The 288,358-nt window shown below is 40.8% G+C and overlaps 2 protein-coding genes across 5 annotated transcripts; both read right to left on the bottom strand.

The window, feature by feature from the left end:
- Nucleotides 1–126,646: 126,646 nt before the first annotated feature.
- Nucleotides 126,647–135,498, bottom strand: CBLN2 (cerebellin 2 precursor). 2 transcript variants are annotated; one of them, XM_079983319.1, is made up of 5 exons: nt 135,038–135,498; nt 134,678–134,741; nt 132,848–133,395; nt 128,859–128,978; nt 126,647–128,322 (listed from the first exon to the last, which is right to left on the bottom strand). In XM_079983319.1, the coding sequence occupies exons 3-5, from the start codon at nt 133,193–133,195 to the stop codon at nt 128,125–128,127; spliced, it is 666 nt and encodes a 221-aa protein (XP_079839445.1). In that variant the 5' UTR covers nt 133,196–133,395; nt 134,678–134,741; nt 135,038–135,498; the 3' UTR covers nt 126,647–128,124. The 2 variants fall into 2 exon arrangements, with proteins under 2 accessions (XP_079839445.1, XP_079839444.1); XM_079983318.1 differs by lacking the exon at nt 135,038–135,498 and having other exon boundaries at nt 134,678–134,833.
- Nucleotides 135,499–178,581: 43,083 nt separating this feature from the next.
- On the bottom strand, nt 178,582–282,420 carry NETO1 (neuropilin and tolloid like 1). Of its 3 annotated transcripts, none has more exons than XR_013840468.1 (11): nt 278,969–282,412; nt 271,593–271,646; nt 268,338–268,475; nt 259,463–259,711; nt 217,115–217,156; nt 216,836–216,963; nt 206,199–206,427; nt 189,055–189,168; nt 184,430–184,988; nt 182,213–182,301; nt 178,582–179,175 (listed from the first exon to the last, which is right to left on the bottom strand). XR_013840468.1 is itself a non-coding variant. In XM_079982950.1 (11 exons), the coding sequence occupies exons 1-10, from the start codon at nt 278,994–278,996 to the stop codon at nt 182,227–182,229; spliced, it is 1,602 nt and encodes a 533-aa protein (XP_079839076.1). In that variant the 5' UTR covers nt 278,997–282,410; the 3' UTR covers nt 178,582–179,175; nt 182,213–182,226. The 3 variants fall into 3 exon arrangements, 2 of the variants coding, with proteins under 2 accessions (XP_079839076.1, XP_079839077.1); XM_079982950.1 differs by having other exon boundaries at nt 182,213–182,287; nt 278,969–282,410; XM_079982951.1 differs by lacking the exons at nt 178,582–179,175; nt 182,213–182,301; nt 184,430–184,988; ... (1 more) ...; nt 216,836–216,963; nt 217,115–217,156 and having other exon boundaries at nt 206,296–206,427; nt 278,969–282,420.
- Nucleotides 282,421–288,358: the final 5,938 nt, after the last annotated feature.

The following is a 288,358-nucleotide window of genomic DNA, read 5'->3' as shown; positions in this document are numbered from 1 at the left end:
GCAGCCCACCTAGGGATGTTAGAAGGCAGCAATTTCCCTTCTAACCCAACTTTCTCACCATCTGCACTGTCTCTATTCTGCTGCAGTTTGTTTTCTGACAAATGTTATTCATCTTGTGTATGCAATTTGAGATAATTTATATAAGTTGCATATTTAATATAATTAAGAACATAATTGTTTTCACACCATTAATTTCAGTGCAAATGTCACTCATTTCAAAGCAAAGGAAACACAATTAAAATGGGTCATTTGTGAACTGAAAGCAACCAAGAGCAACAGTGAATACTGATTGGTATTGGCTGAATTGATTTCAGTTCCAGATATTAGATGAATAAGCAAACATTGACATTTTCTTCTATTTCTGTTTTCATCAGAATTCTTCAACACCCCAAGCCCACCAAATATCACAGCCTGAAAGGTATGGATTGTTACCTTCTGGACATTTGCCAACTTTCTATTTTGTTTAGACCCAAACAGGGGTACACCAATATTTGCTGACCTTGCTAGTCAGTGTTCACTTCTGAGTTCCCTATTGGAGTTAATCTGTGGCTTTTCACTTTCAGCTTCAGGTATGTGTCAAATGCTACCAAAATCTATCAGGACCAGGCATGGATTCAGGGGCTGTTGATGCTTGGAAAGAAGTGAAATGTGCCTTTTTCAGCCAAGAACTGTATCACAAAATTCAGAGAACTGATAAATCTGAAGAATAGTTATGTTCCAATCCGATATATTAGTATAGAAGGTGTGAATCTCTGAACCAAGTGAAATTTGTTTCCATCCCTAGGGAATGTTGAAGTGAAAATGATATCTGTCCAGTGTGTAATCCAAAACTTTATGGAGGATTGACATATGAAGTTTCCCTCTGCCCAATTCTCTTCTTTGTCTCCATGTACTGTATAAAATTGGATTACCTGTATGGAATATTCTGCAATACTGAAGAAAATGAGAGAGTGTTTGCTGGTTTGAATCTCCTGACTCCTTATGTGAGAACAAGAGCTGTGGGATTAAGACCACCCTATTTACATTGAAGGTCTCACCCAGCTAGTTTTGACACCTAATGGTTCTGAATGCTTGCAAGAGGGCAATGGAACACATTGACATGCAATTTCTGCTCCCATCAAGTGAATGAAAAGTTCAAAACTCTATAGCACAAATTGAAGGTTTATTTCATGGGGAACTTTGTATACAGTTGATGCAAGTGTTACAGAGCTTAGCATAGCATAAAGTGTTCTGTTTTGGACTCTTTCCCATGAACTCAATAATAGGTTTCTAATAATTTCTTCCTGACCTATTTTTTAACAGCAGTTTCTTCTCCACTGAGTTAAAATTAAGCCGTTCCTAAATTTAAATGCCCCACTTTATTGGTTCTTTGTGCATGTCACAGCTTTGTTGCACACATAGAGTAAGAGCAAGAGCTTGTCCACCCACTTCAACACAGGGACCCAATTCCATGTACATATTCCCTTTATTTCATGCAGCCATTACAGTTAATAGGGTAGTCTATTCATGTGGGGTTTTTATAGGCTATGGATTGGGACAAGTTGTCTTTGCCTCCACACCACAAAGAAGAGTCACAACACAAAGCACTGGGATAATGGTTATATCTATTAATAAAAAAAGCGGAGGAATTTCAAACTAAACTGAACAAATGGACTGGATTCAAAAGAGTATGGGCAGCTGAGGATTTTAGCAAACTCTGGTAGGGAAGCATACCCCAAACCCCTGGGCATGTGATGCACCATGGGGAGGATGCATGTGGTTCCCCGGCTAAGGATGAGTAGGAAATGAGTCCATCCTTCCTAGGTAAGCTTGCTCAGTTGGTAGAGCATGAGACTCTTAATCTCAGGGTCATGGCAAGACTTATATTAAGAAAAGTGATTCCTGTATTTTAGGGGGTTGGACTAGATGGTGGTCCCTCCCAACTCTACAATTCTATGTTTCTGAAATATACTCGGAGTCGAGAGTGGATTTCATGCTCTTTATTCAGCTCATAATGGTGAGGAGGAATGGAAGTTTCCCCAGAATGTCTGCTTTATATACATCATTTACACAATGGGCCCCATGTGATTGGCTAATTCTGGGATTCTCCTGTAGGCCAATCAAGTCGCGGATTCACTTCCACCTGGAGTTGGATTGGGTGGCTCCTTGGGCCAATCAGACTGCTGCATTCTGGAGCCTATTGTTCTAGGGCCAATCAGGCTGTTGCATTCTGTATCCTAATGTTCTAGGATCAATCAGACTGCCGCCTTTTGGATCCTTTTCAACTCAGTACATAACAGTTTCTATGAGCCCAACACACAGAGAGACACCCCACTGTCCAGGGTTCACCCAAAATGAACATTTCAAGCTAAAAGGGTTCCTGCCTGGCATTATGCAGGAACCTGAAGGGTGTACTTTTTTTCTCCCCAACTTCCTCACCTGTCAATGCTCAAACAGGCAACTGAAACATACCACTCCCAAATGTCAATCAAACTGATCCCAGCAATGTGGAGTAGGTGAAAAAACAGGGACACTAAAGCCTATCCAGGTATCCCTGCTCTCCAAATAAATTCTACTCAGCTACACCAAATTGGTGACTAGCAGATGCCCACACTGCATATGGAGGAATATATCAGCAGGAAGGTTTTAGCTTGCAAGAAGGGGGGACTTGTAAAGTTAGGCTCTCACCTCCTCCCAAATTGCCAGAGCCCTCATGTGGTCATCCCTCAACTTACTCAAGATGAGCCCTAGTACCAATACTTATTCAATGCAGCAACATGGTATATTGCCTCATCTGACAGAGGACTCTAGCTCAGAAGACTTAGTGGACTCCCATTATCCCCCTTCCACTTGGTCAAAAGCAATAACCACAAAAGCAGGTTGGACCCCTTCAGATGAATAGACTTCATTCATTCAACACAGGCAGCTTCCCCCCCCCCCCAACTCTTGGGAACTGACTGTTTTGAAAGAAATGACTAGTGCTGTGATGTTTGTTTTGTAATGATCCATTTGTTTTAATGGATCTCATATGCCAGAACCAGATTTAGGGCAGTTTGGGCAGTTTCCCCCCACAGGGTGCCAAGACAAGTGGGTGCAAAATTGAGAAGATCCATATGGGGGTGCCAAATTTTGACCTTACATGGGGCATCATATTATGAAAGATTACCAAAGTCCTCCCCTGCATATATATATATTCCATTAATGTTCAGTTTTAAAAAATAATTCCCCCCCCCCCCCCGCATACATACACTCCTATGTTTTTAACTGTTTCTCTCATAGCTGTAAGCCACCTTGAGTCCCTGTCAGGGAAAGATGCAGGATATAAATATATATATCATAATAATAAAAAGGATCAATCTAAGACTGAAGCTAGCTGAAGTCTTATAGACAGGTTAGCCCAAGCCCTGCATAGAGCAATTGCAAAAAAAAGCACCACATAGGATTGCATCTTTCTCTGTTCAGCAGGGTGCAGGGTGCTACTTACAGGGACTTTTCCTGTGAGGAGGGCGTTTGCAAAGGAGCAACCTACAGCCAACAGGATTGACTCCTGAGCTAAGCAGCTGATAAGCAGAGCATTCAATCCTTCAGAGTGCTTTGCTGCCAGCACTTTCCCTGCACAGTAGGCTCTTGTGAAAGAGCCTAGATCCTTACCTTATGTGAAGTTCTCCTTGTTGTGTGATACTGAAGCAGACCAACATCTAGGCACCATTTATACTTTAGATCAGGTGACATTAAAAAAAAAAATCAAGCTCTAATTCATTCCTGTTCCAGAGATATTAGTACTTGTCAGATCAAAGTCCAGAATTAAAAGTAGAAAAGAATCAAAATTCTTGCAAAGCATTGTTTCTCTTTTTTTTTAAAATACTTTTTATTCAAATTTTAGAAATACACATGTCTATACAGATATACACTATACAGATCGTCATATCACCAAACTTATAAGCATACATATAGATATACAAAGAAAAGAAAAAAAAGACGCCTTTGGACTTTGTTTCTCAAAGGGGTTGTTTCTCAAAGGGGTTTTCCTCCCTTCTGTTACAACTTTTTCTATCCAAATATCAATCACACGTGGTTGAGATTAAAAGACAAAATCTGCTTGATCAATATTTTCCACCAGGGGTACACACATTCCAGCTGCTTTTCTGCTACGTTGTGTTCTATAAAGAAATTTAGCTCAACCCCTTTTCCCTAATGCCTGAGAACACTATTATAATGTATTTTAATTTCTCAGCTCTTCGGAAAAATTAATCTAATCTTAACTTAATCTATTTTAATGAACCCTACCTAGATGAATTAGATTTCAATTAGATTTTGATTAGAATGAGTAAGTGAGAGACTGCCGCAATGGAGAACAAAACAACATAGTCACTGACACTGCCCAGGAAAAGGTGGAAACAAAACACAAAGATAAGGCCAGGGTTGGTTCCCTTGAAACCCCTGCCCATGCTCTGATGACTACAGGCTTAACTACATACTCTGTAGAATTTCAGCCTTGAGCTTCATCTCAACGTCGTCTGGAAATACATTGTGAAAACTATTGTATTAGCCTATCGGAGAGCACCACATCTTTTATAAGCCATTCACCTGATATATACAACCAGTTATCCTTCAAATACTGCCTGTTTGAGAATTTTATCTGCTGTATGGAAGGCTTCTGCAGTTGCAGCTAGGGAAAGGCAGAACCTCTGCAATGAAATTTTGTAACTTTTATATGTAGATATATATTTTTTTACTTGAAATGTGGAGGGCAGGGAGAGTCAGCATCTTAACATAACTGCATATAAATATGCAGCATCTGATTCCACACATATAATAATGGCAGCACACATATTATTACATATTGCACCATGCCTGCTAGTTTTTCTTTGCTTGCCTGTTTGGGGGGGGGAAGAATAATCTGTTTTGACACTCTTTGAAGTCCTTTGGAGCAGGACAATTAGCACACTTTCTTCTTCCTATACCAATCAAAATAGAAGCTGCATGAATATAACTGTACAGTTATGAACTCTGAGTACAGTGGTTGTGTCTGTCCACCAGGGGAAGGCAAGAAAGCCAAGAGTGCAGAAGTGGCTTGTTTGATGGAGTGGAGCCACAATGCTAGCTTCCTGCCAGGAGGAAGATGGGGATGTAGGAGCTGTGTGTGCACAAAAATAGAAGCAATCTGACACACAGTCCCAAGCTCTCCACCACCTTGGCCCTCCCCTTCTTGATAAATGGCAGGTACATCACTTCTAGAAAGCTGATACTGAAACTCCATCCCACCAGATGAACCACTTCTGATGCAATGCCACCAGCTAGTCCATCATGGATTCAAATAATGTTATTAAAAAGCTAAAACACAGGCTACAGATCTGTTGAATTATTTATTTTTTACCTAATATGTTTACCTAATTTTGAATATATATTTTTCTTATGAGATTTATAGGTTTATTTAGAAGGGTGTATTCAGTGTCAGATCAGCTCTACTTAAGATATAAATCTTCCTCTATCTTTGCAGTTCTAGATGTCACGGACCAATCATTACTGGAGCCTATATGAAACATGATCAGGCCACCCTTCTCTATATTCAATAAGACAACAGAGCAGAATGTTCTAAACATTATATTCATAACTGGAGAGTTCCCTTAGGGTGGATTGCTTGCAGTAGAATAGTAACAAAGCTTAATATCTTGAAAAATAATATGCACTGGGAAATTTCCAACTACATTCATCACACAACTGACATTTGAATAGGTTTGGTTTAATCAAACACCTAGACTTTTAGCTACCTTCCCACAACCACTACTGAACTATTTTCTTTCAGTTATATTTAAATGTATATTTTAAATTCCATATATCTATGTTTCAACTCCTTCACTTTGAATTTACCTTTTCCAAGTCCCTTTTTAAGAATATGGCTGACCTGGCAGTTTCTGGCTGCTTGATCTTACTAAGCTGTAATTCTGAAAAAAAATCCACTTAAATTTTACTTGCTGCACAGACAAAATAAGGAGGGCTTCACTGGAGAATAAATAGGAAAGGGATCTCTTCTGACAATGGAATAGTTACAATAGATTTTGGGAAGGTGGAGGGATAGGTTCTGATTCAACAAATTCAAGAAAAATCAGGACATCTTTTCTGGTACCCAAAAGAAAAAGTTAAGAACCACAACTATATTTCGCATTCCTTTCAAAAACTATCAAGGCTTCTAGGCTCTGATGCACAGTTGTGTCACTGACATATGCCAGCTCCTAAAGGCTTTTATACAGACCTAAAGCATAATGTTAGAGCAGTTAACAAGAGCATAATGTAATGTAGTCCTAGAGCAAAATATAACGCAAGATAACCTGCACTGATTATTGGTTTTTGTTGGATGATGTTCTGTATGTTATGTTGTGACTCACTTTGTTATTTCTTTCCTTTTGTTTTACTTTTTATAAATGTAAAATGGCATATAAAACCTTTAAAGAAATAAATAAAGCAATATAAACCTCTTGATGATAACTGGTGATTGATTTAAAAAAAAATTTTTTTAAAGGAATTTAGAACTATAATGCACCAGAATCAAGGAAACCATGAACTCCAAAGGCAGATTTTGGCATGCTCTTTTCTTCACCCATTGCAGACTGGACCAGAATTTATCAGAATCCACTGAGGTTCAATGTAGGTATAGGCTGACCCTACACCTACTTAGAGGTTCAAAGCCTTGATGTATGATGTTGGGACCGTGAGAACATGGGGAACCTAAAAATTACTGCACAGTCTCAATCTGATGGAAACTGAGCTTTCTTTGCAGAATAATTTGGGAGTCAAGATATAATGGGAACCTTCTTAACATCCAGTATTCAGTAGACAAAATTACTTGAGACATTTCTTGGGAACTTGAGATATTTCTTGGGAACTAATGGTAGTGCTGAGATTTGTTATGTTCCTGGGACTAAAATACATCTCAGTGAATTGTAATGCTGACCTTGTTTCTGAGATGAACCCCTGAGTTCTTCTCATATTTTAATCTGAGTTCAAGAATCAATTTTCTTGCTCCCAGCCACTGATTTCTGCTCTGGCAATGTTCCCACTCCATATGTTCCTTGCTCATGGTTTCTAACCATGTTAAAAGATTTCTAATGTACAGTAGAAAGTATAGAGAAATTTAGATTGCAGTTCTATGTCATCAACCTGGGAGCAAGATCAGTTAAATTCAATGGGGCTTTCTTCTGAGTAGCGATGCTTATGTGAGGCTTTCATCCATAAAGATAAGGATTGTGCTGATGTGGAGATGAGAGTTTCAGTATTTCTAAGGTCCTCCTTCAAGGGTCTTCTGCTGGTTCCCTCACTGCAGGAAGCGAAGTTACAGGGGACCAGGCAGAGGGCCTTCTCAGTAGTGGTGCCTGCCCTGTGGAACACTCTTGCGTCAGATGTCAAGGAAATATACAACTATCTGACTTTTAGAAGACATCAGAAGGCAGCCCTGTTTAGGGAAGTTTTTAAGGATTGATGTTTTTATTATGTTTTTAGATATGTTGTAAGCTGCCCAGAGTGGCTGGGGAAACCTAAGATAGGAGCAAAATAAATAAATAAATAAATAATAAAAACTAAAACTAAAATTTGACAATCTTTTTTTATTAAACAAAAACTGGTTAAGGCAAAGGAAACATAAATATCAGTCCAGGCAAATTTAGGAAACAGATTTTTCCTCGACACATTTTGGGGAAATATGTTTGCGTGTCAAGACCCCAAAGCCACCCCCTTGTTGATGAATAAGACACAAGGACACGGATATTAGTTTAATGGTTATTGGGCAAATTAAGGCCACAACTTTATTGGTTACAGAATGTGAGCAGTATTGGCTTAAGCAGTGGAATTGACCCAACTATATCTGACTCCTGCCCATCATGCAGGGAGTCTAGTACAGGTCAACCACCGGTAGGGGGAGCCCCATCAATGCAAACCAACTCGAGCTCCCCTTGGGTTCCCGACAGGGTCGTGGCATGGCCCTAGCCCGACCCCGGGCTTCCAACAAGATCCACACCCCTGGAATCCTTTAACAGAATACCCTTAAGCTTGGAGGGGCAGGTGATGGCCACACCTCCCCTCCCCCATCATCCATAGCAAGACCAATGTCTAAACTTGAAAATAGGGAGGGAGATCGAGGAAGCGAACCCAAAGGAAGCTCTCCGGCTCGCGTCTCAGTTTAAATGGGGCCCGGCCATGCCCCCCCCCCCCACAGCCAGTGGCTTGGCTGACTGGACAATGATATGGCCAGGAACCTCCGGGTGACGCGGGACTTCGTCCCCCACCCCCGGACGGGAGTAGGTGGCCAGGCGGTCCACCGCAATGCCTCCCCACTGGGAAGTGGAGTGGATTTTAAGACAATCACAATGAGCAAACAGTGTCCTTTTGTGAAAGCAGCTCCACATTTCTGTTTTTGTCATTGACTGTTGTCGGCCAACAACTATGCATCAAAGAGATGTTTCAGCACAACTGTGTATTTACTTACTCGATACAGTAATTCAAACATAAGCAGAATAATAAAAAGTGTGCTTATTGATGTAGAACAATAAAGAACAAATTGCGCATGGGCCATGGCAATTGCTCATAGGTGATTGCTCATCAGGCATAAGCCTGATTTATATGATACAGCACAGCATGGGACCCACTTCCACATAGGAATTCCCTCCCCAAATACAGTACATGTCATTTCCTATTCAAAAAGGAAAAGGTATGCCAATAAGGTGTCTTTCATGATTTGGGCCACAACATGCTCTCTTGACCCTCGTTCAGCATGGTTTATTCAAGCTGGGCAGGGGGTTTGGCTGGGTTGGCTCATCTTTGCATGAAGGGGTGGTGCCTGATGCCTCAGTTGGCAGTACTGCAAGCACTCCCCCCCCCCAAAAAAAAAACAGCAATCCTTCCCTGGAACCTGGAATATGACAGTTGCCATTCAGTCACAAATACCCACCTTTTTGTCAAGCTGTTTGAGAGGGTAGTGGTGGTCCAGCTGCAGATACTATTGGAAGAAACTGACTATCTTGATAAATTTCAGTCTGAGTGCACATATATGAGGTGCCCTTGGACCAGACACACACACTTTCAGCCTCACCTTCCCCAGAGGGTTGTTGTCAAGATAAAATGGGCACTGAGAGAAACACGGAAACACAGAAACATGAACACTGCTCTGAGCTCCCATGAGAAAGGGCAACACAGAAATGTAATTAGTAAATATGTGCAGGCCTCTAGCTGCTGGTCCTTGAATGACAAGCAGAGCACAAAAGCACCAAGTCTGATACAGCTTTTATCTCCTTTTTGTCATTCAAACCCAGAGTTGAATTTTATGTTTCTGTCGAGTATGTCAGTCATTGCCGGTATGGCCTACTTTTAATGGTCTATGAGGCAGACAAGATGTCATTGATTGTTAAGGAAATACAAGCCGTATCATAACAGCCAACCGACAATGTGCAAACACACCTAACCCTTCAGGCAAGTGTTCGAGCTAGACATTACATAATGACTCACATTTATTACTTGAAAAATAGCAGAGATGCAAAATGATTTCTTTTCATCGGCCCTCAGAACAGAGGAAGCCGTGGGAAGGAGCTTGCAATGCCTCATCCTCCTTAATTGCTTCCTTTCTTCCCTGGTTCATGTACCTATTCCTTTATATGGTTCAACCTTCTCATATCCCCAAAGGCTTCCTTTTCAAATATTGTGTGGCTTTGCTCTCGTTGATGCCGTGTGTTTTATCCACTGTGCTCAGGCAGTGCAGATTTGCAGATTTTGAACAATCTTAACATAAAGCAAAACTGGGAACCCAGTATTTTAGACAGTGTGACACCTACGACTTCTGTGTGACTTGCTCTATAATTTAAATGTATAAGGGGCAGATTTCCTTTTTCTCACTTTTACCTGCCACATTTTATGTCCTTAATAAAGATATTTCTTCATGCTTGGCATAATGTTAATTTGTCCCTTGGTGAGAATGATGAAAGATGAACTGCTGGATTTTTTTTTTAATCAAATAATAAAGTAAAGTAAAAACATTCAAATTTTAAATGTTTCTGGTAAATACTTTGAAGAATTTTAGCTTTTTATATAAAATACAGTGCATGGGTAGGGAAACTAAGGCCGAGGGCTGGATCAGACCCAAGAGCATTCTAAATCCAACCCATGGACGGTCCGGGAATCAGCATGTTTTTCCATGAGTAGAATGTGTGCTTTTATATAAAATGCATCTCTGGGTTATTTGTGGGGCATAGGAATTCATTCATTTACTTATTTTTCAAAATATAGTCTGCCCCCCCCCCACAAGGTCTGAGGGACAGTGGACTGGCCCCCTGCTGAAAAAGTTTGCTGATCCCTGATACAGTGTTTAGGCATCATTTGCTAAGTTATAGGGGTATTGACACTGTTGAAGTACTTCCACAACAGAAATAAAGCTCAAAATTGAAGCATGTGTATTATGAGGTAAAATCTTAACATGGGCATTTCTTTCTTTCTTGCCAAATGCTCAGGGCTTGATGCATACCTTATAATAGTGACAGAAATTTCACCAGAAAGGTATACAACATTTTGTACTAAAGTTTAAGTATAGTTTTCTACCACTAACCCCCTCCCACAATATAGTTTCCACAAGCCACCCATTATGTGACTGACATAAGTCAGAGAGCACTTTCCTTTGCTTTGCCTACTGTGACAGTTTACAGGGAGTATATACATGGATTCCAACTACACTTCAGTTCAGTTGCTCTAGGATGGCTGTTTTGGCGTTCATATTGTTTTCCAAAGTGTGACTCTGTTAGATTCAGCTTGGTAGGTTTCTGGATGAAACATCTGCTCTGGATCCATTCCAGTCCGGCTTCCGCGCTGGTCATGGGACCGAGATGGCTCTGGTCGCCCTAACAGATGATCTCCACAGGCAGCTGGATCGAGGTGGGTCGGGGCTGCTAATTCTTCTAGATCTGTCAGCAGCCTCCGACATGGTCGATCACGAAATCCTGGACCACCGCCTTGCCGACGTGGGGATCCAGGGCACAGTCCTTCAATGGCTGCGCTCGTTTCTCTCTGGTCGGGAACAGAGGGTGGCGCTTGGGGGGGAATTGTCATTGCGCCACTCCTTGGTGTGTGGAGTGCCTCAGGGTGCGATTCTCTCCCCGATGCTTTTTAACATCTTTATGCGCCCCCTCGCCCAGCTTGTCCGGAGTTTTGGGCTGGGCTGCCATCAGTATGCTGATGACACCCAACTCTATCTGTTGATGGATGGCCATCCTGACTCGGCCCCAGACACACTGGCGAGATGTCTGGAAGCTGTGGCTGGATGGTTACGTGGGAGCCGGTTGAAGTTAAATCCTTCGAAGACAGAGGTCCTCTGGCTGGGGCGGGACGATATGGGATTGAGGGGGCAACTCCCATCTCTTGCGGGGGTGCAGTTAGTGCCAGCACCGTCCGGTAAGAGTTTGGGTGTAATCTTCGATACCTCCCTCTCTATGGAGGCGCAGATTACAGCTATAACAAAGGCGGCATTTTTTCATCTCCGCCAAGCTAAGCAGTTGGCCCCTTATCTCTCTCGCCCTGACCTAGCCACTGTGATCCATGTGACGGTCACCTCCAGACTGGATTATTGTAACTCGCTCTACGTGGGGCTGCCCTTGAGACTGACCCAGAAACTCCAGCGGGTGCAGAATGCCGCGGCGAGACTCCTTATGGGGTCTTCACTGCGAGTTCACATTCATCCAGTACTATACCAGCTGCACTGGCTCCCGGTGGAGTACTGGATCAGGTTTAAGGTGGTTTTAACCTTTAAAGCCCTATATGGCCTAGGACCCTCGTACCTACGGGACCGCCTCTCCTGGTATGCCCCACAGAGAAACCTACGGTCTGCAAATAATAACATCCTCAAGGTCCCAGGCCTCAGAGAGGTTAGGCTGGCCTCAACTAGAGCCAGGGCCTTCTCGGCTGCGGCTCCAATCTGGTGGAACGCTCTGTCACAAGAGACTAGGGCCCTGCGGGACCTGACATCTTTCCGCAGGGCCTGCAAGACAGAGTTGTTCCACCAGGCCTTTGGTCAGGGCGCAGCCTGACTCCCTCCTCTGGCAACCTGCACAGAATCTTGCTTAATCGGTTGCCATTAATTTGATTTTAATTAATTTTTATAATGAAATATTTTGAATGTGTGATTATTTGATTGTTTGATTATTTGATTATTGTTAGCCGCCCTGAGCCCGGCTTCGGCTGGGGAGGGCGGGATATAAATAAAATTTATTATTATTATTTATTATTAAATGCAAAGTGAATCTCATTTCACTCCATCTCTAATTCAAATATTCATTGCCCAGGTAGGCACATTATGTGACCCATGAGAGCAGCAAAATAGCCAGACTGTACAAAAGTGATGGGATAAAATCAGGCCAAATCTTTATTGACAGCAGCAGGCAGGGCAAAGATTGGCCTGGCATTGGGTCCTAGGATCAGTTCATCATTCCACAAGAATGGATCTGGTGGGTGTGGATCACCCCAAACCTGTGCGATGGGAATCGGCCATTGTTGAATCGTGCCATAGTGCAAGTCAAGCAAGCAAGGTCTCACTGGGGGACCAGGGGGCAGATTCCAAGCAGGCAGATACAGAACCCAGGCTTGGGTTTGCTGTGGTCAGTCCTCTCCTCAAGCCCCTTATAGGAGCCCCGCGCCTATACTATGTAGATACCGACCAAATCCATTTCTGCCCTCATACAAATAATGTTCTTCCACTTAACAAAGGAAAGCCATAATTTCACCGAGGGAAAGGTGGAAATAAAACCCAACCAAGTGCCAATCAGCTTGAAAGAGAAAAATTCCTTTCCATCCCTGTCAACCAATGACCCAAAATTGCTCAGTGAAGGGTGGGCAGGAGGGAAGCTCTCAAAGCAAAATGGTTGTGAGCTCCAGGGGAAGCAGTCTTATATAGGCTTCCCCTCCCCTCTTCAGCAAGGGCTCATGGGACTGCTTTTCCCCATGAGCCCATCACACAGAGAAGATACAAAACCTTGCCAGTATTTTCCTGCAATCTATGGGCCACAGCACCACCGGGCAAAGGCTTCCCGTGCTTACTGGGCACGGAATGGGATTTCCCACAATAAATGGTTGAATATATATTTATTTATGTGCTCACTTTTTAAAATACTACACAGATACTAAATGATATGGTTGGCAGATGTTTACAGATAAATGACATAATGAGGTGAAGAGTTGTATTTATTTATTTAAATTTCTATATATCACTATTCATAAAATATATCAGAGCGGTTGAACCAGTTATACATAAAACAGTACAGTAAAAGCTATCTATTTAATCCAAAATTAGCTAACTGTAATGGAGATGTGTATTCTTAATTGCCTGCATAAGCCTGATGGAATAGAAAAGTTTTCAGCAGGTGTTTAAAAGCTGAAAGAAAAGGTGCCTGTTGAATTTCTGTTGGCAAAGTATTCCAGAAGACTAGGTTGATAACTCTAAGGACTCAGTTTCTTGTTACTCCCAAATGAGCCTTGCCAACTTGGTGCATGACCAACAGTGTTCCTACAGGTGATTTCGGTGGTTGAGCTGTGATATAAGGCTTCAGGTACCCTGGACCTAAGATGAGGCAGATATGTAAGAATGTTAAAGAAAGTCTCAACTTTATTAATCTACAATCAGATCTGCAATGGGAATATAAGAACACATATGTTTCTTCTCCTGCAATTTATTCCACCTCAATCTCTTCTATGTCAAAACAAAGTGCATTAAAACTCATAATGAAAAGAGCAACGAATTCAACAGAAACAAAGCAGATATATTGGTACTGTTTCAAGTAACTTCATTTCTTTCCCCCTTTTTGTTCCATCCTCCTTTCTTGGTTGAGATTTATCACTTTGGAGTTTTTCCTTATGAAACAACATACAGAACATCAAGCTTAGCTTTCCTTTCCCCATTATATGCCATATATTTCTTGACCTGGCATGTTCACTGCTCTGCTTGGTATCAAGCTAGATCAGTCATGCCAGGACGCATCTTATCAAATATCAGAAGATGCAATAGAGGATGACTGGTTTAAGCTGATGCAATGTGATGGGGCATATCAAGTGAAAACTGAACACAACTCTCTTAAACTTGTATTTTTGAACCAAGCTTCTTTAATAATGAAAGGGATGTTTGATTGTTTTGATGAAGTTTGAACAAAATGTATGCTTGCTGCTGCTTGTGGTTTCTACCAGCCCTAGAAGGCTGTTGCCACTAAGCCACAGACAAGACCTATTTTGGGTTGTTGGTTATTGAATAACTTGCATAGATTTCATTTTATGGATGGGCAAAATCAGACAGGTATCCAGAAGTGGATGCAGGTGCAGAATGTGTACTAGGTATGCAAGTATAATTTAGCATTCAGCTGGACAACCTGAAGCATGCGCAATACTAATTTAAAAGCAGAACTACCTGACTATTTTATGATTGGAGCTTCGTAAGAGGACTGTTCTAAGAAACAAAATGTCCTTGGCATTTCTCCACTCAGTAGCTATGGAAGCAGTGATATTAAGAATGTTCGAGTTTGTATGAGAGAGGTTGGTGGTTATAGTGATGGATGGCATGGGCATTTTTCAGTTTCACTCTGAGATTTTTCTGAGAAATTAACAAAAGGGATCCAGAGCACAAAGGTCTCACCCACCTGCAGTTTATCCTGCACTTTGGCAATCTCTGTATATGTGCCGATTAAGATGTGAAGTTCTATGAAGATATGGGAGCCTATTAAAAATATTTTTAATAAGCTCATGTGATGCTAGTAAAAACAAAGTGAAATAAAAAGTCATTTTCAAAGGACAAATTAATTGTTTAAAAGACCCGAAATCACCCTGTGACTAATGTTACTGAAGATGCCTATTCAAAAATTCCTAAATGCTCCACGACTCAATGATGTTCATTCCAATTAAAACTGAAATTATGAGATTTAAATTGATTTCAAACATCCCACTCTTCTAACAAAGCAATGAATCATTGACAATGGCAAGCTGTTTCTACAGCTAAATGCAACTCAATGTGGATGTGAAGTAGATTCGTTCAAATATTTAATGAACAAAGCTGATACTTAGGGTTGTGTTGTTAACTATTGTTGGTCTTTTGAAATAAATCTACCCAAAGCAGGAGGTTTTTCAGCTATATTGGACTGGACCCACAAGCTGGAGGGCTGTTTTCAACTCCTATTGCCATATAGATGAGAGAAAAAGTGTCAAATTCTTCAGCTATTCTCTAGCCACTTTCTCAGAAACTTCCAAGAAAAACTGCATTTTCCAGGCATTTTCCCACTCCATTTTTTAAAAACTTTAAGCTCTTTTGTATCCTTACAGCTATCTTTCTTCTCTGCACTAAAAACTTCACTGCTCTTAAGATGTTCTAACATTTTTGCATCTCAATGGATTTATTTGATTTCTGAGCTTGTGTCTTTATGTGTGCCTAGGTCACATTGCATACAAATAGGCATTCTCACTTACTGACACACAGAATGTAGTATCATCTTCTCATCCTCGAACATCTGGTTCTGTGATATATATGTAAAACTTTTACAGGAACAATATCAGATCTAAAAATTGCCAAGTTTCATTTGAGTTCCAAAAACTTTACTAACGTGTGCTGTCTAAAGAGTGTGCCACATGGCTGAAATTCAGCAATCTCCTACATGTTGTCAGGAGGGCGGAAATATGAAGACACACACTGGCTACTTCCTCTTTTTCAGCCACTCTTCTTGACACCAGCCCCAGATCACTCTGGGTGGACCGGATCCAACTTGGAATGATCTGGGGTTACTTCAAGCTAATCAGTCCGAACCTCAGGTAACTCAAATCAGTCCAGGATCCAGAATTTGGCTAGATCTGGTGTGCAGACCTAATGATCAGCTATGGCTACATGTCCTTTCCCCCAACTGCAGTACTGCTGCCTAAGAATGTCTAAAGTCCAGTCCCTGCATAAAGACAGGATCATATAATGATTTGTCCTCCTACATGCACACATCTCCACATCATTCTACACAATATGTGCAATGCAAGTTGATCAGGCGCTGTATAGAATGATGATTCATGTTCTTATGCTTGACTCATAATTAGTTATGTATATAAAACATTCTGATACTATGTCTAGAGGAACTTTCAGGAGTGCTCCTGTGCCTTATAACATAGACAGCTGCCCTGTGCAGCAATATTCAAATTATTGGGGGTACAGAGAGAAGTCAGTGGAATTGATTCCAAAGTCAGAGGCTGCAAAATCCCTTTTAGATGTAGATGAAGTTTATTAATGTCTGGGCCATAGGCCATTCACCTATAAGACAAATAAGTACAGTACAAAACCCAACAGTATAAAATACTGCATAAAATCACGTTGCTACCTAGAATCATACAGAAAAGCTACATCTTTAGAGTACTACATAAATCGCATGTAACGTATATAGAACTTACATATTGAAAGGATAAAATTTAATACAGATAATAATTCTTGCCCGGATTTTCATTTCTGCTAGGTCAAATAGAGAGACCCCTTTTAGATCTCATTGCCACTTGTTTTAAATTTCTAATCCGTGCTTTGAAAGCATCTGAACTTCCATATTTCCAAAGTTCTAAACATTATTAATCTTCACATATGATTTATAAAAGAACATCTAGCAGACTGAGATCTAGTGCTTTGCCAAGGATACCCACTAGCCAGGGAGAAGAAATTGGCTCAGTCAGTGAACTAGCATCTGTCAGCAAGGAAGTGTGGCTAATTCTGTCCGATTTCCTTCTCCCTCAACAAAATAATCTGGCAAGGAAAACTCAAAGAGAAATGCAATGTAAATCATCTTCTGTTGTTGTTGTTTTTCAGGTAATATGGTCACACTGATAACACGTTTTATAACTCGGTCACTATTTTACCATTATCATTTACAATATATTAAACATACTTCTTGCATTTCAGGTACATTTGAAGCTTCTTTCTACCTTCTAGAGTAGGAGTGACCAACACAAAGCCCTCTCATTGTTGGAAACTACAACTCCTAGCATTCCTCCTGAGCACTGAAGGTGCTAGCTGGGGGAAATGTAGTCCAAACAGCTGGAGAATGGAGAGAAAGCCTTGAATACTCTAGGCATGCCCACAACCAGAAGCATTTCCCATGGAATACCAAGTCAACCTGAATTAAGTCCAGCTTACAAAAATAAACAACTTGCAAAGTGGTTATTTTCATGAGTGCCCGGAAGGCTGCTGCCCATGACCTATTTGCATGCAGCTATTTATATGTGGGTCTACTGCCTGGCACACAGAATCAGTGTTGCCACCTCAACATTTCAAACAATGGTATACAGCTGTGTGGCAAAATGAGTGGCTCCATGTGGTGAGTGCCACCTGAAGCAGCTTTCAAGCGGTCACCATATGGCTGGCTGCTTATGTGAACAAAGGGCTCAAATATCAGCATCTCTCCTGGGCACATAAAAAAATTGAGACGATCTGTAGTCACATAAAATTTGTTGACTAATTCTCAGAGGTAGTTGCTTTTAAGCAATCTGGCATTTACTGTATTTTTCGTTCTATAAGACGCTCCAGACCACAAGACGCACCTAGTTTTTGGAGGAGGAAAACAAGAAAAAAAATATTCTGAACCTCAGAAGCCAGAACAGCAAGAGGGATCACTGCACAGCGAAAGCAGCAATCCCTCTTGCTGTTCTGGCTTCTGGGATAGCTGTGCAGCCTGCATTCGCTCCATAAGATGCACACACAGTTCCCCTTACTTTTTAGGAGGAAAAAAGTGAGTCTTATAGAGCAAATAATACGGTAAGTCTTTTAAACTCGATAAAAGTGTAATGAGAATCTTGTTATTTTACTTTACTCTTTAATAAAGTGGGGTGACTAGAAATATTGGATTTGTAGCAAAGGGAACAACGTTGTATGCACACATAGGCACACACAAGATAGATTAGATAGATGATAGACAGATGACAGATGATAGATAGATAGATAGATGATAGATAGATAGATAGATGGATAGATAGATATAAAGGTAAAGGTAAAGGTACCCCTGCCCGTACGGGCCAGTCTTGACAGACTCTGGGGTTGTGCGCCCATCTCACTTAAGAGGCCAGGGGCCAGCGCTGTCCGGAGACACTTCCGGGTCACGTGGCCAGCGTGACGAAGCTGCTCTGGCGAGCCAGAGCCGCACACGGAAACGCCGTTTACCTTCCCGCTGGTAAGCGGTCCCTATTTATCTACTTGCACCCGGAGGTGCTTTCGAACTGCTAGGTTGGCAGGCGCTGGGACCGAGCAGCGGGAGCGCACCCCGCCGCAGGGATTCAAATCGCCAACCTTTCGATCGGCAAGCCCTAGGCGCTGAGGCTTTAACCCACAGCGCCACCTGCGTCCCACTAGATAGATATAGATAGATGATAAATAGATGGATGGATAGATAGATAGATAGATAGATAGATAGATGGCAAGTTTTCATTTCTTTATCTTTAAAAAACTTTCAAAATGTCATGTTTTTTATCTCCTAGTTTTCATAATGATCACTTTACTGTCTGGAGCTGTGGCTGCTTGTTAGCCTTTAGTCCTAAGATGCCCCACTGTGCACCGTTGCTTTCTAATTATTTTAAACCTATCAATTAAAGCTTCTCTCTAGTGTTTACTTCAGAGACTTGTGCATAGAAGCCCTGACAAAATGTCTCCAAATTAGTTGTAAAAAAACAGTGGAGAAAGTCAATGAAGAGAGATGACCAAAAGAAAAGACAAAAATGTCTCTTTCTACATGCACACCAATCCATTTCTTGCAGTTTTAATTACATGAGAAAGACACAGAGATTCAACGTGGCTTTTCCTCAACACTGATTTGGACTTAGAAAAAGCCCGGCTGAATTTGCTGAATACCAGCAAACTACTTGTTACTCAAAGGTCTGAAATGATTTACTGTGCAATACTGTGTAAATCACAAATAAATACCAAGAAACAAACAAACAAAACCATAATGAACACAGGAAGCTTGAGCAGCACAGGGATAACAAATAATATCATCTTAGTTCATCAAAAGTTTGGGCAGGAAAAATAAGTGCTTACCTGTCACCAAATAGATGGCAATTCAAGTGAAATGTGTTTGACAATCTCTAAACAGCTGTTGGGTTTGCATTTGAGCTGTTTGTGTGAGATGCCAACTTGGCTTTATGTAGGCATTGCACATAGAGCCTTTTATACAGAGCTGGGGAACCTATTGCACTACAACTCCCATCATCCCTGACCACTGGCCACACTGGCAGGGCAGGGCAAAGACCTTTTGCTGCCCATGGTGGACAAGGTGGCACCCTTACCCTCAACTACTCTAAGAGTCACATCTGTTGCTCTCAGTGGTTTTTTTTCTGGGGGGAGGCAGAGGTATGCATACCCCTAAACATTTTGTGAATCTAAGTTTGGCCTCATTGAGGGGCAGTATTTCAAAGTGAGTAGGAAAATGAGGGTACCCCTAAACATTTTTTTTTAGGGAAAAAAGCATTTTTAGAAAAACAACAACACATCAACCCATGAAGTTGTTCAAAAGAATGTGACCCTCAAGCTATGCCCATCCGACCTTAAGGTCATCCTTTCACAAAGAGTATTCCACTCTTTCTGCTTCCTCGTCCTAACTTTTTCATTTCTTACCTCAGCAATGCCTGTAATGCAGGCGCGCCAAGTGGGGGAGGGTGGATGAGGGGGCTGGGCTCTCCCAAAATCCTGTGGCCCCTCTCTGCCTCCTCCTCGCTGCCAATGTGATGCGGGCAAGAGGAGGCAGAGTGCAGAGCCCGGTAGCCCCACTCCTCCTCCCCCCCTTCATGATGTCACACAGGGAGAAGGAGGCCGAGCCCAGAGCCCAGCTCCATGCTCCCCATTCCCACCCGGCACGCAAGCAGCTGTGGGATGCCCACATGTCCTGGCCTGGTGCTCGAGCGCCCACGCAGCTAGGTGGGGGTGGGACACGTCACATGATGTGTAACATAACACACCATGTGATGTGCCCCCACAATGTGGGGGCAAGTCGGTGCCCCTGCTGTAGTGTGCTCTTTGTTCTGCTTCCAGGTGAAGTTCCTGCATCTGCATGTTCCCCAAATCACCTGCAACCATGTCACATCCCTCACCTTGGTGCTGCTAAGTTTCCCAGCACAGAGATATCTTGTGCGCCTCCTAGACAAGCAAAGAAGAAAAGAACAAGAAGGTGATGTTTTTACTTCCATAGGAGTGACAATCAACATCATGCATTGCTGGAGACAGCACAAGCACAGTGTCTATAGTCAAGCCTACAGTTAATGCAAGATTTTATAGCAGCAGTGAAATAATGAGTGAATTTACATATTTCGCCTGTGGGCCCTCTACTTGGTGACTATTGAGCACTATGGAACAGTAACAAAAATTATCTGCTCCCTGCTGTACCTACAGATCAAACAGGGATTTTAAACTTTGTTGAGACTAATAGAGGCAGCTGTGGGTAGCAAATGGAAGTGTTGTAATTGTTGAGAGGTCTCTGCAGCCCAGGCAGGAGGGCAAAGTTAAAGGCAAGCTGGACACCTAAAAGAAAAGAGCCTTCTAATCCAACCCTATTTTTAGTCTGCATTTCCATTTCCTATCAGTTCAATGGAGAACCAGTATTAAAGTTGGGTGGGTGGGGGAGAAAAACTGAATTTGCAGTGATCTGTCAGACATCATCTCTGACAGAAAAAGGCCGGCCAAATTTGCTCAGGGGCTGAGAGAGCTACTTTGTGATTTCCTTTGCTACACCTAGCAATTTACCAGAAGATGGGGGGGGGGGGGAGCCAAAACAAGCTCCAAACTCCTGCCGGTGACAAAATCACACCCATTTCACTTTTCTTAGGCACAGTGTCTCCCAAGGGGTCATATTAAAGTGAACCATCTTACACTTGTTTAGTTGGCTCAGAGGGAAACATTGGTGCTGTGTCAGACAGAAGAGTGTTTTCCTTGAAAGATTAATATCCACAGGATGACTATATGTTGCTCTCTAAGGCCACTGGCAAAGTATCTGAATGTACAAATCAAAGAAACAAATAGCCCAAAGTCTGAGAGAGACAAAAGTCTAACCTGCTGCCCAATGATTACTTCATTCTCATTGGTTGGTTGTTTGGAGACAATGGAAGAGTGCACCTTTGGAGGTGAAGTCAAACCATTTTGTTGCAGTTATACCATGGTTTTTCTTCTCTCTGCACTCCTCCAAGCAGTCATTCCTCCTCTGGTCACTGCTGTGGATACACAACCTGACTGGTTGTCTCCAGGCACTGTGGTCATCTGTAAGGGATTCCCACATGGTGAGGTTAATGTCACATTTGCAGACATCTTTGTAATGGAGAGTTGCAGGGATGCCAACTTGAATAAAATATTGGGGGGTAGAGCAGGTAAGCCCTCTGTAACAGATTGAATGGAGCAATGAGGTGACAGGTGCCTCTCCTCAGTCTTCCCTATCTCTCTGGGCTATGACATGGGCTGAGTGTCCCAGAGGGAAAGAGAAAGCAAATTAGCAGTGGCAGAGCAAATTATCCATAGGAGCAGGGTGAACCACCCATAGGGGCAGGGCAGGGCAGGGTGTGTGGCATCACGGGGCCTCAGCCGCCCTACAGCTAGGGGGGAGGCAGCAGGCAGACAGCGTGGAGCCTGCGGGCGCCCAAGATACATGGCTCGGGTGTGCTGCAGCCCCGCGGTGAGTGCCACCCACCATTTTGTCACTCCCCTCAGTGGGGACACCCAGGCCAAGCCGCACCTACCGCATCCCCCCTTGCTACGCCCCTCATCACCATGCCAAATATAATGTATGTAGGCTACACCAGTAAAGAAGAACTATTGCTGGTTTTATTTTTTTTTGGTTTCTACAGCTTTTAGTCTGCCATCCATCTTGGGACTACTCCCAAGAACACAAGTCTGGAGCATGTTTGGTTTCAACTTTTTCTGAAGAAATACCTTTGCTTTTTGGCCACTACATGGCAACTGCATAAACATATTTTACAGCCTCCTCCCTTGAAAAACAACAACAAAAACAGTCCTGGAAACTGCACTGACCAATAATTTAACTTATTACACTGAATAACTTGAATTGGGATAAGCAGGCTGGTAGCAGGCAGGTGGGCACGAATGCAAAGTTTGAAACACTGTTCCCCTGAGTAGTTCACTATGTCACAGCTCCCTTTGAGGTGCTTGGTGGTTACCACGGCTCTGTGCTGTAGCAATCTGAGCACTTGTGGTTTAGAAAAACCTGGGGGGCAAGCCTTTCCCTTCTCTGCACTGACTGGAAGCAAAGGGGTGTGAGGCTGGTGGCATAAGCTTTTATCTGCAATCAGCATGCATGGTAGGTGTTAAGCGCTCGGAGCTATAAGTCACATGAAAATAAAAGGGGGGTGAAATTTTCTTCAGTGTGAGTGGGAATTTAGCCTGAGGCACTCTGCTTAACTGCAAACCAGAGGATTTCCTTTATTATTGTTCTCTTAACCACCATATCAAACAACCAACAATTCCTTATTAAAGTGGCTGAAGTTGCCAAAGCTAAGCATAGCACTATTTGATCCAGGAGGAGCAATTTAGAGCTCAGCTACTTTCAGCCTACGCATGCACCTGCAGTTTTGGGAGCTTTTTTTTTTTTGTTTTTAAGCTGGCAGTCTGAAAGAAAGAAATACAACTAACACTTGCCCATTGCACCGCCAATCTTGTTTATTGCCAAAAAAAAAGGTTTATTCGTTTTCAACAGGGAGCCCAGTTTCAAAATTAAAGAGGATGCAAAGATTATTCCAAAAATATGATAACTCCAAAGACACTGCAATTGGAAAGGGGGGAACATCCCCACACTGAAGAAGGGGTTGGGAGTGAGGAAACAACAACAACTAACAACAACACTGATCTCCCAGCTTGGTACATCTCCCTAGTGAACCTACTGTGATGTTTCATGAATAAAGATGTGCTAAGCCTCATTGGTAGCAAGATAAGGAAGGATAGTTAGTATCATCTATTCACCACAGTTAAAATGTGACTAGAACAATTTGATTACTTCTATCGCAGTTTTCAAGTTTGAGTAAAAAAAATTGCTCTGTAATCCAGTTAAGTACCACAGTGTGGAGAATATAAGTCAGTTTCCTGAAAAGATTGATGACTTTGCAATTCATGATAAGACTGTGTGTGTGTGTGTGTGTGTGTGTGTGTGTGTTGAGGGGGTGGGATCCTGAAGTCATAATACAGAAAGCGCATCTTTGGCTGTCAAGGAAATCTGTTCAGAAACAGTTTGAATCCTTCGGCAAGTAGAAAATATAAACATTACTGAATCCCACACAACTGGGAAGGGGGGTAAAAATAGAAAAGGGAAGCCATTCCTAAAATATTAGAAATGTGTTTTTTAAAAACAAACAAACTCAACTCTGATACCTGATTGGTTTAAATTCTAATTCTTGTTACCCATGCATGTGGCTTTTTTTTGGGGGGGGGGCGTAAAATCTCAATAATCAGCAGTTCAGTTTGGGTCTGCTTTGTAGCAAACTTCAATCTCCCCATAAAGCTGGTTCAAAGAGTTTGTGAAAGGCCATAGTTCAGTTGTAGAGTATCTGGTTTTTTATGCAGAATGTCCTAGATTTAATCCCTGGCATCTCCTGGTAGGGCTGGGAATATTCCATGCCAGAAAAGTGTGGGATAAATCCCCCTCGTGTAACCAACATCCTTAATTCTAATTAATGCATGAAGGAGTTAAGATCACAGAATAAGCTGTCCTGCCAGGCTTAGCTAAGTAACTTCCTCTGACCTTGAGAGGAAGGGTTACCAAACTCTTTGCTCTTTCACTTGTATCATTGAACCCTACCAGTAAGGAGGTTCAAGACGGATGTTCCAAGCTTAGAGCATGTGGCTTAAGCAAGCCATCTCCATGTTTCTAATACATTTTCTATACAAATAATATAAAAAATTTACCATTTTTAATTTTATTGCCTGTCTTTTCTTGCTGCTGTATGGAAAAGCACATGAATCTGACTTTTGAAGGGTTTGTAAGTAAACCATTTAAAATTTACCGAAAGTGTAGTCTCTTTCTATGCTAAGGGAAGAGAGGAACTTTGGAAGCAACTTAGAAGGGGATAGTTTAAAGGTCTTACAGTTTATATTTTCATGCTTTACTTGGCTGCATGTTTTGTGATTTTAAATCTCTGCTTGGGCTTTCTCACCAAAGAGCACTTGCCCCCAAACTGGATTTAGGCACCTAGGAATTCTCCTTTTTATTTTTCCATGTCTATTATTTTTCCCTTTTAACCAGTTTAAACCAACAAAAAGCTGGATAGCCACTACCAGTCAGAATAGACAGTATTATTGGTCTGACATTTTGTTCCTGTCATTCATCATTCCCAGGTTGCATTTCTTGACTTCTTATTCCTATCCCAGGAGAGCTTATCATAGGATTGCCCTCTAAAATAAAAGACTCAGAGCCGGCCACTGGGCTTTGCCAAATATGAACTTAAAGTTGAATTATATGGTTTGATTAAACTGTGGACCAGGCTATTAAATAGCTTTATATAACTGTTTTATGATTGGCTATTTGCCAATTATTTTTCAGAATATTTTAAATTATTTATCTTTGCATTGCTGTTGTATTGAAAGTTCCCATGGGAGACCACACATGAGCCAGAAAGCAGGGCAAAATGTAAAATACATAAGTAAATAAAAATAGAATTAAACATTCAGTAAAGGGTAAAAACAGTTTCTTCAGCCATGTCCGGAGCTTAGCATTACATTTTTTGTTTTGCTTCCAGAAAAGATGCTTGTTTAAATATTTACCACTGCTATTATTACGGCAGCATTACCCAAGTTATTTTACAGTCTATACATCCTGAAAAATGAGACCTACATAGTGAGATAAATGTGAAAAGGTTGTGTGTTTGTTTCCCCTCGAGAACGTAACTCTATATTACATCCCAACATGAAGAATCACACTGTTTGTGTATGGTTATTGTTTTTTTTAACACACACATACATGCAAATATTGCAGTACTCTGTCATTTTCCTCTTATGATACAACTGTATATGGAAGAATACAAATTATACATCTTTATGAAATATTTAAAAATGCTTGGGGATTGCTCTGCTTGTGATGGATAGTTGACTTTTATGACTTTTCCCCTTCATTTTATTAAAGTTGTATAATACAAAGAAGTGAGCTTTTTATGCATTTTACTCAGTTACATTTTTAGAAATCTCTCTTCCCCTCCCTCCCTCCCTCTCTCCATCTTGCATTGTCTTACCTGCCTTCAACCATGAGGTCCCAGGAGAGGCAACAACAATTTAGAAACACAATATTAAAATATTTTAAAACAAATTAGAGTTAGGAGAAAAATGTAGGCCCTAAAATCTCTCTATCAAGTGTCAAAGACTAGGGTAAAGATGTAATAAGGTGGGTACTCCATGCAGCCCTTGTTCACCTCAATCCAATGAAGGACATTTTGGGGGGAGTATAGGAAGGGGAAGGCAGATCTTGCTTGTTTAAGTCCATTCCACAACTGGATGTCAAAATGTATGGTTAAAGATGACTTGAAACATGTGTTATTCTATTGCAGGCTTCCTCAAACTCAGCCCTCCAGATGTTTTGAGACTACAATTCCCATCATCCCTGACCACTGGTCCTGCTAGCTAGGGATCATGGGAGTTGTAGGCCAAAAACATCTGGAGGGCCAAGTTTGAGGAAGTTCTATTGCTTGTCACCAGCACACAGCTGTAAACCGACACACATTAACGGTGATGAACTTTCAGAGGCTGATTCACACCAGAGCTTTTCCCAAGACAAGGGGACTTATTTGTCTTCTGAATAATTCATCACAAAATTATCCCATTGCCATTGCCTGCATGTCAGACATGAGGTTTGGGTATCGGAGAATTCAGCTACCAATTTCCCACATGTCCCTGCAAAAGTCAGTGTAGCGGAATCTTTTCTTTCCCACATTAGATTTTCCCATTCATTTTAAACACTCACTGGAGAAATGAACAGGCCTTTAAAGCTGAATTAATATTTAAAATACTCTGGAGCACAAAGGCATTCATTGCTCTCATAATTTTAAGGTATCGTTAATGCAGAAGGCAAGAAAGAGTCAATTTGCATAATATAAGGGAACATATCATGTGCTTCAGAAAGAAGCAAAAATTATAAAGGAATAGTAATGTGTTTTATTTGGGGGGTGGGGGAATCAAATCAACAGCACTTGATGTGCTTCCTCGACTATTCAGCTGACTTTTCTTTCTTTTCTAAGAAAGCAAAGTGGAAAATACTTTGAGCACGTCTCTTTTGGTAATTTGTCAGTGTATGAAAGCTCAACCTATCAAAGGCTGTTAATAGTGGTCAGTTGAATGGGGCAAAGCCAATGAGCCGCCTTCCCAACACCAGCATCAGCTTACCTGGATGATACACAAGCATAGCAGTAGAAAGGTCAGGACCCCTTGCTGTACTAGCAGATTGACTCCACCAACGCATCCACACAGCTCTCACATCACCACTGTCCTGCCCACCCCCAGTGTCATCCAAATAAGCTGGACTGAGTGGCACAGGGTCCAAGAGGGTAGTTCCACAGGCTGTTACTAGCTAGTAGCCAAGAGAGCTTAAGGGAGCAATCCTTTGGCAAGATCTGCCAGGATGAGCAGCTTAAGACGTAGCAGATGCCCAGCCCAAGCCGGTTGATTCCCAGCTCAGCTAGTGTTAAGTCCCCAACCTCTGCTCAGCTGAAAATACGCCAGTGAAACTTGGCTAAGCTGAAGCAAATTTAGTCCCCCTTAAAGGGGAGCGCTCTCTCTCTCTGTGTGTGTATGTGTGGTGGCAGTGGGACCAGAGAGGCTGGATCCTAAGCTTATTTAGCTTGGTTACGTGTCCTAGAAACTCAGCACAGAATCCTGATTTAAAGGCTTGTTTTCCCTTTGTCGGGCTTAGGCAGAGCAGGACTTGGGTTCTGATGACACCTAATTTACACTGATTTCCTTTACACCAGACTCTTGTGCAGGGGTAGGCAACCTAAGGTCCAGGGGCCGGATGCAGCCCAATCGCCTTCTCAATCCGGCCCGTGGACAGTCCAGGAATCAGCGTGTTTTTCCATGAGTAGAATGTGTGCTTTTATTTAAAATGCATCTCTGGGTTATTTGTGGGGCCTGCCTGGTGTTTTTACATGAGTAGAATGTGTCCTTTTATTTAAAATGCATCTCTGGGTTATTTGTGGGGCCTGCCTGGTGTTTTTACATGAGTAGAATGTGTGCTTTTCTTTAAAATGCATCTCTGGGTTATTTGCGGGGCATAGGAATTCATTCATTTCCCCCCCAAAAAAATATAGTCCAGCCCACCACGTGGTCTGAGGGATGGTGGACCGGCCGACAGCTGAAAATGGTTGCTGACACTTGCTCTTGTGCATAGGATGGCTTCCTTAATGATATCTTTCAATTGATAGGTAGTATACCTCTGATTACTGGAGGCAAGAGACAAGCACGACTGGCAGCTGATTTGGGGTGTCATGAAAGGACATGCAAATTCTTATATTTTTTAATTAATCATCATCATCATCATTTTACTTGCATTGAGAAATGCTTGTGAGGTTTCTGCTTCAGGCGCCAAAATAACTTGGCCAGACTTGAATATTATTAATCACCTTGACTGGAGGGGTCTGTGTGCTAATTTGCTGTTCTGTCTCAGCAGCAAAATTATCTTTGGCCACCCTTGGACAAACAACAGGAAAATGCTTCTATCTTGCACCATTTGTGACCTTCCCATCAGTTGGCCACTGCTGGAGACATACTGCAGTATTTGATAGTGTAAGACAATTCTTACGTTATTATTAAATGTCAACATCTTATAGATAGCTAGGCTGTAAAATGTTCTGAGAAAGACCCCGAAACTGCTTAATCAATTCCCATTAGCAAGTTGGCTTTATTTTGCTATTTGATTCGCAAAAGTGGCCTTTGGTTCTTGGAATATAAACACAAATCTATTTGCACTCCCCCAAAATACTCATTTGTCATATTGGGCCTGCTGAACACTGCTTAATTTCTAGAAATTGGTGCAAGAGAGAGGCATTTCCCTGTTGTTTGTCCAGGAATGGCCAAATAATTTTTGCTGCTGTTCAGCTTATTTTTTTTGTCATCTTGTTAATAGTGTTTTATGGATTGTAATTGTTTTACTGATGATTTGTTAATTACTCTATATGATTCTATATGTGATAGTCTATTATGTTCTATTATGTTCTTTTTATTTAATGTTTGTAAGCCACTTTGTGGTTAATTTAATGAAAAGTGGCATAGAAATATAAAAAGTCAAAGAAAAATGCATTTGAATTACGTTTATGAATTTGAGTAGTTATTAATTCTTTTGAAAATACTCCAGGGCAAGAAAACAGGAAATTATCTTCTTCTTTTTAAACAAAAATATCTTATTGGGTCCGGACTAAGGCAGCAACCCTAAATACTTTGTTTTCTGGGAGTAAGCCTCAATAAACTCAATGGGATTTACTGAGTTAGACTTGCATTAGATTGCATTGTAAGTCATGTCCCATTGAAGTCAATGGAGAAAGTCCAGACTAACATTCAATTGAAATGAATGGGCCAACTGCAACAAACCTAGGCCGGATCCCACCCATTGGTGGTTTTGTAGCACCCTGCTTGTGGTTAACACTTAGCTGGAATGAAATATTCAACGCAGCAATAGAGAAATTAAAATAATAATTTATTTGTCAGACAAATAAATGATAGGCACAGTGGTATATGGTTACCAAAGCTCTGCCCCCTCCAGCCCTGATGGCCAGCACTTATATTTCCTCAGCCCAGCCCCCTTGCTTCTCCTTTGGCTGCCTCTGTCCAATCAGCCTGGTTGAAATTCCTATTGGCTGTTTGCTAGAACCAATCATAAAAGATACACCCATTTCCTATTACCTTTTATGGGAGAGAAAGAGCTATATTTCCTTCTGTCCATAAATGGCAGACAAGTAGCCATATAGCTTACATTTGCCTCAACAAGGCACCTTAATTACCAAATCACCTTTTGCCCCTGTTGCCCCTGCATTCCAAAACAAATGGCTAAAATAAATGGCTCATGGTATTAAATTCTATCTAAACAGAGATCTTCGGTTCACATTCTCACACACCATCAATGAAATTAGAATCTAACATAAGAATCTAACATTTCTTACTTTCTAAATCCTTTGCATAATTACATTAAGCCAACAAATCTCATACATAACATAGATAGCTTTTTAGAAGAAAAGGCCTTTGCAAAGTAAAAAAGGAACTCAGTAAAAACAGCTTCAAAAGAAGCCTCTTCAGTTTACACCCCCCTTTCCCAGCCAGCTGCTTTTCCCATTAGCTCTTCCCAAAATTTATTGCTGTGATGGCCTGGGAATCCAATTCAGAGGCTGAACCGGAGGAATCCCAGCCTGCACAGGAGTCCCCGCCTCCAGGGCCGGCTGAGCTAGGGCAGGGCCTTGATTCTGAAGCGCCTGCACCTGTGCCGGATCCTCAGGAGCAGGCACCAGGTGAATCCACTCTGGCTCCGGAGGTGGTTGAGGACTCAGTGCCTACAGGTGAGTCTCCCCCTGGGTCCAGTAACCCTTCAGCCTCTCCTGAACTGCAGAGGCTCAGGGCAGAGAGGCGAAGGGAACTGGTTTCTCCCAGGAGGAGTGCTCGCCTTAAGGCCAGGAGAGGCGGGACTCCTGGGGGCCAGGACCGCCCCTGGCCTCAGAGAAGATAAAGGCCAGTCAGCCCGGTCCCAGGTTGTGGGAGCAACGTCGTTGAAGAGCTGTTTCGGCCAGCATCCAGTCCTGTTCCCCCAGAGTTCCTGTCCTTGCCCGGCTTCTCACTGTGGACCCCGCTTCGCCCATGGAGGACTGCCTGCCGACCCTCAACTCAGGTCCTGGACCTCGCCCCATGGTAACCTCCCCCCTGGACCAGCACAATTGCCCTTTAACTCTCTCAGTATACCTTAAACCTTAGGAAAATATGGCTAGAGTCTGATGGGAGGCACATGGTATTATTTTCTGTTAAACAATAAATCTTTACCAACTCTTAATTAGTGTTTTTGCAGCTTGTTTGTATTCTGTAATATGTAGGGTCAGTGTAACATTTGCTCCCAGCCTGTAATTCCCTTTTACAACTTTGAGAAACTTGTCTCCTGCTACTGCTATAAATCAGGGGGGCCCTTGTTCAGGAGAGCAGGAAGATAAACAACTGCCAAAGTACTTAGCCAGCTGGTTTCTGCCTGGCATGAAACATACAAACATTTGCAAATATATCTTTAAGCTCATTTTAAAATACAGGCCTTGATCAGATGCCTCAGTTTCCCATGGAGTGTAACATGGCCATCCTTTCAAGTTACATTTTCTTATTTGTTAGCTCTAGATTCTCTAAGCTGGATGGAGCAGTGACTAATAGTCTGGTCACACATGCCTCACACTATATAGAGATAGATGCATACATAAAGCTTGAAGACATACTTCAGAATCCCTAATGAAATGAAGAAATGTGGCTATCTATATTGAGATACCAACATTTTTCAAGTGGCGATGGTCAAAGGGGACAGTTCTGCAGTTGCAAAAATGAAATAAACGAGTACAATATTTTATTTACTCGTTTCTCCTTGGATAGAATTATAGTCTGTGCTTAAACGTGTGAATTGATGCAGCATTTTGGGAGTTAAATTGTAAAATGTAGTTAAATAGGGAAATTACTAATGACGGCTTAGGTCCTAATCCTGCAAATCTAAGTTACTTCTCTCAAAAGTGACTCCGTTGTTTGTTTCTTTTAAATGCAGAATGCCAAAGTAATTGATTCCAATGGGACTGCTCATTGAGCAAAGCACAGCTTTGTCTGACTAATAGTGACAGTTTCTGTTGCTGTACTAAGTTTCCAGGATACAATTAGGGTTGCTAGATGACCCTTATTTAAGGGATATCCCTTTCTTTCAAATCACCCTCAACCAAGAGAATAAAATGGATGCCCTCCTTATTTCACCTTTGTCAAATAAAGCGCTATAGCTCTGCTATCCCCTTTACTTGAAAAAAAGAAAGGAAATATATGGATAACCTTAGATCTAAACTGATTAGAAGGTGTGATTCCACTTGGAATCTTATCTTTGCAACTGAGAAGGAGGAAGCAATTTAGTACAGTATATATTTGTAAGAGCCAAAGTAGATATGATACCATTAATGCAATAAGCAAATGTACAAATGTTGCTGTTGGAATTTTTGAAATTACAATTTAAAAGTGCCGTATTTTTCCATCTATAAGACACCCCCATGTATAAGACTATTTTGGGGGGCTCCGATTTAAGAAAATGGAGGGATATCCATGTATAAAATGAGCCCAGATTTTGAACATTATTTTAGAGTAAAAAAACATAGTTTTTTTATACACGGAAAAGTACAGTAAATACAATGCATAGGGGTTCTGAGCTGAACAATGGCCTTTGACCCTTCACCCCAACCTGAGGTCCAAGTCTGGATCAGGGCTCCTATACCTATCAGAGTGGCTTGGGCAACCCAGTCAGATAGGTGGAATATAAAAAATTAAAAATATTTTTATGGAATGGGACATCCCTATTTTCATCAAAGAAATGTTGGAGGGTATGGGACCTTGCTATAGCTTACATGGTCATTGAATTTGGAGCCAGGGAGGAATTTTCTCCATCAAGCAAATTGTTCTACTTCATCGCAACTTTGGAGGATGAGGCATTGGTCTAGATTTGCTTAATGTACTGGTGCTTGAAGTATTGACTTGGTAGATTCATATTAATATAATTTCACCAAGATAATTTCTCCCCCATCCCTATATTCTTTATTATTTGTTTCAAAATTTATATACCACTAGATTGTAAATCGAACCTCTGACTTCCAAAAACAAAACAAACATTAAAACACTTTAGTATTTGTATAGTGCTTTAAATGCTTGCAGGTGTCCAAAGTGCTTCACACTCTTTAGCTACTGGCAATCCTTACAACTAAGGTGAGTCATTCCCAACTGAAGCAGCTTTTGCCTTTTTCCTGTTCTGGAAATGGCTATTGACTAGGACTTATCCATAATAGTCTACTGCAATCTGTGTTATTTAGTGGAACTTGCTGCCAAGTCAATGTGCACAAAATTATAGTGGAGGTCTCAAGTTTTAATGGTTTGATAAATGGCCCAAACACGAATTGTCATGGGCAGATTGGCAGCAGAATAAAAGTACTCTAAACAAGCTTTGAAACTAATATTTCCCCCCTAAGATCAAGAGTTCTATTAAGAAAATGCAGCTTTAAATAAAAAAGCATAACATCAATTTCGTTTTTTCTTCTGTTTTTATGATATTCATTCATTTTGATCTTTCATGCTGCAGAATTATAAAATACTTGTGAAGTGTAACACTTTTGTTATTCATTTGATCTGATCACATCAGTGCATTGCTTTCATATCCCTAATACTAGAAAAATAATATCCTGCCAGTTAACTTGGGAGGGCTACTTTGTATACGGAAAGGAAGGAAGGAAGAGGAGGGAGACCCTTAACTGGAAGAATGACTTCTTTCTAAAATAAATGGGATACATTTCATATGGCAGATTTTAATCATATGAATTTAATAACTTACAAATTGGAACACAAAAAGAGAAGTAATAAGATATACCACTTTTGTTTTTCATTCCTTCAGTCTATACAATTAGCAGCATGAGAAAGAAAGAAAGCCTTTATTTTATTTTTAATGTAAACTTTATTAGGGAAAAGGAAAATCACTAGTTTATCACTCCATTGAAGTATATGATGTTCCTATTCCTAAATTTAACAATTAGAGATTCATATTAGCAGCAAATATTAATTTAAATTTCATTTTGAAGAGTACCAGCACAACCCTGAGTGTGTTTACTCAGAAGTAAATCCCATTCTATTGAGACTTACTCCCAGATAAGTGTGCAAAGGATTGCAGCCTGTATGCTTGATTGGGTTTGTCCTGTTGGCTTTGCTCATGGGTATGTGATTAGAGACAGGTAGAACATAATGGGGCACAATATGCCGATGACACCCAGCTCTATTCTGTGTTGTCACCTGAGGCAGGTAAGCCAAGCCATTCCTTGAATTCAGTAATGGGTCCTTTGAGCTTCTCCGCCCACATTGTTCAGCCCGGACACTGAGATCCAGCTCTGAGGGTCTTCTAGGGGTTCCCTCATTGTGAGGTTACAGGGAAACAGGCAGAGGGCCTTCCCAGTACTTACGCCCACTCTGTGAAATGCCTGCCTGTCAGACGTCAAGGAAATAAACAACTATCTGACTTTTGGAAGACATCTGAAGGCACCCCAATATAGGGAAGTTTAAATATTAGTGTGTTTGATGTTTTAATTTGTTGGAAGCTGCCCAGACTGGTTGGGGCAACCCAGTCAGATGGGTTGCATATGAATAGCCACCGCCGCTGCAGCGGCAAATAAACTGAGGTGGAATGCTGACAAAATGGAGGTGTGGACCTCTGCCAAGAAATTAGGTGTGCAGTCTGTTCTGCATGCAGTTCTTATTTCCTTGAAGGAAAAGATAAGAAATCTGGAAGTACTTCCAGATCCAACATTGTCCCTCAAAGCTCAGGTGAGCTTAGTTGTGAGGAGTACCTTTTTCCAGCTTCAGTTAGTTCATAGGTTTTTACTGTTCCTGGCTTTTTTTCCAGCAGGAACTCAACAGAACCCAGTTCTGGCACCTCTCAGGTGGGCCCCATTGCCATTCTAAGAGAATGAAGGAGGTGTTCAGTGGTGAGTTCCAGCACCTCTTGTACATGAAGCTGTCCTTGGAAAATGACTTGGAAGCTTCCATTAGCTGCCACCAGAATTTTGACTGGTCTGCCTATTTGCTTCTGTGTCTAATTCAATATGCTGGTGCTGCCACCACAAGATGCTGAGAGGGGTTCTCCTTAGAATCATAGAATCATAGAATCATAGAGTTGGAAGAGACCACAAGGGCCATCGAGTCCAACCCCCTGCCAAGCAGGGGCCTACCACCATTAGGAAGACAAGTTTGGTGGTGACTGGTCTTCTCTGTGGTCCCACCTTATTTGTGAAATGCCCTCCCATTACGAGTAATATTTTTTTTAAAAGTATTTACTTTTATGTAGTATCTCACTTCAGTGTTGGCACTGATGAAGGGCTGCTTTAAACAAGTAAATAAAGAGGCTCTAACACCTGTAGAGGCTCTAACATCAGTAGGCATTGCCTACTGTAAAAAGCTACCAAACACCAAGTTCCAGGAAAGTCTTGAGTTGTTACATAATTGTGTTGCTTGCAAAGTGGCACTGGATTTAAAAAAAAATAAAAATAAAATACTTTGTGATATTAAAAATAGAAATGGAGAGCTATCGCAAATGATTTGAGCCATTCAAGATTTGATATTCCTACTGATCCTGACAGATCCACTCCCAGGCAATCAGTTAGCAAGCTCTATGCCTGACTCTGTAATTGCCCAAGGGTTGTTCATATAAATAGCTAACCCAAAGGTTGCAGAAAGCGTTATAAAAACAACAAAAAAGCCATGGTTTGTTATGAATTTGTACTTGAGAATTATATTTTCCTGCAGGTTTTAGCCATTGCTGCAACACCATACACACTGCTGCATCCACATGTCCATGAAACAAATAGAGGGCAACTGGGACCACACTTACTAGTCCTGCCCCTGGTGTCACCTGCCATTACCTATGTGCCACAAAGGGCTTTTCAAGCTGCTATGTGCCAGTGAGTCCAATTCCTACTCCTGCTTTGCAGTCTCCACCCCTCCCCTCAGCAAACTGCTTGTTAATCATAAATATATTCTCTGCTGTATTCTCTCATCTCACATTTGAAATACCAGAACTGCACTGATGAACAGAGAATTGCTCTAATCGTTTGATATCCGATATTTCATTATTGAGAATAAATGCAGTAGAATGCTCAAATGAAAATACCAATATAATATAAGAGATAATCTAATTATAGAGCAAGGAAATTTATTTCGAGATAACGGTTGTGACTTACTAAGAATCAAATTAAAAGCATCTATAGAGGCTTAATATATCCTGCTGTGAAGTTGCTCTTATTTATTAACAATAGTAATAAAATCAACCTTAGCTGGTTGATTCATACACAGTCTTTCCTAACAAAATAATTCTTCATTGTAGAGAAAAACATAAGATTCTGCTTCCAGAAAACCTAAAAATGAGATTTAAAAAACAAAAACAAAAAAACCCCTGGAAATATTTTATTTTATTATTTTATTCTTTTTTTTTTATATATAATAATTTTTATTGATTTTCCACACATATAATAAAGAACAATGTAACACAATATAACTTCATACTCATCGGTTCATAGCCTTTTTTCTTTGACTTCCCCATACCTCCCCATCCCTGCATCCTTGTTTAATAATTCTTTAGCAACCCTTAAGTCCGTTGTCTTAATTCCTTTTCGTAAATATTTCTTAAGTTTTTTTTTTTGTTTAACGCTGCAATTCTTTACTTCTTACCCCCTGACATCTTAACATTCCTCAATTTTACAGTTATTTTTAAGATATATTTTAAAATTCTTCCAGTCCTCTTCCACTGTCTCTTTCCCCTGGTCCCGGATTCTGCCCGTCATCTCGGCCAGTCCCATAAAGTCAATCACCTTTGTTTGCCATTCTTCCAGAGTAGGTAGTTCTTGCGTCTTCCAATACTTTGCCAGTAGAATTCTTGCTGCTGTAGTGGCATACATAAAGAAAGTCCTGTCCTTCCTTAACACCACTTGGCCCACCATACCCAAAAGGAAAGCCTCTGGTTTCTTAGGAAAAGTCCACTTAAGGACCTTCTTAATTTCATTATAGATCATTTCCCAGAAAGCTTTAACCTTTGGGCAGGTCCACCAAAGGTGGTAGAAAGTGCCTTCAGTCTCATTACATTTCCAACACTTATTATTAGGCAAATGATAAATCTTTGCTAGCTTGACTGGGGTCATGTACCACCGGTAGATCATTTTCATAATATTTTCTTTTAAAGCATTACATGCAGTAAATTTAATACCGGTGGTCCATAATTGTTCCCATTCAGCAAACATGATATCATGACCTATATCTTGTGCCCATTTGATCATAGCTGATTTCACTGTTTCATCCTGTGTATTCCATTTTAACAGCAAGTTATACATTCTTGATAAATTCTTAGTATTGGGTTCCAGCAATTCTGTTTCTAGTTTTGACTTCTCTTTCTGAAATCCTACTTTCCTGTCCTGTTTAAATGTCTCATTTATCTGATGGTAATGCAGCCAATCTCGAACCTTAGGCTTTAATTTCTCATAACTCTGAAGTTTCACCCTTTCACCATCATATTCTAAGATCTCATGATATTTTGGCCATTTAGAGTCCATGTTAAGCTTTTTTACTTCCCTAGCTTCCATTGGTGACACCCACCTGGGGGTTTTACTTTCCAACAAATCTTTGTATCTAGTCCAAACGTTATACAATGCTTTCCTTACAATATGGTTTTTAAAACTTTTATACACCTTTACCTTGCCATACCATAAATATGCATGCCAACCAAAACTATTGTCATACCCTTCTAGATCCAAAATATCAGTATTCTCAAGAAGTAGCCAGTGTTTCAACCAGCAGAAAGCTGCTGATTCATAATAAAGTTTTAAGTCCGGCAGGGCAAACCCCCCTCTATCCTTTGCATCAGTTAAAATCTTAAATTTTATTCTGGGCTTTTTGCCCTGCCAGACAAATTTTGATATGTCTTTCTGCCACTTCTTGAAACAATCCATCTTGTCCACAATCTGCAATGTCTGGAATAAAAACAGCATTCTAGGCAATACATTCATCTTAATAGTAGCGATTCGGCCTAACAAGGAAAGTTTCAGCCTTGACCATATTTCCAGATCCTTTTTAACTTCTGACCAACATTTTTCATAATTATCCTTAAATAAGTTCACATTCTTGGATGTTAAGTTTACCCCCAGGTATTTTACCCTTTTTGTTATTTCCAAGCCTGTTTCATTCTGAAAACTCTCTCTTTCTTCCATTGTTAAATTTTTTTCCAACACTTTCGTTTTTTGTCTATTCAATTTAAAACCTGCTACTCGACCAAATGTTTCAATTAGTTCTAATACTCTTTTAGTGCTAGTGTCTGGCTGTTGCAAAGTCAATATTAGGTCATCTGCAAATGCTCTTAATTTATAATGTCTAACTCCGACCTGAACTCCTTTAACCAACTGGTCCTTTCTGATCATGTTTAACAAAACCTCCAGGACTGATATAAAAAGCAAAGGGGATATTGGGCAACCCTGTCGTGTACCTTTTTCTATAGGTATTTCTTCTGTTACTACGTTATTTACGATTAATTTAGCCTTTTGTTGAGAGTATATTGCACCTATACCGTTTTCAAAACCATGTCCTACCCCCATCCCTTGGAGATTCTTTTTCATAAAAGTCCAACAAATGTTGTCAAAGGCTTTCTCCGCGTCCACAAAAATCAAAACTGCTTTCCTGTTAATGTCAACGTCCAGCAGCTCCAAAATGTCTATAATGTTCCTCACATTGTCTGACATATGTCTACCTGGGAGAAAGCCTGTTTGGTCCTTATGAATCTCTTCTACCAGCACTCTTTTCAATCTTTTTGCCAAAATGTCTGCAAAAATTTTGTAATCCACATTGAGTAAAGATATAGGGCGGTAGTTTTTGACCTGGTTCTTCTCAGTCTCTGTTTTCGGTATAAGTGAGATGAAAGCCTCTTTCCACGATTCAGGTGCCTTTTTCCCCTTCAAAATTTCATTGCAAACTTCCTTCAATGGTTGTATCAGCCATTCTTTCAGCATTTTGTAATATTTGGCCGTCAGGCCATCTGGTCCTGGTGATTTTCCCAATTTCATATTTTGAATGGCACCCTCTATTTCTTGTTCTGTTATTTCCTCGTTTAAGATCCTTTTACTTTGTTCTGAGATTTTTGGTAAGCCGTATTTTCTAATGAATTCTTCTATTTCTTGCTCGTTGGTTGGCCCTTGTGCATACAATTTCTTAAAAAAGCTTTGAAAACAATTGTTGATCTCGTTGGGTTTGTGGATAATCTTTCCATCCATTTCTAAACTTGTTACCGTATTCATTTTCTGCCTTTTTTTCAATTGCCATGACAGAAGTTTCCCACATTTATCTGCTGATTCAAAAGTTTTTTGTCTCATTTGCTTTATCTTCCATTCTATTTGTTGGTTCATGAGTTCCATGTATTGCATCTGATGAAACTTTATTTCTCTCAAAATCTCATGGGACTTTGGTTTGGATCTCAACTTCTTCTCTCCTTCTTTTATTTTTTCTAAAATTTTTTCCTTCTTTTCATTTTGTTGCTTCCTCTTAATAGAGTTTTGTTGAATTAGGAAACCTCGCATCACGGCTTTACTTGCGTCCCAAATTATTCTTTTTTCCACATCTGTTTTCCTGTTGATCTCAAAGTAATCTTTTAATGTTTTAAGGGCCTTCTTATGGATCTCTTCATCCTTGAATAGGGTGTCATTCATTCTCCATCTAAAGGAACCAGTTGTTGTTAGTTTCATCTCCATCTTGACCGCGTTATGGTCGGAGCACGTTTTTGGGCAGATTTCTACTTTTTTTGTTCTTGACGCCAGACTACTAGAAATCCAAATTTGGTCTATTCTTGTCCATGTCATTTTTGCTTCTGAGAAGAAAGTTCCCTCTCTCTCTAAAGGATTCTTTGTTCTCCAAATGTCAATCAAGTCCATTGTTTCAGTCATTTCAAAAAAGATCTTTGGTAGTCTCCCTTCTTTCGAGATCACTTGTCTCTGTGCTTTATCCATGTTTGTTGAGACAACTCCATTCATATCTCCCATCATTAGGATTTTATAATCTAAAAAGTCAACTAATGTCTCATGCAACTTCCTAAAAAATTCAGCCTTCCCTTCATTTGGGGCATAAACTCCCACAATTAATATCTTTTCTCCTTGAATTTGTATTTCAATTGCCAGGTATCTTCCTTGTTCATCTTTAAAAATCAATTTTGGAGCCCACTTTTCCTTTGCATAGATCACCACACCTCTTTTCTTTACTTTGTCTGATGAGATAAATTCTTGACCGAGTCTCTTATTTATTAATAATTTCCTGTGTATCCTGGCAATATGGGTTTCTTGCAAACATATTATGTCTAATTGTTCTTTCTTCAAAATGTGAAAAACTTGTCTTCTTTTCCGAGGAAGGTTCAAACCGTTACAGTTCCAACTAAGGAGTTGCAGAGACATTTTGTATTTAGGTAGCTGTTCCTCCAACTGCTCCAAGCTTCTGCTCTTCCTCCGATGGTGGTAGTGAAAGTCCAAATGACAAATTTGCTATATCAGGTGGTTCCCTCTCCTCCACGGTTCCTTTCTGCAGATCCTCCAAGTACTTCTCCAGAAATTGTTCTTTGTCCTGAATTGTTTTTATTTTAATCTTCCTTCCATTGAAGTTAAAGGACAGGCCTTGTGGAAACTCCCATCTGAATGGTATAGTATTTTTCTTCAGCAGGTCTACTAAGCTCTTGTAATATGTTCTCACCTCTAAAATGTATTTAGGAATGTCCTTAAAAATCTGTATCTGACAATTTTGGATCACCAATGCCTTTTGATAATGCAAATTCAATATTCTATCTCTTTCTTCTTTTGATCTCAATGTAATTAGGCAGTCCCTTGGTTTTTTGTCCTGCCTTCTACCCAGTCGAAAGGCTGATATTATCTCAAGTTCCTCATCTTCCTCCCATTCCTCCTGCCAAAAAGTTATGATGTTCTCTGTAAGAAATTTCACAAGGTTGTCCCCTTCCCCTTCAGGCACCAATCTAAATTTTAAATTCTTCTCTTTACGTTGAAGTTCCAGTAAGGAGAGGGCTGCATCATGCTCATTCACTTTTTTAATAATAGGCCCAAATTTTTCCCTTGTCTCTTCAGCCGTTGTTATTGCACTTTCTGCAATCTTTCGTGTTTCTGAACTTTCCTGAATTAATCTATTTATAGAATCTGTGTTCGATGCAACACTAGCCGTATTCACATCCAACCTTGTTGTCAACTCTGTTAATTTTTTAGAGTTCTCTGTCGATAGTTTTGTCAATGCTTCCAGGGATTGATTTATTTTAAGTAGAGCCTGAGTCATAGGATCCATAGAAGCTGGTGTTTTTTCCTGCACAGCTGCAGTTCCTGATATGGAAGCCCTTTTCTTGTGAGATTGTTTTGCTTTCTGCCTTGTTACTATCTCTTCTGTAGGGGCACTCATATCCTCAAGGTCGTTTTCACAGAGTTGATTCCCAAGTGGAAAATCCCACTGTTACTTTTTCAAGTGCAACAGTTTCAGATAGAACCCTCTAGAGGGAGCATTCAATTGTATCCAAATGGCAAAGATAGAAGAAACAAAGAGGCAAGGAAGTATAACAGTAGCCAAAAGTTTCCAATATCCAAATTGTAATGTCTCTATTTTCTGTGTGGCCAAAATGCAGCAAAGTACATCTAAGGTCCGGTAACTTTATTGCAAACAAGTCCCCACTTCTCCAAATTTGACAGTCCACGTCCCGGTGTCTTGTTTGGGCAGCCCGACCCCGGGGGATTTGGCAATGGAAGGTCTTAATTTTCCATTAATTTTCCAGCAGATTAACAACGTTCCAATCCCTTCCCCCCTTCTCCTGCCAATCTGGGGGGGAGGTTTTAAGTCCGATGTCAGTTTGACAGCTTAAAAAAAAATTAGAAAGATTCCCTTTAAGTGCAGCTTGATTTTCGTTGCTTTATCTTTTCTGCAGTTCCGGGGAGGCAGACTTCCTTAATTTTTGCCTTTCCCGTTTTCAGCCAAATTTTTTTTTTTTAAAAGTCCCGTTACTTTTCCAGTCTTACTCACGGGTGTTGTAGTCAAATTCCAATTGCAGGAAGGAATCGGCGCTCTCCGCTCATGGCGACGCGGCTTCACTCCGCTAGCTGGGTGACGACTCTCAGCACCGCGCTTACCCCGATGCCGCTCAGAAGCCTTTAAAAAGGCTCCCTCACAGTACCGGGGGGCGCAAAAGGTGCCCACCGAATCTCCTTTGTTCACAGGCTCCGCGCCTGTGATTTTAGGGGTCCCCCGCTTGCCGTAGCGGGTAAGACCCGAACTAGCGAAGCAGTCCTGCCTCGGAGCTCGAGGCTCGGACCGCCATTAAGCGCTGGCGCCGACCGGAAGTCTTTATTATTTTATTCTATCTGTGCTATCTATATGGGTTTAATTTGGAAGGTGTGGTTTTGGAAAATACTGGAAGACTAGAAGGGAATATGATTACATATTTTGAATACTAGGTATACACACTAATTGGATCTTAAGATACACAGCTTTGAATGTAAGTTTCTTTGATCAAGCAGGGGGTCTCATAAATAAAAGAGAATTGGTTTTTGCCAAGTTCCTCTTCCTGTTCGAGTCCCATCCTCTTCTGAAACATTGACCAACCCCTCAGAGTGATTTTTCCAGTGGTACAGAGGACTCCATGGAGAAGGAGCAATCTGTGAAATTATCTCACCCCATTTTCATTAGTAGATTCTGGGAGCACACTTCCTGTAAGGAGAACGTTGTTCACAGGACCTTAGGATCCAACCACATAATGAATATTGAAATACAGTGGTACCTCAGGTTACAGACGCTTCAGGTTACAGATGCTTCAGGTTACAGACTCTGCTAACCCAGAAATAGTACCTCAGGTTAAGAACTTTGCTTCAGGATGAGAACAGAAATCATGCTTCAGTGGCATGACAGCAGCAGGAGGCCCCATTAGCTAAAGTGGTGCTTCAGGTTAAGAACAGTTTCAGGTTAAGAACAGATCTCCAGAACGAATTAAGTTCTTAACCTGAGGTACCACTGTAATGAATTTATTTACTTCAGAAGCAAAGTATATGTGGTACTGTTGAGTTTACAGGCCAAATGGGAGACTTTCTGAGACTCATAATGTAAGTCACAATGAGCTCCTAGCAGAAGAGCAGGATATAAGAGTGATGATGATGATGATGATGATGATGATGATGAAATAATGGCAAGGAAATACTGAATTGTCTTCACTGCTAATCAGCTGAGATGCAATTAAGTCTGCTTCTGTTTCATGAATCCTTTTGCTAAACTGCTCAAAAGTTTCCCGTATGTAACCTTGCATCCAAGGCAATTCAGTTAGCCTCATCAGATTCTGGACTTGAGGTTCCACTTTTGTGAGTGAAGAATCACAGCCATGCAATTCCATCACCCTCTAACCCACACTTCAAATATTATGAAGAATATAAACGAACGGAATAATTTGGAAATCTACTTCTTATTCTGCTTGTGAACGGCTTCAGGCACAAGTTTTGCTTTCCTCAACACAACATTCATGCCGGTTGACGTTAACTGTACTGTATTTTGACAGGGAGCTCATCCACTTTTAATTAATTCCCAGGAAAGCCCTTATGTGTTACCAGAGTGCTGGCTACATAAAGTAGTAAGTCTCTTTCGATTTATTTGTTGTTGTGGGCTGCTCTTGCTAGTTGGACATTTATCTTAAGGCCTGGACCTAGAAGGTAAAATCATTCTAATGAGCAGAGGACTATATAACAAGATTCATTCCAATCCATTCACAAATGTACTTAGGTAAGTAGCCTTACAGGCTATGTGACTCAAAGGAAACAGATATATTGCCACTCAGTTGTGTGTTTTTTTAATGGACTTCTTCTGCAAGGGACTGAAATGTTTCTTTTAACTTCCTGGGAAATTGAGGGTTGCAACTTGATACAGAATCTGAAAACTGGAAGATAATTTATTTATTCTTTTATTTACATTTTGCCTTTGCTTTCAAATGCAGGATGTAACACCACTAACCACACCACAGGGACTGAAATGACATGGTATTAAAAGGCCCAGGAAAAGAGAAAATAAATAGCAGTCTTAGCCTGGCAAGAGTCAGTGGTGGTGTAGTGCTTAGAGTGTTGGACTAGGACCTGAGATACCAAATCTCCACTCAGCCATGAAGCTCGCTGGGTGATCTTGGGCCAATCACAGTCCCTCAGCCTAACCTACCTCAAAGGAGATGTGGGTAACACTGTGGTCTAAACCACTGAGCTTCTTGGGCTTGCTGATTGGAAGATCGGCAGTTCGAATCCACGCTATGGGGTGAGCTCCCGTTGCTCTGTCCCAGCTTCTGCCAACCTAGCAGTTCAAAAGCTCACCAGTGCAAGTAGGTAAATAGTTACTGCTGTGACAGGAAGGTAAACAGCATTTCCGTGCGCTCTGGCTTCCGTCATGGTGTTCAGTTGTGCCAGAAGCGGCTTAGTCATGCTGGCCACATGACCCAGAAAGCTGTCTGTGGACAAATGCCAGCTTCCTCAGCCTGAAGTAAGAGCGCCACAACCCCACAGTTACCTTTGACTGGGCTTAACTGTCCAGGGGTCATTTACTGTACCTTTACCTTTTACTTTACCTCAAAGGGTTGTTATAAGGAGAAAATGGGGAGAAAAAGAACCATTGGAGAAAAGGTGGGATATAAATTTAAATAAATAATATGGCAACCAAGCCGCTTTCTCTAGAGTAGCATTACAGAGCCAGGAGTCAGGACTCAGTGTTGTCACAGGAGCCTCACATAGTCTCTATGGCTAGGAGTACCTATTTCCAGCCGCTGCTGGTCACCAGTTATGCCCCTTTTTGGATAGAGATGACTTGGCCAATGTACTCCATGCTCTGGTAACCTCCAGATTAAAGGTAAATGTAAAGGTACCCCTGCCCGTACGGGCCAGTCTTGCCAGACTCTAGGGTTGTGCACTCATCTCACTCTATAGGCCGGGAGCCAGCGCTGTCCGCAGACACTTCCGGGTCACGTGGCCAGTGTGACAAACTGCATCTGGTGAGCCAGCGCAGCACACGGAACGTCGTTTACCTTCCCACTGGTAAGCGGTCCCTATTTATCTACTTGCACCGGGGGTGCTTAAAAGATAGCTGCAAGAATGCATATAACACCCATTCTGAAGCTGCTGCAGTTGTTTTCTATTAGTTTCTTAACCTAATTCAAAGTGCCCACAATTATTTTTAAAGCCATAAACAACTTGGGGCCCAAATCTCTGAAAGAGTACCTCCTGGCCAGGAAAGAAAGAGGCCCTCCTAGTGGTTCCACCACACAGGGGCAGGAATCAGGTGAGGGCTTTATCAGTGATGGCTCCAATAAAGTGGAACTCCCTTGGCACAAACGCACAACTGGCACCATCTCTTTACAGCTTCTGCATGTTGCTGCTGATGCACCTTTTTATCCTGGTCTTCATATAATGAAGGAGTGATTTTGGAGACTACCCTGTCATGTGCTGTATTGATTGTTGATTGTTGGTTAGGTTTGTTTACTATTTTAGTTATATTTTTATATGCCAATATGTGCCCTAGGATCATTTTGTGAAAGGTCGACACGAAATAGAATAAATAATAACTCTCTCTCTCTCTCTCTTTCTGCCATCCTGCAAACTTCAGATTAGGGGGTCTCAAGTTCAAGACTTGTAGAAATAACAAGAAACTTGGACAATGGGACATTAAGAATGACACTATTCAAAGGAATCTGTTTAGTCTAGCCCCACTGAAATAAATAAAAGTAGCATAAGAGAGGCAGACACTAAGCACCTTTCAGTGCTACCAAGCATCATAACATCTTAATTTGCAGTCTGCATTTTCAAACAGTAAATACAGAGTTTTATTCTGAAAGTAAAATAAATTTAAGTGGGGAGAAAGGAGAGAGAAAAAGTTGAAAGGATGAACAGAGAGAGAACTCTGAGGAAATGGGGGAGCCTATAATATTATATTGTCCCTTGGATCGAGCACTTTACCATCTAGCAATGAAGATGACAAAGAGATAATTAAAAAGTTATTGCAATCTAAATGATTCAAAAATTGCAATTTGTCTCACCATCTAGAGAATTTTAATGCTGAAGCTCCTAAAAAGTTAACATTCAGCTGAATAGTTAGAGGTCCAATAGGCTTAGTGTAAGGCGTCTTGAGCCTTTTCCCCAAACATTAAGTAAATAATCTGTCATAAATAAATTGCTGCTTCTATTTTACTCACCAGAAAAACAGCTATACCAGAATGCAAAGGCATTCTCATTGTAATAAGCTGGGGATGGGACAGAAAATTCTAATAGATTGTCACAACCATAGTTTTACTGGTGTGCTTATTATGAGTTTTCAGAAGTCAGTTCACTAATAGTAAGCAGAACCCAGCCAAGTTAAACAAGCTTAAGCCTCAATAATACTAGTGGTAGAGTCAAGAACATTCCTAATTCTCTCCACAGGGAGGAGCCTGGAAGGTATAATCTGAGTCTGGCCCAAGAGAGATCTGCTTAAACTTGATCTCTGCTTTGGCAAGAGTAGCCTAACCCTACTGTGTCCCATGCTGCAGGCTACATTCCTACTTATTTGGGAGTCAGCCCCTATTGATTAACTGGGATTTACTTCTCAGTGTATCAATAAATATAGTGTTGTGCTATAATCCACCTTTAGGCATCCATCACCATTTACCATGGGCTCTCTTCTTGACAATACAGGATACCATCAATCCTACTGAAATATGAAATAAAACTCATCATGTGCTTAACCCTAACTAAATTAAAGAAAAAAATTCCTTCCAGTAGCACCTTAAAGACCAACTAAGTTAGTTCTAGGTATGAGCTTTCGTGTGCATGCACACTTCTTCAGATACACTGAAACAGAAGTCACCAGACCCTTCTATATAGTGAGAAGGTGGGGAGGGGTATTGAAGTGTGCATGCACACGAAAGCTCATACCTAGAACTAACTTAGTTGGTCTTTAAGGTGCTACTGGAAGGGATTTTTTTCTTTTATTTTGTTTTGACTATGGCAGACCAACACAGCTACCTATCTGTAACCCTAACTAAATTGTTAAGTATAACACAGACTATTTGAAAACAGCTAAGTTCACAACCTCATTAACTTCTTGGATTTGAAGATAGCTCAGCCCTAACGAACTTATCAAAGGAAAAAGCTGCATAATTTATCACTTCAGATTGAATAATATTGGCAGTGCTTTTTTTCTAAAAAAAAAAAATGTTTAGGGCATACTCTCATTTTCCTACTCATATTGAAATACTGCCCCTCAATGAGGCCAAACGTAGATTCACAAAATGTTTAGGGGTATGTGTACCCCTGTGTCTCCCCAGAAAAAACCCACTGATTATTAGTGTACTGGAAATATGCAGAAGATCATTGGGATATTGAGGAGTTTGTGTGGTGTGATGCACTTCATCTTTCCATAACCCATCTTCCTGAACTTCTTAGTAGTCTGAAGGTGTGACTATGTCTGCAAATCACATCTGATTCTGTCAGAAAATCAAAGTTAAAGGCTGTTACTTTTTAAAATAACGCCCCCCAATCCCTTAGATATATCTATCTGCAATTTAGTAGACTCAGTCCACTCTGATGTACCTGTAAAATTCATCCACTTTAGTCAAAACAGGAAAATGTTTTAGTCATTTATATATTCCCCATTATAGTAAATAGTGGACAAAGAGCTTTGTTTTATAAAGAGTGGCTTAGAACCTAGACCACAGATTAGAGGGAGCACAGAGAAACTCAGATTTCAATATTTAGGGCATGCAACATACAGGTACAAGGCAATTCTTAGAGTGTGCACACCCTTAATATTTTCCCTTCAGACCTATTCTGATATTATTTTTTCCCTGGGATGTGCAGACAGGGCACGAGGCTCTAGACCTGTCCCAAAAGGCACTTATGCTGCCGTCTTGCTGTGCTGCTGACTAAAATGCAGTCTGTTGAAAAATAGTCACAAACACAAAACAGAGGAGCCCAGGAAATGTATTTAACTGCTTCATTCTTTATTGTGTTTATTCTGGAGGCTCACATGAATAATTCAGGACATTTCAGGATTGCTGAGGGAAAAATATATTCTTTTAAGAGGTTTAGTTCTCAAAGGATGTTTTTACCAAGTTAAGATGATGGCAGCAAACTTTTAGGAAATATGGGGTGATTTTGAAATACTAACCTGCTCAAGAATAAGCAGTGCAACATTAATACAAAGAGACTGTCAGAACTCTTGCCTCAAATCTCTCATTTTTATTTTTTTAATTGTCTCTGCAGAGCTCAGTCAACTCAAAATATTGTTTTCCTGAAACCTACTTTCGAGAATTGTCTCTGATGGCAATTACAGTACATGCCAAATTACCCTATAGAGTCGATAATTTTAAAGAGTTAAGAAAAATCTGTACCATTTGAGCAGTCTTTTCCAAAAACCTCATTGTAAATCATCCTAGCCGGCTGGTGATAATTTATCCCTTCTGACAGAGAAAAGGAGATATCAGATAATCTTGTACTGTTGCTTGACAACAGCAGTGATCATTTTCATTCTTTTCCTGCCGAATGTATTAAACTAGAGAGGTCAAGTAGACTTTGGTGGACCACACAGCTGGTCATTTGTTAATGTAACAGGACTCTCATTATCCTGTTAACTGACCCTTAAATACTTCAGACTCATTAAGTCTGTAAGAAAAGCTCAGCTGGATCAGACCAAAGGACTCTTTGCTACCTCATTCTGTTCTCACAGTGGTCAACCAGGTGCCTATGGAAAACCCACCAGCAGGGCATCATGTGTCATTGTAGAAATGTAGTCATTGTGGAAATGAATGGTTTGTCTTTTGATCAACTCCAGCATTTTCTTTTTCTTTTTCAGTAGTATAGCTTGTTAGCTAATCAGGTAAAGGATGTCCTGCAGCAAGGGACGGGGAGGAACTGGTCTTCAAGATGTTGTCAGACTACAATTCCAATCATTACTCAAGCACTGGCTATATTGCCGAAACTTGTTTCAGGCATTAAGTAGAAGAAATTGAACTGTGTCTGGGGATGGGGGTGGAACAGATGTGTAAGTTTAGGATGCTACAGTCAGAGTGTGTAAAGCAGGTTGAGAATGCATTCACATGGCAGTTGATTCTGTTTTCACGTCTCCCTAAATGCTAATTTCCCACATTATATTAAAGCTTTCCCATGATTTAAAAGCTACTTCTGCAACAACAGTGGAATACAGTGGAACTAAAGTGGGATACAGTACAGGTTTAACAGTTATTTCTATATTATTTGCAAATGGAACTTTTCTGGAAGCAAATAACATGGAAATTAGCACTAAACTTGCACTATATTGTTCCAGAAGTGGCTTTTATGGGAAAGCTCAAGTATAATGCGGAACTTAACAGTTAGGGGAAAGCCATGAATAAACTGCTATGTGAATGCACCCTATGATCTGCCATTTACGCCTTCACTTTCCCCACTTTACTGTCCAAAGGAGTACTAAGGCAAGCTATAAAAAGAGGGTGGAATCAGCACAGGAAACTGATCGGGATGGAATTCTCCCCTTCGGTTTATCAGATTGATCTGCATGGATCAGCACAGAAAGGAGACTAGGTCTGTCCTGTGAGTGAGCTGGCCACACCCAGAGCTAGCATGCAGCCCTCAGAGTGTTAGCCTAGGTTGAATGTGGCCCTCAGACAAAAAAAAAAAAAAAAAAAAAGGTTAGCCATCTGTACTCATAATCCTCAATAACAATAACAGATGGATGCCACATCTGGGTTACTGTTTACATAGAAACTCACTGCAAGCTTAGTGAATGGTTGTGCAAACTTTATTCTTGATGAGGCCTGAGAATCTGCACAAAATAGTAAATAATTTTGCCAGTCCAAACCCCTGAGTCAGCTGTTCAAGAACTGGCTTCCTAGGTGTTAAAGGGGCTAGTTGATAATGCATATATTATAGGGTCATTGCTTACACATGTGCAATAGTTATTAACCATACATTTAGCATTTGAGGCTTTCTGGATACTTTAAGTAGCATGTTGCAATGTTTGGCAATGCACAGGTTCAACCACTTGCAAGTCTTTTGCTATGTCCCATGGTATATATTATGCACACTGAAATACAACCCTTGGGAAGAGGCTTAGCTATGCACTGCAATGGAGTAGTACACATTTTGTTTGCATGAAGAGGGCTCTTTTAGTGGATGGGGAAGCCCATGGCAATGAAGGAAGCCCATATAATATATGAGAGCTGTGTCAGTGGGCCAAGGGAAAAGTGCATTCACTGAACCTTTTGCCATGAAACTATTGGTCACAAATCCATATATGATAAGGGGGTGACTGTTGTCTTCAGGAACAAAAATTCATATCACAGAAAAGTCTTCACACATTTAAGGTCACCATCCTTACATGGGATTTACAAGTTTCAAGTGTCTAGTTATGAATTCATGAGCTGGAAATGTGCAATCATAAAATTTATTAGCCTCCCCCAGCTCAACCTTTTAGAACACGACACTATGGAAAGATTTATGAAGTTGCATCAGAGTTGTAAGCTTATGATGTCACTAGACAATTTCACATTATCCCAATTTTTTTTAGAGGCACAACAGTCTGTATCTTATGAATTACTACAAAAAAGAGCCATACATTTTGGGAACTGAGCAGGCATATTAACTGCCAAATAGACGTTCAGGAGCGCCTTTTCATTATCTTGACAAAAACATGGCTGGGTTTTGGGAAACTGAGCAGTATATGACTCTAATATCTACTGCCATCTCTGTAAATCTTAAGGCTAGTAACATCCCCAGCCTTATTATATTGTGGATCTAATGTATCACATGGCTGATTAGTGGATCCATAAATTCACTCAACTAGAATCAAAAGGAAGTTGTGCATTTTTCATCTTGCTATTTGTTCAACGCACTGGGTCTACTAGACCCTTAGAGTTTAATGTACTCTACGTAGTAATCAGCAACAGTGCTTTCTCTATTTTCCCTCTGTTATAAGATACTAAATCCCTATTGCTGAGCCTCAATGGATCATTTTAAACACTAATCTCTGATAAAATGGTATTCATTTGATACTGTAAAAATCACTAGAACCAGATTTCCCAAGATAATATTGCAACTAACAACTTATTTACTGTTCTGAAATAATATAGGCTCCATAGTTCACTGGTAAAGCTCATGTTCAGACATCTCCAATAGAGTTAATCAGCTGGATGGAGCTGGTGCTACTTACAGTCCAAAGCATTTGAAGTGCACCAGGCTGGGTTTGGCCAGAGAAGACCCAATGTAAGGGATCAACAGTTGGCAGAATTATTCTTTCTTTGCGGATATGCAGTAGACTGAGCCTATATCATAAACAAGATATAGCTTAGCCAAAACTGCATGCCTCTCAGGAGCTGGAGTCAGGGGTAGGTCAGCAATAAAACACCTGGTGATGGTGAAGTTACCTCTTTATTCAAAGAAACCAAAACAGTACAGGCCTAGTGATCACAGCACCTCTTTCAAGCAGGCCTTGCCCCAATGAAGCAGTTGCAAGGACTGAAGGTTCCTGCCTTCCCACATCCTTCCCCGGCAGCCTAAGGCTCCTTCATCTTGTCTCTCTTTGCTCCACCCTCTTCAATTCTCTGCATGTTCTGGGAAGCCAGAGGAGAGCTGGTCAAAGCAGGAAAGGGAGATTCCCTGGCTTCTTCAGCAGCCTGCTTCTACTCTGCCTCTCCCCCACCCCTCTTTCTGAACTGCTATCTGCCCCAGCCTCTTCCTGCTCACTAAACCCTGTTACATCTTCTGCTTCCAACACCTCCTCCTCCCAGTCTGCTCCCAGCAACTGGTCTTCAGAGGCAAACCAGTACTACATTTGGCGGTGGAAGCAGCAGATAGCTACCGTGGCTAGTAGCCATTGATATCCCTAGACACTTTAAATTTGTCTCTGCCTCTTTTAAGGCCATCCAAGTTGGTGGCCATCCCTACATTTTGTGGAAGCAAATTGCATAGTTTAACTATGTTCTGTGTGAATAAATACTTTCTTTTGTCTTCAGTGTAGAATCTCACACAGCTCACTAATCGCTTATTGAGAGCCCCGTGATTCAGTCTTGGGATTTTTCCCCACAATTCGATCATAACTGGAAATGTTATGTATGCGTAGAGGGGTATTTAATTCCACCTCCACCTTAGTAGCAACCTATCCTTTTCCCTCAACTGCACTGCATTTATGTTTTCTCTGAATCAGTATAAACTTTGGGATGTGATACAGTCATGTGGTTCTCTGAGCAGTATCCTGTTACGAGATTTATGCATTTATATAACCAATCAATTCTTATAAGGAAATATCACCTCAATGTGGTGAAACACAAATACAGCACAGGAAAGGTAATACTTAATTTCAGTGGTTCCATTTCCTGTAATTTTCTCTATTATAATCTCTATAATTCTCTTTAAGTGAAGGAACATTTAGAAAGAGTAACCTCAAAAGAACTACAGAGCAGTATAATCTTACAGTGGCATTTCTGTGAAGAAAAAACAGTTGTATAAATTCTACCTAACTTAACTTCCTCCTCCTCTTCTTCTTCTTCTTCTTTGTTTTATTTTTAAATGTCTTGTTGCTTTGAGGTATTTCTTTTGTGCAACAACAAACAAAGGGATGGTGGTTGTAACAATGCCTTTTCCCCTTCCCTTTTAGGATGGGATGTGAACAGAAACATGTTAAAAATATATCACTAGAGTGAAAAGAAATCAGTGTGAAAAGAAAACAATTTGGATTCCACATACACCCATACACCCACCAAAAAAACAAAGATCCACTTAATCCCAAAAGTTAATGTATTTCTGACATTTGTTATATTATTACTATGTTTGTATTTTGGTACACTATAATGTAATTGGCGTGGCCTTTGGCTAGCATAATAAACTTACTGAATGAATGTATTTCTAATGTGCTATACTTAATAATCAATGTAATATAGTGTTTCGAATGTCCAACTAGAAGGGTAGCTCAATTGGCTGGAGTGTGGTGCTGATAACACCAAGCTTGCATGTTTGATCCCCGTAAGAGACAGCTACATATTCCTGCACTGCATGGGGTTGAACTAGATGATCTTCAGGGTCCCTTCCAACTCTATGATACTAAAAAACCAACCTATGAGAGTTCCAGTAGCTTCAGAGAGAATGAAGAATGCATTTGCCAGGTAGGCCAGAACATAATGTGTCCTTGGCACATGGCAAACAAGCTACTTTAGAGTCATTAACTTTCACAGTGCTTGAAAAAAGATTTCCTGCTTTAGTCACAGCTGTCATCCTCTGCAGTCCTTAAATCTTTTTGCTTTTGTCACAGGCCTGTGCTGTGAAAGGGAGAGCAGCACAGTTTTGGCTACTCACATGCTATCCATTCTTTCCTATAAATCAAAGCATCATTAGGTAATCTAATAGGTTATATATATTCAAAACAAGTTAGACCTTGGGCGGAAAATTTAACACAGAAAATAAATGATGGAAACTCCAAATCTGTACAATTTGTGACCCATCAAGCTGAACGCAACCCAACAACAATGTTACCTGACTGCTGTGCACGTGGCAGTGCCTCAGTTTTCACCATATCAGGCAAGAGCCCAAACCAGAGGTCTGGCAACTTCTTCAGCATGGTGTAGTGGTTAAGAGCAGTGGACTCGTAATCTGGTGAACCGGGTTCGCGTCCCCACTCCTCCACATGCAGCTGCTGGGTGACCTTGGGTTAGTCACACTTCTCTGAAGTCTCTCAGCCTTACTCACCTCACAGAGTGTTTGTTGTAGGAGAGGAAGGGAAAGGAGATTGTTAGCTGCTTTGAGACTCCTTAAGGTGAGTTAAAGGTGGGATATCAAGTCCAAACTCCTCCTCCTCCCCCTCTTCTTCTTCTTCTTCTACCAGGGATATGGAATGTTTTGGGCAACCTTCTGGAGGACTGCATTCCAGCTGCAGGTATGGCCAGAGGCAGAAGTGGATGGAAGACCAGCTATCAAATGTCAGAGATTTCAATATGACATCCATCTCTCCATCCTCCAGTTAGCCAAGCAAGAGTGCAAGGACCCATTCTAGCCTCTTAAACCTTTCCTTATGTACTGTAATGAAGTGTTGCAACTCTGATATATTGAACAGGGGAGAATTAAGAGGCTGCATGGGGCAAACACAAACAAAACAAGTATGGTAGCCCATTCCCCTTGGAGTATACTCAGGGAATGAACTTCCTTTACCACCATTTTTGTCACCAGACTAGCTATTTTGACTCTCCATGGAAGCTATCTGGTGCTGACATAGACGACCCCTGACAGAAAAGAGAGTTTGCTTGGCTCTAGCCAAGCAAAGCCTTTTGTCTACCAGGGAAATTGGCAATTCTTCTCCATTTTGTATTTTAGTTACCCTGGAGAAGAATTCAGGGACTTGTAATGCTTGCCTCTCCTTTGAGGCAGACTTTAACAAACCTCGTCTTTTCTAAGTGTGGCTCAAAACAACTTATTTGGTATCCCTAATCCTAATGAGAGAAGTGTTTCGTAGATTATCATTTTCTGGATGGGACTTTGGAGTCGAAGTTCGTCATTTTTAATACCTATGATTCTTCAGCAATTTGGAAGCAAGTCTCATTGACATCAGTGGAGCAAACTTTCTAGTCTAATCAGTGGACTTTTTAAAGGCATGAATAGTGGTGGATGGTAGAAGTGGAGGAAACCTAGGACTGCACATAAAAGCATGCAATTATCCATGCACCTGCAGATATGCTATTTATATTGATTTATTACAATGCTGCCCTGTGACTTAGAATTCTGAATCAATTTAAAGAGTTAATATATGTCTTTGATTAAAGGGAAGTAAAGCAAGTTAAACATCAAGACAAGGGCTGTGTTTAAGTTCAATAGTAATAGCAACTGTGCTTTTGGGATCCCTGGACTATAAGAACCCAGTGAGGCTTTGTTAAAGATGACAAACTGCTTTCAACCATAGCATGTCATTCAGAAAATAAGGGAGGGGAGTAAGATTCCTTGATCCTTGATATAAGGTGTGCCTCTCTTCAACCTGTAATATGGATAGTGTCCAGTCTTTCCAATTTCCCCCTTTCCATTCTAAATGCATTTATTTATAGCTGAATTAGTTTTGTTCCACAGACAGCTCTTGTGATGAGTAGCTCTAAAGCCTTGACTATTGTGTCCCCAACAATGCATCCAACCTTCAAAGCCACTTAAATACAATGCCCTTTCCCCCCCTTCTAAAGGAAAAGAACAACATGCAGAGCCTTCTCTAAGTAGTCATCATTATATCTGATGTGGCATTATGTCCATTAGCATGAACATCTCTTACAAAGAGCTGTACTCTTTCTACCATCACCATAGAGAAGAAAATTTAATAATTTGATTTAAACAAAAACCTTACACGGCAGTATAGTTATACTTTGTAATGCTTTATAAAGCCGACAAAATCAGATACACCAGATCTCTCATCAATACAACTGAATTCCTAATGTAGCTGTATTCCTTTGAAACTTGGGTGTACCAGCTAAAGCTATGTTGCAGATATTAATATTGTGCAGTTTCACGTGACTGGAAGAATAAGAATTGACTTCTTTTGGAAATGAAGTATTGTCCAGACCCATGAAAATATTATTTAATTTTTCCTAGAACAACTTTATTTAAAACAGAATTAAAACATCTAAGGTAAAGGTAAAGGTACCCCTGCCCGTATGGGCCAGTCTTGACAGACTCTGGGGTTGTGCGCCCATCTCACTCAAGAGGCCGAGGGCCAGCGCTGTCCGGAGACACTTCCGGGTCACGTGGCCAGCGTGACATCGCTGCTCTGGTGAGCCAGAGCCGCACACGGAAACGCCGTTTACCTTCCCGCCAGTAAGCGGTCCCTATTTATCTACTTGCACCCGGGGGTGCTTTCAAACTGCTAGGTTGGCAGGCGCTGGGACCGGACCGAGCAGCGGGAGCGCACCCTGCCGCGGGGATTCGAACTGCTGACCTTTTGATCAGCAAGCCCTAGGCGCTGAGGCTTTTACCCACAGCGCCACAGGCTCAGCATCTTAGAAATAAAAGATAAATTCAAAAATTCAAACTTTGTCTCTCTTCCAATCCAGCCTGCTTTAGCCTGTCTCTAGCCCCAGGCTATTGCAGCTCTTGGTTTGAGATTTGCAGCTCAATACCTCTGTCACCTGATAGAAAGTTACAACACTTACATGTTAACTACCAGAGAAAGACAATCAGTTAGTTAATCATTAACTCAGCAAGAGCCCAGAATCCTTAGAAAAACAACTGTGGAAAACCCCCAATGTTAGCAATACACATTTTAAGCCTCCATTAATACACATACATTTTCAATTCTGTGTGATTTAAATCATTATACTTAACAGGCTACACTCTTATACCCACTTACCAGAGAATAAGCCACACTGAACTAAATGCCACTTACATCTGAAAAAGCAAGTATAGGATTGTGCTTTAATAGTGTGACTCAGAAAGATCCTAAATCAAATAGTGTCTCCTCTATAAGCTCACTTTGGCAAGCCAAGTTCTATTTTCACAGCATCAGTTTCCCACACTCAGAGCCAGTGTGGTGTAGTGGTTAATGTGCTGTGGTAAGACCAGAGTTCAAATCCCCAATCCCCCAAGCCCTGAAGCTTGGGTGGCTGACCTTGGGCTGGTCACAGTATCTCAACCCAACCTATCCCATAGATCTGTTGTGAAGATGAGATGGAAAGGGATAGAATTATGTATGCCACCTACAGCTCCTTGGAGAAGTGAGGTATAAATATAATAATAATTACAATAAAAAATAAAAAATAAAAACTGTAATATGTAATATGGGAATAGTAAAACAGTTATTGTTTTACTTGCTGTGAAATATGTTGTCTATTGCTGAGGAATATTCTTATCATATGTTATGTGAAAATCAATTAACATGTATATTTTAAAGTGTATGATATGTAGTAAAAACTGGCCTTTTTCCTGTGGCTTTTAATGGATAACTGATGAGCCACTCAAATTTTACCAGAACTTGTTGTCTTGGGTATGTTGTTTATCTTGTACTGGTTGTACCTTTCGTGTGGAGTACAAGGAGGAGGGAAAATGTCCTCCCCAGGGCCAATTAGGGAAGGGGGGAGCTCAAAAAAATTCTACTCAACCCTGAACTGGTATCTGACTAATCCTACAAATCAATTCTTAAGGGATAGGAAGGTTCAGGAGGCGCATGCTAGAAGAGGATAGTGAGGATGGGAGTGATCCTTGCTTTTAATAGGGAACTACCTCACTTCACCATTGACTACACTGATAATGATGCTTCATTCCATCTCCTTTATTCCTCCCTGCATTCCTTTGCGGGTGAATCACCCCCCAGAAGATTATCACAGTGGATAGAATATGCCTCATGCCTTATTAATAGTGTCTGTGTGAGCCTTTGATACTTATCACAATGGGTAGTCTCCAACTAACTCCTACTTAGAGTAAACCTATTAAAAATAATGGATTTTGATTAGTCAAATTCATTCATTTCAATGGGTCTAATCTGAGTATGACTTAACCCTGGATACAATCCAATTTTTCTATTGTTCCCTTAGATCTTTGTAAAATAAGATTTACAGATAAAACTAGATATATTGCAGCTTTTATCGATAGTTCCTGCTTTCATTGTAAAAGTGCATTTTCCCGGAAAACATACAGGCTTCCATAGATACGGGCTGTAAATCTGGATTTTACACACTTTTATTTACATAGGAAACAGTCACCCAACCTTTAAGTCTCAGACACAGAGATAAATGTGTCTATGATTCTGGACTGTATGTGATGTGATTTAATCTTTCTGCTGTTAAATACCATGTGAACAGAACAATCTTTCTGAGGTGGGGATTTGTGGTGGAGTAACCACCACATCCTATACCTTGCTGGTTCAATGCAGCCAGGGCAGAAAGTGGAGGTGGCTATTTACTTATTTCCCCCTGTGCAAACATTGATACCAATAGGTGGGAATTATTTATACCACCTCCAGAGCTGGTGCAGTTCTTGGATCTTTAGAGGGCATGTCAGGGTAATGGGGGCAGGGCTGCCCTGCCCCATACCTTTCAGCGGTGGCCAGGAGTGCCAACTTGGCCCTGCTACCATGGGTGGCCAGGGCTGTGGGTGCCATGCAGCGTGCATGGCCCTGGCACTGAAATTTTGGGGTGCCCAGTCCCTTCATGGGGAATTTTGTGGGTGCTTGGACACCCAGGACCCCAAGGAGTTGGTACCTATGTTGGTGGCACATTGTCTATGAAGTTATCCACAGGCATGCCAGAAGCTCCTCTGTGGATGCACATGGTATTCCCTACTGTGAAGCAACACTTCCATAGATCCCAAAGACCCCCTGGCCAGTCTCTGGGTGACTGTAGAACAGTGACCTAAAATAAATCTTATATAAACCTATTTCGGTTTGAACAGCACAATCCTAGCCATGTCTACTCAGAAATAAATCCTACTGAATTCAATGGTGCTTACTCCCAGGTAAGTGGGATTAGAATTGCAGCCTTAGTGGTGTAACATTCTTAATTCCAATAGGAATAATACATTTCTACTGATCTCATATAACCAATGGCTACAAATCTTTTCCTTATTTCCACCCCCCTTTTTATGTCTCGAATAATGTATTGTTTGGAATGATAATAAGGTGTCATATATTAAATGCAACAGCCATTTTTGTTCAGATATAATTTCCATCAACTGATTCAAATTTTGTCAGATGACATCTAATTGGGGCATTTCTCTGAAGCAGCATTTTAAAAGTGCTTTATCTTTATGGTGTTCTTTTTTGTTTGTTAGTTTGTTAAAACAGGTAAATGTGGAACTTAGCTATGATATCTATATATGCCATAATACTGATTATTTGACTATTTAATTTCCATACCACTTAATATATTAAAAATATATCTAAGCAGTGTACAGAAAACTAAAGGAACATACAACTTAAAAATATTGCAAAAATACACAGTTACATATAAAAATATTACATTAATATGAAATATTTCCATTAAAATGATCATCATATTTGTCCATTAAATACAAACAGGAACTTATTAGGTCCCCCATAAGGAAATCTGCATTTCCTGTGTCTAGATATGTGTCGAGGAATAAAGGCCTCCGGGTCCTTTCATTATGGGAAGTTAAATAATATTGAAATCTCACTGGCTTTCTCTGGCACAGAATTATAATGCAATTAAAAAGCTCTGATATGTGATTTGTATGGAACGCCCAGAGAGCTGTAACCTGATTAACTATATGACTTATGTGAGTTACCCACAGGGAGTTAAAAGGATCTAAATAATTACAAGCATGGTGCAGGTCATCTACAAAATATATTGTCTGTGAAAAGATTTAAGTATGTGAATTAATATATTTCCATTGATTTGGCTCACAATAAGCTGTTGTTGTATAATATTGTTTCACTGGTCATCATTATTAATGTTTGGGGTCAAATTCTCAGCAGTATAGTATGGCATAAACTTATGTATTTCTACTATCCGTGATAGTAAAATTTCTTAATAGCACACATATCAAATGGATTTCACCAGCTTATTTGTTTACTTCAAATTCTGACCTTGATCCATCATATGTTTGTCTAAACTAACATGTTTTAAGCTGGCCTCTAAAAAAGCAACAATTGTGATGCCTCCTGAATTGCAAGGTGTGGGGGTTGCAAAGCCAGGACACTGCTGTGGAGAAGGGAAAGCCATGTATTACCACATTATATAAAGGCAGTAAGGAACTCCCACACCTGTTGCAGCTAATTTCAGCTTCTAGGCAGAACTATTTCAGGGGAGATGCTCCTTCAAGTTACCAGGTCTTAAGTCATTCATTGACAACCCAAGGGCTTTATCCTGGACCACTCCGTTGGACTGCAAATATATTGGCATCCTTTGTAGTCCTTTAAGAAGTGGAGTGATGTGACTCTGAGCTGGTATGTTGCCCATGAGGGAATATTTCCCTTCAGATCAGAGGTGGCCAGTCCCATTCTGCAACCTGAGACAGAATGGGAAGGCCCTCCCCACAGAAGCCTGACTTACCAGGTTCTGCGGCAGCAGTGTCTTCCAGGGAGATCTTGCAAGATTCACTGAGATTCTTGTGAGATCTCTCCGGAAGCACATCCCACAGGATTCCGCTGCCTGAGATTTTCTTTCCATTATAGAGATGACCATTCAATATGAGACTCTGACCTACAGTCTCAAATCATATAGCCCTGTCACATGTTTACTACTACAGTGAGATATATGGCAAAGATGTAATTCATTTCCATATGTAAGATACATACTGTGTGGTGCTGGTCACTGCACAGAACATTTTGTTTTGGGAGGGGGGGTCTCTCCAATATGCGTTAGAATTAGCAGATGTCTTGATCTACCAGAGAAAGGAATTAGCCAACATTAGAACAAGCCAAGAGAAGTTACCTAATGAAAGTTACACAAGATATACAGTAATTTAAACACTGAAAATGTGAGGAGGAAACTGATATTGCTACTAGTTGCAGGCAATTCTCTCTAAATATCATTCCACCTTTCTATATAGTCAGGGAAGAAAGTTTTCTAAAATTTAATGTGACATAGTAAGCTAATTATACTTTTACAACACTGAACTGTTAAAGCAGGGTACAAGAATAATTCATAAGCATCCCAAAGAGATATGAATAAATAAAACTGGCACAGTAAATCTGCATACCTTAGGAATGACAATTAAACAATCTATTGTAGTAGAAGAAACCTAGCTGAAGAAGACGGGAGCGGGGACCCATTCATAGTGTGACGAAGTGAGCAAAAACCAGAAGATGGGCTTCAGAAGTTGTGGCTTTTTTAAAGAAACATTTCTTTGGGGAAAACATTTTTTAAGAAACGTTTCTCTTAAGCAGATTGCTTTTGAATTGTGGGCACAAAGGATTGTTATTATTATTATTATTATTATTATTATTAAAAATATGATTCAACATTTATAAGTAGTAAAGCATAGGATGAGGTACTGGGATTCTAGTGCTGGCATAAAACCTGTATGTGCCCTGGCAGTCAGTGAGCCTACTGCAGTAACACTAAGGAAGAGCTCCTATACAAAGCAGGAAGACTATGCAGAAGACATTGTGTGCATGTGAAAGGGTGTCAGGGTTGTTGGTGGCACCTAAATAAGCCTTTTTAAGAACTGTGAAAGGAGCATTAGCCAGTTAGCACCAGGGAAAATGGAAAGACATAACAGGATTATTATGAAGCAAGTGTTTAAGAGAAGTGTTACACAACAGATTTCATGCAGCACTTGTCTAACATGAATACTCCAGACACAGTTTTCAGCTTTGCCTTCAATAGCTGCGGCTGAGTTTCAGATCAGGTTGTCCATTTGAGAAGGTAATCATGGAAGAATGCCTCATAATCAATACATTTTACTTGAGAAGAGGCTTAATCAAACTAAGGAACTACTGTAATATTCACACATGCCAGTTGATGACTTTAGCTTTGACTGTGAAAAGAATACCCCCAACATTCAGGTTGCTTTGTGCTGCAAACCAGGCAAGGATGATCATCTTCATGTTAAACAACAGTGTCTTGCTATGTTTATCAGTCTCATGTTGATTGGACTTCGAAAACAATGTGCTACAGATTCCCCTTGGATACTCATTTGCCATATATCCCCCACTTCCAAAAAACTTATTCCTTGCCTCCTACAACCATAATGCAATTCTGCAGCTGAACTTAAATAACTCTTAATGAAAGAAATGGGAAGGATTCCCATCAATTACTAGAAGGGGCAAATGAGATTGTGTATGTGTCCAGGTATCAGACTGGAAAAGTTGACTAAACTTCATAAAGGGAAAAATAACAACCACCACTGGCAAGAGCAAATGCTACCTGAATAAAAGTCTGCAAAGAAAAGAAAAAAGATGGAAAGGTGAATGAAAGGAAGAGCTTTTGAATGAATGACAGTGATTAAAAGAAGCACGCAATGATGTTGGAAAAACAAGATGAGGTTTATGCAAGTATTATATGGTCCAGTTAAGCCAGAGATGAGTCAATTTATGGATTACTAGCTATTTTTAGTTAACACTCTATGGCAGACAGCTGGTGTAAAGCAAGCTGGTGTTAAATTATGGTTGTTCAGCAGCAGGACTGCTGCTGCTCTGCCTAAGCCACACAGAGGGAAAGCAAGTCCTTAAAATAGTTTTCTACATCAGGTCACATGACAAAAATGTGGGCTTAAGATCCACCCTAAGTCTACCCTCTCTGGTCCTGCCCACCACCCTTGGAATTCCCATTTTGGAGGATTTACACTTGCTTTGATTCAGCCGGTTGAACCAGAACGAGCAAGTTACAGTACACTGGCATATTTTTGGCTGAACTGGATTTGGGAACTTAATGCTGGCTGAGCCTGGAATCAGCTGGCTAAGCCAGAGTCCCACTGCATCCTAGGCTACTCATCTCAGTGGATCTTTTAATAGGATTTCCCCCTAAGGCTGCAACCCTAAATATATTTTTAAACAAGCAAGCCCTGTTGCACACAAATACTTACTTCTACACAGACAGGCATAGAAGTATGCAACATGGTACACCTCATGCCTTCATACTGGGAAGTAAGTGCCTCTGAATATAAAGGGGCTTACTTTTGAATAGATATGGATAGGAATGCACCCAAAGAGTAAGAATATATGATATGCTCTTAGCAGGGAGAGGATAGGTCGCTGTGAAATAGCTTGTGTAGCCTATACATTTCTAGTAGAAAGTCTTGCCTCTTAAAGATGTAACAGAAAATTCAGGTACTTATATCCAAATGCAAAGCTGAAGATGTGAATGAAAGCTCTTGCTGAACAAGATATTCCTGTGAATATAAAGTATTAGGAGTATCTAGATACTCCTAGATACAATGTACGAACATCTTCCCATTATGGGCTCTTCCAGTACTGATGGGTGATCCAAGCACATGACAGATATGTAACAAACAAGACATTCTAAAATACTAAAACTAACAAGAAAGTTCATGGCCTTCAAATCATAATAAGTAAACAACTGCCTCACAAAGTATGGCCTCTAGCATAATTATACAAGGGGTTACTATGATTAGTAAAGGTAAAGGGACCCCTGACCATTAGGTCCAGTTGTGGCCGACTCTGGGGTTGTGGCGCTCATCTCACTTTATTGGCCGAGGGAGCCAGCGTACAGCTTCCGGGTCATGTGGCCCGCATGACTAAGCTGCTTCTAGCGAACCAGAGCAGTGCACGGAAACACCGTTTACCTTCCCGCTGGAGCGGTACCTATTTATCTACTTGCACTTAACGTGCTTTCAAACTGCTAGGTGGGCAGGAGCAACGGGAGCTCGCCCCGTCACGGGGATTCGAACCGCCGACCTTCTGATCGGCAAGTCCTAGGCTCTGTGGTTTAACCCACAGCGCCACCCGCGTCCCCAACATATGATTAGAGTCCAAATAATAGTAATTGTTTCATTTTTAATACAACAGAACACTACAGCTCAGCAATGCTAAATGTACATGTTCACATACATTGTTAAAAAATAAAAAAGGAGTTTTGAAATTAGCTGTTTGGCTACCAAGTACTATATATTTTGGGTTGAGCATCTGCAAAACAGATGGCCCAAAGTAACACTTGTAATTTTTTTCCCAACTGGAGACATCCAGGTGGCACATTATTTGTGGATAATTTGCAATCATCATTTCCAAAAGATTATATATTCAGCGGAGGTATGTGTTTGTTTATTATTGAATCCTCTAAACTGGCATCATGAATTAATGATTTATTACATTGCATTACTTTGTTTATAATGCACTGTTACATTACAGTATGTCAAGTTAGCTAATGACTTGTCACATTATAAGATATCACCAGGCTAGTCTACATCAGTTTAAAGACCAAAATGCACATTGCCCTCTCCAGACAGAGATATTCCACCCTGAATGAGGGAACATTCAAGCAGATTGTATTTTTTTCCAGCAAGATGGTATTCTCAAAAGCATCTTTGGAAGGCTTTCTTTTTTCGCCAATTATAAGACTTCTTGATTATGAAGATAACATTATGCTTAAAAAGAGGACGACACACTTCCATGCACTTAAAAGCTAGATGTTTGGGTTTATTTTAACTAGGTGCCAGGAAGAAGGGTCCTAACATGACTTTATGGCTGACCCATAAGAGCAAAAGGGTCAGAGACCAAGTAAAAGCAGACAGTTCCTCTCCAACAGTGCCCATTCTTTCCTTAACCCCAATGCTCAACAGCGTCGACCACACCATGCTGCGGTGTTATGACATCATACCACAGAGCGGTACACGAGCTCCAGCAGCACAGCAGTGACTGTACCCATCCCACCCGAATTCTGTGCTCTCTCTTTCCCCCAACTCTACACTCTCTCTTTCCCTCCCACCCAAACTTTGCACACTCTCTTCCCCCCAACTCCACACTCTCTCTTCCACCCCCACCTGAACTCTGTGCTCTTTCCATGGGGCATGGTGCCCCTGTGCCTACCCCTGCATTTGTGGGTGCCAAGCCCCTACATGGGAATTTTTGTGGGTGCTCGGGCACCCAGGGCCTTGGGAGATGGTGCCTATGTCAGTGCTTGAGCCCACTCTCCCCCTTTTCCATGTCATCACTCACTCACTCTCTGCCTGTCTTCCTCCTTCATATCTGCATTATTGTGGCTTAGCCCTGCATCCAGAACTACTAGAGTGGAACACCAAGCAGAATATAACTAGTAGAAAATATTTTGAAGTGCTGTCATTGGATCAAAGGAGGAGGAGGAGACATTTTAGATACATTTTATGACAGCTACACTGGCTGCTGGTCCATTTCCAGGCACCATTCAAAGTGCTGCTATTGGCCTATAAATAAAACCATAAATGGATACCTTCAGAGATTGTCCACTCTCACATCAACCTGCTTATATATTAAGATATTTTCCAGGCACCTCAACTTTGGTAATTTCTCTCAAGAGAGATTCACCTAGTACAAAGTTTGCCTTCTTTTCATTGACTAATAAAACACATTTTTATTTCCCCAGGCCTTTTATATCTTAATTCAGATTTTATCCAGTTAAGGTATGTCATTGTTTCTTTTGCTACACTTATTAATTTTAACTTACTATTGTTTCATATTTTTATCCTTGGTTTTGTGTTGAAGCGCATAGTATGAAATATCCTAAGAAATAAATAAATGTTTACTTGCACATTTGTGCTTCGGCTTAAAATGCATTCCAGGATTTTATTTTGAGGGTTTGTTTATTTTTACCACTGGAATTATAATGCTTCATGGCATTATCCTCTTCCTGACAATCTGAATTCTTCACATACTCAGCATTCCTGTAAACATTGACTCCAATCATTCCTCAGGCAGGGAAAATCCCAAATTAGTGTATATAAGAAACAGTCTGCACATACCTTATTCTGTATCACTATATTCAAGATACTCTGTAGTGCTGACCTGTAGACATTTTATGTCAACCTAGTTATCTTGAAGAAGAATATATTCCTGTCAGAGCTGCCTCTAGGTCCCAGCTCACAGAGGACCAACGCTAGGCTGTAGTAATGTACAAAAGTCTTTATTGAAGTTCAGTTTCCATTTCAAAGCCACAGCGTGCAGCCCTACTTCTCAAACCCTAGATCGGCGAAGTCCCGTCTGAGTCTCCTCCCCTCTGACACCAGTTTAAGATCCTAGCCCTGCTCCACCTTTTACGCTGCTCTCTCCTCCTCTGGGTCCTCCTGCCCGCTGGGGCATTGCCCTTTCTGGACTCTTCCGACGCTGAGTCACTTAGCTCCTCCCCCTCCCTCCGGCGGGCTTTAGGACCCGGTTCCCAATCCTCATTCTCTGCTGTCCCGCGCTCCTGTACATTTGAACTTGCCTCTCGCGCCAACCCAGTGACCTTTCTCCTAACTGTTACACTACTTTGGTCACTGCTTCCCCCACTCTGCTCTGGTGGGGAAGCTGGTCCTGATTTCCAGCTACTGCTCTGGGAGTCCCTGCTGCCCCCTTGCTCCTGGGGCGTTCCCCTTGGTAACCCCCTACCCCTGGCCACTGGCGCCCCCTTCTGTGAATCTTCTGATTCGCTGGAGAGGCTCATGGAATCCCTTGGTCCACTGTCCTCTTCTCCTACGCTCCCCTCGGATTCTCCCCCTTCGCTCTCCATCTCCTCTCTTCCCTGTGCCTCTGCTCCTGATCCCCTGACAATTCCATTCCCAGTTCACTGAAAATCTGGTTGTCTCTGGCAAGTGCAGTTCTGACTTTGATTAAGTTCCAAGAATGATTGTGGGGTGCAGAATCAGACAAGCAGAGCTGAGGTAGCCCAGGGTAAATGAATGCTGGACCTCTCACAACCAGGTCACTAGTTCAAAGCATATGGAGCATTTATTAGCATGACTGAAAGCTGCTGCTGTCATAATCGTTCCATCCTATATAGGTCCTTGTGGACAGATGTGCCCATCAGAAATACAAAGAAACCACCACAATTGCCACTAATTGGCTTCCTTCTTAGCAGTTTTAGCCAAGAAGACTTGTGCTGGAGAAGCTTTGAGACTCAACTACCCTCTAATCCCTTGGGGTCTTGGTAAAGATCAGGAAATAGCATAGATAATTCAGCATTGGGGGCAAAAAATGTACACTATAACTGAGTGTGCTCCCATATAATTAAAGCTTTCATTCTCCATGGTTGTCAACCTAATGTCAAGCTAGTCTATATTTACACATAATAAAGACCAAGGCAGTAGAAGAAAGAGTAGTACCTGGCCTTTTCATATAAAGGGAAGAGAGGTTGGGTTCACACAGCCTCTCTGGTCTCTTGATGGCCCGCCCCCGCCCGCCTGCAACACATGCAGCCACCTTGCATTGAGAGCCATGCACAGCACACTCTAACTACATATGTGATCCCCCCAAACCCTATCCAGATTTGTAGAACGTTAAGTATTTATTTCTGTTTTTCATCTTAGCATTTATTTTAATTATTTTTAAATGCTTTAAATAGCGGTTATAACTGTTTTTACTGATAAATTCATTGGGGTTTTTTTAATGCCACTTCGAGGTTTTGTTTTCTACACCATATATAAATTTTATGAAATAAATGAATAAAATTACATCCTGGCGTCATCCATGCAGTCAAGCAAGAGGCATAATCACAATTTTCCCTGGTCTTTGACACATGAGAGATATTTGGCACATTTGGCATACGTGATAAGGAACTTTACACACAAAGCAGTGTATATAGACAGAACTCCATCAACTGATGTGTGAAAACCTACTAGTTGGTCCTGGCGTGACCCATGGTGGGTTGCAACAGGAACACCACCACCATTGGGGTTAAAAGTCCTGTGTCTAAAAAGGTTGAAGATGACCTGATGTAAGGGGATATATGATTGACCCAGGATCCCTGCCCTTTGTGTGAAGGAGTTCTATGTTCTTACATTGCTGTGTGGCTAGAGATCAAACTCATCCACTCCAAGGGCACTGAGAGTAGGGGTCATGGCCACTGGGAGCAATGGAATTCTAGAACACATGGACCACAACCGCCTAACATATTTTTTGAACATACATGGGGTGCTCCTGAACCCTTTGTTGTCATGCAGTTAGAAGGCATCTCGGTTGCATAAATCAAACATTTCCCAAATCATATTGAGCTCTATACATTGGGGTGCAGGTCACCTCTTATTTAAAGCTGGTTAAAAAGTTAGCTGTGGTTCATTGCAATGCCCTGAGCTTTGCCTTAAGAAAGTCTCAGCTTATTTCTTAACACAATAAGGATTTTAGCTTCAACTTTAGAGCAAAATAGGTCATTCCATGCCACTCGAAAATCACCTCAAATACATTTTCGTGTATGAATGCAGAAAAGTCAGTGCCTGCTCCCTTTTTGTCATCCTATGAAATCACATAATTAAAATAAAGCAGGATCACTTTCTGAACAAAATAATTCCCTTCACAGTAGTAATATATCTCTGTGCTACTGAAGTGGTGAAATGGGGATATAATTAATCCACTGCCCCCTTATCAGGACCAATAAAAATTGAGCAATAAAATATAATCTGATTGTGCCATTAGCTCAAATGAATTTTTCATCATCAGTTCACAACTAGATCATACATTATTTTTCAACAGCTTTTTAATGAGATGAAAGATAATCAAGGTCTGCAGTAAAGTACTATAGTACCGAGTCTGAATAATCATTCCATTTTCATTGTAAAAGGAAGCCTCCATAGATAAGTTCCTTGGTCTGGATTTCTGGTCTGGATATGCCTGGATAGTTATTAACAACTACATGTGCATACATGCACACATACAAACATGCATAATTTTATTTGTATGCTGCCTTTCCCCAGTTCAAACTATGCTCAAGGTAGTTTAGAACAAGACATAATTACAACATAACAAAAGTAGTCATAAACAATAAATGCATAACCAAACGGAACAATTTCCACATAAATCACAAAGATATAAAATAAAGATACAAAAAAGCCAGCAATAATAGCAGCAATATCTCCCCACACCAACAAACCACCTTAAAGGACCCCCCCCCCCCGCCTTTGTTGCAGTAGAGCAGACATTCCTAGAGTACAAATTACTGACTGGTGGTCATGTTGGCTAAGACTGATGGGAATGGTAGCCCAAGACATCTGGAGGGTACCAGGTTGGGGAAAGCTGCATGAGGGATGGAACAGAAATTCATTTGAGTTCACACATTAATGTCACACTTCCCAAAATAATTCACAAGCTAAAATACAGCTATTCCTTGAACTGAGTACTTTTCTAAACTTTGTGGTGCCAGTTTCCAACCACTTCGAACTGATCTGGAGTTGCCTTAATCCACTTTGGACAGGATGGTCCTGATTTGGTTCAGCATTCAGCATTCACCCATAGCAGTTGCCCAGCTCCAATATTAAACAGTCACTTTGTGTTGATGTCCCCATGCCTCAACACTATCGTTACAATATGTTGTTAGCAAGTCATGTGTTGCTTACCAAGTCACATTTATCGTTTGTTCCATAGCTTCCTCCTGGTTTACGTTTATATATTTATATATCTCTGGGCAGGAACTTTGACCTTTTCTCCTCTTTGAAATACCAATATATCGCTGATCAATTAGATAAGCCAATATTCAAACCTTTTTAATAAAGCCAAAATAATAAATGATCTGATGACAGTGTGATCTATGAATCATTGCAGATGTATTCACACTTTCTACACCTAGTATATTGTTAGTTTATTATTATCACGTAATTGACACTAAGAAAACAGATGATCTTGATATGAATCAGCAGTGTATACATTTCACTTCTAACACCTTATGTTCAAAGTGCAGTTGGAAGATCAGGAACAGGCCAAGTAATTCCAATGACATCAATGGAACTAATTTCAATTCCCTTTTGAATGTTTTAAATTGTAGTTTTCAACTGTCTTTTTACTGACAATTTTCTGGTTTTAATCTTTTTGTAAGCCACTTTGAAGTTTTATTATAATCAGGTTTTATATTCATTTTGTAAAATAAATAAATAATTTCACATTCCAGAATTTGGTGGTGCATTTGAGGGTATCTGGAGCAGCTCAAAATCAACAACTGCTGTGGTGTGTTCCATCTGGTTCAAGTCTTTCATTGGTAGGCAAGACTAGCCCTACTCAAAGGCCTAAAACTCTGGGGTTGCGGCTTTACAGGCTGAGGGAGCCGGCGTTTGTCCGCAGACAGTTTTTCCAGGTCGTGTGGCCAGCATGACTAAGCCGCTTCTGGCGAACCAGAGCAGTGCATGGAAATGCCATTTACCTTCCCGCCGGAACGGTACCTATTTATCTATTTGCACTTTGACGTGCTTTTGAACTGCTAGGTTGGCAGAAACTAGGACCGAGCAACGGGAGCTCACCCATCGTGGGGATTCGAACTGCCAACCTGATCGGCAATCCCTAGGCTCTGTGGTTTAGACCAAAGGCCTACTGGGATGCTATTCCTGGTGTAAACTGTACAGAACAAGACAGGGATTTCCTCACCCCATGTTTGCCACCCAGTAGGGTGGGGAGTAGATGATCCATGCCATGCAAGCCATTGCATTCTTCAAAGACCTGGAACCTCTGTTCCCACATCTACAATGTGCACCAAAAGTTACACCAAATCAAGGGAACTGTGGTTTCCATGACCAGCAGAAGGCATAAGGATATACATCACTTCTGTGGTTTATGGGGTTGCCTTTGAAGACTGCTCAGAAACTGTTCAGTTAGTACAATATGCAGCAGCTAGAATATTAAGTGGGGGGGGGATCATATGTCTATGGCATTATATCATCTTAATTGGCTTCCAGATTAGTTTCTGTACACTATTTTAATGTGTTTTAATGAGATTTTATGAACAGCTTTCTCAAGTCTCATATGAACTTGTCCACTCACTGAGGCATCCTTCTGAAGCCATATTGCAGCCCCTTCCCCATCTGAAATTCATTGTGTAAGCATGCATCCTAGGGTCTTTTTCTTGGTAATTTTCAGAATACTGGATCCTAGATGGCATGGATATCCCCCTCCCCATTGTGGTTAGTCCTGGGCAACTTTCTGTCATGCTGAACATAAGAAATGTTTTCAAAATTTTAATTTAATTTAAAGCTTCTGCAAAAGAACATATATCTAGATTCAGTTATCAAAACATTTTTTGTGGGGGTTCTGTAGAATTCACATGTAGCATATTTTGAGTAATTAATTTCAACGGTTGTTAACAATAGCTAAATGGCATGTCTAATCTACTTAAATGGGACATCTGGTGTAGCTTGATTGGAAGAATTTCCAGATGTGGACTGGTATTTCTAAGCATACATCTTCTTTAAAGCAGTATTCATTAGTCTTCAAGCTGCTAAATGTGAATCAGGAAATGAAAATAGATTGCAGCAGCCATAAAGTGATATCAGGAACTCTCAGAAAGCCACATTACTGAATTAGAACTAGGATGTCTTCATTCATTCTTATACAGGGATGCAGGAGAAATTCAATTTTGTTTGCATTTTAATGAAAAACTACCTAATTTGCATTTCTCAAATCAATATACGAACTGAAACACAATTATCCTTTGAAATTCACCCTCTTCCAAATTTTGAGGACAGTTATCCAGCTAAGCAATATGTACAAAAAGGCATCTTTGAGGGCAATGCTTCTCAAACTTTTTTCTCTGGGCCACCCTTTCAGAATAAAAATTTGGTTGCACCACAGTGAGTCTTCTCCAGCACTCTGTTTGAACAGCGATTCTGGATCACAACTCAGATTGTCCTCAGTAGGACTTGATGCTCTTACTCTCATTTCGAAAAGATATTGAGACATATTCTGCAAAAAATGCAATACTATATTACACTGAAATGTTTACCTGTTTCTTTGATTGTCCTTGAATCTTTCCACCACACTTGCCAGGCTCTCCTTCCATACCAGTGTGGCATGCCATACCCTTTGAGAGCCACTGTATTTGGGAAAGTGTAGAAAAAATAGTGAATTTTTTTCATACATCCCCTGTACAGGAGGAGACCTGTGACATACATTCAATTGAGCTGTATGCACACTTAGCAGAGTTCTGCAAGAAGCGAGGCTGTGTAGGTATGTGGCATCATGAATTTTCTTTATTTACAGCAAATCAAAACAACAAAACATGGCTAGTGTGAACAGCATCTCACACATGCATCTTCTCTGTCCGAGAGCAGAGAACAAAGAGCAAAAGCCAAAAGCACACAGAACGGAAGTTCTCCAGTCTGAGTTCCATTCCCACACTTACAGTGTTATGGAATGTAATCAGAGGATCACATGATCCTGCAATGAGAGAATGAAATACTGACAAAAATAACATGCAAAAATGCATTGTATTAGAAGACATTGCCTACAAAAATGTGTATATTGGTTAAAATGGCATACAAAATTCCCAGAAAAATGCTGATGAATTTCATGAGGATTTTTTATTTAAAACTTTGCAAATTGCTGCAGATTGGAAAATTGAAAAACTTAGAGAAAACTTAATGCCTTTTTCAACAAATAATAGGTAAATTGCCTAGTGCCAACAGTAGTCAGCCAACATGGAAGTGGGTCACTTTCTCCATCATTGAAATTTCCTGGTATAAATGTTCACTGTACTCATCACTAACCATACCATAGTTGCCAGGGAAGAAATCCAAGTGGAAAAGGAGAAACTGGGTCTTTAAGGACATATCACAGCCAAGTTTGTATTTCAGCTGAGGGGGCTGGATACACTTTCAGGTTGGTATTGTTTAGCTGGTTTGGGTTTTGTTGTTATAGCCCCGATTACTTAGAATGCTTAAAATTGTTTTAAACTGTTTTTAACTTGTATGTTTTTAAATTGGGCTTTCTGTGGGATGTGCCAGGGAAGAGAAGAGCTGGTGAGATCCACGGGGACCAATTGCAGTGGCTCAGGCTAGGGGGAGGTATGGTGTAGGGGTGGGGCAGACTGGGTAAAGGGCAAATGGTACAGACAATTGGTGACCGTGCTGTGTGCCAGCCCTTCCTCCAACATGGAGAACTGCAGTTGACCTATCTACCAGGACTTGGGTCTGTGGCTGCTGTTGCTGAATGCCAGGTCGGCTCAGAGTACGACCTTCCTCATCCATGAGCTGATTGTGAAGGGGGAGGACAATCTGGTCTGTATCACTGAGACCTGGGTGGGTGCGCAGGCTGGAGTTGGCCTCACCAGCTGTGCTCACCTGAATTCCCAATGCAGCGCCAGGATAAACTTGAGTTTTGGGGAGAGGGTGTTGCTATGGTCTATAGAGCTTCTCTCTCTCTCTCTCTCTATATATATATATATCTAGGCTCTCTAGTTGGGGAGGGCATTGGGAAATCAGGACAGATTAGGGATTTGACTGATTTGCTGCCCAACTCACTGACTAGCAGTCTCCCTGCCTGAGCTGACAGAGATGGTTTCTGAGGTGGTGTTGAAGACTCCCAGACTGCTGGTTTTAGGGGATTTCAACATCCATGCTGCAGCAACTGGCTCTGCAGTGGCTCAGGACTTCATGGTTGCCAAAATGACCATGGGGCTCTCCAAACAGGCCACTGGCCAAATGCATGTGGCAGGCCACACTGTACCTTGTTTTCACAACTGGGCAGAAAGAGAGTCATATGATGCTATATGCGACAATCAGGAGTTTGAAATACAGTGTTGCCAAAGGAAATTATGTTCACAATGTGGGCTGGGTCATTTATACATGACTATCTTTTATCTCCTATACAGTGGTACCTCAGGTTAAGTACTTAATTCGTTCTGGAGGTCTGTACTTAACACGAAACTGTTCTTAACCTGAAGCACCACTTTAGCTAATGGGGCCTCCCGCTGCTGCCGCACTATTTCTGGGTTAGCAGAGTCTGTAACCTGAAGCGTATGTAACCTGAAGCGTATGTAACCCGAAGTACCACTGTACAGGAGTCAAATTTTATTGTTGTTTTCATGTTCAACAACTCTAAATTATTTTCACTTCAGAGGCATTTTGTATGTTTTGCAGTGGAATGCTTTGTTTCCCCTTGATATTTTTTACTCTTGTGCTATGCTAAGCTAAGCCAAGTTTTGACCTGTCTCCCACCCATGGGAATTTCACTGAAGCACTTTTCAGGCGCATGGTGATTCTTTAGACTTTGTGCACAGGCCTGTGAGACTTGTAGGACAAGGTATGAATTAGAGTTAATTCACTCAGATTTCTGGGGGTGTAAATCAGGAAAGCCACACTCCTCACCTGAAAAGGTGTGACACAGGATGAAGACAAGGCATAACACTATTTTGTCTCCAAGCAGTTAACTAATACTTTCATTTTTATGCACACTCCCCCCCCCCCATTTTTGTAAACATTCTTTGTAGGAGAACTCAATTGCAAAATTAGGATAAGTGTGAATTTTGAAGAATAACTATGTTTCAGCTTGCATATTTTTTCAGGAAGTGCAAATTTGATAGTTTTGCCTTCATATGTGTACTGAATCAAAATTCTTTTTTCAACTCTAGTTATAGTTGAAGTCTGTTCCTGCACATTTGTTCCCTATGCAAATTATGAGATTTTGTTCAGTAATGTAGTCTTAGTTTATAACCCCTCTTGCTTCTCTGCCCTGGCCTTTTCACACAATGGCATAACCACTAGAAAACATAATCAGTAAAATATAAGTTAAAGACATCTCCTTTATAGTACTACTGAAAGCCAAAAATAATAAATAGCTCAGTATAACATACAAAGCCACCTATTTCTACAGCTCTACAGTTAGCCACTTAAGACCGTACAAATTCCCCATTTCTTTTTCCCCATGAGAAAGGGCAAATTGGAGGTTGTTTCTGTGTCTCTGAGTATGGCTGGAATTGCCAAGTTCTGCTCTGCTTGGTTCTGGCAGGGAGCAGAATTGTTTTATTTTGTTTTGCCAAAATCCTGGAATGCCTGGCAGAATTCAGAATGACATGCTCTTAGCCAGTGTGATAGTGGTAAAAATTGAACTATGGGTAGTTCTGAGACTTTGGGGATGCAAGGAGCCTTGCATCCCAAAGGCCCAGAGATCGAGCAAATAGGGGAGTTCGGTTTCTTTTTCTGCATTTGAAGCTCCTTCCATATACATAGAGAAGGTATGGAAATCTTCCTTATACTGAATCTGCTGTAATTTATGGTTCAATCAAGGTTGGTGCTATCAACCTTGCAAAACTCAGAGGGGCACAGTTCTGACCTTTGAATAGCATTATGCCAATAAAGGCTGAATGAATGAAAAAGGGCACAGTTTTATTTTTATTTTATAGTTTGAAGAAGTTTATCATTTTGAAGTAATTCATATATTAGAATTTTTTTATGTATATATGAAATAGGTAGACCATAGAGTTGACTGGAAAATGCACTCAATTTTAAAGTGCATTTAGAATTACCTGCACCTGATATTAGTCATATTGAATAAATGACAATGATTGTATGTTATGTTGCTGTAAACAAACCAAATGAGATCCTGGGATGGTGGAGGCGATGGGGTGGGGGCAGGATATAATCATAACAGGGAGCTCCTCCCATGGGGGCCTGGAGGGGGCACACCAGTTCTTGGCCTGAGCTCAGGAGTGTCCCCACTCCCTCAGCTTGCCAGTGGGATTCCAGTTGCATTGGTATTCACACTGGCTAACTCCCACAGGATCTCCAGAAAACATACTGGAATGTGTATAGAACTTCATAATGGAAGTCTTACTGGGCAAACAAATTCCGACACCAAAGTCATGCCAACCTTGCTTACTTCAGTGTGGTTCATAAAATTATGGCCTGTTTCAAACTACACTCATGTTTGGTCTGTGGTGAAACCAGACCCTGCCTGTTTTCCAAGGAGTGACCTTTCAGCTTTACTGATTTCCTCTGCTCATCAGAGGACAGTGACTGGGATATGAAGGGTGAGGCTGAGGTCTAGCACAGCACAGTGTGATCCACAACACAGTGTGCTCCAAAGGTAGAGGAAGCGACTGAAAAACACCCCCTACACCAATGCAGAACTCCATTCCACCCCTGTATGCCTCCTGTATGACTTCTTATTTACTCTGCAGTGTGGTGGTTGTCAACACTTGTTGATCATATCCAGATCTTCTGCACTGGGGGGTGGCGGATGTTTTCATTGGGTGTGTTCTCTGTCTCCCAGAGCTAGGGGGGTGGGAAGCTTGCTGCTTTATTTTGAATGGGATTTCTCTATTTTCAGATGCTCCTGAAGTATTGTGATCAGGTAGTTTGGATGCAATAATCAAATGTATGTTCCTTTTATAGCAGTTTGCCCACTGAGAAGCACTCCAATAGCCCATATTTTCCACGATGAAGATCAAATAATTAAAACTACACTATCATAGTTGGGTTTTTTAAGCTTACTGTTTTAAGCAGTTTTAATATTCCTTAAACTTCCTTTAGAATATTACTCATCAGAAAAAGGTTCAGGAATGGGGAGAAAGGTGTTTATCCCACTTTCTATTTACAGAAAGCAAGGTACAGCTTTGCACAAACTTCAATAAAATGAGTTCAGTAAAATATGTTGGTGCAATGCTTTCATTTAAAAAATGACAAATATACCTACACACCTGAAGAGCATTTTTCACAATGGCATCCGGTATATCGTATCCACAATTAAAATAATATGATTTTTGCAGGGTTCCAGAATATTACTAATTTGAAACTTCAGCTTCAGCATTTTCACATAACTTCTCATCAGTTCTACAACATTTAGGGTTGATGCTAAGTGTGAATGATGCGCAAAGACAGGAAATTGTGATGAATAACTAGAACAAGTCTGCTGTTTCCAAAAGTGTAAATACTCTAAAGCTGTGATAAATGTACCTGGAAAAATTTACCATGAAACTGCAGCTGAATAGCTGTATTCCTAAAGCACAGATTTATGCTACTTGGGAGTTAGCCTGACAGTTCCATATTCTCGCAAATACTCTGTATTTCATGTTATGCCTCAGAGTGTTATCAGAAAGGTTAATTTCAGAAGCCATTGAAGAGAATTTGTCCAGAATGAGGCAAGGTTCACATTAAAATGATATACAAATATAAAGTGCGTACAGACCAAGGTTATTCGAAGCTGACCTTCCAAATGAAGTAATTCAGAGTAAGTATTAAATCTGTAAGGATTGGACCACAACGTACTTATATTGTGCCCCAAAGCCTTCAGAGTTCAGGATGTTTTTTTTTAAATGGGGGGTGGGAATCTTACTTTAAGAGTCACAAAAGGCTGCATTCATAAAATTCCTATCACACTCTGAAGGGATTAGGACAAAAGACCCAACATAGAGCTTCACAGAGAAGTTCAAGTTGGATTCTCAGTGGCTGAGAAACTGGATGCATTCCATCCATTCCCATGGGAAAAGTATGGAACTTCATTTGAGAACTTTTAAAATAATAACAAAAACCTTACTTGCTATATTTATATCCCACCTTTTCTACAAGGAGCTCAATGTACCTAATGATCAAAATCCTTTGAGGTGGGATGTGCTACTTTCATTGGTGGAATGAATACCATTTTCTGGGAATCACCAGTGGAGAGAGTGTTGTGAGCACAATCACTGTATCAACCCCACACTGGTCCAGAGATTTGCCAGCTACCACCTTTTGCCCCAGCCAGCACAAATAGCAGGACTGCATCAGTGATTCCACCACTCACCAGGTGGCGTTTTAATTACAGAGTAAATTACTGTATAAGAACCACAAGGCTTACAGAGAGAATTACCTCCGAGCAAATATATGCATATATAAGACTATTCTCTAAGTAGAATATACCATTGTTTCCCAATATCCCCCCAAGGGACCCATAATTACATTTTGATAATGTGTACATTTGAACTTGGTCAACTAATCAATTAATAGTTAATCAATTAATCAGTTAAAGTATCTTTGGCACCTGACACATACCTATCCTTTCTGGAATTCATGTGAGAATATGAGTGTGAGTGAGTATATATGACATATACACTCAATTTGATAAAAACAGAAGCCCAAGTGAAATGTGTGTTTTTTTTCTATGGGGAAACACATATTGGGAACTCATCACCAGGTATTCACTTGCTCTCATGCTAAACCAGAAAGGAGAAGGAAGCTGAACACAACCCAATAAGCTTGTATAATGTTTGGAGGCTGCTATAAAATCCAATAGGCAGAGGTGCAATAAAAGCTCCTGAAAAATAGGTCAGGCTCCTCAGAAGACTAGTATTGGAAGGGATCAGCAAATTTTTGCCTCTTGGCTGTCTATGTTCAGAATAAAAAGTATTTATTTTCTAGCTTGCTGGAAATTGCAAAGAAAATAATTGTGATGCAAGGAAAAAAGGAACTTTACAAAAGAAGGAAAACAGAAAAGAAGCAAGAATTAGAAGTTGGCTGAACTGTGTGAAAGACAACGGCAGCAATAAAAGTTCTCAGATCCTCTCCTCACCAATGGATTTCCTTTCCAGCTAACATGTCAGATGGCCTGCCAAAATTAAAAGGTTTGTCAGATGTTACATCACATGCTGTATTACAGGAAAAGGTCACAAAGCAAACTGAGAAAAGGGACTAGACAGTTTTAACCCTCCGGCTATCCTTTATTCTAAAAGGCAGGGTTATCAGTCACATTATTTTCTCAAAATGCTAAAGAAAGTCAATACGCAAATTGCAAGGAACTAACCTTTATGGAGCATGACTACAGGCTCCTGTTGGATACTTGTGGGTGGCTTGCTTTACCTCAGTACAAAACTATTCACTTTTCTTTAAGTAGTTCATGTAGTCTTTTCTCCTTTTTTCTCCACCCCTGCTCCCCGAAAAGGTATTATATTTTGAAAGGCTGCAGAGATGGTTCCAAGTAAAAGGAAGAAAAGGTTTCCATCTTGAAGGAAATTGTATCGCCACCAATTGGGCCTGACTTCTGGTCTGGGGAACTCTGGACAAGGTTCACACTCCCATCCCATGGAAAAGGGCCATAGTTCAGCATGCAGAAATTCCCAGGTTCAGTACCTCACATCTCCTGTGAGGAAGAAGCCACCTGACACCTTCCAAGTCATCTTTTGGGGGGCATCAAAGCTCATCCTGTTTTGAGATACTTTTGGTATGTCATTTTGTTTTACAGTGGTACCTCGGGTTAAGTACTTAATTCGTTCTGGAGGTCCGTACTTAACCTGAAACTGTTCTTAACCTGAAGCATCACTTTAGCTAATGGGGCCTCCTGCTGCTGCCGTGCCGCCGGAGCACGATTTCTGTTCTCATCCTGAAGCAAAGTTCTTAACCTGAAGCAATATTTCTGGGTTAGTGGAGTCTGTAACCTGAAGCGTATGTAACCTGAAGCATATGTAACCTGAGGTACCACTGTATTTACCATTTGCTTTCATTTTGTTTCAGCTTTGCAGTTTTGTTTTGTTTTGTTTTTTTGCGGGGGGGGGGCGGGGAGCAGATATTTCAGTTGGACTGAGCTATATTTTGTCACATAATATCAGGGTAGCTATCATGCTGTCCCAGTCAGCACAGTGAATGTTGAGAGTTGATGTAGTCCAAAACATCTGGAAAGCACCACATTAGCTGCCTGCAGTTTATATGATATTGTTTTATATCTTTATGTTTTATTCCTTAGTTATCTTGAAAACTATTATTTGTAAAAAGGTAGCATACAAATAAATAAATTACAATTACAATTAATTTGTTCTTTTACCATCGATACCATAGTAGCAGCTTATTGTAGAGTGCAGGCTTAAGAAAAAAAGAGACAATTGCCTCTTCTATAATGCTAGCAAATTAATGTAGCATATTTTGGAGGGGGGTGTTTTTCTCATTGCTGGCACAGATCCTGAAATGTATCTTTGCTTTGTGAATTTAGACCTCAGGGTGTATCATAACTTAACTATAGCAATCAGAGTAACATAATTGTATAATGATAGCCAATGCTTGTGAAAGTCTAAGGGATAAACACAACCTCGGGCTCCATATCCATCAATACCCTGCTTGATTCATTTCTTTGATTGCACAGCCTTAAAGAGTGCTTTCTATTTTATTTCAAAAAGATTGCCTTTCAAAGGCTTAATATGCCTTACTGTGGCTCTGCATATGTTCTTTCCCTTGTTTCTGGATGCTGTTGGCAAGCAGTATACCTCAACCTGGTTTTTTATCCCACTGTGAAAAACACCAGATGTACAAAATTAAAGTTCAAGTTAATCAAAATATTGCTTGACAAAGCAAATAATTGAATTGCACTTTCCAATGCACCGTGGTAGACTATAATTAACATGCAGTATCTTCCGCATTTGAATACAACTTCCAATTTCCATTTTAACATCATGGAATGCTGTCTACACATTTTTTAATGGTGCCCATGATAATAATATATTCTGTTTTTAATCATATTCCACGTTGCAGGAAATGAAGCTTGCAATTTCCCAGGTGCTTACCAAATTACTCCTGCAAGCTAATTCGCAACCCCCAAGTTAAGAGTTTCAACACAGTGCCCATTAACAGCCTGCTTATGTTCTTCCTGTACAACAGAAGGTAAGTTAATATGTGCTTCAATTATATCCAGTTTGTGCATTTATAGCACCCTGTGGGCAGCAGGAAGAAGACTGTAAAGTACTTATCCTGCTTTTTTAATGCCCCACTATATTACTGGAGAGAGAGAGAGAGAGAGACAGTCATGACAAAGAGATTGAAACTGTATCAATTTATGAAGAGAATCAATAATGAAACTCAGCTCTAAAGCATTGATTGGAAAATGCTGCAAAGACTGTCTAGAAAAGCAAGCTGAATTTATTTTTTATAAGCATTATTAAGACTGTCAGATCTAATAAAACAGACATCAAGTTTATTTTTATCAGGTGTGGGGAAAATACATCTGGAAAAGAAAGCCTTAAATGAAACGAAGAAATAAATCCCTCTTTTTAACAGCCTTTGTCAATCCCAAAGAAAATTATTGTACCTATAGGTATTTCCCACTTATGCAAAACAGAGAGAAGAATGAGAAAAATCAGAACACCTCTTACTCTTATCAAATTAAAAGGAATCTGAAACCTTAACTATGCATTTCACATCCGTTGATTTTTAGCAGTGCTAACCCAAGTCAATTGGCTCCCAGAAGCAGAGTGCAATCTCACCACCATTAAGGATACCACTGAGAAAGTCCTGTGACACCATTCAGGGCAGACACAGTTCATGCCTTCATCTATCCTTCCCACCAGGTGCCACTTAAAGCAGATCACTTCGCTCTGTGATTGCAGCAAGTGCAACTTTCTCAACAAAGTACACCCTGTATCCGATCCACAGTAAATCACATGAGCTGGTGTCGCATCTGCAAAAATGCATTTGAAAACGATTTCAAATAACTGTAGCATTAAGAAGAAAGTCAGCGCACACAGCCAACAGTGCTCAATGAGCCAGGCCAAAAATTCTGTTCCCATGGTAGAAAAGGAGTCATGCAATCACTTCCCAAACATGTTCACATTGTAATGCAGGGATGCCCAATGGTGGTGCTTTCTAGATGTTATTGGTTGAAAACACTCTTCACGTTCAGAACATGACCAATGGTCAGATGATGAAAGTTCTAGTACACAGCATTGGTGCCTCATATACAAGCAAAAGAATTGTAGCCTTTGTGCATATGGCATCCATATGGATCATATTTGGCCCTATGATCATGGCTGGAGGGACATTGGTTTTCCACCATGGAAACGAGGCTTCTGAAACAGGCCCGAGAGTCTTTTGCTTTGCAATCCAGCACAAAGAAACAGGCAGTTTCTTGGAATTAACATTATATTTAAAACCACACCAAGGTGTTTAGTGCTTACATCATTTATTCTCAGCACATACATGCTCATTTCTTTAACTCCCCATGAAATATGGAAAACAAACAGTGGGTTTAGGCTTAAGGCACTTGCGGACATTTTGCTACTGCTTTCACTTGTCGAATTTCTTCACCTTCAAACTTCACTTCAAATGCCAGATGGTTGCAGCAAACACCAATCACTCAAGGGACATGTGTCAGTCCTCTAGTAAGCAGTGCCCTTCAGGAACTTTAACTGGACAGAAGAAGTTAAGTTTAGTGCAGTGTATTGTTAATGATGAACTGAATGGTAAGCTAAATCTTAGCTAAAGAAAGCTATTCCCCTTATCAGGAACATATGGGTTGCAACTTGCAGTTTTTTGTTAGTTCAACTGTATCACAAGCAATCCGGAAGAGAGTCACTGATTTTTGCCCCCCTCCATCCCACCTCACTCCACCCATTAAGATTAATTTTGTCTTTGTCAGGAATGATGCAAGTGGAAAACAGTCAGTCTTTAGGAATGCTAGTTTATGGTTTACTGAATTTTAATTCTGACTTGGACTATTTGCATGGACAAACATTCCATATGTAATTTAAGATACTTGCAAATATTCTTTCCAATAGTGCTGCCACTAAGGTCAAATAATGATTTGGATTAAAAAGTATGATTCAGAAAGTACAGAATTTTGCCTTCCCAAAATCTGCCATGAGAAAAAATGGAGTTTTCCTTCTGTGCAGGATTGAAATTCTGGTATTCTTATACCAAAAACGGTTTGGGAAGGTATTGAAATGCCATTATATTTTTATCCTTCTTCAAAGCACCTTCTGTAATTACATCCACATGACAAAAGTTTTGTATCAATCCCAAATTAACTGAAGGAAAGGAGAAGCCCCTATTGGCCCCATACAAAAGCGTAACAAAATGTGTCAACTAAAAATAAAAACTGGGACAATAGATCATTGGGCGGTTGTGTTGTAGCAGGTTGTAGGCTAGAGAGACAGAATCACAGAGTCATAGAATTGAAGAACTGGAATTGGCTTCCTCAGCCACCAGCTGAACAGAACTGTGCTGCTCCCTGTGACTCGGAGCCCAACACAAGGCTACAACCGCTGTCCACCCCGGGACTGGGTAAGTAGCCATTTTTTAAATACTTCCATCTCAATCTGTATGAAGAGCATACTGAGTTGGTGGGTGGTGGGGGGCTATGAAGGATAAGGACATGAAACTGATCACTTACCTCCAAATTCCTGGGAGATTATGCTATTGTCAATAATGGTTTATTAAATTCATCCGGCCTTCTAGCTGCAGTAGGAAAACTAGCAGGAACACCTTGTATACTTTGTATTGTCTGTTTAAAATCAAAGGAGGACCCAAAGCATTCTTCAAACTTCACACAGAAACCGGGGAGGGGAATACTAACAAATGTGTTTTTCTTTCCCCCTCCCCCTGCTTTTTTGAGACATCAAGAAGCATCAAGTTTGTCAGCAGAACTGCAGATATGACTCTATCAATAATCCATGGCACTTTTGTATTTCCCAGCTGAGGCTATTATACAGCTTTGGATGACAACCTGCTTCAACTTCATCATATGATCCACTGGGACAGAAACTCATAACAGCCTTTCAACATAGATCCTTCATATAAAGGGTAATAACTGCAACTAGTTGGTTTAGCAGGATTTTCAGAGAGAAGGGAAACAGCAATGGACTGCAAAGGAAGAGAAAAGCAGATTGACACCAGACAGACAATTGCAGAAGGATAATACCAAGGGAACCAAATGGGTGCCTCTGGTAGATACCTCGGTTAAGCTTTAAAATACAGTTTATCTGTGGGGGTTTTCCACTATGAGAATAGTTGTTTTTAGGACACAAACAAAATAAGCATGCAAATTACTGGAAGTAATAATCATTTGTCCTTGAAATGAATTAATGCTGAAAGCCAAATACTCTTACAAATGCCAATAGGGTCTTAATGTCTCCAAATAATCATAATTCTGTTTATGAATTGTATTCTTCCTTTTGGCACTAAAGAACTAATGCAATAAAAACTCATTTTAAAAATAACAATCTAAAACCATTTTTTAACACTCAAACGGTGGGAAATAGGAGGAAAGGGAAGAAAGAAATTATATGTTCAAGGGAATCTGCAATAGATCCTCTACAACAGGGTTGGGGGAACTGTGGCCCTCTGGAAATTGCTGGACTACAACTCCTATCATCCCAGATGGAGCTGCGAGGAGTTAAAATCCACCAACATCTGGAGGGTTGCAGATTTCCTACCCCTGCTTTACAGCCACCTAATGCAGGAATAGCCATTGAGGTGCCCACCAGATGTTTTGGGGCCACAACTCACAATATCCCTAACCAGCATAGCCAATGGTTATGGATGATGGAAATTGTAGTCCAGCAACAGCTGGGCTCCATTCTGGGTACCTTGACTCAAAGAAATAAAACTTAGTTCATACAGTTTTAAAAGGTAAGAAGGAATTTCCATAATGAATACTTCTTTTCCTGACTTTTGTAATAGTTGTGGTTTTCATTTTTATGCTAGTATTTTGATTGACAATTTGGTTGAATATGACTAGTGAATTTGTTTTGCAGAGCCTCAAGTTGCTACATTTAATAAATACAGCCTATTTATCCACATTGTCTTAACTCTTCTTCCTGGTGTGCCAGCAAAGAGGTGATTCAGAGACCATACATAGCAGAGAGTGGATGGCTGTAGTACCTGTGGACAAAAGAGAGCCACACAGAAGGCTTGATGCATCCCCAGGCACTAGAAACATCAGATTCCAAGGTGCATTTGGATAATTAGACAATGAGATAAAGCTCAGTCATGTTCAAAAGGCAGGTTTGCTTAACCCATGCTAGTCACCCACATGGGTAATTGGTGTATACCATCTTAGCCAGCTGCTTGCTGGTCCAGCATGCCACCTTAATGATCCCTGTGCCTCTCAGTGCCAGAAATTAATTGCACCAGGTCAGCACACATCCCAGTGTTTCTTCGGAGGCTATGTGCCAACTTTAGCTTTACCATGCACAACATTCCGTGTGCTATTGCAGCTTTTTATCCCTTCCCTAGATTCTGCTTCATAGCAATTCACATCGCACAATGGTATATTTATTCTTTTTAAAAAGCTGACTCTTAGATATATTACCTTTCTAGGTGCACATGGGAACCAAAGTGATGGATTTCCCCTAGCCCAAAGGATCGAAGCATGCAATGTTACTCAAAGAACGGAAGGAGAAAACAATTCCAAGGGATAAATATTCAACAGCTCAAAAACATGGGAACTTGCAAAGTGACATGAGGGGAGCATCACTAACAGCATATAAATCCATCCCTTCAATACTATTTGGATGACTGGGAAGTATCCATCTGTTTTAGCTTGTTTTTACTTTCTTAAATGAAGGTGTAGTTAATGTCCGTTAAATAGCAATGCTTCGGAACTGGTGGTGCCAGTAGGAAAAAAAAAAAAAATGGCTATGAGCTCTTGAAAGTTAAGCACCTTTAATTCCCGCTGGTTTCAAATAGGAACAAAAACATGGCTGCTGAAGCTATAGGTCAGGGAAATATCTTTATTTACCCCCCAGAGAAGCTTGCTTTTTTAATACTTCTTTTCTTCCTTTTTAATCTTCCACACAAGTGTAAGAAAGAGAGGTTTTGTTGTAGGGAATCTATCATTGTTGGAGCGTTTCCACTCAGCTGCAGTTGCTTCCTTTGGGATTTGAAGCTGAGAACAGAGTGGAACAACCTGAGGGAACAATGGTTAGCAAGTTTCACAAATTGCCAGAAAGCTGTGGGAACAATACCTCCTATCATATTAAAGTCTAATGTGTATTGTACAGCTTGTTTCACATTTCACAGGAGGAAAAGCTATTGGAGATGGGAGCTGCATATGCATCGTCTCTGGAGGCATCCACAATACAAACTTTTTTAAAAACAAAAATCTTAATATTACTCTTAAACTACACTTTTGCTCACACAATCTAGAGTATGTGTACAGCATGGTAAACCGAACATTTCATTTTCTTCTAAAGCATGCTTCAGACACCAAAATAAATAGAAATAGAATAATCCATCAATTTATAGAATAAATTTATAATTTATTTATAAAATAAATAGAAATAGAATAATCTATCAATTGTGTATCTGAAGAAGTGTGCATGCACACGAAAGCTCATACCAAGAACTAACTTAGTTGGTCTTTAAGGTGCTACTGGAAGGAATTTTTTTATTTTGTTTTGACTATGGCAGACCAACACGGCTACCTATCTGTAATCCATCAATTTCGGTTTCTCATTTTTCCAACCCTAAATTTACTCCTCCATATTCCCACATCAGCTTAGGATTTTTTAATAAAAGAAAAGGAAAAGCTCTAAATGATCATTCATCAGCAATTTAGTACACATTGCTCAAATAAACACAGTTTAATACAATTTTGTCTAATATATACATTTTCGCATTGTGCATAGGTGCACACACCTAGCGTATTTCATGGCTACGTAGGGATTTGAACCCTTATATCCTAGTTCCTATCCTAGTCCAACACTCCAATACAGCAACAGTGAGAAAAAGACACATTTTTTAAAACCGGAAATATATAACACATAGACAATGCTAGCCAAAAAGCGTTTAAGGCTGTGATCGTAAACTTAGATGCATGGACTCAGAGTAGGAATGGGTTTTAACTGCATGTTCCAGTAATTCAATAACAATGTTGGCATTTTTCCAGGCTGTCAGGTACTAGGAGCAGCAGGACTTTCACTTTGTCTCTTACTCCCTGCACATATTAATTAGTTTTCAGGATCACATGTATTTCTGAGCCACTGAACTCAAAACAGACGGATCTGTTTCAGGGACTTCCTTAATATGCCTACAAATTATTTGGACTAAATGCTAGGCCATTGATTAGTTCTCAAATGGATAATCTCAATGGCTCCAGCATGATCATGTCAGTTTTTACTCAACACAGGATAATGATGATACCTTGATTCTGAGGACTCCGTGTGCTCAGTGTTTTCTCAATGAATTCTTATACTGCACATTAATAGATCCAGAACTTAGTACCTTTCATAGCTCTATCATTGTAATTCATCGAGAAAGAGCAAAGGTTCTGGTAACTGACATGACAACGAGTCACTTGTTACTAAGAATGGGTACAATGTATTTCCTTGACTTTGAATCACTCAGGCCTCATGGGTGGGATTTTCAAAAGCATTCACTGTTGGCTGAACTCTGCTCTTTGTGAAGGGAAAAATGAGTGCCTTTGAAAACCCCTAGGACTTGTAAAGGCAGCTGAGTTTCAACCCACATGTCTAACAATAACTTTCATGAGCTGGAGTGGTAGCGATATTCTAACAAATTGCAAGTATATACTTAGAGACAGACTTTGGAAACACCCTGGCCCCCACTTTTCCAGTTGTATTTCTCCCGTCCCTTTCTTGGTTTTACTTAAGATAATCGCAAATAACAAAAAATGTATAAAATATTATTTTATAGAAAGCAAATATAAAGGGTACAATTTTACAGATTTTCCCTCTTTTAGTACATGGTATTTTTATAGTGCTTTCATTAGCATAGGTTGTTCAACATCTTCCCCTGTTTCATTAGACCAATAATGAGACTATATTTTTCAACAATTCAGTTATCAGTCAGGAAGAACTACTCCTTCATGTCATTCTGTGAGCTTCCTAGCAGCATCTGGTTTGCCATGGTTGGAAACACCGAACAAAATAGACCCTTGGTTTGATTCACCAGGGCTCTTCTTATTGTCTTATCTCCTTAACGCACTTAACATATAATAATGAATGAGACTAGTATGGAATGCTTAAAAACATTCCAACTGTTCAGAGAACAAAGCTGTGGCAGAATGATGGAACATTCTGTAAGGGAAGGGAAAGTTGTAAGTTTGTATTGAATTCTAACTGTATACTGGTTCTAAGGACTGATGTATCTTTGTGAGACAGACTGAAGATTTGGAAAAGGTTCCAACAAGCATATGAGATGGGTGGATGGGTAGGTTGATGGAAGCACTGGAAAAACAATAGTCTGAGTAATAGGAGTCTGAGAAAGGGTGAGTGCAGGGAATGAGGGAAAGAGCAGAGTAGAGAAGGAACTGAAGAAGATAATCACTAATGAGCAGAGAAGGAAACAGGCAGCAAATTTGGAAGACTGTGGGCCAGTACTGCTGGATATAATGGTTGAAGAGAAAATTAATTGGGTGAGGAGCAATTTCTACTGCCATTGGATCATTGTGATCTTGCACTCCTAAGGGGACAATAAAGGAAAATGGAAGACACAGTGGATGATGGAGGCTGAAGTTCATAATTGATTGAAACCAACCAGTTCTATGTTTGCAGGCTTCTATTCACTTGTAATAGCCAGTCTGAACTGGAAACAGATTTGCAAAGCACATGAGGTGCAGCAAGTTTCAGATGGATCGTATTACCAATGGGTGACAGTTCATCAGACCAGTATGCCATCCTTTACCCTTGTTTAGGTCTTCAATTGCACTTGCAACATGCTGGTCTCAGTGGGGATAAGCACCCTGCACTTCTGATTGCAGGAGAATCACTGCATCTTCATTCCTGCTCAACAAAGCTCAAAACCAAATTTGTGAGGTGTCAGCAGCTTACTTTTAGTTGAGTCTGCCAATTCTTAATTGCTAGAAGTAAATATATAAAATATACTGATTATTAAAGTGACAAAATGAATGATAATGCTCTAGTCTAAAACATTTTATGTCCTAAATTTGTGTACCTCTACAATTTTGTAGTTATTCTCTCATCTGTAAAATATGGACATGTAGATGAAGGCATACAGTCTTGAAAACTGAGCATTTGACAATCAGTTACTGCACTGTGCACCAGATTTGGCTAAGGCCTGAATCCCAAGTCAAACTGGGCTTCATCAGAAGGATCTAGCCATAATTCAAATTGGCTTGAGACAGTACCAGATAGCTACAGCTGGTTCAAGTGGCACAGAGCCATCCGGGCTATCAGGGTGGTGGGGTATCAGGCAGAAAGAGGAGACAGGCAGACGTGATAAGACTGCCTCTTTTTAAAATTAAAAATTATTTACATAAGCAGATACAAAATACAGTAAAAAAAACATGAGTGTAACAAAAATAAATATAGAAATGGAAAAATGAAATGACAATACAGAGGGAAAGGGAAAACTAGCATATCAAGTGAAAGTGCAATGCCACATACAACTATCACATATGAGAAGACAGAAGCAAGTCAGGAGGCAAGTTAAATTCTCCATAAAGCCTCTCTCTATATATCTGTAAAGCAAGAGGTTTAGTGCAGTTGAGTTGACATAGGGGGAAAAACTTATACCATCTTAAATGAAAATGGTCTATTTTTTATGAACTCTCCATTAGTGTGTCATGCATTCTGTAAATGTGATATCTCATACTTTCACTAGCCACATCTCTTGGGAAGGAGGTAAGTCAGACTTCCAATGGGAAATCACTGACATTCTGGCTGTGTCAAGTAGCATAAATATCAAATATTTGTGCATAATGGGCGAGTTGGTAGCATACTCCAATGATAAGAGTGCCAGAGCTGGGTCTGGGGACAGAACCTGAGAGGTGGTAATGGAAGTAGTATCAAAAATTTGGGCCCAGAATCTCTGAACTATGCAACAATCTCACCACATATGTGTCCACAACCCTGCCAACAATTTTAGAGTAACCTTCAACAATTCGAGATAAACAGAGTGGAGCCCAATGTCATCTTAATGCTTTCAGTGTTTTCAGTGTGGCTTCCTATATTCTTACAGAGATAGTTTTAAGTGGGGTTTTTGGCCATATTGCTTCCCATATTTGTTCCTCTATCCACAGACCCAGATCACTCTCCCATACTGATTGTAGCCCCTGAAAAGAGCCTACCAGGTGGCTGAATCTTTGCAAGAGAAGCTAAAGGTAAGGGAATACATTCCCTGCAAGACCTCATCGTGTTGTCTAGCCTCTCATTCTTTCCGCCACTGCCAGACTGCCCCTTCTTCCTGTTCTTGCTTCCTGAATCAGTACTGCAAAGGACTAGATCATCCTGCTTAGCAGCCATTAAATGGGGGGAATCTGATTCTATGTGAAATCTGTGTACCACCTTCTAGCCTATTTAAAACCCCATTTTAACTGTATGTAAAATCTATTTTTGAAAATCTAGCTCCAACCTCCCTACCCAATTGCCCTAGGGGAGAATCCAGAGTGGGGTGAGTGACCACTGAGGTGGAGAGCCAGTGTGCTGTAGTGGTTAAGAGCGGTAGTCTCCTAATCTGGGGAACCGGGTTCGCGTCTCCGCTCCTCCACATGCAGCTGCTGGGTGACCTTGGGCCAGTCACACTTCTTTGAAGTCTCTCAGCCCCACTCACCTCACAGAGTGTTTGTTGTGGGGGAGGAAGGGAAAGGAGAATGTTAGCCGCTTTGAGACTCCTTAAAGGGGGTGAAAGGCGGGATATCAAATCCAAACTCTTCTACAAAGCAAATTGGCTCAATTTGGTGGCCACAGGGCAGAATAGAGGGTCCATGCACAGTCCTTTCAGCTGCTACAGCTATTTGCAGAATGCTAGTGCAGAGCTGAAAGGAAGGCCAACTTAAATGTTTCCATGTCTCTCTAGTCCTTCTCCCATGTCATCTTCTGGGATATGATGTTTGTATTCCAGTACAAGAGTTTAGATTATTTATCACTGAGTGGAGCATGTTGGATCTTAAAGATAACAGTTCACACATCCCCTCTCAACAGGACTAAAGTGTGACATCAGACAAATTTTTAAATGTTTAGTTTCTGATACCAGAAAATAGAAATATTAATGTTCTAGATTACAGAGTAGTTGTAAAAAATAATGTAATATGTGCTTATAATGCCAGGGATAGTGTATAGCACTAGTTAAAGAATTCTCAATCACTTCAGCACCTTGGAGAGTGCTCTCTCCCTCTCTTGCAGCCTTAAACAGTTTTGCAGCTTTTTTCTGGGGGAAATCAATTGCCTTGTCCATGGTTCAGATACAGTCACATGCACATGATCTATTTGCTTTAATTTATGTTGTTTAAAAAGTCTGTAAAAGGAATACAGTGATAACTACCTTTAATCAGCCATCCATGTCTATGGACAGTGGATCTAAATACAGTGGTACCTCGGGTTACATACACTTCAGGTTACAGACTCTGCTAACCCAGAAATAGTACCTCGGGTTAAGAACTTTGCTTCAAGATGAGAACAGAAATCGTGCTCCGGCAGCAGCAGTGGGAGGCCCCATTAGCTAAAGTGGTGCTTCATGTTAAGAACAGTTTCAGGTTAAGAACGGACCTCCGGAACGAACTAAGCATGTAACCAGAGGTACCACTGTAACTTAAATAAACCATTCATGGTGTGGTATCAAACCAGATGTTGGAAACTACAACTCTCATCACTCCAAGGCAGCATGAACAATGGTCAGAGATGATGGGAGTTGTAGGACAATACAACACTTGGGAAAGGCTACTGTATTTCATTAACTGGAAAGGTACTACTGTGGGTTCACAGTCTTACTCTACAGTGCACACCCCATGTCCTCTGGAGGGTATTTTTTTAAGGGGCATACACGCACCATGTAGATGTTTCAATATCTCATGCTATGAGCAAGAGTGTTTGTATAGATATACCCCCATATAGATATACCCCCATAGCAGCCCCCTTCCATCAGTTGTAGGGATAACTTCTGAAGGGGGAAGCCTTCTGTACTCATGCTGACGTTCCAGTGTAGAAGCTCAGCCCTCCACCCAACATGTCAAGTGCTGCAAAAACAGCAGTTCAAGAGAGGTTAATAGGTCAAATATTCAGTGCCCCTCTTTCTCAATAGTAATTGCATTTGGGAGAATGCCAGATCACTAGTGATGTTAGAGGTTCACTATACTGTTAGGCTGTAGTAACTTCATTTCTGCCACCAAAATATTTCTGAAAACCCTCATAAAGGAATACAAGAAATACTTGTACAAAAAGAAGATAAAATAATTTTAGTTGTAGTAAAAAGGTCAGAAGTGTAAAATGGATTTTGGTGTAAATACACAACCTATCACATCATCATTCATCACCAAGAACAATATGCAAAGCAGCTGAACAAAAACATTCAATTAACTATGAAAGATAGTAAAATACTTCTTTCGGCATCTCTATGAAAGTTGTACATAATAGTCGTCACTTCAGCAATAGCATTATAGTAACCATCTAGAGGAAAGGAAGAAGGTGATAGAGGGTAAATGTATGGTGATGTGTCAGATTCTCACTCTTTTGCTCATTATTGCTGCAGTACATAACCTACATGCACTGTAATATTCTTCTGGGAACTCAGGGATTGTTGTGTTATGACAAAGTTGCAATTACAGCCAGTGCCATTGAAAGACAAACACCTGGTTTGCTGTTCCAAAACTGGCATCAGCTGCAGTATCTTTCAGTTTCCTGAGATGGGAACTAACTAGTTAGATGTCTTATCCTATACTTGGATGTTGCTGCTGTTTGTTCCCATACCACCTTGCTTGTATCTGTCCCCTATATTACCTCTTACCTAGTATTAGTTTTTTCTGCATAATTTTTATTGTTTTTTAAATCATAACAAACAAGAAAGTAAAACAATTTACGCCTTGTTATCACAGATTTCTTTCTATAAGACTTCCTTCAGCTTCCCCTGAAATCATCCATACGCTAATTTAACAAATTCACACAAATCCTAGCTTATATTGACATTATTTTCTCTTTCCTTCTTTTTCTCTTTAGACAATATTCCAACCTTTTCACAGAGCTTTTTTAAACCCAACTAGCGTTATCTGACCTTCACTTATATTTTCCAGATATTCCACAAATTTCCCCCAGTCCTCAATGAACCTTTGGTCTTTTAAATATCTAATTTTCCCCGTCAATCTGTCCATCTTCGCGTATTCTAGTAGTTTTGCTCTCCATTCCTCAAGCGTCGGTATGTTCTGTTGTTTCCAATTTTGGGCCAATAGGACCCTTGCGGCCGTTGTTGCATATTGAAAGAATTTACTATCATTGTTCTTTATATCACTTCCTGCTAGGCCTTTTTTTTTTTTTTTTTTTTTACTTACCTAGTATTAGTATTGTGCTTCATCAAAGGTGAGACACTGTGGAGAACTCCAAGCAGGTAAGAAGGTTAAAAAAAAACAAAAACCCTAACTCTTACAGAAAAATTCTCAGAATACATTGTTTTCTCACCTTCCAAACAAAAGAAGTATTTTACAGACTATTCAATGAATATTCTCCACTGTTTCTTGGTAGCAGCTACTATTTCCTTTCCCACATCCACAATGCCCTGTGAAAATGCATGCCTGGGGCATTGTGGAAAATGCAAAATGATCAGTTGCTGCTGTTACCTGTAGTAGCAGCACAAAAAATAACCATTGTGGTGGGGAAAAGAAGCTCTGCTACTACCACTGCTAATGGTGATCCTGATCCGAGAGAATTTTGGTAGAACTGCTCCTGGAGAAATTTGGTGAAATTCCCTTCTCCATAATTCCTGTTCACAAATAGGGTTAATAACATAATTTTCTTGCTAGCTGGGGCAGAGATTCTATGCTAGCTTTCCCCAGCACTGGGTCTCTGGAGGAAGATGAGCAAGGCAGCAGGGAAGTTGACTGTGTAAATGCACCCCAGAGCCAATCTAGCACTCTTGCTAGTGCATTTATCCTCCCTACTGCTTCTCTTGGTCCCTACCGTTCACCTCCTGGTGTGCAACAGCACCCCACCTGCCTGAGAGCTAGCATAGGAGCTACACACTATTCTGCAATATTGTTCTGATTAGAAATTTCAATATGGCATGCCAGCACCATTCTAAAGCAGCAGCAGCATCCTTATTTCTCTCTATTTCAGAGGTGTAAAAAGGATCAGCTGCTTAATGCAAGGAATTCCCAAAGGGTGTCTCCTCCTGCCCCCTCTTACCAATGCCCATCTTGTTTCATGACAAGGACTTTACATAGGAAGCCTTTTATGATGGGCACAGTAAGCTTTGATGAATCGAAAATTACTTATGTTGTCACTGAATGTTATCTCCCCCGCCCCAAGTTAACCTACATATGCAAACTAGCAAACACTGTCATGTATATAAAAAAAAATAGTGGGCTCAGCTTTGACTTTAATGACAATGAGATGTTACTTAATGGCAATGAGATGTTATGTGATAGCAACAAAGAAACTCAGTTGAATATTCATGTGTCAATTTGTTGAGCTGTTCACATGTCATAATTAAAATGCAGCAGTCAAAGCAAACAGTGTGACAGATTTGTCAGCTGTTAGAAAGATTATGTTAATCACCAGCACTGGGGAGTTCTCAAACTTGGTTGTAGCAAAGCTGCCCTAAGTGAAGAGAACTGTTCGAGCCCTTGAGATGTAAAGAAGGGAGCTGTCTTTAGCCTGAAGAAAAGTAAATCCCAAAAGTTGGAGAGGTCATTTGGGGTCTGCCTTGTGCTTTCTCCTTTACCAAGGAGAAGAAGCCCAGGAATGTAAATGGAGACAAAAGCAGAAGAGTTGTCTCACTTTTGCTTCTCTTCTAATGCCAATCAATGGTGGTGACGGATCCCTATTGGGACTGCTGAGATGGAAGGCAGAAAGGTCAACAGCAATTGGAACCAGAGCCAACTAATTCCACTTCTGTCCCCACCTTCCTATAATCACAGCATTGAGATTAAGGGGGAAGAAAATGACAGGCAGAGCTTACCTCTGCCCTGGATGTAAGGGAAAAGGTGGAGGCTGGATGACAATAATCACATTGTTGCATGCCACCCCAATCTGAGTGGTGTGAGATTCCAGGGGTTTCAGGCACTTACCCAGGGTTCATGTTTCCTTTTGTGAATAAGACACAGTGTAGACTGTGGTGTCTTTATGATGTATGGTTCATTTACACATATATAAACCCGAGCCTGTGGGGGATGATTTCACACCATCAACATCCCAAAGGGCCCTGCCTATCCCACAGTTGCAGCCTTGGATTCAAGGAGAGAATTGGCATGGCACTCTCTCTCCTTGCTGTTTTGCTTCTAGGTCACAACAAAACTCAACTCAAAACTTAGGCTTCTGTCCTTCTATTTATCTTAGAGTTCTAGAAGGGGACCAATCCATTTGCTGTGTTTTCTTAATGGCCCATCACCCAGGTGATCACCTCAACAGGACGCTAGCTTGGTTAGCTTTTAACAGTTGCTGGATCCCAGGGATTAAAGGTGTCTGGCACCCACAAACCCACAACAATGTCTTGATGGGACAGTTGGGTCCCGATTGCCCTAATTGGAAAAAACACACACTCCAATTACAGTCAAGAGAGTCATTTGGCATCCTGCTTTGCCTAGCCCATGTGATGGTTAATGGGAAGATGTGGAATGGCAGGCAGATTTTGTTTGTGGGAAGACATGTTGAGCAGAAAATGTTCTCACATGGCTTGCCTTCCTCTGCTGTCATGATGGGACCACAATCAGGGTAAAATATTTTAATATATGACAGACTCTTCATCAGTGGCCTAGTATGTTATCAAAACCATAGCCATTCTGCAAAAAAATAAAATAAAAATAGCCACTTCAAAAATCAAAATAAAAGCATTCTGAGGTCAGCACTTCTGTAAGGAAAATTGTCTATATTTCAAAAGCAATACATTCATACTTACTGACAAGCCTTGACTTCTAATACAATAACCACTTAAGGTAGAAGGCCAAAACACTCCACCTCAATCTTTCCTTATGTGCAGTCCTGAATGAACTATTAGGAAATATCCAATTAAATACAAATACACAAAGGTTTATCCCCCAAGTCACAAAAATATACCATTATTCCTCAATATGACTAACAATATAGAGTACTTATATTAGTACTGGACTATATGGCAATGCACTATGTGAATACGTCCTCAGATCATGACAGTCAACATGCGGACAAATTTAAATCAGCTACACTGTGGCCTTATACCCAGTCAGACCATTGGTCCATTTAACTCAATATTTCCTACACTGACCTACCTACACCTACCATTTGCATGCAGATGCTCGTTGACTGAGCTCTTGTCCTATCATGTGCACTACTCTTACAGCAGCAAGTATTTTCTTTTCTTTTCTTGCTAATAGTTTCTTTCCTCCAGTAGAAGCAGAGTAATTCTGAAGCACAGAGAAATGAGAACTATAATATCAACTTTGAACAAAGAAAGAAGCTGTCAAGGGAAAGGGGCAAATGGTCACCCACTTTCTTTCTGCTAGATACATAAGAAACAGAACTCAAAATAATGAATTTTCAAATGACCTCAGAAGACACCAGCACTCTTGAAAGTTTCAGATCCACATTGTACATTATCCTGAGCATGTTTGATTGTCTTTGGGGGGGAAATTCTCTCTTTTTCATTAAGTGTGTCTATTTCAGTTTTTGCCACTGGCTTATCTGTTAATGGACATGAAATAGACTAAAATATGTTAATATATCAAATATTTATTTGCTTGTTCAAATATTTCTAAAGTACACTTTCATAGAAGATATAGCAAGCTGATGTACAGTATAATACATAATGAAAAGAACCTTTGTTATCTCCACAATTGAGGTGAAACATAAAAGATTTATTTGATAGCAATACCACTGGTAAGTCTCTCATATCAAAATATAGCATGTTTCGGTGGTTATGAACCTCTGTTTTTGCCGCTGCTTCTCTCCTCTCCTTCATTTCTTTTTTTCACAGTGATCATATGCTTCTTTTCTGATTTTAAAGACTGCAGACAAATGGTAGGCAGTTAGAAAATGACATTATTCCAGGAAACAGAGATCCTAGATTCTAAAAAAGATACTGTCATTATTGCTGCAATCCTATACACACTTACCTGGTTGCAGATTCCTTTGAATTCAGTAAGATTTCCTTCAGAGACTACATGTATAGGATAGTGTTGCCAAAGAAAGAGGGGGACCATTAAAGAACAAACAAACACACACACTAGTGCGTACACACACACACACATAATTAAAAACATACAGATTATTATAATAAAAACAGCAAGGCACTAGCCCTTTCATTAAAAGCAGTCAGTTCCCAAAAGCTTGTACAATAACGGACCCTGATCCACAACGAAAATTAAATACATTATTACCCACATAGCGGTAGCTATTTAATTGCTTTTGTGGGATTTCCTTATTTTTCTCAGACCATCTATGGGGTGTGAAGCATCACTGTATCTTCTCTAATACTTTACCTAATTAGAAACATCTAATTAATCACCCACACTTTCAAGCACTTAGATCAAATTTTGCTTCCTTTGCAGGTGATGCTACCTTCTCTGATTAGTTTTTACAAGCCTGCTATTGCATAGTTGTGTCCATCATCAATTGGTCCATCGTAGATTGGTTGGCCAAACTTTGTTGTTGTCGAATTGTGGCCTTCCATTAAAAGCATAACCCAGAAAATTCAAGGAAGTACCCATTGGAAAAGACTGATCATGTAGTATCAATCCAGCTTCATTTTGTATATTTGTTTTGCTGCTAACATTGTGCCCTGCCAACAGCATTCAGTCAGCTGTTGCTCCTTATACTAAAATTATTTGAAATGACTTGAGGCTAAGGGAATCTTGGAACAGTGTAAGTTTTGATTCCACATAAGTTCTTTTTGCTATCCATTCTTTACCAGGAAGCATATTAAGGCTTGCTTTTTCTGTTGTTAAAAGAAAAACTTTTAAAATATAATTTCTCCTTTTAAATTTTAATTCCCAATGATCTCAGACATCTTTAAAAAATAACCAATTTTGCTTTTAATTGCAGTTCTGTGCTGTGTTTCCTCTCTTTTTTAACCATCTGCCTAAATGTTCTGGGTGTGTAAAACTGAAACCCAGATAACTGAGGGATGAGGTTAGAAGAAAACTGAGGAAACTCTGACACTCTGTGAATGATCAGAGTGAAGGCAGTGAGAATTATGCGTTTTTGTGAGTTTTTGAAGGAAAACATGACTTGGGATACATAGTTAGAAGCTGAGAGGGTGGACTCTGCTGGTCACACATTTCTGTGACAGGCAATATTATAGAACAGCCAAGTTATTTAATGCATAAATCAGATTGGTACATAAGCAAGGTGCCCACCACTCCTGCAAAGACTCGCTTTGTGGAGTTGCACAATGGCGGCTTCCAGTAAGATCATGCCAGCTACTGCCACCACAGCAACCTGACCCCAGTGGTGACAGCAGGGGTGCAGGGTGCCTGCCTGTGGTGGCACCACCCCATGGGATTAGATCTCCTAAGGTGGCTGCTTCAGTCTGCCTCATTGGTGGGCCAGTCCTGCTATGTGATAGCCATGCTAATTTATGTTTGTTATAAACATGCACTCATTCACATCAGGGCCATTAGGCAGACTGAGGCAACTGTCTAGTGTGGTATGGTGGGGGTCAGCATCATCCCTCTCGAAATGAGTCCCCACTATTGCATCCCAGCTGAAGCATTGTAGGTCAAAGTTGGGAAACCTGTAGCCCTCCAGATGTAACTGGACTGAAATGTAAATGAATGAATGAATGAATGAATGACCCATAATTCCTGATCACTAGCTGTGGCTGGTAAGAGCTGGAGTCAAACAACATCTGGAGATTCCCTCCCACTAGGTTGTTCTCTGGGCATCTTGCTTGTGTGCAGACCTTTCTAGATGGAGGGAACTCGAAGAGAGGGCTTTTCAATATATTCTCAATCAATGCTTTTACTATTATTTGACATGGATGCCCCCTCAAATGCAGAAATTGATATTTAATCACTTACAAATGTGATCTAATTTCATGATGCAAAAAACAAGAAGACTGTTTCTAGGGCTCTCTGGCATTTAGAAAGGATGTATGCAACTACTTATTAGAGATGCATATGTAATGTTCTAATCTGGGACATCAGAGAGTGAAAGCAGATCTTGGAGATAAATAGCTCTCTTTGTGATAAATTGACGCACATTTAAACTCCTGAATATGCAGGAGCTGCGTGACTACAATTCAGTGCTAAAAACCACATTAGAGGAAATCTAGAAAAAGCATTCCTGATTTATCCTGTCTCTGAACAAGCAGCCTCATAGCCATGGGGAAATAAGCCATGTGTTTCATCTTCCTAGGTACAGAGATGTTTGTCATGTACTTCCTTTCACGTTGCCTTGGAAGGAATGAAAAGCTTAGCAGTCCTGAGCAAAATATGCTGAAAGGATTCCATTTCCAGTTCTGTATTCCAAGGCCTAAGCAGCAGAAGTCTTCTATTTGCTCTGTGAACTGTGGCAAAGCAAGCAGGCAAAGTAGAGGTGACGACACACATGAACAAAGCCAGTTATTTTACACATGGACAAGCCACTAAACCATTGGTAAGGCCAAGAGAGATTATCTTGACTTTGGAGGAGGAGGAGGAAAGTGAAAATGTTAAAGCAGGATTCAGGAGATTAGAGATCAGTTCTTTTGCGGGCCCAAACACAGTGGATCAGTGGTCCGGGTGGGTGATTTGTAATAGCAGAAATGATGACAAAAGAAAAATCTGGGAATAAAATTGGCTACAACATTTTGGATTACAGATGTAGTAGGTTTTGGCATAGACACTAAGTATATTTTTGAAGGCAATCAACCCTTCTGCTGATTGATTACTCCTTCAGGGTCAATCCTGGGTTCAGGGATCTCCCCATGATGCAAATCAAATGACAGAAGGTAGGTATCATCACATTTGGCAACAGAAGCAGGAAGTCCCTCTCTATTTAGTGATGTTAATGTGTCATGACACTTCAGGTTGATAAACTAGATTTGATGGTGTCTCAGATGGAGAATTAAACCTGCTTTTTATATAATGTGATTTTTTAAAAAATCAAAACAAAACCTGTTTCAATCCCATTTTATTAAATAATTTATATTTAAAGGGTTTGTTTCAAGTTGGGATGCCAGGTTTGCATTTATTAACATCAAAATCTCGTGCTTGAGAGCTGGGGGGATGCAAAGAAAACTCAATGACTGAGATGTCCACATAAACATTTTTGCTTCTGCTTTTTAAAAATTTTCCTAACTAGCTTCTGGCAACTTTCCAATCACATTAAATTTGCTACAGGTCTCCCTTATAGTTCCTCTGTTTTTAGCAAGATTGTGCTCTGAACCTTGAGGCCCAAATAGTAACTCAGACTTTGCTGACCTTTCCCATCAGCTGTTCAAGTACTAATGGTGAGGAACCTGCCCTGAGCTCTAACAAGCTGGAAAGTAGTAGCAGTTGGAGGCTCCAGTATAGTGCTTGGCTTACATAAAGCTACTTTTCATGGTTGGTTTTTGACATCTAAGCTATAGCCCATATGCTGCACATTGGGTTTTGTAGGGATAATTGAACATCCATTGCTTATTGAACACATATTGCTCACTTTTTCATTAAAACTGTGTTTATAGTAGCAGGAGTTTTTAATGGGGAAATCTCATATCAAAGTGTTGCTATTGTGTAATTCAAGTCTAAGGAACCTATGGTCCTCCATTGGCCCCAGCTAGTCTGGCCAATGGTTAGGGATATAAAAATGGCTGAATCTATCATTCGGTTTCTCTGCATCAGTGTATAAAAACTTTCTTTAACAAAGAAAGTCTGCGTGGAAATGCTGTAAGTATTTTTGTGAACATTACTTCAAATATATGTATTTGAGCATTACTTCAAATATATGCATTTCTGTATGCAGTTTTCCCAATAGAGGCATTTTTACAAGCACTTTCCCCTAATATAATACCATTGTACATTATTTTCATTAATATACGCATTTTTGCATATACTATTGGCCTGGGGAACTGGAGAATTTTGAGGGATGGCTGTGTTCTGTTCACTTATTAATTTTGGAAACATGAGTTAGGTAGGTTTGTATTATAATTAGAACTAGATAAATTTTTACCTGGAGGGTCACAGATTCCCCAGTCCTGCTCTAAACTATGTATCATACTCTCTCTTTTGCCATTTATATGGAAAGCATGTCCGTAATCCACACCAGTGTATATTGGGAACAGGAAGTACTCCAGAAGTTTTTGGACTGCAGCTCTCATCATCCCTGGCCATTGTCTATGCTGGCTGAGTTTGATGGGAGTTGGCCTTCAACAACATTTGGAAAGCTGCAGGTTCCCCAGCCCTGCTGCTATTTTTCTGTTGTTACTGGTGCCTATAAATGCTATAAGGGGGAAAGTGTGTTCATATAAAGATACTTATAAAGTAAAGGCAATGGTACCTTTCAAAGTCTGATTTCTTACACTTCCACACCCCTCAACTGTCCTGATCGGGGCATCCTGTTTTGGGGGACTATGATCTTGCGTGAGAGCATGACACCAAAAAACGAGTAGGATTATTGTGGCACCCAGAAACATGCATTTTGGGGTGCCATCCTCTTATGTGGGTCATGTAATTTGCACAGGAGCATGGCCCCAGAAGACGGGTGTCTTGGTTTTCCACTGCAGCATGTTGGAGCGTATGTGCTTCAACCTTGACCGTGAACTCAGAGCCCCTGTTGGCTTTGGGCTTCTATGCTACTTACTGGTTAATTTGTTCTTATCCATTTGAGACAACAGTGACCATATATGTAATAAAGCAATTGCAATAAATAAATGTAAAGAAGAATGATGGGTTCAGCTCATAGATAATGTCAGTTACTCCAGTGATTAATCTATTTTTCTATTTAAATGAGTAACAAAACACATCTAAATCTCCCTTTGCTGCCATGCTTTTTCTGTTGCCTATTGAACAGTAAATGCACTGTTTATAGGATCATTTGATGTTCATTTTCCATACTGGATCCCCCAGAGTCTGGAAAGGACATAGATGCTTCTTGCTTGCTTCCCATTTTGCTTCAGAAATGCCTTACTCAGAGAAGTAAAGCTTGCATAAGTAGTGTATAGCCCTTTTATAAATTGAGTGCCAAATTACCAATAAGTCAAAGTGCACTAGTTATTGTATGCAATAACAGAGAAATTCCACACTCAACAGCCCCCTGTTGTAACATTTAAAAGGTATGAACTCATAACAAACTTCTGATAAAGCCATTTATCTTATGGAGCTTTCTGGGTGCACTGAAAAAGCCTCTAGCATTCACGCCAGTTTTGTACACGTGTATATTGCAAGCTCTCAAACTCTATAAAATATTGTTGGAAGGCACATCCAGGCTCCTAGCTCTGTTAGCATACAGATGATTGCAAAGCAATTCTATAAGTCCAATGCTGTTGGCTGTTGTTATAAACAGTCTTGCTTATTGCTGCTCTGTGTTTGAATTAGCTGGGTAAGAATACCTAAAACATTTATTGTGTCTTGAAATAGATGTAACCCTTTGGGAAATTATAATACCCAATATGTTTGACTCAGATGAAGCTTTTGGAAATACTCTTTCGGTGTAACCTTATGCAAGGCTTTGCCATTGCCAACATACCCTGGAAGAAGACTTCAGAGACAAAATAATGGTGGTAAGTTGTATTTATTTAAATGTAACTAGTAGAAGAAATGTGAAGTAGTAACCCAATTATATAATTGTGGGAATTTCCTAACATCTCTTTGAATTCCCACCAACTTCCTAAAGCAAAGATGGGGAACTTGTGGCACTACAGATGCTGTTGGACCCCATCAGCCCTGACAAACTGCCAAAACAGCTGCAATTTTCAGGTGTTACATCATTTAGAACATTGATGGGGAACCTGTGGCATCCTAATATTGTCCCAGCTGCCATGGCAGTTGGTTAGTAGGGATGGCGGGAGATGGAGTCCAACAACATCAGGAGGTCCACATGTTCCCCACCCCCATCTAAAATATTTCTCTGGATTCCAGTCAAAATATGTGGTTTTAAAACATTATTCACATGTGGTGACTGCGAAGAGGATCAGTGGGAAGCATACAAGCACAAATTCCCCTTGCAGTCTCATCATGCCTGAAGGGTTTGAGGGACAAGGATGCCTCATCCCGAAACGGAAGTATTAGCATGCAGATTTGTGTGTGTGGATTTGTGCCAAAGTTTTCCCAAAACCTTTATGGAAGGAGAAGAGGAATTAAAAACTCTTTATGAACCTGGATGTTACCCTAAGAGACAATAAATGCATTATTGCTGAATTATAATATTAAGCTTTCAGCAACAATATTAAAATTAGTGAAATGGTTAATTCAGTATTTTCATCAGTTTTAAATGTTGTTTTAACTAGATATTTTATTAGGTATACCCAGCAGTTAAGCTGGTGATATGGACATCTGCTGAGCATTTAGCTAGTAACTAGAAGCATAAAAATTTAATCATAGGTTTCTTCAGCATTTAAAGCACCACTATCAACACATTTTTCATAAAGAAAAGTCACGCGCTACTGTCAGCTATATTTATTACACCAAGGACCATTTTGATATAATAATGCAGATGTCTTCATTCCATAAACCCCCAGTGGTACTTAAAAACTAGGCTTTTATTACTCATGCCTAGGGCCAAACAAAGCCATAAACCTGCTAAATTCTAATTCAGATACCGCTGCTAGGTTTTGCGCTTTTGTGTGGAGTAAATTACAACCCCGAGTAATCAAATATGGAGAAAAGTGGTAGTCACAATTGTAGGCTTTTTGATTCATGAGGCTTCATAATAAATCAAGAGAGGGATTTATAAACATATTCTAGAGTTATATATTATACAAATGTGTGTATATGAATGTACACAAGCATACACGCACACACAGAAATACCTCCCAAAAATATGTGGCGATATTCCAATAGAAAAAGATTGAAAGTGTCAGTCAAAGCTACCGGCAATACTCTCTCTCATACAAAATGCCTTGTTTAATGCATCACTTCCAGAACACTCAGTCTCAGCTTCCACTCAGCCTGATAATGACCTGGTGCTTGATGCAGTTGCAATATAGGAAGGTATTAAAAATATTACAATTCCTGTCTCCCAAGACATTTTATTACATTTGCAGCACTCAAGGAGGCTGACTGAAGAACAACAGAATTAAAAGGATGGGCAGAAATCCAGTACATCAAACACCTTGAAGCAGCAATGAAATATTTTACCATAAACAGCTCAGTTGCTTTGAGTGTTATATTATGGAAGCATAAATGCACTGGCTATTGTGTGTGTGCATGTGCGTGTGTGCACACACACATTTTGGGGCACATTAAGGTGTATGACACTTTATGTATCATAAAGTGAAGGATCTATAACTTTTTTAAAGATTAAAATGTTAAATCTATTTTAGCTGAGGGTTTCCTGCTCTTTTCTACTATGTTGCATTTGGCAACAAATTATGAGATGAGCTTGGGAGATCATCACATATTTTGTCCTCCAAACTGCACAGACCTTCCGCCCAATGGCCATTTCAAATGGGCATATAATAGATGGATAATAGATGGGCTGGCCATATGAGCAAAGCTTGATATGACTGTACAGTGGAGGTTTCAATTATTATTATTATTATTATTATTATTATTATTATTATTATTTATACCCCACCCTCCCCGGACAGAGCTGGGCTCAGGGCAGCTAACACCAGTAAAATTACAGTAAAAACATAATGGGGGACGGAACAATTTAAAATACAAGTTAATATGCAATTTAAAATGCAGCCTCATTTTAAAAATAACCCATAGATCAAAACCATAAGGGGAGGGAAACATAAGGGTCAGACTGAGTCCAAACCAAAGGCCAGGTGGAACAGCTCTGTCTTGCAGAAAGATATAAAGTCCCTCAGGGCCCTAGTCTCTTGTGACAGAGCGTTCCACCAAGTTGGGGCCAGTACTGAAAAGCCCTGGCCCTAGTTGAGACCAATCTATAATAATAATAATAATAATAATAATAATAATAATAATAATAATTTATTATTTATACCCCACCCATCTGGCTGAGTTTCCCCAGCCACTCTGGGTGGCTCCCAATCAGTGTTAAAAACAGTACAGCATTACATATTAAAAACTTCCCTGAACAGGGCTGCCTTAAGATGTCTTCTGAATGTCAGGTAATTCTTTATCTCTTTGACATCTGATGGGAGGGCGTTCCACAGGGCGGGTGCCACTACCGAGAAGGCCCTCTGTCTGGTTCCCTGTAGCCTCACTTCTCGCAATGAGGGAACCGCCAGAAGGCCCTCCGTGCTGGATCTCAGTGTCCGGGCTGAATGATGGGGGTGGAGACGCTCCTTCAGGTATACAGGACCGAGGCCGTTTAGGGCTTTAAAGGTCAGCACCAACACTTTGAATCGTGCTCGGAAACGTACTGGGAGCCAGTGCAGATCTCTCAGAACCGGTGTTATGTGGTCCCGGCGGCCACTCCGTCACCAGTCTAGCTGCCGCATTCTGGATTAATTGCAGTTTCCGGGTCACCTTCAAAGGTAGCCCCACGTAGAGCGCGTTGCAGTAGTCCAAGCGTGAGATAACCAGAGCATGCACCACTCTGGCGAGATAGTCCGCGGGGAGGTAGGGTCTTAGCCTGTGTACCAGGTGGAGCTGGTAGACAGCTGCCCTGGACACAGAGTTAACCTGCGCCTCCATGGACAGCTGTGAGTCCAAAATGACTCCCAGGCTGCACACCTGGTCCTTCAGGGGCACAGTTACCCCATTCAGGACCAGGGAATCCTCCACACCTGCCCGCCTCCTGTCCCCCAAAAACAGTACTTCTGTCTTGTCAGGATTCAACCTCAATCTGTTAGCCGCCATCCAACCTCCAACCGCCTCCAGGCACTCACACAGGACCTTCACCGCCTTCACTGGTTCTGATTTAAAGGAGAGGTAGAGCTGGGTGTCATCTGCATACTGATGAACACCCAGTCCAAACCCCCTGATGATCTCTCCCAGCGGCTTCATATAGATATTAAAAAGCATGGGGGAGAGGACAGAACCCTGAGGCACCCCACAAGTGAGAGCCCAGGGGTCTGAACACTCACCCCCCACCACCACTTTCTGGACACGGCCCAGGAGGAAGGAGCGGAACCACTGTATGACAGTGCCCCCAGCTCCCAGACGGTCCAGAATGATGTTATGGTCGATGGTGTCAAAGGCCGCTGAGAGATCCAGCAGAACTAGGAAACAGCTCTCACCTTTGTCCCTAGCCCGCCGGAGATCATCAACCAGTGCGACCAAGGCAGTTTCAGTCCCATGGTGAGGCCTGAATCCCGATTGGAAGGGATCCAAATGGTCCGTTTCCTCCAGGCGTGCTTGGAGTTGTTCAGCAACCACCCGCTCAATCACCTTGCCCAAGAATGGCAGATTTGAGACTGGGCGATAGTTGGCCAAATTGGCCGGGTCTAAAGATGTGTTTTTAAGAAGCGGTTTAATGACCGCCTCTTTCAGCGGGTCTGGGAAGGCTCCCTCACAGAGGGAAGCATTCACCACCCCGCAAAGCCCATCGCCCAGCCCTTCCCGGCTCGCTTTTATCAGCCAGGATGGGCAAGGATCAAGGAGACAGGTGGTCGGTTTCACTCGTCCAAGCAGCCTGTCCACATCCTCGGAGGTAACAGATTGGAATTGATCCCATATAACAGGACCAGACAGAACTCTAGCACTCTCCCGCCCTGGCCCTGCTCCCACTGTGGAGTCTACCTCCTTCTGAATCTGAGCGATTTTATCTGCAAAAAACTTTGCAAAAGCATTGCAGGAGATCTTGGGGTCCCTACCAGGCCCCGGTGGTACAGGTGGTTCCGATAAACTGCGAACCACCTGAAAAAGTCTCCTGCTGCTGTTTTCTGCAGATGCAATGGAGGCGGCGAAGAAGGCCCTCTTCGCCGTCGCCATTGCCACTTGGTAGGTTCGACGTTGAGCTCTAACCCGTGTCCGGTCTGATTCAGAATGACTTTTCCGCCACCGGCGCTCTAGCCGTCTCAACGATTGTTTCATCACCCTCAGCTCCAGGGAAAACCATGGGGCTGTCCGGGCTCCATGCAATCGGAGAGGGCGCTTCGGAGCCAGACAGTCAATAGCCCTGGTTAACTCCGCATTCCAGCGTGCCACCAGGGAATCAGCTGAAAGGCCATCAACTTGGGATAAAGCATCCCCTACCACTCTCTGGAAGCCAATTGGATCCATTAAGTGGCGGGGGCGGACCATCCGAATCGGTCCCACCTCCCTGCGGAGGGGAAGGGTTGCGGAGAAGTCCAGTTGCACCAGGAAGTGATCTGACCATGGCACTTCTTTTATTTCGCTTTTAGTTAATGTCAGATCACCAACATCCGTAGAGGTAAACACCAAGTCTAAGGCATGTCCGTGGCTATGAGTTGGGCCAGACTTATTCAGGGACAGCCCCATGGAGGCCATGCTTTCCACGAAGTCCCGAGCGGCCCCTTGTAAGGTCGTGTCGGCATGGATGTTAAAATCCCCCAGGACAACCAAGCTAGGTGTCTCCAGGAGCATATCCGCCACGACCTGAAGCAGCTCGGGCAGGGAATCCTTGGTGCAGCGGGGAGGTCGGTACACCAGTAGGAATCCTGTACTGCCCCTGTTGCCCAACTTCCAGAACATGCACTCAGAAAACTGGGTCTTCCCAATAGGACGCCTGGTGCAGACTAATGACTTCCTAATAATCACTGCAACCCCCCCTCCCCGCCCACATGACCTAGGTTGCTGTGCGTAAGAGAAACCTGGTGGGCAAGCAGCGGCAAGGACAGGCCCATCTGCTTCATCCAACCAGGTCTCTGTCACACATGCCAGGTCAAATCCTCCATCCACAATCAGGTCGTGGATGGCAGTGGTTTTATTCATCATTGACCTGGCATTGCACAGCAACACTTTCAGGTCATGTGGGTTTCCCTTGCTGATTACTGTATCCTTCTGGTCAGGACCAGACCTGGAGGCAGGGATAGTCCTCAAACAACGACTAAACCTGCCTCCTCGGTAATGACATGGTCTGGTCTTAGCATAACTCCTCCTCCTGCCCGTGATCACTGAGATCGGGTGTCCCAATACATCTCCCCCTGTGGAACCTGCCCCACCCAATCTATTGGCTGAGGCCCACTCCCAGGCAGCCATGACCCTTCCCCTTAAAAGGCAAAATACAAACTATATAATAATTTAACAGAATAATAATAATAATAATAAAACAGAACAGAACAAAACAAAACAAAACAAAGCAAGGAACAATAGTGCTGACTCAGTGCTTATCCCACCCCAAGCAAAAATAAAATAATGAAATAATATAATATTATAAAAAACAACAACCACCATTTAAAGTGCTGCAAATTAAAAGCAATTAAAACATTTAAAACCATTTTGTCCATTGCTGCCGGTAGCTGCTCAGGCCTCTAAACTGTAGTGGTAGTGCAGGCCCCGCCCCCTAGGCCGGATGGAGTTGGCAGGAGAGGGAGCGGTCCTCCCAACACTCACGCAAGCAGCAGCAGCAGCAGTGTCCCGGAAGCCTCTCTCAGGCCTCTTATGCTGTGGGTGTGAGTGCAGGCCCCGCCCCCTAGGCCGGATGGAGTTGGCAGGAGAGGGAGCGGTCCTCCCAACACTCACGCAAGCAGCAGCAGCAGCAGCCGTGTCCCGGAGGCCTCTAACCATCTTGCGACTTGGGACCTCCAAAAGATTGTCATTTGTGGATCTTAAGATCCTCCGCGGGGCATACCAGGAGAGGCAGTGCCGTAGGTACATGGGTCCTAGGCCGCATAGGGCTTTAAAGGTCAAATCCAGCACCTTAAACCTGACCCTGTACTTCACCAGGAGCCAGTGCAGTTGGTAAAGCACTGGATGAATGTGATCCCATGGCAAGGACCCCATAAGGAGCCTCGCCGTGGCATTCTGCACCTGCTGGAGTTTCCGGGTCAGCTTCAAGGGCAGCCCCGCATAGAGTGAGTTACAATAATCAAGCCTGAAGGTGAAAAAACCTGGCCAAATATTTATGATTGAGTCTTCCACTCAATCTGTGAAGCATTTCAATATGAAACACTGGAGTGGAGTCCTATGGTCCCTGAGGGAACGACTTCTCTGATGCTGGAGACATCACTCCAATGTTGAACAGGGAAATTTGATGTCAGATCCCTCTCCCTGCCCGCACTGAAGCCTCTGGTCAACACTGATGTTGCCTTGCTTAACAGTGGTGATGTGTGAGTGTCCTCCACTGTACCTGAAAGTAGCAGGCACAGGACATGTGGTGCACATAGCAATGTCCACTCCATGCCCCTCAGCATCTGCCACCTGAGGCAGCTGCTTCACTTTACCTATTATTAGGGTGAGGGTAAAGCATTACGAAGATTGCGCCTCACAATGCAGCTTTTCTTCAGCTACAGCCTTGCCAAGGAACCTGGCAACACTGAACCTGGCCACCATCCCAGATACTTCCAGGTACAATTTCTTCAATTCTTCCGACCAAAAGATGCCAGAATGAGGCTGTTTCAGTTGAAGGTAGAATCCAGAAGTCATGAATCCAGAAGTCAGATTGAAGGTAGAATCCAGAAGTCCTCACCCTCTTTTGGATAGAATGCAGGAAGCACAAAATTTCACTGGGCAAGTCAGTAGCGATTTGTCTCTCAGCCATCATTTTGTAGTTCTAACAACACCCTAAATCAAGAGAGGAACTAGACAACTGAGCACATTAACTTAAAAAGGCAGATAGATTAAGCATTGCTTTCAACAGTATAGTGCAATAGCATAGAATCAGAGATCCTCAGGGATCTTACAAAATAAATTAAAGTTGGCACTGTCAGTAGTATCTCACTCCAGTACTAACCCTGAACAGGGCCCAAGGCCAGGGAATCAGGGCAGGAGGAAAGCTGAGCACCCGTGAACAACAAATGCTTTCATTTCCCTTTCATCTCAAAGGATCTTCCTGCTGATTTCATGACATCCAGTGGTTAATGGGGCAATAGACAAAGCTCTGTGCTTCAGAAAAATCCCAGGGTTACAAGGCCACCAGCTTTCCCGGGCCCCTCCCACTTGGGACCAAAAAAATCTAGTCAGATTTTTATCAGAGCTGCAGGTTTCTCTGCACTTGCAGGCAGATGGTTCTTGTATTGCCTCTCTGAAATCACTGTAAGTAGTTAGGACAACAGGAATCTTATTATAGCTGAAGGAAAGCAGTTGAGCTACATTTTTTCATTTTGCAAACAGGATTTAAGAGGCTCGCTGTTCAATTTTCAAGAGACTTCTTTATTGAGGTGACAGTTCTCAACTTCAAACCACAAAACTTCTTCATTTCCATAGCTTGTGTTTCTTTTAATGGTTTAAGCAAATAAATGTATAAAATGAATAAAACGTTCAGGACCCACTTCTCCATTGCCTCAAAGCACTTTTGGTACAAATGATTACTATAGCATTTCACAAGGTACAAAGTGATGACAAGTACTAACTCTTAAAAGCACACACTACTCAGAAGTAAGTTCCATTGAGTTCCAATGGAACTTGTTCCGAGCTAAGTGGGTACAGTATTGCTGCGTTAATCTTTATGCCAATGCTGGAAGAAGATTTTGGATGAAAACGATAACTTATCCAATCCTACCAAGGGCATTTTATCATCAAATAAATGTCAGATTCTCTATTCCTGATGTGGACAAAAAGAACAGAATGACTGGGTAGGATGTACAGAGCTGTTTGCTTTTTTTTTTTTTTAGTTTTGGGGGAGAAACTGGAAGGGGGGGCCCTCCATCCATTAGAACAATGAATAAAATGCTTTTTAAGGCAAAGTTTAAGATATTTTATGCCCCTTTGCTCTGACATCCAGCATGAAGATTCCAGCAAGAGCCCCATTTGTAACTGGGATGAGGACATGTGGCATGATGTTTGGCATGTGTCCCAACTTCATATCATTATGGGGAAGGGCAGCAGGCTATAAAAACCTGCACAACACCAACTCCGGCCTCTTTTGCTTTGTGGCACTCACCTTGTCCACCCTGCACTGCAGTATACAGTAGACTTTGGTTACCTGTGGCTTGTCCACACACTGGCCTTGTGTGTGGGTTGTTTTGTTCTGGTTGTTTTGTTGGCCTACTCTGCTTTTAGAGAGTTTTGGGTTAGGATATGGGTGTGGTTAAATGTGTTGATCTTGTCACATTTGGCAGGTAAGTTCAGGGATGAGAAAGGTGAAGTGATCAGGTGGGCATCCATAGGTACTTTGGGAGTGATGGATGTGTCGGGGATCCAGCCATTTGGGGCTGTGTGGCCTGTGGGATGGATATGGAGCACCTTTGAGGAGGCCTGGTCTCACCCACTTGTGGGCCAAGAATAGGAGTGGGGTCAGGAAATCCTCTCTATCCTCCCGTGGCTCGTGTACAGGGGCTATGATGCTGTAAGGCCTCTTTTCCTAGGCAGAGTGGCTCCCCCAAGGCAGTTCAGTTAGATTTACCCTGCACAGTTGCTCCCCTCTGGGATGTGTAACAACAAATGAGATGCGTAACAACGAATGTGGCCCTAGCTCAATCCATATTTCTGTGTCTTCCTTCATTCCTACCCACTTAAGCTGCAAAGATAATAGTATTTTCAACAATATATTATTATTATTATTATTATTATTATTATTATTATTGACATGCTATGGGTTTCATGCAGTTTATTTAATTTGCAATTATTATGATGCTGTTGGACTACAACTCCCTCATTCCTGACCATGGTTATGCTGTCTGGGGCTGATGGGAGTTGGCATTTGACAGCATCTGGATAGCCACAGTTTTCTTATCCCTGTTTTATGTGATAATTCAGCACTAAAGATAGGTTTTCTTTTTTTTAGTTTAGCTCAGTCTCAGTGTAGTTTAGCCGCCAGTCCTTAAAACTGTGAGCAAGAACTAGTTTTGTTTTTGTCTTTTGTTCTTAAGGCTTGTTTGTTTTCCAGAGAGTTGGAAGCAATTTGAAAGACTGCTCATTGCTTTATGGTGTGTACTCTCATTCCAGTGTCACCTCTGAAAAAGGTTTCTGTATTGTTCCTTCTGTGTCTGAATAATGGTGACAATAAATAGAAGAGACTATTTCTCAGTACAGATGGGGGGCAGAATCATTTTGTTTATCATATGGTTTCTATTTTTAATTTTTCCTTTATTTTATACAACATTCTATCTTTCCCACCATTCTAAGATTTGCTTCTGTGACTTCAGGTATGGCAGCATGCCATTCCATCTCTCACACTGGATACATTGATACAATGATGTTTGAAATAAAACTAAGGCAACTGTGCTTTTGAATTCCATAAATATGCCAACAGTATAATGCTAAATTAGACATACAGGGTGGCGTCTGAATACTCCTTTCAACAAATTAGAGTCTGTTTTTTTGTAATCCTCAGACCACTGAAGATCTAACTTGCTTTATACTTAAATGTGAGGAGAATAAAGACTTCATATTAAATGTATCCACCTGTAGTAACATTTCAAAAATGAGTTAAGGTATTGTTCCTTCTGCTGGTGTGTACTAAAATTAATGAAAATGCTATCTTTGCAATCACAGGGATCTGGGCTTTCTTTTGATGTCATGATTTGATATCCTACACATGTCTACTCACTGGGCCAGATTCAACTATTTCATCATGCTCGCTGAAGACAGACACCTCACCTGCTGATTGATCTCTTTCAACAGGAGCTTGGAGACAATGTCTGCTTGTTCCAGAGTGTTAAGCTGGGTGGCATTTTGTTAAAAAAGAACAGCACAGAGTTTTGGACATTTGTAGCTTTTAATTGGCAAGTTTCTTTAAATTGCAAATATTTACTATAAAAGGTTTTGTGGCATTTATTTATTTAGATAAATGTGAGTTATCTAAAATAAAGATTAGCAGTGCCCTTTTGCATGATTTTTAAAGTGCTCATTTGATTTCAGCTAAAAATCATTTAAAAATATCCCAAGGTGCCCCTTCACCCAACCGTGCTGCCCTCTACCAGTAGAATGATGCTCTGCTGGCACAGAAATCCAATCCCACCCACCAGACATGTGGGTGGGCAGAAGTAATGCCATAGTGAGCCTGCTCCGAGGAGCTGTAATATTATAGAATAAGGGGCTTTCCTTATTTTTTTTTTTAAGAGAGCAGGAGAGTGATATTTCCCCCCTGTTGAACAGCTACAATATTTTGGGTATACGTTTTTTAAAGTAAGCATGGATGTAGTCAACATGCACACTTTGCCAAGCTAATAGGATCGACTACAGCAGCCTTTGGAGTGCACATTCAGTGCCAAAATTGAGCTTATGGCCATATAATGGATGAAACAACCTTTAGGGACAATCTGAAATACAACTAGAATTGCAGAAGGCATTGGAAAAAAAGGGGGCGGGGAACCCTGCAAGCTCCAGTAGTTATAATGCAAAGGACAATGTTTACAGATACAATGAATAGTAACTGTTTTTGCTTGTGGGTAAATGAGAAATATTGAGATTCAGGTGGATTGTTCAGTCCATTGAATCCGAAGATGGGCACTATATGTACGCCTTGAATGGGAAAATAATATGACACTGGTGTTGTGTTGTGTGTTGTGTTGTGTGTTGTGTTGTGTTGTGTTGTGTTGTGTTGTGTTATGGTGGGGCACAAGATAGATCAGGATCCACTTGAAGACTTCTGGGTTATTTGTTGTAGATTTACAAGGGGCTCTGACTCTCAATCATTTACAGCAGGGGTAGGCACCCTAAGACCTGTGGGTTGGATGCAGCCCAATCGCCTTCTCAATCCAGCCCGTGGACGGTCCGGGAATCAGCATGTTTTTACATGAGTAGAATGTGTGCTTTTATTTAAAATGCATCTCTGGGTTATTTGTGGGGCATAGGAATTCGTTCATCCCCCCCCCCAATATATATATATATATATATATATATATATATATATATATATATATATATAGTCTGGCCCACCACATGGTCTGAGGGACTGTGGACCAGCCCATGGCTGAAGAAGGTTGCTGACCCCTGATTTACAGCAATACAAAAGCCTCCCCAGTCTAAACTAGGCTGTGGAAAAAGAAATATTGTGGTGTGAAACAGGACCAGATATTTTGTATGGAAGACCTATGAGCTCAGTTCTGGTACTGGGAATAGATTGTGAAGCTTAGCATCTGCTTAGATCCTCCCTGCCCATGAGTGACTAATTTGCACTTGCCTCCCCTTGGTGGATCACAGATTCCATTAAAATTAAAGCAGACTTCACAAGCCTGAAGTCTGCCCATTCCTGTTGCAGTATTTTCAGCAGGGGGCACCTCTAGTTGTAAAAATTGTAATCAAAAATGAGAATTTGGGAAGGACTAGCTCTCAGTTTAAGGCTGTTCATGTGTGTATGGGAAACAGGGATAGATAGAAATCAGGGATTTTTGCAGAATTTATTTCCCCCCCTCCAAATTTGGAAAACTTTACATTCGAGCAGGACATTGAAAAAGGATACCAAATACTGTAATTGCCATCAGCTAGCTTGCACAGGCTACTTGATGTGTATTAAAGAGCCAAAGATAGCAATGCAATACAATCTTGTAATGACTGTACCTAGGACAGTAATTCTCCTTAAACTCATTACAATGTAATATCAGGCTGGGATTCAGAAGTCCTTGCCTCATGACTTCCCAGGGAAATGTGCATTTTTTAAGGCTGCACTGAGACCTGCAAGCAGTTTTTAGACTGGATGCACTGGCCTCCATTTATCTAGCTGTATGTTTTTGTACATCAACAAGACGACATCATAGTTAATTTCATCTTATAAACAATCCCTGGCTAAGGGGTCCTTGAAGCTTCAAATTCTGTTCTTTAGCAAGATAGAAAATGTGGCAAGGTGGAAGCTACTTTTCCTGAGGTCTAGCTAATCAAAGTTTTACACTATCATGTATTTATTCTTCATTTATAAAATAAAAAAATCTGACTTCTTTCTGACTTGGGTCTAAGGAGGAAAAAGCCCAACCCTTTGCCTAGGTTGGGGTGGCCTCTTTTTTTAAAGGACAAACATTTGCATAAAAATTGCATATGATAATTTGTTTGTAGAGATGCCAATTTATAAATAATTCTATTCATATCTACCCCATCCTTGCTATAAACTAATAGTAAACTCATTCTCCAAATGGCCAAACAGCAATATCCACACAGAAGAGAGAGATCAACAGACTTTGGGAACACCCAAGTTTCCAGAAGTCTAAAAAACCTTTGGAAGAAGCCTTAAGAGAGGAGCCCCAAACCAAACCAATGACTAAGCATGCTTTGCTGGGCATGAAATGTCAGGTGAATGTTGCAAGGGAGGTTGAAAACACACACACCAGAGGTTGGAGAAGGAATGGAATGGAGTATCCTTAAAAGGGGACATGGTTGACTGGCTAGAACACTGAACACACACACCACAGCACAACATTTTGCTCTGGATTACATCTGTTGCTTATAATAGCTATTTAGTGTCTAGAACCAGTGATTTAGCCAAATATATATATATATTCCTCAGGAAGAACACATGGTGTGGAACACATGCAAGGGCAGGTAACTGTCTAGCCTTTCCTAAATGGGTTTCTATCAATAATCTATTGAATTATGGAAATAAATTTCTAAATCAAGCTCAGTTCCAGCTTGCAGGGGGCAGGGAGAGACTTTCACATAGTATTGCAGGTAAATATGAGGCCATCTCATATAGGGTTGAATAAATTGCCTGGAATTAGGCAAGCTACTTGTCTGGAATGAATTGTTACCTACCAGTGACAAGTGGCTGACTGAAAAGGGTGCCTTAATGTTTGTCAGGAAAATGTTTAATTTGTTTCAGCAAATCCCCAAGCCTGGCTCAATATTTTAAGCCTTAAGTGAATCCATATGAACTTGATAGGAGATATATTATCTAACCAGCTAGACAATCCCTAGACAAGATTCTAAATAATGAAGTGGCAAGTTGGGGAGGGGAAGGAAAGGGAAGCATAATGAACATGGGAGGTTTCCCTTGGGAGATCTGCCAATTTGATGTGTGCCTTATGCCTGCTGATATGATGTGTTATGATTTCATCATATCTCCGTCCTTTGTCACTCATTTTGGTGCCATTGTAAATGAGATGCTGTGGATGGAGAAACGCAGCCCATTGATCACATTCTACTGTTGGATTCACAGTGCCAGATGGCCTAATTATTCCTAGCATTTCTCACATGCATTCGCTTTCTCAGACACACAAGCTACCATTTCTTTGTAGCAGGGTTTTAAAAGAAAATCTGCTTGCAAAAAGTACTGTTGGAGGATGTCGATACGAAGAGAGGTAGAAAGGCAACTGCCAGCTGATTGAAATATTTATTATGGGAACAGGTTTGCTTGCTAGAATTAGTCCTTCTGTTTGTCCGTCGTCCAAAAAGAGATGAGAAAGATGCTCATTATTCATAATTATGGATTATACTATACGTTTGGATACATAGGTTCGCAAACATTTCCCAGGCATCAATCTGTCATGCATTTGGTCTATGAAATTTTATATCCTATCATTATGAGGCTGACAGGGATATTGATAGAGTGGCTGGTCCCTATTAGGGGACCAGTAGAGGACCAATTCAACAAAGAGTTATCCGTAGGGCTGTATCTGACTGCCATACTCAAAAGAGACCCTCTGAAGGCAATGGACTAACCATGCCTGACTGAGTTCAATGGGCCTTCTCTGAGTATAAACTGGTTGAATACAGCCCATAGATGTTGAACAGGCTTAAGGAATGGTCCTTATTATGGACTATGGTGCTTAGCTTTCCTTAAATCATTTTATATCAAATGTTTGTTTTCAAATACATTTCTATCAGCTGTTCCTTTGAGTGAATGACACAAGCAGTGGTACCTTGGGTTAAGAACTTAATTCATTCTGGAGGTCTGTACTTAACCTGAAACTGATCTTAACCTGAAGCGCCACTTTAGCTAATGGGGCCTCCTGCCGCCGCCCCGCCGCCAGAGCCAGATTTCTGTTCTTATCCTGAAGCAAAGTTCTTAACCCGAAGCACTATTTCTAGGTTAGCGGAGTGTGTAACCTGAAGTGTATGTAACCTGAAGCGTATGTAACCCGAGGTACCACTGTAGCCTCAATAAGTAATTTGAGGAATTAATGAAGTCACTAGCATTAGAAATGTTTCCCAGGCGATACATATAATTCTTAGATACACACCTACAAGTTATTTCAGTCAGAATTTGAAAGTATTCTGCAAGACTGAGACATCCCCAAAAGTGGCTCTGGAAATAGTACCTGACTTGCTATATTATTAGTATTTAATGCAGCTTTTGCCAACTTGATGCCCTCTAGCTGTTTTGACCTACAATTCCCATCAGCCCCAGTTGACAAGTCTGACGCTGACAAAGGTTATGTCAGGAAGCATCGCCAATGATGCCTGTGCTGATGCCTGTCTGTTATTCCTTTTTTCATAGGAGCAGCTGTGCGCATTTGGATTGTCGGTCACAGCATCATGCACTGAGCTGGCAAGCACCCTAACGAGTCTGGACTGGGGGCGCCATCTCAGCCTTCCTGCCCATGTTTCTAGCTCCAGTCCGCTTCTGGATTGTGGGGCACAGCATCGTTTACTGGGCTGGCATCAGAGCTAGGCAGTCTGGAAGGGGACTGGGTCTTGGCCTCCTGCAGCATGTGCAGGTGTTGTGGATGTCCAGGCGCAGAATGCAGTGGAGCGAATTCATCCCGCTAATTAAGCAGAGGGTGCTTTCGGATGGCCCCCCCATGGCAATTGTGGTTCAGCTGGGGGAGAACGATGTGGCAACTTATGATTGCTTTACTTTGTGCTCCACGATTCAGAGAGACAGTTAAAATATTTTGGTCACAATTGCTACAAAGGCGCAATTGGCACGGCATTTCTCGACCTGAGGCTGCTGAAAGGGCCAGGAAGCGCATTAATTCCGCAGTGTGTAAGAAGGTGGCGGATTTGGGTAGATTGATTATTTCCCGCCCGGATATTACCTTCAAGGCTCTGGCCCTTTACCGCAATGATGGAGTACATCTCTCTGTACTGGGGAATGATGTTTGGTTGGATGCGGTAACTGCAAGGTTGAAGGTTGGGTTGGGATTGTGAGTGGTTGGCGGCGAGCGTAAAGGGCTCGATTGGCAGTTAGGCATTGGTTATAAATTGGTGGAGGAGGGGTTAGGATAGGCTGGGCCTGCCCCTCCATGGTTGCTGCAGAAAGGGAATTCCGTTAAAGGAATCCTGGGGCTTGCCATCTTTTCGTCCAATCCCTGGAATGGGACTAGGGCCGGCAAGCCTTCGGGGAGCATGCGGGTGAGAATTGAGGGTCTGGGACTCAGCTCCATTTCTCCCCGACTTGTTTTCCCGCACTGGCTTTCGGTGGTGCCCGGAAGTCAGTTCTGTCCCCAGGCGGGGGGACAGATAGTCTTAACCAATGCCTAAACAACCACTCACGGTTTTGTATTTAAATAAAGTTGTGGCCAAAATTATGCCAAAAACCTTAAACAAAAATTAAGTGTGCGTTGTGAGTTATTTGGGGGGTGGCTTGGGGACCTCGACACACAAGACTGAGACATCCCCAAAAGTGGCTCTGGGAATAGTACCTGACTTGCTATATTATTAGTATTTAATGCAGCTTTTGCCAACTTGATGCCCTCTAGCTGTTTTGACCTACAATTCCCATCAGCCCCAGTTGACAAGTTGACAAGTTTCGTTTAGGCTGTTCAATAATCACAATATTTGCCATGGAAACAACACAGACCTACAGAATATTTTGTGTTGTGTGGTCAATGAAAGCAGCGGAACAAATTAGTAACAAACAGTTAAATTAGCCACAAACGCTGCTTTCAGTGTAACTTATGTCCTTCTCTCATGGAGCTGGATCCAAAACAGATTCCTTCTGTTAGAGGAAGGGGAACTTTTGATCCAGCTCATGGTATTCATGTGTTCAGAGGGCACATGGAGCAAACACTAGAATTGCACTCACTATTCCATCACATCCTTGACTCCACCTGTTCAACAGAAAATCTGAAGAGAGCTTACAAACATATAAGGGTATGTATGTACACACTGTTTGCGTGCCTGGGGACCTTGCACTGGGGACCTGAATGTGTGCAATTTGTATATATTGTTACATGCCATGCCAAACTCAAAACAATGCAAGATTCCAGGGCCATTGGGATGAGGTGCAACTGAGACTGTCATGTCTTTGCGATATATTGTTTATTTACACATATATACAACCTGAGCCTATGATGGAGGAGTAAAATGACTTCAGTCAACTCTTCTTACACTTAAGCTCTGTACATGTTACCATATTCTCTGGTGCCAGTGTGCTCCCACTGCTGGCTTTTGACCCTGTGCACATACGCAGAACTATCCTGTCATTCCGGGGGGGGGGGGCTGGTGTTTGATGTGGTTCCCCTTAAACCAGCTTCACTCCAAAAACAAAACTTAAGCCACATTCACTTCACAGCTAAGCTGAGGTGTGTCTATTTGAGAAGAGCAACTGTGTGTGTGCAGGTGACAGCTTCAAGAACAGGAGTTTGCAAGTGGGGAACAATCAGGTAATGTGATCCAGTGAAGACTTTCCAACCCCCTCTAATTTGTGTAATAACATGAAATGAGACTTGAAGTACAGCAAAGGAAAATGACTTGGCTGTGTTTTAAGCAGCTAAGGTGTACATAGCCTTTGTCAGAAGTCAGACATCCGTTCAGAAGGGGAGGAAAAGATTCTTGTTGACTTCATTTAATTTCTCAGAATATTTTAAGCCAGTCTTTGCCATTCTGGTGCCCTCCATCATCCCTGACCACTGGTCCTAGTAGCTAGGGATGATGGGAGTTGTAGTCCAACAGCATCTGGGGAACCAAATATGAGAAAGGCTGTTACACCCTTTGGTACCCAAAAAAGAAATAAGGTGGATTGGTTTCCTCATATGCAGTGCATGCTTATGAACTTACTATGGTCAGCTGTTTTGAACAGATAAAGCCAGTAAGTTCTTTACAGTGACCCTGCATTACTATCAGACAATGTGCACTGGCAACAAAAGACTCAGTATAAAGAATAATTTGTTAGCATGCTCTTTGGGTTCTTCATGTTTCTGCATACCCCTAAATAAATTAATGTATGAAGTGATACAACCCAGTTCTCTCTCCTTATCAGTTCTGTATGCTCTTGAATTCATCTCAGTCAATGAATCTGGCCATGACAAATATCTCTGTGTTACATGAATATTTCACAGTTTTCAAGATATGCAAACATAAATCTGAAAAACACAAAGAGAGGGAAATTGTCTAAATAGCCCATACAAAGAATGCACTGAACATAACATAAACATGGAAATGGCAGAACAAAACCAAACAAAGAAGATCAAATCGATCTGTGCTGCAGTCCTTAATGGTAAATCAACAGGAGGACATTTGAATAAAGCTACCTGAAGCATGTTATGGTGCAAGCATCAGCTGTATCTGACTGATTCAGAATGGATCTGGGTTAGGGGAAGTGTGGACACAGAAATAAGTGCTTTGTGCTTCTTCTCATTCCTGGCTTTAAGTCAATATTATTAAAATACCTTTATGTTAATATGTTTGGAGAAACTGTATGTGATGGGCTCATCAGGGATTTTAATAACAGACTGGATGAATTTGATCCTTGTGCGTGTAAGCCTCTATACTATAAGTTTTCTTCCCAGGCCAACACTCTTATAATTTCATTTTGTTTGTCCCACTTTGTTTATAGGAGCAATGGGGAAGGCTGCCAAATCCTGCTGGATTACAACCCCCTTTCAGCCCCAGGAAGAATGTCCAGTGCAGGGGCCAGCAAACTTTTTCAGCGGGGAGCCGGTCCACTGTCCCTCAGACCTTGTGGGGGGCCGGACTATATTTTTTTGGGGAATGAATGAATGAATTCCTATGCCCCACAAATAACCCAGAGATGCATTTTAAATAAAAGGACATATTCTACTCATGTAAAAACACGCTGATTCCCAGGCCATCTGCGGGCTGGATTTAGAAGACGATTGAGCCGGATCTGGCCTCCAGGCCTTAGTTTGCCTACCCACAGTCCAGTGGTCAAGGATGATGGCAAATATAATCTTACAATGTCTGAAGGAGCAGAGGTCCCCCATCTCTGGGAACCTTTCAAAGTTGTGTGTGGGGGTTTTATTAATGTTTGAACAATTGATTCTGTGTATCTAGGTGCAAAAATAAACTTAGGGATAAATGAATAAACAAACACTTGGAAAAAAGTAACTGGGCACTGACTAGGAGGAGACTTAATGAAAGGTCACATTTACATCAATTACGTAGAATCTGTGCTCCTCTTTAAAGAGAAAAATTGCAAAATAGAGAGAAAATTTGTGCTTGGAAACCATACATCAAAATTGATACTACAATGGGCAACAGACTGAGGAGCAGCTGCTGGTGCAAAGTCTTAAGATGCATAATGTTGATAGGTTCTAGTCCATGTTGAGAGAGAAGAAGAAGAAATACCGTATTTTTTGCTCTATAAGACTCACTTTTTCCCTCCTAAAAAGTAAGGGGAAATGTGTGTGCGTGTTATGGAGTGAATGCAGGCTGCGCAGCTATCCCAGAAGCCAGAACAGCAAGAGGGATTGCTGCTTTCACTGTGCAGCGATCCCTCTTGCTGTTCTGGCTTCTGATATTCAGAATATCTTTTTTCTTGTTTTCCTCATCTAAAAACTAGGTACGTCTTGTGGTCTGGTGTGTCTTATAGAGCAAAAAATATGGTAATCTCCGAGGGGCAGGTGAGAGAGAAGATGCAAAACTGTTCCCCGCATTTGCCTATTGTTAAGTATTATGCATAATAACATGTACAGAAGAAGGACCAACTGATCATTTAGGACAATTTGTGAAGTCATAGCACCGAATCATAGCAATGATTCAAATTCTTGTGCAGTACCCTGAGAATCCCTGATTCTGGGGCATAATTCTGGGGGAGAATTGTGAAAAAGAGGAATAGAAGAACCCAGGAAGAGTTTGGGTCTAAGAAGACTATGTAAAAAGAGGAACAAGGAAAGAAGAGAAAGAAGAGAAAATGAGAAATGATAGTAAAGAGGGAAGCTGAAAATATCAAGAGATAGAAGTGTGTAGAAAAAGGAAGGAAGGATGTTTAGAAGCAAGTGGTGGCCAGGATCCACACACAGAGAAGCAGAAATCCAGGTAGCAGCATGGATGGGGGAGAAATTGAATTCAGTAGACATATAAAGCCACATTCACACTTTCCGAAATAATATAACTGAAACACAGCCATTGTTGGAAATTCAACACTCAGCTGAATTTTGCAAAGCAGTTTTCCAAAAAGTGTGCAGAAAAAGTGATATATTACTGGAAATAATATACCAAAATGTATTAGATTAAGGGAAATTGCTTGCAGAAACGTACACTAGTCAAAACTGCATATTAAAATATGCTTATTGAGGATTTTTTTATTTATTTGAAATAATCACAGTTTTGTAGAAAACTCAATTTATGACTGGAAAAATGAGAAAGTGAGGCAACTGAAATTGGCAGATCCTTCCATCCCTCATCACTAGACTAATTTTTAAAGTTGCCAATGGGGTCAGAGCACTTAGACTATTTCACTTGCACTTCTTTGTGCTTCCTAAAAGACTTCAAATATCCAGACTAAAGCTGCTCTGCCAGTTCCCCTTGTTTGCCTTAGTCATAGCCCCAACTTCCCCAGATGTGTCTGGAAGTTGCTTGCACTAAAATACTCATGCAGCCCAGATTTTGCAAAACTGTAGGGATCCCCTTGACAGCAGTGAATATGCTGCGATGAAACGAAGTTGAATACTGTAAATATATTCTTTCTGATTGATAGAAAAAATATATATAATCTAAAATTGGGAGGCGAGGATAGACAGATGCACCTACCATTATTGTTGGGAAATTAAGAGCTGGATTCATTGGTTTATTAGATGAAAATTGCATATGGGTAATATAAATGCTTAGAGTTATTTATTTCTTTAACCAAACTTATATACTGCCTGATTATTATATAGCCTCTAAGCAGTTTACAGGAAATGTTAAAATTATCAATAAAAACTGCAAAGCAAGTAATTAACAGCATTTAAAGATAATTAAAATTAAGAGTAGACTAAAAAGAGGTTAAAACATGCCATTATCTACATGTCTAGAAATGCTTGCCTAAACAAAAATGATTTAAGCAGATCCTGAAAAGAATATGGCAGAGGCATATGCCTGTTGTCAGTAAGCACAGAACGCCAAACTGTATATGCTGCCAGACTTAATTTCTAATTCTTATTGTAGTAAAAAGAATGAAGTGGGTGGATCAGATTACCTTTTGGTTAATATTTAATCTTGTTTCTACTTTATAGCATCTTCCTGGTTGTTATATATACAATATGTGATATTTTAGAAAAGGTAGACAATGTGGAAGTAAATACAATTATTATTATTATTATTATTATTATTATTATTATTATTAATACCCCACCCATCTGGCTGGGTTTCCCCAGCCACTCTGGGCGGCTTCCAACAAAACACTAAAATGCAATAACCTATTAAACATTAAAAGCTTCCCTAAACATAAGAAGTGTTTTATATTTCTGATAACTTTGTTAAAAAAAGTAATTCACAGGTAGATTGTGAATTATAGTCTTGTTCTTTTGTATTTCCTTTCACTCCTTACTCCAGTGTAAACGTTCCCCCCCTAGAAACTGAGAATATAGTACAACCCTTCATATCAGCCGATCAGACATTTAGGTGAGTCTAGTTTCTGTGGATAATAACACTTTTCACAGAAGGAGACTTTCCGAAGGGACCGAAAGGTAATCTAGTCAAAAAAATCAATATGAAGTTCAAAAAATTGAAAGAAATATAATCAGCATCATTTTTTTAAATCCATTTTTTTATCCACTTTATGGATAAAGGTATTTGCTAGCTTGCTTCAGAATAACTCAACCATGTTTCCAGATATGTGCAGAAAATGCCAGCTGACCTAAAGAAAACAGGAAATGGCTGCTGACAAATACGATTGACACAGAACCCATCTGTGCTATATATTTAAAGCAGTATCATTCCACTTTAAACAGTCGTGGCTTCTCCCAAAGAATTCTGGGAGCTGTAGCTTATTAAGGGTGATGAGAGCTGTTAGAAGACCCTGACTCCCGCAGAGCTACAATTCCCAGACTTCTCTGGGAAGAGAAATAGATTGTTAAACAACTCTGGGAACTGTAGCTCTCTGGGGGGGGGGGAGGTTCCTGCACAACTCTCCACCATTAGCAAACTACAGTTCCCAGGATTCTTGTGGGGAACCCCTGACTATTTAAGGTGACATGATACTGCATTAAATGGATGGTGCAGTCTCTATTCAGAACCCGATGAAAGAGAGCTATCATTCGTACTGGATCCAGAATACAGATTCCATATACCGAGTTCAGCAGTGGCATCTTTTTCTTCTTGTAGGTTAGCAGAATTACACTCTAAGAAAAATGTAAAAAATGCAACGTTTTTTACAAAGTTGTACAAAATTTAGCAGCTATGTGCGCACCCACCCACAAACACTCTGTATTTTCATTATATAACACATATATGTATAAGACTATTTTCTATCCACTGTTAAAAGTATAAGTACTTAAGAACATGCATAATCATTGGGACCTTAACTAATTAGAGCAATCCCCTGTACAGGTGTCAAGTATGTGCTGTTAATTTAACACTAAAGCTAATTACCTGATCTTATGAGTTACACTTGAGGAAGGCAAGCTAAGAGATTGTACACAGTTAAATTAGCTGAGTTAATAATGGTATAATCCCTTAAAAGCAGCACTGATTATTGCACAACAAAATTATGTTTACCTGCTGCTTTGAATTCTGAAGATTTGCCATGAAGATTTTAATACACCGCTAACAGTTTACTATGGTTTCAGTCACAAATTAGTTAAACACCAGAGCATTTTGTCTGAACCATTTTAGCATGATTAACTTTAATGACCAATTCTGCTTTAACAAGTTTATGGACCTGGTCATCCAAACAAATATTAGTGATTTTTTCAGTTGCTAGCTGGTCTTTCACCAACCCTTTCCTTAACTCAGAGCAAATTAAGTTTAAAATAAGATGAAAGTAATATTTAAAATTCTACTGCTTTCTGATTGGTCTATAATGGGGTTTAAAACACAATTTTGGGGAAAGGAAGTAGAAAGTTGAATTCAGAAAACCGAAACTCAAATCTGAACTTTCAGTTCTGAATAATTTGGTTATATATACTCAAACGTTAGCATAAAATCTTAAATTCTTGTCCAAAAATTGCTTTCATTTATCCAGAATAGCTAGCAGGTTATTTTTTTATTATCCGGCTTTGTGGTGAGGTGACTAGTTTCTTTGGTGGACAGATATATAAAATGTTGACCTAAATGAATGTTTCTAAGAATCAGTTTCCTAATAATAATTACTATATGTAATTATTGTAGAAGTGTAAATTCAGGCTGCAAGCTTGCCTACTTATGCTTATGCATAACTACTTAGAAGTAAGACCCCCCCCCCCTGAGTTCAGTGGGCTTGCTCCAAAGTAACTGTGTACAGAACTGCAGTCTCAATGCCTTAATTGGTATAATTAATAATCTAAACTTTGCCTAATTGTAAGGCAAACTTTGCCTCATTTAATTGATGGACTGCCTGTTCCTAGAGCTTTGATAACAGGTGCCAAGTTGTGATATTGAAGGAAATCAAGGTAACTTACAAAATACCAACAAATACTATCAATAATCCTTCGAAGAAAAGGCCATTTTAAATGTTTTGTTTTAGAAGAAAAGGTTACCTATAATATTTTGTTTTTCCATTCCCTATTACTGTCACACACTATAGGCAAAATAGCTTCAGAAATAAATATGTGCCCTAAAAGCAGATGATTAATCAACTAAAATTGATTTGTTAGCTGACAGCTCCATTGACTGTTCCCTACATAGCTATGTGACTCTACGGGAGCATAACACACGTTCATTCCCCCAACCCACAAAGAGCAGCCACACTGAGGTCATCACAAATCCACACTCTTGCAGAACAGTTTTGTCAATATTAGCTGAACAAGCCCCTGCATGCACTGGAGATGATAAGATGATAATGATTCAGAGAGCCAACATATGGTCATTTTCAATACAATCTAAATTATCCAAAGGTTGGAGATATGATTAGGGAGCTGAGATGACATCCAAACTATATGGATCATGGCAAATTCAGGTAGGATGAAGTACTGTTATAAATACATATAAATTATTTCAGAGAGGACCTCGTGTTCTCCTTCTCAGTGACAAATGCTAGGGCTTCCAGTAGCCACATTCAGATGATAGGCTTCACTCTTTTGTTGCCAGTCTACCCACCTGTCTGTCCCCTTTGTGTCTCAGAGTAGCCTGAGCAGTGTCCCTTCTGTGATACTTACCTGAAAGAAATTGCTACATGCTCTGAGCAAGTAGCTATGGGCAAAGCTTCCTTTAAAAATGCACATTCTAGCTCTGTCAAAAGAATTGGCATCGTAGACGGCCTGAACTTCAGCCCAGGCATTCTCAAAATCAATGCTGAACTAGGTATCTTTGTTCAACAAACAGCAAGCTCTCAATTAAATCACATAAAATCATGACTTAATCTGATTTACAATGAGGGAGGCTCTCACCAGCAGTGGCGGAAAAAGGGGGCTGTGGGGGCTGCGGTTCACCCCGGATGTCATCACTGGGGTGTGTGTGACAAAATGAGTTAAAAAATAATAATTGGGCTCACGAAACTTTTTAGGAGTGGTGAGGTGGCTTAGGCACCTGGGGCTTCCCTCTGCCTCTCCCTCAACTGCCCTACAGCTGAGGGGCAGGCGGCGGAGAGGCTTCAAGCATCAGAGAGACTCGCCCCACCCCCATGGGTGGATTGCCACACCCCCATCAATGCAGATCACCACGCCCTGGCTGCAGGACACGCCCCTGAACCAGGCACCCGAGCAGCTAGCTATGCCACTGCTCACCAGCACCACATGGGAAAATAATTCTGCTAGACCAAACCACCCTGCCTCCTTAAGCTAGAATTGGATCTGTATAAATTAGGGTTCTTGCTTCCCAACCAACCCTGAAATCTCCAGCATAAATGAGCTGCATATGGTTGGTCTCCTAACTTGCAGCTATTTGGCTGTGTGACACTTTCACACATCTTCTGTGGTGTGGGGCTGAATTTCTGACACAGTAACAGACAGATCAAGACAGGCCACTAACAGCAAAACAAGGAAAGCAAACATGCCTCGCTACTTAGGAAATGACAGCGTTAACATCCATTTTTTTAAAAAAAAATAGCACCCAGAAGTATCACTTATTCATGGATTTATATATAGCCTATAAAATTCAAAATCTGCCTGTCTACATATCCTGTTCATAATAAAGAAAATTAAATTCTGGTCATGCCTGTATAGGTAATTTATTTATTCTGATAATTTGGCTATATAGTGAAGGAGAAATAAAGGGCATGACCCTCATTCCATAAAAAGCAACCTTTTCCTTTCATAAATGGTTTTGCACCAAGCTGCTTTTTCAAACTCTGATTCACCTGCACCACTTGTGGTTCAAGTCTTTTCTACAGTAGCTACAATAAAAAATACATTGCTGAAGAAAATGAATGCATTTTAAATGCTTCTTAAATTCTCCTCATCCAAATTTATCCTGAAATTGTAGAACACCAAATTAATTAGTTGCTTCCAAAGCAGAACTGATCTATTGTCCCTCTCTTAAGTATCTGTATTTTACAGAATTTGCCACAGTTTTCTGTATTTGAATTGCATTCATTTATTTCCTTCCTCTGTGTTAGACACACTGTAAAAGATTGCTTACAATTTATATCCTTCAAAAAAAGAAATCTGTGATTGTTCCTGCAGTTGCATTCAGATTTGTTTTCTTTTAACCAAATCATAGTGTGCACATAAGTAAAATGCTATGCAAAAGAATTTTGATGCACTACTACCTGCAATTCCTAAAAATTGCTTTTTGAAAAAATGTGAATTAGTTTTTTTAAGTTGCCTCATTAGACTGGCACTAAATATAAGGCAGAGGTAAAAAAGGTAAAGGACCCCTGGAAAGTTACGGTAAGTCCAGTCAAAGGTGACTATGGGGTTATGGCACTCATCTCGCTTTCAGGCTGAGGAAGCTGGCATTTATCCGCAGACAGCTTTCCGGGTCATATGGCCAGCAGGACTAAACTGCTTCTGGCACAACAAAATATCGTGACGGAAGCCAGAGCATATAGAAACGCTGCTTACAGGACAGAGGGAACCCACAAAGCAATAAGCAATTGGAATGGGGGAAAACAATTTATTTGATAATGCAAGGGAAACTAAAGCCATGTCTGGACATTCCCTATAAATAGAACTGGATTGAGGTTGTACCATCCCACCTTTCTCAACCCTGAACTTCACATTGGCATAGGAAGCTGCATGCATAGATTCCAGTGTGGCTGGGCCCTATCCATACAGTCTGCACACCACAAAAGCAAAGGTAAAGGGCCTTACATATACCAGACTCCATGCATGCAAAGCTGTATGCAAATATGAAATACACAAATTCAGAAATGCCAAAAACAAGTATGATTCTTATGAAATGCTGCACATGGTAGGGAATCACCTGTACAGGGTTTGAGTTAGAAATAACTCCAAACACAAAGCCAATACTAGCTAGATTTACTGGACCCTCTCAGGCAGTTGAGAAACAAAAACGGTGGTGAGTGGTGAGATCAAAACACAAACCGGTTTTAGAAATATTCTTTTAAAAAAATAAAATTGAAAGTGCTATAATTAACACAGGTAGAGAAATTGTTTTTAAGAATATTCTTTAACTGACAGTGACCTTTTAATGATAATTTTACAATGAAAACATGTCCACCATAATTCCAACATGCAATGCAATCTGTTTACTGTTTGTATTCTGCAAACATCATTTGGCACTTTTCCTGCATTGCACAGTCACTTTTGACACTTAGATGAAAGTGAAAAAGAAGCCAAGTTGGACATGAACCCCATTTATTCTGAATCTAAAGTTCATCAGCATTTTGGTTACATTGACACATAGAAGGTGAATTGGAATTCAACCTGAGGTTTCTTCTTTTATCATTTGGAATCAATGACCTTTGTGGTATACAGTATTGGATTAAGACTACTCAAAAGTCTTTGGATGCTAACAGGGAAGCATCAAGAAAATAAATAAAATAAAATAGAATATACAATTTCTGTTGTATTCATAACTAAACCACATAAACCATAGTAAGCTTTCAGAGCATTTTCTTTCTTTCTTTCTTTTTGACGTCCCTGATTTTGTCACACATACTAACAGCAACTATTGATGTATGTTAGTTCCTGGTAAGTTCACTGCAAATCTGTTTTTACCTAATTTGAAGGGAAAATAATTTGTTGGAACACTCAAAGAGGCCAAGCCACTGCATTTTCAAGCATTAGTAATTAAATCCATCAAATAAAGATCAGGAAAGCACCAAAGAACTCCCAGTAATGCAAAGAAATAATTTACGGTATGTTCAAAGAAGATATTCACAGCCTTCTGGAACAGCGTCTAGAAATGTCAGACCAATTCAGAAATGTCATTTCCTTCCCAGAATGTAACTCAAGGATCAGATTGTGCAAAGTCTTCCTCGATCTCCACAAATGCTTCCATTAGATCAGCTGAATAGTGCAAGCAGAACAGTTCACTGGTTAGTTTCTCTGCAAGTTACAGGGCATATATATGCTTGCTTTATCTTATTGATCGATCTAGCTTGCTTCTTTAGCACAAAAAGAGTCAGAAGAGGGGGGAAATGATGATGGAAAACACAAGTAACACAAAATAAAGTAGTTTCCAATCGTGCAAAATTTGCTTCACTGGATAAAGCACTTCTTGACACAGTAATGTCCAAAATAAATAAATAAATAAATAAAATCCCTTCCCCAGAAGATACAGGTTTGAAATTGAAGCCATTCTTATTTTTGTCTTGGTATATTTTTAAGGCTATACAAACACAAAAAGAGAAAGCATCACAGGAACACTTCATTGGATATCAGATTCTTCCAGCTTTGAGGGTAAGCCTTGGACTACTTTTATGTGGTCCCAGTTAGCATGTCTCTTCAGGACAGGAACAGAAACAGAATGAAGGGAGGAAAGTCAATGATCCCAACAATAAAATCCAAAATTGACTTTACAATCACAGGTACAAATTGCTCAGGTTGATAATTTCGTTTCTTTTAAAGATCACTGTCATCTAAAACTATTCGGGGCTGCAGGTTTTCCCAAGGAACAGTCAAGAGTCAAAGCAAACAGTGGCATCTAGAAGGTTTGTCATTATTCTCCGATGGCAGTCTGACTGGGTGGCTGGAATTATTGGCGTGTCTAGCCAAGTTCTGGGAGAGGGATGAGGGATCTTGTGTGTGTATGTTTTTCCAAAATGATTTGATCCTTGTTCCAGCTTGCAAATCAGGCTTCTCCTTGACATCCCTTTATAGCGGAAAGACTAAGAAGCCAGAAAAGGTTGAGTATTTCCACCCTCCCATGAGGTTCCCTCTCTCCAGTTTGAGATGCACTTTGTCTTCTCTTTCCATAAGGAGCAAGACCCCATTGCTGGCTGCTTCTCTGGTGACATCTTGGTCTCCAGCAAAAGCTGAAATCACTGGATAGCCGTTTTGCATTAGGCTTACCTACAATTCAAAAGAAATTCAACATCAGCAGTATTGCACAGCTGTTGTTTTTAAAATTGCATTGTTACATCCCAGTATAACACACACACACACCAAATTCCAACTCAGTATATAAGTGAGTCTCCCACATGCAGGGATCCCAAATGGGGGTGCGGAAACAGAGTAGGAGGCAGTGGACATATCTCGTGCAGTGGGAGGGGGTGTAAGGTCAAAATGACCCACCACTTTGCTCCAAACCTGGCTCAGACTGATACACCTGTACTTTCTCTACCAAATGGCCCAGTCAGCTAGCCCAGTGTGGGGATGGGGGACTGTAATGCTGGCTGAAGGAACTAGGTGTATCTAGCAGTTTATGGATAAAATAGCATATTCATAAAATGCTCTGCTGAAATAAGATAACATTAATATAACAGTAACTGCATGAATTTTTTTTCCTTTGAGACATTTTGCTTTATATTCAAATGTCACAAGCCTTTATGTGAGCTACTTTGCAAAAAAACCAAAACAATACTGCCTCCCCAGTGAAGAGTACATACCTGGATAGTTTGTCTGTTATATACTTTCACAACGTGGAAACTGAAACTATATATTCCTTTTCTTGGCGCTACAAATATACTGGAAGCCAGGTCGAAGTGGTTGCCAATATTAACTAATACCTGGAGAAAAGAAGAATGAAATGGGAGGGGGGGAATTAGGTCATGCCTTCATTATGGGGAAGGTCAGGTGGGGGGAGAGACAGGGAGAATTCTCGACCGGCTGCCCAAGCAGTGCAAAGCCACAGGCATTTTGCTGCACAATTAAAACGGACTGCAGGGAAACGAAATAACTTTCCAAGGTGTTTTAAAAGGATTGGTTCAGACAGCTGATTGATTTACACAGTGGTGCACCCAATGCCTCTTCAAGAGAATGAAAGGATCATGATGGCAGCCTGTGTCTTCACAGCAGAGGAGAAAATGTAATGTATCATTGCTGAGAGACACGCAAAACGAAGGGAGAAAAGATCCCATTAAACAAATCCGCCCAGGATTTTACATTTTCATGTAACAGTATTGAAACTAATTGTCTCTCTTGGGGCCTGTGATGTTAATGCGAAACAAAATGAGACTTAGTCATGTCACATGTGATGGAACGGTGGGAGGGAGTTCAAATTTTAAATAAGTAACCTCTCTCTCTCTCTCTGAAATTTACACCCCTCATTCTCTTTTTCTCTTTACCCCATCCTGAAGCACAGGGACTAATTCAATTAGGCTTGAACAAAGAAGTATGGAAGATGCATTTTAACCCACAGAGAACTTAGTGCATGGACTTAGTGGTAAAAGTGAGTGCAATTTGCCAATTAGGGTAATGGAAAATGGTCTTTTGAGCCAAGTTATGAATGTTTCAAAGGCCTCTTGCAGAGTAACAAAAGAAGGAGAAAGCAATGAATCCACGAGAGAGCCAATTTAGTGTGGTGGTTAACATGCTGGACTAGTACTTGGGATTCAAGGTTAAAATACCCATGAAGTTCAGTGGGTGACCTTGAGCCAGTCACCATCTCTTTCTCAGCATAATCTGCCTCACAGTATTGTTGTGGTGATAAAATGGAGAGGAGACCATTACAGCAAGAGCCATGTACACCACCTGAAGCTCCTTGGAGGAAAGGCAGGATATAAAGGTAATGATCACCACCATGAGGAAAGGACTTATCCCAATAATTTGCAAGCTCCAATATGGCTCCTTATGGCTAAAGGCAAGTCACACTAAACTAAAGAAATGTAAATGAGGGCTGGCAACCTCATGGCAGGCCTAGAATTAGAAAACATTCCAAAGATATGTTTACAGTTCTTTGCATGATTGATATTTGCATTACCTACAGAATCAGATCTGAAATCTTCTGCCTAATCTGTCTTCCCATGTAACTGGTTGCAACAACTTGCCTGGGGTCTTATTATTACATCTGAGCAGAGCTCTCATAGCTTCCTGCTGTCTTTTCTGTAACAAAGAACGGTTAAGACTGCACACAAAGCTCAGTGGTGCAATGCCACAGATTCTGGCTCTTATGGTTATTTTTCTGTTTGGACTGCCAGGTACTTCCTTGTTCAGAATCTCTAGCATGTATCACAATATCCTGTGTGTGTACGCATATATACAAATTAATGTAAAAACTATGCAGAAGTTGGTGAAAGACTGTGGCTATCCTTCTTAAATAAGATTATCAACCTCAGAGCTCATCTAGTCCAGATTCAAAACTCATATACAAAAGTGTGAAAGAAGAAGAATTTGTGAAACTAGAATCCCATTCATTGCTAAAAAAAAATTTAAGTTATTCAACCAACACTACAATTCTTATTTTAAGGCAACACATCATGGAATTAGAGGGAGGAAAAAACTTTATAAACAAAACGGTATGTATATAGTGTCTAGCATTATACAGCTCTACAAGCAAGGTGACAATAGAATTATTCTACAAAAAAAAATTCTGCCAATCTATGTCAAAATATTTTTTTTCTAGAAGATTATAATAGCTAGGGAACACAATGGGTAAATAATAGAATACACATGTAATCATGATTAGAAAGCAATCCTCAGACAGATGGATGCATAAACAGAAACAAATAATCTGTGCTGAACAAGTCTAAATGACCTGAATGATTTTCACTTGGAAGGTTTTATATAAAATCCCAGTGCATCCCTCTTCTTTCTTCCTAGGCTGGAACAATAAGACAGAGCAATCCTAAAAGCATGTAGGTTTCCTCAAATGAGCCAAGAGGCAAAGCTTAAGCTTGCAGTGCCTTCACTGTCCCCTCACTGCACTACACCCAAATTCTGCGGATTTCCCCAGGCTGCTGCTCTATGCATGCCTGTCTGGTTTGCCTGACTAGATAAGGGAAGGCAGGAAATCCCAGAGCCACCTCTCTGGAGAAATTGGAATTGGATGTTATATTGTTGGCAATACAGACTGGTGGTTATAATTATTCAAAACAGGGTGACTGGTGGTTATAATTATTCAAAACAGGGTGACTGAGGAGCCCCCCAAAGATATCTTGTTGGTAGCTACAACATTAAATGGGGTACTTAAAGGACACTCATCAGAATAAAAAAATAAGGAAGTGATGGCTATTGTTTCATAGAGAAGTTGATGAGCCACAAGTACTGTCAGGCTGCTGACAGTGAATTACTAAGGTGGAACTAAAACAGGTAAGAGGAACCTGTGACTCTCCCAATAGTGACAGGCTGCAGCTGCCTTCATCCCTGTTCATTGGGCCATATTGGCTAGAGCTGGTGGGAGTTGGAGTTCAACAACATCTGTGGGGGGTGGGGGGGTGGGCACAAGCTCTCCATCCCTAACTTAGAGGGCATTAGAAGAAGCTCAGCAAAAAAGAGGACACATTTGCTGACTTCTACTTTTAACTAGGGACCACTAAGACAACTCTACCCATGAAAAAAAGAGGATGCATCCTGGGAAAAGAGGACATATGGCAACCCTACAGTCAGCTAAGGTGTGAAGAAGTAGGAGGGAGATGCAGGAACGGCATCACAAAGAATGGAGAAAGATCAAAACAAATATTGAAGGTGGAGAAGAGGCAGGGGCCATCAGTTAGTGGCCATGTATTGCTCTTGGGAAAAGAACTTGAGCTTGAGGGGGGTCACTGCTGAACAGGACATGGCTGGAGGGAGTTGTGGTGGAATGGTAATAAAGCAGGACCAGCTCTGGTCCATGGGGTCACGAAGAGTCGGATATGACTAAAAGGCAACAACAAGGTAAAGGATAGACAGGGAGAGTGGTGGTGTAGAAGATGGGAGTTGGGGATCAATAGGAGACATATCAATGGGGCTAGGAGTGGGGAGAACTGGAAGGAAAAGGAGTGAAGCTGGACAGTAAACAAAGGACGAGGGCTAAGTGTGAAACGGGAGAAGGCGAGGAATTAGGAGGAAGATGGCGCTGTGGGTTAAAGCCTCAGCGCCTAGGGCTTGCCGATCGAAAGGTCGGCGGTTCGAATCCCTGCGGCGGGGTGCGCTCCCGCTGCTCGGTCCCAGCGCCTGCCAACCTAGCAGTTCGAAAGCACCTCCAGGTGCAAGTAGATAAATAGGGACCGCTTACCAGCGGGAAGGTAAACGGCGTTTCCGTGTGCGGCTCTGGCTCTGGCTCTGGCTCTGGCCAGAGCAGCGATGTCACGCTGGCCACGTGACCCGGAAGTGTCTCCGGACAGCGCTGGCCCCTGGCCTCTTAAGTGAGATGGGCGCACAACCCCAGAGTCTGTCAAGACTGGCCCGTACGGGCAGGGGTACCTTTACCTTTACCTTTAAGTAAGTGGAGAGCGGCTCTTCTGGACGCCAGGGGGCGCCAGAGCAGACTGGCCGGGGCAGGAAGGGCTTACCTGGAGAAAGAGGTTCAAGGTAGAGGCGGGGAAGGAGTGGGCAGGTGGGAGGAGATTCTGGCTTGCCGGCGCCGCCTGGGCGGGGCGTAGTCACCTGAGGGAGGGGCTACGGCCAGGAGAGGCCGGAAAAGGCGCGAGGGAGGGGGGAGGGGGCTGGCGCGCCTGACCTGGTCGAAGTAGATGGTCATGGTGCGGTTGCTCATCTCGGACGGCTCGTGGTTGGTGCTGCGCGTGGCCGAGAACGCCACCTTGGCGCTGCCGGAGCGCACGGAGATGCCCAGCGACGAAGTGATGGCGCCGTCGGCGGACGGGCTGGAGTCGCACACTACCAGACACTTGCCCTCCAGCACGATGGGCTCCGTGTCGTTCTGCGCCGGCACCGCCGGGCTGCCGCCGGGCAGCTGCAGGAGCAGTAGGGCCAGCGCCGCCGCCGCCACCGCCACGCAGGAGTAGCCGCCCGCGGGCTCCGCCAGCGCCCCCCGCCGCCGCCGCCACCACAGCCGCCGCCCGGCCATGTCTTGCCGCAGCGGGGCCCGTCCGTCCAGCCGCGGAGTCCAAAGGGGGCGGCGGGAGGGCGACGGCCGGGCGCTGCTGCCTTCAGTCTCTGGAGGGCGGCCGGGCTGGGCGCCTCAGCGAGCGGGAAACGAGCGGGCGCCGCCTTGAATTTTCGCGCTTCTTCGGCGGCCTCACAGGAAGGCGGGAGGCGCGCTGCAGCCTGCGGGGCGAAAGAGAGCCAAGTGAGGCGGGCGCCGAGAAAGTCCAGCTCCTCAGCCCGCCCTCCCCCCCCTCACAGAAAGTGCCAGACCCTCCCGAGGTCCATCCTGTGTGGTGTGGGGGGGGGGGAGAGAAAGAAACCCACTCGGCGTCTGTTTTATGAGGTGGAGCGGGACAGGGCTCCTCTCAGACACACGGCAGAAGGCGAACCGGGCAAAAAGACCTTGACGGGGCGGGCGCGAGCTGCGCTCTGTTTCCCGCCAAGGAACGTGTCACCACATAACCTAAGAAAGGTCCTAGTGGATCAGAACAACGGCCCCGTTAAGTCCAGCACCCTGTTTCTCACAGTGACACACAAGCTCCCGCTTTGGAGTGTGTGCGAGAGCTGAGGGCGTCGCCAGGGGTGGGGCGGGCTCTTTCAATATTTCGCTCCTTTTGCAGTGCTTGTTGCAAGAGCCGGACTCTCTTTATTTTTTAAAAGGAAAACAATGGCACTTCTGAATAAGCCTGGGCTCATTGCCCAGCCCAACCCACCCACGGCCAGGAATCGAAGGAAAGCAACCTGGGAGGTCCCTCCGCACCTCTTTCCCGCCCCACAAATAGAGGTGCAGACGATTTGTTTCCACACACGAAGCACAAGAAACTCCCAACCTCCTGGCTGCTTTCCTCAGGCACAGTAAGCTGTGGCAATAACCACAGACATTTTATCTCGATCCCAAAGCACTTAGGCATTTTTGTTCTATACTCCCATCCAGATGTAACTTTTTAAAAAACATTGAACACGAGCGCGTCTTAGATTTTAGTTGTAATTAAAACAAAATCTGCGAAGGGAGCGCTTCTGCTTAACGCGAGTTAATGTCACCCAGTACCGGACTCGGAGATGTCTGCTTTCTCGGAATTGCTGATAAACTCCGCTCCAACTTCGACTCCCCTCCCCCCATACAACTGGCCCACAAGGCCGTTTCCGCTTTGATTCGCATCCCTGTCCAGTTTTAGCAAATCCGTTCCTTAAACTCTCGTGGGGAATGCAACGGGTACCACCTGCAAAGTTCCCGAGTTTCTTCCGGAAGAGTTGAACCTGAGTCGAGTCACTAACACGAACCCCTTTCACCCCGTTCCATCGCTTTCCCTTTCTAAAAAGCCCATCAAGAAGGACGCCGCCCCCCCCCCAGCTCCCCTACACCACCCTACGAGTTCCTAGTTTTGCTATCCCGTCTTTATCTCCATCTGGATTATTTTTTTAATGGATCAAAATGAAAGGGGCTGGCGGCGCGCTGGTTTACCTGGAGGGTCCATGGCGGAAGAGAGTCGGGCTTGGCTTAGGTTGCCGTCCGCGAAGTTGTATTGCTTGGAGAAAATGAGCTGAGATTAGGCTGGCAAGCAGAAGAGACAGGATTCGCCTCGTTCTCTCCCGCCCATTGCCAAGATCACCCCCTCCCTCCCTTCCTCCTTCCCACCCTCTCGCAGACACATTCACACCCGCCACTGCTTCTCACACCAGATAAACCCGAGCATGACACACACACGCGCGCACACACAACCCAGATCTGCCTGGACAAATTCCAGCGCGCACACACACGCAACCTCTCTCTCCCCCCCCCCCATCAATTTCTCCCGCTTGATGTCCTGTAAGCAGCGGCTACCTGGAGCCAGGCATAGGCTGAATTTCACCCAGAACGAAGGAAGCGATCCTTTTTGGCTCTTCTTTAAAAGAAACGCGCTCTCAGAAGCTGGTAGAAGTAGATCTCCACATGTCTTCTTCCTCCCCTCCCCGCCCTCCCCTTGCGCACAGACCACCGTCAAATGTCAAGATCGGCCACGGAAGAAGAACGCTGGCAAATATCGGGAAAAGACTAAGCAGCAGCCACGGTCACGAGGCGTGGAAGTCGCTCGTTTACAGAAGTTCCGTTTCTGGTCTGGACAGAGAGGGGCAGCTGTAGCGTGTGAGCGGGGAACAGGGGCTGTCGCTTTAAAAAACCTCAGGACACAGGGGTTGCTTAGGCGCAAATGCCTTATTAACTTTGGTTCCTCCGCTCCCCCCCCCCCCTTATCTTTTCCCCCTTTTCCCAGGGATACCCTATCAAGTCTGGAATTAGGTGTGCGAGGACTGGAGGGAGGCGCGTTATATTGGCCGGAACGGAGAGCGGCCTAACTCCAAAAGTGGTTGGCGAGCGCCACCTAGTGGCACTCGCTGCCGTTGCCTACAGAATGCTCTCAACGGGGTTTTCGGAATTAAAGGGATGGAGCGTGCCTTGTGGACGTGGTTGGATTGTTTGGGTTAGAGAAAGAGCATCGGGAGCGGGATTCCCGGGGAGAACAGGAGGAGGATGAACTTTCAGTTAAGCTCTCGCCTCCTCCCTCTCCCCCGCTCTTCCCTCTCCACCTCCTGCAATCAAGGGAATCCTGCGCTCGCGGATCTTTTACAAAGCCAAAGGCTGCCATGATGATATATGCTGCAGTCAAGGTTATCATCAGTTGTTATTGGCTGCAATATATATATTTCTCACAGCTCAGCTGGTGCAGCTGCTGCGGAGCCGAGTAGTTGGTGCTGAAAAGCTAGAGAAAGGGGAGACTGTGGAAGAGAGTGGGCCTTTTGTGCTAATGGCTTGTTTATCATGCCACCGGTTTCCCTTTTTTCCCCCAGGTGATTTTAGCTGCAATTTTTTTTACAATAAAAATAGAAATCGGTGCTATTCCTCAGAGAGAAGCATTAGCGAAGGTTTTTCCCAACTATCCATGATGCCAGTGCAGATAATGAACCTGTGTCCCTTGGCCTTAAGTATCAATTTGAGGCACAATTTGCCCTGGACTCGCCTGCAGAAATTGTTAAATCTTGTGAGGGTTCAGCCCCGTAAGAACGAAAGTAACAGCTAGAAAGAGTAAATCTGACTGTGTGCAAAGTGTGTATGGTTTTTTTCCAGGCCAGAGATTGACTCCAAGCAGATTTCAAAAATCTGGGGTGGCAGGGAGAGTAGAGTCTTCCTGGCATCTTGTTAAAAAACAACAACACCCTGTAATGTGATTGGGCTACTAATCCATCAGATGAGGAGCGCTTGAAGGAGCTGGGTATGTTTAGCATGGAAAAGGGGAGACAGATATGATAGCCTTTTTCAAATGTGCCTTAAGGGCTGTCACATGGAAGAGGGAGCATGCTTGTTTTCTCCTGCCTGGAGGGTAGGACTCATGGGCTAGCCAGGGGATGGGGGGCAGGAGGGGCAGTCGCCCCTCAAAATCAACAAAATTCAATAAAAAGACATAGCAAACTGATGTTCTGTTCCCACCTAACAATAGGCCTGCCCCCCCAAAAAAAAAATCCTGGCTGCACCCATGGTAGGACTATGCACCTATGGTAGGATTCTATGTCTTATCTCAAATTCAACAGTTAAATCCCAAGCAATTAGACCACTGACACCATTTGAAAAACTGATTTTGAATATGACTGAACACCCATTTTTCTATCATTTTTGTATGAAATACTGACCTAGCCATTGGACAATACTTGGCTATTAAACAGTAAGGTGGGTGTCCCCATTGTACACACATAGTGATATTGAAACAAGTAAAGGTAAAGGGACCCCTGACCATTAGGTCCAGTTGTGACTGACTGTGGGGTTGCGGTGGTCATCTCGCTTCATTGGCCAAGGGAGCCGGTGTACAGCTTCCGGGTCATGTGGCCAGAATGACTAAGCCGCTTCTGGCAAACCAGAGCAGCACACAGAAACGCTGTTTACCTTCCCGCTGGAGCAGTACCTATTTATCTACTTGCACTTTGATGTGCTTTCAAACTGCTAGGTTGGCAGGAGTTGGGACCAAGCAATGGGAGCTCACCCCGTCACGGGGATTCAAACTGCCAACCTTCTGATCAGCAAGTCCTAGGCTCTGTGGTTTAACCCACAGCGCCATTCGTGTCCCATTGAAACAATTATCTATGAAATAGCTACCAGCATCTAAATATAGGGTGTGGAGGCTAAAATCTGACTGCTTCTTCTCTGAAAAGGTTCTATGTTGCTTTCTTTGACCCCTTATTTTTGAGCATCAGGAATTGTTATAAATCTTTACTTTCTCAAGCAGTCTGATGGGAGGTTTAGTACAAAACACTTGGAGGGCACCGTGTTGGACAAGGCTGCCTAATATCACATAAAAGGTATTTTCCTTGAGGAGCTTCCAGTCTGAAATTCATCACAGAGGAAGCTGCAAAGAAAGGAGCAATTAACTTTGGGTTTATCCAACCTAAAAAAAGCACAGCACTTCCTGAAATTCAGGACAGACATGAGGACCAGAAAGGATTCATTTTCAACAAAATTGTGGATTGCATTCCATGCATCAGTGAAAGAGCTTTCTAGATTGGATGTAGGCTGGACAAAAGTATCTTTAGCATTATGAAAGTTACATTTGACACAATAGACTGACTCATAAAAACCCCCCTGCTGTATTAAGATAATTCTTGGAAGTGGCTGATCTGGGAATTGGTAAAAAATCACATCACCACGCAGAAGAGGGAAGAGCAGAGGCTACATTAAAAATCTGCCCCAGACTCCATGCTTCAAATTCACTTCGCCATATGCTCTGCACATGCTGTGTTCATAAAATGTAGCTCCAATGAGTTATAAAACTCTGCTTATTCTCCAGGAAAAAATGATGAGGGATCCACGGTGGGGAACCATTACAAAGCATTTACTACTTAGGTGCATTTCTATAAGTGGCAAAGTTCTTCAGTAAAAGTGAGTCAGCGCCAGAAATAAAAGAAAATGGTCCTTTACGGGTTGATCCTGTGGATGAATAACTTCATTGCACTGAACTCTTTTATGTTTTATTGTTATTGGTTTTTCAGTATACTGGACAGCAAGTTGCAGTATATTATAGGCTCTTAACATCCAATAGTAAAAAAGAAGAAGAAGAAGAAGAAGAAGAAGAAGAAGAAGAAGAAGAAGAAGAAGAAGAGCAATGGGAACCATCCTGGTCAAGCACAATAGATTACCCTTGCATTTCTTTGAATATGAGGTTTCCCCCCCCCCCCCAAACTGCTAAGTGATGGCATCATCCTATTCATATCTACTGAGTTCAATGGGCCTTAATCCCAGATAAACTCGTATAAGATAGTACTCTGTTCACTAACAAGTGACGCTTACACAGTACACTATATGCCAGGTTAAGCACATTGTCACAAATGTGAATAAAGACTTGCAAGCCCATTGTATTCGAAGGATATTTCATCCTTATACTCTACAACTTCATTCCCATGCTTCCATGTTTTGCATTTAAGTGTGAGCCACAGAGATTCTTAAACTGCATTGCAGAGTCTTATTCAAAACCATTAATCTACCCAAACAAAGACACTTTAGTTGAGGCAGACCTGGACCCTGAAGACTCATGACCTCATGTATTTGTGAACTAGTGGAAAGTCCTAAATTGCTTCCATGGTCAATGGACAAATTATGAACATTTGGTTAGTACTCAAAAAATCAATCAAATGGGTCAACGTAAAGGAATAATCCAAATGCTGTTTGCATGTGGTTTAACTTCACCACATGAACATTCTGCTCAAATTTTCATGAAATTGGTTGGGGAATATAGTCTTTCTTTTACAATTTTTAGAATGTCTAGGCATTACATCTGTTTTTTGTTCTGGTGATAAACCTTTCCAGAAGTGATGAATACTGCATGTTGTTAGCTTTAACATCCAGTCCTAATCATGGGCAGGGAGCATTTATGTCACTGCTTATATTTGACCATCTCCTTTGGGGGAAGACCTTGAAGGCAGTGGCTACTGCAAGTTTGTTCTACCCACTCCTCTAAGCTAAGTGAGGCAGGACTCTGAGCTCCAGGAATCTGTCAGCTCTGCTCCATTGGCACATTAATCTGCAAATGTTTGCTTTAAAGAAATCTTCTCCAAATGCATATTTAATTTAGCATGTATTAAATTATGTATTTTATTTCAGAAATATGCCTTAAAATATGTATTTTGATACGTTTAAGCTGACGAGGCCTGTGTCGCACAATATTTGGAGAGCTGCAAAATCTGAGTGGTTAACTAAGTTCGGGTATTCACATCGGCCTATGAAGTGTGGGCAAGGAACCTTTTGCAGAAAAATTCACAAAGACTGAATTCCTCAAGCCTTCCTAGATCATCCTATGATACTTGATGCATCAGTTGCCCCTGAACATCCAGCCTCAGACCTGAGGTTTCCTACCCCTGGAGCAAACAATGGGCTAGTTGAATTCTCTATTTTGATATGAACTTCTGCAAAGGTCCTCTTTGGGTACCCCTTCTCCACCATCACATCTGCAGTATGTGATGACTGTGACTTTATGTGGTGGCATCCAGAATATACAATCCCCTTCCTCCACAGAGACGATCACCTGATACTTAGCTTACTATTCCCACTGGTGTGTTCATTGTACCACCCTGTGTCCCAAATGCATCATTGCGCCTAGAGGCCAATTTCCCCTCAGTAGAATTATGGATTTGGCGCAGGTCACTTAACTTCTGGCTTCACCTAAACTCAAATCCCCACCCCCCCGGTCTAATATCCCTAGTGCAACAAGACTTTCACAAGTGTCTGGTCTAAAATTGTCAATCAAAAACTTCACTCTTGTGGTTTATCCCCACAACAGCTACTCGCCGAGGGTTATAGTGAAGCAAACAGTCTAATTTGCCAACGCCTAAATGATATCGAGTGTCAGAACAACTTGGCCACAATAAGGAAATTTTGCCCATGGTATGACCACTTTCCATCCTTCCACTTTAATTCTTTGGCACCCTATCTGTATAATCGAGCAATTCCAAAATATAGACGTGCCTTTACCCTGGCAAGACTGAATGTGCTGCCCTTGGCTGTACTTGAGGCATGATTCCAACAGATTCCACACCAAAAACGCTTGTGTCCCTGCAGAGATGGCAGCACCGAATCAGTGGCACATGCCCTCCTGGCGTGCATTCTTTACAAAGACCTGAGGAATGAGATTATCACTCCTCTTTTATTGTCCATTCCGGGTCACCCAACCACTGCCACAGTGTCATTTCTCCTGGCAGATCAAGAGGAGCAGATGACAGCAAAGGCTGCAAGGTTTCTAGCTGGGGCAATCAGAATAAGGTCCACTATTTGATTGCTGATTCAGGACCCTATACTGTGTTTTATATAATCAACTTCTCATTTTGTTCTGTGTACATCGCAATGTTCTTTTGTTGCTATGGGTGATGGCTGACGCAAATAAAGTTTCATTCATTCATTATGTTAATTGTATATCTTGTTGTTGTTTTCTCCAGCACCTGGTTTATATTCCAATCTCTTTTTTCCCTGTTGCTGATATTTATTTTTACTTCCTTTGTTGTAATATTCTATACAGTGATCTCGTTATCAACGTGAATCCCTACATAGCCAAAATGACACCAGCCACACATGAGAGGATGGTAGCAATCAACTTGGGAAGATGCAAAGGTTCGCAGAAGTACAAAAATCTCTAGTGGGGAAAAACTCTGAGGCATGAGACCTCCAAAACAGGTAAAATGAAGACTGAGCGTGCTCAGTAGCCGCAGACTGCTGGATGTCTGTTGGAAAGAAAGAAAGAAAGAAAACACACATGAAAACTAGGAATTGGGGGTGGAATTGAATATCCTGAAAGATGCACACAGCAACATTATATGTTGCAGATCCCACTTCTTGTATTCTGTATTTTCATTGTAAGTGATAAGAATGCTTGCGGTGGGGGGGAATAACAAAGCTTCAATTTATTCTGCTTTACACTATTTCTGAAGTGGTCAGAAAACAACAGCTCCCCAAAAGGCCAATACAGAAAACTTTGAAACCTTGTTATTAGTATTCCTCATACAAGGATATATCAGCTTTTTCAGACTCCTGCATGTAAAAGCATATTCACAGAAGAGTTTCCATGAGCATTAGCAGTGCATACATATAATCCCTTTGGCTTTCTGTGCTACAGAGATGCTAGATGTCATCATAAGCATCACATAAATTCAAATCCGTTTGTTCATTGCTTGTATTCACAATCACTTTGGGTTCTTTCTCCACCATTATTTTCAGTCTGCTATGTCAAGACAAAATGTATTTTTAGGTATATTGAAAGGGAAAGTGCAAAGTGAGCCAAACAATTAAGTGACGATGTCTTCAGAACTCCAAACTACATCAGTACTTGTTAAAATGTTCTGATCTGAAACACATTGCAAGGAAGGTAATGTACTCAACAGTGTTGTTATGTTAATTTGCTCCCTTCTCTGTGGTCTGCCAATTTCAGTGATGCTTCCCATATTCAGCAAATCAATAATTTATTTGCTCCTAATTGGGGGGGGGGATGAAGTAGAAATACGTTGTGCTAACTCACTGCAAAAGTGTGGGAGGGGCAAAAAGCTTATTTGAATTTTCCTATGAAAGTTGTAAATTTGATTTGGATTTGAATGTCAAGATCAACAATTCACAATCAAAATATCTTAACAGAATATTACATTTCAATATATGGCCCAATTTTCTCCAACTGATATATTTTGAATTGCATCTATACTTGAAGAACATAAACACAATGTCCTGCAGCAGAAATTGAAGAATTTTGATTAACCACTGAGATTTAAACAGATTGCAAAACCAGGCTCAATTCCATTTCAAAACACAAGACCAATTACTATAATTTTAGGACGAATGCATTGAGATTGTGGAGAAGGCATGATCTTGTACTCTACTCCACCCAAAGGCTCTCAGATGGACTTTATTCATTCATTCATTCATTTAGTATACAGGTACCTACCGGAATCTGAAGATCATAGGGTGGTTCACAACATAAAAATACAAAATGAGAACACAAAATACATAATAAAACAAAAACAAACCAATAACTCGCCTCCCACAATAATCAGTAAGATGAACAGAATCAAATGAAATACGGTGGTACCTCAGTTTACAAACTTAATCTGTTCTGGAAATCTGTTCTTAAACCAAAGCCACTCTTAAACTGAGGCATGCTTTCCCTAATGAGGCCTCCCATCACTGGTGCCCTTCCACCATTCGGCTTCTGTTCGTAGGCCAAGGTAACACGGAACACTACAGTGGTACCTCGGGTTAAGAACTTAATTCGTTCTGGAGGTCCATTTTTAACCTGAAACTGTTCTTAAATTGAGGTACCACTTTAGCTAATGGGGCCTCCTGCTGCCGCCACGCGATTTCTGTTCTCATCCTGAAGCAAAGTTCTTAACCCCAGGTAATATTTCTGGGTTAGTGGAGTCGGTAACCTGAAGCGTCTGTAACCTGAAACATCTGTAACCCAAGGTACCACTGTATTTCTTGTTTTTCAGAGTTCATAAACCGAATAGTTCGTAAACAGGGCTGTTCTAAAACCAAGGTATCACTGTACTGAAGCAGGTGAAATAAAATCATAACTGAATGACTCATCACAATTAGGGTTGCTATACGTCTGGGCAAACCCAGACATATCCTTTTGTTGGGGGGGGACAACATGCCCACCTGGGCAGATTTTTACATGTTAGAGGAAATGTCCATGGGGGTGGAGTGGGGGAGCTTGGGAGGGCTTGGGCTCAGAATCAGTCTGCTCTGCATGCCTCAGCTGCTGCCAGTTCAAGCTGGGAAAGAGGCATGCAGGCGCAATAACTGCAGCCCCTCATATCCCCGTGCCTCTTTCCCCAGCTCAGACCAGCAGTGGCTTGGGCTCTCTTTTTTTGCTCTTCAAGATATGGCAACTCTAATCGCAATCTTCAACTCCTCCCAAAGGCCAGTACAAAGCAATGACTACTTACTATGTCCGGGGGTGTGTGTGTGTGTGACGGTTTTGACTCCTTCATGCTCTGTCTTCTTCCTCAGAAACCAGACTATGCTTGCTCACTGGCTCCTGCTGGGGGGATTCCCCAGGGCCAGCAGTATCAGGAGCAGTCTTCCCACCAAAGAGGGAAAATTTGAATGGGCCAATCATAGGTCCTGATCGGAGGGTGGTGCCCAGCTGGCCGGCCAGACCAGGACATTAATGATAAAGACCAAGGAGAAAGAAAGCCTTGCATCGAAAATAGGAGGCTGTTGTATACAGACTGAAATCGTTGGCCCATCCCCATCCCTGTGTAGACGGATCTATAACAGCACAGGAAATCATATCCTGGCGAAATGGACAAAATGAGCTCTGGGTGATTGTGTGAGTTCTCTTTCTTAAGAGAAAGCTTGTGTTTTATCCATGATCCATCAAAGCACAGTAAATGCCTTTTGAAACAGCTTAAATCTAGGCAATTGCCAAGTTACTAATGGTGTGGAATTCCTCAGATCTATCAAATGAGAACTAAAATTGGTGGTCTTAGGTCTTGCAAAGTTCCAGCTGCTAATACATTATGGGATGGTATCCTGCTGCAATGTATTATCTGGATAAAGATAGATGCCCTGATCCACAGTGTACATAAAGGATTAACCAATGTGACTTAATGGAGTCCACAAGTGACTATCTTTTAGCCAAAGTTTGCTGCATAAATCATAGATCCTTGCTTCTTTCTTCCAGCCACTCTCCAATTCACTTTGTTATTCCTACCGTAACCTCAAGAGACTTGGTTTTTCAAAATACTATTTTCTCTACAACATCATGGCATCTTAGAAGGGTAAACAAAATAATGTCAGCTCCTCCTTTCTGTCAATCAGCCTTATTCCCATTTTTTAAAAGCCTGAGCTTGCTAAACCAATGCTGTCATTTTTATCATCCTTGCTGAGCTCATTTAGTAAAAGGCAAAATCACTTTCCCATGCACAGCCATTATACTACTATGTTATGTTCCAATTAGAGCAATCTGAATCAGCTATCTCTTTCCCTTTTGTAAAACAGACAAAATCACATGTGCCGTCTCGCCTTGGCTTGTCAATTAAAGTATTAGCAACTGTCAATCAAGTGCTAGTCTTCACTTTCTTTGTGAATAATAGGAAGTAGATGTATTCCACAGCTATGGGTTGGAAATATGATTCTTTGCCATCTCAGAGCAGACATTCCAATAGAAAATTGGCAGGTGACAAATCTTGCTTCCAGCTATTTTCTTTAAAAGCAAAAAAGAAGAAGAGATATGCAGAAATTGAGCCATGGGAGAATGGTGAGATGGAGAGATTAAAGTCAATCAGCATTTATATTCAAATATTATTATATTAAAACAGGTGGAGTAGAGAGAAAGGCAAAGTAAATGACTTAATTGCTGATGGGTGAATGTTTTCCTCCATTTTTGTGTCAGATTGGCCCTGATCCACATTCCACATGGGAAGAAGGAGCTTAAATTGTTCTTTTTGATTGGTAAACCCAGTTTGCATCTGTAATACTGACCCTTTCAGCTGCAGATGGAACAGATATGTGCACACAATGGGTAGCATTCGATGAATTTATATTCAGAGTAGTGCCATTGAAATGGACTTATTTTAGCCAGACTATCTGAAATGACCAAAACTGTACCTATCCCATCACAGCTTACCCAGATCTCCCTTCACAGCTAATCTCATCCCACACCCTCTCCCACCACAGCTTGCCCCAAGCCGTTCAAGTCTCCTATCACAGCATTTCACCAACAACCAAATCTGTCCAAGCTACAAGCTACTAGTGAGAGCTGTACTTAAGCCATCTATTAGCAATTAAGGATCTCATCCTTGTAATTCCAAATGCTGTACAACCCATGTGTTTCTCGTGGAGAAAGCTACCTTCTAAAGCACCAGGTTGGGTAGAACATGCTACATCAAACAGGACATCACCTGCAGGTCACGCAATACATTTAGTATTATCAAATGCAGAAAAGGACGTCATGTGACTAGGGTTACCTTGTATCCTCTTTTTCCAGGTCATGCCCTCTTTATCAGGGGAAAATTTGAGACAAATTGCATTTCTTTGCTTTGAATGGCCATCATAGCATCCTCTTATTTGCACTTCAAAATATGGGTATGACATATCCAGTACATAGATAAAGCCAGTGCTTTTTTTCTTTAAAAATGTTTAGGGGTGCTCTCATTTTGACTCAAGAAAACTACCATTTTATAGTTCAAATCGGGGAAAATACCACACATTCACATTCCACACTGCTTCACACATTAAACGCTTGCTTCCATCTGAGACTCAGGAAACACTGGAAAAGGAAATGAAACCACCATCGGAGGTGGTAACAATGAAACTGACCAATCACTGTGCTGGATTCCAGCTCCTACTTCACACATTAAACACTCACTTCTGTCTGAGACTCAGGAAACACCATGACAGGAAATGAGGATGCCATCAGGGGTAGCAGTGGAACTGACGATTCACCATGCTAGAGAAGAAACCATTAGATTCACAGAATGTTTAGGGGTATGTGTACCCCTGCGTACCCCCAGAAAAAAAAACACTGGATAAAGCTACAACTGACCTATGCACATTTTAAAAACAACAAATTGGTGATTTTGACCAAAAGAAAAATTTGGAGCAATCTGTTGCAATCTAATTCTGAGAACCATAGCCTGTTGGACTTACCAATAACTGCTTCTGGATGCACACAATGGACACACTAACACCCCATGACCTCAAGGGGTGTACCAAGATCAGCTAATGAAGACCCCCTGAGTATGCCAGCCTCAAATCTCTTTATCTGTCACATTGGAAACAGCATCCATTTTATCCAAGCAACTGATGAAGGTGGAAGCCAAAGTGTTTTGCTAGAAAAAAATCTAAACATTCTGCTTTGTTAGTCACTGTAATAAAGATATGCTTGTCCTACCAGGATCCAGAACAAACTTGCCTGAAAGGATCTGTACACATAACCTTTAAGGAGCATTTGCAGAGTATAATGTGCAATAAGAAGGAGAGCCAGTCGAAAGAGCCTGCAAGCACTTATAGCGTTATATGGCTGTGTAACCGTGGCCTCTCATTACAGAGCAATGGATGCCCATTAAGTGCTAAGACTGACCACATTAAAAGCATTATCATCATCATCAGAGCAGAGAGCTAGAAGACTGTTATTCATCAGTGACAACCAGAAATGAAGCTTGAAATGCTTAATGTTATGCATTAAGGAATGGAGTAATGTTGGCAGAAATCATATTGCTTGTGCTCACACTCCTGTGTACCCATAATTCACACATTAATCTTATCCAATGTACATTGCTATGTGCCAGGATGAGAAGTACTTGGCATTCTTGGAGCAAGCTCAGCATTGTATCAAACGCTGCATAAATCTTTCAGATCATTGAAGGTGGTGGAGAAAATTAGACCAATTAAAAGTCACCCAAAAGGGTAACTGGTAAGAGCTGCTAAATTGGAGTTCACTCACATACTCAGTGCAGTTACAGGTGTAGGTTAATATGCAAGGGAAATACCAAAGGGCTAATATAATGGAAGCCAGGAAATTAATTTATATATGGGAGTGCAGTAAAATGATGACTTTTCTTGCAGTGACATTTCAGAAGCTGAAAAGTTTTGTTAATTTGATGGAGGAATTTGGTCACTGCACAATAACATTCCTAGAATGTCCAATTTATGGACTGTCCAAAATTTCCCACCCTCCGTAGTAAGGGAGATCATCCTATTCCTCATTTCCTTGGAATCTGTTCCTCGATTACGTTGATCAAGTATTTAGTGCACTGGGGGGGGGGGGCGAGGAGTTCTGTTGAGAGCTTTGTGTTGCGTACATCTTAACTCATGCACAAAACTGATAATGCTTCCCCCACCCCATCCTTTCTTATTTGAGCATGCTTGTGCCAATAAGGAACTGGTCTCCTTGTTACCCGAAAATGTCTGCTACACCATTTAAGTGGATGTCGTTCTTTATCTTTCTTTGAACATTCTGCAATTTTCAAGGCATCTCATTCTAATAAAATACTCGTGGACATACAAATGAATGGCATTGCCTTCTACGGAATCAGAGCCAGGGTCCATCTAGCCATGTCTACTTCAACTTGCACAAGCTATGCAAATCAGAGAGAGATCTTTCTGCTGTCTAAAATCATTTTCAACTAGAGATGCCAGGGATTCATCCAGGGGAGACTGGTCTGTTAGGGCAAATGGGACACCTCCCCACCAGCCTCAGTCTGCCTTCAGCCAGCCCCTACCTGCCTGCCTGTATTGTTTTTTATTACCAGTCTAGTTAGTGACATTGAATGTCAGCTTCCTCCTCTTTAGTCTCAGCATTGCCCTTGTACAAATCACGGAGGAGTAGAGGGGCAAAACTGAAGTTAATTTGCTCCACCTATTGTTGACCTCTCTGCCTTCTGCCCTACCAGTCCCAATGATCACAAGCCACCACTGGAATAATCCTAGTCCTTACTTGGCTCTACCAGTAAACCATAATCTTTCAGCTGCCATCCTGCACAGCGGCTTGCTCCTTTTTCTTTCCCCCACCATGGGCTGCATCCATCTGCTCAGAGTAGACCAACTGAAATTGATGAACCAAAGTTAGTCAAGCCCATTCATTTCTATAGGTCTACTCTGAGTATGATTAGCATTGGCTATAACCCAATGTGTTCCTCCTAAATAGTGGTGCGATCCTTTTGCCTTGTTCCTTTTCTGTTCTGTTATTAAATCAGTTTGTCCCGATGTCTGGCCAATCATACTGTGCTGTCCATTTAATTGTGTAATCAATAGCAACCCTCTACCAATAATTTCAGGGGGACAGACTCCAGAACCCCAATACATTTTAGGGATTGGTTCATGTCATACCCACACCCATTACAAAATGAACTTTCCCTCCCCAGAAAGTTCTGCTGAAAAATTACAGCAGCCACAAGCTGAGAAGGTCAAGTATACCAGCCATCATATGATACCTTATATACAGCCACCCATAGCACACCTTCAATAGTGTCTTCAAAGTATGTTCCTTGGAGACCAGCAACCTGTTCTGATGTGCTTTGTCTCAGCAATTTCCTGTTGCACATATTTTTCAAATAAACTTAAGGACATTTTTTTTTTTAATCGAATCATCTTTACAAGTTTGAGCTTTGTTTTCATTTAACATCCTTCCAGCTCTCAGTATGCTGTTCAAGCAATCTTCATGTACCAAGTGTGCACTGGGGGGACATTTGAAATCACTTGTATTAGGCCCAGTGAACTACTAAACTATGAGACATGGAGCAGATAGCAGTGAACTTTTCCATCATGCATACTGTGATGGTGTAAGGGTGCAAGAAAGGCTCTCCCTGTCCTTTTTAACTCTGAACACACCCAGCTCACATTTACATACTTTAAACTACTGTTTATAGGCACGTCCAACAGGTAGATCACTGGACATCTGTGGTAGATCACTGGCTCCCCCCAAAGAAGCTCAACAACTTTGGCTCCCCTAAAAAAAGCTTAACATTTTTGCCCTATACCCCAAAGAAACAGGGCTTTCCTCCCTCCTAAAAAAAAGCCCTACAACTTTGACCTGAACCCCTAAAAAAGGGCCTTCCTCAAAAAAGCTCAACAATTTTGACCTGAAAAGGGGGGTAGATCACTGCCAGTTTTTAACTCTGTGAGTAGATCACAGCCTCTTGGGAGTTGGCCACCCCTGATATATACAAAGGGAGCGTACATCATCGTGAACTATCCTGTGTGATCATGACTACGGAGTCTTTATTGGTTGTATTCATACAACATGCCCTTCACTAAATTATCCCAGGGTGGGGTTAGGGATTTATAAATCTGTTCATGTTGGTTTCTCACTTATCTTTTTCTGTTTTGTAAAGTCCTCACAAAAATTTCTGTTTTGTAAAGTCCTCACAAAAATTCATGAGAAATTTAGTGCATTTCTCATCTACTACACACACACTTTTTATACATTTTTGTCTAATATACACATTTTTACCAAGAAGTTACTTCAGTATGATATATCTTTCTGTGCCATTTCCAATAACAGCTGCATTTTTATCCACCTTTTACCCCAATGTATGAATTCTTATACACATGACTTTGCTAGAGAGCTGCCTTACACAATTTGTAGTAGTGCAAATTTCAAATCATGTCTGTGATTCATTTCACATACTTTTTCAGAAAGTGCAAATTAGAAGGTTCACCTTTGCATGCGAACTGAACTGATTTTGTCTTCCCTCCCTAGCCAGGACCAAGGTTGGTCCCAGAGAAGGGCTTAGGAGACTTTCAACCAGCTTTCAATTCCTTGTGCAGCACAATAATGACTGGACCGTGGAAGGATTGGCCTAATGTGGAGGCTGGTGTCTGAAGAGTCAAGCAGTCTTATGAGCAAGCCTTAGAAAATTCACCAAGGTCTTTACTAGGGCTTTTTCTCAGCTGGAACTCACAAGAAATCAGTTCTGCCACCTCTCAGGTGGGCACCATTGCCATTATAAGAGAACAAGGGAGGTGTTTGTGGTGAGTTTCAGCACCTCTTTTTCTAGAAAAATAGCACTGGTTCACCTTCCCCGAAAAGCTATTCCTAAAAGTAACAAAACTCTTATTTGCCTCCCAGAGTGCAGAATACTTTAGGAAATAGCTAATAACCTGTTATAATTATCAGCTAGCAAAGTCAAGCACTTGATTAGGAAAAAAACCTGCTTAGACCCAGGAGGCTAATGAAACATATTGCTCAGGTATTCACTTATTTTTATAATTAATTTAGCATTATGAGGGAGAACTGTCTGCTTCTCTGACATTTCTATGAACATTTTATTTTGATACCCCATTTCACTAGGGATAGCTATAGGGGAAATGCAAGAGTCAAATTTTGATTCTGCTTTTTGGAATGAACTCTACTCCATAATTGAAGAAGCTGTCAAGATGCATGCATATATATGCAGCCGGCTGAGATGCAAAAAAAAATTAGCACTTCCTTGGCTCATCAAAAACATCACATCTGTTTTGAGGTGGGCATTAATGGTTCAAAACTTAAACACTGCAGAAAAGTGGTGCTTTGAGTTACTTAGCTATTGGAATGCTTTGAAATGCATTATATCCTTACGAGCTAAGGACCATTGCATTAATATCCACCTGGAGAAAAAATTGATTTCTAGCTACAAAACTGAAAAAGCTGACTATTTCATGTTTTCACACAAGAAAAATACCAGTAGGATGTTTCGGTTTGTTATATTCTCCATCTACCTATGTTCTTTTATGGGAGAAAAAATCACTGAAATATGAAGAGAGAGTGAATACCTAAGGCAAGGGGGCGGGGACCATATGTCGTATGTCATGGATGCTTTAGTTGAGATTCCTGCATTGCACAGAGTTGGACTAGACCATCCTTGGGGTCATTTCCAACTCTACAGTTCTATGATTTTGCAAGGGCTATATGATAGATTATATTAGCAAAAACAAGGTCCCAACCTCATGTCTAATAACAGGAAATGTAGAGACAAGGAAACTTCTCAGTTAAGATAACTAGGCAGGGACCAAGTTAATGCCCCTACCATCTCTCCCCTTCCTTCCACAATAAGACTGGAAAAGGAAAGACAGGGAGAATGGGGACAGTAAAGAGCTTTCCCCCCCCCTTCTGGGCACTCAGCAGGGGCACCATCTAAGGGGGGCCAGCCCTCCATATTTTCAAGAAAGGGGCTGCCCCTCCAAAAAAATATTCTGTGTCAACTCTCAAAAGGACTTGCCAGGACGAAGATGCATGACTCTAGGGCATCCTTTTGAGGATCACCAGGGATGCAGAAGGGCGAAGTGTCTTAATCAGCAGTTACTCAGTATAAAATAGTAGTATGTCACATGGCTGATAAAGAATGAGGAGTAGTACACAGACAGGGAGGATCAAAGTCTGAAACTAGCTGGCTGGTTATCTTTCATAGATGAGCTGAGAGTTTTGCTCACGCTATTGTTTTTAGTTCAAAACCATAAGAGTATCTACAGTACACCCCTCTTTCCCAAGGAGGAATGTTACAGCCAATGACAGATATAGGTGAATATGCATAATACACCAATCAGCCTTGTCAGCATAATGCAACACTACACAAAACAGAGTCAGGAAATTAGTCTACCCACACTGGAAGAGTGGCAGATGCAGCTGATGGACTATATGCAACTGGCCGAGATGACTGGCAGAATTCGAGACCTGGGAGAAGAGAGGGTTGAAGAAGACTGGAAGAAATTCAAGATTTATTTACAAAAGTATTGTAATTTGGCAGAAGGCTAAGAAGGATGCTAGATCATAAATAACTGCCTACCATTGAATTAGATTTGAATTTGACGATAAGTGAGATTGAGGAAAATATAAAATTTTTTGGAGAATTATTAGATTAAATTAATTGAACAAGATTTAAGAATGTAAACAAGATGATAAATTGCTGGAAAAAGGTCATAATGATGTAAGTGGGAGTGGGAGACGTGAGGGAGTCCAAAGAAGTTCTGAAAAATGTGTTATGATTCATGTTATATTGTTTATCATTTTTGCATTTTGTATTTAAAAAATTTCAATAAATATTTATATATATATAAAAAAAGGAAATTAGTTGGGGAACACCTCGACCCAAACAGAGCCTGAATCCCAGACAAGGAATTTAGAAGCTAGACACAGAGCTGATAGAGATGTTGCACCTTGGATGTGAGGGACCATTTCCATTGCTGTCCAAGAGCCTGAACAACTGATGAGACATAGCAGAAGCGCCTTGCCTGATAGCCTCATGCACAGTGTGCTGCTTTAGGTCCTATGCTTTCTTGTAGACAGGTCTAGAAACAAGCTAGCTAGTCTAGGAGTGGCTGCTGGGACCATAGAACACTGGTCCTAAAAGATTGGTTCCCAGTACATTTCCGAGCAGAATTCAAAGTCTTGGTGCTGACCTTTAAAGCCCTAAATGGCCTTGGTCGTGTATGCCTGAAGGAGTGTCTCCACCCCCGCCGTTCAGCCTGGACACTAAGGTCCAGCACTGAGGGCCTTCTGGTGGTTCCCTCATTGTGAGAGGTGAGGTTACAGGGAACCAGGCAGAGGGCCTTCTTGGTACTCATGCCCACCCATCAGATGTCAAGGAAGTAAATAGCCACTCACTGAGTTCCGGGGGGAAGGACATTTGTGGTACTCCAGCCTTGATCCCCGTCGCCTTGCCTACCAATCATGGTGGTATCTAGAGCATAAGAGAAAATTATGGATTATGTAGTGTGAACAAGTTAAGTCAGCATAATAACTGCAAGCAGTACTAAAATAAACTCCGCTCTGCTAAAGCAGCATTGCGTCTGAAGCTCTTAACATAAAATGGTACCACATAATCAAGATCGTTGATCATCATGACTAACACAACTCAAAAGGTAACTATCTTAAATAAAGATTTTTGTATGCAATTTTTATGTCCTTGTCTATTATTTGACTTTATTACAAATCAGGATTTTTTTATATGCCAACTCAGTTTAATATGAGCCATAGTTTCCTTTATAGCTGCCTTCTTAAAAGAGAATCGCTTTGATTGTGCAAGGAAACATTTTTAACACTAGGGAGAAAATTAATGGGACTTGAGGCAGTTACACTCTAAGGTTCAATAGTCTCAAGTAATCGAAAATATTAATGATTACTTATGAAGCTATATGTGTGAGAGAGCTCTGAACAGAATTATCTGTACAGAAGATGACACATTATGACCTTTCTCTGCTAGAATGGGGTCACATTAAAATCACATACCTTGTAGAACTTACTGTTATGGTCCATCCTTCCCTGTTGTAACAAGTAGAAAGATAGCTCTCTCTTAAGTTCCTAGATACTTGCTCCTTACAGTATTTAAAATTATTTAAAATCATGCTATTATTCTGGTAATCACAATCTCGTTTCGCATAGAAACTTCTGACAAAGCAGTAAACAAAGCAATACAAAAACACAATTTAAAACTTTAAACCAGGATGGAGATCATCTGGCCCACAGACCCACCTTGGCCTGCCAGGGGTTCAAATTTGGGTCTTGAGGCTGTTTTCTCCAAATCATAGCCACCCGCCCCACTCCTGACATCATATCATAGAATCATAGAATCATAGAATCATAGAGTTGGAAGAGACCACAAGGGCCATCGAGTCCAACCCCCTTCCAAGCAGGAAACACCATCAGAGCACTCCTGACATATGGTTGTCAAGCCTCTGCTTAAAGACCTCCAAAGAAGGAGACTCCACCACACTCCTTGGCAGCAAATTCCACTGTCGAACAGCTCTTACTGTCAGGAAGTTCTTCCTAATGTTTAGGTGGAATCTTCTTTCTTGTAGTTTGGAACCATTGCTCTGTGTCCGCTTCTCTGGAGGAGCAGAAAACAACCTTTCTCCCTCCTCTATGTGACATCCTTTTATATATTTGAACATGGCTATCATATCACCCCTTAACCTCCTCTTCTCCAGGCTAAACATGCCCAGCTCCCTTAGCCGTTCCTCATAAGGCATTGTTTCCAGGCCTTTGACCATTTTGGTTGCCCTCCTCTGGACACGTTCCAGTTTGTCCGTGTCCTTCTTGAACTGTGGTGCCCAGAACTGGACACAGTACTCCAGGTGAGGTCTGACCAGAGCAGAATACAGTGGCACTATTACTTCCCTTGATCTAGATGCTATACTCCTACTGATGCAGCAGCCCAGAATTGCATTGGCTTTTTTAGCTGCCGCGTGACAAAAGGCGTGAGGCAGGTCAAGACATGGCTGGCAAGGCACAATCCAGAGCCCTAACATGTCCTCCCAATTATGCATTAGCAAGGGAAAGAAATCTTTGGCTCTCCTGCTCGTCAGGTGATGGGAGGCATTGTCAGGAGCCTGTCCTACTCTCGAGTAGGACCCTGGTAGAGACACGTGCCCGACTGGCATGTTCTCTCCCTCCTGGTCAATCATTCAGGAGCTTCAAAGGTTTTCTTCTGCCCAAACATCACAGCGACTGATGCCAAAAGACACCAACACACTCAGGGATCTGTAGAGTTTGCGCAGTCCGCGTAACAGAACTCAGTAGCTCAGCATTTGGCTAATCTACGTTTATTTACATATAAAACACTTGGAGCATTCTGACTTAGCTCCATCCACTTTCTCATCAGACAGCAAAGAGAGAGAACAAAGGACAATAATCCCACTTCACGGAACACAGTAACACAAACACCCTGTCTCCGTCACTTCCCACTCTGTGGAATGAAAAAATACACCGTCATGAGACAGACAATAATCCCATGACTGCAGACACGGGGAATGAATCTCCAATAGGCACAGCCAAAACCTCCTGAATCGACTGCATGAGCCAATTCTCCACAGAAAACTTCACCTTTACTCCCCATCCCCTGGGGAATGTGATGCCTTATGAAAAATGAAAGTACAGGGCTGGTTTATAGAGTTCTTCAAAGTTCTGATCCACCCCTACAAGTTGAGCTAGTGAGCCACCTCTTCATCCACTGGTTCCAGCTCTGCACAGGAGGATGTCTCCAACTGCAGCCAAAGTCACAAGACCTGTCCGAAATCAGCTGCACAATTTGAGCCTATATGTGTAGGACTTTATATGCGTACACCATTTATCAGATGGGCTGTCCCTTCATGAATGGTTTTATGCAGTGTGCTGGTTTTATGCATGTGCCATTTTTGAATTATCATCTGACTCAGTCCCCTGTTAACGGCAATAGCCCACCCATTCCAGTTAGCAAGCTGCTTTTGAAACTGGCCTTCTGTGGTAAACTTTATTATTATTGCTGGCATCCATCTATCTTGGGAAACAAGAGTGCCCCCACCCCGGGATGGTAAAGTCAAACTATTGGAGAGTTACAGCACCTGCTTATTATGTCAAGAAGTTCACTGGGCAATCTGTCAGCATGTTTAAGATACCTCTATGAATCCGAGATGAAAAAGGTTTACTAATATGTGCATGCTCATTTTAAGAAGATATTTTAATGGTGCAATAGACAAGTTGTAGTTAATGGACAAAAATGTTTTACAATATTCACATCTCTTGATGTTTGAGTCTCAAATGTTTTCACATGAACTTGAATCCCAGCTACATATACCCCATGAGATGCTAGCATGCTCCCAATTCAACCTTTCCTGACAGCATAGGCAATTGCAAACCTGTTTCAGCATCAAGTTTTACATTGCTGCAATTACTAGCCATGCTCTGTCTTATTGGCTGGGTCCTTTATTAGGGCTCTGACCAGTCACTGGGTGTCTCCACTTGTTTCTGTTTTGCAAAAGGGATTCATAAGCATACTGGAACATTAGTTTGGTGCAGTTAAAGTGAATTTAAGCATGTTCTCACCCAAGTACAACAAATTGACTTTGCAAAAAAAGAAAAGAGACTTTTTGCACCACAGGAAAGTGACAGGCACTGAAAGGGATGGGATAAACAAACAATGAGCAGGAAGAGCAAGCAAATCAGAATGGATGCTTGATAGAGACTAGGCATGGTGAAAACATGAAGACTAAATAAATTGGTCACCATGAGGAATCCACAAAATCTTCCCATCAAATGGAACAACTTGTTCAGTCAGAAAAATGTCCTTATGTGAAAACTTGCTTAAATCATTCCAGTTTTAGGATTGCAATCCTATGCACCAATTCCTGAAATTGAGTCCCAATGAACATGATGTTCCTTTGCTTCTGAATAAACATGGATATGATTGGAATACAGGTTTTGCTTTTTCTTATTCCACGGAGATTTGAGACACTCACAAATGACAAGATTAGCATCACTGAAATTCAAGCACTTCATTGAGTGATAACAATGGCCTCTCGAGAACCACCAGTTCCTTCATTTCCTCCCTAATGGACACTCAAAAAGTTTGAAAGTGATTAATATTTTCTCTGAAATGTTCAATTACTTTCCAGTACATTTCTGGCCTCTGCCTGGTCAAATCAGGAGGAGGCAAGTTAAAAACAGTTTGTGTGTGTGTGTGTGTGTGTGTGTGTGTGTGTGTGTGTGTTTCTCTGTGTGTGTGTCACAAAAGCCTGCTTGGCACCCAAAACCATATTTGTCAGGACATTCCAATGCATATTTTCTTTTCTGCACCTAACCAATCACATGGTTAATCTCTCGAATGGATCATGTGGTTGGGAGGGTGGGGAAAAAATATATTCATGCAGACATACTTAATGTACATAAGCAAGACGCATTCATGTTCTTACGTAGCTGCATTGTTTTATATTTTGTGAATGCCCCATGATCATATTATAAAATAGCTGTGTTCTATGTTCAAGCATGGCTAGGAGTTGTTTCTTTTTGTTTTCCAAGCTCAGAAACAAGCTTATCAAACACTTCTGAGAACTAAAGTTCAAACTTTTCACTTTTTTTTTTTTACTTTGAATCCATGTTTCAGACTTGCGAGCTCCATTGATCATGGGCAGAGTTGCACATTTTAGCTTTTTGAGAAAAGACATCAGCATATGCTTACTAGGATATTAATTTGCAGGCTTTTGATTTATTTCATGTTCTAACATAGCCTCAGAAAAACGTTCCGGCTTTTGCCAAGCACTGGCATGCATAGTTGTGCTTGCTGACAATAAGTTTGTGACATTTACTCATTGAGCAAGCAGGTGCTGCCCTCTAGTGGAAGCTATTGTCCAAGCTTTCTCTCTTTTCTTGGCTTGCCATGTTACACTTTGCCATATTTAAGATGGGTCTGCATGTGAATGACTTCTAAAATGCATCTTTGAAATATGTCCAACTAGAGTGAGGAAAGGACGCAGGTGGCGCTGTGGGTTAAAGCCTCAGCGCCTAGGGCTTGCCGATCGAAAGGTCGGCGGTTTGAATCCCTGCGGCGGGGTGCGCTCCCGCTGCTCGGTCCCAGCGCCTGCCAACCTAGCAGTTCGAAAGCACCTCCGGGTGCAAGTAGATAAATAGGGACCGCTTACCGGCGGGAAGGTAAACGGCGTTTCCGTGTGCGGCTCTGGCTCGCCAGAGCAGCGATGTCACGCTGGCCACGTGACCCGGAAGTGTCTCCGGACAGCGCTGGCCCCTGGCCTCTTAAGTGAGATGGGCGCACAACCCCAGAGTCTGTCAAGACTGGCCCGTACGGGCAGGGGTACCTTTACCTTTACCTTTAGAGTGAGGAAAAACACATTCCCCACCAAAAATTCTTCCATTTATACAGATCTGGAAGATTTCCAAAGGCCAGGCAGCTGGGAGACCTTTGGATGTTGGTTGGGCTAAAAAATATTCTGAAATAAAATAAAGCACATTTAAATGCCCTACTGAATAAACATTTTCTTAAGCTGGCACCCAAAAGGCCATAAAGAAATGGTCCCACATAGCAGTTTTAGGAGAGGCCTACAAGTTTCCCCTTCTTTTTGAGTACCTTAAGTAAAAAAAAAGTTAAAGTTCCCCTGGACGGTGAAGTCCAGTCAAAGGCAACTACTGGGTTGTCGCATCCATCTCGCTTTCAGGCCAAGGGAGCTGACATTTGTCCACAGAAAGCTTTCCAGGTGATGTGGCCAGCATGACTAAACTGCTTCTGGTGCAACGGGACACCGCAATGGAGGCCATAGTGCACAGAAATGCTGTTTACCTTCCTGCCACAGCAGTACCTATTTATCTACTTGCACTGGCATGCTTTAGAACTACCAGGTTGGCAGGAGCTGGGACAGAACAGGAGATCACTCTATTGCAGGGATTCAAACTGCTGACCTTCTGATCAGCAAGCCCAAGAGGATTACCTTTTGGATTCATATAACTCCTAATCTAAAACAGCTGCATTGGCTTCCAGTTCATTTCTGGGTTCAGGTCCAGGTGCTCAGGTTAGCATTTAAAGCCCAGAATGGCTTAGTCCCCAAATATTTGAAAGACTGCCTCCTTGCCCATTGCCCCTCCAAGGTTTTAAGATAAGCAGATGGGGCCCTCTTGGTTCCACCTTTCCCAGAAATCCAGGGGTGGAGGTGGTCCAGCCATTCTCTGTGGCAACCTCTAAGCTGTGGAATTCTCTCCCCAAAAGAGGTAAATCTGACATCTTAGCTATCCAGCTTTCAGTGAACACTGAAAACTCACCTCTTTACCCTGACATTGACGTCTGAGGTGTGTGTTTTCAGTGACCAGACTATTCCTGTGAATGTAATATGTTTCAACTGCTTTTAATTTGTAATTGTTGTAACCCACCCTGGCACCTGCTGGTGAAAACTGGGCAAGAACAACAACAACAATTTGTAGTAGTGCGGTAAAAGGGCTTGCACGTATATATTAGGAGTGAGGCATACTAAGTTACTGATTCATTTTTGTGACGCCTTAAAAAATATCAGAAACTGAAATGGAGATGTTGCAAACTGAACCTTAGTTTGTAACAAAAAATGAGAAATGGAGATCAAACCTAGCCTGTCCAGTGTTTTCTTCTCTGTAGTAATCCCTAGTATGTCTGGAGTATCTCTGGTCACCTGGATACTCAAACAGGAAACATTAGTACACTGATGACACTCAGCTGTGTTCTTGTTTTCTGAGTCAGGTGAAGCTGTGGAAGTTCTGGATTGGGACCAAGTAACTGTGGATTAATCCTGACAAGATGGAGGTGCTGCAGGTAGATACTTCTGACAAAGTGGACTTTGAAGTATCTTAAAGGATATCCCACATACACAGTAGTCTATCAAGAATCCTCTCCAGGTGCTAACACATGAGGTAGGGCAGTGGGGATGACTGTGCTAGTTCCATCCATCTTGTTCTTGTTGCCCATCAACTTGTTGCCCATCTTAATCAGTGAACTTAATCAGTGGACTCCTTAAGTGCTGAGATAAGATGGCGCCCGGCACACTTCCGCTGCGCCGATGGACGCCTGTGCCGATAGAAAAACTTGAGCTCTCTTAGCAGAGTCCTTAGCAGAGTTCTGCAGAGTTCTGATTCTCCTCACCTGCTTTTAAAACACAGGAAAATCAGGGTTGCAGAACTTGTAGGATGATGGTGGACGGAAGTAGCACCTTCACTCCTATTGACCCCCTTCATGCAGTAACTTAGCACCTATTGGTAATACTTGAAAAAGACTAAGGATGCAATCCTAAAGCATGCTCACCTGGTTGTAAGCCCAGTAGGACTTACTTCTTAGTAAATGTGCATATGATTGCACGGTGAGCTACCAAGCCAAAATGACAGGATCTTGCAGCGTCCGATGCAGTTGGTGAGCCAACCAAAGTTGGTCCAAAGTACCCCCATCTCAAGGTTCATTCCACTTTATTTCAGTACATTAATTAACTTATTACTCCATAGGGATGCAATGTATGGGGACATAAAGTCACACAATGCAACATTATGTGGGGGATAAAATCATGGGAGGATAAAGTCTAAATGAAATAGAAATGCAAAAAGAAATGGTCCCTTGATCAATAAAAACAAAGTGAAATTTGTTACATTTTTTAAATCGACATTATCACTTTTCTCCGCAGATTCTTTTTTTTTTGCTTGGGATTTCTTGTGAATTACAGAAATATATCCTCTTCTTTGCCATTAGGTGTCTCTGCTCTACTTAGAAAAGAAGAGGACTTCCTCCCACCAAAGATATAAATTAATTATTGCTTGGAGCTATTTTCTTTTTCCTTTTGTTTTATCATATTGCACTCAATAGTTCTGGAGAATGAACACTCACAGTCTTAGAGTAATTGTTTGAATAGAATCTTGCAACACATTAACAGTACAGCTTGGAGGAACATGTAATAGCTGGGGAAGAAAGGTACACAAAGACCAAATTGATATTTGTTTTGGTTCTTAGCTTGCAATGCTCTCGATATATCTTTAAAACAAATATCCTGGTGTATTCTAGAGTAGTTGACTAGAACTAGGGAGACCCTGTTTCCTCTCAGGCACAAAGTTTACTGGCTGACCTGGCACACTCTGGAAAGTATGCAATAACAATTGCTTGACACAACATTGTCTAACCTCCCCACAACAAATCAAAGTAAGTGTTAAATAAACAGTTATTCTAGAAAGCGGCAAAGTGTTTATTAATATGCAGTCATCATAACTGAAGAGTGAACTGCAAAATTCACATATGCTTTTACTTAAGTCAGAATGAGCCTGTCCCCTCCAACATATAAATGGATAGGATGTAAAGATTTATAGCATATTTACAGGCCAAGTTGATTGGGTCGTAATAATTATACACAAAAGACAGGCTTCATGCATATGTCCTTCATAGGGGTGGGAGAAAAGTTTGATTTAGTTTGCATTTAAATGCAAATCTATCTTATTCAAAGTTTTCAAAACAATATACAACCCTAACCAAAGCTATCTTTTGAAATTTGCACTTTGCTGAATTTTTCAACGCAGCTTTCCATCCTTGTAATGTATATGGAAATGCACAAAGCAGGGTAAAGTGTGAATCAAAATGCATATACAGTGGTACCTCGGGTTACATACACTTCAGGTTACATACGCTTCAGGTTACAGACTCCACTAACCCAGAAATTGTACCTCGGGTTAAGTACTTTGCTTCAGGATGAGAACAGAAATCGTGCAGCAGTGGTGCTGCGGCAGCAGGAGGCCCCATTAGCTAAAGTGGTGCTTCAGGTTAAGAACAGTTTCAGGTTAAGAACAGACCTCCAGAACGAATTAAGTACTTAACCCGAGGTACCTCTGTATTAGTGAAAATAGCATTAAAAAAAACCAAGCCTGCATATATTAAGCAAAATGCATTAAAATGTGTATATTGAGAGAAATTTGCACTAAAATGAGGATGAGTTTTCATAAGGACCTTGGAAGAAAGAAAAAATGTTGCAAACTGATGAGGAAATGTGGATTCCTGAACTTAAGACTGGAGAAAAGGAGAAAAGGAGATAGTTTGGCCCAACCCTAATGCTTTGCACTCGCTTCCTCTCTGATGTTTGTCTCAGATCTGTGGCTGGCAGTCCATTATTTCAGACTCCCTCAGTCCATAGTGATGAGGGCCGAGGAGAGACTGGATGAAGCAATCAGGAGAGCTGTTGATCAACAGCTGAACTTCCATGACCTCCCCATTTAGTCTCTGTAAGGCTGCCGGCATGAATTTCACAACCTGATTCCAGCCTCCCTAATCCATTGTTTAATTTGTTCAAAGTCTTGCTTTAAAATGGAAATCATTGAAGCCAATTGCCGTAGAAGAAAGAAGCCATTTTAAAAGCTTCACCTTTCATGGCACTGCACTTCTGTGGTTGGCTATTATTTGCTCCAGGTTGAAGGGAGGGAAAACAAGAGTCAAGCACGCCATCTGCTCCTTTTTAGAAAGCAAATGAGCAACATGAACTGTAGTTAATGCTGTTGGTGTAAAAGAGAAGAGGGGTGTTATAAAACTATTCACTGACAGATATAACACACTTTAAAACATGAATGAGCCCAATCAGTACAAGATGTATCTTTTACTCACCATCTGTTCTTGAAAGATGAGACCGCAGCAAGCTAATAAAATTCGTGCCAGCAAAATATTGGTTCTGTACACTGAGATAACACATTGGCATCAGGTTGGGCTGATATTGGAGACAAGCAAATATAGAGGCAGGAGGAGAGGGGAGTTAGAGTAGAACAGATGGCCAGTGGTACATCAAGCCAGTGCCCTTGACCACAACTCAGGATGAATTTTGATGCACATTAACGACTCCTCTGTGGGTACTGATTTAATGATTGAGAAGCTTGTTCAAGAATGCTGGGTCAGGCATAGGCAAACTCCAGCCCTCCAGATGTTTGGGACAATTTCCATCATCCCTAGCTAACAGGACCAACGGTCAGGGATGATGGGAATTGTAGTCCCAAACATCTGGAGGGCTGTATTTTGCTTATGCCTGTCCTACAATCATAAGAAACAGCCATGGTTTAATTTGTCTGGTGGAAGGTGGGGCAGAGCCAAAAGTGGGTGGGACAAGTTGGTAGGACTGAAGAGAAAAGAATGTAATTGACATCCCAATAGACAGAAGGCGGGTTTGTTTCTTGCAGACTATCAAGCCTGAGACGGTAGCATCCTTTGAAAAACCTGTTAAGAGATACAAACCATAAGGTTGCCAATGCAAAATGGTATATGTTCTATCTTTTGCCTCAGTTAGATTGGTAAAGAAAAAGCATTTTAGATGCGTTGTCTATGCATTATAACACTGTGACATCAGATGGTGGTGTGGAGGCGATTTCTCATTCAAAGTTTACAACACATTTTCCTGAAATGCTTCTTTGATTTGTCTAGATCCAGCCTTTGTCCCGAAAAGTTCGATGGTAGACCAAGGGATAGCAAAGGAAAGCCAGCAGTCCAACCCATTTAATCCATAGATGAAAAGCAACCAATGCAATGAGTGTTATTGAAAAGGGTACGTTTAAAGGAACATCATCCTGCAGTGTAGATGCCAAAGTTACCCAGGGTTTGCTATCATTAACCACAGTAATAGGAATGAGCTGTCTCAGCTGACAAAAACCAACTTCCCCACTGCGAAGGTAGGCATAGTTAAGCTCTTCTATATGGGTGTTTGCATTGAAAAATGAAAGCATTCAGCTTTCTCTGCCAATTATTTTAATGTGACATAGGGAATTATACTGGCAACATTTGAAATAAAAATATAAGGAGTGGAAGGGTTATCATTTTAACTGCCGTTACTCTACTCATTACCCTATAAATTAAGCTCATTCCATATTAACAGGTCATTATTGATTGCCCTCCAAATGCTTCCATAATTTACTGCATACTGTCTATTTAGGTTTTTTGTCACTTGAACTCCCAAATATCTAAATTTACTGTGTGCTATTGGAACATTCGATACCTTGAAAAACTCTGAATTTTTGGGATCCACACTGCAGCCTTATCATCCATATAAAGCCTTTTGTCATTGATGTTAATCCTAGCTGACTGCACAGCCAATTCAATTCTTGCTGTTAGGGGTTCCATAACAAGGGTGAATAATAACAGTGAAGGAGGCAGCCCAGCTTCATAACTCATCGGATTTCAATTTGTCTTGATCCAAATTATTGGTGCATATATTAGCCAAAGAACTAGAGTATGTTTGTTGCAAAATTAATACAAATTTAGATCTGAGTCCAAATTTGTTTATTACTCTAGAACTGAGGTGAAAATATTGTAGTCCATGATCAAGAAATAAATCTGCCTATAAGAGTCCACTTTTGACAGATCCTTGAAAGGTTTGGAGATAACCACAATCCTAGATTGTCACCATGTTTGGGAGAGAGGGATTCCTTCTAAAATATAATTTAACAAGTTTGTTAGATGGAATATCAAAGAATCCTTGAAAGCTTTAAAAACGGGATTAGTATACCCATTGGGTCCATGGTCTTTCCCAGATTTAAGATTTTTAATGGCATCAGCAATGTCTTCTGTAGAGATATGCTTATCCAAAGATGCCCTGTCCACCTTTCCCAGCAAAGGAAGCTGCCATTTTGAAATGGTGAATTTGTTCTAGGGAAGGTGAGCAGAATTTTGTGACCAGGTTGCTCACTGGGGCAAGATGGTTTGAGCATTATTACGTTGATCCTGGCCCAATTGCACTGACTGCCAGTTAGTTAATGGGCCCTGATTTGGTGCTGTTTTGACCTATAAAGCCTTAAATGGCTCAGGACCGCAATACCTCAAGGACCACCACTCTTCCATATAAACCAATCCAGACCCTGCGATCATCATCTGGGGTCCTTCTTCATGTGCCTCCTCCATGACAGGTCCAGAGGGTGGCCCACATTTGTGAATTGCTCTCCCTAGGGAGGTTCATCTGGAGCCTTAATTACATATCTTTAGACACCAGGCAAAAACATTTCTCTTCAACCAGGCCTTTGACTGATTAACATGTTATGGCCTTTTAAATGTGTCTGTATGACACTGGGTTGTTGCTTTGCTTTGCTTTGCTTTGCTTTTGATTTATTATGTATTTTGTGTTTTCATTTAGTATTTTTATGTTGTGAACCATCCTGTGATCTTCGGATGAAAGGCAGTTTACAAATGTAATAAATAGTGGTAATAAATAACAACAACAACAACAACAACAACAACAACAACAACAACAACAACAACAACAACAGAAGTCATATAGAGAACTACAGAAATCCACAAACTTCTGGCAGATTTGTGATGATGAATAAAGTTTTGTACCAGTTGTCCTATGGTGCCATCCATTCTAGGATGGTCCCCTCCCCCCCCAATCTATTAACCATAAGCTTGGAACCTTTATCCATCTTCAGAAAAGTTCTTTCAAAAACAACACTAAAGCTAAAGCTTTCAACTCCTTCCATTTTTTATTTGCTTATGTATATTACATGATCCAATGACAATATAAATTTGTAATAAAAACTTATGGATTGCTCCAAGGATCTTACTTGTTCATTTGTCCTTTTCTTCATTAGAAACCTTTCTTTGAAGCATGGACCCCATCCTACCACATTCATAGACTCCCATACCTCTGGTGTACTGTTTTCTATATAGTGCAGAATTAGGACTGCTGTATGGTCTTATGTGTGATTTGGTCAGTATCCCAAATCAGATTAAAGGACTCTGTTGGGATTGACCATTCATGGGGTGTAAGAGAAAATGTAGTTTCCACTGGGGCATATCATATACCAGTTTGGGCAGAGATGACTGTATGCAATGGAGTTAAAGAGATCAGGAGAAAATCATTGCAGGGCTTTGGCCCACGTTTGCAGAGCTATAGGTCAAGTTTGGTCCCAGGGTGCAGCTCACCCCATATGCCACAATCATCTCAGGCCTTCAGAATTTTCAACACCTTCAACTGTCCTCTCCTCTTTTTTCTGTCTTCTGACCTTCTTCCATTGTGCTGGGCTGCCCTCATCCATGTGAAATTTGGCTGAGACTTTGGGCTGCAGGTTCTTCACCCATGTTTTTAAAGAACAAGACATACAATGCATTTCTAATTTAATTCAACAGAAACACAGAAATAGTTGAGACTTGAATAAGCAACTACAAGTTTCCTTTTAAAAATTGCATATGGGTCATACATTGTATTTGAAGTGCACTGCCTTTAAGAAATATGAACAATTAGAAAGCAATCAGTGATCACTCAGCAAAATTTATTCTCTTTTTTAATTTTTTTATTAAATTTTGACATAAATATATTTCACAAACATACAAAAGACAAAATGAAAAAGAAAAAACAGAAAAAGAGAGAAAAAAAAACATGAAATACATACAACTTTAATGACATTGATCGACTTCCCTTTATCTCAATTTCGGAAATTATTATCTTGTTTATCTATCTGCTGTGTCTATTCCTTAATAAAACTTTTTACGTAGTAAGCGTTATCTCATGCCTACTGTGATTTCTATAAGTGCATATGTGTTTCTGATCAACATTTTGATTTTCCCCTTGTCTCTGTTTCCATATATATCCTAAATTTATCCCATTCATTGTTAAATTTTGCACTTCTTTGATTTCTTATTTTCTGTGTCAATTTAGCCAGCTCCAAATAATCGGATAATTTAAGTTGCCACTCCTTTAGTGTTGGGATTTTTGGTGTTTTCCAGTACTGTGCTATGAGGGTTCTGGCGGCCACCGTTGCATATTGAAAAAAGGTTCTATCTTCTTCTTTGATATCACCAATTATCCCCAGCAGGAAGGCTTCGGTTTTTTTAACAAACGTATATTTAAGAATTTTTTTTAATTCATTATAGATGGATTCCCAAATTTTTTTGAGAATCTCGCACGTCCACCACATATGAATGAATTCGCCCTCCTTGCTCTTACATTTCCAACACAGTTTATCGCCCGTTCTATACATTTTATGTAGTTTTACCGGCGTTATGTACCATCTGTACATCATCTTATACATGTTTTCCTTTAGTGTCGTGCATGCTGAAAAATTCATATCTTTACACCACAATGCCTTCCATTTGTCAAACTCTATGTTGTACCCTAGGTCTACCGCCCACTTCACCATTACATCCTTTACTTCCTCGTCCTTGGTGTCCCACTCAAGCAACTGGTTGTACATTTTTGATGATAATTTTGTTTTACTTTCTATTATTTCAATCTGAAATCTAGATTTCTTGTCATTTATTCCGATCTTATCTTCCCTCCACATTGAATTAATTTGATGGTATTGAATCCAGCCAGTCAGCTTGCTTTTTATTTCTTCATAAGGTCTAATCTTCCACCCAGATTCTGTTTTGGTTAGTAAATCTTCATATGTCCATCTTTCCCCCTCTATATTTAATTTTTTAATTGTTAAAATGTCTATTGGTGATAACCACCAGGGCGTTTTCTGCTCCAACAGTTTTTTATTCCTTTCCCACACTTCCAGCAGTGGCCCTCTGAAAATGTGATTAGAAAAACCTATATGAACCCTTCCCTTGTCTCGCCATAAATAGGCATGCCAACCGAATCTTAGATTAAACCCCTCTAGATCTAAAAAATTTTTGTTTTTGATGACAATCCAGTCTTTTACCCAACAAAGACATGCAGCTTCGTAATATAACCTCAAATTTGGAACCGCAAGGCCACCCCTATCTCTTTGGTCTGTGAGCAATTTAAATCTGATTCTTGGTCTCTTTCCCTGCCAAATGAATTTAGAAAGTAATCTTTGCCATTCTTTGAATATTGAGGTTCCTCTAATTATCGGTATATTCTGAAATAGGAAGAGTAATTTAGGTAGTAAGCTCATTTTAATCGCCGCCATTCTCCCCAACCACGAGAGATGTATTCTATTCCATGTATCCAAGTCCTTCATTATTTCTTTCCATGTTTTCTTATAATTATTTTCAATCAGATTTATATTTTTCATAGTTAACCAGATTCCAAGGTATTTTACTTTTTTAGTTATTTTAATTCCAGTTTGACTTTCAAGATCGTTTTTGGTTTCTTCTTCCATATTTTTGGTCATTATTTTGGTTTTTGCTCTGTTCAATTTAAATCCGGATAATTTTCCAAATTCCTCTAGTAGCTTTAACACTTTGCCGACGCTCTCTTTTGGTTCTTCCAATGACAGCTCATTGGCAGCAAAATTTATTCTCAATGAAATTCATCAGAATAAACAAACCGTGAGAAGTTTTCTCCAAGGAGTGACTAAGGACTTGTGGACCACTGCTTTTACTTGCTGCTTTCTAAGTGAGCATAGAAGGAATGGCACAGGAAAAAAACCTGCTGGTCACTACAGTCTGGTCAGCCATGCCTGGCCGCAATAAGGTTTCTCTTCTTCATCAGCAGTTTCCTCAGCTGAACATACTTTACTGTATTAGGTTATTGGGACATATCCAATAAGAAGACACAATGGGCCATTTGGCTGATCTCCTGTCCTGCAAACTGCCCAGCAAGCAGATATCTGGCTCTTCAGCTACCACCTTGAGAAAATAAATACAATTCATGCCAAATTAAAAAGAAAACATTACATAATTCAACATTTTAACAGTTTGTCATGCCCATTTCAACCCCTTGCTCCAAGTTGTGACTGGGGAAGGAATCTCCTCCCCTTCTGCTACCCCTCCCCCTGCCAAAGTGATGCCACTGTTCCAGAGGACACAATAGGGTGACATTCAGGACATCTGTGAATGAATGTCTCTGTCACAACCTCTTTCCTTTGAAACTAGAAAACAGACAAGAGTGATTATAGTAAATAAATTCCTCTCTCTTTATGCAGAGGGATTTGACAAAAAGCATATGGCATGAAGGATAAAATATTTAAAATGATATCTTTTTGTTCACAGAGAAATATAACAACATGCAGAACAAGTACATGAATCAATTTCATTTTCCACACACAGTCAGGATACCTCACTGAAAAGTTTGCCTTGTAAGAGCTTGCACACAGATCATATAAAATGTTCCTTTTTATATTGAACTCACTTCCCTAAGGCTGCTTTCATACCGTATCCCTTTATATGCCTGATTATACCTTTGATTGTTGTCTCCAGGGAACTTCAATGATAACCATTTCATGTCTGTCTTTCCTCTGGGTTAGTGTTGAGAGCAGTTCCCTCTCGCACTCTGACACTTCCTCTAAAGCCTTGTCCTTCAGATGTGGCGAGTCTGACTGTGGGATCATGACAATCCTTCCTCCCACTTTAGAAATACAATTGTCCCTTCCAATAAAGAGGGAAATATGAAGGGATCTGAATTTGAAAAAGGTCGCTCTCACATCTATCTTTATATCGGAAGACTGAAGAAGTTTATCTAAAGCAGATGTGGGGACCCTTTGGCCCTCTGGTTGTTGCTGAACTACAACTCACATCAGCCCCAACAAACATGGTCTCCTTCCTCTAAGCCAGTGTGGTGTAGTGGTTAAAAGCAGTGGAGTCGTAATCTGGTGAACTGGGTTTGCTTTCCTGCTCCTGCTTTGAGACTCCTTAGGGTAGTGATAAAGCGGGATATCAAATCCAAACTCTTCTTCTTCTTCTACACCCCCCCCCCAATTCCACTTCTCTTCCCTTGTGTGGCTCACCTTTCTTACCATCGAATCTTAGGACAGAAACTGCGTCTCATTATTTCATTGACATGAGCCACTTTGGGACACAAAATTTTTGACTGCAAAGCAGGATAGAAATAGAAATTAAATGAATATGTTTTCCAACTTGAGAACAAGACAAATGAGCTATAGAATTTTACGTCTTTGTCCTACAGAAGACATACCAGCAGTTCCAGGTAGGTATGCTGTTTGTTAATGAGTAAGGTTGGAATGAAAGGAATTAACTTTTGAGCATGGGCCAAATCAAGAATTGATGCAACTGAGATATTAAACGCATGGTCTGTCAGGATAAAACTGGTAATAAATTGACATAAGGAACCATCCATTCTATTTACTGCTACTTGTTCTTTGTATCTTATTATATCAATCCTTTATGAGTATTAATTTTGGCTGTTTTATATTGAGGATGAGATATTGAAGAAAGTACAGGAGAGAAATAAATCTAAAAACAGAACTGGCAGGGTTATGTGAATCTATCACTGGGATTACTTTACAAGAGTTCCAATGCAGAATTCTCTGAACACTTTTGTTATGCACAAATTAAGTTACCTTGGCTTGTATTCAATTCAGTGCTAAGGCTAAAGTTCCATCAGTGGAGACTAAGGGCAAAACTAGATGTCCCATAAAGGCAAGCAATGTGCATGTTTTGGTTATGTAAATAAGTATTGCAAGCAGCTGCCTTGCTGATTCGAAATGATCTGGCATCACTGTATCCAGAAACCAAAGAATTTCCCAGCAAAAATCCCCTCCGCAAAGCTGCCATATGCATTTAAAGGAAAGCTCTTGTTTTCTCCAAGTTCCTATCAGCAGAGAGTTCCTCAAAAGGCAAATAACAACTTCAGAGAGGAGTTTTCCTTTTTTAAAATTGGGGCCATGTCAGGGAATGAAAGAGTTAAACTTTTCCCTCCCCATCCTCATGGTCCAGAGATTGCTCAAGCTTCCCTTGGTTGCTTTTGGCATAACATAACCAAAACCATACATGTACATTAGTTGCATTCCATCTCATCAAGCTCAGCCCCAAATTTACCTCTTTGGAATTTTGAAATAGTATCAGGCATATTGACACAATTTTCTATAAGGAACAGTAGAAGGCAAAACTATCACTATAATACATCAACTCTTTTATTTTGATTTTCATACTGGGGTGCTAACAGAATAGCAATGCTCTTATTTATTGATTTATCATTTATTATATTATTTTTAATCCACACTCTCATAGAAGTGTATCAATGAAAGTATACGAACATCAGGACCCACAGAACTGGAAAACCGGGACCTATCAGTGTTCTGAGTGAAAAGAACGTGACTGTTATTTTTTTTCCTACGCAGTATGAAATCAAAGAACTTCCTTCTAATTGGGTTAGGTACATGCTACAGCCATTTAAATGGAAATGAGACTGGAGTTATTTGTCAGCAGTGAAGAATGGTCTTGCAGGCAACTACCTTGCTAATTAGAAACCATCTGGCTCCACAAGAGAACACCAGCACTTCCAAGGTATCCACAGGCAAAAAGGATGTGTTTTATCTGTTAAGATAATACAAACACCTAACACCATATGTTAGGGCTTAGGTAATTAATATGCTAAATTAGCTGGATCCTAACATATTTCTCCTAGGCTTTCTCAGGAAGTGGTTTCAGTTTAAATGATTGAAAACAAAACAATGCCATCCAAAAGAAACACTCAAAGAATGCCAGCCTGGCAACATCAAGTTTATATTTTCAAGGTACACCAGGGATATCCTCCATTTGCGAAGCTTCCCAGAGCTAAGAGAAGGGGTCAGCAACCTTTTTCAGCCATGGGCCAGTCCACCGTCCCTCAGACCATGTGGTAGGCAGGACTATATTTTTTTTTTGGGGGGGGGATGAACTAATTCCTATGCCCCACAAATAACCCATAGATTCATTTTAAATAAAAGCATACATTCTACTCATGTAAAAACACGCTGATTCCTGGACCATCCGTGGGCTGGACTGAGAAGGCGATTGGACTGCATCTGGCCCCCGGGCCTTAGGTTGCCTACCCCTGGCTAAGAGCATTGGGAGGAGAAGGGAGAAAGATTTAGTTTACTAATGATGGGTTATGCAACTTCTGCAAATATATGTTCTAAAGATAGTTCAAAGTAGATTGAATTATATAGTTTATTGGACCAATACAGGCCACTGCAGACACATGCAAGCTCTAAACTTTCTTTGTTGGGTAGAATGATGAGTTCTGCCATTCCACCTAATTCTGCCCAATGAAGGGTTATAGGGAATTCAAATGCTTGACTATTTCTGCTCAACCTAAACATCCACAATGAAATATTGCCTGGATCCAAAAAACACATGATTACTTCTGCACACCCAAGGGAGCTTTGACCCTGGGCTTCTCCATGATGCACAGAGGAGGATTTAAAAAATAATTTGGACTATGGAATGTGGGTTTGCAATTCTGGGGCACAGACAAGACATTGGATGTCTCCAAGAATCGTATTATATGTTTGTACATCACTGAATCCTGCACAAATAGGTGGCAAAGCCCCGATACTTAAACCTGTGCATATGAATTTAATCTATCTACATGTTATGCAAGAATGTAAAAAATAGAGATTTAGATAAGGTGCCAAGGTGCCTTTTAGATTTTAAATCAGCAGCTGAACAAACTAGGCAAAATTGATGGTGTCTTGTCTGCTATTTACATGCTGGGTTTTATAGTACTGTATTTGTTCTGCTCAGTAAATTTAAGAAATTGATGTCTTGTTCATTAGTCTGTAAACCTTTATTAACCGCAAAGGATGCAATTCATAGATATAACAAATATTAGTTATATTTGTTCATAGAAGCAAAAACAAGAAGAGTCTTTTGGTGACTTATGACCAGCACATTTATTGTAACAATGAGGCTTACTTTCATAGCACATATCCTTTCTGAGGTAAAAAAATGAGCACATTGCCTGGAAAATGCTGTGGTTCTAACAATCAAGTTACAAAACAGTTACTGTTAACTACTGAAAGTAAAAATCAAAGCAAAATAAATAGTTATTAATTTCCCAGTCTTCCTATAAGAAACCCAGGGGATGGGATCTCCTCATGATGTATTTTCCCCATTTTAGCTCCTCCACAACATTTTCTAGTAGGTGAGAGAAGCACTGAGCAAAGGTCCCTTCTGACATTTGTCAGAGATTTTTTCTCCACGATGGTTGGGAAGGAAATACTAGGTGTTGGGGGGGGGGCTACCAGCTGTTCAGCTGTGAGTGGCAGTAATGCTTACACGTTAAATAATTAGGTGTTCTTAATTCCAACATTTATTTTTCTAATCTATAGAAGTCATGCCACAGCTCATCAGAGCACCTACTTGCCCTTCAGCTTCTGGGGTCTGAAAATGCATCCAGGGAGATATTCCATGATGACCCTGTGTTGATCCGAGTGTTGAATATGAGGAAAAGATAGCTGTCCCCTGCTCTGTTCTCTGAGCTCAAGGCTCACAGGAGACTCAGCAGTTTCTCATTCAGAAGCAAAGTCAGTAGTTGAAGTCAATTATCTAATGCAGGAATTTGAGACAAGAATCCAAGGCACCTCAACAATCAAGGGCCTTTGCTGAAGGAGCTGTATGTATTGTCTGTACAAACACCTAGATTCCTATATATCATGATTGGGCCTATAGTATAGAAAGCCCATTCTGTATCAACAATTGAGAAAAGCATACCCTCCAACATTTCTCCAATGAAAATAGGGGTGTCCCATTCCATAATGATAATTTTACTATTTATACCCCACACATCTTACTGGGTTGCTGCAGCCACTCTGGGCAGCTTCCAGCATATCTAAAAACATAATAAAACATTAAACATTTTTTTTTTTAAAAAAAAAAAACCCTTCCCTATACAGGATTGCATTCAGATAGCTCAGGGGTCAGATAACTCCATATCCTCCAACATTTCTCCAATGAAAATAGGGACATCCTAAGAAAAAGTAGGTGAACAAAACCACGCCTCAGAATGTGAGACGTCACACAGAACTGTTTAACCCTGTAAGTTCTGATTCTCCTCACAAAGAAATCCTCGTGTTCCCTCAGAATGAGGCAGAAAAATGGAAGCCTCTTCATAGAACAAAACTTTCTAGAAATGAAAGGAGTTGGATGACTGTTAAGGGTTCTCACATAATCTTGTAGTCCTTAGCTCTTGGGGAGTGGAGAAGAATGTGAGAGACTCTTACTCTGAATTGGAGGACCCAGGAGGCTCCTAGCAGCTCTTCCCCCAAGGACAAACCCTCATCCTTCTCTGAGTCCTCTGTCTTAAGCTCCTTTAGGAAGGTTTTGCCCAGCATAAACACACACTTCTATAGGGAAGAAATCGGGGGATAAAATTTGATGAGCCCAAGTTGGTAGCTAGTATCTTAGGCATGCCTCTGTTTCACTGGAGGGCTCATCATTTTCCTCACAGATCTATTGAAGATTGCTCCCATATTTCACACAAATGTCTTAATTCTGTATTATATCACTTTAAAAAATGGGGGAGGAGAGATCATTGAAAGCACTTTTGGTGTTTAGCTTTCTATGTGAAACTGTCACACTTTCATTTACTTTCATATTTGTTCTCAGCACTTTCTTTTTCTGTTGCAGGTTATAGGAAAGTTTTTGGCACAGCACTAATTAAAGGACTCTCTCTAAGCTCCCTTACTGTGCACTAATGTACACAAATGCCTTGCTTTAAAAACAGTTGTGGAATTAAAGCACTCTTAAGTCCATTATTGCATGTTAATGAGTATGCTAAATCTCTTCCTTAAAGTGCTGTTGCTGGGCGCTGATGTGCATAATTGCCTGAGTTGTAACTCAATCTTTTAAAATTGTTTTTAGTGTGTATCACAAAAAAAAATAGCCCTGTTTAAAAGTGTGATGATTTTGTAAAGGTCAGCTCACCAGGTTGACTCAGCACGAATAGAAAAAAATGCACTTAAGGATTAGAGCGATGCCTGTACATTTTGGGTTTTTAAAAATAAGGATATTGGATTATTTCACATAGAATTGGGAAGAAAGAAACCAGGAAATAACGTTGTGTACACCATCAGTTTTTAAAGCAAGAGGTTAGTAACAACATGCAGTAGCATTTCTGGGAAAATTAGAATTCTGGAAAGAGGAAAAGAAAATGGCAAAAACCACAGCTGCCAGCAACAGCAGACTTCATAGTGGGTTGGTTACTGCTGCTTAGTGGGATGGAGAGTTGGAGGGGCAAAGTTGTGTGGTGTTGTGTTTGCAAACACACTGACAGGAGGGCAACATTCAATTATATATCAGCAAATTCAGAAAAGAAATACACTGGCAAATGTAGGATAATAATTGATTGATGCAACATATACAACCTCTTCACAGACATAGAATCATAGACTCATACAGTTGAAAGGGACCCCAAGGGTCATCTAGTCCAGCCCCCTGCAATGCAGGAATCTCAGTTAAAGCAACCAAGACAGATGACCATCCAACATCTGCTTAAAAACCTGCAAGGAAGGAGTCCAAAACCTCCCGAAGGAGTCTGTTCCAGATAAGAATGGGTGTTCAACAAACAAAGGACATTGTATAGCTTCCTCATAAACTTCATGCCAAAAAACAAAAAAACAGGATTAATGCTCAATAAACAAGTCATTTAGAAGTATCCAGGGTCTTAGACTGGCTATCTCTTCTACTGCTATATGTCTCCATCTGGATGAAACACAGTTTATTTCCATATTCCAGTCTCTTTCACTCTTCTCTTGAAGGTGTTTGCACTGCACTGTACAGGAAGAACTGATGAGCAGTTTAGACCTGCATTAAAATAGATGATGAACAAGCCTCTCTCTCTCTCTCTCTCTCTCTCTCTCTCTCTCTGGACTCTATTAAAGAAAAGTTAAAAGTACATTAGCTCAAATAACCAGGAGCCTCCTCAAAGCTTTGGAAATGTCACTGTTTGAATGGTTGTTTTGAGCAGATATGATACTGGCAGTGGGATATGCTTGTCAACTGTTCTATAATTTGCAGACAGTTGAATAAAAAGAAATTAAGAACAAAGGAAAATTAATGCTGACTTTTCTTTTTATCATGTGTTTGTATAATAGATGCTTTCTGAACATTGAGTCATGGTAACTGAATGTATTTTCTGTCTGGATAAAACAGGGCTGATAGTTTCAGCAAATGGACCGGAGAATCCTTTTAAGTCATTTTCCTTCATCATGGCAGATGAAACACACTTTGCTATGTGTAGCATGAAATACCTGGAAACAGATGAAAGCTGCCTCTGTTCCAACCTCTCCGGTTAGTAGAAAGCTTCTTGCCAGAAGTCCTGGCACACATAGGTGTTTTGAAGATCTGATGAGGGTTCATTGCGTTTTGGAGTAATGCAAATCCATAAGAAATCCAGGTATCCTAGGGCTCTTATCTCTCTCTCTCTCTCTCTCTCTCTCTCTCTGTGTGTGTGTGTGTGTGTGTGTGTGTTGCTATTGCATATACAATTTGTAGTTTTAAAAACTTTGTAACACATTACATTTGCTGCAACAGTTATGTGTTAGCACATTTGCAGAAGATTTTAAAGTATTTCTAACAAATCACGCTGCCACATTTATAAATCTCCTGGAAAATGGGGACAACAGAAGGTTAGTTATTTTTAGGGGACTTTAAAAATGTCTGTGAAACTCACATTTATTTGACACTTGCCCAGTAATTCAGCAATGTTACCCACAGATGGAGCATACATTTCAAAATGTCATTGAATGGTAAAACAGAGCTGGCGGAAAGTTGGCATTTTATACCTTATAACTTTGAAATGTTTTCAGTCGTGTATCTTATCCAACTGCATGCTTGAAACTTTCAAGTTTCAGTTTGAAATCTGCTCTGAGAATGCTTAACAAATCTGACTTCAAATCTTCAAATCCGAGGCACCCTCTTTAGCAGATGTGTGGTGGGCAGGGCAGGGGGAGGAGAGTAAACAGAAGTCCTGGTGCTCAGGTGAAACCTCACTGGGTAGCTTTAGATACAGCCCTTTGATTCTGTCTGAGCTCTAAGTACCCATCATAATGGATTTTCCTCTGCTTGATGGGACACAAACTCACATGTGGACTTTGAATTCACCCATCAACTGTGACTCTTACATTTAGTAAATATGATTCCACAGTAAAACAAACAAACAAACAAACAAACAAACATCACCTCATTCATATATCTATAACTTTTGAATCTGTTGCCTTCCATGGTTCTAGATTCAGGTAGGTAGCTGTGTTGGTCTGACGCAGTCAAAACATACCGTATATATATTAAAAAATTGTCCAGCAGCACCTTAGAGACTAAGTAAGTTTGTTCTTGGTATAAGCTTTCGTGTGCATGCCCGCTGAGTCAATCACCCATCTCCTACTACCCTCCTGAAAAAAGCCTCTCCCCACCCTCCCACTATATAATTTCTGTTTCAGTGTATCTGAAGAAGTGTGCATGCACACAAAAGCTTATACCAAGAACAAACTTAGTTGGTCTCTAAGGTGCTACTGGACAATTTTTTATTATATATATATATTGAATCTGTGATAGTCTTAAATACCCCAATACAAACTTCTGGAGTACTGAAATTTATCCCATTCCTTGCCTTTCAGAGACAAGCTAGATTGCTGTATATGATTCAGGATATCTCCAACAATGTTTAGCTGAAGATTTTGGAGGCTCACGAACATGTGCTATATGTTTGAAACATCAATTGTAACATTTTATAAGACTGTGTTCAAACAGGCATGAGAATGAATTAAACAACTTACCACAATTTGCTATCTTCTTTTGGGTTGACATGTCTTCCTTGATTCATGGTCTTCATTGGGCTATGCTGCTGTCTTATCCTGCAGTCCAGGAGAATGTTGGAAATACCTTCTCTGTCTCTAATCAATTAGAGGATAATTTGGTTCCTTTTAAAGAAGTATCCTTACTAGTGTGCCTTCACAGTGTCTTCAATGCTTGTCATGTTCCTTGGGGCTGTTTGAGATGTTAACATTTGTTTTGCAAGTTCTGATCAGATGGGTCAGGTTCTTGCTATTATTAGAGTGATAGCTTGGGCTCACCAAATAAAATACAAGGTTCATGGCCTGTCCTTCATAGCAATCTTTCATACTGTGTCATGAAGTTGCAAGAACCAGAAATTGTATCTAGTGAAGCTGTAAAGCTTAAATATTAAAGATGTGCAAGGCTCATGTCATATTAGAAGGTGTGAAGTAGACATTAGTGTTGTACCTTGACTTCCTGCATTACACTAATTCAAATATTTCCTAAAGAGACACTCTGTGAAATTAAAATGAAGATTACAAAGCTTATGGTTTTCAATATGTTAATGTAGTTGCAGTAAAGGCAATGCTACTGTCCATAACGTCCATTATATAACCTCTGTCAAGGATTTCTTCTATTTATCTCAACCCTTTGCCACCACAACTTGTGCTGTGGAAAGAAAGGATAGGAAAGAGAGGTAGACAGCAATAGAGTTTTTATAGCACAATGGCACCTAAATCCTCTGGTTCCTGATGAATTCCAAGTTCTATCTTCCTCAACTATTGCCCATGTTGACAGGTTGTTTATGGGTGTTGGAGTCTAACAATGTCTGGAGGGCCACAGTTTCCCCACCTCAGAGATACACAAACTAAAATAGCAGCAAACCGTAATGGAAGACTTAGGTCAGGCATCCCCAACCTTCAGCCCTCCAGATGTTTTGGACTACAATTCCCACCATCCCTGACCACTGGTGCTGTTAGCTAGGGATCATGGGAATTGTAGGCGAAAACATCTGGAGGGCTGCAGGTTGGGGATGCCTGACTTAGGCTTTATAAAACTTGCTGCTTAGAGATTTGACGCACTTTGGGCTCCACTCTTGACTCCCTTTAACAGCAGCAGGACATGCAGAAATGAAAGCAAGCAATGCTTTTACTATCACTTTCATCTTCCTTGCCAGAACCAGTTTCTCTGTAAAAAGAAATTTTTAAATGTTTTTGATGTTGTAACCCACCCTGGAATAATAGGGTGAAGGGTAGATGATGATGATAATAATAATAATAATAATAATAATAATAATAATAATAATAATAATATGTTGTTGATGTGTCAAGCTGCTGTTAAAACACAAAAAGCAGGGCTAAATAAAAAGGTGGAAATTATCTAGATACTTAGTCTTACCCTTTTCATTTTCCACTGGTGAGCTGAAGAGGAGAGCTATTTGATCAAAGTTAAGACTTAGCCAGCTTCTCTCAAAAAACCCAGCAATAATAAATTAAAAGTGAAAAAGTGTCCTGCTCTATGAGTCCATTATAATAATCACAATTTACTCAACTGCTTTATTTATAAAGGCAGACATTAATAATGACTACTAAAATGCAGTTAGAGAGTTAAACAAATATGCCCACCCCCCAAAAAAAAATTCTTAAAACTCTGCTCTTGAATTTCCCATATATTATTTGGATACCACATATTTACAGAATATTCCATAAATATATGATATCTGCATATAGCACCCAATGATATTTGCTTTCAATATTTTGGTAGATGTTATTTGAGAATAAATAAATAAATGATAATTAACAATGGACTACATTTAGTACCTGACAGCATTTTGTAATTATCATACAGTAGCATGTAGAACATTATAGCTTATCAGAGTTCCTATCTGAAGCCTGTCAAAATCAAACCACCAAGAGTTACCAACAAATCTAAACTTAATTGCTCCAGTATCAAATTTTGAGTTAAAATTACGTGTTCAAAAATTTGATTATTTTTTTTTCATTAGCGAGATGGCAAATATCATTTCAGCTCTATATGCTGTTGCCCCAGTTCATTTGGGAGTCTAATGTACACAATGAAGCAGTCTAGTTTGAAGGGGAATCACACCTAATTCCTAGTGCACATAGCCCTGTACACAGCTGACATATCACCAATCAGCTGTTTGAGAGGAGAAGCATGAGGTATATTCAATTGGAAAGCTCACTGGCCATTTTGAATACGTTGCTGAAAGCTTATTTGTTTCAGTAAAAGAAAAGAGTACTACAAAACTCAGTGTAAGAAATTATTATACATTGTTTTATGTATCTTTATATAAAAAGTTACAATTAGCAAGCATATGACACAAAGAAATGGATAGGAACAGCAGTAAGTATGGATGCATGCTTTTTACAATGTATCTCATCAAAGGGATTTTTGTTGTTGTTGTTTGCCAACTCAAATATTCAGCAACATACATGCAAATCAGTTCCTCGTTGTTGAGTTCAGTCATATTGTTAGATTTATATATCCAACAAATATATCTACTGAAGTGATTGTGAATGGATAAATAGTACCTGATTTAATCATTTTATTCCTGAAACTGGGTTATCTTTTCTTTGTAACAAAACAGAACAAAATAAATATAAAGAAATAAAGAAAACAGATGATGACAATAATAAGAATAAATGATAGCAATGATAGTAATAAGAGTCTTATTGCCATCCATTAATTTTACTCATTACTGACTGATGTGTGGGTTTGTTTTTTCATGAAATTGGAATAGCTGGTCAGAGTCCAGAACATCTCTAGCTTGCAGTTCCAGGGTCGACATTTTCACAATTCACTGTAGTATATTCAAAAGCACCCAGGATCGCACTATTCCCAAGCAGTCTACATAATGAAAACAATGTACATATAACAAGTTCAATGTGAATAATTGTCTATGACAGGACATATAATATACAAGTACACAATGAATGACATTATTTTGGTGCCTTTAATTCCCTTTCTTTTTCTAAAAAACAAATTTGTACTCATGTAAGCCCCTTTCATACAAATGTCTGCATATTTCAAGTATTTGTGGTGGTGGTGGTGAGAGCATACACAGCAGAGGCTCACTGCACATGTAGAATATCCACACTTGGGCTGTTTGTAAACTGCTCTATATTGCCAAATAAATGTGCTCATAATTAAGATGAATGACTAGAACCTTGAAGACAGCTAGGCATATTAGTGCTTTATTGACTTCTTTGTCCACAAGACTGCAGGTGGCCTGATTGTATGACCTGCTTTTAAATAGACAAAAGGGAAATGTTGCAGAAATGTGGCACCAGGACACAAAGTCATTTAGGGTGTTGTTTTGGTATGCCAGTAATTGGAAAAAGTGTGATCGCAGTAGTACAACAGTAGTCTGACCTCCAAAATCCAAAGCACAGGTAAGTGATTGTGATCAGCAACTCGACTGGCTGGTAGGGCAGTGCAAAAGTTCTTCAGTTTTAAGTCAAAATAGATCTCAGACTATTCCATCTGAGCCAAATTCCAGAATAAAAAAGTAGCTGTAAAATAGAACTATCTATAAGAAGTTAAGAAGAAATATTTGAATTTTTTTGGTGTGAATAAAAATAGTTGACTCAAAGTGAGAATTCTGTTTCTCCACCACCACCACATTCACTCAAGGCCTGAAAATACTGGCTAAGTAATTTTTGTAGTCAAAATGTTTGTATGTATAAAACAAAGAATGACTTATGACTTCTCCCTACTCCTGAAAAATCAAAAGCTTCTATATCTTACTAATAGTTTAGTTTCTATGTGTTTCACTATGTGTTTCACTATATCCATCTGAAAAAAAATCACCCAAACTGAAGCTGAGATACTTATAGTGACTATTTGGTGCTCTTATGTGTGGGATAACCAGCCTCATATGATCAACATGCTTAAGTCTAATTAATATATGAAGGGGTTAATATCATAGAATAAAATGTGCCAGACTCAGCTATATCCACTTCCCTTACCTTGGGAGGAAATGGGTAATCAAGCCTATTATTCAACCCCCAGTCTACCTGAGAACTCAGGGTGTAAAGAGGTTTGAGCTGGTGGCTCCAGTTCACACTGCATGGCTTTCATGAGCCACTCTTGAGTTCCTATACCAATAATTTAGGAACTTTCACCACTCTATAACTAAGCCAAGTGTTACCACCTGTGCAACTTTTTTCTGAATGTTGTATGGAAAAGAATATGAATCTGAACTTTGGAGAGTTTGTAAGTAAACCATTTTTAACTTACCAAACGTGGTCATTTTCAATGCTAGGGAAGAGGGAAACTTTGGAACTCACTTTAAAGGGCACATTTTAAAGGTCTAATAGCCTATAATTCCATTCTTCACTTTGCTGTATGTTTTGTGATTTTTAAACCTCTGCTGGGGTTCTCTCACCAAGGAATACTTGCCCAAACTTGAATCCTGGCATCTAGAAATTATCCTTTTTTGCCTATTTTTCTTCCCCATGCACCAACATTATGTTTCCTTTCAATAAGAGGAAAGGTCAGTGTGCTCAACAGGAATAAAAATGGGGAGTTTTCCCTAGCATAAAAGTTGTTGTTTTTGTGTCAGTCCACACCTACAACAGAATAATATGAAGCCTTAGGTTGTGGCAGTAATAGTTTTGTATAGAAAACTGTCAGCTAGATGCTGACTGTAGAGATATTAAGGGGAAAATAAAAAAATAAAATCATGTGTCCAAACCCTCCAGAAAACTGTAATTAGTGCTAGCAAAATGAAAATGCACATCAATATAAAAGGAACAAGTAGATTAAATTCTTACAAGCTGTTAACCAAGCCCTTTTCCAACATCATAAATTCTAAATGACAATACAGTGAGATAGCAGATGTCTTCATATCTTAATTTAACTAAGCATTTAAGTGGCATCAAACAAACAGCCTGATTCACAGCTGTTGGCAGCAGAGTGTGACCTGCTACCAGTGCTGCTCTCACAGCAGGGACAAAGCACTGTGCATGATCCCCAGCTGGGAGTTACAAATTTATCCCCTGGCAGTTCCTTTCTGGTTGGTTATTCAAGGTAGAAAATTGTTGTTTAGAGTGGAAATCAAGTGAAAATTTTGCTGCTTCCTACATATTCCCAATAGCTGGGGGCCATGCATACAGCATATCCAAAACAGTAATGCAGGGAAGAGACAATTCAGGGTATTAGCCAGTTGTAGATCTCACTGCAACAACATTGCAAATATATGCTCTGTCATGGTCAGACAGCCAGTGTGGTGAAATGCATAGAGCACTGAGCTTGAAATGGAAATACTCTGGTTTAAATCCACACTCAGTCCATGAGATTTGCTAGCCAGTCCTGAGTAGGACATCACAGGTCTTATTTCCTTATGGGGCTGCTATGAGGATAAAATTCCTCATACATTCCTAAGGAAGCATTGGGTACAACTATGGTAAATATACTGACAGATCTAAATTCAGAGCTCCCTAAATTTAGAACTCCCACAGAGTGGATCAGGCTGGAAGTTATTACCTATTGAAACACTTTACACAATCATTTTCTTAAATAAAGGGGGATGTTCATGCCAAACACTTGTTTAGAATTCAAGCTTGAGATGCAGATTATACTTAGCAAGGATGCTCTAATGCAACTGAGGGTACCAATTTAATTTATTGTATGCATTGTTTAAGTTATAGCAGCTTCCTGCCTATAATTTTAAATTCTTTGTATGCCGAAAGCTTAGCACCATTTTCAAGCAAAGCAAAAGAAAATGAAGGAAAAAACATCAACCCCACACACAGGCACACACACACACACACACAGGCACACAAACACACAGCAAATGATAATACAACTACTAGACATTTTTAAAGAAAACAAATGGAATGCAAGAGATGATGAATTGGGAACTATATATTTGTTCACTTACCTTCAGTTTGCCTTTTACACCCTAGTTGTGTTGTACTCAGATTCATGTTTGTTTAGAGACCCAATGAGGCAGAACCTGGAATGTTATGGCTATTTCATTCAACATAATAATGTTTGCATAGAAAAAAAAGAAATATATGCATATACATTCTTAAATGAAGAATACTTTACAAACCCTGATCAAATTGATCCAAGACACTTAAAACTGGCATGCAGATTGACAAAAGTAATGCTCTCATAAACAAGGTCAACCCTCAAAGTACCCCATCAACTCATCCCATTTCAAGTTGGCAGGGCTGAAGTTGACAAGATGCTTTGAGGCTTTCTGATACCCCATGGCCTAGACGTACAAAATGAAACATTGTGGAGCACATGAACAGAACATTAAAACACAGAGAAATAAAGCATGCATATGAAACACAAATCTATTTTTAAAAGTTCTGGCTGTTTCCAAATAAGTTGTAACATAAGTATTTCTCTTTTTGCATTTACTTGCAAATTTTTAATCATTCTTATTTACAAGCATTCAAGGTGCAATACACAGTAAAAGAATCTCCGTGCTAGTAATTAAAACAGAAATCATGCCAGACTTGAATCAGAAAACTCTTCTCCACTACATTTTTTTCCATAAGCAAATCTAAAAGAATATCAAGCTGAAGCGATAAAAATTATCCTGTGGTCTAAATGCCAAATAAATATGACAAGCAGTGGTACTATGGTCAGCTACAGAAATCATACTGTAATACTTTGAAATATTGTCATTTATTACATAGAAAACCATGTTTCATGGAAAAGGAGTTTCTCCTCATCAAACTATCCAATTCAGGTTTTCTTGAATATAACTGAAAAACTGTAGTGGTTAGTGTTGTACGAGGAACCGAGAGACTAGGGTTCAAATTTCCACACAGCCATGAAACTGACTGGGTGACCTTGTACTAGTCACTAACTTTCATCCTAACCTACCCCACAGGATTATTGTGAGGATAAAATAGGGGGGAGGGAGACTTTTGTACACCACCTTGAGCTCCTTGAAGAAAAGATAGGATACAAATGCAGTAAGAAATAAAAAAAGTAATCATGTGCATACTGATATTTCAAAAGAAATCCCAACTAATTTTAGCAAAGAAAAAGTCTTTGGTATGGTCAAAGTACCTGCATTTTCTTATAGTTTTGTATTTAAATAAAATTAAAACACAAAAAAAATTGACATCAGTATGGAGATTGAGCTATTTATCATGAGCTGAAAGAAGGGGCAGAAACAGATGGCCAAACTGTGTGACCTGAGGGATCCATATTTAGGAGAAGGCTTAACCCTTTACTCCCTTTTTTCCCACTCAAATGGCAGCTATTAGATCTGGATGTGGAGAGATGAATACAAACGCCCCCCATTCCTGTCATTACAGAGCTCATAGCTGCTTTAGGATGGGAGGAAAAGGTCATCAGGAAAAGATGAAGGAAGGAAAGGAGTAAACTTCCTTTCCTGGATTGCCACTTCCCTGGTTGTCAAACCAGAAGTGTGGGGCTGCTGATTAGGAAAACAAAACAAAACAAAAGCTAAGGGTTGAATTCAGTGCTGAGTACAATGGGACTTCCCCATCCTTTCCTCTCCCTGTGGACCCTCAAAACCTGCTCTGGAGTGTCCCCAATCCATTCAGAGGAGATTTTGAGGGTGTAGCAGATAGGAGAGAAAAGTTTCATAGCAGAAGCCTCATGTGCTAGCAGAACAGCAGCACTAGGTGTGATCCAAAGCTGCAGCTGCATAGGCAATCCTTCACGTGGGATTCCTGTTTCACATCTAATTTGGCCCGGAAGTGAAAACAAGCAGAGTGAGAAAGAGTCCAAGAAGCACATTCACACAGCATGTTTTGATCTGGTTCTCAACTATGGCTGCGAAGGGGTTCCCATGCAAAACTGTCATGGATCAGAGTGACAACTGCTAGTCAGTGTCTGAGGATATAAACGTTTGCCAGGACAGCTTTGGATTCTTGGCAAGCAGTTTCTCTGCCTTTGCTGTTTCCATGCAGTGTTTGCATGATAACTCCCAGCACTCCTTTTAGAGCAATTGCTATGGATAAGCTCATCACAAGCTATGTGAATGGATCTTAGAAAGTAAAAGAAAGTAAAGAACCGATATAAATTAGAAAAATAAAGAGGGAAGAGTTAGGCTTGAACCCAGTCCTCATACAATAGTCTTCATCAAAAATCTATTGATACTGACCGCTGGACAGCTTTATCATGTCTGGATAGCCTGTGACTCGTGGTTGGTACCTCTTCGATTTCATCTATCTCGCACGCATCTGCAGCATCTTGTGAGTAGCTATGCTTCATTACGAGGATATTTCTTCTGTTCATGGGCTGTATGAGAGGCTTTACAGGCTGGGGTTGAATTTCTGTCAAGATAGGCGTATCTCTTGTGCTGAGGTTACTACGGCTGCCCTTAGTGCTAGATAACTGTGATCCACAGTGGTGGTCATGAATGCATTTTGAAGATGATCTCCGCAGTTTATGATAATTTTCAAAGTCATCTGCAACGTCTGCAAGGTCTGCTGAAGCTCCTGTCCCTCTAAGAGTGCATAACTCATAATGAGGAGGCTCAAATACCTCCTGGAATACTGTTTGATCAAAGTCTGCTTTCCTCTGGACATATTTTTTACGAGGCTGCTTGATCTGTACTATAACAGAGATAATGATAAGGAGGACCACAATACAAGAGGTCACCCCAATTATTGTCCCACTGGTATTGGTAAGCTGGTCCAGTATGTTGGCTTTTCTTTTTTCTGTTTGATGGGGAAACATAAAAAGAAAGAAAGAAAGAATTAATATTCTTTGTAAATAAACAAATAGTTGCCACATTGCTTTTTGGCAATTATCACCATGATTCTTTGTAAGCTAATATAAGAATGGCTAACTGGAACAGAAAGTTGAATAGGCAGGACAATCCTTTATCTTGATGGTGAGGTAATTCATAGTGCCAAATTCCTTCATGCAGTTGGAAAATTGATCTACCTCTATAGTGGGATTCACATGAAACCATGCAGGTACATGAAGGAACCTTTCGATTTTTCTATCTCAAGTATTTCTGCCCTGCTTTTCTCTACCAAGATGTTCAAAGGACCTAACAAAAATAACTAAGGGTGCTTCCAGACAAGTGTTTTGGGGAGAGTGTGGGTGGATTTGGTGTTTTCCAAGCATGGAAATTTCTTGCAGCATCCAAATGATGCTGTCATCAAAATTTCAGCAAGTATCCTCCCAATTTAATCCAGATTTACCCTTTCCATTGATAATCTAAGAAGTTTTTTAAAAAGCCATGTCAGTGATCCATTTACACTATTAAGCCCCTGTCTGGAAGCACCCTAAGTTTGACAATATAATCTGGTTATAGCTGTAACTTTGCTGTCTAGCATGAGTTGCTTATTAGCAATATTCTTGTATGCATGATGACAACCTTCAGTATGCGAACTAGCAGCAGCTTACGGTAATTTAAATAGGAATGCTTCCTTATCCTTGAAAACCATCTCAGCTACTAACATTGATATATATGAAATCACTGGTATTAGTTAACACTCACCTGTCTCAGGTGGAAAAGCAAGAATTATTACAAATAAGATTTCAAGTAAAGGGGGGGGGGATCTTTTACCATAAGCCGTTGCATACCTTTTTGTTATATCATACATTCCAAGCTTCATAAATATAGATCTTCATAGCATCACTGCTCTAGACCCAAAGGATAATCTTCACAGGCTTCTTGTCTCAGCCTGTTCATTCTGGTAGCATAAATTACACTTGCTCTGCTCCACTGGCTATGTGATTATCACTATATGCTGAACTGTCTTCCAAATACTGCCAAGTTTTATTATAAGAAAAACAGAGGTTTTGCCCACAAAACTGAGAAGTCTACTAGACTGAATGACTCATTGACACATTTCTGTTGAAACTGCCATTGCAGGTGCCTCTCAATGGGAGGAGGAACCACTGGTGTGAAGATATGGGGAGCACTAGGAGTGCAGTCCAAGAGGAATGCTGGCCAGGAAAAAGCAGTGAACTTTCCAGTCTACCTCATAGCTCTATGTGAGAGGTTTAACCCAGAGACTATAACTAAGTCCTCCTTAAAAGGGCATTTTTGGGGCGTGGGGGACAGGACCATATAGGGAGGACTTGAGCAGGAGCCTAACTCAGTTCAGCTCAGTCACGTGACCTAGCTGAAAAGGTAGTGCAAGTCAAACTACTGTATATTTTAAAGGCTTGCTTTCCTTCTAGCTTGGGCTGGCTCTGCTGTCAATATCCTTGCTCCAGAACAGGGTTTGGATCTGGTCCAACTTTACATTGGCTCAACTTGTGCCAGCTTGCTTTATGCCATCTTCTTGTGCTCCCTAAGCTACAGTTTCCAATTGATAGCAAAATTTCTTCCCTGAATCAGTGTCATGTATTGACCAATCTTAATCAATGACTGGATTTAAATCAAATGTGAAAAATATAATAGTGTAAATTATAAGTCACATCCCATGAATGACATAACAGCTCTCTCTCTATATATATAAAATCCCAGCAAAGGAATATATTTTTTGCTCAGAAGGTTTGCCCAGAAGGTTGAATGCTATGTTTAAGATCAGTTCTTTGCACAGCAAACTAAAATGGTGAAGGATTTCTATTCATTTAGAGTGATATAATATACCATTAAAAATGTTTTCAATTTAAAATAAGTAGCAATGCTTAAAGTGGCAGGATGCTTTCTTCTCCCTGCAGGAAGGAAAAAAATCAATATTTGGCCCTTACTATAATTTATTTATTACTAGAATGCCTAAGGAAAATGAGTCAATGCAACCCTAAGTTCTGTGAACAGAGATAAATCAAGTCCCTTAATGTGCTTAGCATATTAGAAAACAAAACACACAGAAACAAGTAGAAAAGTATGTGGAAATTAAATTACTTCCTTAGGGAAAGTTAAGGCGCAAACTGATAGGAGATGCAGAAGGATAGGAGATGAGGGTGCAGAGTAGGTTTACAGCTAGCTCTTTAGAAAAATTGTGAAGTATTCCTGAATGGTCTTTAAACAACGGAAACTGAAAGGTTTATCAGGAGGAGCTCTGTGATAATTTGAACATAGACATTGGTGTGTTTATCTGTGGTCCCTGCCTCTGTTGCATTTCTTTACTTATTTGACTATGCACTTTTATATCCTATTGTGATTTTAAATTGTTGTAAGATGTCCTGAACCATGCAAAGGCACTATGAAGACAGGACTGAAAAACTTACATACATACACTTTGGCTTAGCAGACAGTAAGAACAGTATGCCATGAAACCCTTTTCATTGAAGGAAGCCATTTTAACAGCCAGGTATGCGATTCCCTGTTTGATCTGTTATTTATATCCCTTCTCACACTCAATGAAAATATCAGGCCAGCACATAAGGTTCACACAGACATTTATCTCCAAGTACAGACTAAATGCTTGGAGATGGATAAATGCTTGGAGATGGTTTCCTCAGCCACTCTGGGTGGCTTCCAACAAAAGATTAAAAATACATTAAAACATCATTCGTTAAAAACTTCCCTAAACAGGGCTGCCTTCAGATGTTAGATAGTTGTTTATTCCTTTGACAACTGATGGGAGGGCATTCCATGGGAGGGCCATGCCTACTGGTCCTGCCAAAATATCATGTTCCTGAGTCCATCAACTATGCATGCGGCACTACATCTGAAAAGACATAGGCTTTCACATGTCTGTGACCTGCTCACAATGAGTTCCTAATCACACCTGACTGCTAATTCCTCCTAAACTCAGTCCTAAGAGCTACCAGTTACAAAGCGAATATATCTGAAGGGGAAATAAAAACAGTATACAGAATTCATACATTCCCTAATGGGGTAGTTAACCTCCCCGCCTCCATACTATACTTCCTAATTAAAGAAGAAATAAGCTGGGGATGTTTGCCACTTTTCAAGAACAAGGCATTCATTTACACAGCATTTCATGGCATGCTGTGAATATGTTTCAACTTTTAATTCAGCTTGATATCCCTAGGAGACACGTCTCTGAAATGAAATGCATTTTTAGAGCAAATATTGATAGCTGCTGACTTGCTGGCAGGCACCTTTACTTGTGATCAGCATGATATTTGAAAATGTATCTCCATGACACAGTAGGCTGCTGCTGCTATTGCTGCAGCTACAGATTAGTTTCAGGGTCTTAGAACCATTTCATGAAGGTTTGGTGACATCATCAGCACCACTTTTCAAAAGGTGAAGGCAATTTATGCAACAAGTCTGTTTAGTCCATGTCACGTGTGAATTGTGTGGAGGGGTTCTACGTGTTGAAAGGGACAGATACCATGGACTCAGCTACATTAGGAAGAAAAAGTGTTTTATATGCGTTGTTACACTGTGACACCAGATGGCACTGTGAAGTCCCATTTTTCTCCAACGTGATTTCCCACTTTGATGTTTACAACACGCTTTTCTGAAACACTTTTTTGATGTGTCTAGGTCCAGCCTATGATAGGAAATGTGTATCGGAAATACATGAACTCAGACAGATAGAATGGAAAGAAGATGCATGAAGCATATAATTGTGCATCTTTTCCTGTCACTACTGTGTTAAAGCTTCCCCGTTGCTCTACATTTATCAAATCCCTGTTCTGGCTTTGTTCTATATAGCTATACAATCTTTATATATCAGCTGTTTACCTGCATCCCATCACTATCATGAGTTTGATTGGCAGGACCCATTTAATAGTGGCATACATTCATCACAGTCAACTTCCACTTGATAGCAAAGAAAACATGGCACTAATGAGCATAAAGTAGCTTCTTTCTAATTCCATGTCCCTATACTTATGCATTACCTTTGCAGTGGTTTTCATCCCATGGATACACACAGTTCTGGAGTCCATTGCAGACCAATGTATTATTAATACACATGTTACTATGGCAAAAGAATGTGTTGGCTTCACAGGGGGCTAAAAAAAAAGGAATAAAAAGATGCATCAGTAGGACTCATAAAGTATTTCCAGCCTCCCATTCAATACCAATAAAGATATATAATCCAATACATCGTAAAGCAGAACCTGGATTTTCCAACTCTTTTTAAAAGGTGTTTAGCCCATGTAATTGTAAATAGAGGCTTGAAAGTGTGTAGACAATTCTAGTGTAATCCCACAGAACATAAAGGGTCCCAAATAGAGAGAGAGTTCAAATATAGTGGCTTCACTCTGCCCTCTGTAACTCTTTACAAATCAAGTCCTTTATTATGGTCATAGACCAGCATAAGCAAAACATCTACATAAAAAACTCTTTACCATGATTAGCAGAAACAGAAAATATGAAAAAACAAGTAATGCAGATTTACTTACTTTGTATCATTTATATAGACTTCAGAATTTCTCAGCACAAAATTCATTTCATAATATATAATTCATGGCCCTAACAACTCACATTAAATGCAAAAATGAATTGCAAAGGTTCACCACTTCTTAAACTGTAGTTCTTATAATGGCCAGCTGGCATTATGAATATGTGTGTATGGGAGAGAAGGGGTAATAATAAGGCTTTTCTGGAATTCAAAGCAGTAAGTTTCGCCACTGACCTCAGTAGGATGCAATGCTTGTAGGAGAAAATTGGGGTCAATGAACTAACAGAGTTGAATAGCTCGTCATAAGGAGTCCTTTAGTGGCATGTTCAAGCACATATATTTTATAATAAGTACAGCTACAATAAATGTTTGCCCTTCTGATATTGCAGGAACAAAGATTTTCACAGTCCCTGAGCAGAAGGCAAAGCATAGTTGCCTAAGGCTCACAAACTGGTAGAATCAAGTTGCTAATATTACTAAAGTCCCAAGATGAAAGTGTTACTGGAGGCCATATACTTCATTTCAGTCTTCACAGGGAAATCCAATGTCCTCAATGAGAATTTTACAACCCAGTGGAGATTGTTCAGCAATAGAAAGTTCCCAGATCTAAGTTAAGGTTATACCTTCAGAATGACAATCCATTTTTCTCTTCACAGAGTTAGATTGTACAGTAATACTGGCTATCATTTCCACAGGCAGCACAAGGACAAATAATTAGAATCTTTTTTTATATATAAAAAATGTAATTGAATGCTTTTATCCAAAATTTGGGATGCAGTTATCCAACCAACCAATGTTTACAAAAATTCCTATACAGTGGTGCCCCGCAAGACGAACGCCTCGCAAGACGGAAAACCCGCTAGACGAAAGGGTTTTCCGTTTTGGAGGCGCTTCGCAAAACAAATTTCCCTATGGGCTTCCTTCGCAAGACGAAAGCCGATAGGGAAATCTCTGGGACAGCGGGGAAGCGCAGTGCATCTTCCCCACTGTCCTCGGACCTCCTCCGAAGGCTGGCGGCGGGGCGGAGAGACCTCCTTCCGCCGCCAGCCTTGGGATGGCTGCTCCGAAGGCTGGCGGTGGGGCGGAGAGACCTCCTCCCACCGCCAGCCTTCAGATGGCTGTCCTGAAGACTTGCGGTGGGAGGAGGGTTTTCCTTCCCACCGCCAACTTTCAGAATGCTGTTCTGAATGTTGGCGTGGGGAGGAAAAACCCTCCTCCCACCGCAAGCCCCGGGAACAGAGGAGAAGCGCTGCGCGCCTTCCCCTCTGTTCCCGTACCTGTCCTGAAGACTTGCGGTGGGGAGAAAAGCCCTTCTCCGCACCGCCAGCCTGGCAAGCGGTCTCCATAGGAACGCATTAATTGATTTTCAATGCATTCCTATGGGAAACCGTGCTTCGCAAGACGAAAAACTCGCAAGAAGAAAAAACTTGCAGAACGAATTAATTTCGTCTTGCGAGGCACCACTGTATTGGTGGGAAATGTGCATAAGATTAATATATTCATGGCAGGAATGGGGGGGGGAATGCATTATATTAAGAGAAATTGTTTGCAAATATGTGTACACTAGTGAAAACTGCATCTGAAAGGGTTTATTAGAAGAAATTCACATTACAATGCAGAAAATTAATGAAGTTTTTAAAATTCATCATCATCATCACCACCACAAATTCCTGCAGAAAAGTGGAGAACTGAATTTAAGATTGGAAAAATGAGAAACTGAAATAATTTTTAAAAAGTTTTTCCATTCTCAACTAAGACCAAACCCCTACTTTCACCTATTTGCTATTGGGACTAAATTTACTTGTGATGATGTACAACAAAGTTATTGGAACCATAATCAGTATCATGTTTTCATGCTTTCATGTTTTGTGAAATCGCTCACATTTTGCACCATTCCTCAATGTTAATTAAATTTATGTACCATGTGATTGTATATAATGTATAGTTCAGGCAAATCATTTTTTTATTGGACAGAGAAAGCCTCTGCAATAAATTATGGCGTGATCATGCAGTTCCTGTGCATAAGTAGCTTCAATTTTGTTTTATCTACTTATAAAATAAATTTGCCATAGTTTACATTGTTCAATTGTGTACTTTAATGTGGTTTGCTTATTTGCTTTATGAGCTGGCTAGAGAACCTCCATTATGGAACTTCTATGTAGTTGTAATAAACAAACTAAATAGAAATAAATAATGGGAAGGATGCTGAAAAGGCAATTCCCTTTTTTCTTTCTTTTTTTTCCAATTCCTAAATTTTGATTCAGCACTAGGAGTTATTAGGAAAGGAATTTAGGTATCATTATATACCACACAACTACATTTCTATTATTGTATCACAGTTGTTGCTCATCTCAATTCAAAGAGAGTAAATAGAATTATTATAGAGAATGAACTTTTTTTTCTAAATAAAAGCTAAAGAGTGGAAACTTTTCAATTAGGTGATATAGGCAAGCAAATGGGAATTAGAGGGTTATGTTAAGAGGCGGGGTAGCTTTGATTAGCAGATGTTGGCTACAAACCACAGATGATGGTTTGTGAGTTTCCCAGGGGCTTCTTGCTCAACACTACTAGAGAGAAAAGAGTAGATCAGACATTACTGCGGTTTAATCCAGTACAGTAGTTCTTATTATGTTCTGTTGCAAACATCAGACACAAGGTGGCAAACTTACTCTAGAGGATCCAAAGTTGTAATTTAGCCCTTAGGATACGAATTAATCTGATCATCCCGTTGAAAGAAAAACAGCAGCCTTTGCCCACAGCTGTTTCTTTTTAAATCTCTCCCTATGGACAGTGATTAAAAATATGAGTGGTGCGCCAGGTCTGGATCCTGTTAACCACTGCTTAGCCACCTTGATGACCTATTTGTATTTTTCCCCATCAGTCCCAAATACATTGTTGAGATCAGTTTCATACACACACACACACACACACACACACACAATTTTTATTACTGCTAATTTCCACTTTAAAAAATAAACTTTTACCTTTCAATTTTTACATTTCCCTCCTCATTTTTTCTCCACAGGATACAATTCAAAAGCCTTATATTTTCACTCAGTTACTATTACTCTGAACAACAGCACTGCATAATAGTGTTACTGTCCCTGTTAGAAAGTGGCTATGCACAATTACAATTTCACCCCTAACCAAGTCCTTGCTAATCACCCTATCACTCTCCTTCCCCAGGAAACATAGAAGTCACAAAACTAGGAAGACTTTGCATGCATTATTCAACTTCACTCGGAAGTCCTTCAGGCTTCTCTCAAGGTGCAGCCATGATTTTCAAACTGGTCCAGCAACAACTATTGCCTCAGGTTCCCAACAACCAGCTGCACAGAGCCTTGCTCACTACTTGACACATGTTGTTCAGCTCTTTGCCCCAGTTTTATCAGATCCTATGTTGGATCTTCAGCTTCCCTTCAGCTATCAACCTCTACTCTTTCTCCTGATTCCCTTGAAGCTTTTGCCTAAGTCCTTCAGTGTTCCACACTAATAAACTTCAGCTCCAAACCTGCTACCCTTTCTAACCAGTACTGAAACTGGCCTTATATTTACACCAGCCAGTTCCCTCAACACAATCACTACCATTTGGGTAAAATCTCACTGTCTTATCAGACTGTGTGTGTGTGTGTGTGTGTGTGTGTGTGCGTGTGTGTGTGTATATATATATATATATATATGAATAATTTTTATTGAGAATTTCAGCATAACAATTTATCAAAAACATATCATCCTCATTCCCCCCCCCCCGTTTTTCCCTCCCCCCCCTCCCCAAGAAAAACCCACCCTTCCCACCCCCTCCCGGACTTCCCTCAGCTCCTCTCTCTGGTTTTTCAACAAATGTTATTCTCTGCATATTATAAAATTGTAAAAAATCCTTAAGTTATCTGTCTATATGTTACCAATAATAAATTTGGAATGTTTATTCAAACCCTGCCAAGGAGTCCAGTTCATTTTGTTGTTTCTTTAAATACTTTGTAAAAGGTTCCTATTCTTCTTTAAAATCACAGTTTTATCAGACTATATTTATGAGCCAATAAAAGGAGGTAAAATGTGTACTAACTGACCAATTGACGTTGACTACCCTTTTGATATATTTGATTCTGAAGTTAAAATCAAAAATCAAAGACCTCTTCAATCGTAGCTATCCCCTTGTTGACATGAGGCTACAGTGACAGTTTAACTGACACTTTACTGCCCGCTAGTCTATCTTTGCCACAATGGTGTTGTTCAGACATTACAGTAAGCTTAACTATAGTTTACTGGAGCTAGAAAATGAACTTATGCTCACTTTGCTACTCCCTGGTCCACTGGGCTCACTGTGGCACAACACCTAAGCCATGAGTTTAGTGTTACGTGTGAATGCAACCACTAGCTCCTATCAGGGACAAAAGTCAGTTTAATGCACATTTAACTAGTTACAAACAGCATCTTGTTTGAACTGGTATAATATTCATATACTAAGTGTTACCTCATAAACATTATTATGTATATAATAACAATACAGAAGGGGTAGGGAAATATATTATACTGGGTTGATAGATGTATTCTTGGAATTAGTACATTAGACTAAAATATTGCATTTTGGAGCCAGCATTAAAGTTAATGCATTCTCATTAACACCAATTTCAAAGCAGCCTCTATTGGTCACTGTTTCAAAAGGCTACCAAAATAGCCAATAAATCTCACATTTGATTTTTTTTATTATTACCTTCATAATAATACTGGTTTTGTGTCTTGCAGCTAATTATTTCCAATCTTATGTAGGTTGCATAAGAGTAAATTCTGTTGGGTTCAATAGGATTTACTTCCAGCTTATCTGTTCAGAATGAGAGTGTGAGCTTCTCAAAACATGATCTTCAAATTGTTCTAGATCACAGTTGTTCAATACAATACAAGAAAACATTGTTGTTGCTGATAGTAGTGTTATATACACATACACACACACACACACACACACACACACACCAACTACCATGGTCAGTGGAGCAATGGGGAAGTGAATGGCTGCTCTCCTGTCCTCGAAACACAGCGTATTGCTGGCACTTACAGGAGTGAGAGAGGAGAAGCATGGGGAGCTCAGCACTGAGTGAGTGCATAATGGCAAGTGCACCAAATTGGCTCCAATGTGCTCCACTGAGCAGTGCCAAGCTCCCCATGCCTTGCCCCTCTCTGCCCAGGAAGCACCAGAAGCACCCTGTGTTTGAAAGCGTGGAGAACAGTGGCGTTCCACCTCCAGTGCTCCACCCGCTGCTACTGTATACCGCTTACAATAAATCAAAGATTTTTTAAAAACCACATTTAAAATGTACAATGAAACAAGCCCATTAAAAAGCCTAAAAATTAAACACTTAAAAAGTAATTAAAACAGTTGGATCAAGAAGCTGAAGGGAATGCTTGCCTTAACGGTTATGTGCCTTTCAAAAGCCAGCAGAATGCCAATATGGATGAACCCTTTAATATCTCAGCAGAGAGGGCATTTCACAACACTGGCACCACCAGCCTGCCTCCATGTTGCCGCAAACAGATAAATGTCAGGGCACAGCAAAACTAAGTGGACCTCACTTAATGCAGTGGATAGGGAAATTTTTCAGGTAACATGATGTTATGAAGCCAACACTGGAAATGTAGGGGAAGAGTAGGGGAATGGTGGTAGGTGGCAGTGGCAGACCTTGGGGTCTCAAATTTCAGTGATGTCTTGTGAAATGCCAAAATTTGGTGCCACCCCATGTCTCTCACCTTCCATTGTATATCGTTGCAGCACCCCTGCAGTATTCCCAAGGCTCTGCACCAAGTGCACTCTCCTAAACCAGTGGCACTCTCCTAAATCCACCTCTGTAGGTGGTTGACTATTTATGGAAATAAAGAGCAGCTACAGGTGAAGAGATGTCTCATTTCTCCTCCATAACATGAATACCTGTATCTTTTATTCTCCCTTGATTGTTATCTACACCACATTCTTTAACAAAGATTCTGGTTTCTTCTTATAATTTGACTTGGAGAGAATAACAATCATCAATAGTATCAAACAGAGTAATGGGAGGTTCAGATTTAGGTCATCCTTATAGGGGTGCTAGGGCTTATACTTTTATACATTTCCTTCCTAGTATGTAGTCATTTATACTTGTCTTCTTTGAATTATTATTTCATTTTCTGCCCAGCCTTCTAATTTATCTAGGTGCTTTTGAATTTCAATCTTGTTCCCTGTGGAGAAGAAATATTTTCATAGAACGGAATAATGTTATAAAATGTAAGTTAATGCAGTGAAATTCCAGTTTAATAAAGGTGTTTCCTGGAACCTATTCCATTCATATAGTACAATACAGCAAACAATGAACTGTAATTCTGTTTTCAGAAGTTATATCAAAGCCTAATCAAAATCAGCATTATATCTGCACAAAGTCACTCTTTGAAGAGCATGCCCTACTGCAACTTTCCCCAAACTGGTGCCCCAGTTGGCTGGGGCCGATGGAAGCTGTAGTCCAAAATATATGGGAGGGGCACTATACAGGGAAAGGGTGTCCAAATACTGATTTCTGAGTTTTGAACGTATGTCCTCCTCGCTACAATAATTCACTACCAAATATTTTTCAATTAGCATGCATAAAATACATTGTTGTATTTGATCCAAAATTGGATCAAGATACATCTTGCAAGATCAGAACTGCACTTCTACTCCAGTTTCTCTGTTCCAGTGCAGCTCCCCATGCCCCATCACTCACTTTTCCAGCAGTTCCCTCAACCCTTGGGAATGTTTTTTGACAATGCAGGAAAATGAAGTGGACAGAGAAGCCAGGAAAGTCCACTGCACAAGTCCACTGGAGTTTCCCTCTCTTTCTATTTATGGTTTCAGCCCTATGAGTATGTAATAGTCTTCAAATATTTGCAGGGCTTTATTTCTGACAACACACCAAATACATGAGCAAACAAAGAACTTCCTCCCAAACTGCTGGACCAAGACAGATTGGCAGTAAATCATACTGCCACAGAAGGTGGTAGTTTTGTTAGAGGCTTTTAAGCACATAGCCACCTATCAGGGATACAGCAGTGGTGGATTTCCTGCATCAGCAATTGGTTGGACTAAATGACTTCAAATGTGACCTCATAATTTGAATGGACTTCAAATTTCCTTTCTCTCTTTCTCACAAATAGTTTGTGTGTGTGCGTGCATGTGAAAATGTGATGTCCTTGAGATGGTATTCTTAGAATAAATTAGTGTTAATTGTACCTATGGAGTTGCTGCTTTAGCAATAAATGCTCTGGATGACCCTTTCCACAATATGATCATAACTGAAGAACTCATGCTGCTGGAGAATAAAGGTAAAGGGACCCCTGACCATTAGGTCCAGTTGTGACCGACTCTGGGGTTGCGGCACTCATCTCGCTTTATTGGCCGAGGGAGCCAGCGTACAGCTTCCAGGTCATGTGGCCAGCATGACTAAGCCGCTTCTTGCGAACCAGAGCAGCACACGGAAACACCGTTTACCTTCCCGCTGGAGTGGTGCCTATTTATCTACTTGCACTTTGATATGCTTTCGAACTGCTAGGTTGGCAGGAGCAGGGACCAAGCAATGGGACCTCACCCTGTCGCGGGGATTCGAACTGCCGACCTTCTGATTGGCAAGTCCTAGGCTCTGTGGTTTAACCCACAGCACCACCTGCTGGAGAATAAAAGGGGTATAAAAGAGTTCTAGAGCCATATAAAACAAGAACCCTCAATAGTTCATAGTAGGAACTTGATCAAATTCCTTCTTGGGATTTCACATTATGCACATGTGCACATGAGTTGTGCTACGCATTTTCCTTCCACACTTCTGTGGTCCCTGTGTGAAGTGGAAGCTCAGGCACCTTTCTCCATGGAAGAGATTAACAAGTTCCTCTTCGTATGATATTATAGAAGGATGCAAATAAAGTATACCTGAAGAGGCTCTGAAACATTCTTGGTTCCTGGTAATTATCCCATTTTGATGTGCTCAGCTTAAAAAAGATCATTATTATTTTGTTTTTCCTTTAACATCAAGAACAAGAATTAATGGCATCCTCTGTTTATGAAGTTGCTTCTTCCAAAATGAATAGTACACTGGAAACAAAGGACACAGAAGCTAACCATGTTCCAAGTTCAGCATGCATTGGATTTTCTTAGTGATAGCAAAACTATGAGAACTTAAGAGTTACACCAAACTATATATATGGCTGAAGAAATTAGGCTTCCAGATAAGAATGAGCTTAAGGCAATTCTTCTAAGTGGCAAGAAGGTCAAATACTGTTCGAATGATAGGTATCAAGAGACTGACTACTGCTAACCAGCTGTCAAAGGTAATAGAATGGATGTCTGTTCTGTGGTGCTAATAAAGGGATTTCCTCTGATCCCCATGCCACCAATGTAATAATTTTCCTTTAGATTTAAGTGTAGGTGTTTGTGCTCAGAGGTTAAGCTCTTTTGGGGAGCTGTGGATGTAGCATATCTGTCATTATTCAGACTGAAAAACAGACAAAGGGAAGAAGAAAGTGCGGGGGGGTGGAAACAGCTATAATATTTTTGAGAACAATTTCAAAGTGTCATAATTTAAAGAGGCATGTCACCTCATTCCTCTTCTCTTTACTTCTTATAGGTTTCAATCAGGGATGTGGGTGGCACTGTGGTCTAAACCACTGAGCCTCTTGGGGTTGCCTATCAGAAGATCGGTGGTTCAAATCCACGCGGCAGGGCGAGCTCACCTTGCTCTGTCCCAGCTTCTGTCAACATAGCAGTTCGAAAGCATGCCAGTGAAAGTTGATAAATAGGTACCACTGTGGCAGGAAGGTAAATGGTGTTTCCATGCACTCTGGCACTGTCCTCCATGTGCCAGCAGCAGTTTAGTCATGCTGGCCACATGACCTGGAAAGGTGTCTGTGGACAAATGTCGGCTCCCTTGGCCTGAAGCAAGATGGGCATCACACCCCATAGTTGCCTTTGACTGGACTTAACCATCCAGGGGTCCTTTACCTTTTTACCTTTTACCATAGGTTTTGATTTCAGGTAGTGGGAACAAATGTTTCAAATACAGTGGTGCCTCGCAAGACGAAATTAATCCGTTCCGCAAGTCTCTTCGTCTTGCGGTTTTTTCGTCTTGTGAAGCACGGCTATTAGCGGCTTAGCGGCTATTAGCGGCTTAGCGACTATTAACGGCTTAGCGGCTATTAACGGCTATTAACGGCTTAGCGGCTTTAAGAAAAAGGAAACAAACTCACAAGAACTCGCAAGACGTTTCGTCTTGCGAAGCAAGCCCATAGGGAAATTTGTCTTGCGGAACGACTCAAAAAACGGAAAACTCTTTCGTCTAGCGAGTTTTTCGTCTTGCAAGGCATTCGTCTTGCGGGGCACCACTGTAATGCATCAAAGTTTTTCACATGTAGAACTTCCTAAGTGCATGGAAATGGTAAGTTTAGTTAAATGGATTAGATAGTGCTTGGAACATTAAAACTGGGGACAGAAACTGATGTTACGTAGTATCATCGACAGGAGCTATATGAGTGAACTGTGCATCCTCTTGCAATGCTTCCTTTATAATGTATGAAAGGAGAATTCACACTGAACTAGATGGTCTTCTGGGTCCCCTTCCAACTCTAAAATTCTATGATTCAATAATTCTAAGTCTCTTTCCAAACACACATGGAATCCATGCATTTCACCACAAGATAAACAATTTTGCAGTTTGCAGACTGTGTTATTATTTGCACAACATGCAGACCCATGATTTTACCAATAGTCCATATACCCCGCTTCCTCCTCTTGCTTTGTTTACCACCCAGCCTGATGGAGAATTTAAGAGAACTTGTAAGCTTGCACCCTATTTTGTGACATTCTGGTTGGCCTAATAAAGATACTGCCCTACTTTGGATTTTGGAATGTTTCTTATGCCTCATCATAGCTATCTTTACATTTTTATGTATTGTGTTAAAGGGTACTGTTGGTTGGAGCCAGATTTTATATAGCCAGTGCTTTTTTTCTAAAAAAGAAATGTTTTGGGGTACTCTCATTTTCCTACTCATATTGAAATACTGCCCCTCAATGAGGCCAAACTTAGATTCACAAAATGTTTAGGGGTATGCTTACCCCCGCGTACCCGCATAAAAAAACACTGGATATAGCTGATTATACTTGTGAAAATAAGGACTGGTGATGGGGCTCTGGCCCAATTACAAAACCATTTTGTCCTTTAACACTCATTTGCAGACACTTATCAAAGCAGATATTCCTTTTTACCATTACCATTCACAAATGTCAACAGCAGTTCAAAAATACAGGCATTCATCCATAGACACAGATGTCCATTCAGACAGGAGGATATGAATTCTAAAACCATCTGGGCTGACATGTATCCTTTAGGTTTTAAGCTCTCCCCCACCCCCTTTTTTTTCTTTTTTCTTGAAATATTTATAGCCAACCCTACATTTCTACAGACACCAGAGCGGAGTTCAGAGCAAGAGATAAGCATCATATGATGACCAGCTATTAAACAAATAATCAAAGACAAATAAAGGCAGTTAAAGCAGCACCATGAGCTAAACTATCACCAACTTAAAAGCCCTTTGAATGCATAGGAAAACAGATTTTAACTTGGTGTCAAAATGATAACAATATCAGCACCAGTCAAACTCCTAAGGGAGCTACTGTGACTGGAGCGTTTTTATCCCTTCTCCTCGCATGGCATCCCACCCACAAACAAACCCTGCTGCTAGCAACACTTTAGTGGGTATTTTTGAGTCCCGATTCAACTTTTGGTAAACACTTCTTCAGGCCATTTGGATAACAAATGTTGCACTGAGCGTTAAAGAGTACCTGGGGCTTATTTCTCCAGATGTAACTACAGTTTTGGGGTGTTACTAAAATAAAGAGTGTTAAATGTGTTTTGAAATAGCAGCTAAGACAGCCTTCCCCTGCCATCCTGCTCCCTCTGCGTCTATCTGAGCTCTATCAAACTGCAACAGTTAATGAAGACAATCGATAGAACAGTGAAATGCCATCTGCCACTACTGTTGCTCTGAATGGTCCAAACCTTCTCTCTCTCTTTCTCCCCTGAAGTCCCCTGAAGAATGGTGTGTGCCTACGGAAGCAGAAATTCCCACACTTTTGCTCTCATTAATACAGCAAGCCTCCCTGGTGCCATATCAGTCATCTGCTTTATTTTCTAGCACACGTCATTTGCAATTAATATTCAGTACAACTGACACAGAAACAACTAATGGTGTCATTAAGTCCTTCAGACCAGATCTGCCAAAATACACATACAGATTTCACTGTGGTCCGAGGAAACTGAATGCTGTGGGTTTATCACAAAGCACAGCCAAGCAGGTAACAATATGGCTCCATAATACAAGTGACTTGTAAACCTTTGCTAAGATGGTCATATGCCCTGAAAAAAGTATGTGCCTACTGGACTAAAGGTAAAGGTAAAGGTACCCCTGCCCGTACGGGCCAGTCTTGTGCGCCCATCTCACTTAAGAGGCCAGGGGCCAGCGCTGTCCGGAGACACTTCCGGGTCACGTGGCCAGCGTGACATCGCTGCTCTGGCCAGAGCCAGAGCCAGAGCCAGAGCCGCACACGGAAACGCCGTTTACCTTCCCGCTGGTAAGCGGTCCCTATTTATCTACTTGCACCCGGAGGTGCTTTCGAACTGCTAGGTTGGCAGGCGCTGGGACCGAGCAGCGGGAGCGCACCCCGCCGCAGGGATTCGAACCGCCGACCTTTCGATCGGCAAGTCCTAGGCGCTGAGGCTTTAACCCACAGCGCCACCTGCGTCCCTATGCCTACTGGACTAGTAACCAGCAAAATAATACATAATACATGGTGACAAGTATTTATATAAAGAAAATGTTATTTGTTTCAAAACATACAGCTGAGGTGGGAGCAATCTCTTAGAGGATCTCTCAAGAGCAGAAAACAAGAAGACTCCTGTGCTCTTTTTTTGAAATTGAAAGCCTTGTAAAAATATTCTCACTTACATCCCAAGCATGAACTGGTGACCATGTGCTTACGCTTCAGTTTTTCATAAGTACTGAATCCCCCAATGCCGTCAGGGTTGTTTCTAAGGTAACAGAATATGATGCCTTTGATTTAAATGAATCAGATTCTGGATATTCAGGATTGCTTCAAACACAGAAATAAACAAACAGCAATGGCATCAGAGTAATTTCTGAAGCCAGCTTGATTTATGAATAGCAGCTTAAATTACTTTTCAATCTGCACCATACAAGAACAGGAAGAAACACAATTCCTGTGCAACAGGATGCATCAGATTCAAAAATAAATAAATATCCAGTCCAAATCTAGTGAATATGATGCTCTAAAACAGGTATCTTCAGAGACTTGCTCTCAGTCACATATAAAATGCCAGAGAAGATTTCATGTCAAATGATTATGCATTTATTTAAACACAGGTAGGCTTCATGCTAGTCAGTTTGCTGGTATTTGCACCTTGGGACTACCACTTCTCATTCAGAGAACCCTCAGTTGGATAAATATTGATTCAAAATACTAACATCAATTTGCATGGGACTCCCCTTCCCAAGGAACCAAATCATATTATGTGTTCACAACTGGGTCAATATCTTTTGCTCAATGACTGCATCCTTTCAGTCTCATTTACACTAATTATTTAAAGTTGAATTGCTTCATTCCAGACATGGCAACTCTTTCCCTGCCTGAAGACAGTTTTTCCTAAGTTTGAACAGTATGTGAATTTCCCCACTAGAGGAAAGAATATTTTGGATCATGTGTATTCTAACCTGATGCAGGCATATAGGGCAAATTCCCTCCCCCACTTAGGTTCATCTGACCATTCTTCACTTTTTTATGTCTGAAGTATATCCCCCTTAGGAGAAGAATTCAGCCAGTTATAAAAACAGTTAGAATCTGGCCAGCTTAAGGTGGAGAATTGCCTAGCTGATAACAACACAAAACAAGTGTGGCAGGGACTGCAGTATCTAACCAACTACAAGGGCAATATGAGGAACACGGTTAAGGTTGATGATTTGTTGGCAGAGGAGCTGAACATTTTCTTCTCCCACTATGAGGTAAAAAGATCAGGCATCATAGCGCCTGCCTGCCAGCCTACAAACTCTCAGCCCCTTATTCTATATGACCATCAAGTGAAAGCTGCATTGAGGGTGGTGAATCCCAGTAAAGCTGCTGGTCCAGATGGGGTGCTGGGGATAGCGGTAAAAAACTGTGCCGATCAACTAGCAGGGGTCCTGACAAGGATTTTTAACATCTCTCTGCAAACGGCTTGTGTTCCATCATGTTTGAAAGCAGCCAAAGAAAACAGCAACTAACTGCCTAAAGGACCACAGACCTGTTGCATTAACATCTGTAGCAATGAAATGCTTCAAGAGATTGGTCCTTCAAAACCTTAGGACATGTTTTCCTCCAGATTTTGATAAACATCAGTTCGCCCATAGGAGAAATAGGTCAACAGATGATGCCATAGCTACAGCCTTTCACCTTGCAGCGAGTCATCTGGAGAGAATTATGTTAGAATGCTGTTTATTGATTATAGCTCGGCTTTTAATACCATCCTTCCAGACATTCTTATCAAAAAGCTGATGGAACTAGACCTTTCTTCTACCATCTGTGAATGGATTAAAGACTTTCTGAGGGATCGGACACAGAAAGTTAGGATTGGGCCTGTTACATCCACCTCCCTGAAGCACAGCACTGGCACCAATCAGGGATGTGTGCTGAGTCCCTACCTGTACTTGTTGTATACATATGACTGTATTTCATCTGATCCATCCACTGTAGTTATTAGGTTTGCAGATGATACTACCATAATGGGTCTAATTTCAGGTGGAGATGAAGCAGCGTACAGGGAGGAGGTTCAAAAAGTATCTACACGGTGTTTAAAGAATAACTTGCACTTAAATATTAGCAAGACAAAGGATATGGTTTTGGACTTTTGAAGGAAGAGAGGGGAACTAGCCCCATTGTATATCAGGAGGGGGTTGTGTGGAGAGAGTCTCTTCCTTTAAATTCCTTGGAGTTTACCTTAGCGAAGACCTCACTTGGAAAAACAATATAACTCAGGCAGTTAGAAGGCCCAGCAGAGACTCCATTTCCTCAGGGTCTTGCGAAAGAACAATATTAAACAACAATTGATGACCTCCTTCTACCTGTCCACAATAGAAAGTGTCCTCTCATATTGTATCACAGGGTGGTACGTTGGCTTGACAGCCATAGACAGAAAGTCTTTACAGAGGGTGGTGAACACAGCACATGATATCATGAGCTCTCCCCTGAGCTTGCTAGATGACATCGCAAAGGGTCGTTGCCTTACGAGAGCAAGAAAAATTCTCAGGAACGATTCACACCCCGGCCAGCACCTCTTTAATCTTCTACCTTCGGGCAGGAGCTATAGAAGTATAATCAGTCGTACCAACAGGCTAAAAAACAGTTGCTACCCGTGGGCTGTTAGGCTGCTGAACGGAAAATAATATAGTGCAACTGACTTTCGGGGTTGGTGTGTTGTGCAGCAAGCACACAGAGTGCAATGAGATTGAGTGTTTGGGGAGGGAGTGAGGCTTGGTTAATTTCATTGTACACAGGTTGTACATTGACAATAAAGGTATTCTATTCTATTAAACATAATATTTTGCTTTAATTGTAACTATCTATATAAATTGCACTAGCACTGAATCTCTACTGGCACAAAACTCACTGGATGACCTTGGGCCACTCACTTTCTCTTGGCCTAACCTGAACAAAAAGTAAATAAGTCCCAACAGAGACAAGCTAATTACCAACTAGGACCTACATACCCAGATAATGCACATTTAAAGAATATAAATCTGGCACTGTGAAATTATTTTATATCACAAATATAAACAATTACAAATATAAACAAATATAAACAATTACAAACAATAAATTGAAATGCATTTCAACCTTATTCAGGGCTATTGCATGAACCAATGCATTATGGAAATTTTACAGCCTAACTCTGCCTTAGATCCCACTAGTCTTAAAATAGTCTCTTTAAGTGAATCAGATGGTATAGAAGGATTTTTTTCTTCCAATTGCTCTTCCTGCTTTGCTCTGGGAGCAGCTTACATTCATCCCAGATTTTAATTATCAAATTCTTTGAAACGTTACCCAGGGATGTTGGGGAAATGAGATTTTATTTTATGTTAAGTTGATCCACAATTAGGTTAGCTTGAAGAAGTTGATTAACAGTGAATCCTGTGCATGTTTACTTTGAAGTAAGTCCCATTGAGTTCAGTGGAGCTCCCTGCACAATTTTGTACTCATTTACCTGGAAGTAAGCCCATTTGAACTTGGCAGGACATACGTACTTCTGCGTAAACATATAGGATTGCACAATAAGGCTACACTCCTATACACACTTACCTGGCTAGGAGTAAGAAAACTGAAAATTAACATTTACTTCCTAGCAGACATATATATGCTTGCACTATAACATTTGGTACAGCCCAGCTGACTTCAGTAGTCTTGAAGCACATGAAATTTAAGTTTTATGAATTTAAGTATTATGAGCTATAGATGGGCTGAAATGCTATATACACTTACCTGGGAACAAGTCCCACTGAACTCCATATGGCTTACTCCTGAATAGGTATGAACCAGATTATACTGCATGTCTATAAACCACAAAACATGGCCTACTTCTGTAACATGGCAGCTACTTCTGAAATAGTCTACGAAGTTTGTATTTCTGATTTTAGAAAGAGATGACATTACAGTGTTAAGTGCACTTAAGATGACTGATTTCAGGAGACTTAAGTGAGTCCAATATCTGTCTGCTTTAAACAATGAAAACAAAACTACAACTTCATTATCTGAAGCATGATTCGTTTATGGAAAAGATAAGAGTATCAGTGTGGATATCAACAAATAATGCTTAACATCACTATAATTCTACAATATTTGCAAGTTTTTTCTTGCACAAGCTCTGCATACCACCCTCAGTATATAAATAATATGGGGAAATAAGGAGAGGAGCCTAATAGCATGTTCAAAATTACAAAGGTCACTATAAGCCTTAGAAATCCATACTTCATTTTAGCCAACCCATCCAGTGGGTGCAGTTCAGAGGAATGTGACTTCAGAGTAATCCCCACAGTGTCTTTCCCCTATGGCTCATGAACATGGACATCATTGCAGGTGTGGAGAATGGCAGGCTAGCACCCATTGCTCATATCCCCATCCTGTCTTCCCCTTCCATTCTGCAAACTCAGAGCAAAGCAAAGGCGCTATGGATGGGGATTTGGGTTGTATGTCTGGGCTCCTCATTTGCATAGCTGTCAACTTTTCCCTTTTCTTGCGAGGAATCCTATTCGGAATAAGGGAATTTCCCTTAAAAAAGGGAAAATGACAGCTATGCTCATTTGCCATAAGACCTGATGCATGTATCACCAAGTGTGTATATCAAGGGTAGAAAATCCAGGTTCCTTGATGCCATATGGGGTATCCTTTCACGTTCAGGTACTGTACCTGTGGAGAATTGGATATTTTTTTAAAAAATCCTACTTGGTTATTTCATGTTTTGGTGCTCACTCTGTATGAAAGAAACACCATTAAGGTTGGTTTTTTTTTAAAAAAAAAAAAGACTTGAATCATTTGACATCCTGATAAAGCCTTACGTTCTTGGAAAGATGTGAAGAGCATCTGGAATCGGCTGCTTCGGCTGCCTTCATCTGCCCACATGCGGATTACTCCAAGACCTGTGCGCAGCATCACATCATTAGCAACAGTGCTGCAAAACTTAGCTTTTAAATCCTCCACTGAGCTACTTCCATCATAGACAGCCACAAAATTCCTTTTGCATTCATTAGAATTCTGCATTTCATAGTCCAAGAACCGTAAATATATCTACGAAACAAAAAAACAGTGAATATGACAGTGTAAACCATCATTGGAACAAGAGGCATTTCAGCAACATTATTTCCCTTTAGAAAAAAATCCACAAATACACTGGTGTGTAATCAAACACTGGCTGTGTTTATGCTCTGGAGAAAGTGCAGGATTATTAATGGAACCAACCAATATTTTTTAAATAGTAATTTCCATTGGGATGACTATTTATTCTCCCTCTAAATATGCATACGGTCAGCACATGCATGAGCATCACCTGCTGACTGTCACATCAAGTAATTACTTGCATGTGTGAATCAGCCATAACGGCAACAACAAAAATCAAAATGGAAGGCTTTCTGTATTACTGAATCTGGAGCAGAAAGCTAAAAAGCTTTTTACTGTAATTTTTAAAAAATTGTGGTTTTTGCACTCTGAGAAAAAGAACCAGGAATACAATTGCAATTTCATCCCTTCATTCATGGAAAAAGTATAAGATCTAATGTTTGAGAACCCAGGAATCCTTTGGAAATAAGACATTGGTTTTCCTTTCATATTTCCTCAAGCAGGGTGGATTCTAAAGGGTTAAAAAAGCACCTTGTTGTTAACATCTCTGTAATTTCTGATGTAGTAAAACATCAAAGCTGTTCCACAGACATAACTTAATTATTTCATACATTTTATATATTATGAACAGTTTCCAAGTCAGTTCACAGAAGAAGAAAATCAAAACAGAAATAACAAGAAAGTAACCATAAGACTGAACAGGTGAGCAGTTAAAAGCAGCAGGTTAAAACAATTAAAGCTGCAATCTTACATACACTTACCTGGAAGTAAATCCCATTTAATTCAATGGGACTTACTTTAGAATAGATATTGAGATGATTGTGCTCCAAAACTGAAAACTTTAGAAGTGCTGGTTGGAAAATTATTATTTTTTAAAGATTAGCTTCAAAAAATAGCAATGAGAAGAGAAATTTCATAAACAGGGCACTACAATAAAAATGTCTTCTCTCCAGTTTCCACCCACCTCACCTCAGAAGGCGGGGCATGTGGAATACAACCTTGTTTGATGACCTGACATAAGCAGTTTGACGTGGGAAGAACAGACATTCTTCCAGATACACAGGCCCAAGCTGTAAATGACTTGAAGGTAAAAACCAAAACTCTTGAGTTTATTCAAAAATTTACAACCAGTGCAGGAGTTATGCAAACAGGTGCATCTGAATAAAATTTACTGTCTTCTGCCATTTTTAATGCCAAGTTTCAAAGCAATCTGTCAGGCTCCAGCAGAAGGCTATTGAGAAGGGCAGCAGGGCTGCTACACTTATGAAGTTGAGAGACAAGCAAACTTTGTATCTACTCTCCTTGAACTGTTTCCATCCCAGATCTCATTAGAGGAACTTGTAACAAAGTACTGGAACCTGAGTTTGCTTATTTCTTCCTCCCTACCAGTCCATTTTATGTTTGTGTCATGCTGCTTTGGGTATGTTTTTGTTGTTGTTGAAGAGCCAGCTTAAAAAACAACAACAACCTTTAAATAAATAAATAAATTTATAAAACAATCCTACATACAATGTACATAATTTGTACAAATTAAATATCAGATTTCCTGCATTCAGCTGTATCATTTTATACTAAAATAAACTATATATTATTGTTTTAAAACAATATATTATTGTTTTAGCAAATTTGCTTTAACTGTTAGGCAGAGTTATCACACATCTACACATCTGTATGGTGTGTGCTTTTTTAAAACGTAAATGTACATGGAACCAATTGGCACAGAATAATCAGTAAATTGTATGACCAAAATGAAAGGAAACAAAAGGAAAGGAAAGGAAAGGGGGGGGAAAGAATGTGATCATTTGTTTATCTATTTGTTTCTATGGAGTATAGATCAGGCATAGACAAACTTGGCCCTCCAGATGTTTTGGGACTACAACTCCCATCATCCCTGACCACTGGTCCTGTTAGCTAGGGATGACTGGAGTTGTAGTCCCAAAACATCTGGAGGGCCAAGTTTGCCTATGCCTGTCTTATATCTTGTGTCTGATTCTGATTATTTAGAGGGGTGTGCCAATGAAATGTATGAGACTTCCACATATTTCAGAGAGGATACCAGTGTAAGGAAATGTTGAAGCAGGTGCTAGGCAAAAGAGAAAGATGAGGGGGTTGAGAGAGAAGGGGACAGAAGAGGAGTTCCAAAGGCAAAAAGACTTTCACTTTTCCTTTTCTCTCAGCATCCTCTAAGGAATTTCATCCACAGTTACCTACTTAGATCTAGCAGAGTAGAGATTTGTCCAAGAGCCCCACTGCAAGTAGCTATGCAGAAATCAGAACTTTCTTTCTCTTGTCTAAGCTTGACACACTCCCTGTGCTGCACTACACTGGGCCCTGCAGAGTGAGCTGGAGTCTTTCCAGCTGACTTCAGCGCAGTATGTTATGTAGCACAGAGCTAAAGGATGAAAACTGCCTTCTCACAAAGTCATTTGAATTAAACTAAACTATGCCCACGCCCAGTTTGTCTTCTACTGGTGACTATCAGATGCAGAATTTAAGACACTTGACCTTCAGCCTATCCGTAACTGAACTGTGGCAACTATTTTAGGGGTGGGGGAATCTACTGCATTTATGTTGATGCATCTCTGAGATGATCTGTGTATAAGCAAGAAAAGAGAAAGGTAAGCAAATAGGAATATAGGAACATAGGGAGTTGACCTAGACAGGAGTAAGGCCTTTGATCCATCTAGCTCAGTATGATCTGCATTGATTGGCAGAGGTTTTCCAGGGTATTCAGACAAAAATCTTTCCCAATTTTCCTTGAGATGTTTGGGTCTGCCCTTTCCAAAAAGGGAGGCCTCTCCATCAATATCCCTTCTTCAAGGAGCCAGAAGGCCTATGCATAAAAGGAGCAGTCATGATAAATTTCACTCCCTAATTTACACTTTTCTTTTGGTTAGATTGATTACTTAATTGGGGTCATTGCTCATCAGTCTTCAACTTCTTTTATACTAATTTTTAAAAGCAGTTTAGTACCTAATTTGATAGCCATGCCACTACCCCAGATGTACATCCTGTTTTTCCTCCGATATTCATCTGAAATCTTCATTAATGTTTGGCCAACTTTGCTTTGTAATGACAATTCCCAAAGTGTGTTTCATCTCAGCCTAGGGGGTACGAAATTAAGTCACCAATAGATAGACAACAACACAGCTATACAGATGAGGTATGTTTTATTACCCAAAGTTCCTGACTTGCAACCTTAGTCTCAAGTCGCTAGACTAAGCTTTTACCCCATGGCTGCTGGAGATAACACTAGTAAGCATGACAGAGAGGATTATGTTGCAAACAAACTGGTGTTAAGGGAATCCTACTCCTGAACAATCTAGCTAGCTTTAGAAAAGCAGCATAAGCTGATCAAACTCTTACTTGTGTTGCTCTGTAAAAATGGAACACTTTGCTTTAATCCACAAGCTCTTTAGCCTCCACAGCATTATAATAGATAGAGCAGTATTTATTCTGCATATCACACATTACTAATCAAGTGCAATTGACTCAAGATTTCAAGCAGTATTATTTGAAAATATTTTCTTTCAAAAAATAGATTATTTTCTAATAAAGCTTGTGCAGTAGAGAAAATCCTAACCACTTTAATCATTTGTCCTTTTCATGCATTTGTGACAAACACATAGAATCCACAGTAATTGCTTATCTTCCACTAGGTGTGCATACATATGTGTGCGTGCGCACCCACCCACCCACCCACCCAGGTATAATGTTTTTTTAAAAAAATGTAGAACTTGAAAGGGGTGGACAGACTAGCCTGTGTATCATGTCAGATTTATTGTCTTTTGCTCAACCATAGGCCTGCTCCCTCCCTTTTCGCTCTCTCTCTCCAAAAGAACACATGAAAAAGCTATGTGTGAATTGTACACTTTTGGACTTATGTACTTGGTTGATTTAGTTGCTCGTGTATTGTTCATTTGTACTCATATATTATGTTTAGATTGTTTCTTTCACAATATTTAATTTATTCTGCTGGTTAAATTATGGTTGTTTGTTTTTTGTATTACTTGAATTTATTGGTGTGTTGTGAACTACTCTCCCATCCCGCAACTTCCACCACAATTCCCACTGGTTTTTTGTTTTGTTTTTGATAATAAGCCCACTTTGAACTAAAAATGGGTGGGAGATTTTGTTCAAATTTGAAGCTGAATCTATCAAATTTGCACTGTCTGAAACAATATGAGAGCTAAAACACAGCCATCCTTCAAAATTCACACTTATCTGAACTTTGTGATGTGGGTCTCCAACTAAACAATGCTTTAAAATATGTGTAAATTAGGAGGAATGTGCATAAAAGGAATATATTGGTGGGAATAACATACTACACTACATTGTATTTAGATAATTTGCTTTAAAATCAAAACTGCAAACAAAAATTGTTTATTAGGAGGAATTCACACTAAAATTCTGAAGAATTTTCTCAGGATTATTATTATTATTATTACGGTATTTTATGTTGCAAACAGCTTCAGAAATGTGGAGAACTAGATTTAAGATTGGAAGAATTGGAAATGGAGAACCAACTGTGGAAAGGTGGCATGCAAATAATCTAAATCAATCAGTACCTCAGGTTTATTATTATTAAAATTATATTTTTTAATGTTCCATTTCAGTGGGTCACACAGCCTCTGCACAAGCAAAGCAGGATTACGAAAGCCCAATAAACAGGTCTTCTGGAGGCATGCTTGATTATTCCAAGTGGTGATTTCACAGAGAGAACCTACTGCAACAGGATATCAAAACATGATGTTTCCTCTTACATGTTACTTCCAGAAGTTAAAATGCAAATGTACTCTCCCCTCCACCTAAAGTTCCTCCCTGAATCTGCACCCTCACTAGGCTTTCTCTTTTGATAGAAGCCCTAATTCAGAACTGTGTAATTCATGGCAGGATTCAGCCACTTGAGACTACCTACTGTTAACCAAGCTGAAACAATCAGAGAAGAAGCTGTGTTCGTCTGTTGCTGCAACAGCGAATATTTTGTGCTTCTGCTTCAAAAAGAGCACTACTATTTTATAAGCCTGCATTTGTGCATTTGGCATTGCAAGTGTTATCTTATAAAACATAATTGTGTGACAGAAGGGAAAGAAACAACCATCGCGTATTATGTTTTCATACTTCTGCTTGAAAATTTCATTGAAAACCTCTCTCCAAACCATCAATTCCATGTTGTTTTGGCTAAAATAAATGAAAAGTTCTGGAGCTGAATGCTGGTACTGCTTGAGCTTTGGTATGTCACTGCTAAATGCCAGTGCCATGAGCAACAAAAGTGATAAAGCATCACTGCAGCTGCAGCACATATAATTTATAGCCCCTGATCACATTATGGTTTAAATTATTGTCTTGTCATGTTTATGATATAGTCTCATCATAATAATGACAAAAGCAATGTAGGCTGAATTGGAGTTTTTTTGTTTTTTTAAAAAACGAACACAATAAAAAGCCCTGACTGCATACATCAAGAGAAAAGAATCATCTCAAAGGGTGAATAACATATAACTTCTGTAACAGTAAGATCATAATTTCTTTATAGCGAATCACTTTTGATGAATTCTCTTTCCTCATCAGTCACTGAAGGTTTGTTCTGACAACAAGATTGATTGGGCAGGTCAAGAAACCATCAGAAGACTCAGCCAATATCCTAGAAAAGCTCATTGAACTTTTTCCATTCTTTCATCCAAAGCAGAAAACTACATTTGGGCTGAGAAAAACATATCCACTCATATGGTTATAAATCTTCCCACAAAGAACTTAATAGTTGAATGTTTTGAAAAACAAATAGCTTCATGTCTAATTGGAATAATCAGTGTTTAAATTCCAAAAGAGAGGTGGTAAAATTCACATATGCCAAACAGACACATGTTTTCTGGCTTGGAAGTCTTGTCTGCTAATCTAGTCTGTATTCGGACCATCTATATTTGACTAGGAGAGGGCAAGAATGGGAAACGAGTAACAGAGATTAATGCTGAAGACTTACTATCGGTAGAGAGACTTGCTCCTGCTGCATTTTTATCAATACTTTCCCCTGATTATATATATATATATATATATATATATATATATATATATATATATGAATGATGTTGTTGAAGAAGAAGAAGAACCGCATCACAAAACTCAGAGAAGTGTGATTTTCAATGGAAAAGCTGCATTTTAGTTTGCATAGTATTCCAGGAAGGACAAATAATTTTCTCTCCAGTCCCTAATTAAAACTAGCAGAATTGGTGTGGACAGGTGGGGATTTTAAGCTAAGCTGCCCTGATCAGACTATCTGAAGCATCTTAATGGTGAAGGGTTGTTTATCTGGCTTACTCTCATTGCCAGCTGGTTGGAAGAGATGTTGAGAAAGGAGCTATTCTCAGGCCCTGGGGGCTTTATGACATCTACAGATCTATGGTTGTCGAGCCAGGATGAGATGGATCAGTCAGGTGTGTCCTCAGCACACCTTTAACATGAGCAAGTGGGAAAAGATATGGATCGTTTAATTTACTGATTTAGCACTGGGAGCCAGAGTAAAGTTGCCCATATAAGGGAGGTTCTTCCAGCTCCCCCAATAAGTTTGCAGGAAGGTGCACTGCACTGCTGGTTAGATATGGCCAACATATTGTTTCTCATTACAAAACCTTAGCGATGTGCATTCCATGAATGAGCCATCTGCCATGAGGTGATAGAGGAAATAGCGGCTGAATCAGATCTACCCATATTAACTTATCATCATCAGCAAGCTTGAGACCACAAAAGCCAGCCAGTTGATCCTGGAGTCTCTTTACCAATAAAACCCAAGTGTTAAGAAGAATTAAAGTAGCATAATAGCATAATGTGCCTTTCAGGGCTGTGTTGACATACATAGCCAAGGTTACTTTAATCAGGTGTCAACCAATGAAATCCTGAGAATGTGTCCAAATCAGAAATCCTCACTTGCATTTTGTTCACTTTTATCTTGTTAGGATCGCCTGCAAGGATTGCCCTTGCTGCACCTGAAATTCTCTTCATTTGTTTGCTGTATGTGCACTCTTTTTCCTCTTGTTTATGTGGCGTGTGTTTTTAAAAGAAAAATGTCATTTGTGAGCAAGTGCAGCTATACATATCAATAATTCTGAGCAATATATTAAAAAAGCAAGGACAGAGCCTGAGAGGAGAACTACATGTCTCTCTTCAAAGCTTAGATCAGGCATAGGCAAACTCAGCTCTCCAGATGTTTTGGGACTACAATTCCCATCATCCCTGACCACTGGTCCTGTTAGCTAGGGATCATGGGAGCTGTAGTCACAAAACATCTGGAGGCCAAGTTTGCCTATGCCTGGCTTAGATGCAACTTTTCCTTTGCAAAAGGACCAGAAGCCCACAATTCTGTTGGAGTTGCAGTGGGTGGGAGCAGTGTGCTTAACTCTTTGTTCATCCTCTGTTTATCTCTCCAGCTCTCCACCACCAGTAGGGAGCACAGGGCTAGAAAGTGGCTGGGAGAGAGTTGAAAGAGAAAAACTCTGGATGAGGGCTTTCCCTCCTGCCTGTTGCTCACCTGATGGAAAGTGCCACCTTTGTGAAACAGCTGTTGCCACAGGACTTTGAAGACACACAATGGAGGAACAATGTATAGTTATGCCCTGAAATATCTCCTCCTGATTGTGGAGACAACAAGAACAAAAAAAAGTCCTACACTTCATCCCCAAAGGAGTTAACTGAGGAAGATGCACTAGCGAGTGCTTATTTAATAAAGTACAGATTGCCAGGCAGAGAAACTTGGGCTACACTAACAAGCATTTAGTACAAAAATAAAGAAAATTTTACTTCTACGTGAAGGCAGAGAAGAGGGGAGCTATTTTTATATGAGCAATGGGGGGCATGGGGGGGGACGACCCATGGTACTATGGCATGGCTCCAACGAAAGCTTTAGCTCTGTTTTCATTATTTCCAGATAAATAAACAAAAGAAGGTCCCCAGGCCTTGGTGCATCCTGTTTACTAGTCCCTCAATTGCATTATAGATATTCAGGGCAGGTTTACCTATTCAGCCTTGTCAGCAGAAGCCCTGTGAAAGGACTTCCACTTGTGCATTGTTGCCTTCTCCCCCTCCTCTCCACTGCATTCCCTAAATTTGCTGGGTGGGGGAGAAGAAGCCCCAGAACACTGTGAGAAAGAAGGGAGTATTGATCCATTTGGCAAGCTGTAATGCAGATGGACTGATTGCAATAGCTCAATGTTGAATTCCAGTGTGTGTGTGTGTGTGTGTGTGTGTGTGTGTTTCGCCTCTTCCAGCACAATTAAAACTACTTGCATTGCAATCTACAGGTGAAAATTTCCAATCAAAATAACTAGAATCAGGCAAAATAAAAAGTATATTAAAAATTAGCCTACCATAGAACTATATATTTTGCGCCACCTAGAGAACTTTGTGATATGTGGTGGTATACGAATGTCACAATAAATAAACAAAAACACAACACCTGATTAATTAATCTCCATTCCCATATAGTATGTGACCACACGACTACATAAGAATTATAACTTACAATAAAATATAAGACTGATAGCAAATAATGTTACTGATTTGAGCTTCCACATTATCAGACATATGCATGTCTACTTAAAAGTAAATCCATTAAGGAGAATGTGACTTATTCCTATCTACACATGCATAGCATTGCAGCCTTATAGGGCAATCATATACAAGTCTCCTCAAAAGTAAGTCCTCTTGACTGAGTGCAATCTCATGCCTCTTAGCTCAGAGTAGGCTCTATTAAAATATATGAAACTTACTTTTGTGTAGACATGTATAGGATTTTTTTGTTAACCTTTTTAAATTTATTACCATTGTTCCAGTTGATTAAATAAAGGCAGAGACAGAACTGAAAAATCAATAAAGTCCAGAATCCTTTTTCTTTTTGCCTTTTATATCAAACTAGACATGTTCCAGATTTGAGATCTGAAAGTGGAAAAGCCTGTGATAAAAGTGGAACTGCGGATTTTAAAAGAGGGTTTTGTGTTTAGTATTACATTATACAAAATGGATCTGAGTAGTAGAGACAGACAAAGTGAGATACAGAGATTAGACTTGTTGTAAGGGCAAGTGCACTAGTATCCACTACAATCTTTTTAAATGGTAGACACATGTCCTTGGTGCTAGACAATATAAATCTTTTGAATAGTTAAAATAAGGTGGTGGGACATTTAGCTGTGCAACTGTACACATTGGCTGTAAAACAATAACAATAAAAGTTCACAAAAGGATGAGGTACACGTGGTCTGGTCTGCAACATAGCTCGATACTCTGAAGCATACGTATCTACCACAACACACTCACAGACAAAGTTCGCAGCACCAGGGCATATTGTTACTTTAGGTGAACCACCAAATAAATGGCAGCTCCCTATGCTAGGGAAGAAGGAGTGAGTGAAGATCTACATCAGGAACAAGGTAAGAATAAATATCTTCATTGGCATCTGCTGCCCCTGTGGATCCTGTCACCTGAGGCACTTGTCCCCCCGGTCTCATGGATGGGCCAGCCTTACCAAGCACTATCAAGCACAATTAACTGAGCTACCTACAAATCAGAAAGTCCTTGGTTTGAGTCTCATTTCTCCCTTTAACTTATTGGGTGATCTTGGGCAAACCACTGTATATCATCCTCAGCTCCCCATGTATGCTTTGGGAATTACATTAGTGATCTGCCTTGCATGACTGTTGGAAGAGTTACAGGAAACTGATTATGATGTGCTTTGAATATTTTCTAGTGTAACAGAATGATAGCCATCAAGGCTAGTAGCCATTGATTATGTACTGCCTCCACCTTCAGAGGCAAGTATCCTACTGGATATCAGCTTCTAGAAACCACACGAGAGGAGAGTGCCCTTGTGGTCAGGTCCCACAGGCATCTGGTTGGGCACTGTGAGAACAGGACTAGAAGGACCATGGGTTTGATCCAGCAGGCTCTTATTATGTTCTAATAATAAGCCATCTTTGTCCCAGTGATAAAAATGTTACTCTTTAAGTGCTGGAAAAATGAGGTATAGAAGAATGAATTCCTTGCAAGAAATTGGGGGGGGGGGGGAGGGAAAGGGAAAAGTGCATTTGCTGTGCTGTGAACAGACTAGAAGGACCCACCTAAATCTAAAACATCCCTTTAGCTCAAAATGACCAATTTATTATACAGCCCAAATCATGATTTAGAACACTTGACGGTTATTATTCTGTGTGGTGACAAATTGCTTTTCCGTCTTATAAAGGAAAATAACAGTTTACAGGCTCAACAGTGCAAGTCATATTAAGCAAAGCCTGTCTGTACAAAGTAATAAATGCTGTATTAGTAAAGCCACTTCTTTAAATTAAGTCCCCAAATCAGAGAATGGAACAGGACTGACCTTGGATCTTGGTGGTGCTCGGATGTACCATTTACAATCAACTGCCTCAGTGTCCGAAGCTTTCCCTTCTTTCCCAATTTGCACAGATTCCACAATTCCTTCAGATCCTCCCATCTCAAACTCACAAACTGAGTAATAACAATAACAACAACAAAATCAAACCCAATAAAGAAGGTGGAGGGGAAAGGAAATATATATCTATATATATAGATATAGATATATATATCTGAATTAAAATTTGAAGACTTCCAAGTGTTATGAAACACTGAACATACCAACCTGGCAATGGTTTCAAAACCCCAAGGTCCTTGAAATCCGGATCTTAAAATAAAATTAAGGAAGAAACAATTAATTTTTTTTCTTCAAAAATTCAGTTGCAAGCTAGCTTAGTCTTTATTTAGGGGGCCCCTGTAGAAAAGAGCTACTAATGTGCATTCAAGAATGTGACTTGCTTTTAAAGAACAAAGTCACCCACTGAAGGATAATGTAGCACAATAAATTGCTCAAATAAGCTGAATTTGATCCCCCCCCCCTTTATATGAACAACTGGCTGTGATAATAAGTTTTCCCTCCCATGAAAATAACACTTGCTAAAAGAAGACTTAGCATTAAAGGCCAGTTTTACCATTAACAGATTAGGCATTTAAATATGTATTAATACCAACAATACAAATACAGTATGCTTCAGGGACAAGAAAGGTTCCTTCAGAATTTTACCCACTTTGTAGACAATGCTTTGTTTAAATGACAACCATATCAGTTACAAGAGTTGCAAAACTTACTTTCAGCTTTCGTTTATATTCAGAGAACAGGTTACAAATAGTAGATGTTTCATCTTGATACAGGATGAATGCAATGATCAAAACAGGCACAGGACTGAAATGTACAAGATAAGGGATCACCAATTCTGTAGTATTACAAGTGTGTGATTTCTTGGAACTTATGCTTCCACAGGAAGCGTTTGGAACAGGGACAGCACTGATATGTAAAAGTCTTTTGAGACCACAAAGCTCTAACCATTTAATTGTCTTCTGATAGGGATCAAATGTTTAAATGATGCCTGCTGGGTCTCCAATTGGTCTCAAGAAAAAGAGTTTATGCCAGGAATGGATCTAAAGCTTTCTGGTAATATATGAGATAATGTGATGCTGGTGCTGAGATTTGCTAGCAAGGGTATGGGTTAAGAGGTTTTAGTGCATAGTGGAGTATCCTGTTGCCCATTACTTCAAGAAAGCAGGTGCTCAAGTTATGTAGCAAGGCATTCTCATCAATGACTGACTGCTTCAGAGACACAGAAAACCACCGATTTGCAAAAGCCTGGGTATCCTCCAGAATGCTTTTAGAATGTTGTGAATGTGTTACCACTTAGAACTAATTTTATGCTTGCGTTTTGAAATTGTTATAAGCAGCAACCAGGTTTCAGGATACAGCATGAGGGGAAAAACCAAATCTGAAACATTTATAAATAAATATACATTTATTCACCTTTCTTCTTCGCAGGCATGTCTGATTTTTCACCTTCATAAGCAGCTATTCCTCTCCCCCCCCCCCCCATCACACACACACAAAATTGCTGGCCTAGAAAACTTGACAGAAATCTACTGGGATTCAGCCTACTAAAATTGATGATTAATACTTTTTAATTGGCTCAATGAGTTTATTAACTTTACATGGAATCTGTTTAAGTAAGAACATACAGTACAATGTATTTATTACATTTTATGTGGCGCTGTGGGTTAAAGCCTCAGCGCCTAGGGCTTGCCGATCGAAAGGTCGGCGGTTCGAATCCCTGCGGCGGGGTGCGCTCCCGCTGCTCGGTCCCAGTGCCTGCCAACCTAGCAGTTCGAAAGCACCTCCGGGTGCAAGTAGATAAATAGGGACCGCTTACCAGCGGGAAGGTAAACGGCGTTTCCGTGTGCGGCTCTGGCTCTGGCTCTGGCTCTGGCCAGAGCAGCTTCGTCACGCTGGCCACGTGACCCGGAAGTGTCTCCGGACAGCGCTGGCCCCTGGCCTCTTAAGTGAGATGGGCGCACAACCCCAGAGTCTGTCAAGACTGGCCCGTACGGGCAGGGGTACCTTTACCTTTACCTTTATGCTTACTCTGCTTCCAAGCAGCTCAGTGTAGCATACATGAGGCCATGCCACATCTGTCCTCATAACAACCCTGTGGTGTAGGTTAGGTTGAAAGACACTGACTTTATTTATTTATTTATTTATTTTAATGCAATCTAGATACCAGTTGATTGTAAAAACAAAAAAAGAAACTCAAAGCAGTTTTTTTTAAAAAAGGCTTAACTCAAACCTCTCCAGTCAGATTCATAGCTAAAGAGAGACTAGAATCCAGAACTGCCCAAAAACACCATGCTGTCTCCTATACCACCATCACTACAAGTACCACTGAATCCTCTTTTCCAGAAGCAGTGCTTAGTAACTGTAAAACTGTTTCCAGAGGGATAGCTGTGTTGTGCTATCATCTGTGGCTTGAAATAACACAATGGGTTTTGAATCACACTACATGTGTGAATTGGCTTAGAACATGCCTGACAGAATGTCTGGGGGGGGGGGGTGTGAATGGCCACTGTTAACAGCATCTGTACTTTTCTGCATTTCATATCCTTCTGACCTCACTGTTTACGTCTCCCAGCCATGTGTCTGTGCACCTGCTACTCACTTGATACTGAGCTAGATGGACCAATAAACTGACACAGTTCTCTGTGCAGCAGCCAAAGCCTAAGTCTTTATCACTATAGTGCAATTCCACAATAAGGAAACAAAATAAAAACCTGGTAACGTCTGGAATTTGCCAAACACATTTATTGGAAAGATCATATGATATTTTTTAAAAAGTTTTTTTAAAAAAAATATTTCTATGCAGCTTTTGTTGGGGAAACCCACAAAGTGGCTTACAACAATAAAAACTACAATCCAACATTACTAAAACCAGAATTCATAAAAACTACAATTATAGTATTCCAGCCTATATTATAAGAAAAATTATTCAGGGGACTCAGCTACATTAGTCAAAATACAGTGTTATGGATGTTGCTGAAATAGCAACTCAATTATATTTTCAATTTTGAGCTTTACAATGGTTTTTTGCAGAGCATATTCAATGTGTTTTTTTTATAGCTGTGTGGATCTAGCCAGAAAAGGCCAATTGAAACAAATGAGCATTTAAAGCCTTCCCAAAATGTGAAGTGTAGCTGTTCACTGTCAATGTTCTGGGAGGGAATTCCAAAGCTCATGTGGTCACCTACCTCACAGACCAGGGAAGTAGATACATAACTAGGGCCTCCGACTTAGATATCAGGGTCCATGTAGGATGATCTGACATGTCATCCTAGCAAATAGACAATTTTCTGGACCCTGCTACCAGAGTAAAGGGGACATTCCACACATCTACCTTAAAGATAGGTGATGCAACACCAAAGTGCACTTTTCAATTACACCCATCCTGTGCTAATAAAGTGAGAACTAGGCCATTAATGCCACTAGTGGGAACCCTACTATATCCCATTCAATGAGCATGTGGCTATGTGTAAGATCGGATCATCTATTTTCCATACATTTAACAGCAGAGCTACTTATGAAATCCTCCTCTGCTGAATTTCTTTCCATATTTGGGATTTCAATATTACTGGGAACATTAATAAGAGGGGAACTGATTAATTTTGGTATCTGGGGTTTTCACTAAAACAAGTGCACATAAAAATTGGCTGATGCTGCTATTTTCAGGGGATTAATCTGCTGCTATTTTCACATTTTCGCAGGGAATATGATATGCTCCCTTGGTGGGGGTAGCCAACGTGTTGCCCTCCAGCTATTATTGGATGACAACTCCCATCAGCCTAAGCCAGAAAATCCAATGATTAAGGATGATAAGAGTTGCATTATGTAATATATGCATTATTCACTAAATACATTTTTTAAAAAAAATCTGGCATGTGGCTCCTTTAAGAGAAACAGCTATGACCCAAGAGGCCAGATCTGAGTCAGTGGTGTATCCTAGTGGGAGGAATTAGATTCTATGCAGGCATACTCTTAGGCCTCACTAAGAATAAAGTCTGATTTACCATTCACTCAATTTTCCGTGAGTTCCTGCATAAGCAGCACAAAACAATACATATCTACAACCACTTCTGCAGGACATCATGTTGGATACTCCTGTCCAGTGCTATATTTTTAGAAAAAGAGGTACTGGAATGCACCATGAACACTCTCCCTCTTTCTCTTAGAATGGCAATGGCTCTCACCTGAGAGGTGCTGGAACTGAGTTCTGACAAGTTCCCCCTGTAAAAGAGCCTTGCTCCTGTCCTACAGGAAGGAAAAACTTGTCAAAATTCAAAGGCTGTTGTCAGAATGTTATTTTTTGTTTATTTATTTACTTGTTTTTAAACTGTGCAGTGGGTCAGGGTTGTAGATACTGGAAAAGAGTAACAACCAGAGTGAAGAAATGTGTCAATTGCAAGGAAACTATGCTTGTCCTTTCTTATAACAGTTGGAGGTCTGTTAAAAAATAAAAAGGCAGGAGCGTAATCTGGGTTATAACCTGACAAATTTGCCTGCCTACAGCCCATTAACAGGAATACATCACGGCTGAAGCCAGGGAATCCTGGCCTACAGGAACTGCATTTCCCCCCTCTATGTTTCCACTGCATAATTATAACTATTTCAAGCCCTGACAGCTCCTGAGAGACCAGCACAGTAGTCATGCAGTTTGTGAACATCTGCATTGCTGTATCAATGGTGAAATATAAATAGACAGGGAGACATCACTGAGTGCAATAGAAGTCAACTTTTCCACATCAACCACACAGTAAAGGAACATACCACTGCAGCACATGTGAATATATTGGCCCTCAGCACCGCAGCAGGATTTTACTTCATCTAATGAACTGCTTAGCAGTGAGCATAGCACGAGATAGGCAGAAATGAAGGCCCAACTATAGACTGGCTCACAATGCCATCTAGTCCCATCCTGGTGCATCATAAAAGTCTGCTGCTCTGACTTATGGGCCACCAATGACCTAACATATGCAACAATGATTTCCAATTAATAATTCCACTGAGTATGTCAAGAAGTGGCCACAATGATGAACTTATCTGACTTGCTGCATAATACATGCCTGAGGAGTTCACCCATCATCAAAAGCAACCAAAGTCAGAGCAAAGGCTCATTTGTCCCAGCAGGGCTTTAATTAAATCTTCCGTCTGGAAGCAAGGAAGCTGCTTGGCCTGATTTTCAAAGGCATTTGTGAAGTATGTTCGTTATTTTGAGGAAACAAACCATAGCTGCCCAGAACACCTTTTATTTTTTTGCCGTATCAGGACTTGATGTTATTGCAAAAGGCTATTAGTTAAAATCAAGGATGCCTTAAACCTATAAAAAAAAAAAAACCAAAACAATGCCTGTAAGCACAGACTGGTAAACTAGGCAAGAAATTACATACAATATAGCTAATTACTTTTGGTTGACTTGCTGTGTGCAATTCAGTTAAGTACTGACCGTAAGTCATTTGATGTGGACACACCACAAAGAGCCCTGGCCAAGTGAGAACTTTCCAGTGTATAAAGCCATATAAAATCTGTATTTTAAAACAGGTGTTTTTAAGCACTACAGCAACAATAATGTACACTTAGGGTTGCCATACTGATTGATTAGCTGGGTTTTATCAAGTTTTGATTGCCAGTTCATTTCTAGGCTCAATTCCAGCTGTTGAGCCCAAATAGGCCCCAAATATCTGAAATACCACTTCTTTCTATACAGGCCCTTTAGTGTCCTAAGATCAATGGAGAGGGTCTCTTGGTAGTTCCACTGCCCTCAGAAGTTTGGGTGGTGACCCAGGAGAGGGCATTATTTGCAGCAGCCTCTAATTTGTGGAATTCCTTCCCCACAGAGGTATGTCTGGCACCTTCATTAGAGTTTTTGGTCTATGCTGAAGATAAACCTATTTACACTGGTAAATACATTCTGTTGTACCATTAATAGGTCCCAATTCCCATTGTCCTTTTTTTAAAAAAGGGAAGCCTTCACCCCTTGTAGAATCAGAGATATGAGGCCAAATATGCAAAACCTATTCTGCTCACTCATTTTGCGAGAAATGAGCCTACTCTCACCAAGCATCATTTTTAGCTGATTAGTGAAATCACAGCTATGATTGAAATTTAGGGGAGCGGTGCTAGCTGTGTGGTTTTTAAAAACTTGAGTCTGGTTACTATGATAGGGTGAGAGAATACAACTCTGCAGACTAATCCAGTAGTAGTAGTAGTAGTAATAATAATAATAATAATAATAATAATAATTTATTTGTATCCCGCCCATCTGGCTGGGTTTCCCCAGCCACTCTGGGCGGCTTCCACAAAGACCAAAAATACACTAATATGTCATACATTAAAAACTTCCCTGAACAGGGCTGCCTTAAGATGTCTTCTGAATGTCAGGTAGTTGTTTATCTGACATGTGATGGGAGGGCATTCCACAGGGCGGGCACCACTACTGAGAAGGCCCTCTGCCTGGTTCCCTGTAGCTTTGCCTCTTGCAATGAGGGAACCACCAGAAGGCCCTTGGTACTGTTATTTAGTCTGTTTGGTATGCAAGAAGATTTACTGGCCGCATACACACCATACAGCATATTTAAATAAAGCATATCCCCCCCCCCAAAGAGTTCTGGGAACTGCAATTTCCCCTCATAGCACTATAATTAATGTTTTATGTTTTATTATGTTTTTATATCTGTTGGAAGCTGCCCAAAGTAGCTGGGGCAACCTAGTTAGATGGGTGTGGTACAAATAATAAAATTATTATTATAAATCCCAGTACCCTTTACAAAATACAGTTCCTGGAAATCTATTTGGGGGGGTGCTTTAAATGTATAGTGTGTATTCAGATATTGTGAATGTATGTCAACCCTGCAGTCCAGACCACTGTTATTACTCTTGGCACGTAAACAACCCAGGGAAACTGGTGTCTGTATATGCAGTCGTGACCTTGAAGTCTTCCCTAGCATTCCTAAAGTCTCTAAGCCCCCAACCCCAACTTATTGCCCCTTTGCTTATCAGGTGGTGAGAGTTTACTCCATTGAAAAGTACATAGCTGAAGGAGGAAGTTGGAAGAATGGCGCCATTTTCCTTTCTCTTTCAGCTCTCTGTGATTTTCAAGGCTCAGATGAATTCTACTGGATCTGATGTTTACCCATGTCCCTTGGAAAAGCGAAGTTTGTGTGCATGTGTATTTCCTGTATTTCATTGGAGGAGGGCTGTTCCAAGGAATGGGGGGAAGATGTAACCAGAGGGGGTGATGTCCACGGCACTGACTCAAAAATCCAAATTTGCCGAGGGACCTTTGAGGGTTGGCAAACTCTGTCTTAGTCTGGCCTTTTAAGAAGAGCAAGTTCTCTAGTTCTCCATCTTGTCCAAATGGAGAAGTCATGTCTCCCCTCCTATACAGATGCAGAGGAAAGACTGGCAGGGAAGTTGGACAACTTTAAGAATCTTCTTCTTCTTCTTTGGTGATCACTTGTAACTGAGTAAGATTGTCTTCCATAAACATGGTTTTAACAGTGAGTCCGTAAGTGACTTTTGAGGCCAATTCTGGATCCACACGTCCTTCCATAGTGGGGACATTGGTTTCCGGGCAGGAGTTGATCACGGTGTGGATTTTCCTCTTAGCACATTTCTCCCTTGCGTCCTGAGTTGGAGTGTCTTCAAAGCCCATGACACCTTTGGTAAAGACTGTTCTCCAATTGGAGCACTCGCAGGGAAGTCTTTCCCAGTTATTGGTGTTTATATTACTTTTTTTAAAAAAAAATTGCCTTGAGACAGTCTTTAAACCTCTTTTGTTGATCACCAGCATTACACTTTCCATTTTTAAGTTTGGAATAGAGGAGTTGGACAACTTTGACAATAGTGAACAACGACAGTCCCATCTCCCAGTTTTCCAAAGATGTTAAGCTCAGTTTCCTGAAACAAGTGCCTGCCTTGTGATTGGTTCAGCTTAGCAACCTGTCCCTCAAGGCCTCCTGGACACACAGGACCATAAGTATCAATACTGTTCCTGTGTTCTTTTGTCCCTCATCCACCTACCATTATCAGAGGTGACCATAAGAATGTGTTTTGCTACGTTGTGCCTAATATATAATCAGACCAATATTCTGGTTTGGTGTTTTGTTTTGCTTCTGCTTCTGCATAGGTGTACATAGCTGCTGTTTCTCCTCCTCTTTTTATACTCCCCCTTAAATAAATTGCATAGTTATATTTCTGGGCACACTCAAGGGTGGTTTGGTTCTCCCTGATCCCAGACTGCATAACTTGTCTACACTGATGGTATAAATTGCCTGGGGGATCAGGAGGGCTGAGGGACTGAAGTGACCAGGTAGTACACTTAGAATTTGGGGGGCAGTCTCCACTACTCCCAAGTAGAGCACTGTGGGTCAATGGGACTTCTTTTTTTTAAATACATATTTATTAAAGTTTTTTTTTGAATACAAATGCATAAATAAACAACATTACTTATATCATAACATAATTTCATCATTCCTTTGGACTCCCTCACATCTCCCGCTCCCACTTACATTGTTGCGAAAAAATTTTCCAAGCAAATTACCCACTTGTTTGCGATCTTATCTCCACTCATTTAAATAAAATCTAACAATTCTCCAAGAAATTTATATTTTCCTTAATCTCACTTATCGTCAAATTTGGATCTAATTCGGTGGTAGGCAGTTATTTGTGATCTAGCATCCTTCTTAACATTCAACCAAATTACAATATTGTAAATTGGGTCAATGGGACTTCTGCACCCCTTGACCTAGGTGCAGCAGGCAGTGGGGAGGACAGAGTAGTAGTACAGGTTACACATTGCTAATGAGCTACCCCACTGGGTTGTCACTGGAGTGTGGTGTTGCTGTCCTTCACAATGCCAAGCCATCTGATTTTATTTTATTTTGCTGATAGAACATTTCTGATGTAAGTCTGGGTTCACTGCCTACCTACATAACATTTAACAGAAGATTCTGCCATTTTTTAAATTAAACAATCATTCATTTTCAACATGGTATTTAATAAGAAGAACAAAATGCAATACACAATGCTCATTTTTATTCCAGAGTTTCTTCCTACCCAAGAGAGATTTAAACTTCCCCAGTTATATAAATCTTTTCTTAGTTCCTGCATTAATTTAGACTGACTGTATTGAATTAAATTGTCCAGGTCCTGGAACTGGGGGGGATTTTAAGGGCCAATTATTACCCACTCCCAATGCTACCATTAAAAAGCTTCACAGTCCCCCATCTGCTGCATTTCCCTAAAAAACCCCAAAAACAACAAAAACACACAAGCAGAAACAACCACATGGTTTGTCATAATTGCTGAATAGTGCTTTAAAATGCTGCAACAGAAATTTCTACCACTGCTCCCCTTTTGATCACTTTCTAACAGTGCAGGGTTTTTATTTACAGCCAAAAATACCTACCACAAGTACCTAAGATTGCAGTAAAGCCCTTTGAAATCAAGCTACCGCTCAGTTGCATGCAGAAGTGTCATGTTCAACTGACCTAAGGCAACCACATACATATCACACTTTTATCCAAGCAAAATCATACCAACTCTCTCCCACTGTTGTTCCTCAGAGATAGTATTCAGAGGCAAACAGCTTTCCTGACTAGCAGTCATAGATACATTATGAGTTCATGAGTGCATCTCACCCATTCAAAAAAAACCTGAAGTGTTTTCAGAGGAAAGTGAAAAAGATGGTGAGGAGCTTGAAGACAAAGCCAGGTGGGAAATGGTTGATGTATTTGCATATGTTTATTCTGGAGAAGAGATGGTTAGAGGTGATGTGGCAGCTATCTTAACATGTTTGAAGAGCTGTCACATAGATGATGGAAGTAATTTGTCTTATGTTGCTTCCAAGAGTGAAACCCAAACCAATAGGTTCAACTAACAAGAAAAGGGATGTAGACTAAATATTAGGAAGAACTTGCTGATGGTAGGAGATCTTCATCAGTGGGAAAGGCTGGCATGGAAGGTGGTAGACTCTTATTTGTTCGCTTAGCAGTTATTAATCAGAAGTTGAATGGCCACCTATCAGGGATGCTGCATTGGCAGGGACTTTAACTAGATGACCTCTTAAGTCCCTTCTAATTCTGTGATAAGAGCTGTTCAACAATGGAACAGACTCCCTTGGGTAGTGGTGGACTCTCCTTTTTTGGAGCTTTAGTTGAGATTCCTGCACTGCAGGGGGTTGGATTAGGTGACCCTTGAGCTCCTCGCAACTCTACAATTCTATGATTCTATAAGTTATACTCATAGCATATGCATCCAAATAAATGGACTTTAAATGAGTATGAAGTCCAGCCTTCATACACTGTAAGCATAAGCAATTACGCTGTGTACACATTTAAAGCACCTTCTCTCTCACCCCACCCCCTGGCAAAAAAGAAGAATTCTGGGAACTGTAGTTTGTTAGATCTCTGATGATTTTTGGCTTAGCTTATTTTCCGAACTAGGACCCACGCTTAAACTCCCTTCTCACTAACCATGAACTCTACCCTACTCTCAGTAACCAAAACTCCCAGCTCAGATGACATTGGCTTAACTCAACATTAAAAAGAATAACAGCTGTGATCTCCTTTCCAGGAGCCTTCACCTTTTCAAAGCCATTGTTTGGCTTCCTGTGCCTTGCCATTTACTCATATTGATGTGATTTGCTCCCGTCATGCTGCTGTAGGGACCAGACCAAAATAGTTAAATCATATAGTTAAGTTGTCTTGAAGAGAAACTACTAGGTGGAAAGAGGGCAAAGTGATGTTTGATGTTATTGGAAGGGAGTAAGGTAAACGGCGTTTCCGTGTGCGGCTCTGGCTCTGGCTCTGGCTCTGGCCAGAGCAGCGATGTCACGCTGGCCACGTGACCCAGAAGTGTCTCTGGACAGTGCTGGCCCTCGGCCTCTTAAGTGAGATGGGCGCACAACCCCAGAGTCTGTCAAGACTGGCCCGTACGGGCAGGGGTACCTTTACCTTTACCTTAAGCAGGCTAATGTTACATATAAGGAAACATTCAGAGTCATCAGGAGACTTGGAAAATGCAACAAATTATGCTGTAGAGGCTTCAAAGAGAAATGCAGATTAAGCACTCTTGCATAGCTGGTGGTGTAAAATATGGTAGCAACAAAAGGGACTAACTGCACATGTCAAAAGGTGTAAATTGCTAATTGGTTAGTGTCACTTAAATGATGCTTTATGGCTGAATAAACTAACATAATGAAGGGAGGCTTTGATGATTTTACACTGCTGTACCTATGTGCGTACTGAGTTTAATTCTATTGTAGAGACTTCTTTATAGTGAGTTCTACTTTGCACGTGCAATCAATAAACATCATTGAATTCTTTATCTTGTTATTAACCTTCAGTAAGGGAACCTTATAATTTCCCTTACAGTTTACTCCAGCATTCAGACTGACTCACAGAGTGGGACTTGATTTTTATTATTGTTGGTTTTGTGTTATACTTTACAAGGCAGAAAGATACGTGAAACATGTAGTGGCAACAGCTTAGTCTTTCTTGCAACAGCTAGTTTCATTATTTCATAAAAGAAATAATAATCCCTTCCTCCAGTTCTTAAGAAAAGAAAGAAGATAATATGAAGTTTACTAATAAGGGATCAGAACCAACTTTTGGGTTGCAGTTTTGTAGGGTACGGTTGCACTATACTAATTCTGCTGGGTTGAGAATCAGACCTGACACTTTACACTTCAAAATGTGGGAGGGGACACATAGGTATCAAATAAAAACTGTACAGAAAAAAGAGAAAACATTTGTGAATGGCTGCTTAGTAATGCTAACATGGAATTTTTAAAAGTATCAAGGCATGAAGCTTTTGATGCAATGGGAGCGAGCGGTAAGTTACGCATTTAAAGTACAGCCATTTTAGTTAGAAGTAGCTGTTTCTGACCTACATTCAACAGTACTTAGCAGCATCAACGGCTGGTTCAGAGCCGTAGGGACAACTGAGCTTGGCTCTCCCATAGTTTTAAAGAATAGCAACTGTGGGCAGAAAAGATTAAGGTCAGGGCTACTAGAGCAATAGAGGTGTGGAATTTTAACCTTTTTCCTTCCTCACTATTTTCCTCGTAGAAAAATGTGATCTGTGTTTCACGCATCAAGGAAAATGCTATCTGTATATCACCCAACAAAGAAAACAGCAGTAGGACACGTATTTCAACTAAGAAAGCATGCTGGTGTAAGTTAAGCTGTTGTAAAGAAACCCCCAACCCAAACCCTGTTCAGTGGTGGAGCATAAAAATGCACATCCCATATCAGTGGGGTGAAATAACATGCTTAATATTAAGGGACATTGCTTTGCAAAAATGTGTTTAATAAGAGTGTTTTGTTTTTGTTTATAAAAAATGCAAAATGGATGTGGAAATGCTGAGAACTGAACTTAATTTGAAAAATAAGAAAGAAGAAGAAGAAGAGTTTGGATTTGATATCCCGCTTTATCACTACCCGAAGGAGTCTCAAAGCGGCCAACAATCTCCTTTTCCCTTCCTCCCCCACAACAAACACTCTGTGAGGTGAGTGGGGCTGAGAGAAGTGTGACTGGCCCAAGGTCACCCAGCAGCTGCAGGTGGAGGAGCGGAGATGCGAACCCAGTTCACCAGATTACAAATCTACCGCTCTTAACCACTACACCATGCTGGCTCTCAAGAAACTGAAAGAAATTGAGATGCAACAGATGGATCAGGGTACTGGGCTCTACTCCCATGCCCCATTTTTATTTATAGTGTGTGTGTGTGTGTGTGTGTGTGTGTGTGTGTGTGTGTTGTTTTGTTTCTTTGCTACCACCAACAAAATACATGGCATCTTAGTGGGGCAGAATGCTTGGGGTGCCAGATCAGGGCTTGGCCACCCCTGCCCTAGCACATGTCTACAAACATAGGAAGCAGCTGTCTTATACCAAATCAGACCAGTGGTCCATCTAGCTCCTCATTCTTTATACTGACTGGCAGTGGCTCTTCAAAGTTTTAGGCAAGTTTTTTCCAGCCCTACCTGGAGATTCCGGAGATTGAAACAGGAACCTTTTACATAAAAGGAAGATGCTCTGCCATTGAACTACAGTCCTTCCCCACAGCTCAGATACATTATCTATTAGTTGTGTTGTCTAACGAAGAACTGCAACAAAGCAAATCAATCCCAATTCTACTGGGAAAGAAAGGGGTGAGGAAGAGCAGTGGTTGTTGTAGTATGTCAAAGTTTTAAGTTCCTACTGATTTCACTAAAAGCAAATTTCCCAATTTCCAATTACACTGTTAGCTCCTTCCACAAATCAATTGAACTGGCCTATTTGGATTTAAGCTGATTCTACAGGCTACAGTGGAACGAATTCAACTAATTCAAGTATCCAGTTTAATTGGTTCGTGGACCAGGCTGGATATTGATAAAACCCCATCAAAAAAGTTACTAGAGAATCAATTATAATAATTATTTTCCTGCAGGAACATGAAGTCCTTTAAACTGGCAAGGACAGACTATTCTGTTCCTTTTCGCCTTTACTTCAACGTTGAGGATTGAGGTAGTGAACGTTAACCTGAGGATGAAGGAAGGGTGGAAGGGATTGATGAGCAGCAAATCGTATCCACTCCAAAGTATGGCATACAGATGAGGGTGCAAGTGGGTGCAAAAACCACCAATTCTGCATGGTAAGGAGGCAGAAAAATAGTAGATTAAGGAGCAATCCTATGCACAAGAAGGTGATGTAAAGTAAACTAGTATCAGTTAAGAGTAGACCAGATCCAAACCCTGTTCAGTAGACTCCTGCTGCTGCTCTGCCTAATCCTGGCTGCTGGGTGGGCACAAACCTTTAAAATAGTGGTCTATGCCAGGTCGCCAGGTTACATGACTGAGCTGAACTGGCTGGGATCCAGCCGAAGTCCTCCCTTTCTATCCCACTACACTCCATTTTGGGGATCTACGCCAGCCTTGCTCACCCAGCTTTGAACCAGGATGAGCAAATTACACTGGTGTACTAGCTAAGACGGGGGATGGGGACATAACACCAGCTGAGCCATGAATCAGTAAGCTGAGCTAGAGATCCACTGCATCCTAAGCAGCTCATCCCAGTGGGTCTTGCTGTAGGATCGCCTCCTTAGTCAGATGCCAACTCATGGTTGGAACCCAAGCCAAACATTCTCCTGTGTGCAAAATATTTCTATTTTTGAGTCAGTTCAGCTGAAATACAAACAAAAACTAGACTTCTAACACTCTCATTCCAGCACAGTTAAGCTGAAGTATGTACTAGTATTTTAGCCAATGTTAGGCTTTTCAAATTCAGTTTAAATCCATGCCTTTCAACTGAACAGGCTGCACCAGACTTGAAAGCTGCTATTTCAAAATCAGCTGTTCCAAAAGAGCGCTATTGGGTCAGAAGAGCAAATAATTTCAAGAATGAATCAATCTGAATTAACGCATTGCTATTCCTGTTTCAACAGATAAGACAAAAATCACAACAAAATGTTTTAATTATCACAAAACTATGAGACAGGTCCCTTTTAAGATTGCCTTTCAGGTCCCTGAAAGGTTTCTTTTTTTGTTATTAATGTGATTATAACTCATATCAATCAAAACACTATTAACAGGCCTAAGAATTCAATCCGACATACACTTTCTGTAAATTCTCAATGTTGCTTACTTTCAGGTTAATATAAATAGGATCAGGCTGTACTTCTGCTTTAGAAACCAGAACATCTATGATTTTCAGGGTGCACAGTTAGCACTCATGAGCTTGTGACCAAACTCTACTTAAAGATTAATTGCTTTATTGATATTTATCTATTGTCAATATAAGTTCTGGGGACTTTTTTTTAGTTCATGGAAGCTTTACCTATATATTAATAAATACTATAATAAATAAGTTTTATTGAACTCAGTAGAACTTACTTCTGAATAAGCATGCTTAGATTTGCACTGCTTAACATCTTTGAGCAAGGTATTTACGGGCAGATCTACATATTGCCTTGACAAATCCATTCTCTCAAACAGTGATCTGCTAAGATAATTCACAAGATGTTTCCCTTGACACATGGCTGGGCTAGTTCATTGGATCTCACCTTGGGGAAGATGAGTAACAACAGCATTGCAGAGGAGAGTCAGTGGGGGGTGGGGTTAAGATAAGGTTACCGGATTTTTTTCAATGAATCCGCGGACACTTTTCAACTTCAGTAGGAATGATAGGATTTTGTATGGGGACTGATTTGTAAATCCAGGGACTGTCCCCGGGAAACGGGGACATCTGGTAACCTCAGGTTAAGAACACCCTGAAAACACTGCCCCTAAAATGCATGTTGCAAGAGAAACATGGTGTTCAGGATCCTGTGTATCTTCTTATATGAATTTATTTGAAACTTATTTATATTTCTGCCTTACAAAATCTATATTTTATATAGGTTGATTTAAATTTGGTTATTTAACAGGGCTTGTTTCCATCAACTGAAAAAAGTTATGGTTTTTCTATGTGTTCAGATAAATTCTGTTTTGCATTACTTACCAATGACCACTCCCCACTTAAAACGGGGGGCGCCTTTTGCGTGGACACGTGCAGCCCTGGATCTGGAGTGGCCCCATCAGCATAGGCTTTGCCTTCCCTCAGGTGGGATACCTGGAGGTCCCCGCCTACCCCAGTGAGTTGCCCAATCCCACCTGGGGGAAGCGTTGCCAGGGAAACCAGGCCAGGTAAGGGGAGGCATTACCTGCCCACACAATAGAGGGTGGATCTTAATTGTTAATCCTCACTTGGCTCCAGAGCTTCTCCCACCCTACCCACCCTCAGTTAATGTCTTCTTTTGCAGGTTAACTTTTCTTCATAGGTTTTGCAGGTTAACCTGTCTCCACAGGTATGCGGGCGCTGCTACGATAAGGTCGCTGTGGAAGGGCCGGAAAGGAATTTCCCTGCATTGGCAGGTTTTGCCTTTCCCGTAGCAAAACGTCACAACTTTGGCAGTATCAGGCCTTGGGCGGAATCCTTTAGTCCATCTTCCTCTTTGCGGCGGCGATACCAGGGTTCCCAGTTAAAGGGGTTTTTGAAGGGAGGCTTCGGCCGTACGCCGAAAGGTCGTCATTGCTCTCCCCTGCGGCGGCGTAACGGGGGCGGCTATCTCTGCTTGAACATATGTTCTCCAGAGCCGGCCCATCCCCCCCCACACACACTGGATAACCCTGATGCTCCCTAGGTCCCCGGCTGGGGACTAGGGAGGGAGAACGCCCAATGCCTGAGCCAAGGTCTACCCACATTTGAAATTTAATAAAGTTGTGGCCAATTTAATCCCATAGCACGTTGTCTAGAGTCGTTATTCCACATGACGGGGGGACCACTCGGGATCTGGGGACTCCGCCTGTCCACGCAAATTATTATTTTGTGGTCTCAGCTGACTGGATGCTACCCTCTTGATGTGCTACCCTGATGGAAGATAGCATTGTTTATAACCATTTTCCCTTCCCACTTCTGGAGTTTGCTGTCCATCACATTAGCCAATATGATGCAGTTCACATAAAAACCACATCCTTCTTACCACTCTCCTGTGAAAAATATGCTAGAGCAGGGGACAGGCTTTGCAGGATCAGAACTACTTAAGCTTGGCTTCAAATCACTTATGTTCTGTTTATTTTCTACCATGCACAGAATAAGGGGAATTACAGTAACAGATGTACAATATGCATTTACTTTGGAGGGTCAAAGAACACATTTTTCACAGTTCCACAGCACATCTTCTTAGAAATTCTTCTCTGTCTCTCAAGGGATGGAAACACTTCAGCAATGATGAAATGTCCAAAGCCAAACAACAGGAGAGAAGGAAGGTGCTCAGTTGGTTGTATTGCAGGCCTTAAAATGATAAATCATAATCACACAAACTGTCAGAACAGTCTAGCCTGGCTATCAGAAGTCTTACTTGAGCAAGAAATATACTCTTTTTTTCTTGAAGCAGAAGAAAATCTGGAGACAGCTAGTTATCTAATCAACCAACAGCCTGCATGCTTGTCACAGATAGCACTAAGATGATGTTATAGGACAGGAAGACATGACAAGATCCACCAGGAAGAAATGCCCATGTAATTGAAAATACCAAAACACACACACACACACACATATTTCTGTCTAGATGTTTGCAAGCATATCAAACACTAACACAAAGATTCATGAGGAATCATTATCAAGAAGTAGCATATGCTGTATAATGGTGGTTTTTCATATGTCTATACATCATTGTTTTTAATTTCAGTCATAAAGGAAGCATTTGCTCTTCTAAATGAATGAAAAGTCTTCCGGCCTTAGAAATTGAGCATTGTTGTAATTGATTATTTAGGTTATTTGAACTGTGATTTTGTCAGTTTTTTAATGGAATTTGTTAACTGTAATGTAATACTGATGTGAACCCACTTTGAGTATAGTTAATTGCAAAGAGGAGGGGGAATAAATAAGCATGATGTGACTTGATAACCTTATTATATTTTATTATATATTGTAATATATATACAGTGGTACCTTGGGTTAAGTACTTAATTCGTTCCGGAGGTCCGTTCTTAACCTGAAACTGTTCTTAACCTGAAGCACCACTTTAGCTAATGGGGCCTCCCGCTGCCGCTGCGCCGCCAGAGCACGATTTCTGTTCTCATCCTGAAGCAAAGCTCTTAACCCGAGGTACTATTTCTGGGTTAGCGGAGTCTGTAACCTGAAGCATCTGTAACCTGAAGCGTATGTAACCTACCAGCTAACCATGACAAACACAGAAATCTTTCCTGGCTGGCCTATATAAAAAGCCTTCACATATGAAAACTATCTGGAGTGCACAGCAGTATACCTCTGAATTGCTGGGAATTGCAGGTGGGCAGAGTGCGGTTGCACTCAAATCCTCTTCAGTTCCTGCTTGCAGGGTTGTCCACTTTGAGAACAGGATGATGGACTAGATCAGGTCCAGCTTTTCATGCTAAGTAGGCCACAAGAGTACTTCAACATGGAACCTGCAGGCCACACACTGCTATGTTACACAAGGGGCACATGAAGACAAAAGATGATGCCCCTAACTTTCCTAAAGCTTTATAAGTGAGGTCCTGGGCTTTGGGAAGGAGATGTGAGGCTCTGGCAGAGTCCTAGAGTCTTCCCACCTTCTTCCCAAAGTTGGGAAAGCACTAACTAGGCTTTAGGAAGGAGGCTAGAGGACTCTAGGATGCTGCCAGGCACACATCTTTCCAGCTGGTTCATTCAGTCCAAGGCAAATATTTCTGTATCCCTTACAACAGACAACAGTTAGCTTTCTCCCTCAGTTTGCTGGTTGGCAGACTATTCCTAGGAAGATCTGACACCTCAGCAAGAACAAGCTTATAAGTGCTTTTGAATGAATGGTGGAAAATAAGTTTGTGGATGCTTGTAAATTGTTAGTGAGCTCTGTTTTGGGGGCAAACGTGCATGCATGGTGGAGGTGATCACCCCAGAAGCTATAGAGTAGAAGGGAAGAAAAACTTTGCTCAAGAAGCTCTGGCTCGTGGCTGAAGGAGGCCTGAATGTCTGTCTTCAGCGCAGAACTTTTTGCAGGTTTTTGTCCTATGACTTATTAGTTTCCAGCACAGAACTGATTTTGTAGAAAGAGAAAGTGGGGAAAGAGAAAGGGACAAATCAAAATGCATAAAATCGGGAATGTCAAGGGTGATTAAAAAAAAAAAGACAGCATCTTAGTCCTGGAGCTAATTTTCACTTAACTTTTATTTTTCCTAGTTTCAAGTTTTTATAATAGATTTTTGATGGAGTTAATCTGGCACAGCATGGCTGTGCTGGGAACCTGCCAACTCAGCCAGAGATCTGCTGAACCCAGTGCATCTTGCCATAGGATTGCTCCCTAATACATTGGTACCTCTGGATACAAACAGGATCCGTTCCGGAGCCCCGTTTGCATCCTGAAGTAAACTTAAGACATGACTGCATGTATGCGCATGTGCGTGTTGCGTTTTGTCGCTTCCGCTCATGTGCGTGACATCATTTTGAGCATCTGTGCATATGCAAGCGGTGAAACCCGGAAGTAACACGCTCCATTACTTCCAGGTCGCCACGGAGCGCAACCCAAAAATATTCATCCTGAAGCTACTTCAACCCGAGGTATGACTGTCCCTGATAAATATCTTCATGCAGTTTGACAGTTTAACAGACATTAGACAAGTTGTCACTGCAATATATATTGCAATCAGTGACAAATTAATATGGAATTAGAAGGTCAATCAGTGCTAAGATGCACCAAAAAGCATGTATGTGAGAGTCTAAAAGATGTGTTTGCTGCTTATATGGTACAGAAGCTAAGACAAGTACCGTAACTTACAACAAGCTACACACATGTAGAATAACATGCAATACTATATCATCATTTCACATGCAACTGAGTGCAGCATGCCATGCACAAAAACATATAGAAAAAAATCACATGCAAACACACATGTCTGGCTGGGATGAGATTTGTAGGCACAATCTGACACAGGTAAAATGTAAATGTGAAGTAATTCATTTTTATGGGCTGTTTTTATTGATGTTTAATGTGCATTTTTTGGCAGATGTGTAGCAATCTGGCACTTGCAACCGTGAGTCCCAATATATCACACAGGAACATGCACAATGACAAGTCACACACAAACAGATGAAGCAACACATTACACGCAGACACACAGAACAATACAACACACACACACACACACTGTCGCCTGGTCAGCGAATTTTTTTCTTTTTTTCTTTTGGATACCAGGTTTCACCAGGCAAAAATGAAGAAAATGCCATATTCTTATTGTCTTTTGCCCAAATACGTTGTGTGCCTATACCTGAAAAGTAAATTAGAGCTATATTCTTTTGGCTAAAGATAAACCCATCCGTTCATACTCTAACCACATCAAAATCCTGTAGAAATATTATTATCTTAATGTATATCAGAAGAAGCTGTGAAGGAACGGAGCAATATTCTCTGTAGAGATTCAAATTTTCTCCGGTCTATCTCCCAGAAGATTTTATCATATCAGCTGAGTAACTTCAGTGTTTTCCATTTGAAAGCAAAATTTACGTTGAAAGGAGCATGCTGTGCTTTTACCTAATGTATTCAGCTTCATCTGTAGGCAAATTCCCCAGGAAAGTTCCACCAAGAGGCTTCCTACATTTTCTTATGTGTTCTTCATTTCTCCCAATTGTTGTCAAATAGTTCTGTGCTTTGCTTCTATCCTTGCAGAGAGTTAGGGCAGCTTCACAATGAACCAGTAAATCCAACGGCTGCATGTGCACTAGCATTATATCGGAGTTTCTTTAAGCAATCTTGTAAAATTTGAACAACATGCACATTTATTAAAAGCATTTTCACACTGCTCTTCAGCCCCAAAGGGTCTCAAAGTGGCTTACAAAGATTAATAATAAGACTGTCCTTGCCCTTAGGCTTACAATGCAAAAGACATGCAGCAAAAAGAAAGGGGATGGGTGCACGAGGGGAGAAACTCAGGCACTGATTCTTAGTTACAAAGTTCTTATAATGTCCACCAGCTGAAATGAAAATCGTTCTGGCTGAGAGTGTTCTCAGATGTATGTAAAGGCTAAGGATGGATGAGAAATGCATTTTAAATGTATTTATACATTTCGTTTGGTGGTTCCAACCCAATTGTGCATTGGACTGCCTCTTTCACTGAGCATCTGCTCATGTCTGAGGAGCTCGTAAAAGTACACATTAAGTCCTTTTATACAGACAACACCACAGATATCTGTTTATGTGCTGGTTATTTTAGGAAACCGCTACTGAAACTTCTACTGTATATGTGCACAATATGCAAATAATATTATGCATAAAACCAAGGCAGTATGCAGTACCAGCACCCCATGACTGCCATTTTGTGCTGGCATCCACAGCACATATCAATATATGAACACTGGACCTTATTATTATTTTTACCAGAAAAAGCACTTCATGTAATAATGTGTATGTTTTGATCATACACAGGCCTTTGCAGAGCTCGTCTGAGCCTGGGACAGGAGTGTTGTTAGAATGAAGTTACAAACTAAAACAAAAAAACAGCTGGTCCCTGGCAGCAGCCCCTGACCAGTTTAACCTCCCAAGTCTGAGGCAAGTGTACCAGCAACCCCCCACTCTTGCTTGGGTCTGATCATATGTGTCATGGGCCCCTTGTAATGGTCTCCATCAATATTTGACACGACTTGTCCATCCCAGATGCAAGAGGAGGAGGAGGAGGAGGAGCAAGAAGAAGGAGTAGAATTGGGTTGGAAGATGAGCATCCAGGGATGCAGGAGAAAAGTTGTTGAAGGGGATCCCCTGCCCCTTCTGTGGATTTCAGGACATCTTCAGGGAGGCCTGGGGATTTCAACTAGCCAAAGGAAGGGTCTAAATGGGAGGAGGTGGCAGTGGAGCTGGAGGCAACAGGGAAGAATACAATAGTGTTTCTAATGGGATACGACAAATTTGCCTGGGCGGTGTGCATATGTGTGCACATGGCAGATCCCTAGGGCAAGGAAGTCCTACAAGTGAGCTCACCCCACCTTGTATTTAAAAGTTTGGTAGGAGGGACATATCAACAGTTGGGATATCTTTGTAGCTTCTGTTCATTTGCCTCGCTCATATACCTTGGATCCTTGACTTCGGGACCTTGTGCTTGCTGCTGAGCCTACACTGCTATCAGCCTGAATAAAGACCTCTTCCTTACTTTCAATTGAAAGTCATCGTAGTTGTGTTTTGGGGTGGAGGCCTGACAATAAACCAATATGTTCAGACATTTGCTCAGAAAAGCAGCATAAAAAATATTTTTAATAAACAAATAAATGTAATATTGCACATAATATGCAATGAATACTCCTATTTTTAGTGGAATCGGGGGGGGGGGAATCAAGGACTAAGGTGTGAATTAGAATAACTCAGTGCAGAAAAGCTTGAGATCAATATTATTATTATTATTTTTTAAAAAAATCCATCCCTAGCACACTAATGTATATAAGATCCACACTTAATTATAATATATTTTGTTGCCTAAAGTGTGGCACTTCCTCACCAATCTTAGAAATTTAGCTTCACATTTTCTAAAGAATAACTAAACATCAAATTCACAGTCACCGTCTTTGATTACTTACATGCACTGATATATATTTTGTTAGCTTCACAGATGATTGCGATTTGGTGCAAGTCCAAATTAATACTGCTACAAGACTGGAAAAAGAGTAATTATGACCACATAATGTGAAATTAGGGCCACTGCTTGTGCTATATCTACACATTTGATCATAGTTCACTTTTCAATAAGTTCTGCAGGGGCCAATTTCAATTACAAAACAGCAGTGTTTTCTTCCTTTCTTACAATGTGATGTTGAATAATTCTATATTAGTAGCCCAGAAACACCTGTCATAGTCTGCTGTTTTCATGCTATAATTTATATTGCACACTGCAGACCATACAAAATAGCTTGTCATTATACCCTCATTTTTCTGTATAAGAGAATGAAAAAAGGTAAAGGTAAAGGACCCCTGGACGGTTCAGTCCAGTCCAATTAGACCAGGCATAGGCAAACTCAGCCCTCTCTCAGCCCATAGTCTAATTCAGTGGTCAGGGATGATGGGAGTTGTAGTCCCAAAACATCTGAAGGGCCGAGTTTGCCTATACCTGAATTAGACTATAGGGTGCAGCGCTCATCTCCACTTTCAGTCCAAAGGAGCCGGCGTTTTCCGGGTCATGAGGTCAGCATGACTTCTGCTGCAATGGGACACCATGACAGAAACCAGAAACACCAGATCCAAACACTTTTCAGCAGCTTGGCTACTACTGGCTGAGTCAACCTAAGCCTGGCAAAGGCAGAACAAGCCTTTAAAAAATACTGTTTGAGTTACACCACTCATTTTGCCAGCTTAATTTCTTCTGGGTTGCAAGGTCACATGGCCAAGTTGAATGGGCTTATGATCCAGCATAAGTCCCCCCCCCCCACTCTGGTTTTGCTATGCTACATCCCTTTATTCAAGACTTACACCAGCAGTACATGTGTTTTCAGCTTCAATGAAGTGGGAAGATTCAACATGTGATCACAATAAAGGAACTGGTGCTCTAGTTAAAGCAACACAGAAGTGGTTTGGATAGGTTCTGATCAAAAAAATAATAATACACAGAACTTAAGGGAGGACAGTTTTTCATTTTCAGCATCAGGTTAAGCACATTGGTCAGTGCAAGCATCCAGGATTTTGATGTGTAGGTCAGCAGCTTATCCAGCAGGCAGGCAATAATTAAATTTCACTCAACTGAATAAAAGTTTTGGCTGCCAAATGAGAGGATTTCTCCTAACCTAATCAAAAGGACTCGTTTAAAGCTGCAGTAATAATGGCTCCCATTTAAACAGAATATTTCATTCGAAAGTGTGTCATGAACTGACACAGTGTCATCCCTGTGCCAACCTCTGATCAGATAGCAAATTCAGCCTGCAGAAATCCTATGCATGCTTACTAAAATCAGTTGGTATGTCTTAGTATGAGTACACATACATAGGACTTGGCTGTTATTGTTGCTGTTACTACACTTTAAAACTCTGTGAGAAGTATTGTCGTATATGGTGGAATATGTGAACACAGAGCTCAGTAGGAACACTTTTAGTATCCCAGAAACGTGCCATGTTTAAGTAGGGAATGTGCTTTGAGCCAGAAAGTCATAGATGAAATTTGAGTGCCTTCAGCCTTAAGGCAAGTCACTAGCTCTCATTTCCATATTACTTATGGGGAGCTGAGGCTAATAACACTGCCATCCATTAAAGGCAGTCGCACAGACCACTCAGATGTGATTTTGGCACCCATGAAAAACAGAATATAAATTCTAATGCACTTTTAATCCCCATTGAATTCAGTAGATAGGAGTTAAGCATATACTTAATTCTCCAATGAAATAAAGGGAACTTAAAATCAATGCTTAACTTTGAATTAATTATGCCATTATTATTATTATTATTCCTGGACTGTAGCCAACAAAGTCATTCTCAGAGTAAATTCAGTGAAATGAATGGAACTAAATTAGTCATGTGCATTAATTTCAGTGGGTCTACTTTGAATACTACCAGGATTGGACACAGTCCATTTTTATTATTACTACTATCTGAGTGGAGCATTTCTGAAAAGTGAAGTAAATGAAGTAGCCTCTAGCATGATGCATGAGTGAACAGAACCACCAGCTCCTTATTGGGGTAACTAGAAATGAGACTTGACATATACTAATTGTTTATCCAAACATGGCATTATATGCACAATGTCATTATGAACAGTCACTGCACGAGTCTTGTTAAAATGAATTAAAGTTAGCAAAATCTTATAATACCCTGTACAATTTCAGTTGAACATACAATAGGAACAATTCCTGGTACGGCATAATCTTTTCCCACAATATAGGCTATAATTATTAGATACCATTTAAATCCATGCTAGCAAGGCACTGTTGCTAGTCTGTAACCATTAATAACCAAGTTGCCTGATCCCTCTATTAACCTCTTGTACAAGACAGTGAAATAATAAAACATTTGCAGGCAAATAGTCATGTACTCTTATTAATTTCCATGATTCCAGTATAAAATTTCTACAGAAAACAGAACAGAAATATCATCGTACTTTAAAAACTCTTATTCTGAAACATATTTGATAACATTGTCTCTTGAGCCTCAGCTAGCAGATACCATCTGGCAAATAATGTCTGTAAGTCCTGTTACACAACAACTCTGGCTTCCCGGTGCTATCTAAAGGACTGATGTGTGAGAAGAGTAAGATATGTTAACACTGTTTTCTTCACTAGCCTTTTATAAACAGTGAATGTGACAGTGTGATCAATTTTTCTGGTTCCTGCCCCTGTTCAAATTACATAGCATTGCTATCATCACCATCATCAAGTACTGCAATCCAATTAGGTGCTGGAATCAATGAGACAAAGGTTGCCGTCTTATGCGCATTTACTTTGTCCCTGTGAAGCATCAGGCTGTTAATAGTTAAAAAACTGTTGTAATGATCAGTGGTTGTAAACAACTAAACTAAATTACAATTGCAGCATTTATGTCGCATTGATTTCATTTGAACTTTAACGTGCCTCAGTTCTTTTGGATTGCATTTACTGCAACAGTCATTTCTAAACATCCTCAATTTCTAGCGTGGGGCCAGTTTTTAATCTGAAGCCATAAAACGCCAAAGCACACGCAGACATCCACATAAATATGCAAGTACAAATATTTCCTGTGCCTATCTAGCCACTAAAAAGACTGCTTGAATACAAAAGGTGAAACTTAACAACTTGAAGGTGACACTTTCTAATCGCATAAATGCTAAGAGGGAAGTAGATTCAAAACTCTCATCATTTTAAATCGATTACTATTTTATTAATTATTAATGTATATACATTGGTACCTCAGGTTACATACGCTTCAGGTTGCATATGCTTCAGGTTACAGACTCCACTAACCCAGAAATATTACCTCGGGTTAAGAACTTTGCTTCAGGATAAGAACAGAAATCGTGCAGCGCCGGTGTGGCGGCAGCGGGAGGCCCCATTAGCTAAAGTGGTGCTTCAGGTTAAGAACAGTTTCAGGTTAAGAACAGATCTCCAGAACGAATTAAGTTCTTAACCCAAGGTACTACTGTATAGCCTAATTGCCTGAAGGTGGCTTCAAAATGGTTTAAAAATGCATTTAGTTACAAAATACACAGAATTTAAAAAAACAACAACACAATAATTTTGTCAAAACATTCAGAATTAATGTGTACAGTGTAACACATTTGTTAAAAGGAGCACAGCAATTAAAAGAGTAAAAGCAGCAATTAAAAGAGTTACACCAGGAGGTTCAAGTCAAAAGATCAGGGAAATCATGTTTAAACAGGTGGGTCTTCAAGGGCTGCCAGAATGCCAACCCCAGTAGGGCATCTCATATTTCAGCAGGACAGGCATTATGTAAAACTAGTGCCACCAGTGAGAAAGAAAAAATCTCCATGTTGCCACCAGCTGATAAACATCCATCATGGGGGAAGTAACAAGGTTAAATATAATGGTCATGACTCTTATTAGGGAAAAACAGGTTTTCAAGTAACCTGGATAAGTATAATTTAGGACTTTGCACATACATAGAAGTATTGTTAGCAAAGTCATATAAGTAATACAGATTCTGGAGGGGGGGGGGAATCCTGATAACGCTTTACTGAGGAACCCAAACAAAACAGCATATCATTTGAGGAGAAAGAACAGAGAGGTGTTGTCCTTTTTACTTCCGGCCTTGTACATTTCAAGGAAACATTCAACCAAGCACACAGAAGGAAAAAAATCCCTCAGAACTACACAACTAATCAGGGTTAATGCTACCTCAGTAAACTTCTATGATTCCGTATAGCAGGCCTACTGTAGCTTGCTACCTCCTAGTATGAACTTGTATGTATCAGCAGTTATAGACAATATGTATTAAACATGTCCCCTTTCCAGGCTTCTCTGATAATCACACTGTCTTGGATTGTATTTGTGCCAAGCATCTGCAGTATACTTGTTGTAGAAATGCTTTAACAGTTTTGATACATTAGTGAACTATTTGATGGTGGTTAAGTGTCTTAACGTAATTAGACAGTGAATGGCATCCAATATAATATACTGTTTTCATCTTGTGTTACAATCCCCCACTGAAAATGGGTGCAAGAACTAATGATCTACATAACAATTTCCATGTCCTGCCATCATGAAAAGCAATTTAAATGTGAATGCAACTGAGCTCAGCCATCAGAGTCTGAACAATTTTGAAGAACCCAGACTCCAAGCAAGAGCAAATATTTGTTGAAGTGATATCGGTAGGCATTTTAATAGCATGGCAAAAATCTGCTGCCTCTGCTTTCCAAGAGCAAGAATAATTCTGCTGACAGTAATATTACAGGGTTTGTTTGTATGCGTCTATAATATTTTGAATGAAGCAATATGGATTGTACTGTGTTGTACAGATTGTCAGCCCACATAGAAGTATCTCTGACAGGCAGGGATAGATGAGCATTTAACACATGAATGGGCTTGCAGATAAAGTAAGAAGAAAGAAAGAAAAAGCACTGCAGGGTCTTTTCATTCAGCCTTCTATTCTTTTGTATGCTTTTTGTCTCTTAAAAAAATAATATATCTGAGCCAAATTCATTATTGGAAAACATGGCTGCAATAATACATTTCCCAGGGGAATTTAACCCACTAGTGCTAGCAAGAACTTGCCTATGCTTATCTCGTGTTTTGTACTGTAACAATTTAGGAAACAGTTATAAAATTAAGGCAGCAATGCAATACCTATTTACTTGGGTGCAAACTCCACTGAACTCAGTGGGGCTTGCGCCTCAGTAGTCATGCCCAGGGTTGTACTAAATGGGTTTAACTTACACACTTTACATTCAGCATTATCAAAACACTTGGAAAATGAATGCACTTAAACCCACCATACATAGGAATCAGTGCAGGATTAATGGGAAGCAATGAATGTACTTTCTGATATACACAAACTTTTGGATGCTTGTTGGCTGGTCAGACTGTATGATTCCAGAGAGACTAAACAGGGCCATTCCCAAAACCTGAAATGACTCAGTGCTTTGATTCTTGAAAACGTCTACAAATCATTCTACAGTATTCAAGTTGTAACTCATAAAGCATCACACAAGAGATAATTGCATATGTATGCAAATTAGTCCTATAAATAAACTACCGCTAGCCCACAAATATGTTCAGCAGTCTACCTGGGGACATATACAATATACCTGTTAGTCATTGTAGTTCCTCTGTGGTCCAGATAACTAAGTAATTCTCTTACAATTTATAAAAGCTTTCCAGCTTGGTCATGTGGAGGTAATTTGTTGACCAGGCTAGTGGCTATTTACAAGTATGTTTTGAGTGTTAAGCAAAACAGCTACTACTGCATGCCCACTTTGAAAACTTGTGCATGAGCAAATATTCAAAAGTACCATGAGCCTGACTAGAAGATGTCATATTTTACTACTACATTTGTTGCATTCAAGCTGTATTGCTGCTATACACAAGTGCTAAACAAATAACATGTATTTGTATTTGTATCTACTTTATCAAGGAGCATAAACATATAAATACTATTTAAATTATCTTTTAACAGGAAATATAATAAATGTGGAAGGCAGATTACTATGTAAACAGGATATGTTCATGGTTATTATAAAGTTACTCTGCCTTTTTCCAGTGTTCCTTACTCCTAGTATATTTAGGCCTGCAGTCTAAACTGGGTTTAGATTTCATTTTCATTTCATCAGGAACTATTATTTATTTTAAAATGTATGCATCACCTACAATCATAGATCTCTAAGCACTTTACAACAGCACCTGAGCACACAATCAGAAAGCAGTGAGACTATAATAGAAAGCCCCCAGTAAAAAATGTTTTAAAAGGCAAACAGAAAAGGGTAAGGAAGGAACAAGAACTAGACCCAACGCAATGGGAAGGAAGGATGAAGCCACCTAAGGAGGAGAAGGAAAGAAGTAGACTTGTTTTTCCTCTGTGGGATTGGTACTGTGTTTCTCTCAATGTGCGTTTGCGTTCCCTGAGAGAGTTTGCCTTCTGTTAAATGGGTATTTTTGTGGCTGGCTACACATCCATCATAGTCATTTTGTGACAGTGTAGAGGGTAATCTCTCAAAATTCCATATAAGCCCCTTTTGGGCATCCCTGGTTTACCACTTTGGTGGAGTTTCAAGTGGAAAGGAAAGAAGTGTGCAGATAAATGGTATTGCTCTCTGAAGCATGACTAGTTTCACAGTAAGCTTGGTTGGCCAAAGTGTGCAGTGGTGTAATGGCTTATTTCCTGCCACCTTAGAACTATTAACATCAACCAAAAGTCCAAAGAAGGGGCAAAGGATTGACCAGATGCTCCTGCCTTGCAAGAACAGACAATCAGCAAAACTGGATCTTCCCAAACAGAAAAGCATTAGGATAGGACTTATCTGAATTTCAAAATGCTTTGAAACATTATTTCCAAAGATGCCTGGAAAACCAAAGAATAATCTAACCTCTCTATAAATTCTGCTGATTTTGTACTAGATGGTTTAGAACAAAATGCAGTACTGCATGCCCCCTAATGTTTTTACCTTTACATTTCCTAAAATCAGTATAATCCACATTTCTAAAAATACTTCTAATCAGAAAATATGGGGCACAATCCACCCAAAGTTCAGCAGTTCTAAAGCTATTGATTTTCTAGCTCCCACTTGACTAGTAAAATTAAGTATGTGCTTATATCTTCCCTGCTGAAATCAATGGCACTTATAAGTGCTTGCTTGGGCTGTGTCACAAAAATAATCAAATAATTGGTCTGCAAAGTTGTCAACTTTAATCATTTTTAGCTTGCTTGCAAAGGATTTAACAATCTGCTTATTCATTTTTTTCTTCCAGAAGGCAGCCAAATGGTACAAATTAAAACAAAAGAGGACTGCTTGCTTGTCTGCTGGTGTTGGAATCATTATCAGCTTATTATGCCAGTGCTTGAAAGCTGTAATTTCTTTTCCCAGAAGGACAACAATATTCCTGCCACTTCTGTTGAGTTGCTGACCTGCACCATTGGTCTTGGAGGCAGAAAAACAATATAGCCCTCTTCCCCACTTTCAGCCAATTTGATGATAACGCTTCATCTGTGCTCATTGGGGGAAGGATGGCTGACAAGAGGAGCAAACTTTTTGTCTCAGCACACTGTGGGGAATGTTCGGTGGGTCCTCCTGAGTAGACATGGCATATGGATTGTCTGTGCTCTTCTCCTGTCACATTGAACCAAGTACACTAAGGGACTAGTTGTTCACCATTCAGGGAAACACTTTTACTACTCAAACATTTTTACTACCCAAACAAAAAATGGACTACAGAAGTTTTCTTTTAAAAAATATGTCTGAAAGGTGTTATATTTGGCAGGTATTGTGAGGATATCTTTTTTTTAAGGATTTACAAAAGTGAACAAATTGAGTCATGATGATCATTTGCTTGGGATTTGGTACAGGAACCATTCAGTGCCAATGGGCCAGAGTTCATCAGCTTGGAGATAAAGAAGCTGTCTGGTCCTCTGCACTTTTAGTATGTGATAGGCTAGGAGGAAAGATGTCTTAGTACTTGCTCCAGGCTTGGGGCCAGGGAGGTAGAATCAAGAACTGATGTGGTGGGGGTAGATGTTATATACATGCCCATCTGTTAACAGGAATCAATGCTTGCCCTGGAGCAGGAATAACAACTGGCTATTGCATATCCATAACATGATACACAAGATCAGTCCAGCTACACTTATTTTTATTGTAATATACAGTTGCTAACTCACACTTGCATCCATGAAAGGGTTAAGGTGAGCCCTGAGCTCAAGTTACAAATGTGGGTGTGGCTTAGAAGGCTTCCTGCAGTCTTTTGTTTCCCATTCTTTTTCCCCCTTCAAGCATCCTGGAACAAGCGAAGAAGGAACTGTATGGCTGACGGCTCCCTGCAAGTGAACTGAACCTCTCTAAAATGAGATTTTAAAGCCTGCATCTTTGCTAACAAAAAGATTGCATGATCCCTTTTGTAATACTTTTTTTTAAAAAAAAAAAATAATCATTTGGAATATTTTTTCTGCTTTTTTTTTTTACTGCCAATGGATGGATAGATGGGTGCTGTAATTTCTGGAAACTCTGAGTACACCACGGGACACGCTGACGTCATGGGGCATGCTGACATCGTGCAGCCCTGGGCCCCATCAATTGTGGGGGCAAGGTGGCACATGTGGAAGCTGGCATAAAACAAGCCAGTGTAAGTTAAGTCAGTATAAAGTTCCACCAGATCCAAGCTCTGTTCAGCAGCAGGCTACATCTAAGTCTTTAAAAGAGTATTTGCGCTACAACACAATTTTTGCTGAGTTAGCTAACAGCTAGGTTTCTGCTGAGCCAGGATGGGGGAGATTTGGTGGTGGATCTCTGGTTCAGCCAAGGATGAGGGAGTTAAACTACCATAGTTTGGCTGCTCTGGGAAACTCATGTTCTAGCCAAAGAGCCATTGGATCCTAACCCACTCCTTTTGATTGTTGACACAGGATTGCTCCCACAATGCCTGTCAAGGTTATATCAGAAGACTACAGTGTTTGGTCACAAGTAGATTCACTATCTGGGATATCATAACCTACTATGAGACAATATTTTGTAGTATATGCCCAAACCTTCCCAGTAATACTGTGAGGGAATTACTGATTCATTAACATGGTACTGAACTATCTGTTAGTAGAACATCTAGTAGCATGGACTGAACTATCTGTTAGTAGAACATCTAGTAGGAAAAATAAGATCCTCCCTTAAATTCCAAGATGAAACGTCACACTGTTGATCATTTTTTCTGCAGAGATTTTTCTTTGTTTTGAAATATTCTTGGCTATCTTTGGAATGTCTTCAGAGTATCCTCCTGGATAATTCATACTTTTTTGAAACAATTCTGTATATGGAGGACTCTTTATTCTTAAAAAAACCAAGCATGCCTGCATTGCAGGAGTGGGCTAGTGTATAAATATTTACTATTTGGGAATAGGAAAATTTCTCAGAATGTGCATCTCATTGAGAGCAATGCAATGCAGATGAACACCATCCATGCTTATTTGTTAATTATCCCATTCTGAGCTGCACTGGGGCTTGTGTAAGTGTTGTGCATCAAAACTCTATTCCCCTCCCTCTTTTAAACTGATGTTTATTTCCTGGAAAGGGGACTACATTTTTTTAAATGATACTGATTCCACCAAATAGTCATACATGACATCTGAAAAGTGTAACTATAATCTGTCTTTCCCAAATGGCTTAAGATGTTGCTATACTCTTCTTCTTCTTGTATATTTTTTATTACATTTTCTGTTTTACATTTTAGAATATTTGTTTAAACAACCTTAAAATGTCATTGACTTCCTTTCTTCTCTTTCCATGATTCATTTTGCATATCATAAATTCCTGCATAATTTACATGAACTAAACCATTCAGTAATCCATTATTACATCCATCAAAATTTGTTTACACTGTTGAATTTAACTTAATTCAGTCAATTTCAAGTGTACACAATTTCCCCCCATATATTCAATAAACATTTTCCAATTTTCTTTAAACGTATGTTCTTCTGGATTAAAAGCATTATGTGAGAAACATGCATATCACTTCTAAGTCATCAGTACCCTCTAAGCATGAAATAGAAAGATTCCCCAGAGAAATTTGCAATGATGCCAGAGGTCTGTCACTCAGGCAGTTGGCTGTTACTGATCTAGGGAAACTCTCATGTTTTGGAGGCCATCATTTTGATTGACTGCTGTTGTTGATTTATATAGAAGTATCTTTAATACTCAAGCAGCAAAAACAAACCTATGCTTTTCTCAAGGGAAATCATGAGGCAAGAGAGCCACATATTTTTAAAGAGACCTCTGCTCTCCTGTGTGAAGTTAAAAATTGTCTAAGTACTACAAAAGGAAAAAGGTATCCACTTCCTTAACAAAGTGTCCACAGAGCAACAGCCAAAAGAATACATAGAGTGTTAAAATTGTGTTAAAGAGAGATGTGCATGTCAATTAAAATGCTAAAAATGTATCAATAAAAGAAACCGATTTTCCCAGAACAGATGAGAGGAAATATGAACATGTTTGTATTCCCCTCTCCAAAACAAATGACAGATTTAGACGAGCAAATGAAGACAAAAATGCAAACATTTTAATTATGACAGATGCACAATAGCTAGCCTAATTGTGTAAGAACATCAAATAGCTCAGTATAAGGAACAGTTGCATCCAACCCTTACAGAAGAACTTCACTACGACACAGTGATCACTGCATTGTCAGAAATATTAACCATTTTCATTATCTGGTGTCATTCACCAAACATCCCAAACATCAAATTATTGGGTTGGATCTCTTGGTCTGCAACAAATCTAAAACTGGCACACATTTTATTCTTATTTGATTTTATTCTGCAGCTGTTCTGAAAGTCCATTATCAACATTTCTCTTAGATTTTCAGTACATTTGTTTATGCAACAGCAGGATTAGTCTTAATCTCAAGGCAGTGTCCAGTATTATTTGGGATAGTGTGCATTGTTAATTATTATCATGATTGGTGGATTCTCTGTTTTTATTGATGTATTTAATTGTATTGTTGCTTATATGTATATTTTTTTCTTTTTAAATGATATTATTGTGCTTTATGTAAATGAATTAGAGAATTTACATCTCAAGCATTATACAAGTATTATTAATAAATAAATGAACTGCCTACATTGCAACTTTGGCATGGATCAAAATTTGCAATGTATGCACTTCATTTATTTCTTCAAAAGAAATTCATATGCACCAGTTGGAGCCACTTACAATGGCAAGTAAAAGTTCACGTGACCTTTGAACCAACCCTATGTAGTATCTCATACATTCCTTGTCATATGAAAGATCAGATGAAATATGCTCCCCAAAATGGAGAAGAATAGTATCCCTATAATCCTATGACATTTGAAGGGGGGAAACCACCCAGCTGCAGTAACTAATACTGCAGCCTGGGCAAGCTTGCTTGTAATAGCTCTGTTTATTTCAGTGGAATTTGCTTCCAGTTAACTGTCTATAGGACTACAATCTAAATGCGAGAGTGTCAAAATACAGACTGCAGCACTGCAAATATTCAGATTTAATATAGTTAACACAGAAGTACCTCTGATTTAGGAAACTTGATAGACCCTGCATACAAATACTTTAAATGAGAAACAAAAGGGATAAACTTGGCTCATTTTTATAAGCACCATGGGTGACATTCACTATTGTACATTTCTACTCCCATGTGGTCCTTGGGCCCCTCAAGAGAAGATTTTGGGGCATGGGGTGGAGGGCTATAAGGGAAAGAGAAATCCCACTGTGCAAACAGAAATCTGTTGTGCAATTGGATAAGTGTCACTGGCTGTCACCCAATGAGCATTCTCAATGAACTTTCCTGTACATGGATGGGTTTCAGGTACCATTTCACTGTGCAGAGCAATTCCTGTGGTTCAGTCAAAGCACCTCGGCATAAAGTCTGGCACAAAAGTCCTCTGTTAATGCTAATGCTCACAAATTAAAACAATAACAACCTGGCCAAAGGGAGATGAAAACCACTGCTGGGTGCTGGGTGTGTGTGTTTGTGTGTGTCTCTCTCTGTGTGTGTGTCTCTGTGTGTGTCTAGTCACCCAATAAACAACTCAGTAAGGTTTGAAGTTCATTTAGACCCACTAAAGCCATTTCCCCTTCTTTCATGTGAAACCAATTTTTTTAAATCTGAAATTTAGCAAGAACTTCAATGTAATGGAAGAAACAGGGGGAAAAGCGTATGTAGTTGCATCAGTCACAGTGTTAGTTAGTTATTTTAAAAACCCTTAATAAATAAATATGCATAAAAAATATGGTTATCACACAAGCCACATACAGACAATATTAGGCAAATGCAGCAAAAGAAGCAAAAGGCTTCAAATATAGAAATAATCAAGGCACAACATAAAGGTGTATGTATGTGTGCATAAGGGACGTGGGTGGCGCTGTTGGTTAAACCACAGAGCCTAGGACTTGCCAATCAGAAGGTTGGTGGTTCAAATCCCCGTGATGGGGTGAGCTCCTGTTGCTCAGTCCCTGCTCCTGCCAACCTAGCAGTTTGAAAGCACGTCAAAGTGTAAGTAGATAAATAGGTACCGCTACGGTGGGAAGGTAAACAGCGTTTCCATGCGCTGCTCTGGTTCGCCAGAAGCGGTTTAGTCATGCTGGCCACATGACCCGGAAGCTGTATGCTGGCTCCCTCAGCCAATAAACCGAGATAAGCGCCGCAACCCCAGAGTCAGTTACAACTGGACCTAATGGTCAGGGGTCCCTTTACCTTAAAGGTAAAGGTAAAGGTACCCCTGCCCGTACGGGCCAGTCTTGACAGACTCTGGGGTTGTGCGCCCATCTCACTTAAGAGGCCAGGGGCCAGCGCTGTCCGGAGACACTTCCGGGTCACGTGGCCAGCGTCACATCGCTGCTCTGGCGAGCCAGAGCCGCACACGGAAACGCCGTTTACCTTCCCGCTGGTAAGCGGTCCCTATTTATCTACTTGCACCCGGAGGTGCTTTCGAACTGCTAGGTTGGCAGGCGCTGGGACCGAGCAGCGGGAGCGCACCCCGCTGCAGGGATTCGAACCGCCGACCTTTCGATCGGCAAGTCCTAGGCGCTGAGGCTTTAACCCACAGCGCCACCTGCGTCCCCCCTTTACCTTATGTGTACATAAATTAAAGGTCCTGATCCTATTACTAGAGCCAATCTGGTCCAGGAGCATCTACGGATGAGAACAAGGATTCTAGTAGAAAAGTACAGTTTGTGGCATTTTGTCAGTGGTAGGCTGATCTCAGACATTCTACAGCATAAACGGATGCCATTTGCCCTTAATACACCACATGGGTGCCCCATCATGCAGCACCCATTAGCCCTATAACATTAAGCCGGGATAATGCAGTGACAGCTTTTCTGTAGCAAGCGCCCAAGTCAGGGGAAGGATGACCTGGCAGAAAGGATAACTGCAGCACATGTCAAGTACTGAATGTTGTGACATCAGAACAAGCTGCTCCTTTCTACATGGAAAAATATGAGCTAAATATGTATATGTCTCACCTTCAGAATATCATAATTCAGACCCATAGAAATGCAACACACATTTGCAAAGGTAATGAATATTCCATGGATGAATAACAAACCAAAAAAATGTCCTATAATCACAGTCTTACTTTTCTTATTACTCAGAGGAACATTACCATGAAGGTTCAACTCCAAAAAGGTTTGGATGAGGACAAATGAATTTATTCTGCACTCCCAAATTTATAAGGCATCTAGAATAGATTCTGCAATGCAAGTCAGACTCCCACGTAACATTAACAAGATGTGTTGAGCTGTATCAGGGAGTTCCACACCTTCTGAGTAGCTCTGTTTATAAAAAGCTAAAAACACAACCTTTCCCCCCTCTTTTGTTATGAGAAAAGAAACTAAGATTCAGAAATAAACCTTGTAACAACTTCTCTGTCTTCAAATGCCTGGCTTGAACTTGCTGGTGTTAAAAGTGGGAGGAAATGCAATCACAGGGAAAGGCTGGCTTGCCACAAAATCAACCTTCCTTCCTTCCTTCCTTCCTTCCTTCCTTCCTTAAATATTGCTGTCCAGTCATGTTTGTAATTTCAGATGAGCTTAGCTATTTTCAAAACTACAGTTCAAAATTAATTTGTGCAATAATTTGTTCACATTCTTACAGTTTACATATTATCTCATTGTTGTTCAAACATTACAAGTTTTGGGTTTAGAGCCAAAAGGATCATAATACTGACACTGATCCTAAGATGTAAAATTTGAAGGTCCAAAGCTCAAAATCTCTAGAATTTCCTAAATGCTCTGCAAGTCCTCGGGAGCATACATGTTTGCTTATATTCCTATGATTTCTTAGCAGTTAAGCCTGCTGTTGTTCATATGTTCCACATATCTTTTCATTTCTGATGAGAGGCAATATAGTTGACTATACAGTATGCTGACATTCATATCAATGAAGCCAAACAGAAACACAGATGGTTTCCACCAACTGATGGAATTGAGAATAATAATGTGCCATCTGAGGCCACAGCCTTGCAGATTCCAAGAGGGAGAAACCAAGATAAAAAGAAATCTGATTATTCCAGATGAATAAGAGTGATCAGCTTAGAGCACAGCCTCACTCTGTCTGGATCTCCACTGTCTGCTGCACTACAAAATTGACTCACTGCAGAAAATGGCTCTGAGCAACAGATGCCTTCAAAACATCTGTCTGTGTAGACAGAAGAAAACTGAATTCCATGCCATTTGGGAGGAAATTATTGCAACAAGACAAAATGCCCACAACAGTGGGCCACCTTCCCAAAGTAGAGGTAACTTCAACAAATATCCCACCAACATCATTTCCTCTAATACTTCCAGACAAGACAAATGTTAAAGTATTAGCAAAATAAAATGCATGCACTGTGCAATGTCTGACAACAAGCTAATCCAGATAAGAATTAGTCTAAAATATCTATCAGCATCATACAAGCCTGGCATCAATGAAAATAAGAAATAATTATCAGTTTCCACACAGGCAGACAGATTATTTCACATATTTACTGGACCTGTATTACAATGGCATACCCTTCCCCTGTTGCGCTTGGTGGAGCCTGGTGGAGCACTGATTACCTGACTGTCTGTCACTGTTGTTGCTGTGGCATACCAGAAGGGTGAAGGGGAAGGCTGAATCAAATGCAAGGGTGGTGGAGTGCAAACACACTAGCAGAATTCCTGGATTAGCACCACAGTAACTCACCCTTCCCAGTATGTCACAGGGACAATGCCAACAAGAGGTCAGATAAGCAACAACACCCCTCCAACTGGTACTGTCCACCCTTCTCTCCCCTCCACGCAAAATGTGAATTTCATATATGGAGGCCCAAACATTTGGTGATACTATTTGGGCAACTGCAGAGATCAGGCCATTGCAAATAAAACTGGTTCGTATACCTGGTTCACTTAGAGCACTGTTGCATGGTGGCAATGGAACTATGTGTACATAAAAGGTGAATTGAAAGTAAGAAGGAAAAGTTTCTCCAGCTAAACCCAGACTAGACTGTTTCCCTAACCAAGCCAAATACTTATGAATCTGCATCCCTCAGTTTAGCTCCTGCATTCTTTCACCAGCCTTCTGCTGACCTATTGCTTCTGCTTTGCTCCAAACCTCAATTTTAACATCTTCAATCTGTTCCAGCTCTATTTTAGGATACCCTTGTCCAGAACAGCTGTAGCTGTTGAAATTAGCCTAAGCTGGGCATAAGCACCCCTAGTCAAAGAAGCCAAGTGGCAACTTGGAATCCAGGACTCCCAGACCATGAACCTATTCTGTCAGGTGGAATACAACCCATCCCAGAACATGTCATCCACCAAATTCCCAGACATAGAAACCACCCACACACACCAATTCAATATTTTCACAGCCTTTCCTGATTCAGACAGAGAGAGATGTGTGTCATCAGCATATTAATGACACCATGCTCCAAATTACTGGATGATAAGTCCCAACAATTTCATGTAGATGGTGACTAGCATACAGACAGAATTGGCCTTGTGGTGTCCCACAGCGTGAAAGCCATGGAACTGAGCAACCATCTCATACTACTTTGTGGTGCTGACCCTGCAAGTTGGAGCAAAATTATTATAATACAGTGCCTGCAATTCCTATGTCCTTGAGTCACTCCAGAATGATACCATGGTTAATGGTGTCAAAACATGCTGAGAGGTCAAGGAGAACCATATACCCTATATCTTCCCCAACAAAGGTCATTAATCAGGATGACCCAGGCTGCTTCAGTGCTAAAACCAAACCTGAAAGGTGACTGGAATGGGTCCAGATTACTGCTTCCTCTAGGCACACCTGCAGCACCCCTGGGCCATGTTGGCTGTGGCTGACTTGCAGTCCAACAACTGGAGAATCACAGGTTACCCACTCCTGCCTTAGGTGAAGCTCCTTAGTTCTTTCTAGTGATGGAAAACTTCCCCTAATCAAAGACAGAATTTGGCTTAAAAATTAAATGGCTTCAACCAAAATATACCAGTTGTTTCACATCATATCCCAAGTCTATTTCAGAGCCTGTTGTGCCCACAATGATGTAACTAAACACAGTGGGGTGATCCCTACTGCTGAACATCCAGCAGCCCGCTTACCCACCCATTTGCTTGCTTGCCTTCTACCAAGTCCTTTCTCATTTTCACTGACCTTTAATTTGCTTTGGTAGCAATGGTAAGAGGAAGGAGGGAAGTCTCTCCCCCCCCCGCCCCCGTTCCCGTGGCTCCATGCCAAATTCAATTAATTCCTGGCAACAAGCTTTTTCGAGTGTTATTGATATGCATAATTTCTCACAGTAGCTCCATAGCCATTGAGCCACATTCCCAACATTGGTGTCCCTGTTGCTTACCTGAACAGGGTAGGTGACAGAAAAGGTGCACCATCTGGGTATACGAGTGGCAATGGTCCTACTGGTGCAACCACATACTCATGACCTTGTCACTCCAATGTCAAGAGGGCAGCTCTGCACCACTGCACACCACTACTGATTTCTCAGCACTCTCTGCATGTGGCACACAGCCATTACAGCATGGCAATGTATTAGAAAGGAGGAGAGAGACTGATTCCCCTTCACTTTCTCTGCTGTCAGAACAGCAAAAGCAAGAGCAGGGGTTGTGTGTGATTGTATAGGAGGAAGTCAGCGACAGTTTAAATTCCCCTCTGTTTCAGATTTAAATGAGGGCTGAAAAAGAATGCTCAGGGTTTAAATGCTTGCTTCATATTGAAGTGAGCATACAAGTCTACATATATGCACCTTCTGAGTTGTGCTCCAATAATATTTGGATCAATCACTAGTTCTTTCTTGCAGTTCTTTATCCTTTTTTGTACATAAAGTGCTGGCAAGTAGCTATCGTGGAAGAGCTAACTACTTGTATAAAGAGATCATTTACTTGTGCTGTGTAAGCCAAAATAAAGTTCACATCCACAGAGACAATTCAGCAGATAGTCCCTGAAACCATTTTTAAGGACATATAAGCATTTAAATTGTAATTGCAGGCAGATCACTACTATCTGGGGATTTAAGGAGAAACTTATACAGAACCTAGAAATGGAAAAATGCAAAAGACTGAATGAAAACACTCGCCCAAAATGCAAAAGTTTAAGTCATAGGCTGACTTAAAGCATTTACAATTAATCTTCCTCTCTGTGATGGGTCAAACTGCGATTGCTGGGACTCAGGCTGCTTTAATCAAATATTACTGTGTGCATTCATACTACACACCTTTATAATCACGAGGAGTCCCATAATTTTGTTTCTATGTTCCTGCTACTTATAAGTTGACTTTTAGTTTCATCTTCCTCACTTGGAAACAAAGAAAAACAAATGTGTTGTCCCACCTAGTTACTGACTACAGCTGGATCTACTTTCCACCCATACTCAGTGGCTATAGTTCTTGTGCACCATATAAAGAGTTTGATCCACCACAGCTGCTATGCATGCCTTCAAAACAGTGTAGAACTGCTCCTGTTCAACCCAATCTTGGATCCATACCATTATTAGGTATCCCTCCTCCTTCAGGCTTCTGCCCCAAGGTGAGTGGGGGAACAGTTGCCCTTGAGAAGGAGAAGGTGGTGGTAACTGAAGGTGTAGGGAGTGTTTGCTAGATATAACAGAGTTCTTCCTGGTGAGAAATAAGTCAGGGAAATGGGATTTGTACTATACAGTCCGATGATCCCTGGAAGGAAAGGGTGTTCCTGAGTATGTTATAAGCATCTTTGCCAGTCAAGGCCTACTATTTTGTCTCTTTCAACTCTTCCTTACCACCAATAACCCCTCACCCTTCTCAGTGATAATTCCCTACAGGGTTGCCATATGCCCTCTTTTTTCCAAGACATGTCCTCTTTTTCATGGGTATGTAAAATGATAGTTGCCACAGTGAACCATAGTTAAAAGTAGAAGTCGGCAAATGTGTCCTCTTTTTTGCTTTTCAAAATATGCCAACCCTATGGGGCAGAGTCGGCTAGCAGTGTGGACAAGCCACATTATGAACTGAATCCAATTTCAGAATGATATGGACCCAGCTCATAACGTGGGGAAGCTTTCTAGTTCTTCTTATGAATTTCTCGACTCTGAATTCACTTGTGCACAAAAACTGGACACACCTTTTTGATGGAGGCTGCTAGATTGGAGTGCTAAACAGAGTTGTCTTAGATGCAGCTGGATTTGGCAACCTGTAATGCCAATGCAGAGGCACATTCAATTGCCACTATTTACTATTGCTATGAGGTCCTTTTCAATCCCTGCTGAGATGCAGGTTGTTGGACTTATTAATAAGAAAGGTACTTGAAAGGTCTAAATGACTGATGCTCAGTCAAGTAATGATACACAATTAAGATTAGGTACCTTTTAACACCCTAATAAATTAGGTACCCTTAAACATCCTAGTCATGTGTGGACAGTTGAAAAATACCTAAGTGCAGACCTGGTATTTGGGGCAGGTGCTATGGATTAAATAACTAAAAGAACTTATAAAATAGCATAAATGATCAAAAGCATATCCCTCTCAGAACAAACAATATTCCTCCATAAGTCTACAAAACCTCCATAAATTCCCACTTATTCCTCCATAAATCTACAAAACCTACTGAATGCCATTCAATCCTTTGAAAGTTGCTGCACTGCAGTCTGATTGCAGTGCACAAATTAAAATAAACTTTAATATATATATAATGAGATGGGGAAATACTTCAATACTAAACTTGACTGCAAATCTCCATTTTAGCCTCACAAATTAAACCAGATGATTTGACAAAAGGCATAATTGGTCCACAGCAATTAAGATTAGGAAAATCTTTCATGGAGGCACTTAATTGAATGCATGCTATTCTTTGAATCTCAGAATCCTTTAGCAAAACATTTTGCTTTAATAGACAGAAAGGGGGGAATTACTCCAGCAGATTCTGCCTTTATAAAAGGCAATGTTCAAAGGAAATAGGAACAGCATAAGTAGCAATCCAAAATATTTTTACTGGTAATGTTCAAATGCTGTTCTGTTGAAATCATTTTAAAACAAACTAATGACATATTTCCACTTTTGTTGTATGGAGTGCATTAGTGCACTTATTCTACTATCAACAGCATAAAGGCATTAGGTAAACTCTAATAAGCCTACCAATAATCTGTTCACCAAGTGACTAAGCTTATTGTGTGCAACTTCCATCCTTCTTGCACACAATAAAGATGCTATAATGGAGAAAGCCAACATGTGGTGAAAAGTTTGAACCAACTTGGCTATTGTGTGATCATAATATTCCCTGCATGAAAAATATAGTTACATTATCCAACATTTTCATCATAAAAGGAAGATGATTACAGCTTTTTCAACCATTATAAGCCACTCTATAGCAATAAACAGAAATGGTGTGTATTAAAAAATGCACTGTAGAAAGCCAAGAATAAATTCAGAAAAAGTGCTGTTTTCTGTTTTTAAAAAAGGAAAGGAGAACACACATATTTCTATTTCCATTAAAACTATCTGTTTAAGTTATATCTCTCTACTTTGCCCAATTGGTTGGCCAATACACACACTGTTAGTCCAAGTGTGATTTGTTTGAAAGTGCACCCAATAAAGTGACCACAGTCTCTTTTTTACCAACAAGCTACAAGTGAGGTCATGGTTTCTTATTAGTTTATGAATCATCACTTGTTTTTAACTATGGTTTGGCATTATGCATAAACACAACAGCCTTTTTCAATCATGGTTTGGCCACCACACCCCAGACACTTGCCAAGGTACAAAAGTACAAGGCAAGATCAACTGGAAAACAAACTAAGCTTTGGAGAAACAACCCATGGCTTGTTTGCTTGTTTGTGAGATAGTTCACAGTTTGCTGAGCAAACCATGGCTTTATGTTAAGTCGGAATACAGCCACTGTCTTAATATTAAAACCATGTTATGTCATTATATCACCAAATTCCACTCAGTATTAATACCAAAATATTTCCTCTAAAATAATTAGAGGTTATACTCACCAGGTGTAAAATTGTATCGTGCAGAAAATCCCAAAGATTCAAGTTCACCATCAGCAAAAAATTTAATCCACAGGAATCTACCACTGGATTTTATTTTGGGTGGGTTTTGTTGTCCACAGAAACGACCAATTATTGGGGAAAATCCAAAAGGTCCATCCCGCACTTCAATATGATCAAATTTACACTCCCACGAAGGCTCTATGGAATATTTTTCATCAAAGTGTAACTCAATACACTGTCTTGGGGCAGCTGAAATTTAAAATTAAAACAAAACCATTAGTTTTATTGTCTATGTTTGTTTTCAAGTGCAGTATCTGTCTATCAACTACCTGACACAATATATTCTTAGGGTTTGTTTGGTTTTTAAGGAAAAGTAACTTAGTTTATGTTCAGAAGCTACAATGTTTGGAGTAGACAAAATGCATTTCACATTATTAATTTGCAGGATCTGTTGATTTTCCTATGAAACTCTATTTTGTTTTTGTTTGTTTTGTTTTTTTAAACCCTACTGGATTTTATGTTCTGGGACAACACTTAGCATCTTATAATACAACCATCAGGAAACTAAGAACCTAAATCTTTGTGTACCCAAAGCTTTCTGTTCATGACCCTGTGCTTGCTTGAGCTCTTCTCATAACAGCAGAGCAACTTTTCTAGCGAGCTTTGACAAAGCAGAGGAGAGGCACCTGCTATAGGAAGTGGTCCTCGGAATTCCTGGTAAAGGTGAATGGAACTCTAAGCATAACCCTGGGCAATGATTCTACAGTTGTTGGCATCCACCTGTCTCAAGAGACAATGGAGTATGCCTCCGGGGATGATGTCAAACTGCTGCATTTACAGCACTGAAGTGACACCCCCAGGACTCAAGCCTGGACAGTGTGTATGTAGGTCCTGAGCTCCCCAAATGATGAGGCCCACCTCTTGGCCTTGCTTATGTGGTCCAAAGGAAAGCAGAATAATACAATTGGCACCAGCTTGGCTGCAGAAGTTGTGAAAAGGAGATGTACAAGGCACCATCCAACTGTCTTAGGGACTCCATTCTGGATTTGTGTAGGGTTTACTCCCTAGACTTTCTTCTCTCAAAGATATCCTGCAAGGCAGTGGAGGTTTAGGACCAGAGTTTTCTTTCTTCTAGATGGGCTACCATCTCAGGCTGAGTCCCATCTGCCTCTATAGTAGTGCTCCTAATAAAGAACAAGGGCAATGCTCATATATGAAGGCCTAGTCCTTCATTCTATTTAGCAACAGACATGCTGATACTTATGAATGAAAGAAAATGCTACCATAAAACAGACATGTACAAACAAAGCAATTTCCAAATCTGTTTTGTAATCTGCCACCCACCTGCCTGCCCAAATCTAGTAGTAACTGCCTCAGAAAGTGGCAAGTTGTACCTGTCTCTGTTGTGGGACATGCATGCAGGGAACAAGGTCTACTTGTTCAACAGGAATACTAGCTCCTTCTACACATACCCTAAACCTGTTCTGGGTTTAGAGGGCACAGGGGAAGGAGAAGGAGGGAAAGTCCCATTGCACAAGCAGATCTCATTCCACACATGCAATAATTTAGCTGTATCTTGCCCTATGTACATGGTCACCAAAGCACAGCACTGCATTGGTGCAGAAATTTCTAAATCAATTATAATTTTCAGCATCTATTTTGACTTCCTAAATAATGAAGAATTGGAATTTCACTCCAGAAAGTTAAAGACAGATGTAATACAAAAAGAAAAAGCTCCAAGGATGTCTTCTCAGGGTATATTTCAGGTATTTGCAGCCTGAATCATTTAGGGCTTTAATGTGAGCACATGAATTGGGCCCAGAAATCAACTGGCACCCAGTGCAGCTGTTTTAAAACAGGGGTTATATGAAATCTGAAGGGAACCCCAGACACCAATCTGGCTGCTGAGGTTTGGACCAATAGAAGGTCCTAAGTCATCTCTAAGGGCAGCCCTGTGTAGTATGTATTACACTAATCCATGGGTAGGCAAACTAAGGCCCAGGGGCCGGATCTGACCCAATCGCCTTCTAAATCTGGCCCATGGATGGTTCAGGAATCAGTGTGTTTTTACATGTGTAGAATGTGTCCTTATATTTAAAATGCATCTCTGGGTTATTTGTGGGGCATAGGAATTCATTCATTTTTTTCCCCTTCAAAATATAGTCTGGCCCCCCACAAGGTCTGAGGGATAGCGGACCAGGCCCCTGCTGAAAAAGTTTGCTGACCCCTGTGACTAATCCAATTTGAAAGTTGCCAGAGCATGGAATACATTGCCCAGGTCATCTCTGTCCAGCAGGGGCCACTGCTGACCAACCTTCTGGAGCTGAAAAAAATTCATTCCTAGCCACTGAGGCTACCTGAGTCTCCAGTGACTGTTGAATCCAAGAACCCTCCAAAACTGTGAATCTGCCCCTTCCAGGTGAATGCAATCCCATCCCAGGCAGGCCCTTGCTCTGCTTCCTAGACATGAGAATTTGGGACACATAACACCTATGTCTTTTCAGGATTCAGTTTATTGGTCTACATCCAACCCATCCCTGCTTCCAAGTGCTGGTCCAACACCTCAGCTGGTTCTCCTGATTCATTTGAAGCAGAGAGACAGAGCTGGGGATCATCTGCATATTGATGACACTTCACTCTTAATCTCATAGTGACAGCTCCCAGAGGTTTCCTATAGATGTTAAATAGCATGGGGGACACCACAGGACAACTCCAATGGCACTGAACACTAGCATTCTATAGCTACTTTATGGAAACAGCCCTGGAGGTAGGAGGGGAACCACTGACCTACAACCCCCTGAGATGCTCCAAAAGGATACCATGGTCAACAGTATCAAAAATCAATGAGGAGAATGAGTAGCGTCACACTCCCCCCTCCCAAATCTCCAAGGCAGTTTTAGTGCCATGATTGAAGCTAAACTTGTCTGAAGCTGGACTGCTACCTTGTCCACTGGGCAATAGATGTTTAACACTTATGGATCCAGGGAGGTCTTCCTGATCAGGGGGCATACCACCAACTCCTTCGTGGTAAATGGTACTGACAATAGCAAAATGAATTAAGATACTGAAGCGCTAATTAATTATACACATTATGTAAATGTTTCACTTTAACTCCTAGAGCTGTTCAGGTTTCATCTTCTTCTATCTGTAACAACTACATTAACACCAGAACCCTACACATGTCCTCTCAGAAGTAAGCCCTGTTAAGTGAATCCAAAGTTAGTGTGAGTTGGACTCCAGCCCACGAGGCTTTTAAAAAAAATAGATTAATATTATTAAAAAATTAATATATTACAGATTTTAACCCCTGCGTTTTATGGTTTACCCTGTAGGAATGTTTAAACTATACAGCCATTCACCTCATAGCCATGCTTTGGATTAACAAAATAGATTGAGCTCCGGAGAAGCACTATGTGATGGCTCAAAGGATTATTTAAGAGCTTCCTATGCCCTTTGCCAGAGAATGGGGTCACATGACAAATTAAAAACAAGAAACAGAATTAGATTCCCTGTTTTAGAAAACTTTATCTCTTCATCGCCTAAATCTAAAATAAAAGTTATCTTGCCAGAAAATCCAGCCAAAGTCTCTTTTTCAACAAAATGTGATTGAGCTAAGTATCCTTTTCTTTTCAGATGATTTTTGACTGTTTGTTTCCTGGTCTTCATTTTTACTTCTATTTCAATCTTCTGGTGTGCATGCAGGTGAATCCACAAGACAATACTTCAGGTTTTCTTGTTTTTAGTTCAGGCTCGGAGGCAGACTTATTTGAGGTCCCATCAGGAAAATTCTAACACAGCATGGATTTTGCACAAATGATCTGTAAGTTGTCATATGCCAAAAAGTGGTCACTTTTTAAAGATCTTGGAGTGCAAAATACATGTGTGGTATTCTACAGTAGACACAAACACAAAAATCACAGTTGATTCTAATCCTGTTGCCATCAGTGCAATGGACTAGAATTATGTTGCATTGATGGCAACAGCATTAGAATTCTAGCACTTCACCTTCACTGAATTGGAGACCCTGGGCACACAATACACAAACAATTTACAGTGGTACCTCGGGATGCGAACGGGATCCGTTCCAGAGCCCCGTTTGCATCCTGAATGGAACGTAAGACATGACGGTGCGACTGTGCATGCACAGGTTGCGTTTCGCCGCTTCTACACATGATGTCATTTTGACCACCTGCGCATGCGCAAGCAGCGAAACCCGGAAGTAATACGCTCCATTACTTCTGGGTCGCCGCAGAGCAAAACCCAAAAGTGCTGAACCTGAAGCGTATTTATCCCGAGGTATGACTGTCTTTATTTTTTACTCCATTTAAAGTGAGCAGGTACAGCATGAAAGATTGCATTTCGCCTTGACAACACAACACAACTCAGTGGATGGCTACTCAAGATGTCTAAAACATTAACTTCAAGTTTACAGTGGCAGCTTATTTAATAAAACAGAAAATACCACAGTGTATACACCCTCAGCTGTGAGAGGACTACCAACATATGAACCAACTTTGACCCTGCACTCATCATCTGAGGCTGTTCTTCATATGCCCCCTTCCATGAGAATTCTGGACAGTGGCAACACAAGAGTAGCCGTTTTCTGTTGTGACTCCCTTTGCAGAATGCTTTTCCCAAAGGGGCTCACCAGTGCCATCACTCTACATCTTTAGGGGCAAAAACTTTCCTCTGTAACCAGGCTTTTGGCCTTTAACTATCCGTAGCTTTTATAAGTGGGGGTGGCACTTAGTCTTGGACTTCTGATGCTTCTCTCCTGGCCTTACAAAACCCACCAGACTCTGCTGCCTGATCTGTCACAGATCAAGCACTTTCTAACTCTGGCCATGGCTGCACTCAGAGACCAGGCACTTTTAAAATCACAAGTTGGCTGCTCTAGCTGAAAGCTTAAGCAAGCAGTTTTCTTTTCTTTATTTAAGCAGTAGTTGAAAGAGCTGTCCAACTTTCCCTAGCTTGTCTCTCATAGGACCCTGCAGTTGCTACTGCAGTGGATGTCTCTGCTTGTAATACAACACTTGAAGTCCAGGATGATATTGAGCTGTTCATGTGCTAACAACCACAGAGGTTACAAAAGAACCAATTGTAATTGCACCTTACTTGCATTGTATCTTATTGTTGTTTCTCCATAACTTTGGTGAGAGAAAAGGAAGAAAGTAAGAGCTGCATGGCCTCAAACAGACATATTATTGGCTGATATAGTTTGCTGTGGCTGAGAAAGTCTATTTAAGTTCCATTATTTTTTTTAGGGGTCAGGGGGCTGAGTTCTGTACCAAAAGTAAAAGCCTAAGATGCAAGGAAATGTTGCTACAAAATTTAAAGGCTATATAGTGCAGCCATTCTGTGATGAGCTTTTACTACTTGAACTCTTAGCAATCTTTTTAATTTAGGTTCTAATTACCTTTCTTCAAAGACTCCTAATAACATGGGAAAGACTGCTTAATGCTTGCATGTCTTGTCATCTTTTTCATCTAATTATCTTATACAAGTGCCATCTTGAGGTTTTACATCTGCTTAAAAAGGCTTTGGGTTCTAACTAGAAGCAGAGGAACAGTTGCAGTGAAATAGCCCCATACAATTAAGGCTTTAATTCTTACCAGCCTGTAATTTCATGTAGCTGACAGCTGAAGCTAAGCAAAAAATCTGTTTCAGTTTAACAGAATGTCTGGAAAGGAGAGATTGATCTAAAAATCTCCCCTTCATAAATGTGAGCTGGTTCCCTACTAATGGATTGGAATAATCCTTGATATCTCCAGTTGCTCAGCAATTGAACAGAGGAAGCTAGGGTCATTTTTCTTTCAAACGGATATTCTCTGCTGGCTTTGAAGAATGCATTATGAATACAAGGAATGTGAATGGAATTAGTGAATATTATTACTCAAGCAGATAATTATATAGATGTGCTTTGGAACAGCAAAATATCATTGCTCTTCAACACAGATAGTGTTACAAAGGAAGAAGAAAAATGTTATTAGCTTTACAAAAATGGAGATGGTCTTCAATGGAATGCTGCTGCAAATTTTGCATGGCTTATAGTACATCAAGCCCAATACATCAAGTTCATCCACATTATAGAAATGTGCAGAGTGGAAGGTTTAATTTGTGACTGCTACTGCTGTTTTAAAGCATTCTCTGTTTATGATAACAAGCAAGAATTTAAGTGGAAAAGAATGACCAAGCATACATAAAACATTCTGAATGATACAACCCTACATTTCTTTCCCTTTTTTTGTAGGAAAAATGTCCACTACACATGTTACATATTTTTCCTAGTATAACTAAGATGCTTTCTGTCTAGAAGCATCAAAGGCCTGTATCACACAGACACATGTGGCTGCAGCTCCCTGTTGGTACACTTGGTGGCAAACCTGTATATGCTGCCAAGCACTGTGTAAAATTGCCCTGAGTCTAGGCATATTATGTATTTCACAGAAGACACATTCACTGTTATTGCAACATAAAACCCCAGCCACATTCAGCATTCAGTATTGGCCTTAATACCACACTATTTATGGGAAATGATAACTTCCATTCAATTACCATCTTGCAGTTTTGTGTATTGCACAGTTTTTCTTTCAGGAATATTTCTAAACACACACACACACACACACACACATGCCACCAGACCTTCGTCTAATAAGATCAATGCAATGCTGTCCATTGGGCTTTATATAAGATGAATATGAAATTATATATCCTAATTTACCCTAGTCATCTGAGGAATTTTCAAAACATGGTGTACTCAAAAATCTGCATTAAAAGAAGTAAAATGTCAAGTGCACTATTTAACCAAAGGAAGGGGTAAATAATGATAATAATGATGATAATTACTAGAGTTGAAGCAGGGGTATGAGATATGGTTTCTAAATTGTTCGTGCTCTCTAGTCTGTCTATTACAGGTTCAAGTTCTAAAGTGTGTGAATGGTAACTTTCAGAATGAAAAAAACGGTCCTTGATTATTGGGCTTGGCAAAGTCAAAGGGTAAAATAAGGTACTCGTCATATCATGGTACTTGGACTTTAAATATGGAAACTGATGTCTCCCAATCACAGCTCAAGGGTGACTGGAGATGCTGTGCATGCCAAAATGGAATTTTGGAATGTCATGGTGGACAAGTCTGTCAGTGCCTTTTGGCCACAGAAGCTAAAACTGCAACCTCTTATGTTTAGAACAACAGCCTACCTCTAACTACAGATTAACACCAAATCTTAGATAGAACTGTTAGTCCCTTCATGTGACCTGAAATCTCTTTCAGGCCACTGTGGTTAAACAAAATTGGGTGCCAGATGGACCACTGGTCTTATGCAGCACTGCAATTATTGCACTGTATACAATATCTCACCCTTGATCTAAGTATTTCCCTATACCCAAGACTCCCATTACAGAAGAAACATAGATTAATCACTACTTGGTATTCTTTTTTTTCTGTTTATAAAACTTTACTTCCTCCAGGCATAAATATCTAGGTAATCATATGATCTTCATCTCCACTGAAGCAAGCTGAAGGCTTTCAGATTCTTCTTTTAAAACAGTCTCAGCCTGAGGGACTACTGATTAGTTTCTTATATTCTGAAACTTAAAACCCTGGCAGTCACTCATGTTTATTATATAGAAAGATATTACAACTTACATATTGCCTCAGCTTTCCTGATGACGTGTAAAGCATACAAATCTTACATCATATCTCATGCAGACAGTTTATTATTGAGCTATTCATGATACATTTTCTTAGATTTAAGTTTAAATACATGTCATTAATTTAATGATGGTTGACTTATTTATGTTGTTTGATTTTTAATTGTATGGCTTCTTTTTTGGAAACCATCTTATGAAGGCCATAAATGGTGGCTTACCTTAAAGAAAGAATTATAACATAGGAAAACTGAATTAGCAGTTGTTTCATTTTGTCTACAGGATTTTGAAAATTTTTGAACAATGTGGGGACTTGGACAATAGGCATCAGGAAAGATCCATGTTCTCAGAATTCATTCTAACATTTGTTAATACTTCTGTTTTCCCAATACACCTAGTTCTGTTCATCTATTTGTAGATCACTATAATCAGTCATTTCCAGATTGGCCCCAGGAAATAAGAGATACTCTTCTTACAAACAGTGATACTCTTTCTTTTCTTTTTAAAAAGCAATTTATATTGATAAACTAGCATTTTAGACTCATTTTTTTTAATCTGTCAATAAGGCAACAAGAGAGATGGGAAAGACTAGTAAGTATATTGCCATGCCATGTATCACCTACTGGCAATGAAGTATAGCAGCTGTTACTCTCAGTGTTTAATCTTTTTATTTTAGCAGTACTCTCTGTTGGCCAAAAGAGAGTGAGTAACAGATTGGAAGCTGCCATTGCATGGTACTATGTGCCCTTGACTGTGTAAATTGTTTGAATATGGCAGTTTCCAGTGCTCTCTTTCTATCTTCAGGCAGAGAAAGAAAGACGAAGCTGAGACAAAGCCAACAGATGCCATAATATAGATTTTCTTTTCTTTTCTAATTGGCTGTGAAAGCATAGTAATGACCGAGGTCCAAGAAGATGGCTATTTTCCTCTACCAACAAACCCCCTCCTGCTTTATTAAGTCTTTAATTAAAAATAAATACCACCAAAGCACTGCTTTTTTGGCAACACAGGCCTGTGTGTATCTCAGAAGCGTGCGTGTACTCACTGTACTATCTGTGTGTGTACTCAGAAGTAAGCCCAATTGCATTCAATGGGACCTGCTCCTGGGTATGTATAGGGTTGCAGCCACATTTGACCAAACTGTCATTATCCAAAGGTAAATATTACAGAAGAAAATACATTAATTATGAAAAAGGGTAATTTAAGAATGAAGGACTTGGGTAATCACCTTCTATAATGTAGACACACTCTCTCTCAGGAGGATATTTGTTGGGGTAATTTGGAGAAGTGAAGATGCCTCCTTCTGGGTATTTTGTCCACGTTCCACACTGTACTGTCTTTTGTCCTTCTGACGTGGTTTGCTTTTCTGGTGGGGAAAAGATTACAATAATGATAGCAGATGTAGCTTACACCTTCTGGTTTTATATATATATATATATAAATAAATACCATGGGTCCTATTACCATCTTGCTCATTTTTTAGTCTATGGCAGTTTTCCGCTACAGCCACAGATGAATATGCTTAGAACTCAGCTGTCAAATATATGTGCCATAGGATCTCCCTTCATAAGAATTACACAAGCAGGTGGGAGAGGAAGCATTCTAGAACCCAAGGCTCTGGTGAAGGTTACAATGGGCACAATATTGTTGCGTGCCGCCCCAATCTCCGAGCAGTGCAAGATTCCAGGGGTTCCAGGTGCTTACCCAGAATTTGTGTTTCCTTCAGAATGAGTCACAGTGGAGACTGTGGTGTCTTTATAATATATGGTTTATATACATATATACAATCTGAACCTATGATGGAGAGCTTCACAGCATTAACACCCCAAAAGGGTCTTGTTTCTCCCGCAGCCACAGCCTTGGATTCAAACAATTCTCTGACTCTTTATTCAGCTTGCTGCTTTGCTTCTAGCCCACATCACTCCAAACTCTCTGCCTTCATCTCTAGCTTTGTCTTTCTAACTATTCGTGAGTTGAGAGTGGGCCCCCTACCCATTCATTTTTCATCTGGCACACAAGACCTTTCCTCTGTTCCTCTTAATGGCCCATCAACCAGACCAAACACCTCATCAGGAAGCTAGCCTGGCTTATATTTTAATACCTATTGGATCCAGGGGTTAAAAGGGTCTAAGCATAATGCGCCCCCCCCAAAAAAAAATCATAACAATACATTTAAAGAAGAGGAAAAGAATTGCATGGAGATTCTTACTCCCTTTCCTATATTCCATCTCACAAAATACATCCTTTGCATAGGAGCCATGCTCCAGAGTTGCTGCCTATAATGGTGAAAATGAACTCATTAGATAGACTGGGAGACTTTTCCATAGACAGCAATGGATACTGGAATAACAGAGTATTTCAACTATTCATTCATTTTTCTTTGTATTTAACAAAATGTAATTACTGTTTGATTGTAAAAAAACAACAACAACAAGCCTCTAAGTTTACAAAAATATAAAATTAAAAATTAAAATCATTGTGTTTTAAAAAAGAAGTCAAAAACATTTTTTTAAAAGTACAGTAATTGTGCAAAAGTAATTGTGCTCCAATTTCTTGGGCTGGATTGGGAGGGACTGTGAGACTTACTGACTTTCAAGCTGCATAGGCAGATGGCTACATTTATGAAGGAAATCTTGGATTTCTATTAATCTGTCCTGAGTTGCTTTTTCCTCTCTGTTCTGTATTCAGAGGACTGTGTTTGCCTGAGCCTTAGCCTGGACTAAGGATTCTGAGCCCCTGTGTTCTGATTCAATACATGATATGCAATCACAGAACATTTCAGGATTTGGGCCTCTGCATTGGTCCTTAAACTGCGAGTCATGATTCGCAGCTTGGGAGTTTAGACAGCCAATCACGTTGTGAGTGTGAGTGGCCCAGGCCTTTAGAAATGTATACAAGCAGTTGCTTTGCCCCTGTGGTTCATTCTGTTAGTTCGATAAAGGTTCTTGCTGTTATCGCTGTGTACTTCACTCTCTCTCTGCGTAACTCAGTTTATCCCTTCAGGACAACATGGACTATCCCATCTAAAAGGCACAGGATGATGGTAGCACGATATGTTTGTGTGCAATGGTACTTGTGAAAGAGTTATGTTGGAATGCTGCAATAAGTAGATGCAGAAGTAAGTAAAATAATTTTGGTTAGACTTGGGGCTTTGCGCATCCCAGCAACTGCTCACATTGGGTAGAAATCCTGCTAGACAGGAACATTTCTATATCGTACAACCGTTAGACTAGGGCCTGAGAAACTAGGATTCAGATTCCCACTCAGACAAGAAACTCATTTGGGTGACAATGGGCCAATCACTGCCTCTCAGCCTATCCTACCTCACAGAAGCATTGTGAGGATAAAATGGGGAAAGGGAGACCCGCACATACCACCATTGTTTTTTCAAGGGAAGTGGGATACAAATGAATAAAATGGGAGAGTGGAGGTGAAAGGGTAGTGTTTTAGTTTGAAATTTTTAAGATAACATTTTAGTTTCCTGTTGATTATGTTGCTTTGAATGTATACTTTATATTTAACTTTCTTCAGTAATGTTTTGTTCTGGATTGTTTTATTTGATGTTTTAATGTGTTGTAAACTGCTTTGAGATTTTTCTTCTTCTTCTTAAAAGTATAAAGCACTATAGAAATGAAACAAATAACAACAGTAATAATTTAAGAATAGATCACTAATTACAAGTATTTTTAGAGAGCTCTCAGAAAAATCTCCCGCATTCCCTACTATCACTTGAAAATTCTAAATTGGCAAACAGTGTTGAATACACTATATTAGATTGATATAAGATTGGACTACAATGGACTGTTATTTTTTTATTATACTTGACTATGAATAGATTTAAATTTAAAGAACACTCTCTGTTCTGGTGGAGATGCTGAATTTGTATTTCCAAGTCAGACAAGAACTCTCAAGGATGTAATACTCACTTTATATTTGAGGTGGACAATACAAGCCTTCCAGGTTACAAGCCAGGAAACATGAATTTTAGTGACATCATAAGTTGTACCTTGTACTTGGGGACAGGGCTGCGTTGCTTTCTGCATTTTTCAGATCTGTGATTCACTGATTTTATAAATGTAGCCACCACAGATTTACTTTGTCCAGGTATTTTATGGCTATCAGCTAATCATTTCCTTTTCTTTTCCTTTCTTAAAAGGTGCTCTTGTTTCTTCCTGTGTCCTGGACTTTCCTTACTTCAGACCAGCATTAAATAATCTGATCAGTATGGCCACTATCCATACTATCTGTAAATAAGGAATCTTGTTTACTACGTTTTTAATTATTATTTAAGCCTTAAGTAGGCCTAAGTTTTTTTGTTTTTGTTTTGAAGTTCCATAATCATTTTTAGTTGTCAAGGATGCAAATATTAAAAGACAATCACTAAGCTGAATAAAAACATAAACATAAACCCAGTTTATGCCTTAAAGGCTTGAATAATTTAAAATACTCTAGATAATGGAAATATTCTCCATAAAAAACTTACCTGCTCCTTTTTTTGTTGCCCCAGCCCAATGTAGGATGATAAAACTTGCTACAACTGAAAAAAATAAAGAAATATATTAGTTATAATAATAGATTTGTAACAGCAATCAAAAGAGCTACAGCGTTTTACAAATAATAAACAAAGAAAGAGCAATTTCTGTATATCTGTCTTGTAGTTGTGCTTGGCTATGTGATCTGATTTTTGGATATGAACAGCGTTGAAGATCAAAAGGCACATTGGTGACAGGAACACAATTTAATGCTCTTTGATTGAACTGGGTATTAATTTAGATAGAAGTTCCTCATAGTTGTATGCACACTAGAAACCATTACTATTGGTGTTACTTAGATCTGACATTCCACTTGCTACAAAGACACAATAATTGACTGAATTATCTTATTGTGACATTAACCCAAGTTATTAGCATCTGTTTGGTTCACAAACATGTGAACTGGTATACTACAGTAAATTCTCCAGTGACCTCTGTCTTTCAGTATAATTTTGTTAAATATTATGGTTTTGTCAACATGGTCTATTCTTGGTCTGTTTTTGTAATTGGTCTGTCCACAGGGGAGGCTCCTCTGTTGGGCAAAGTGGTGCATAACCCTTCCAAGAGCCCCCCAAAATCTCCAGAGCCATAGTCCAGCCTTTCTCTTGTCACCCACAGTCATTATTAATACATTTCCACTGACTGAGGGGCTTCTTAAATGCTTCTGCCCATCTCTGCTTAGACAATCAAAATACCGTATTTTTTACTCTATAAGACACACCAGACCACAAGACTGGAGGAGGAAAACAAGAAAAAAAATATTCTGAATCTCAGAAGCCAGAACAGCAAGAGGGATCGCTGTGCAGTGAAAGCAGCAATCCGTCTTGCTTTTCTGGCTTCTGGGATAGCTGCGCAGCCTGCATTTGCTCCATAAGACACACACACATTTCCCCTTACTTTTTAGGAGGAAAAAAGTGAGTCTTATAGAGCAAAATATACGGTAGTCACTACTAGATGGTGACACCCCTGTAACAAGCAATTCTGTCCCAAAGAAATGGCTTGGGTAGGATGGTGGATTGCATTCCTGCCTTTTTTCCTATGAGTGCTCAGGCCCTGTCCCTCCCAGCCCACTCCTTTCTTTCAGTCTTTCCCCCCCCCCCCACAGCCTTTTCACTCCCATCCCGACTCAAAATTCAGTTAAAGCTAAAAAGTGCATTTCAGACTCTTTTCATGTTGTCCTGTGTTATGTATAGCATCTGTATGTTGACATGTATATTATTGGGAAAGTATTAACCTGACGTCTACTTTTAACAATGTTTTAAATTGCACATTAATGATGTTTTGATTTTAATGCACATTTTTAGCTGTTGTGTTTTGCTTGTGAGAAATCCAGAGAACTCCTGTTTGGGGAGGTGATGTAAACACAGTCAATAAATCAACTCTGTTTACCTTGGAGTAAACTCCATTGAATGTAAAAGGACTTATTTCAGAGTAAATATGGTTAGGATTGCACCCTAAGGCAGCCACCAAAACCCATAGAATTGACTTGTTCATGCTGCAACCTGCCCATGACCAACTTTTCTGGGTTGAACCAATTCATTATTCTCCTCTTACATATTCTATCCTCACAAACCTGAGACATAGGCTGACAGTGAATAGCCAAAGTTCACCCAGGGAGCTTCATTGATGAGGAATGACTTTAACCCTGGTCTCCTGCACCCTTAGTCCATTTAAAAGCCCTCCATAATCTGGAAAGAAGGCAAAGAAGTGAAAAAAATGGAGTAAGGGGGAACCTTTTTCCATAATGCTGAAAATTTAGAAAGGACCTTGTTAACAGTCCTATGTGGCACCTTTAAGACTAACCTGAGGATTCAGTCCTATCTGGTAGCCATCCCTATAGAATTTAGTGCTGCTGACTTCTGAGTAGTGTGTGGTTATTGTGACATTAACCCACAGTAGAAATTGTGACAGCAGGAACCCCTTCTAAAACCAGTGTTAAACACTTTTCAGTTTAGTTAGGTATTAAGGACTTACACAACTGCAATCCTTTTGTGTCTACACCTTTGCAAGGTAGGAGGATGGGAAGAAAACCAGAACAACTTGTCTCTGCCCATGTGACCTCCTTTGTCTCACTCATGTGACCATATTGGCCCCACCTACATGACCTCCTTGGCCACAGCATGCTCCACCAGGTTCAGTAGCTAACTCTACTACTGCTCAGTTCTCAAAAAGTTTGTTGTGTTGCGTCTGGTGTTTTGTAAGTGCTGTTGGAACTATTTTGGTAGCTTGCCTTGTACCTCGGCTAATAAGCGAGAGATCATTTGTGGAGTGTGCCAGTAATATAACTGACTAGACTAAAACATGGACCACAGGAATTCAGTTGTTTTCTGTTAATTAAATATTGTTAGAAGACCAGTGGCGTAGCGTGGGTTGTCAGCACCCGGGGCAAGGCAAGTAATTTGCGCCCCCTAACCCGTGGATTTGTGCCCCCTAACCCGTGGATTTGCGCCCCCTAACCCGTGGATTTGCGCCCCCTAACCCTAACCCCTAGATGTTGCGCCCGGTGCGGCCGGCCCCCCCTGTACCCCCCACACTACGCCACTGTAGAAGCCTGCTTAACTTGCGGTATTGTGAGCTTAGATGTGTGAATAAGGCCAAGCTGGTTTCCAGCCAGTCCTCAAAGCATGCCTCCAGCAGAAATCCTGTTTAGTGGGGTTTGTACTGGCAGAGCACTTTGGGATCAGAAGCTGACTCAGCAGAGAAAATACTTTGAGATAATGAGGACTTAATAAGAAGGAAGAGCATAACCACCATTTCTGTAAGCCGCAGCATCTGCTGCTGTTACTCCATACTTAAGAATACATTCAGTTTACTGAATATCATTTGCATGAGCAATTTGCAAATGCTACTTGGAAGTTTTTGTTTCTTATATAAATCTTGCATGATTGTCAACATACTTTTCCTTCAGAGATGGATTGCTGCAATGCATGAGGCTCAGTAAGCCTTCAGAGCTGTTACCATTTGAAACATGAACACAATGAAGTTACCCATTTACTCATGTGTATTTTATGTGCAAAGAAATAAGAAATTGATTCTGTGCTTATTGAAGGCACTACACAGTATGTCTTTTCTAGATAAGGCTTCACATATTTGTGAATCAGTGCAGCTGCAATTTGAGGGCTTGAAAAATTGGTTACTCTACGGTGCATTTATCACATTTAGTTCTCCACAACCCCTATTACAACCAAGGTGGTAATCATGTGATGGCGTAGTTAATTGTTGTTATATTTGATGAACAAAGACTAGGAGATGTACTTGTTTCTTCAAGGTCATCCAATGAGCAAATTTAACAAAGCCTCCATCAGTCAGGCCATATCAGTTCTACTGCCTCCAAGCTAGTGGACATTTGGATAAAATGAGAAGAAACTACTGAAGATGCACATTAACCTGAGCACTCATTCATCCTTGGTGGGTACCAAGAAGCATTGCTAGACATGCTTTAGGAAGAATCAAACTTGGGTTTAAATAAATCAGATAAAATATTAATTGTACCTGCCCTGCTCATACAGACACGCTAGTTTCTAGAGTCTTGATGTGCTGAGTCTTGATGGAGCACCTTCCCATCCTTTCTTCCATCTCTGCACTCTTCCAGTCAAGATGCATGTGTGCCCATACACTTCTAGAGCCCAAAACCTTTATCTTAAGATACACATATCTTAGACCAGAGAAACTATATTTCACATTTGTCACATGGATGCCACTAAAAATGATGGCTTCAATCTTAAGATAAATTAACTTACTGAACATCACAGAAAGAAAGTTTTTCATTGCCTCTTCTCCCCTGCAGCCACCTGCAATCCACCCCCCATAAAAAACCCCTCTCTGCAGGGTTGGAGGCCCTTTCTGAATAATATTGGGGCATCAGCTATGTTAGCAGTTCAAAATGTAGCCACACCTCATTTTACGCAGTGTGGGGTTGTCCTACGGGTTCCAATTTAAAAGCAGTACTGTGATTTTCATAACGATTCAGCAGAAACAAGAGAGCTTATATATATTCTCTGTCTGTCTGTCTGTCTCTCACACACATACACAGATGAATATGTCCATCCCTGCCCCCCCGCTCCCCTCCCCCAAAAAACACTTAGATGAATAGTGTTTGGCAGAGGAATGCTCAGCCTGGAAAAGTCTCACACAGGAGTTGAAACCTTATACATAGTTTCAAGACAACATTTGGAGATGTCACACTGAAGAAACAGTCAGTGCACTGGCTACAAGAAGGAGACCTGAACTCAGGCCTCTGTTCATTCACAAAGCTCACTTGATCTTGGACCTGAGTTCCTTGGAGGCAGGGCAGGATAAAAAAATGTAATTAATAAACATTAACAACTTGGCAGTTTCACATACCTCGTCCAACCAACTTCAGACTATGCCTTGAAACTGCATCCTAAATGTCTGCAGAGGTGAGAAGGATGTCAGGGGACTATGTAGCCAATAAGTGCCCATGACGTCACTCCGAATTGCAGTGGTCCTGCTAGATGGCGAAGTCTGTGTTCATTTAGTAGCTATATAGATAGATAGTTTGCCTTTTGATATAATGTGTGACATCCTTGAAAGAGAAGCACTGCCTTCAGGTGGCATAGCTGGATTCCATGCCACAAAGGTTAGTTAGCACTCTAGGATAACCTAGCAGCAAGGCCAATTCATAACTCTGTAAGACATGGGCAAAACTCTTCATCTAGCCGATGTGTAATTTCAAGCACATATCTTTTGCTGCCTTGGAGCCCCAAAACACTTTTTAGAAATTCTGTGGCAAAGGAATTGCTTCATGGCATTTTAGAAATGCAGAGACCGGGACTCATAAAACTTATGTGACCTGCTGGAGGCCACAGAACAAGGGGAGGGGTAAAATAGGGACTATATTCCAGTTGCATTGTTCTAATACTGTAGTTGAAAACATTTGTTCCAGCATGCCTGACATAACTCCAAAGAGGTCAGAATGGAATGCATATGCCAAGTTACTCAAAAAGTTTTACATGATTTCTAATAATATAGGAAAATGAAGGCATAATTCTTAGCAGTGTGCAAAACATTTTCATTTCCCTAAGCAACACTTTTTGGTCATGTACAGCCAGTGATGTTTCAAAAATTCCAGAAAAGTAAGCAACAGTGCTGTTCTTGGAAGAAGATATTTTGAAGAATGCATTGTGAATTGGTGGCTTTAAAGTCAATGTTAACAGAGAGAGTGCGTGCAATGCCATATAATACAAATGCATTATGTCCTGTGCCCTCTCATGCATGCTTAACACCACTCATTAACATGAATTGGGATGGATACCCCAATTCTAATTGCAGTTAGTCACCAATCATTTTAATAGACTTCCACATAAAATACCAATGACTGAGTCCTGAGTTTAACTACATCAGATGTTGTGGCCTTGCACCCTGATCCAAAAACTCATGAACTTGGTCATTAAGTCTGCATGGAATCACAACCTCAGTTAGTTCTGGAAATCAACTCCTGAAAAATATAAAACTGAAGGCTATCATACAGTTATTTCCACCTACATCTGAAAAATGGGCATAATGGTGATTTACTGTTGCAGGCACAATAAAAGGAACACTCACATCCTATTAAATTTAATGGCAGAATTTTCTTTGATTCTAATCAAATGGAGCTAGATAGCACAAACCCATTTGCACATTAAAAAGTACTGTAGATGTTATGCATTCCTATTAGCTACTAGGCAACTAAATGCTAACAACTTGGCTGTGGTTATACCTAACTGATTTTTTAAATTAATTCCATTCACATGATTAGAAATGTACTAAGACAAAATCTATCTTCCCTTCTGTTGATTACTTTTTCTATGGCCTCCATCAAAAAGGCAAGCTGTGCAGCAAATGGGGAAAGGGACAGTCTGCTATCTTGACACAGAAGTCCCATTCATTGAGCGTTAAAAGAAGTAAAACAAGAGTTGTTCTCATTGGGTCATCCTTGTCACCATTTCCCCACATTCCACACTGCTCAGGAAGCTTAGATTTTGTGTGTGCAGTTTGTGTAGACTCCAAGTGCCTTCCTGCTCATTATTTAGATACAACTTAAGTCAATTTAAGACACGAACAGGGCAAATAAACAGAAGACAAAGGAAAGTTCCCTGGCCATTACTAATATTCCAAACTATTTTGATACTTCACAAAGAAAACAGGTATCAGAGGCATTTTACACAATGTTTGTGGGCACACTCACATAAGATTAAATTGGCTTAAATCCTAGTAGTTGGTCTCAACTGCGTGCCCTCTGTATGTCAATACGTGCATGCCCTCCACTTTTGTACTATTCTCTCTTTTTAAAAAAGCCAAAACTGTCCACTATTAATGAATTGTGTGTATGTGTGTGGAACCAATCATCTCCCTTCCATTACTGTAACTTTTGCTTAACTGCAATGTGCTTAACACAATGCACACACAATAACAACTTTTTTAAAAAAATTAAAAATCCAGTTAGTGAAATAAGTCCAAGAAAGATTGCTGCTCCAAAACTGGGTGAATCAACTATCACCAACTTGATTCCAAATACTTGGATTTCATCCTTCCGTGATGATGATGACTACAACAACTACTGTCCGAATTCAGTACTGGCACTAATCCCTAGTAATTACAGTAATCAATGAGTTTATACTTCGGATTAATGCTGATGTCCTAGAACTGGCACAGAAGATGGATGTGTCATTTTGGTTTGGTCAAAATCGCAGCATCAAACCTGAAATGGGGCTGAAGAGTTAGAAAATGTAGAGGGCTCTGGACCCATTTACATGGAAGTAAGCTCCACTGATTTCAATGAGACTTATTTCCAAGTTAATGATTTAGGACTGCAGCCAGACTGGTAAACGTCTAATCTCTGCCCCTACACAATTACGTGGTTAAGTCCCATCGATTCCAGTGCTGCTGACTTCTACCGTAAGGGAGCTTACCGCGGCCTGAAACCTCAATAGCTCAAGGAGGGGTGGGGGCAGGTAAAGAGAGTTTTGCAGGGCATCCTTCTTTCTCTCTCTCCCCCCTCACCTCTTTCTTTTACGCATGACTTTGAAAGCTACAAGCTCTAGGATTGGAACCTCCTGAACTCCATCCTAGTCAAAACAAACAAATCTTCAGCAGCTACATTTTTAAAATTTATTTATATTTTTTTTAATGCGGGGGGGGGGGAGCGGAGGAGGAAAAGGAGGGGAGTATTTACACCTACGCCATTAAGCTTTCCGCACCTGATTCCTCTACTAGTTGGGTCACACACAATGCTCTCTGCCCAAGAAGGTGGCGGCGGAGGCCAATGTGGGCAGCGGGCAGCGCAGGGCACTGTTGGCCCTGAGGGATCCGGAGGAGATCTACTTACTGTGAAACAAGCTGCGCCCATGGATCATGTCTGTTCCTTACACAAGGGGCTTCGATCTCCACTAATTCCATTTAGAGACGAGAGGGCTTCCTGCGGTGCGAAGAGGAGGGAGACCCGAGCAGCAGCCTGAAGCCCACGCGCGCTTCGCGCTGAACCCAAGTGGATCAGCGCCCCCGTCTCTCCAGCTCTTTCTCTCCTTTCCCCTCTCACCGTCGTCTGGCGATGATCAGCCCCCCATCTCCATCCCCTGGCTCCGGAGCGGCCAGCATCGGATCCTAGCAGCAGCAGCAGCAGGAGCAGCAGCAACCACCACAGGGAGTCTGCATAACTGGCCGAGAAGGGCAAGGCGGGGAAGGGAGAGCAAGAGCCCTCGACGCACAAGCTCCACTTCCAGAGATCGCAGTCCACCACCGGCAGGAGCCACTAGGCTCGAGAAAGTGAAGGCTTGGGGGGGGGGAGGGTTCGTCTCCTCTCCTCCTTTCCAGGCTCCCCCCCTTTAATCACCAGTTTCATACAACACCAAAAGCAGCCCCAAGTATTTCCTGGAGAATTTCGAGGCCAACCTTTCCCGGCCCTGGAGGTTCTTTTGATGCATCGAAGGAGGGGTGAGCGATGGGTCCGTCATCAGTTCCTCGATCTCGCTTCTCGGACGGGCAAGGCGGTGGGAGAGACACCCAAAGAGGGGAGAGGCTAGAGTTGAGGGGAAGGCAGCAAAAGGGGGTAGAGGGTGGAGGGGGGTGGAGGAAGAAAGAGTCACCCAAGGAGGGGCTTAAGGATCTCTGCGCGCCATTCAGTTACAGCCGAAGTCTTTCCAAACCGGCCAAGTCCATTTTGCCTCCCTTGCGACGCAGGATCAAGCCGGAGCGGAGGGTTGGAAGAAGCCCATCGCTCAGCAGCAGCAGCAGGGCAGGAAGAGAGAAGGAAGGAAAGGAAAGTCGGCCGGGGGAGGGGGGCGTCCTCTTCAACAGTCCAGGACAATAATCTGGGTGTGTGTGTTTTTCCCCTAGAGATCCTCCTAAGTGGCGAGTGGAGAAGAGAAGCCAGGAGAGTCGCGGAGATTAAAAAGAAAAGATTAAAAAGAAAAAGAAGAGGGGGCGCCTCCTCTCTGGTCGCCCTTTAACTTGTACCTTGCTCTTCACCACCACCACCTTCTGCTGCTGCTTCCCCCTTTGCCAATTTAGACCAGGAGTCTTCCTGCGAGCCGCAGTCCCTCCATTTGCAAGCGCGCAGGATGCTGTCCGGGGGTGAGGATGGCTGGGGGATGTGTGGGTGGGTGGAAGCTGCAATAAAAGTTTCGCTGTGGATCCTCTGGCGGCTGATCGCGCGCTTGCCTCTTCCCCTCACTCCAGAGATAGGCGAGGAAGGGGGGGAGGGGTCCTCTCTCCTACCCGCTTAGGTAGGCGCCTTTCCCCTCCGCCGCCACCTCTTCCCCATCAAGGCAGCACCATCCCAAAGACGGCGAGCGCGCTCCGGCAGCAGTAGCAGGAGGAGATGCTGGTCAAGGGTGAGAAAGGAGGCGGCGGGGGGAAGGGGGCATCTAGAGACCTAGTGCGGGAGCTGGAAGGGGACAGAGATGCCCTCCCCCCCGGCAGGGCCCAACTTCCTTCTTTCTGGCTCCTGCCAGCGGCTCCCACAGCTGCTGCCAAGGGCAAAGTCCGCAGTACCAGCTTCTTTCACACACAAGGATTTCCCAGCCGGCAGACGCCGCTGCCGCCGCTGCTTCCTTCTCGATCTCCCTCTCCCACTGGCAAAGGCATCCACCCAGGAAGAAGAGGGAGGCGGGAGAAGAGAGAGGTGACTGAAAATAAAATCGTTTGATAGTTAAGGAGCAGAAGGGAGGGGGAACCATGCACCCCCTTTCGACCTCCTCCTCCTCCTCCGGCTGCTGCAGCTCCTCCTCCTCCAACACCTGCTGCTTCCAAAGCTGATGCAGAGAAGGGGAAGAGTCTCTCTTCTGTTCTAGATGCCACTAAGAGAGGATGGGGGTCCTAAGCGCGGGAGACAACCTGCAAAGCAAGCCCTGTTTGGGCGCGCGGGGGGGGGGATGGACTTGAGGCAAACAAACCAGGGGGCCTTTCCAAGCCCTCTTTCCCCTCCCGTAAATGCTTCCGACTGCACTTCTGGTTGCAAAGGGCTCCGCGGCTCCTGCAACCTAAATCTTCCTGCTGAAGTAGTAAGCGCTGCGGATTTCTACGGGCGCTTGCGCCCAAGTAGGGGGATCTCAGCCGAAATCGGGCAGCTTGCTTTGGAAGAGGACTTGATGCCAAGAAAGACCCAGGTTCAGATGACTGCTTTTTCTTTTTCTTTTTAATTTAAACTGGTTCCCAACTGGTGTCAGTTTCCCAAAACAACATGGATTTCTTGCAAGCGACTTTTCTGAGCAAAAAGAACGGTTGTATTCTACTCCAAGAAGCCCAAGGAGTGGTGTGTGGTCCCTCGAGAACAGAAAGGGGGTTCTCAGCTGGGAGAAAGAGACAGTCGGCTGCAAAATATAGAGATCCTTTCCCTTGTCCCTTGCGCCACTGAAAAGACGTCGATTTGGACAGTCACATCTCATGCATGCTTTGACTCAAAAGTCAGACTCCAAAGCCCGATCCATAATAACCAGTAGCCTTGAAAGAAGAAGGGACAGCGGCCCCATCCACTCTAAACGTTCCTGATCTTATAGACTATATTCAGAAGCCCCTGTTAATTTATATGCATGCTAGGATTGCACCGTGCAGGTGCACTCGGAAATAAGTTCCACTGGGTTCAATTATGGGGCTTACTTCCACTCAAAGGTAGCAGCCAAAATCGGATGTCACTTCCGTTAGACAGTTGTATATACATAAAGAAGTCGAGAAGTGTTAAAAAAAATAATGGTGCTCACTCCAGAGTACATTGAGATCCGGCTTGCTTTTGGTTTTCCCCCATACACGTTCCAAGTACCAGGTGGACTCATCCCATATGTAACCATGAGCCATACACTTACAAGCCGCAGAGATTTAAGGATCCACGCTGTCAGCAATAAAGTTCCTGGTACATGAGGACTGTGAAGTCATCTTGGCAGATGGTATCATTTTTCCTTCCTTTTCCTTCCCGAAGTAGAGGTCTCAAGCCGGCTCTGCAGCAAATGTCTCCTTCCACGATACTTTCTTTTCTTTTTTGATCGCGTTCAGCTTGCCTCCTGTGGTTTGCCGTATTAATCTTATAGCTATCAATTAAACCAGGAGTAAAAGTGCTGCCTTAATCTTTCGCCCCCCCACCCCCAAATTTAGGGTATGCCTGAGTGACAGTTCATTCCGGAAGATCAACTATCTCCCCCCACAGTTGTGCAGCGTCTCTCTCTCCTTCCCACCCGCTTCAGCAGCCCCCGCAAAAGACACAAGCAACAACACGGATCAAGCAGAGGAGCCAGAAGGCTCAGGTTGTAGCAAACGCTGTGGAGCGGGGCGGGAGAGAGATTGACAACACCTTCTGCAGGGCAATGCAGACAACCTATGGCTAAGTTTCAAGTTATAGTTTGCTTACAAAAGATTACAGTTTTTTCTTTTTTAAAAAAAAGTAGAAAGGAAAACAGCTGAATAGGCTGTTCTGAAGGGAAATGTGCTGCGTTGCCTTTTCTAACAGCAAGAAATCCACACAGCCTCCTCTTGCCAGATGGATGCTGTACATTGAGAAAGGGGAGGGATGTGTAGATGCACAGTGCAGTGTTATCTGGGGTGGCTGGTTGTGTATGGCGTGCCATCTGGTGCACCAAAAAAGTAATAGAGGGCTACTGTGTGGTCCAGGAGCTGTAGCATTAGGCCTGGAAGGCAAGGTTTCAAATCCCTGCTCAAGTGGCCTTGAAACAAGTCATTTTCTTTCACGCGACCTCAGTTTTGTGGGATGTGATACATAGGTAGCAGTCGAATACAACATTCCTTGTTTTCCTAGCGTGGACATGAAAGGGGATGTTTGGTCCAGCCAGTCAGAACTTCCTGTTTCCTCCTGGACTGGGACATACTTCCTCTTGCATGTGACTAGACGTGGGCATGACCTTACCTGCGCAGGTAACAAAAGCACAAGGCATGCAGCATCCTCCCTCTCTTTTTGACTTCCTCACTTCGTTGGAGTGGCTCTTTTTAGCTAGAGATGCCTTGTTGGCTTTCAGCCAACAAAGAGACTATCTCCATATGGGATAGACTCACATGTATATCTGTCACTAAGTCTGTCTTCAGGGATCCAACTGTGAACTGATGATGCTGTGAGTAAACTTCTTTTATACACTTTAAAGAAGATTGTGGCATGATGATTCTTTTAAGAGGGAAATAAGGGTTCTTACCAGGAATTTATATTGAGAAGCTTAAAAAAGCTTGCAACCAGCTACCCACTGTGTGTTTAAAAGGGGAATTTTAAAACTCTGCTAAGTTATAGAACTTGCTAGCGCAAGTTAGGAAGGATATTAATAAACAATATATCCTCTCCTGCCTCCCTAAACATTCCCACAAGTTTCCCATCTGTAAAAGGGAAATTGTGTTCACATGCTCAGTTGATTTCTTTATTAATCTGTAAGGTGTGTTTCCAACTTGCTGAAATGGATGTGAGCATTTCAGGTCGCAAACATACTAGCCCAATCCAGTTCAGTAAATGGTCAAAAGTATTTAAATATGGTTTGATTCTGCCCATTAAGTTCAGCTACATATGGAGATGCCAGCATGCCATAAATCGAAGACCTAATTGATAACTGAGAAACTTCTTTCACATTTAGATCCAATTACAGGGTGATTATAATTACACAAGACCAAGTGTATTATAGTCAACTTCCACACTGTTACATCACCCAATATTCTTCTTAGCACCGTAACTTTCTGTCAACGGATTAAGATTCTTGGATAACTCAGGTAAGAACCATACTGATATTAGTGCTGTTTCCTGTTCTCAATTTCACCTACAGTCACCCTAAAGAATGTTACTGTGGTTACTGTGGAGAACAGAGAGAAGACAATTTCCTGTAGAGAAAATATAAACTTAACAAGAAGTGTCTGCTAGAATAGCAGTCTACCTGGAGCTAGAAAAAATATGAAAAGGGCAGTCAAAATCATCAGGAGGCTGGAGCTATGAGAAAAGGTTACAATATTCAGGCCATTTTGTTTAGGGAAAAGGTGAATATGTAGAGTTTGGAGAAAGTGAATAAAGCTTTTCTTCTATCATAATATTAGAACCTGGGCTAGCCAATGAAACTCAATCGTGGGAGAATTAGGACATCAAAAGGATATAGTTCTTTACAAAGTGCATATTTAAAATATAGAATACCACAACTTGGTATGCTTTCAAAAGGGATTTGTTCGATTCTTGGAGGATAATATTACCAATAGCTACTAGTCATGATGGCTATCTACTGCAACCAATATCAGAGGAAATATGCAACACCAGTGGCTAGGGATCATGAGTGCACTCATGTCCTGCTTGTGAGCGTTCAATAGTTGGCCACAGTGAGGAGAAAGTGCTGAACTAGGGCTTCGCACATACACCCAATCTAATTTGGAGTCCAGTTCTGGGCTTTGGAGTGACTCTGATGATCCAGGGCCCAAACTAATTTGGGGACTTCGCAGTGTGGTCAGAGAGGAGGAGGAGATGCATGTGGACTATCTGCTCACTTCCTTTTCTTTCCACTGCTCCTGCTTTTGACAGCCCTGGATTGCTCCAGGTGGACCCAATTTGTGTTGAAATTGCAGTGTCCCAAGCACAGCGGAATGATGAGGAGTACGTGCCACATACTCTATATTACTTTATTTACACTTCAAAGCTGGTAGATTACAGAGAAACATCTTACCTCTGCCGGAGCAGAGAAAGCATCCTCTCTCCTCTAAAGCACGGAGAGAACACTGCGAGAACAGTGAAATACAGGAAACCAGTGTACGTCACATCCAGTCTCCTTTCCCGTGGGAAAACCCAACAGCACAGACTGTGGAATGTAAACACCTGTCTCGTGACAAGCACTTCGCTGCACAGTGAAGAGAGCAGAAACCAACAATTTGACCCAGGGTGATTCAAGGCTTCGTCAATCCAATCCAGCTAATCATAGGCTGACCTGAATTGGTTCAGCTTTTAGCATTCGTCTGAATCCAATCCCAAACCCTATGATGAGCCATATAGGTCTTTTGTCTGATCCAGCAGAACTGTTCTTAGCATTTGTAAAAGCAGAGTTGAATAGGTGTAGGATCTATACAATGCATATGTTGAAAGTATAAAATGCATATAACCTGATCCAGCAAGCCAAAAGCAAAAAATATTTGGATTGCCATTACAAAAAAAGGCTGTAAGCTAGAATCATAGAATCATAGAGTTGGAATAGACCACAAGGGTCATCGAGTCCAACCCCCTGCCAAGCAGGAAACACCATCAGAGCACTCCTGACATATGGTTGTCAAGCCTCTGCTTAAAGACCTCCAAAGAAGGAGACTCCACCACACTCCTTGGCAGCAAGTTCCACTGTCGAACAGCTCTTACTGTCAGGAAGTTCTTCCTAATGTTTAGGTGGAATCTTCTTTCTTTTAGTTTGGATCCATTGCTCCGTGTCCGCTTCTCTGGAGCAGCAGAAAACAACCTTTCTCCCTCCTCTATGTGACATCCTTTTATATATTTGAACATGGCTATCATATCACCCCTTAACCTCCTCTTCTCCAGGCTAAACATGCCCAGCTCCCTTAGCCGTTCCTCATAAGGCATCGTTTCCAGGCCTTTGACCATTTTGGTTGCCCTCCTCTGGACACGTTCCAGTTTGTCAGTGTCCTTCTTGAACTGTGGTGCCCAGAACTGGACACAGTACTCCAGGTGAGGTCTGACCAGAGCAGAATACAGTGGCACTATTACTTCCCTTGATCTAGATGCAATACTCCTATTGATGCAGCCCAGAATTGCATTGGCTTTTTTAGCTGCCGCATCACACTGTTGGTTCATGTCAAGTTTGTGGTCAACCAAGACTCCTAGATCCTTTTCACATGTACTGCTCTCAAGCCAGGTGTCACCCATCTTGTATTTGTGCCTCTCATTTTTTTTGCCCAAGTGCAATACTTTACATTTCTCCCTGTTAAAGTTCATCTTGTTTGTTTTGGCCCAGTTCTCTAATCTGTCAAGGTCGTTTTGAAGTGTGATCCTGTCCTCTGGGGTGTTAGCCACTCCTCCCAGTTTGGTGTCATCTGCAAATTTGATCAGGATGCCCTTGAGTCCATCATCCAAGTCGTTGATAAAGATGTTGAATAAGACCGGGCCCAAGACAGAACCCTGTGGCACCCCACTAGTCACTCTTCTCCAGGATGAAGAGGAACCATTGATGAGCACCCTTTGGGTTCGGTCAGTCAGCCAGTTACAAAACCACTGAGTGGTAGCATAGTCAAGACCGCATTTTACCAGCTTCTTTACAAGAATATCATGGGGCACCTTGTCAAATGCCTTGCTGAAATCAAGGTAGGCTACATCCACTGCATTCCCTTCATCTACCAGGCTTGTAATTCTGTCAAAAAACGAGATCAGGTTAGTCTGACATGACTTATTTTTCAGAAATCCCTGCTGACTATTGGTGATCACAGCATTCCTTTCTAGGTGCTCACAGACTGTTTGCTTAATGATCTGCTCCAGAATCTTCCCTGGTATTGATGTCAGACTGACTGGGCGATAATTATTTGGGTCCTCTCTTTTCCCCTTTTTGAAAATAGGGACAACATTTGCCCTCCTCCAGTCTGCCAGGACTTCGCCTGTTCTCCAGGAATTCTCAAAGATGACTGCCAGTGGTTCTGAGATCACATCTGCCAGTTCTTTTAATACTCTTGGATGCAGTTCATCTGGCCCTGGAGACTTGAATACATCCAAACTAGCCAAGTATTCTTGTACTATCTCCTTAGTTATTCTGGGCTGTGTTTCCTCTGCTGAATCATTTGCTCCAAATTCTTAAGCTGGTCAAGAGGAATATCAAAATCAATATACAAAGCAGCATTTCTCATGTTCTACTTGCAAAAATGTCCATACAGTATTGACAAAAATGCAACAGGTGAATTTGCTTATGACAACTCATTTTACCAGATCATGTGAAGGCAAAAACAAAAAAGATTGCAAAATGCTTAGCAACTTAAAAGTGCTTTGAAAAGCTTGACACTCCCAAATTGAAAGACTTTTTGAGAGAAAACATCAGTGTGCATAACAGAAAAATTGTGGAAATGGACAAGGAGAAGGGATTGAAAGTGTGGAATCCCTAGAAAATGCAATACATTGAACAATGTATTACCATCTTACGGAAAGCAATGCATTCAGAAATGAGGGATTCTGTAAGTAGTGCAAAACAATATATTAGCATTATCTTTTAATGAAATGTCTCTGGCGGGAGGGGGGACACATTTTATAAAATTAACCAGTACAAAAATGAACAATTTCATGGTGAATAAATTTTTGCGAATGCTCAGTGACATATGTTTTATGAATGCTGTCTCTACCAAATAAATACATGGGTGCTTTCTAGCCCTTTAGCTAAAGTGTCCTTAACCAAGTCTCTCTCATCTGAATGCTGCTAAGGCGCCAAAAAAGAGCTGCTGTCCTGCACCTGCTACCATACCAGTCCAATGTATTTAAATAGCCAAACCTTTTTTCTTTGTGTGGGAAGTGATTTTCCCTTCTGTGAAGATAAAACAAGCCATGATTTGTTTTTGTTTTGAAACACAGGCCATCTCAATTATGCTGGAACAATATGAGCATAAGCCAGGCCAGCCATCTTTCCAAAGGAGCAGACCTCTGTCCCTTTTTAAGATCTCTGAGGAAGCTGGAAGTGGCACAGCTGCCACCTCTCCCGTCACAGTTTGACAATGATGGGAAAAACAGCACCTGGCAACATTTAGTGGCTATAATTCCCCCCCCCCCCATCGCTGTAATGTTACAAGGACCAAAAATACATTTGTAGGACTGTCTTCTTCAGGGATTAGCTCTGGCCCTTTAATAGTACTTAATAAAATAGTTACATAAGCATTTTTATACAACCAAAATGTAGCTCCACAACTGTAAAACAAACCAAAAGAAATCGCAACTGTGAGAGCCTGAAGGATAGAAGAAACTGAACCTTCATGCTCAGTTATGATGGTTGTACATTGGCCACATTTGTATGAACAAATCTCAGCTTAATAAAATGGGATATACAAGAGCTTTGCACACCTGCCCACAGCTCCTTTGTTCTTGCTTGTTTGCATGAGCAAACAAGCCAGGAAGATGCAGCTCATTATAGCTTCCTGTTACATCTTGATACCAACAGCAAATTATGGTTAATGGCTGTCAAACTAGCCAGGATCTGGAAGCCAGCTTTCAATCATTGTTTAGTATTGGGGATTGTTGGGAAGCTGTTAACCATAGTTTCCTGGTTTGGCCAGAATGGGAAACTATGGTTAACTG

This window comes from Podarcis cretensis (genome assembly GCF_951804945.1).
Source record: "Podarcis cretensis genome assembly, chromosome: 7".
Lineage (NCBI taxonomy): Eukaryota > Metazoa > Chordata > Lepidosauria > Squamata > Lacertidae > Podarcis > Podarcis cretensis.
Note: the sequence above shows the minus strand (reverse complement) of the source record. Positions and strands in the feature narration are given on the sequence as shown.

What these genes read in the sequence shown, in the direction of transcription:
- CBLN2 (XM_079983319.1), bottom strand. Translation starts at nt 133,195, where the DNA reads ATGGCCGGGCGGCGGCTGTGGTGGCGGCGGCGGCGGGGGGCGCTGGCG. An exon ending in TGACCATCTACTTCGACCAG is followed by an intron (nt 128,979 to 132,847) that starts GTCAGGCGCGCC and finishes TCTTTTCTCCAG; the next exon opens with GTATTAGTTAATATTGGCAA. An exon ending in ATAACAGACAAACTATCCAG is followed by an intron (nt 128,323 to 128,858) that starts GTATGTACTCTT and finishes TTTGAATTGTAG; the next exon opens with GTAAGCCTAATGCAAAACGG.
- NETO1 (XM_079982950.1), bottom strand. Translation starts at nt 278,996, where the DNA reads ATGATCCATGGGCGCAGCTTGTTTCACA. An exon ending in GGTTTTGAAACCATTGCCAG is followed by an intron (nt 216,964 to 217,114) that starts GTTGGTATGTTC and finishes GTTATTACTCAG; the next exon opens with TTTGTGAGTTTGAGATGGGA. An exon ending in GAGCACCACCAAGATCCAAG is followed by an intron (nt 206,428 to 216,835) that starts GTCAGTCCTGTT and finishes TTTGTTTCGTAG; the next exon opens with ATATATTTACGGTTCTTGGA.